Source organism: Pagrus major, chromosome 20 (assembly GCF_040436345.1).
Source record: "Pagrus major chromosome 20, Pma_NU_1.0".
Lineage (NCBI taxonomy): Eukaryota > Metazoa > Chordata > Actinopteri > Spariformes > Sparidae > Pagrus > Pagrus major.
The window spans coordinates 11,378,866-11,665,713 of record NC_133234.1 but is presented as its reverse complement, the minus strand read 5'-3'; the positions used below and the strand labels follow the sequence as shown (position 1 = coordinate 11,665,713).

Sequence of the window (286,848 nt, the reverse complement as noted above, 5' to 3'; positions counted from 1 at the left end):
AACAGCTGTTATGTCATCTTTGGGCTTTTATTTTGAATAGAAAATGCACGCTGAATGGTCCTGGCAGAAGAAGCAATGCACGTCGATATTTGAGAGGTTACTACAGGTTTATTGGCCTGTTGTAGTGCCTGTAGCTCAGGAGGTGGAGCGGGTCGTCCAGCAATCAGAAGGTCACTGGTTCGAATCCCCTCCCCCGGTGGCTCATTGAAGTGTCCTTGAGCAAGATACTGAACCCCAAATTGCTCCTGATGGCAACTTGCACGGCACCCTCTGCCATCAGTGTATGAATGTGTGTGTGAATGGCTGGATGTGACAAGTGTTGTAGAGCGCTTTGAGCGTTTCACTAGACTGGAAAAGCGATATAGACATGCAGATCCATTTACCATTCACATACAAAAGCTTTTTCAGCTGATAGAGTGGGTTCAGTTTATAATTATATGGGTTGTAATTGTGTTAGCTCAGCCCAGGAGTGTAGGATTGTGTAGGAGGGACTATATTATGGGAGGCAGTCTGTCAAAACTCCTCCAAACCAACTAACAGACCCAGGGCCCGCCCTCACATGAGCGCTCTTGTGACAGCCACTCTCTGCCTTGCTCCGCTGCCTATCACTCCAACCTCTGGCATCTAACAGGCAGTTCATTAAACCCTTAATCCCCTTAGAGAGTTCATGGAACAGGCCAGAGTTTTTTAAAGTATCCTTTCCTTGCCATGTATCCCCCTCCCCACCCTTTCTCCTCTCACCAACTGCAGCTCCATCTCCTCCTTGTTTCCTCGTATCTCTGCAGCAATGTGTGATCATTCATCGTGTCTGCTTTTTATTGGCTGACTCCCGGCTAAAATCTGGCATTGCTGACCTCCTCAAACTGATGAGCTGAGCTACCGCTCTGCATCTCCTCACGCTCCAGGAGTTTCTCTCACCCAGAGGTAATCCCCAGTGAAATAATGCCCGATGGGGAATGTAGTTCACTGTGCACATTCTTAGGTTGGTGTGTGCCTCAAGAAACACTGCCTGTGTTTTGAGATATCGATGCTCTTTCTTACAGTATGTTCAGTGTTCAATGGCCTTATTTGTGCACTTTTCTAAACCATATGTAACTTATCTTTAGATACCGAGAAACAACAAGTACATATACAACAAAACAGAGAAAATGTACTGCAATCAACAGGTTAAGGTGCATTCCACGGATTGTAATGCAATAAAAAACTGCCTCCTGATCTTTGTTGGAGGTCATATCTCTGTCTCCACACCATGAACCAAAAAACCTAGCGCATTTGAAATCAAACATGTTTCCAGAGTTAATCCAGGCTTAACCTTTGTGTGTTTTTTGCTTTTCTACATTATCTAGTCAGTGCTTTTCGGCCCAAAGGTGAGCGCGCAACATGCCAGTGTATACACTGTCAACATCCGGTTGTTGCCTTATCAAGACGTGCATCTGGTACGGCGCTCTGACGCTGAACAGATCCATGTGGAATCGCCCTGACTTGACACAAGGCAAAAACGTCCTGAGAGAGACATTAGCAGAGAGGAATTTAAAGCAGCCAACCCACAATAGACTAGCAATCTGACCTCCCCTTGTATTTTGTGATTGATTCCCATGCTTTTTGGCTGGGGAGCACCTGATCCTTAACCCCTCTGGGTCTTACACACACCCTCTGACATGAGAAAAGTGTCACTCTGAAAGAAAAGTGACAGCTGATACCGACAAACTGCACTCTTCTTTATTTACAGAAGAAGATCTCGTATAAGGTGTGTAATTGCACTGACAGCCAACTGTTAAAGGAGACATGTTATATTTTTTCATTTCTTCCATCCCTTCAGTGGTTTATACAGGTTCTTGCGCATGTGAAAGATTTCAAAAGTTAAAAAGGTCAACAGAAGTTCCTCTCTCCCACAGAAAAGACTGCTCCTTGTCAGTAGTCTCCCTTTAAAGGGGCACTACGTAGTTTTGGAGAAGAAATTCAAACGTTTTAATATTTACAATTTTAATGAAGTAATAAAACAGAAATATCTATTTTTTTCACAACTGAATAAACAAGCTGCTCTTAGAGGAAAATAAGTCTCAAGAACACTGTTAGAAGCTAGAAAGGTGGCAGGGTCCGCCACATATAAACAAAGTAAATCAGTATGAAATTGTGTTGTCATTTAAGGTCAGTTTGTTTATTCACTTAGTTTATTTATTTAGTTTGTTTAGGCATAAAAATCAGTCAGTGAGTCTCTTCTGATTAAAATGTATTCCCCAAAACTACAAAGTGCACCTTTAAATCTGTGACATTGTAACATCACACTATGTCACCATGTGGTACATTTGCATAATTTATGTCTATATCCAAGGTAGAAGTGAAGCTAACTGGAAGCTCAAAATATGACAGAACCTACCAGAGACACTGGCTCAGGCGTGTGTGAGCTGACCAATAAGAGGATTTGGAAAGGAGCGGGGGACCTTAAAGAGACAGGAGCTAAAACAGAGCGTTCAAGGCATTGGGGGAATACAGAGCTGCAGCACTGGACAGTATGAGAAAACTGATATGATTTTTGACCATTAAAGCATGTAAACCTATTCTTGTAGTAAGCCAAAATAAAATTATGAACCTAAAAAAGGGCGTGATATGTCTCCTTCAAATAGCTGTGATGGCTGTCTCTATTTTCATATCTGATAATGAAAATGTAAAAAGTGTATATCTGATAACTTTTGGCACAAGAGCAGTGAGCTCACTTTCAGCCCCTGCCTGGCGTTACAGTAGAGAAAAAAACGAGTTCCGGCCTTTAAATGTGTATTCCCCAGACCCAACTGTAAGCCAACACCGTTCTCTGTGAACCACGGCGACAAAGACCTGAATGCAGTTGCCGCTGCCCCCTGAGTCCTCCAGTCCTAACCCACACAACACACATGGAATCATGGAATGTAATTTGCAGTTTATCTCGCAGTTTCCTGTGTTTTTTCTCTCTCACCAAACCCACCGCCGTCCTCCCCCGTCAACAGAACTCCCCCCTGTTCCTTCTCTTCTCATTATTCCTGTGTTTTTTTCTTTCTGCCTCATAATATCCATTTAATTGAGGAGGTTAAGCCTGCATAGTTAAAAACATCTTCCTGCTAAGTTTTCCTGCTGCTTTGTTGTTTGTCGTACATTCGGGGAATGGCCTCACAGAGTCTTCTCTCAAGGCATCCTTTTGAGGGCTGATGGGATGGGGTGGGTGTGTGGGATGCTATGTGGAGTTCCTGATGTGATTGTGTGATAATAGAAATGGACTGGCTTTTGTCGAGTAGAGCATATGTAAAGACTGAGTGCATCAGTATGTTCCATAATAGTCCCATTACGCTTATCTCTCTGACTTGTGGCTGTACCCACTCAATAGGCTCTGTGAGAACTGCACAGTGCGGCCTTGTGAGTATGAAAATAAACCGTCAGTGGCCTCAAAATAACTAGATGTCAGCCTCATGTTGTATTTCCATGAATACTAATCCACATTACCCAGACTGACGAACATAACGTACGGAGCAGGACATTGGTTGAATATGAAACACAGCACGATCTCACACCGAGTCCTCGCTGCACGCCGATGACAGAGCCGGTCGTTGCCATGGAGCTGTGAGTTGCTATGAAGCCAGTATGTTCAGGGCAGTGGTAGGAAGACAGTGTGGTCTGTTTAAAGTCCGGCCAGGATTCTTGCTGTGCTCAGATGACCTTTCACAGGCATAAAACTCCATCTTCTCACTCCTGTCCGCTATATCAGCAATTTACCACAGAAACATACACACATTTATGTAAATGCTCGCTGCACATGCGCACAGTTCTACAGATAATATGCAGCTTCATAACAATGCCACAGCTTTGTCCCACTGTGAAGAGCTTTCATACTTTGGCACTTGGCTAAATTGCAGAATATCAAGTGAACTTTTGCATGCCCGGGGAGACAAAAGACAATGGACCCAACATTTTCCTGCTGTAACTTTAACTCTCTGGCCCAAACAAAATCTAATTTTAGAACTAAATATGAATAACACATGAGCAAAATCTAGTAATATGTCTTTTTGTTTCATAGACAAAGATTTTGCCTGAATAATCAAGTTAATTCTCAGCCTGTTCCCACAAGAAGAGACTGTGGTCACAGGACAGTCCACAGTGAGACATATCTTTCCTAACATATGTCCGAGGAAACAACTGACACGGGCTTATCTATCAATCAGTTCTGGTATGAAGGGAAGGATGGTACACTGTAAAAAATAATATGCTATTCCAATCATCCATTATTTATCCTCCAGAATGCCACATTGTTTAAAGTTCTTGTATCAGGTTACAAACTCATTTTTTAGACTGATCTTTGGATTCAGCTTGATGTAATACATGATGGACCACATATGTTCATACTATATATCAAACATAGAACAACTGGGCTGATGTTATATGATACCGCTCCATACAATGTCTCTGCATGTGAAAATTGTGTTTTATGACTTCTCTGTTGGGCAGCAGCGTGGTGGTTCTGAGTGTTCGCATACATGTCTACAGTATACACATGCTCTATGTCTATGAGTGTGTGTGTGTGTGTGTGTGTGGGACAATTTGTGAGTATATATTCACATTTGTTCATCTGAGTGCGGGGGCTGCATGTCAGCATCCACATGTGCACGTTCTTTGCCTGTTTGATGTATGCATGTGTGTGTGGCAGGAAGGAAATGCAGCAGGGGTTTGGGACCCACACAAGGTCTCGCTGTTCTTCGGGTCTCCAGTTCGTGTAAGTGTAGGAATGTATAGCCTGAGGAGGAGGGCGTGGCTGCGAGCGCTCTCCCACTGTCCAGTGGCACCTGTTTTTCAGCTTAGATCTCAGGCAGACAGATAGAGCGATGGGAGACAGCGGGACGCAGTCACTGTGTTGTGGAAACAAAACAGCTGTGATGCGAACTCTTGTTATAAATACAATACTCCTGGCATAACAATGAACCAACAACTTATATTTATTTCTGTGAAAGGAATAGTTCAACATTTTGGAAATAAACTTATTTGCGAGACTTAGATGAGATGATTGATACCTCACATGGCTGCTAAATATAAAGCTTCAGCCAGCAATGAGTTAGCTTAGCTTAGCATAACTACTGGAACCAGGGGAAAACCGCTCGCCTGGCCCTGTCTGGCATGAGAAAATCTGCCTACAAGTACGTCTATAGCTCACAAATGAACATGTTATATGTATAGTTTGTCTAATCTAGCAGTGACCTTCTGGCAACCTCACAGTGACAACAAGTCTTGAGGAGAACAGATCAGGAACGACGTGCTAATTGCTGAGCTTTAGCTTTAGAGTGCTGGTATAGGATGATTTTTTTTAGGTTTGGTCAGTGCCATGCAAGCTATTTCCCCTCGTTTCCAGTGTTTATGCTTAGGTAGGTTTACTAGCTGCTGTCTATAGTCTATCATACGGATATGAGAGTACTATTGATCTCGCTAACTCTTAGCAATAAAGCAAATAAGTCTATGTCCCAAGACGTCAAACTATACATTTAAGCCCATGGTCCTCAAACTGCGGACTGCGAGCCAATGATAAAACTGTGCCCTCAATGTTCACTTTGATAAAGAAAAGCATAAACTTAGTGAGCCTCAGTGGTCCAATGTTGTCTCCTAGTTCATTATTATTATTAAGAGAGTCTGGAATCTCTTCAAGGCTGATCTTATCTGTACCTCCAGACACAGAGAGTCTGCTAACATAAGTATGCTAATAGTGAAGGACAGTGAGTAAACATCATCACACAACGGCTGAGTAGGATAGGAGGTTTCAGGAAAAATGTATCAACTCTTATATCGTTGGACATTGGGGCACAGATAAAGTGATCTGCCTTATCCGCAAACAGGGGAATTTGGTGCTTAAGGAAACTATTAATATGTTGAGCACCATTAGGAGATCAATCACAAATCTTAAGATATTTCATTTGTTTTCATGTGCAGCCCTAAATTGCCATCCAGTCATGAAAACTTTGAGAAACCCTGTTTTAGGAAGTTGTTTGGCTGGGACCAGCCACTATCAGAAAGTAATGTACAGCAACCCACAGTATGAAAATGTTCTAAAAATGTTAATGGGATTTATATCTTTCTAAAAATGCACTTAGAGCTGAGTAGTTCATTCTTCCTGGAGCTCCTTTCCAGTTTTTAAAGTACTCTAAAGTGATAAGACAAATCACTGGTAGCAAAGAAATCATAAACAGTAATAAAAAAATGCCCTCTCCAAACCTTTCTGCTGCTCTCTGGAAACGTTGCATCAACAGTGATAGGAATCCATGATAGAGTTAATGATTTATTAAAGGTGAAATGAAATTGAAACACTTGCTGCACAATGGTGCACTCTCAGTTATGTTTAATCATTAAGAAGGGAGTCACTCCATGTAGCATTCCTTTCTCTGCCGTAGAGACACTGTTGTTGAAAATGAACAATTCCCTGCAGAGGAGTCATAGGTAAAGAAAGAAATGTTTGAGGGGAGGCTGGGTTTGATCTGGCTTTCTGCCCAGAAGACTGATAACCTTGGGCATGAGCTCTCAGCCTGAGAGACAGAGACGCAATATCCGCCGAAAAAAGCCTAAAACTATACATTTATTCCTCACCCAGTGCAGCTTTTATGTCAGCTAGATCTCTAAAGGGAGGGTACGGGTGAAAGAGCTATCTCTAGGGAGTGATACCAGCTTGACCTTTAGCCAGAGCTCAATCATAACAGGACTCTCACCGTGTTTTCTTTTTTCCTCGGACCACACTAGTCAGTGGGTTTGGCTGCTGCTTGTGCTCCGAAAAGGTCAGGAGTGCATTTCACCTTAGTCAAGACACATTAACTCAGAACTTGATACTTAACAACCTTGTGAAGCGCCACGCCATCACTTGTCTGCAGTGTTTACCGGCGGGGCAGTTATCTGTCTCTGGAACCCAAACAGCCCCGTCTTTCAGAAAGTTAACAGCTCAAAGCTCGGTCAACTCAACCGTTTATCCATTTTAGCTAAAGATTTCAACTGTTAAGTCTACCCAATACCTTGGCTAACTCTTCAGAAAGGGCCCTATTATCTTTATGGGTACCGAGCAGAAAAAAACACACATGGCCACGCTTTATTCCAGTTACCACAACAGTCTTCTCTCCGGAGATGAAATATCATGAAAGGACTGGGAATATTGGCTTTCAATTGTCTCTGAAAGTCACATTGTCACATTGACAAACTGGATAATTATATTCCTATCTACATTCGCATAATGCAATTATTACGAGCCCCGCTATTCTTCACCCTGGATAATCGGTGAATATATAGGGCAGTAAATCTGATGCATGGTGCTGAGACAGAGCCTAATGTAATCTGGTGGACAGACCATTGAATAATGGCACAATCTGGAGGGTAGCTGCAGTAAATCTGACCAGCAAACACAATGCCAGCTTGCTCCCACATCGCTCGTCCTCCCGCCTGTGGTAAAGTGAGTTGATATGATTTACAATGCTCCTCATAAAGCCTCCTTCCTGGCTGTCTGGTAGCCCGACCCCTGTTAACTCCACTGGTCATCCCTTAGACCTCCTATAAACACTCTGAGGATTTGTTTTCCTGTCGTCTTTTGATCGGCTGTTTGCAGCGGGTCCTCTCTAACCGCATGGTGCCATTTTGTTTATGACTGGGCCTGCATGACCTGCAAATAAATGTTGGAACATGAAAGGTTGGGTTTATATTGGACACATGTGTTGGTTTTCGACAGGCAAATCTGTGGTCCGTGTCCCTTTGTTTGCTGTGAGTGTGTGGGGATTGACAGATGGTTCAGATTTGATTGGTGGTGAAACAGCTGTAATGTTAATAAACTCACGAAATTTTAAATATAAAAGTGTGTGTCTGTGAGTTCTGATGATGAATTAGAAGACAATAATTGTGGATACTCTTTAACTACAATAATTCACATTAAGAACACATAATCCATTGTTCTAGTTCTCAAGGGATCTGTGCTAAAGCGTGTGAAAACTACCGAGGCCATGCACGCTGTGTGTGTGCGTTCAGCATCCTCTCGAGCCAGTGTGTGAATCCACTCCATGCCTCTCGACTGTGTGTGTGAGCCGAGCCCTTTGTTTCCTATACGACAAGTGGAGCAGTGCTCCACAGACCTGCACATTTTCCACTCAATTGAATGGCCCTCTCAGATCATTAAATGTCCATTCATTAGCAAGGGGACACAGGCAGGGACTCAGCAGTAAGGCAAACACAGAGGGGACCCTTCTGGGGGCACTGTCCCTCACACTGTGGCCTGCGACACTGTGGGTGGTACTAGGCCTCAAGTATAGCACCTGAGATGACCATTGTCACGATGTAAAAGGGCTCAAAGGTAGCTGTGATTTTCCTGTGAGCACGTACAATCCAAGCTTTCATTCATTAACAGCTGAATGTAAAGCAAAGAAGTGAAGGCCTGTCTGTTGAAAGATGCTCCAGGCCAGTGGTTCCCAACCTTTTCTGTCAGACAGCCCTGTCAGTTGAACTTGCTTACTTTGAGCCAACTATGTGAACCGTTTCACCATTTATCCATCACTTTAAGCTAATTATTTCAACTATTTACCCAGTATCATCTATTTGAACAGTTCATCAATTAGGCCTAGTTTTAGCTTTTGCACCATTTATCCATTAGCCTACTTCAAGCTAACTTTATCCATTACTTCACATTTTTTCACCAATTAGCCATTATTTAGCTAACTGTTTCAGCAGTTGATCCATTTCTTTAGGTTTTAAAACAATGTATCCGCTATTTAGCTAATTATTTTGACTATTCATTTATTGAGCCAACTATTTAAAAGTTTATCCTTTACACTATATTAACTGTATGTCATTTTGAGTGTTTATCACTTAACCTAACCTAACTATTTCAACTGTTTAGGTAAGGGTACTATTAGCCTACCTTGGCTTACTCTTTAAACTTTCTATCAATTAGCAATTTTAATCATTTGTCCATCACCTTTAACTAACTGTTCTCTGCTTGCTTGCCAACTAGTTTTCATTCACTCTCAACACCTGGTGAGCTGGTTTACAGCTGACCCAATATGTGGTTTGTTTTGAATTAAAACTTTAATCTCTTATGTCATCTTTTCCCAAAATTCAAGCTACCACATGATCAGTACATGTACCACCAAGCACCAAGTACCCCCAACAGGTACTTGTGGTTGGAAATCACTACTCTTGGCGGAGCAGTCACTGCTGCATATCCCCTGTTTCCTGGACTAAACCTGACGTCCTCATCACTTCCCTGAGGACAAAAGCTGTACAGGAGACAAGGGAGTGGAGGCAGTACGGGGGAGGGCACTCACCTCCTGGGGCTAAATATTTATGCAGAAACTTACTCATGGTCAGATGGATTAGAGTGAATGTAGACTGAGGCTTTTTTTTTGTTTCAACCTGCTTTAACAACCTGACTGACTCACTCTGCCATCTTTGATATACAGGGTATGACTGCAAGTTTATAGGACGGAGACGGTGGAGTTCTTGTGTAAGCTGAGGAGGGAAAGGGGGCAGAACGGGAACTCCCAAAAATCTGCCGTGCTCAGGCATGCCTGGAAAAATGACGGCTCTCTACGCTGTGTTAACAAGCCTACCAAATAACTAGGTGGATGTCTTACACAAGACTTTTCTGTGATTTTCCTGCCTACAAAAGGCATCTGAGTGCGTTTTTGTTCTGGGCATTTGAATCTGGTTTATGATAAACACCTAAACAAAAGTGCAGGTTCTTTATGTACGTATTGCCCCTTTAACACCAGGGTATACAAATGTTTATACAGTTAGGATGCTTGCAATGAAGATCACAAGAAACCGTAAGTGTAAGATCACACATTTGGTGTTAAAGCCAATCCTCTTGACACCTACTGTGAACCCTCTGAAAGGACGTATGAGGCTAAATTAATATAGCCGTCAAGAAAACCAACAGGAAATGCATTTTCTGGTGTCCTAGATGAAAACTGGTGTCATCCAGCCTGCAGATTTGGTGGAGATAATCAGCAGATAGCAGGGAGCAGTTTCATCTAGTCCTCCGTGCGGTTTAGCCTGAGCCAAAACAAACATGCTTGGATCAGGGTGGAGCTTCCTGCCAGAATCCTGGGAGAGGGCATCTCAACCCGGCAAACTCAAGGAGAGTCTCGCCGTAACCAAGGTTACATATTCACCCTTCATGATAAGCACCGAAAGAGATTGTAACAAAGGGGTGAAGGGTCAAGATGAACTCCAGGATATCATGGGGACTGAGACATTTACAGATATTATAGTTTAAATAGATGAAATGGCTTAAAGATAGAGGTAGATGCAAGTATAGCCTCGCTCCAATAAGCACATCATTACTACCCTGTGCATTCCCTTGGCTCACAGCCCACTCAGAGAGAAGCCTTCGTGAATACGAAAGTTTGAGTGGAGGGCGAACAAAGAGCTGGTAATCAAAGAAGTCTCTCCCTTTCTTTTGATCACTCCCTGAACAGCTGTTTCTACAGGCCGCTCTTACGCATCCACTCCTCGCAGAGTGGAGCCGCAGAATAGATGCATTCTTGTCAGAGGGGCTGGGGTTGCCAAGATGGGACACTTGTACGGAGGCCTCTGTGCAGTGTCTGGTGTTCGTGCCAGCTGAGTGGAAAAGATGGAGAGGACTAGCAGGACGTGACGGATGGTGTAAGGAACATGGGATCGAAGAGGAGAGTGAAGCATCAGGCGGAGGAAAAGCTGTAACACAACAAAAAAAAAAACACAACAAAAGTACGGATAGGAAAGGAACAGGAAGAGAACTTTTGCAACAGAGCTTCATTAAGACATCTCGTCTTTCTTTGTATGAACAAGCAAACTAGTGGGTCGTTTCATCGCCATTATCCTGCTCACTGTGTGTGGCTCTGCTCACAGCCCAGTCGGACCGGACCTCTCAATTAGCGCAGTACACTGTTGCAAATGCTGATTAATGTAGAATGCTGTCTGGGTCAGAGGCCTGTTGTCTCCAGCCAGGAGGTGGTTTGTTAACATCCCTGCATTCAAACATACTATAGACTGAATACTTGTTGGAGTGTGTGCTCACATTAGGAGGCCTAATTACTTATTAACTTCACTCAGGACTCTGAAAGAGCTGAAACTAAAGTCACAGAATTAATAAGAATAATTTTCTTATGTAGGCTGAACCAGTACAGGGCAAGACTAAATCTTTTTTCTCTGTCATCCATTATCAATGACTCCTCTATTACTTATCTTACTTTTGGCAAAAATGTTTTAATTGTTTTATTTCAACTAACTATTTAAACTGTTTAGCTAATAAATTGGACTGTTTTAGCTAACTACTACAGCTGTTTATTCAGCTTTTTCATCATTCATCCATCCTTAAGCTAATCATTTAGCTATTTTAGTTAACTATTTGAATTTTTCTCCATCAGTGATCTCAACCATTTATTTTCTATAACTATTTGAAATGTTTATTCATTAATTTCAGCTTTTTCCACCGTTTATCATTTATCCATTACTCTAAGCTACTATTTTAACTGTTTCCATTGTAGCTCTTTAGCCATTTATTTAGACTCATCACTCTGCTCCAACTTCACTAAACTAACTTCTCTGTTTTATAAACTGTAATACGACGCAGATTTAAATGAATGTATTAACTTGTGATTTCAGTGTGAGATTTAACAAAAAGCTGATTCTCAGGTTACAGAAAGAACATAATTGATCTCAGAAAAGGTGCACATGTAAACAAAAGCATGCATACAACCACTCAAATTCCCATTAAAGATTATCTAAACTGCACATCTACCAGGGTGGAAGTGAAGACTGCTGCCCATGACTACAGAGAGACAACTGTCATTAGTGCTCCATTAAAAGCAGCAGCTGACCGATAGCATTGACCCACTCTGTTTTCCAGCTCACAGGACAGCCGGTGTGGGTGGAGGCAGACCTGCAGGGGGGCATTAAGCTTCAGAAGGTGCTTGGAATATGTTTATGTGCATGCATGCATGTGTTTGTGTATGGGGGAAAGGGCATGCCCTTTAACAACTGGCCACATGTGTCTTCCATTAGCTTTTAGACAGCTGTGCACCCCTGGGAACACATTACCCAGGCCTTACCTGTTCTCTTTCCTCTGGTCCCCTTAAGTGAACAACACACACACACTCACACATCATCTCTGCACAGTGCGCTGTCCTGAGAACAGCGAGGCCTCGATTCCGTGTAGCCGAGCCAACTTACAACACCGCTGGGAGGCTGGAACGATCATTTGTTCCAGAGAAATCCCAGATCAGGTCGAGTATTTTTAGTTAGGAGGGATGGGAGCGCTGGGCTGTTGGCTGGTTTCAGGGAAAGCCAAATACTGGAGTTTTCTGATGGCTTTACGTTTCCCACCCTGCCATTACGCTCCATGTTCGGGTGATGAATTTTGCAGATCACACACTTAATGGATATCTGGAAACATTTGGGGGAAAGAGTTTACTCATGAAAGAGGGGAGAAGTTAAAGGCATCAGGTGATTTTCTCTGTCTGCACACACAGATCAACATTACACAGATGGCTCGAAGTCCTTGACTCTTTGCCATTTTCTTCTTTTTTATCTCTAATCAGGACTGAGGCGAGAGAAGGAGGGAGAGAAAGAGAGAGTTAGCGGTTAATAGACGTCCACTTCTCCCAGTCGTGAGAGTGCCTCGACTCCCCAACCATTTCAATCAGATCAGCACAAACTAGCCAGTGGCGCTTCATTATCTCAGGGAGCTCCATGCTGCTGCTGCTGCCTTGAAGTTTTCAAAGGGAGATGAAATTGCATTGATGGCGGCTGCGTGGGTGTAGGAAGCAATGAGGGGAGTTTGTTTTTGTGATGTCGACGTCCCCCTCATAATTAAAGTCTAAACATCCTCTGCAGTGTAGGTGTACGCATGTGGGATTATGTGCACATTATACTGTGCTGCGGGGGATCCCTGTGACTTGTTTGTGTACGTAGGGGGTTAAATACAGTGCTCAGTGTTGCTATAGTGCAAATTAAGCAGTATGTAGTAGATGTATACATACATTTGAGTGAGTCTTGCAGGTGCGTTGCTTTTCTTTTCATAGACCAATCAGCTTTCTGCACCAGTGGAAGTATTTGTCTTGAGGGCTTCATGTTCCTGTGTACGGTCCGAGGGAGAATCGATTCGACCTGGAATGCTGAAGCTGGCATTTTAAAATTGAAATACCACAGAAGATCTGGAGAGAGGTACATCTTGTACTTGAAGGGAAAAAAGGGAAGCTTTTTCGATAACTACACCCATTGTCGCCCTGTCAAGCTCGTGAACGTTTCTGATTCTCCCTCATGCGTCACTACCATTAGCATCGCTCTTTCTGTGCCAAAGGGGCTTCCGTAATCACCCTGATGACTCTCAGGAAGATTTGAGAAGTTGAAAATGGGAAGAAAATTACTTTCTCTGAGGGGGGAAATGGCTGCATTTGTAATGTACAGTACAAAAGGTACGCTTTTTTTCCCTTCGACAGCGATCAGACCAAACCCCAGTTAGTTCACCAGTAATTGCCGAGGCTTCTCTGTGCAAGGTCTGAGCTTTTGTCCCGTGTTGGAACCGAGCCAGCTGTTCCACTTTTACACACTGCATTAGAAAAAGTACAAAACATGTCCGTGAAAGCCGTCTCGTGTTACCGTGTTGTGAGGGTTTGATTGGTTGAGTGTGGAGAATTCATCTGACTGTGTGCAGGGTAGATTTTCACCCAAACATAAATTAGGTATTATCTGACAGGAAGGATGATGATTTATACCTCACAGAGGAGCAACTGCATAAGAGACAAGGTGTCTACCAGTTTGTGTATGCAGGTTAGAACAGGGGGAGTCTCTTCACTGTCTGGGGTCTAGATGACATTTGTGGATCAATGACATACATACACAAGTTTAGAGACGAGGAGTCTGGGCTCTGTAATAACATGGAGGCTTTTCACAGGTGTAACCTGACATGAACAGAAACTGGAAAGTAACTCACAGTAGCTGAAAATGTGAATATATTTGAAATAGAAAATTCATGAGGGCACCCTGCAGATTCTCAGAACGTAATTAAAAACACCTCATAAACTCAATGAAAATGAGAGAAACCTCTAATTTTAATCCATTGAAAAAGTCAAATAATTGATCTTTTTACCGTTGAGCCTGCTGGTACCAGCATGATATTTTTGCTTAAAGAGACACACAGACACATGATATTGAACAATAATCACACACAAAGCCTCCTTAATAAACTGACAATGGAAACAGCTCAAGTTGATTTATTTCATTTGCCCCATTTCATACATTTATACCTGGTGTGTGTACTGTGTCCAGTAAAGTTTTCTCAAATTGACACATTGAAATTATAGACGCAGCCTCCATCTACTGGATGTTACAGGACACTACAATATCATGACCGTTTCACTATAAAACAGCAACCTAGACTAGAAGGACAGAAGATACTTTGATAGATTATTACTTGGTGACACATTCTGGGGCTTTCTAGAAGAAGTTGTAAATATGTAAGTAATACGACATGTTCTGTGTGTGCTTATTCTGCTCATATATTTGAAAAATGTCTATACTGTTGTCGATTCTTCTTGTTTATTGACTGGATGTGCCTCTATTTCTTCATTTATCTGGTGACATAATGTCTAATCTGCATTATAGTCCTCCACTGCTTTTTGTTGCAGTAGTTTAAAGTGTGAGACTTGATGAAAGCACGGATTGTGGGAAAGTCTGTGCTTTTACAAGCTCTCAAGTCCCAGATGAAATAAAGTGTTAAAAATTGAAGGTGTATAGGGGCTTGGGTTTCAAGGGGTTCAGTCAAGATAAACCAAAGTTTGCAGGCGTCCGGCGATTTGTAAGGCAAGCAACACTTGCACATATAAGGACGGCCCTGATGCAGGTAGCCTGGCTGACTGGTGAATTTTGTGGTCACTCAACTGGGCTGAAGAATAAACACAAGTTCCCTCAACTTGAACTAAATGGTGCAGCAAAGAAATCTCAATAGGGGCCTAAACAGATCAGAGTTTCTGGCTGGCAATCTATCAGGATGAGTGCAGTGTGTGAGGGACGGAGTCAGAATGAGAGTGTCAGTCCCCACCTCTCTTAAACCATCACAAAAGGGCGTCGTCACACCCTGATTGGCTGGGAGGGGAATGCCCCAAGCTGTTTCCACTCATTCATTAGGAGTCAGTCTCCCCACCCTGCACACAGCACAGCTGATCTGAATCCACTGCAGTCAGTCCAGAGGGATTTTGAAATTCAGCCCAAAACAAATCAAAGATAGCAAGTCTTGCACAATGTGACTGCTACAGTGAGTTGGCGCCCTCTATAGGCAAGAAAGGAGACTTCATCAACTTCAGGATCATGTCAACAGCTCTCTGATGGCTTTATACATGATGAGTAGTACAAATCATAGCGTTAAACTGGTTTTGCAATGGTTTGCTGGTAGTTTTCCTACGTTCATATTTCTAAAGTGGTTCAAGAAGTTAAATTACTTTTTTGCCATTTTCTGTGTAGTTCATTACTGAAAATACAAACAAATTGGACCATAAAAGGAAGGAAATGCTTTTTTAAAATCATTATTTTACCTTTACTCTTCTATTGTAACTGAACTCCCTTTGACCCTGTTTTTCCTCCAACCTGCTGTGGAGACATGTCCGGGCAATGCGTTCATCAGGCAGCTTCACCTCACCTGACCTTTGTCTTGTGTTTAGGAGAGGTTGAGGAGGTCAGGGACTCTCAGCTGCGAAACATATTTCACAGGTGAGCTGAGAACTGTTACTTGTTTGTTGCTGATATTGATTTGATAACAAATGTTTGGAGAAGTTACCTGACAAGTTAATCCTGCTCGGTGCAATAACCCTGAAGGCAGCCGTCTGACTGATGGACGTTGTACATAAACCAAAGCTGACATTTGTTCTTGCACATGAACAGTGGGATTTTGTTTTTAATGAATGACCTGTGAACAGATGGGCACTTTTTGTCATGTGCATTGACAGTTTGATCGTTTGCAGAGTTATTTGAACTGCTTAAAGTAGATTTCTCCCTCCAGTAGCTTTCCTGTAGCTCAACTTCTTCCAGTGTGAAGCTAGCTCGCTTTCAAAGCAGCTTAGACAAAGGAACAAAGGTGCTAAGTTTCATTCATAATATTTTATAATAGTACAAGAGAGGCACATGTCTGCTCGTGTTTGTGTGGGTTTCAGATTGTATGTTACTGCTCTCAAATTTAGATTTTTTAAACTTTTTTAAAAGTATGATACCTCATACCACATACCCCACATTCAAAAACAAAACAAAACAAAACAACCACAGAAAGCCGAACCAGACAGATATATACACCAAAGCTTCAGCCTAAACAAGACATATGACACAGAATGTCCCACCCGGATATCACATAGGGGACTTCCACCAAGAAATGGACCCAAAACCTACGTGTGTCCCTACAGAGCCTTTCGAGATGTATCCCTGAGACGAGTTCCCTAATCCATCTAAAAACACAAGGAGCACTGGTGGCCTGCTACAACTTTTAAATCTTATTCAAATGTGTGTGAACTGACCCTTTAAAACCTCAAACCAGTGCTGCAGAAAGTTACCAAAAGAGGGCGGTGGTGTATCAGACACCAGAGGTCACAGAGGGAACTCGTCTTAAATCCTAAGTGTCGTTTAAAAACTTGAGATTGTTGTTTGTGAAAAACATTAAAGCAACAGTGGAGAATATTATCAGCCGTGGCCTGAACACAGTTTGTGCGTCTCCAGCTGTGTGAAGCTGCGTGTATCTGTTGTTCAGGCAGAAAACTAAAGCGCCATGTGTGGGTGCGCACAGCAGGGGGCGCTGTGCACCGCGCTTTCAGCTGAGTGAGCTCCCTGATCATTTGCTCCTGCTTAACAATATTTTCAACATTTTCTTCAGCCTGAAAATACGTCAAAATGAAACGATGTTCCACCTTCCTCACTGTCTGCTGTGGGAACACTTCTGTTGTTTTCTCACAGTGTTGACAGAATTTGCATTTAAACGCACACACTCTCTCTCACACACACGCAACAGAGACAGTGTGGAGGAATTCACCCGCAGGCGATATCAGTTGGACGGGTCTTTTACCTATCTGCTGCATCTCTTTCACGCTAAGTTCACTGTCCGACAACACCTTTGAATGACAATAGCTGGCTGACTGGCTGGCTGGCGGCCTTCTCAATGAGCTGAATAAAGTGTGATCTCGAGGCACTGTTAAGAAAACATTGCATAAATAACATTAAGAGACGACCTGGCTGCAGGATTAGGCTGTGCAGAGACTATTGTGTTGGAACATCTTGGTGCCAGCCTGGAGATGAGGAGGAAAACTGGAGCTATAGGTGCTTTTTTAGACAGACAGTCTGGAGGCCTGAACAGGTATATGCAAATCTAAAGAAAAGAGAGAGAGAGAGAAGGAAAAAAAAACGCAGGGCACTGAGGTATGCGTGCATAGGCGCTCTTGGCTGAAGGCTGGGTTTCACCACGACTTCGCCTGGAGCGCAAGAAGGGGGGAAAGGCTGAGGAGCCAATGAGGAGGCAGCATCCAGCCCAGCTCTCTATAACTCTGTGTCACAGGGGCTGAGCGATGCCACAACAGAGTTTCTGCAGCCGGGAGAGTTTCAGTGGACTATAGGCTTTCCAAATTGCGCGCACACACCATTTCTTTTACTGCGATTTTTTGCTCCACAGCTCAAGAACCCACCCACAGTGGACTTTCTTCACTCTGGAGGGCTGCTTCCCACCATGAGCGCCGGACAGACGTATGAGAAGAAGATTGCGTGTATTCTGACCGATCTACCAGGATCTATGAGCTGCCACCCGAACTCCAAGGACTCCCCAACTCTGCCCGAGTCTTCGGTGACGGACATGGGCTACTACAGCGGACAGACGGCGCACGGCCAGCACGAATATTACCAGAGTCAGGCGTACGGACAACCCATGAACTCTTACCACCACCAGTTTAATCTGAACGGAATGGGAGCCGCTGGAGCGTACGCCACCAAATCTGAATACCCGTACACGAATAGCTACAGACAGTTCGGACATTACAACAGAGATCACCTGCAGGCCTCGCCTCCGAGCTCAGGTAAACTTTGAGATAATCAGCGGTCATTTATCTGCGTTTATCTGCGGTGTGCGTAATGTTATCTGCGCGTAAAGCTCGAGATAGAGGCTTGTAAAAGAGCTTAGTGCACATGAAAACACTAATCGCACCGCATTACCAGCTACTTATTTATTATCTTGATTTTCATAAACGCTTTTTTGAATTTTGCTTCAGTTTTTGGAGAGTGTTCTGGCTGAAATGGAAGGCAATATAGTGTGACGTGCTGACTTAAGACAAAACACATGCTCTAAATTTGACCCCAGCAGGCCAGTGTAATATAATATATCCACTCACTATATGTGATTTATTATGTATTTGCAGTTTAAAGGAAAACATTTGCTCAGTGAAAGCTGTAAATGTCGTGTTTTAACAGCCCACTGGGAACGAGCCAGTCATTAACAGCTGGCCATAAAACAATGATGGTTTGATTAAAGCTACTAATATTCACCCCATCAGTTTTAACACGTGACCGCCTGCCTGCCAAACTGGAAATTTGACTAAATAAAATGTTCCTGTCTGAGTGGTTTAGGTTTGATTTTTGCTTTGTGGTATTTGTGATTTTGCAAGTCTCTGAAGCTGCCTTATTTTTTGCTTTCTGCCATCTTATCGTGACAAAATATTTCTAAACATAAATGTTCTACATGACAGAATTCTCCTATCATCTCATCTGCATTCTGTCGTCGCTTTTTTTCTCATTGTGTTCGATCTTTTACGCATTATGGCTGCTCAAAGTTTCTCAATGGAGTGTTTATAAAAAAAATATTTTGCTGTGATTTTTTTAGTGAAAGAAGAGCCAGAGCCTGAGGTCCGCATGGTGAATGGAAAACCGAAAAAGATCCGCAAGCCGAGGACGATCTACTCCAGCTACCAGCTCGCTGCTCTGCAGAGGCGCTTCCAGAAGGCGCAGTACCTCGCGCTGCCCGAGAGAGCGGAGCTGGCGGCTCAGCTCGGCCTCACTCAGACACAGGTGAGCTACCTGACCCGGTGTAACACCTGGTGTTTAATAACTGATAAATACTTTTAGAGTCACGTGACTCAGGGCTCTAAATATGGTCCATAATTAGCTCTCTAATTATCCACCCGTGCGTAATTACGCACATGGGACGCTGGATTTCTGTTTCTGGAGTTAGTGCGCTTTATTAAGATGCGAGTTAAAGAATCAACTTTTATTTAAAAAAAGAAAAACTTCATGTTAATCCTATTTTAGACCACTTTATCTGTGAATTTTCTGCTGCATCACAATTAATTTCCCCACTCTTTTCACCCCAGGTCAAGATCTGGTTCCAGAACCGGAGATCCAAGTTCAAGAAGCTGTACAAAAACGGCGAGGTCCCCCTGGAGCACAGTCCCAACGCCAGCGACTCCATGGCCTGCAATTCCCCTCCTTCCCCCGCAGTGTGGGAGAACAGCACCCCTCAGAGCACCCCGATCAGCAGACCTCAGGTCCCGCAGCCGACGCACAGCTCGTCGCCGCCCTACCTGGAGGATTATAACAACCACTGGTACCAGCAGGGATCACACCTACAGCACCCGGGCACCGTGCACCACCCAGTCCCGCAGCAAAGCGTGGGAGCTGTTTATTAACAATGACTCGAGAGCAGATTTATCTCCTCTCTGTTTTATTTCTCCCAACGAGGTCTCGCCACAATGACTCTGCAGAGCAAACAGTCGAGCGGACCGGGAGCTGGCCTGAAGCCTGAAGTGAAACATTTTGGTTTCCTGGATGATCAAGAATGTTTCAGAACTTGTTTTTTTCCATTCACAAAGCACATAAGGGATTCCTGATCACTTGTGGCAGCATATTTAACGGACATCTGGCGTGGTTTTTTAAATTATTTATCGCTTCTGTTGTATTTCCCCTAACTTCTTTTGTAAATGAATATGCAATGTTTTTTTAAACAAGTAGCCTAACCACGAACCGAATATTGACAAAACGGTGCAGTTGATCCACATTCAAATCATGCATGTGAGTTTGTAGAGAGCGCGTACAAAAAAAAACTAAAAAAAAACTAAAAGTAAACTCAGGTCATATTTATATGGATTTGTACAAAAACGTCGAAGGCTGTAAATATGTGTTTATATGCAGAACCACTATGATCATATTTGTTTGAGACGGAACGACTGCACTGTGGTGCTTCCAAAACCATTTTCATATTCTTGTAATTAGTCCACTTGTTGCCTTCTTGTCAATTGAATAAAGGTGTTACTTGCATGTTGTGTGTCTAAGCCCCTTTATGAACAGGCTACTGTGCGGACATGATAATTAAAGGGTCTGTAAGGTCCACGCAAGTTTGCCTTTAAAAGCGCAGGAAATGTTTCTTGAAGCAAAGACAGAAAAAAGTATATATATTTTTTCCTTGTTACGCATCATTTTCACCTGTTTGAACAATCTTTATGAATCAGATAAATTATTCAGGTCACTCACTTTGAATCTAGATAACTTTACTTTGTTAAAATGTGCAGGTTTATTCACAATTCTTGTTCGTAAACTTTCAAAAATAGATATTTAATTGTAATCCACGCACTTTATAAATAGGGATAATTACTCCTCCACTTGAAAACATACATTTTTGTGGTAGGCGACAGTTTAAAAGAAAAGAAAAGAAAAGAAAAGAAAAGTTCTGTTCATATTACAATTAAATGCACTTAATCCATTTTTAATTTTAGGTTTGTCCAGAAATCTGACCGGAAACCAACAAGAACCCGCGCTCCCTACACTGTGAATTCTAGCAAAGTGACTTTATCGAGGAAAGCGATTACCTCAAAAATACCAAGTAAAGCTGACTAATAATTTTAAGTTGTTAAAACTTTTTAGCTCGTGCAACTTAAAGGGGCAATATGTGGTTCTGGAGAAGAAATTAAAAGTCAGAATTTTAATGTTTACAATATTATTGAGGTAATAATACAAACATTTTTTTCCATAACTGAATAAACAAGCTGTTCTCAGAGGAAAATAAGGTCTCCAGAACACTGTTTGAAGCTAGAAAGGTGGCAGGGTCTGCCAAATATAAACAAAGTAAAACAGTATGAAACTGTGTTGTCCTTTAAGATCAGTGTGTTTATTCAGTTTATTCAGTTGTGAAGACAAAGAGAGTTTGTTTATTTAGCTTGTCTAGACATAAAAAAAAAAAATCAGTCAATGAAGATCTTAAAATGTCTTCCCCAAAACCACATAGTGCGCCTTTAAATGTTATAGTCTACCTGGTAATTCTGAGATAATCGGTTTCCAGACTTTAAAAAAAAGGGTTAGTTTTCAAATTTACAGTGTACTCTAAACTACAATCCATTCATGACATGACATTTAATTGTCCAGAAAAATGCTCAGGACTGTCAAAATAACCACCCCTTGTTGGCTTGACTTAATTTCTTTATGTCATGTCAACAATTTTAGATTTTTTAGTTTATTCGACTGAATTTCTTAAAGCCAGCAGAGCGGCATTATTTTAACGCCAACGACAAATTATTTCTTTGTTAATTAACCTCCTTATTTACTCATCGGAGAGGTTATTTATCTCACTGACCCAAATATTTAAACACCCCACCCTCTGCCCTGGCAGCGCAGTGAACTGACTCCCTCTGTTTGGGGTTGCTGTGAGCTGCGTGCAAAGCGCTGCAGTAGGAGGCGACACACAAGCAGACATGTTGGAGTCTCTCGGTTTTATTACGATTCTGCTGCCAGATAACAAGAGAGAATTCAGCGCGCGCTCCACACACACACACACACACACACACACACACACACACACACACACACACACACACACACACACACAGGCAGAGAGGGTGGGGGTGGGGGTGTGCGTGGGTGAAGCCAGTCTTTTGCCGAAGGGGATCTCTCTCTCTTGCGCGCACACACAGGCGCGCAGCGGGATGGATGGAAACGCTGCCAAATATTGAAGGTATAAGAAAACACAAGGCCCTTTTCATGTTGTGAGTGTTTCGCTGCAGACTTTGGATTTGACTCTGTTGCAGTTGGCCGCTGATAAGCTGTTTTTTTTTTTTTTTTTTTTTTACACCTGAGCTCAGCGGTCATCCATTATTCCATGTGATGACGCACTTTGTACCCAATATGTTCCGCAATTTATGGTAAAACATGCATCTTTTTTTTTTTTTTTTTTTAAAGAATGTAGGCGAAAAGCTTTCCAAGGTGATGAAACGGCTTAATGGGAGCGACTGTGACACATGTGAAACCTGGGGAGAACTGTGTTATTGAGTAGCTGAGAGGTAAACATGACAACCGCTCACATAATGACTGTTATGACAGAGACAACGAGACAGTGATAGTAAAAACCAGCTAATAACTAATGACAGCCGACAACAGTCTCAGTTTGGCCACATGCATTATTAAATATGCTACAGAGAAGAATACATGATGGAGATACTACTGCCGATCCCCCCCCACCCCCCCACATGGACCACCAAGGCGCCATTACGCACTGAGATAAAATGTACCCACGGCTTTATAGTGGTTGTATAACCTTTGTCTACCGCTGTTGGTAACCAGAATGGCATGCGCTCAGGACTAAAGGTGTTATTGTATAAAACTTTATTGCACAAGTGTGTCATTACGATAATTCCAGAATACTGCAGCCTTAAAACGTGGATTTAAAGATGTTCATCTTGAACCATCAGGTCTCACATTTGACTTTTTCTTAAATTTAATCCTTCACAATTTGCTTGAATCAAGAAAATTAAGTTTCACTCTATTTTACACTCTATTAATATATTACTAATGATCATATGATGTGACTTTTTTTCAATATAATTATGGATAGAGGTTCGTTCACATTAGCATTCTTAAGGTAGACTTACCTACAGGAATAAAATATATATCATAAAAAAACACGTTTTATTTTATTATTATTTTATATATGAGTCCTTATGGCTGGTAAATACACTGGGATTATTGCAAATGGAAATGTTGGTCAGCCTATATGTAGCTACACGTTTTAGGGATGTTAAAGGTGCACTATGTAGTTTTGGGGAAGACATTTTATTCAGAGGAGAAAGATTGATTTTTTTTTAATGCCTAAACAAACTATATGAACAAACTCCCTTTGTTTTCATGACTGAATAAACTGAAAAACAAACTGACCTTAAATGACAACACAATTTCATACTGTTTTACTTTGTTTATATTTGGCGGACCCTGCCACTTTTCTAGCTTCAAACAGTGTTCTGTGGACCTTATTTTCCTCTGAGAACACCTTGTTTATTTTATTAGTTTATTTATATATTTTTTATTACCTCATTAATATTGTACATATTAAAATTCGGAGTTTTAATTTCTTCTCCAAAACTACACAGCGCCCCTTTAAATGAATGAAAAACTGTAAAAAGCCAAATTAACAGATATTAACTAATATTTCCAACACATTTGTTTATTTTAAGCCTTTTTAGCACTTTTTTTCTAATAGTTTCCTTCATACAGTCTGTTATAGTATCAATAATTCTATATTTCCACAGAATGTCTTATTTCTTCCTTGTTTTTGAACTCAATAACTTTATTTGTTATTAAAGTTATTTCAGATTAAGAATCAAACATTTCTTTCTTTTTTTCTTTCTTTCTTTCTTTCTTTCTTTCTTTCTTTCTTTCTTTCTTTCTTTCTTTCTTCCTAAAAAGCACTTTACATATTTCACACTGGACTTCACACACATTCCTCCAATATTTTGACACGAAACATTAAACGCAGCACTGCTCTGAAAGTTTATTCCCCTGAACCCAACACCAGTTGTCTACGGCCTCACTCATCGCGTCAGAGCGCTGTGCTGACTTGACAAAAGCGACATGATTACTATTGCCTTTTAATATCAATGAAATCTCATCACGAGTACATGTGAGCTGCCCTCGGCGGCTCCCTCAGCATGTGTGGCCCCTCGGCCGGCTGCGGTTGTCAGGGGGAAGCATTTGCGCCGAAGACAAACGTGTGTTCGCTGCACAGGCTGCCTGCGCTTGTGTGTGTGGGCTGTCAGACGTGTCCATATATGTCATCTCCAAACATTAACAAGTGTAAGTAGCCATGGAGGTGAACTGCTGAACTTGAATGTGATCCTGCGTGGCACAACATCACAGCACCCTAAATAGAGCTGGTGCCCGGGCCTCTCCTCCTCCTCCTCCTGCAACAGTCAACAGTGCGGTGTCAGCGCTTGTCTCTGGGGTGCAGCGATATGGGTTGAGATGGAGGTCGAAATGCACGCACGGAAAGACTCCCAGCAGCTGTCCAACACTCTGAACCGAGCCTCGGCTGCATTAAGATCACTCACTGTCTCCATTTTGGTGCAAACTGGGATGAAATGAAGGCAGAGAGGCATCTTTGACAGCTGTGGACTCGTGAACCCTGGCTGACCTCAGGCCAGCGGCCGGGCTGCTGTAGCTGCTGATGCCTCACAGCCCATCATCACATCCTGATAAAAACCTTTCTCCGCTGCTGCATGAGCTCACCTTGACATGATGCCTCGAAATACGAGATCCAGCAAAGAATAACACACACCGAAAACTGTAAATGATGTATAAGAACAGAAAACAAGCTGTATTCAGTGTGTGTTTGTGTGTGTGAGACGTAGCACTGAATGTCATGAGAAGTGGGTGGTGATTTGTGTCTTTTCTGTAATCAAAGTGCATGTTTTTATCTTAAAAATAGCAGCTGCACCAAACCTCATAGAGAAAAATGCTAATTTAAAGTTCAACTGATATATTTGATGTGACTAAAAATAAAAGTAAGCATTTTTTGCATTCATTGTGCTAAGAAGCATCTGTTTAAGCACTCGGCGTAAAAAAACAAAACCGAAGAAAACAAACTGTATCCATCTTTAAATCTCCCAGTGTGTGTGTGTGTGTGTGTGTGTGTGTGTGTGTGTGTGTGTGTGCCGTCTTCCCTCAGATGAAACCCAAATCTAGCATTCATCCTCTCCAACAGTGAAGCTGCTCACAATTATCCGACATGTCAGATCGCTCAAGTTAATAACAATAATCACCCGAGATACCTGCTTTGCCATTCGCCCATTCAAACCGACTGGGGTTTAATAACAAGCTATGTTCCCTCTTATTGCTATCCTGCAATTAAAACCCATCAGACACCTCGTATCTGATAATTCGGCGTTGATACAGTCAGACTTTTCTTTATCATTGCCCTTCAACCCATCTCCGTCCCCCTCCTCTGCGCTTGGAGCCTTTTCACTCTCCCTTCAATCCAGCCTGCGTGATAATTGCTCCCCCCCCAGTCCGTTTGAAAGGCCCTACTCTGTCTGTCCAACTCCACGAGCCATTATTCTAATCTGGAGATGTGAAATTGCCTATAATTTTCCCTGATGCCCCGTCACTTGGTCGAGCAGTTCTCGCCTCTTCTTTCCCAGGGCCCGCGTGTTTAACAAGGCACATAATCATCAGGAATGAGGGAATGAGGGAAAGGGCACGAGGGTGTATATATGTGTGTGTGTGTGTGTGTGCGTAAAGAAGGAGATGTTAATGTAACACAATGCGTGTCGTTATGTGAGAAAATCAGCTCGGAGGAGTGAAAACACGGGGCTCTGATGTGGCTTTGTTCTTCACAGAGACACCACAGCAGGCTGTAGAGCTCCTGAACGAGGCTGCACCTCTCAAGGTAAGACATGTAGCCTGGCTGTATGACTGGTGACGTAGCAGCTTGAATGTGTAGAAGTGGGTATGACATGCAGCTTTTGAATGCAATAACATGTGTGAGCACCCTGAGTGGCTTTTGTGTAATCAAACAGCATGTTTTTAATCTTACAAAGAACAGCTTCACCAAACCTCATAGAGAAAAATGCGAATTTAAAGTTCAACTACTATATTTGACATGGTTAAAGCTAATACTAAACATTTTTTTGCATGCATCGTGCTAAACGGCATCTGTTTAAGCACTCGGCGTGAAAGACTCCTGATGATTTGACGTCATGACCTTTGAAATGACATCACCCATGAAGAGCTACACCTGTAATGAAATGCTGATGTACAAGTAATATTAGGAGAAAATAGCTCCACAAAAACTGTACTTGTGATTAGTGGGTTATTTTTCCAACTCCTGTGTGTGTGTGTGTGTGTGTGTGTGTGTGTGTGTGTGTGTGTGCGTGTGTGTGTGTGTGTGTGTGTGTGTGTGTGACATAAGACAAATTGAATCTAATGTTTGCCAGACAGCCGAGAAAGCGAGGTGACGAATGAAAAAGATAAAAAAAAAAAAAGAAAGGAGTAATTGGATGTTTCTTTTACGCACTGCTCGCCTTCATTAACCAGAGCTCGACACCCCATTTAATCAAGAGCATCAGCCAAGATCGTTGGATGTGTTTGTACGGATATAAATAACTTAATTCTCTGTGTTTAAACAGTGTAAGCGCCAGTACGTGCAAATCAGTGCAGACGACTATAAATCAGGCGCAGTTTATTGGAGGGATGGCACGGCCATTCGTCATTTCACTGTGACAACCGGCGAGCTTTCTGATTGACTGAAGGAAAGTATCGTTTAAATGCTAACTTGCACGGCATGTGTCCCCCTCTGGTGAAAAAAGAGGGATTCGTTAAAAGCAGACAGCGGATATGGGTCGTTTTATCGATTTAAAAAATAGATTTGTTGTAGAGAATGCAGAAAAGGTAGCCTAAATATTTTTTAAAAAATGTCTTGATGTTAAATATGAAACTGTCTGATTGTTTCTGATTGTCAAAATTAAAGAAACAATTTGGAAGGCGTGTCGTCTGAGCCCATTTGCGAGCGCGTAAAAGTGACACAACCACCGTGCGTAAAGGTGCCATCTCTTTGGTTCACCCTGCTGAGAACTATTTTTTCCTTTCAGCCATGGGTGTCTTGTTGGCTTTACATTAAAATAAGTATCCTAAACTGAGATCCACAGTGAATGAGATATAAGAAACCAATGAATAGGAATAAATCCTCAGATGTTTCGGCAAATCTCTTGAAATCCAAACAGATCTGCAGCTTTTCGTCGCAGCGCAGGAGTGCTGAAGGACGAAAGACATCCCCAGCTATTAATTATACTGTCGGCTGAGCTTTGGAGGTTAACAAAGCTCATTAAACATCCAATATAATATATGAAACTCTCGAAATGTTGTATTTTATCCGCAGTTCAGGGACGCTTAAGTTCATTAGAGTCTCATTTTGAGTCCGGTTACCATTAATCTAGACTCCTGCGGCTCTCTCACAGTATGGTGAACACAATCACACGCTCATCTGTTTGTTTTTTTTTATTTTTGGAAGCAGCACCCTAAACACACCTGTCCCACAAGACATTATTCATAATAAAGTCATTCCAACAGCTCAGAGATGTGTTGGACCTTGCAGCTGAAACTCTTACTTCTGATTAAACAAACGCACGCACACAGTATATTCTTTAAAATTCCTTTATCCAGTCTCTTGTTAAACTGCACACAGTAAGTCCACATTTCAGTGAGATGCGGCCGTGCACCGTGAAGTCTGCTTTGACATCAGAACAAATCTAAAAAATATATTTGGTGTCTGAACTGAACTGAAAACGCACACGAAACACATGAAAGTCCTATTAAACACAAACACGAGGCCCTGGGATCAGCGTGGCCCGAAGCTCCCGAGCACCGAACAACAATCCACTCACATCATCTGAGGCCTGGGCATCGCGTCCTGGTGAGGGTGGTGGTGGTGGTTTGGATACCAGTGACCAAAACTGTTCATGTAATTGTTTGGGTGCATTTGGGCCCCTTTGTTCGCCATGGAGACCTCCCAGAGCTGGGGCAGCCCGGGCGAGCAGGGCGAGATGGAGCTGGTGCTGTGGAGATGCTCACCCTCTGATCCGCTGCCATGCTTCATGATCTTTTTATACTTGGAGCGCTTATTCTGAAACCATATTTTCACCTAAAGAGAAGAGAAAAAGCACATAATTGTCACTGTGGTTAACAATCAGCAGTAATATAAATGTAATAAGGGCCTTTATGAGCATATTTCCGTCAAATTAAACCCAGTGCGCTTTTCAGAATTGGCCCGATGTTGAACATTTGGGAGCAATAAAAGGGAAAACTCCTCATAACTCTCATCTTTTCTCTGTTGTGTTTGCAAATCCCAGCCCTACTACTGGCGCATTGTTAGCCGCTCAGCCTCACGGTTGAGTGGCACTTGTAATCCTTTAAAACAGAGCCCTCTCATTGTTCGCCGTTTTATGAGACCAATGGTGCATGAGTGTGACAGGAGATTAAAAATATTGCGGAATAAAAAGCGCGCTGCGGTGGGTCACCGAAAATTTCTGCTGATTCTGAGTAAGATGTCTATTTTTACACCAGAACAATGGCGTGAATGCTCCAAGAAACCCAATGAATCACTCAGTAAACATCTGAGCACGAAAGGCGGAGAGTTGTTGAGATAAAGGGGGAGCAGCTCAGATGACAGAGGCGATCCATGTGTTCATCTGTGAGAAAACGAGCAAAGCGACACATGATGACCTCGTTTTTGTCACATTTTGGAATAAACTGACAGCAACACGTGCACCTGTTGGTCTCCAAAATAGTGAAATTATTTCCAAACTGCCCATTTCGATATATCAAGGGTTTCATGTTGTGCACTAATGTGGATGAAGATCAAACTGTCGTTGGTTTATTTTATAAGTTAAAGGAGCATTATGTAGTTTGGGGGAGACATTTTAAGATCTTTATTGACTGATTTTTTTATGCCAAAACAAACAAAATAAACAAACTATCTTTGTTTTTTATGACTGAATTAACAAACTGACCTTAAAGGACAACTTCATACTGTTTTACTTTGTTTATATGTGGCGGACCCTGCCACCTTTCTAGCTTCAAACAGTGTTCTGGGGACCTTATTTTCCTCTGAGAACAGCTTGTTTATTCACTCGTGGAAAAAAATTAATATTTCTGAGTTTGTATTATTACCTCATTAATATTGTAAATATTAAAACTGTCTCAACATTTCGTACGCAAAATGCGCGTGAATATACATCCCAAAGAAGTGCAGAAGAAGATAGGTCATGTCTTTGCGTTAATGAGCGGTTACCTGGACTAAATAAATAAATAAGTAAATAAATAAATCCCCTGGTTTAATTACATAATGTATCTTCCATTACAAACTGTTCCCACACAGCTGACCTGTGATTGTATTTTGTAACTGCGGTTACTGAGAGCACTTCAAGGACCTGAGCTGACAAAGGAAATGCAGCCACGAAATTAAGCACAGTAAATAAGCCTTGCATTAAAGGATCGAGTTACAAATCACAACAGTTCTGTTTTCACATTTGATCTCCAGGAGCGCCGTGATCCCTCATAACACAGCAGATAAGAGGCTCCAACATCCACTTTCTCTCCTCTGATATTTATCTTAATTCAAGACCTTTAAATGTATCATGTCAGCCCAGCAGAGTCACTGAATGCAACATATTACAGGCCTGATATTTTTGGCTAAAGGCTGAATAATAATAACCTCCTCGAGCAATAATAAGCTCATATTAGTGTTTATATTTTCCACATTAGAACCCTGTGTTTTCCCTGACTTCAAGGCCCACCTGAGTCTGGGTGAGTCCCAGTTTGGCCGCCAGGTCGGCGCGCTCCGGTAAGGCCAAGTACTGGGTCTGCTGGAAGCGCTGGTGCAGAGCCTGCAGCTGCAGGCTGGAGTAGATGGTCCGAGGCTTCCGGATTTTCTTCCCTTTGCCATTTAGACGAAGGTCCCTGCTTTCGATCACCGTGGACTTGTCGCGATCTGTGGAGAACAAGAAGGATGTTCAGTCATTTGATTTATAATTTCTAGAGGTCGAAACAGAGAGAGGTCGTATTTGAGCAGCTTTTTCCTGGTCTCCCAAAAAAAATTAAAAGAAACTAACATCTCAACTGAGAAATATAGGAGTAGAAACCGGAGCTGCAGCGTCAGACGGTGCCGCTGAGGGCCTGCACTGCATGCTGTGGACAAACATCTAAAGGGCCTGAAAGCCAAAATTAAGTTCATGCGTTTTTGTCTTATAAACACCAAATCTTATGATCATAAATGCTCTAATTATACTTTTATTAAATCAATTATATTGTATTTTGGACTCAGTGTTTTAGTGAGTCATTCACTGGATCATGATATTATCTTTACACTTAACACCATCAGAATTATATTTAATTCAACCAATGAGACAAACTCCCACAGAGATGAAAGAGCTGCCATTTTTGTTATTGTGCGCTAACAATGAGGCTAAAAAACCGAGATCCTGAAGTAGGCCCAGGCTACACGGGCCATAATTGGACTCACCCGCAGAAAATTATGGTCAATAAAATTAATGGCAGCATGTGCCGTCATCATATAACGTGTGAAGAGGGAGGGAGCAGCGGCTGAGCGCTGCGGGCCTTGTTTGGACATTAGTGGATTGAGTTAGAACAAGCCTCATGGCGTCAACCTTCAGGATAAAACATTATATATTTATGACAAAAAATTTTGATTTATTTTTGTTTACGTATTCGATCTTAAAATTAGGTGTTTTTCTCACGAGGCAGATGTCAGGGAAATTGGCGCCCTGTGCGTAATTGCGCTCAACCATGACGCAAAACCAGAATTTTATAGCCATTAATGATACAACAATCTCTTTGACCTTCTCACATACCTGTCTGCTCTAATCTGCTGTGGGCCAGGCTGCTGCTGTTGCTGTGATTGCTGTGCTGGTAGGACATGTAAGCAGACGGGGGGTGAGAGCTCACCGCGCCGGGGTAGGCGTAGCCCAGAGAGCGGCCATAGGACGCGCTGCCGGGGAAAGGACTTTCATGCTGGGAGTGCCCGGCAGCGTGCAAGCCGTGAACCGGGTAAATGTGAGAGAGTCCGGAGGAGTGCTGCTGGTGCGCCGGGTGTCCGTGGCCAAACTCTAGAAAGGCCGATTTGGAGGGATCTGAGGCATTCAGACTGTCAGGCATGAAACCCATAGACATCATTAGCTAATACGCGAGTCCATAAAGCCGTCGCTCTGAAGAGGCTCTCATGAGCTCTGCCGGGCAGCGAGGAAAAGTTGGAGCAAATCCACTCTTAAGTCCGAAGCATCGCTCGCGAAAGAAAGTTCCCGGCAGTGAGAAGTGACAGTTCGCATGTTCACACGCGTTTAGGAGGCAAAAAACAAATAGGAATAAAAGCGAAAGGGATCCTTCTTTACATCACTGGAGGAGCTGACATGGTTCTTCAAACACCTCCTGCCTGCAGAGCCTCAAACATAACTGCCTTCCATCTGCGAGCTCTCTGATTGGTGTTCAGCGGCCAGCTGTCACTGGAGCTCCACCATTAACTTCATTAACATATGATAGAGGATGCAGCTCGGCAGGGACCTCCTTCCACGGATTATGAAATAATCTCTCTTTTGGTTAGATGTGGAGACATGATTGTAGTCTTTGTTTAAATAAAGTTGTCATAAAAATCAAATTAAATCAAATTAATATTGCCTGTAATTTTATTATTTTGCATTATGTATAACCTACCCTGGGAGATTTTTAACACGTGGGAAATTTTGGTGAATAAAATCTGTTTACTTTGAGCGAAAATTTGATTTGTTATCGCGACAGTTTGGTTGAGTTTTAAGAGGCGAGGTTCGATAATTAAGCGGGAAAATACGCCTAATGTTCTTTTATGAGCTGATATAAAGGTTATTGACAAGTGCAGAGGCTGATGCTGGAGTACAGACAGTCTAAATAAAAGTGAGACCTCAAATAAAATAAGATTTTATATTGTTTGGTCCATATAGTCCATGCGTTTAATTCTCTCCCAAAATAGTTAATAATCTAATAATTCTGCAGGTTTATTCTGAACAGTGTTTCCACTGAATCGAACAGGCGACAAACAGGTTATTTTTTCTTTATTTTCAACAGTGCTCTAAAATAGACATGTCCGTCGTGGCACTGATGAACGCTTTACAGAGAGTTTCTGACACAAAAAGAAAAAAAGTAATTCTGTAATTTAGTCTGCAAGCCTTCACATTTTTACCGTCGGACAGAATTTATGGACGTTTCGTGCAGAAAAAAAAAATCTGAACCACATCAATCAAATCCATTTTTACAGTCTGCAGACGCGGGGCTGTTTACACTGTCTCCACGCAGCATTACATAAGTATTTAAGCTTTTGGAGCTCAGCTGGCACATTTTTACCGCTCATTTAACGCTCCTCATCAGCCTTTCAACACATACAGTAAAGTTTATATTCGGGGTACAAATCATAAACGGAAGTACTGATGAACTAATGCACGACTCCTGATGATTTAATGCAGGATGTGTCACGAATCCCTGCTGCTCCCCGTTAAAGTTACGATTCATTAATGTGATTAGTGCACAGTTACTTCATGCATTTATTAATATACAGTATTGTGAGAAGTATCACAGTTGAGTAAAAGTAGATATCATGCTTAAATATTACTTTGGTAAAAAGTGAATGTCACACATATGAATAGTACTTGAGTTAAATCATCTCATATTAAAAGAACTTGTGTATCAAAAGTTATTATCTGGCAATAAATGTAGTTAAGTGTCAAAAGTACAAGTAAAATTAGATTCTTCTTTTATTTACATGTATGTATATACTGTACAGGGGCTAACCAATTTTTTCCAATTATTGGAATCAGACACGTTTATCCAATTGCAGACACAATTTGTAATCTGCAAAGTAACTAGTGACCAAATAAATATAGTGGAGAAAAAGAAAGCACAATATTTGCCTCTCAAATGTAGGCTAGTGGAAGTAAAAAGTGGCAGGAAATGGAAAAACTCAAGTAAAGTAAAAACACCTCAAAATTGTACTTAAGAACAGTACTTGAGTAAATGCACTTAGGTACATTTCATCACCGTTAAGTTACCGGCAAGTTAGCTGGATTCAAGTTACATTAAACTTGAGTCAGAACCGTGACTGTTCTCATAGAAATATGAAGATTCTCTTTTAGATCAAACATTTAAACATAACTACAGAGACATAAATAAACTTTAAGGTAACCTAAATCCAGCTAACTTGATGCACATCAATTCATGCATGAGGTAACTGTGAGTTAACAGTTCTTAACTTGTGATCTATTAGGTGTGAATGAATCACATACAGATTAAAGGTTCAAGATGAATTTAATTATCAATATGCAACACAAGACAGTGTAATGACATTACTGCTTGTAATTCCCTCAGCTATACATACAAAAAACAAAAAAACTATAGGGAATATCTAAGAAATAAGAATAATCAAGTCAGAAAAATATAGTGGTAGTGGTAGTGGATACCCCTGTATTTCTTGTCAGACAGCAGCAGGGTGAACAGACTGTGGCTGGGGTGGGTGTTGTACTATCTACAGTTATCAAATAAATATGGCAGAGTACAAAGCACGATATTTGCCTCTAAAATGGAGAGGAAGTATAAAGTAGCAGAAAATGGAAATACCTCAAAGTTGTACTTAAGTACAGTACTTGAGTAAATGTACTGAGTTACATTACATCACTGTTTATATGTGACTAAGTTAGCTGGATTGCAGTTACGTAAAAAACACATTTTCAGACCCTTGTATTTGCTCAGTCTGTGTGAAAGCAGAACACTGTACACATACAATAGAAGTGGATACTTCTGTATCTCTTGTCAGGCAGCAGCAGGGTGAACACACTGTGTCTGAGGTGGGTGTATCCTGTCTATCCTTTGGGCTCACACTTGCAGACACTTCACCGATATCACTGATGCTGTAGATGAATGATGTTTTGAGTGGTTTTGCTCAGCTGCTGCAGAGACTTCCTGTTCTGTAAAAGTTGTTGCAACTTCATCGTTTGTTAATAGCGAGCAACAGGAATTCAAAACACACCCTGCATTAAATTAAATTAATTTTTACTTAAAGGCACAATGTATCCTGTCAAATTCACGCTCAAAACAAATGCAGCATATCACCAGATTGACCGCTAACTCGCCGCTGCTAGTTAGCTCAGTTAGTCATGCAGCTAGCAGTTTGGACTGGGAGCTCCGGGACCAGGGGAGTGTTAGTGTTTACACCGCTAGTACAGGAGCTCTGGACCGGGACGGGCTAGGGCTAGCTTGTTAGCATGCTAACATAAGTAGATATCTCTGCAACACAATACATAAACATCATAATGTCAAAACTGCTGTTCATTCCCATTCTGTTGATCATTTAAATTCATTCATGAACGTTTTCACCTAAACTAAACTTTTTAATCTAATTATAAAGTTTTGTATAAATGGGCTTAATTAGCAGCTTGCTGATGTACAGTTACACTCTAACTACAAATCAGCACCAGTGCACTAGGAGATATATTCAGTAACACATTTAAAAAAAGAAAAAACCTGAACTAGACAGAAGAAGGATGTCTGATGAAACAGAAATACTCAGCCCACATGTCAATCATATTATTTCTAACTTAATGTCAGAGCTTATTAAATAAGAGGGCAGGGCTGTATGTGCAGACTGCAGAGTCAGCAAAACACACAAGGTGCATGTGGATATAAGGGTGGAGAAAATGGCAACCACAGGCACAGAGACTATATTCCAGCCTCACTGTCGAGCAGAGTACACGAGTGGATTTCCTGCCACTGCAAGGCTCCATTTTAAATAAAGTCTAATGGAGTCAGTGTGTGTTACAGTACACAGATTTCACCTCGGCTGAGTCATATGTGAGCTACAGTCAAATTATAAACAGAGACGTGTTTGGTGGGTTGAGCGTGGTGCTGAGTCGCTGTCCAACCCCGTCATTTTGGTCATGTCCTATACCCTGCCTGCAACTACTGGGAAGCCAGCAGCACTGAAGGCCTGCTGGGGCTCTGGACCGCTTCCCGATTACCCACAGGCCTCAGCCGAGCAGCCAGCCACAAATTATTATCATGGTAAAAATTTCAGTCACAATAAAAAAAACACAAAAACTGCCGAGATGAGAGGCCAGTTTCACATTGCGGGTGCGAGTTTGTGACCTCACAGCAGCTGTAAATCCTCACTGGGAGATGATATCATGAGAGAATGCAGCACTGTGGTTGTGTTTATTAGGAATTTACTGCTGCATTGTGGCATTTGTAGTTGTAACCCAGTGACATTTTTGTCGCTGTAGGAGCAGGTGGGAAAAGCACGCTTCGTGCACAGAAAGGTCACACTTTTTTTTGCAGATGGATGACACAGAATGCACACAGGCAAGTGTGTGTGTGTGTGTGTGTGTGTGTGTGTGTGTGTGTGTGTGTGTGTGTGTGTGTGTGTGTGCAGCTCTCTAGAGGAGCTGAAGGCAAGAGGATTGAGTCCTGGATGTGCATATCTGTCAAAACCATGCAAGAACAAGAGGTGTATGAGAGAGAGAGAGAGAGAGAGAGAGAGAGGTGAGGAGGCTCTTTAAGGCTTGTAATTATGTCTGTATTAGTGCTGAAGAACAAAGGCGAGCCCTGCAGTCATAGGGCAGGGACGAGGCCTCGCCATGGCTCTGCCTAATACACGCAAAGGGATGATGTTAAAAACAGTCACTTTCCTGAATGCAACCCAGACTCACTGGCGTCTACACATGGGCATGCGTCTGCAGAGGTGTGTCCGACATAGGTGTGTGTTTTCTCTCTCTCACACACACACACACACACACACACACACATAAGTTTGTCCATCATGCAGCTCTGATGCAGAGTGACAGCATTCTTTGTGTACAAACCGAGAGCACATTCCCAGGCAACTGCAGAGGCTGTGATCTTCCCCGCTGGCACATCATGTTTTACAAGTAACCCTCTGTTGCTGGGGCCCGAGCCGAGGCCCGTCGACTCAGACTGACAGTCCACGACCCCGACAGGATGCCAGGATTTATTATCGCAGGGCTCAGCTCACCACATAATAGACAGGAATCAAGGCCCACATGTCCCATTTCAGCAGATATGATGGGGCCGGAGCTGAGGTGTGGTTTCACACAATTATCCCTGCAGATATTCATCACAGAATCAAAGGCGTGAGAAGCGTGAAGACATCTCAAAACATCACCCACTTTTGCTCGTTTATACAGATGGAAACTGGACATTTTCATCACGGTTACAAATTAGTTTTTGGGTTTGTTTTTGTACTTTTAGATGCAAATATTCTACCCAAAATATTCTGACTAGACAAGTTTTTGCTTTCTCCTCCCTGTGAGCAGGTGTCTGTCATTACAACTGCAGATCCTTTTTTGCATCAACAAAGCCAACACAAACAATGGGATTTATGTTTTTCTCTGACTGTTTTCCGCCTCAGGAAAGAGAAGGGGATCAGAGGAGGAGCCGGAGCAGTGCAAGGAGGATGAACGGCCTAATCTCTCCTCCAGGCGCCGTCACACAGGAACACTCATATCTGCACGGTCGGCGTCTCATTCCTCAAGTGCAGCCACATTGCTGCTGATATTTGTATGTGTGTGTTGTGCGTGTGCTGGCAGCCTCTGAGGGCCCAGAGAGTTCACCGGTGTCACATGATCATCATCAGTCATGTGTGAAGTTTGTTGGCACATACAGATTAAAATGTTACGCACTGGCTCAGCTGAAAGGAATATTAAAATGTTTGTTGCGTTATTATTATTGTAATTATTTGTTGTTGTGTAATTGATCTTGAATAATCTCTTTATTCTGATTTTATTACATGAAATAATCGCCTGCAATAAACTGGATTGGTGTGTTGATGACTGTTTATGTAAAAAAAATTTTAACCATTAGCTATAATTGCATGTTATTATTGTGGACTTACTGGCTTTAAGGTGAGAAGTTTGGACCGTGTTGTCACAGCCTTAACTGGATTGCTTTATGGTGAGGACTTATAGGAAAACATGTCTGTTGTTTTTTTTTTCTTTTTTTAATGCAAATTTTAGTTAACATTTAAATTTAATTGAGACTTTCCAATTTCCAAAAATGTGTCAACCGAAAATGATTTCCCTTTTCTTATCAAAATTAATATATTTAAAGGTGCAATGAAGGAATTTTAATTGGAAGAGAAAGATCTACATCAACCACATTAAGTTTTTTGGTCTAAACAAAGTAAATAAACAAACTCTTTGTTTTGATGACAGAATAAACTCAATAAAAAAAACTGACCTTAAAGGACAACACAATTCATACTGTTTTACTTTTATGGTTTTTTTTATGTTTATATTTGGCGGACCCTGCCACCCACCAGTGTTCTGGGGACCTTATTTTCCTCTGAGAGCAGCTTGTTTATTCAGTTATGGAAACCATAAATATTTCTGAGTTTGTATTATTACCTCATTAATACTGTAAATATTAAAAGTCTGAGTTTGAATTTCTTCTCCAAAACTGCATAGTGCCGCTTCAAAGCAAGGATTGTATATATTTTCCATTTTTGCCTGTAAATATTAGACTGGATTTAAAATATTCATTAGCAGGCGTTGTTGTGAAAATATTTCGTTGAAAACTTTCATGTTTACAGCTAGCTTGGATTGTTTTAATCACCTTGCATTTTCTTTCATTTTCTTTCTATATTTCTATTTTTTAATCTATAATATGACAAATTAAAAAAACTACAGTTTGATGTTTAAATTAAAACAAATTTGTATGTCCATTATTAATTTCTAGTCGTGTTGGAACTAAAAGAAAGGTCGATATTTCATCGAAACAATTTTGTACATTTAATTCAAAGGTCCAATTTATAAGAATTCCCAACTCATCAAACACTGACTCGACCTACACTCCCAAAATATCGGTATTTGACGAGTTAGGAATGAGACTTTCCTACAAATTAGACCTTTACAAACTACAAACTAAATAAACAAACTCTCTTTGTTCTCATGACTGATAAACAAAGTGATCTTAAAGGACAACACAGTTTCATACTGTTTTACTTTGTTTATATTTGGCGGACCCTGCCACCTTTCTAGCTTCAAACAGTGTTCTGGGGACCTTATTTTCCTCTGAGAACAGCTTGTTTACTCAGTTATGGAAAAAATGTGCATTTCTTAGTTTTATTATTACCTCATGAATATTGTAAATATTAACATTTAGAGTTTTAATTTCTTCTCCAAAACTACACAGTGCCCCTTTAAATTATGAAAAGAAAGTTTGCCTTTGCAACTGTAAGGAAAATGTCGAACACACAAAAAAACATAGATTGTATTTTTTAAAATCATTTATCCTTGATGATTAATTCCGTTTAAAATATTTATATCCACGGTGAGACAGTAGGCCCTCGCGCATGACCTTCCACACACCCCACGTGCTCCCCGCTTACCTGGAATGTTCTGGAACGGTCTTCAGAGCGCGGCTTTTATTGGCCAATTAGAAGTGAGAGTCATATTTTAAAAAAGCAAAATTAAATCGACAGTTGGCACCATTTTGGCGCAATGAAAACGAGAAGGAGAGAGAGAAAAATCGATCCTGGAAGAAGAAAACAATAATAATAATAATAATAATAATAATAATAATAATAATAATAATAATAACCGAAAAAACACACCAGCAGACTGACTCACAGTGGATACTATCGCGTGGGAAATAGTGGACCGTGTCTCGTCTTTTGGCCCGAGCTCTGAATTCATCATTGGCATAATTGTTGCCAGACAGCGGATGACAGCAACATCGCCCACTGCCGCTGACTGTTGGACTTAAACTTTTAATTTATTGGTTGAATATAGAGGCCTTGGCATCCAGTGGAAGAAAAAAAAAAAAATCTGGACTCCTTTAGCTGTAATACGCGTCTAAGCGGCGAATCTGGTGCAACCTGAGCTCGGCTTCATCTGACTTAAACGGCTTCATTTGTACAGAGTCGTATGTCTAAATCATATTTTCTCTCTAACCTTCCTCCTCAGTCGTCTGGTTGCGCATTTGGTACCAATTCTGTCTGTGGGGGCTGACACACACACACACACACACACACACACACACACACACACACACACACACACACACACACACACACACACACACACATACAGTTTATTCTCATTGAATGCTGCAGATTGATGCAGCAACCTGTCCACACAGATGCAGCAGGGAGCTCAGCTGATGGACAGGCGCTGGGACAGTAGTGGCAGTGTATTGGGTTACACGCTGGAGCTAATAGCTAATAGAGAGCAGCCTGCTCCACATCTGGAACAAAGAAGCCAGTCTGGGTCTACCCTCGGTGTTTACAGCTCTGTTGTTTTTTCACACTCCTCGCAAAATCCTGCCCAAACACACATTCCAGACACACCAGCTCAACATGGGGGGAAAAAAATATAGTATATTTTTCCACTGTAAATCTTGCCCCCATGTACCAGGGGGGTAGGCTGGGAGGAAAACAAAAGCAGGAGGCTGGCATGGATCAGTGGGGAGACAAGAGGGGAGAGACAGTTGTCTGTGTGTGTGAGAAAAAGATGGCATATGAGTTCAGCCGAGGTCAAAACAGCTGGGGGAGTGGCGTCACGAGCTGCCATGAGCTGTTAACTATCTGTTTACAAGCATAAGAGGAGGCATCCGAACAGCGTTTCAAAAGACATCCACTGAGGCTGTGTGGGATGGAAATAAAGTATGAAACCAGCACAGACAATGTGTTCATAAATCCTCCAGAAACAATAAAAAGATTCACAATAAAGGGAGCAGAAAGGCCTATAGGTTTAACAAGCTGCAGATGTTTGGACAAGAAAAAAAAGAAGAGCTTTTGTGATTTCTTGTTTTCCCTCTGCTTTCAGAGAGCTGACAGACAGGCTGAAGGAGATGGAAATACTGAACATACTGGACTATGACTTGCCCAAGGGAGTCACACATGCACACCCAATCAACACACAATGACACACGGCTCAGAGTTGCCAGGTTAAGACAGCCGGTCCTGTTAAAGGACCGGTTTACCAGGTCCGAGGATTATCCATCTGAAGTTACCTGCCCCTCTGGGTAACGTGAACCCCCTTTTGTGGTCAGTGTGCGAGGCAAGCGTCGGTTTGAGATGCCAGAGATGATGGGGGCGACAAGGACATCTGTTTGGGTGGCAGGACGGGTCATCCGGGAAGGGTTGCCAGGTTAAGTGACAGTAGGTACACAGAAGTTTCGAAAAGAAGCAAAACAGGTTTTCTGCAAACACCTCTCTCATGGTACATGAATTGAAAATGAATATTTGGCCTGATATAAAGCGTGCACAGCCATGAGGTCAAAGCCCTTTCTTTATAGCTCTTCAATAGGAACAACTTGACAGGATCAAGTTCAGCTCCTGACAACAAGCCCCAGCTCTGTCAAGTGTTAAGTTCCATTGTGACCTACAACAGGACACAATGGCCCTGCAGCACCCGGCCTGTACCGCGCTGCCTATCAAATGACAGCGTCTCTCAGAGAGAAACTTGGCAAGCTGATATTAAGAAATGTGTCCATTGTATGTATCATTTGTTTTTCTTGACATCACGCAGCACAGGAGTACGTTACATGGGAGAATTCCATAGTGAGTGAACTGTAAATACAAACCTACAAAAAAAAACAACAATAAAGAAAGAATCATGGATTAGCGGTAGTTTTCTGGAGATAGAAAAAAATTCAAGGGCTCCTAAGGTAATTGAAGTGATTCCAGTTTTTCCTGGGATTTCTGATTCCTTTTTACACTTACAAATATCTCTGATAGCCAGGGGCAGACTCAGTATGTTTGAGGGGCAGGGGTGAAATAAAAATAAAAAGGGCACCCCTGAATCCACCAGTACTGATAGGTCTTACTTACAACTAAAAATAAAAAAAATAAAAAAAATAAAAAAAATATATGCTTATATAAAACCCTGAAAACTCTGATCTAGAAATCAAATATAAATAATCATATGACGTAAGCAAAAAAATGGATGTGTGAGGTGGCAGAAATCGAAAGTGACGGTTTGATTTCCCAGCTTCTCGTCATTATTCTCTAAGAAAAAAAAAATAGTGATATGACAAACTTAATGACCTTTAACCTTTACACATATGGTACTTAACCAAAATTCTAGCATCTTTTTTCAATCAAAGATATAATGTGTAACATTTCTGCTTTACAATGTCTTAAAAAGCCGAGACTTTTGTTATATATTTTGTTGAGCTGTGTATTTACTTTACCCAAGAATGTTCCAGCAAACCCAACAAAATCAGAAATTTTACTCAAGGTAACAGTACAATTAATTTGGTCTGGAGTCTGAGAGTGAGGCAGGAAGTTGAAAAATGTAACTAAACATAACATGAATAAAATGTTAAATACATTATCACATCCCTGAGCATTGCTGCTCAAGTCATGTCTGCCAGATTTTCATCAGCAGCAGTGGTAACAAAGAAGACAACAACTCCCATAATGTATTTCTTTATTTAAAAATTAAATACTGTGCATTTAACCTTTATCTTTTTTAGTTGAACAAATTAAGTTATGTTGAACAAATTAAGAAGCTTGCTCCTCACGATTATATGTATTTATATGAATTTTGGGACAATAAAATTAAGAGACAGTTAGTTGATATTTCAAAGTTGTTAGCGAACTTATTTAGCTGTTTACATATCCAGCATTTATAGAGCAACATTAGCATTCACGAAAGAGTGATGTTTGTGTCCACCTGCTGACTTTAAAGAGGCTTTATGAAACAATCTTAGTTGAAAACCTTCAAAAATTAACCACTATTATAAACAGAATGTGAATAAATAGCAGTTATATTATGACGTCTATGAATTGTGTTGCAGAGATATCTACTAAAGTTAGCAAGCTATCCAGCTAGCCTCAGTTAGCAGTAGTTAGTGGTTACTCTGGTGATATGCTGCCCTCTATTTGTTTTGAGTATGAATTTGACAGGTGGCCAATTCTTACATGCTGCACCTTTAAGTGCATCATTTACTCTCTTTTAGCTCCATTTTTGGTCTCCACCACCTCCTGAGACAAATATCTTTCTCACTAGATGCTACTGCAGCTAGTGGCTTACTTTGTCTCTACTGTTTGGTGGTGGACAGGTAGTGAACAGTGACTGAAGAAGATGCAGATGAGAGCGGTGAGACTGAACCAAAACAGTAAAGTTGCTGGTTAGAAAAAACAAAACAAAGACTTTAAAAAAAGGTGTCAAGAGCTGAAGGGAGATGCAATCAGATAAATTCTCTATAGATTGTAAAATACAAGGGAAGGCTTTGACATACACTTAGTCATGTGGTACATTGGCAACACAAAACTTTTTTCTAGCAGCTTTAATTTCCATTTCAATTAATGCCAACTTTTAAACATTTTCTTCCTTGAGAGTAAACCTACAAAGGAAGAGGAGACGTGTTGTGTAAAACAAACATGAATAAGTGAACAGTCATAGTAAACCACTAAGCCGCCCAGCGTTTTATGTTTGCTCCCTTGACCCTGGCAGCGTCGCGACCATTTTGCTGCAGTGCTTCAGGTGTTTAACCTTGTCATATTAAAGCGTTTGTCACTGGAGGGCTAGACGACTGGGGCCAGGACGGGCTGGGGATTTAAAAAGGCCTGCGCTCCCAGATCATCAGATTGTCAGTTGCTGTCTGAAGCCTGCCAAGAAACATCAAAGCCTCCGAGGACTCGCTCATATCATCTTTGAACCTCAGCAGCAGGACACGCCCTCCCTGCCCGCCTGCATTCTTGCCATACATCACCAGTTTCTTTTGATAATTAAAAAAAAAAGGGAATTGATAAAGACAAGAATTAAATTAGACCAAGTGGAAAATTAAAAGAGAAACACCTTTGAGGATTTCTTTTGGACTTCTTGTTGTTGTGGGCATGTCTGACGTGGCATGCCAAGCGCTCTGTCGAGGCGAGGAGACAGTCTCAGTCTGAGCTCGCCCGTCCTTAGAGGGAGCAGCCTCCCATCAGCTCCTGGGCAAGATTGATGGCTATGAAAGAGCTACCTGAGGCAGAGATCAAAGTCAGACAGGATACATACGCCTCAGTGTTTAACTCTTTCATCTCCCGCCTTTTCTACATGAGTCATGACCCTTCACCTGTCTATCTGTTTGACCTCTGGCTGATGAATGGTAGGGGCGCTCCGTGAGGCCTCCATTTTTCTTTACTGGGCAAAAACAAAACAGGTAATGTAAAATGTATTTAAAAAATTGAAAAAGACCTGTCTGATGTGTCAAAAGGATGGAAAACAGTGTCCAGAACTCCATGTGGTCATTTTTAAACTCTTCGCCACAATAAATAGGACCTTGGTTTCTCAACGTGGGGCTCTCCTCACAGAGGAGGCCAGTGGTGGAGAGCTATTTGCATTCCAGCAGTGAGAGTGAGGACAATTAAGCCATTTCCCCTCCAATCTATCTCCCTCCAGCCAGCCATCCAGGCAGCCCAGTAGATCAATGGGAAGTGCAGCTGCACAGCCCATGTGTGCCAGTTTGTGAAGAGAAGATTGGGGTTAAAACCCTCCTGGCCTTCAGATTGGCTCCATACCTGAGTCAAAGCACAGACAAACCAACAGCTGTTGCCCGGCAGAACCGGGAAAGAGAGTTTCTCGCTCCATCTGTCAAACCATTACACGGTCCTGGCTTTCAGAACACTGTTTATTTTCCTAACGATTTGAGCTGAGATGTCTGTATTTTGTATTTAGCCTCATTTTGTACCTGAAAGGAGAGAGCAGGTTCATTTCACCACCTGTAGGAAACACCGTGCTTCCATCACAGTCCAGCCCTGTGCTTTTCTCCCCTCAAGCACTCGAGACCGGCCACTCCAAAATCAATTAGCCAAATCACATTTCACAAAAGTAGCTGAGTTCTGCTTTCAGCGGCCAGGGCCCTCAGGTGTCGCAGGGTCGGCTTAAAGGTGCGGGCAGTGATCTCTGGTTTAAGTTGTGTGGGATTAGACCAAACAAAGAGCCATAGATATCCAGCCGCACCTGTGCAGCTTGCTCCTCAAGGACCGCTAATAGGAAGAGTCTTTGGTCCAAATGGTGGGTGCTCAGAACTTAATCTCCCAGCTCTCGGGCCATCGCAGGTATCCGTTTCCACTGTTCCCCGGCAGCAGAGGCTGTCCTGAACTTGGACATAATCGCAGAGCCATCATGTAACAAGGACTGCCATCTCTGCCAAGTCCAGGTGATCAATCATTTACATGTGTAATTAGGAACGGGTGTCAAAACAGAAACTGTACACTCGCTCGGGGACCCTGTGTGGAGCGGGCTGACATCAGACTTGGCAAGTGGTGGGTAAACAGACTCAGAGAGAAAGAGACAGAGAGACAGAGAGGAAGAAAAGTGAGATGCTGAGATGTGCAGGTTTTTATGACACTTTCAGCGTCTTACCACCCAAGGCGTGAACAGCTCTTCATCATATCAAGTTATGAAAAAGCATATCAGTGTTTGAATGGTGACTTGAATAATGGTGTGCAGTACTTTAAGTTCATCTTCGTTGTAAGTGCAAATGTATCCTTACATCCTGTATATCTTCTAGGACAAATGTTGCTTTCTAATGTTAGAAACGCTTGTTAAAGGTACAATATGGAGTTTTTTTTTACCACTAGTAATGCATTGGAGCGATGTTTTTATGAGTTGCGTCTGTCTGCCATCAGTTTCACACTATTCTATTGACCACTGGTGGCATTATGTGCAAACAAATGCGGCAACATAGACAATGACTAAGAAAACATGGATGTAAACAAAGGACAACTTAAAATATCTAAAAAAAAAATGTTCAGTTCATGTTCATTCATTTTCTTGACCGCTTTATCCGTGAGGGTCGCGGGAATGTTGCCGCTTTATCCCCCCTTTCAGGGGGTTGCGGGGCTTACTGGGGCCAAATCCAGTGTTCATATGGGCGGAGGCCAGGGTATATCCCTGGACGAGTCGCCAGCTCATCGCAGGGCCCTCTGACGGCAGAGGCTGCCACAAGGTGCCAACTGCGCATCAGGAGCAATTTCGGGGTTCAGTATCTTGCTCAAAGATACTTCGGCATGTGGCTCAGTTCCGCCCAGGGGAGCCGGGGTTCGAACCTGCTCTACCCACTGAGCCACAGCCGCCCCTTTAAAAAAAATGGCTTTGGCAATGTTGGACGAGGAATAAAGTGAATTTAGCATGTTTTCAAGACTTAAGAAGACACATGTATTGGTGAGTAACACTAAATGTAAACACACATTTGTTTATTTACAAGAAAACTCCACAGGGGACACTTAATTCTTGCCTCATAGAGATCACATTACAACATTTTGTCTGTTTCCTGAGTTTTCTTACTTTTAGACTCATCGACTAATCTAAGTGAAAGATTCCCCCGTTATCCGAGCTTCCGGTCCAGGCAGCGTCAGCTATTACAATCACTAGCTGTACCGTCAACTGAGCTAATAGCAGCTATAGTTAGCAGCAGTTGGTGCATATTTGTTTGGAGTGTGGATTTGACAGGTGGCCAGTTCTTACATATTGTACCTTTAAACTTCCATTTAATCAGGAACATCCCTGATTTTAAATACAGGTATATAACTTATATTAAATAATAACACTTAATTTGTGACAGAGAATACTGAAACAAAAAGCATGGGCAAAATGAATTTTGTTAGGGATCAGCAATAATCACAAAACACTTTATAACAGATCCCATTTCCCAAACAAGTCAAACCACTTGTGCTTTGGTCAAGTGGCTTAATGGCCTCCTGAGTGCCCAATCAGCCAGTCAGCCCATTTGAGGTCATAACAAGGGATTACACTGCGACATCAAACACATGTCAGTGAAAAGTGATGCTTTGAATACACATGATAAAAGGATGAGGGATGCTAAGAGATGCGGTGAATCTATTTTGATTTTTACCAGAAAGTTATCTCATTAAAGTTGTCGTCTACTTCATAATGTGACTTCAGTTCAAACTGGTGCACAGTCTGAACTTGACATACAGAAATGACTTCACTGTATAAATTTGATATAAATTTGCATGACAGCTCTGTAAATCTTAAGTGTCATTTTCCCACGGTCAACGGGCGTGCTTATAACCGGGCAGGAGAATCCACAAATACCAATGCCCAATAATCCACCTGTCACCTGAGGGGGATAGGTGTGGTGCTGCGGGGCTAAGGAGGGGATATGTGCAGGCTACCGTGACTTATGTGGACTCATCCAGCCAACACCTCAGTGCCCAGGGGGTGAGTGGGTGTTTAAAAGAGCCTGTCTGGGGCCTACGTTTAGAGTTTCCCGGTGCAGAGTGGCTGAGCTTTGAAGAGGCAGGTCCAGTAATGAATTAGAGTACTGTCTGCTCGGAGGGAGAAGCCTCTGGGTGGGACATCAGATCAAAGGAGGTCCTGCTTTATTACTTACAGCGTCAGTTCAGGTATGCAACTGGACAGAGCAGAGGGCAGGCACACTGACCCTTCAGGAGACTTGGAGTGACTGTCCTGACATATACAGGTGTGTTACTGCAATCCACATCAAGACTGATGACGTTATCTTATCTGATGAAGTCACCACAGCCCATACGTAGTTGATTAAAGCTGTTGCTTTTCTAAACACCAAAATTTGGCCAAGATCAAATGTTGTATTGCCGTGTTCCAGGTTGCAAGACAGGAAATCTGACAAGTTGTCATCATTTCCCCGCAAATTATGGGTAGCTGCTACCTAGAAGTTTTTGCTGTTGTTTCCTGTAGAGGTAAAGATTTTGAAAGGAGGAGAATGTCGCCTGGAAGAGCTGGCCAATGGCAGACTCATATCAACAATCTACATCTGGTGTGTCACACTATGAGTTAGTCATTTAACCCCACACAAGAAAGTGAATACACATATTACACCTACATTGTCTTAACTTTTCTTTTGAAGTTTTTAGTTATTAGTAATAGTAATAGTCTTCAGTCCAGTGTGACACACCCAGCCACAGTGTATAGCTCTGATGTCACCGAGAAACCAGTTCTCTCTCAGACATGTGATGACTTTGTGCATCAGGCCACTCAGCCTTTACAGTGCAGTCACAGAGGAATGCACTGACCGCTCCTCTCAGGTGGCTCCGCATCGTCCTGGGGCTTGACCAGCCTCTCGCAGGGTCACTCTCCCATGACATCCTCCTCCTCAGTGTGGAGAGGGAACAACACACCTCTGCTTTGATGTCAAAGTGGTTGGGCTTAGAGGATGAGGCAATGACGCGAGAGACACAAACACCTGGATGGAGTGGAACTAAACAGGAATGCTGCTGAGTGTAGATGATGGAGGAGCAGATGTCAGATCTGAAATTTGAATATAGAACATTTTACAGCTCCATTAGCTGAAGCAATTACAACCCATCCATAAGGTACCTATGCAGTGGAAACATTGTACACTATTCGGGTAAATAGGACGAACCTTGATGACTTGACAGCTAGAGATAAAGTAGTTCACTTACCTCAGCTCACAGTAAGCATAATTTGATGGTATGTTTAACATAGTTAGGAGTCACACACATCCAAAGACCAGCAGGTGCTGGACCAACTGAAGATGAAAAGACATGAAACATGTAAAAAAAAATTAAACATTTTTAAAAAGTCTGCACAGTCTCCTTAAGTGACATTTTGTAATTAACTTTTGACATTCCCATCATCCTCGGCAGTACTTCGTGTTTAGTGTTAGTTATCAAATGTTAGCATGCTAACAATGGTGGTTAACATGATATAGATTATACCTGCTTAGCACCAGCATCTTATTATTGTCATCATGTCTATGTAAGCATGCTGATTTTAGCATTTAGCTCAATGCACTGCATTACCTAAGTACAGCCTGAGCTGCTAGAACTGCATGCGAATACACACTGTATTCTCAATATGTTTGTCGCTCTTTTCAAGCATTGCTAGAACCTATTGTTGGTCATTCTCAACCGTGGCGTGCCCACCTGCACAGGCATGTTTATCTGTTGTCACTTAGATAGAACATCAATGACGGTCATTATAATTTAATTGTGTCTAAACGGAGTGTGTTCCCATAGGTACAGCATGCGTCATTGCTGCAAATCCAGGTCAATCTATATGAAAAGAAAATCTGTCAAAATCAAATTATTGTGTGTATTTTTAAGCACTACCTCAGACTCGGCACACAGCCAGGTAGGCCAATCCCCCCTTAAACCTTTGTTTTGATTTGTCATGTCACTCACTTGTTTCTTTCAGTTGACAGAATTGGCTCAAATGTCAAAAGAATCAACTAACAAGCTACTGCAAGGAAGCATTATGTACTTCTACTCACTTGGAGCACTTGGGGAGTGTTGGTGTTGTTTAAGATCAGACCACCTTTCGACGTACAAAGTGGCTAGGAGCTAGCTGGTTAGCATGCTAACTTCAGTAGATATCTCTGCAACACAATACATTGGCATCTTCGAGTGTTGACTGCACCCAGTTAACAGTGTTGTTTCTTCACACGCTGAAATTTTTTTATTTAAACATAAATTCTTACATATTGCACCTTTAACGTGAGTTTTATAATGCAGTAAATCTTTACTGAGAGACCTGGAATCAAATTTGATTACTGTTGGATCAAATCGTTACACCCCTACTACCAACCGAGGGGTCCAACACCGCAGACATCCCCCCCTGATGAAGACAGAACATAGTCTCTCTATGTGGTGGATTGCTTTCCTGTGGGAACGGTCCCTCTCCAGTTGCCCATTCCTCCTTTCTGTTTCTCACCAGCTGGGATTGCTGCTCAATCACCCAGCCATAATGTCATAATTGTCCTGTTCCTCTGCTCCTCTTCACCCATCAGGACACAAAGCAAGGCAGCTTAGGGCGGAGTGTGAACAGGGGGCCCAGGTTAACTGGGTGGGTCCTGGATTATTCCCACACCTGCTGCTCCTCTCACCTTGGCACTGTGGATGACTGTCCTGCGCCACAAAGAGGGAACCAAGGTAATGTTCTCTGGTTGGGAGTTTTGTGTTAATCATGCGCCACTCAAAAAATGGGTGGAAAATTGGTGCCCTGTGTGGTCACGGCCTTAGTAATGCCTAAATGAAAGTTATCTTCTCCATTGCTAAAAAACATTCAACAGGGGCCGTGCTGCACCATCCTGCACTGGAGCTCCACAGGTCTCAATTAGCCCTGATGACTTGCCTAAGGGGAGCATGTGTTTAAATCAACCAAGGAAATTATTGCTGTGGAGGCATAATAATTGATTCCGGGGCCCCAGAACCACAAAACAATTACTGAATACTTATTTTTGTTTGTCAGCTATGACAGCAGGGGTTTCAATAAAGCAGCAGGAGGGGAAAACAAAACTCCTCACATGGGACCAGACATCACACTGGAACAGCACTCAGTTTCTATATGTTACACAAAAGGAAATACTTGGAGAATTTTCAATGCAAAACTCCTGTTAGATTTTTCTATTTTTGAGAAAAATTGATCCAAACAATTGATAAAAGAAAAAGTGATTGCTTTATATGAAACATCTTCACTAATTAAACATCCCTTGTGAATGATGTAGAGTCTTGTAAAAACATGAAAACAAAACTGGGGACACAGGGGATCAGGGAACAGGTGTTCTATATGTATTGCATGTCACCTCATCAGTTGAAGTAAATGAACCCACACTGCCATCTGCCATAGTCACATGTATCACCTCCTATAGTTGTAGGCAAGCTGAGGGAAATAACTTTCTTTAGTAGTGTACACACAAGCACAATAAAATAACAGTGCAGAAAATATCTTTTTAAAGGAGAAATATTATGCTTATTTTATGGGTTAATAATTTTATTTTGAGTTAATACTAGAATAGGTTTATATGCTTTAGTGCTCAAAAAACACATCAGTTTTCTCAAAATGTCCAGTGCTGCAGATCTGTATTCCCCCACTGTCTGAAACGCTCTGTTTTAGCTCCAGTCTCTTTAAGGCCCCTGTCCTGAATACCCAGTCTGCTCTGATTGGTCAGCTCACACACGCCTGAGCCAGCATCGCTAACAACAACAGAGCAGCTGTGCTGAATCGATTCGTACGTGCCAAAGTAGCTACGAGGCATAGAATATGGAAATGTGTGACATGGTGACATAGTGTGATGTCACAAAGTCACAGAATTAAAGGTGGGACTACTGACGAGGCATTTCAGGACCAGTGTTTTCTGTGGGAGAGAGGAGCCTCCGTTGACATTTTTAACTTTCAAGATTTTTTTATATACCCAAGAACAATGAAGGAAAGGAAAAAATGAAAAAGCATAATATGTCTCCTTTAAATAAGTCAGCGAGTTTTAACCCAAGTGTCTCGTCTTCACCAAGATTTCCTTATAAGTCACTGTAGCTCGTATGTGGCGGCGTCGGCAGTGATGCACTTCCTGTGGGTTTGTCCCTCCGTCTGGCCCACAGAGAGATCTCACGATAAAGGTTTCAACCAGGGCCCTGCTTCTCGCCAGCTGCCTCCTCTGGTCACGTTAACTTGGACCTCATTAGTCATAATCTGCTCCCCTGGGCCAGCTTTGAAAAACCTCTGTACAGAAATGCTCCAAGCAAAATGTTCCTGTTATGTGCCTGACCCCAAAAAACTACAACAGTTATCTGATGGATGGAGCCTTGGCAGTTCTCCTGTTCGAATGAGGCAGAAAGGAAAGTCTCTTTCAGATAACAGCGGTACTTTTGAAAATCTGCATGTGTAGACAAATATGCCTTGTGGTGCACTGTTTCTCTTTTGCTTATGAGAGCTTACCTAATTCATAACCACAAAACCAGCCAAAAGCATGCATCTGAAAACCATATTTAATCGTGGTCACGCTGCATGAAGAGAGCATTTCTTAAAGAGGCAGTGCGAGAAACTGAGCAAGCAATGACCCCGGGATAGTAATCTTGGGCTGAGGAATTTAGCCGATCTTTAGCAGACGCGACGAACTGGTAGTGATAACGCCAGCAGAATGACTGATCCTGCTCATACCCAAACATGTAACCTCCTCGTTGGCTGTGTGGGGGCGAGCACTTCAAACACATCCATATTTCAGTGACAGAACGCTCCGGGGCAAATACAACCCATTTACCTGTAATCTGTTTTAAAAGCACATGAGGAGGAGCGAGGCAGGCCTGTAACGATGGGAAACATGTCACTGAGAGATCTGCCTTGGGAGACTGAAAAATAGAAAGACGAAGAGGAAGGTGAGGCTCCAGTTGACCAGAGTTTGACCCCCATTGCTCTGGTAATGTCACTTCAGGCAACAATGAATTTTGTTTTGATGTAGGTCACTGCCATGCCAACACTTCCCCAGTGCCTTGAGCTCCCAGTCCAGACTGCTAGCGGCACAGCTAACTGAGCTAACTAGCTAATGGCAACAGGTGGCAAAATCTTACATATTGCACCTTTAAGAGGTTAAATACTGTATTGAGAAACTCTTTCCTCAGGTCGCTCAAGTTTTCCTTGCTTATTTACTGTCATTGTCATGCAGTTCTCTGCTCAAGGCCCCAAAGGCCACAAGGCCCCGAAATGGCTCAGGGGGTTCACCTTCTATTGTTTCCACATAAGATTTAAAAACCACTCTGTTTTGTCGTCTTTCCCCCTCACCGCTACCTTTCTCCAGTACACCTTACTCACTGCAGAGCCAGGAGGAATGCTGTATTTAGTCTGGCCAACAATGAAAACAAAAAAAAAATCAACAAAAGCCAAAGGGCCAAACCCGACCAGGTTACCTCCCCTGGACTTACAATGCCCCTGCTTACCTCACCCTTCAGCCCAACCCTTGCCCCCCTACCAAGCCAAGAATGCTGGGGGATAGTGACCTTTTCACCCAAGAGTCCCACCTTGGTTTCTCAGGAAGATTAGGAGGTGGTAGAGGAACTGGGAGTGCCCGATGGAGCTCGCTGTATATCCCAGTTGGAGGGGATTCCAGTTTTTTTGGAGCAGGACCAGATACTGGGTTTGGAAAACTCGGGTCTTAAATTTCATGCTGTATTGCAACAACCTTGTACGCTTTTTATGCTCCACTGGTTTGGCTATTATTCAACAATGTGAAACCAATGCAACTGCACCACAGCAGTTTTCTATTAACTGAGCCGTCCATTATGAATAACCGAGCGCAGCCTCATTAAAGGCGCTTCTCCTCAGTGGCAGCAGACTGTTAGCAAACATTAAAGTGTGATTGGTGATTTTATGAGCCCCGCTTTCAAACTTGGTTTCCGTTGACTTCCGTGTTGTTGTTGGAACGCTGCCCGAAACCGCTGTTCCAGCCGCCTGCAAGGCTCCCGAGAGAACAGAACCACAGGGAGCGCCATCAGGTGTGTTCATCATGCTTAGGTGCTCATCAGGTGGTCTGGTGATCGACAGCAGCTGTCTGGGTGGTAACAGTGGCCCAGCAACTGCTGATACCACATGGCCTCCACTGGTTACAAAGGGAGCATGACATCATAACAGCGGCCTTTAGAGACTGCATGCTGTATATGAACATTAACACACTAAAAAACAACACATAGAAATTCACTTTTTGTGTTGTGTTCTCATAAGTATAGACCTTATGTTTTCAGTCACGCTAGTGTTGAGGCTCAAGAGAAGTCTGTGCCTATCACTCTGATCCAGTCTGAATATCTCAACAGCTGCTGGATGGACTGAAATGTAATTTTGTACAGAAATTCATGAGTCGTCAGAGATTTATCCCTGACGACTCCTACTGACTTTGGCAATCCTCTGACTTTTTCTCTGGTGTCACCATGAGGTTGCCATTTGTGGTTTTGAGTGAAATATTGCACAACAATTGGTTGGATTGTCATCAAGTTTTTGTACAGATACTAATTTCCTCTGCAGAATGAATTGTATTAACTTTTTCTGCTCGTCAGGTCAAAATTTCAGAGTGTTTAATAGTCTTTAGCCAAATAAAACTAATGAAGTTTCCATCTGCGTCACCTATACTTAGATGTTAGCATGCCAACATCCTCAGTTTCCACATGTGGAAATTCTAATCACATATGAGAAAAAGCCAATCACATATGAAGACAATTCACATGTGTAAATGGAAAATTATTCAGTGGATGTGAATTCATATGTCATATCACTTTTGAAAATGTCCAGTGCACATGTGGCATTAGTTTATTTGTTGTTTGATGTTCACATGTTTATGAGAAAATAACCAGTCACATGTGAAAATGTGGAAATTCAAGTGTGAAGAATGAAAACGTGATTTTGTGTGCCATGTGGAAATTCTAATGTGAAAAAAACAACTGCATATATAAACGTATGGAGTTCGCATGTGAAAATGTAAAATTCACATTTAGTCATGTACATTCACATGTGAAAAAAGCTAACCACTTGTGGAAATGTTCAGCTCACATGGGACAATTTCAGTTGTTACATTTTTAGAGCACATGTAAAACATTCATCTAACATGTGAAAGGTAAATTTCACTTGAGAGTGAAAAAAAAGCTATAATCAATGTGTGCATTGAATGCATGTGTGTTGCATTTTTATTTATATGTGCAAAAAAGCCATTCACTTGTGAAAATGTCCAGTTCATGTGACATTTTTGTTCATCTCACATGTTAAATTTAAATGTGACATTTTCATAAGGGTAAGATAGTGAACATAATAGACATATTTCCTAAACATTAGTATGTTAGCATCGTCATTGTGACCATGTTACCTTATGGAGCCGCTGTACTGAGGTACATACTCACAGAGCGGCTCGAATAGCTGTGGACTGTATTGTATCCATATGTTTAATGCTTCTTGCAAAGACTTTTGTTCGTTGTTACAATAAATTACAAAAAGCCTCTTTACTGCAGGTCAATGATCAAATAAACCATCATCATATTATTAAAATAAACAAATTTATGTCTAGAGGAGAGACACATGCAAAAGCGAAATGTCTGAACGCAAACAGCAAAAAAAGGGGTGTAATGAAACCTACTGTACATCTGCACGGCACACTTCAGAATTACCTCAACCATGTAGAGTCACACCATGTTCCACAAGAGTGAAAAGACAAACAACAGCAATAGTGGCAAGAAAAGCTCCCGATGTGCTACATATATTACATTTCTGCAACAGCTGGGTGTTACCTCTGCAGACCAAACCAAATTGAAAAAACAGAGTTTTCCACTATTAAAGCTTTCACAAAGCAGAAAGTCTGAGATTCCAACACGAAGATTAAAGAGTAATCCACATCATGCAGTCCTGATAACCCAGATTAGCTGCCATTACTACAAAGTGTTACCAGATGCTGCCACGCCATGATCATTAGTCTCCAGGTTATCAAATCTTTGCTCTTTAGTTTCTTTATATCACATTTTCCTCATGTCCTATTATATCCAATTGATATCAGCTTGGTCTGAAGGTACACAATAGGCAGTGTGACAAATACAAACAGATACTATGTCCCTCAAATAATACTGACATGCACAAATATTAAAAGGAAAGGAGTTTGTACTTTAAGGGAAACAGTTTTCTCTAAAGCAGAGGCTCTTGTTTCTGTTGAGCTGACAAATAGTTGGGTGGTGGTAGTGCCTGAGGATTAACAGAGGTGTGAAAGGGTAATACCTGGCCTCAAGCTTCATTTCAAGTTCCAAATGCAGCCACCTCAGACTGCCAGGAAAGAGGAAACCAAACTTGAAAACAAAATACTTCTATGGACCTAGAAATATTCAGACACGCTTACTGCTTTTTGGCATTGTAAAGGAAGTTTCACAAGTTTTAATCCATTTCAGTAACTGTGCTAAATCGAATGATGTTTACCAACTGGGTATTTTAGCACTGGGTAAACTCAGCACACTGTCTCGGTGGTTTATATACTGAGGTGTGTCTGGGGAGAGTACACAAATAAGATGCAATAATCTGTATTTTGTATCAAATTAGGCAGAAACTAGAAAAATAATATGGTCTCTATGGTCAAAACACAGCTATAACTAAGGTAAATTAATAAGATGTAATAGACTGACAACACCATGAACACCTTAAAGCCATAAACTTGGAAATTATGCAAGTTTATGTAGTTTTATGTGTTTTGCTCTTTGAATTGGCTGCTTTTGACTATTCTTAATATGCACAGCGTTAGTGTAAATAAGGAAATAAAGAACTATAATGAGTTTGTGCCCCTGTTCGGTGTTGAACGTCCATTTTCAGTGCTCTTGTTATTAAATGTGAACTTGCACCATGTAAGACTATATGATGTGGACCCATTGTGTTTTCCAGCTAATAGGGGCAGTTACAGGTCATCTGCAGGGTTATTTTTGTATTAAGTGAATTATGCGAGAAAAATAAATAAATAACTCAGATTAGACAATGCAACCGAGTATTATAAAGGTAAACAAGTTATGCATCCTTTTTTACCCTTTTTGTCACAACTGACACAGAATTTGTCCTTTTCTTAGTCACTGTGTAGAAGTTAGTATTACTCAGATTACTTCATGTTTATCTGTCTGATGAATCAAACCACGTATCAAATAACAGTTTTAATCCAGGTATTCACTTCCTGTGTGCTACCACACTGCAGCCAGTGGTTCAGATTTCAGGACGAACAAACCAGATTAGTATCGGGTTCAACAACATTTACCCACTATAGTATTTTGCATATTTTAGACAGCAAGTAATAATACTATGTTTACTGACCCAAATGAATTGCCAGTCATAATCAATATTTCTTAAACTTGCCAGATCCAAGTCACTCTCATGTTTTGGTTTTTCTTTCGGATACTGACCATGAACAGGCCTGTCTCTGGCTTCCCTTTGACGTTTCCAAAGTAATTTATTTGCTCCGGAAACATAAAATCACATCATAACTACCTAACAGGACTGACAAGCATAATGCATTGCTCTCCTGTGAATATCTATTTTCCCCCACTCAATGATTTATTTCTGCAGGAAGTTGCAGGTTTGTGTGCATCTAGGTGCAGCGGAAACCCAATCCATCAGGGCAGAGCGAGGCGGGTGGGCCTGTGCTGTCTGACATTATCCAGACACCATCGTGTTGGCTTCGGCTTCGCCGCTGACACACGTGTTACCAGCAACACAAGCTGGCATTGAGGGACAAGAGAGCAGAGATAAACAAGTGGCTACAAACCAAAAATGTCGCACTGAAAGAGCTGGTTTGTTGTCGAACAGGAAGTTAAAGGAACTACATCAACACATAAATACTGGAAAGTATTGTCGCACATGCCAATTCAACGCAATGTCTCTAAGCCAGTGTAAATGAACTGCTTAACTTTGCCATGTAACTAAGTAGATTGGATTTAACAAACAAATGTTAAATTTACACATATATGATAGAAAGGCATGACAGAATACCATCATGGCAGACAAAACAGAGAGTGAAGTGAAAAAAAACCTCTCACTTTCTAAACAGAAAATAAATGTAGACGCAGACCTTTTGAACTGGGTATAATATGAACATAAAGTAGCACAATATATGTGTATATCTAGCACATACATACCTAAGTTTTTAAAATTAAAAGATTTCAGGGGTGAAAAGTTTTGGTGTTGAAATTAAAAAACACTTTATATCACTTATATACATCTTAAAACTTAAGCTTACCAAATAAAATATGTTTGATCCTACTAAACCAACCAACTCTCCCTTTAAGAGATTGTGAATAATCACTACTACTACTGTGATATTTGAAGAGTCAGAACCCAGCAATAACACTGTGATTAAAATGGAAGAGACACCTGTTCACACAAACCCTTTGCATTTGTGAGACCTTGGCTGGACACAACAACACTTTCATGCTTTCTCTCAAACTGTCTGATTGTATTACTGTTTCTGAACTGCCCTCATCTTTATGTGCTTTTAAGGAAACCATCTGCTACAGTAGCAATATTGTTTTGCAAGAGGTAACATGAGTCAGTGAGGAGGTTCAAGTTTTATCCCACAAAACTCATCTCTCTCATCTCATGGTTTATGCCTTCGCAAGATGCAAATGCATAAACCATGAGATTTGTGCTGATTTAAAGAAAACTTGTATGAGTATGAGAATAAGAGAAAACACTCCTCAGGAAACACACCCTCAGATTTGCGGTGAAACAGCAGCTGAATCAGAATAAATGAGAGTTACGGGTGCTCTATTTTAGACATTTAGCAATGTTGAAATGCACAGCTTTAAACTATAACATTTCTGTGTAAGTACAGTAAGTAGGTTATATTTAATTATTTGTTTATTTAACTATTTATAATGTTGTCATTTGTAAAACATGACCAGAAATCAAAGGTAGATTCAGAAACATATCACCATAGTAAGTGGCGACTGCTGCTCTTTGCTAGCTAGCTTCAGTTGTAGCTATCTCCCGTTAGCTATTAGCTCATGGCTAGGTTAGCCACAGAGCTAGTGACCAAGACCTAAGATGGGGTGTCACCACGGCACCGGGACTCAGCTCAACAGGGCGCAGCTGTGAGTGAACACGGCTGGACACTGGAGTGGGACTGAACAAAGCCAGCATGACAACGGAGGTCAGTTTCACAACAGGGGATACAATACGGAGGTGATTTACAGCTCCGTCCAGAATATTCTCAATTGCTGAATTGAGGATTTATTTCCAAACCTATGGTCAGACTCAGTTTGTTTGCGTCAAATTTGAAGTGCATTTTACGATGACCTAACAAGACAATACAGCTCATCTCAGTTCGGCTAAGACAGAAACTTGAATTCAGAAGGTGTACATTGTTTTAAACTAAAACTCTGTCCATATCTTACAAATTGCTCCTTTAATATAATGTCAAACCGTTTCGTTTCACTCTGGGACAAGCTCACTAACAGATCTCTAATCATCATATCGAATGTCTGCAGCGCCTCAACACATTCTAAGACTAAACAGGAGCGTGAACACGCTTTGTCCAGGCCCGTCTGCTAATCCACACAACCAGCTTCCTACTGCAATCAAACCTTTGTAAACTTAACAACTTCAGCAAGATGGCCGCCTCTGCTGCTTTATTTCAACCTCGCTCTGACCACAAATAGGTCTAAATCGACCCAATTACTTACTGCTTCCTTAAATGCTGGAACCAGATTTACTGATACTTGCCAGCAATGACTCTGATAACTATCTGCTTCATCTGTTGTCTTCTTGTGTATCCTGTGGAGTGACAGTTAGTGTGGCACATTACGTAAACTTAGCAGCAGTGATAGAAATCATAGCTCTGAGATGGACTTCAATTACAGACAAGTACCTTGCAATAGAGGCATTCATGCCTATACTAAATCTAATCATCTCATTTAGATTTTTTTTATCATTACATTTTTTTCCACAAAATTTAACTTTTACACTTTTAAAACATAACAGCAGATGTTTCAATTAATACACACTCAAAGTGTCATCCTGTTGCATTACATAAACAGCAAAACCAATGAGAGACAGCAAAGGTGACAGATGAGACTCTCCTCTCTGAGTGGGTTAGCATATGGTAACAATCAGGGAAAGTGAGGGTCTGCTGGCCCAACAGTAATTAGCAGACGGCCTCATGTTCATGTTTCTTTTAATAGCTCAACACGGCCCAGTGTGGACTAAAAATAAACAGGGCAATTATGGGCGGCAAGGAAGGGCATCATTTGAGGGGCCTGACCTTTGAACCCAGGTCAGAACCCATATAGAAGCGTCCATGTGGACCACCTGCACCCCTCTGGGCCACTGGGGAAAGAAGCCATGTAGTGTTTATGTTAGGGGTCAGGCGCAGAGGTAGCCCATTGTAGGGTAAACTAGATGTGTGAGTAAATACTGCCTATTTATATCATAAGAGGAGTCTGAAGACTTGCTGTGCTTTGGAACCAAGATGCAGCAGTAGCACCAGCTGCTTGTAGGTTCAAACCTGGCCTAGAGATTTATGCGTAGCTCCATAAACAGCAGTTTGGTCAGAGATTTGAGTGTTTTATGCTAGTCACAGCTAACATAGAGGTCTTGTAAGCACTCTTCTTTCTAACTCCACACCAACTTATCTCTCGCATTTTCAAACTTGTTGTCTTCAGCCCCAAAAGACACTGACTCAAGTGACATCACTTGAGGCAAATATCATATTTAACGCGGCTTCCTCTGGAGCCATGAAGGGCTTTAAACAACTTTTCGCACACTGCAGTAGTACCCTCAAACACCTGTAATTGGACGGTTTATCTGATACCGCCATTTTGGTGTTGTTCCTTGAACATGACACTTAATGTTGTTCCAGACCATCATTTCAACTTATGTCACAACAAGGAAGACCACATCTGTAGCATGCCGTTATGGTTGAGTGACTTACATATAACACTAACTCGCCTAAGTTTGGAACATATCATACTGTTCACTTATTGTTTTTACACTAAATTCACTTCTTATTTTCTGCTGTTTGGTTAGGTTTAGGGAACTAAAATACTTGGTTGGATTTAGGGAACTAAAATACTTGGTTAGGTTTTGGCAACAAAAGTACTTGGCTACAGAAAAATATGGTTTGGATTGCCGGCTTTATGTATAGTTGGTGCAAATCAAGAAATCAGTCTTTTGTGGCTCAACAGGGGTTTTCTTAAACTTTAGTTGCTTTCAGTGAAGTAAGATTGGATCATGCCACAAATGTTTCATGCAAAACTCTTGATGCGGAGCACAGAGATGTTTAATTCCCATCCCCCCCACCCCACCCACAAGTGTGTTTTGTCTTAATGACCATGTGTTTGAGGGGAAATCAAAGTCCCCAGCTTCAGCATGGATCTGTTTCTCTGCACTGGCTAGTAGTCCAGCACAGATGTTCACATCAGCCCAAGAACAACAAGAAAAGCTTTTCACACCTGGCAACTCTCAAACAGAACTTGGCACCAAAGAACCTGCAAGGTTGTCCCAGATTGACCTTTCACCTCTTGTGATGTCAATGATCTTCTCGACCAATTAAACGCTGGAAGCTGCCCTTGGACTTGCCTGGCCTCAGACACAAAGACAAATGATTCTATCAGATTAAATGTTTTTTAATGGCAGGCAGAGAGGCCAAATGTGGGTCTTTCACAAGAGGCCATATGTGCATTTCTCTGGTTATCATTCCAAATGAGGCTCATTTGTAACCAATATGTGAATGAAAGGCTAAGCTCTTGCAGACATGTGGGGGAAAATGTCTTGTTTGTTACGTCAGGGACAGCACACAAAAAACAACAGTGTAACAATTTATTTCCTTGTGTCAATATCACTCCATCATCATCGTGTTCTCAGATTTGATTGACTATGAGAATAACTGGCAGGCAGTAACAACATGGAATCATATTATGTAGCTTTGCATATGAAGCGGATTATGTGCAATATGTTCTGACCTCAAGCTGCCAAAAGAAACAGCAAGAGCAAGCCACACATCCAGAGGCCTTGCTATTTTTAAACCCACATTTGGACTTGGCGCTCTGTGCCTACCACAGCAAAGGCTGCTGGAGCCATCATCGAACCCAACACAAAGACATTGTCCCTGAGACGAGAGCTTCAAAGAAACAACAAGGTCAAGCGTTGTATTTTTACTTTCGGGTTCTGGGCCACACTGTAAGGCAAGCCGGACCTCATGTAATGGTATGTCTTGATGATTTTCCACATATACATGCACAGACCTATGATCACTCAGCCATCATCCTTTCATTCAGAGAGCTGGTTGTGGGGTCCTTCACCTGGCCATTGGGTGACCTGGTCATTCCTCCTGCCCCCTGTCAGTGGATTATTCCCCACCCCCAAGAGAAGAAAGACTCCTGCACCACTTATGAAGCGTTTGTTCTTCCTGTCAGCCTTCAATTGAGGATAATTGTCTCTTTTAGATCTTGAGGGCCTGTGATCTGCCATCCATTGAGCCCAAAAAGAGGTTATGTTTCACCTCAGGTTGGGGAGTGGGGGGCAAAGATCATCCCAGATTCAGCAAGGAATGCCTTGATACTGATGTAAACACCGATTTTACATCAAAAGGTTGAACATCGATTTATAAAAGGAGCAGTCATAGGAGGTTGTGTGTACTGTGCAACGACTGACCAGGGCATCCCATCGCCCTGGGTACAATAGAAAATGTATTTGGAACAAACAGAGATCTTCCCTGGATGCCCTTGACACAACAGACAGTGGTCCTAGTTACTATCACTGGCTGGCTACTGGGTGAGAAACCTGTGAAAACTGTGACGAGTTCAAATCTGAACAGATGCTATTAACTTTGTATTAAAGAAAACATACTCTATATATTCTCCGACTCCACCTAACTAAATGGTCAAAGAGGTTGAATGTAGGTAGAACTGAAGTGATATAGTCAGATAAACAAGCCCACCTAGCTGGAAGCTACCAAGTAAACTAAGCCTAATAAGCTATCCATGTTCACAGGTGTTTGCCTGTGTTTGTGTTCAGTTTTGCCTCTGACCAAAGTCAGCACTCACCAGAGAGTCTTTAGTTTTTGTCATCTTCAGTATTCAAATAAGAAATAATGGTCGTACATTACAGTGGATTTTGGCACTTCCACGGCTCATTGCTGTAGACAGGTTGAGAAGCGAGAGTGAGACAACACAAAAATGGCCGTGAGGTCAAGATCAGTGGCTGGACTGAGCTGAAGTGAAGCCTAGCAAACAGCTAGCGGCTAGCTGTCACTCAAAGGGACCATGCCCTTTATTATGAAAACTTTAAGTCTTAATATAAAGTACAAATACATAAAACTTCAACCCTGCACAGTTGTTATGAGCCAGGAAATTAGCAATAGAGATAAACACTGTTTTATCTACCAGGCTATAAACTAAAGCTGGTAACATGGGGTCTTATGGGGATTGATTCGCTTTCAGAGCCAGCCTCATGTGGCCATCCAGCTGAAGTGTAGATTTTGGGACTTCTGCATCATTTTTCAGCCCTGGAAGTTGCCGCATGTGAACAACAAGTATGTGTTGAAGTCAGCAGGAGGAGAGTTGGTTGGCATTTAGCTGTTAGCAGCTAGCGGGTAGCAGAGTCATGCAGTTCTCTTTGCTAAGGGAGCTATCAGCTACAGAGCTAGTAGCTTACAGCTAATGGAACTAATAGAGGTAACAGCTAAACACATAGAAGGACTGAGAGCTGTGAACTGCAGTTTAATATGACAACACAACAACTTAACAGTGAATTAATATACTAAAATACTTCAGTTGAGTACAAATTGGAGGTAAAAGTACCTTGAATGCTAATACTTTTAACTAACAGCTATGGAGGATGATAACAAAGCATTGTGATTTTCAGTTTACATTCACTTTGGGATGGGTGAATTGGTTTTTCAGAAGGGTTGGTGAAAAATGTTAGTCTGGATCTCTGCGCCTGACACTGAGTGCATCCGAGGTATTGAAGACTTTATATATGAGGTTAAGAATAAGATGATTCAATAAGGAATTCTGGTTTGTATGAGGTTTCTGGTTTTTCTCTTTTTCTTTCTCTTTTTCTTTTTGGCACAAACAAAACCATACACATGCACGCACACATACTTCTTCATCCCCTGTGGTACTTCCTCAACCCACACATGCAGCAAAAATGCTCTGCATAGTAACAAGCTCTGGCTCAAATTTGCATAACACATCCAGTGCCGCTGACATCAGAGAGGGTTTCCTTCTCTCGCTGCCTTTGCTCTTCTCTGCAACACCTGCAGCTGGTCCGGTCACACAATCAACTCCCAATGGCAACAGCTGTGCACCAGTGAGAGCATCGTGTGGGAAATTAGCATAAGCTGAGCCTGAGCGTCTGGTTATTCTCAAATCATACATGCGCCCACACAACACATAAACACATCACCCCTCCTTCCTCCCTCTCTATCTCTATATCTCTCTCTGTCTGTCACACACACACACACACACACAGTCTGAATTGTGGGTCAGTGCCTCATGTGGTGACAATGTGTGCGCTGTGCTGTGGCGGTGGTGGAGGCAGCAGTCAGTCTGTAAAAAGAGGAAGTGGTGCTGTATGCCCCGGAGGAGTAGGGTCCCGGGGAAGAATGTTTATCCTGTCCACCGCCTTTGATCTTTTACTGTTAATCACTTCCTGCACACTGTATATGAACTAAGCAGCTTTGCTTTGCAGTGACACCGGGAGAGGAAGAGGAGGGGCAGCCATTTTGGACTTTCTAAACAGAGAAAGAAGGGAGGTCTAAAGAGTGGAATCGTGCTCTCTCTCAATGAATCCATGAACGTTCTGACCACTGTGAACAAATATATGGAAGCTCAGAGCAGCCTAATTGTCGTTTGACATGGAATAGAACTGGACGCATTGTGTGGGACTTCCAGGAACAGCGAGCAGAGACACTTACAGTAAAGCTGCCATGCTCGAGACTTATGAAGCCCTAATGTGCATCCAACACACCATGTGGTTTGAGTGGCGGTGACAGTCTGTGGCCATTATAATTCAAAGTCTCCAACCCTCAATGCCACTGATCACACGAGGAGAGACTCAGAAGTTCTCTCACGTCCAGACTGCTTGTCTGGGTTTTGCTTTCCATTTTTCTGTCGCGGTCTCTCTGTCTCGCTCTCTCGCAGATGCGCACCACCCCGGCTGCAGGACCCCATGCAATACACACCTAACCCCTGCTCATTCTAACCCCCGAGCATCTGAGAGCATTTATACGACTCTGGAATTCAGAGAGGCTAAACCCCACACCTGGCAGCTGAAATTTAGATCTCCAATCCAAGGACAGTGCCTGACCTATACCCCAAACCCCTGTCTGCTGAGCAGTGTGCATACAGAAAACACACACACACACACAGACAAAAGTCAATGACAGTTTGAATAGTACCAGTGGGCGGGATGCAACGATGAAAGACAAAGCACGAAAGCTTTTGTCTCCGAGTGATCGCCTTGAATTAGACTTGCTGTTGTAGATCACGCGTGTCATGAGGTGCTTTGACAAAAAAAATATTGTCATCACAAGATGAGGAGACAGGCGGGGAAGGATTTGAGGAGATATTTTGCTTCTATTCATTTTGGATTGTGTGTGTCGAGTTGTGTGCCTGCGTGTGTGCATGCGCGCGTGTGTGTCAGGAGCTTTGTTTTAAAGGTCTCTCCTATCAGTCATTCAGCGATGCCCTGCAGCCTGTTCTGAAGCATGCATCCTGCTTGAATAGGGCCCTCCTCTCTCACACACTTACCAGAACTATGCAGCGTGCTCACACACACTGCAATAAATAACCAAAGCAGAATCACAGTAGGGAAGGGTCATTGTTACTTTGCTGTTGTTTTAGTTTTGTGTATTTCCAGTAGTCAGGGAACGGCCGTGCTAATACAGCATGGTTTAGTTCTGTAGTGCAAATACAAACTTCCCTATTAATGGTTCTCTGAGCTTAAAACTACAGAGACGCTGTCCTGTACAAGAAATAAGGGATCAAAAGTATTCCTTAGAATTTCCGATAACCACATTAACCACAGACACAGCCTTACACAACATGTGAATTTACCGTCCTTAGTCGCTCCTCTGACTCACTTTGTTTAAGTGCGAGGTTCTCGTCTGTGTGTTTTCCTGTGACTGTGCGAGTGCGTGTGTGTGCACCTATCTATGACGGGGCTTGCGTGACTAGTGTGGAGTGTGAGCAGAGAGTGGAAAGGTTCCTCTCTCGCCTAAGGGGAATAGCAGTGTGTTGTGTGCATCAAACCGCTTTTAATCCCACAGAAACTTTTAAAAGGCCATGTAAAACAGCAAGCCCCTCAGGTAGCTCCTGCACGGTACAGACAGGGCATTAACATAATGTTAACATGCGTGAACACCGTAGTTCCCACAATGCTTTTGAGCCACCATGTGAAAGAAGTGACAGCTATAAACATTATCCTTCCTAATTTTAACGGATACGAAATTTTGATCTAATTCTGCTTTCTGTGTTTGCAAGTTGAGTTTTAAATGTTTAAAGGGGCACTATGTAGTTTTGGAGAAGAAATTAAAACTCAGATTTTTTATATTTACAATATAAATGAGGTAATAATACAAACTCAGAAATATTTATCTCTCCCGTAACTGAATAGACAAGCTGTTCTCAGAGGAAGATAAGGTCCCAGAATACTGTTTGAAGATAGAAAGGTGGCAGGGTCCGCCAAATATAAACAAAGTAAAACAGTATGAAATTGTGTTGTCTTTAAAGGTTGGTTTGTTTATTCAGTTTATTCAGCCATGACAACAAGGAGTTTGTTTAGTTTGTTTAGGCAAAAAAAAAAAAAAAAAAATCAGTCAATGAAGATCTCAACATTTCCTCCCCAAGACTACATGGTGCACCTTTAAAAGAAGACTTTGCGTGCAACTCCAAGACTCTGCCTCTCTACTCATCACAACAGGTTTCAGCAGCCGTCTGGTGCAGTTGAGGTGAGTCAGACCGTGCTGAGAAGGGTGACTCACCGCTTGTCATCTCTCCTACAAAACATTATTTATTATCTCAACCAGTATTTATTTAGCGAAACTCACCCGAGCGTGCTCGCTCTTTCCTAGCTGCTGCACATTGACACAGTTACACAAATTCACACCTAGAGGCTGCCCTGTATAACCACAGTCATCAACAGTCGGCTGCAGAACAGCTTCACTGAAGCAGCTGGGGGTTAAGTGTCCTGCACCGTGAAGACTTTTTGTTATAAAAAGGAGGGAGTTGCAGGAAATTTAAACCAGGCTGACTTCCAAATACTGTGTGCGGTTGTCACTATGGTTAAAAGCAGTAGAGTGATAATGATGATGATTACAAGTGAATTGAAATGAAGCAGGTATCAGTTCATATGTTTTAATCAAAACGGTCGAGATTATTGCTCTATCATCGAGTAAACATTAGTAGGCCGAGTACAGTAAACGGATTTCTCAATTTATCTATGACCCTGCCCCTAGAAAAAACAATACATATACTATCTGGGGTCCTTTATATGTTATCTTGAAAGAACAGTCTTAGCCCTTATGATGGATGCACCTTGGCAGATACTTTAAGTAGCACTCTGCAATGTCTAAATTTGTCAGAGTGAATCATCATAATATGATCCTCAACTAAACCCCCAGTTATTTACTTTTTTTAAATTTTATTTTATCTTTTTTGGGAGTGTGTGCTAAGTCTTACAATAAAATAACTCTTGTTAACCAAGTAAACCTTCAAATAAAAAAAAAAAGAATATATTTACAGAGGTTAAAATGAGCATTTACTTTCTTGGGAGACTTCAGGTCTTTTGGAGCAAAAATAAATAATGAGATTTTTTTCTCTTACAAAAATGTGTATAAGTGTGACATGAATGTTTTGCATGTGAAATAAGAATTAACAACTGAAAAGAAAAATGTCGCATGACAACAGGAAATGTCCTCCAGTGATTGGCTTTTGTCTACACATTAAATAAAGTTCCCACATAAGAAATTTACATTTTCACACGTGAATTATATGTACATATTGGAATTTTTCCAAATGTGGAACCATTTTGCTTTTTCACATGTGAATATTTCACATGCAATTGGCTTTTTTCACATACCAGATAAACATTTCCACATAAGAAATGTACATATTTCACAGTTTATACGCTATTGGCTTTTTTTCACATGTGGATTCCAGCAACCACATGCTAAACAGGTTGAACTGCTACATATCTGCAAGTCCCACATGCTTGACTGAACAGACTGCAGAACTGTTTTGTTCCTCAGTCTGTCAAACTATTAAATCAAAGTTTGGGTTCAAAGCTGCTTATTTGTGATATCTGATGTAATATGCTGTGTGCTGTATGTATTTGCTTTGTTGTTTGGTTAAGTTGTGTAATTTGTTATTTATGTGAAAGAGTGTACATCTTGGGATTGAATACAAATTTCAGAGAAATTACAAAACGTCTCTGAGAATTAATTAATGCCACATTTTCGTCCCATCCTTGGTGCTAAGTGTTTGTGGTGTGTCTGTGCTGCCGTTCCCCGGGGATCACTTGTTAATCAAAGAGTGTGGTGTCTGTGGTGTCTCTTTTTTGATTTTCTGTTAATGTTGTTTGTGTTTCTTTTATTTGTCTGTTCAGGGGTGGCAGATGTTGCTGCTCACGCTAACAGTCCTTTTATTCGCTCCAGGCAAACCACTGAAAAAGCAGAGTGCAGCACTTACTGAGCAAAGAGAACGGACGCCATGTTAGATCAACGAATGCAGGATTTTTATTTATTTGAATTAGTGCAGCAGTAACAATATTATTGTCTACCCATTGAAAAGAACTTAGAGAGAACAGGAGACAGCTTAACATACAGAAGTTAACAAAGGTGGAGTACAGGTAGCCCCGAGATAATCGGATGGGACGGGAATAGGGGGTGTAACAGAGATGGAGGAGCTGAAAGAGGGTGGGATGGATGAAGGGAGGCACCCTGCTGGTTCCCAGTCTGAGTGACAGAGTGACAGGTGGAGGGGGCTGGCCCCAAATCTGTGTTTTTTGTATGTGTGTCTGCGTGCGAGTGCAAACAAATGCGAGCAGGGCCTTGGGGACGGGGGTTCACCTGTTCTACTCATGTCCTGACAGGTAGGACCCCCTCCCCCATCTCTGCCAACGACCCTAACCCCCCTCACATCCTCAGCCCAAACACCGCCACCCAGGCCCCACGTAGCCCCCCAACAGTTTCTTTTATTCCATCTCAGGGTTCAATCTGGTCGGTGCAGCCCCCTTACGCTCCCGTCCGTGGGCGGATGTGTGGCAGCTTAAAGATTCCCATCTGCTGTCCTTGACTTGGTGCCAGAGGAGCTGGGAATGGCCGTCTCTGATGCAGGAAGAAGTGGGAACTGTTGAGGCTTTGCTTCCTGGTTGATTTCTATGCTCAGGGTTAGAGAGCATTACATGATATTTATGTTGGAAGCAGTGGGAAGGAATGATAATGACCTGTCTTTTATTGTTTTGACAGTCCAGATTTTAATGAGATTGGTCGGGATCTTTTCTTAAACGTGCTTACACTCAGTGTGACATAATACCTTTTCCATTAATACAGATTTTTCATATTTCAGATGAGTTTTGAAAACGCCACCCCACGTCTTCAGCTTTGATTTATATCTCTGGAGTTAAAGTTAGATTACATTTGGTTTGGTTTGGGTGGTTGAGGTTATGGTGAGGTTTTGGACCTGGTTTCACTTTCCTTCCGGCAACTTACCACCCCGGTTGAGCCCACACAGCCCGCTTCATTTTCAATATATATCAAATTGAAAAATGAACATTTACCTTCATGCAAGAAAAATGACACATTCTTGTGAGCTCAGGTCACAATTTGCTAATAAAGAAGCTTCTTGAGCTCCAGTTTGCTTGTGTTTTGTGTTCCTCATCCCTCAAACTAACTTTTCATCCATTATTGTTCTATCACAGTACAAATACTTCGACAACTTCTCACCTTTACTCCCAACATTTTAACTCAAATATCTATACTTCCTCCACCTTCCATTTTCAAAACAGGCTCGTTACTTCTGTTTTCATGCAGTTGAGGGAAATTATCCATAATTTTTATTTTGCGTCATTGCACGCTGCCTTGCCAACGTCACAAGACTGATTTCAACCTATCAGTGCATATCACACACGGCAGACGCAGCGAGACGAAATTACGTAAAAGAAACTGTACTTTTCTTGTACTTAGTTGAACCAGGTCCTTTACATTCTTTACACAAGTATCTGTACTTCTGCTCAAGTAAAGAATGTGTACTTTTGCCACCTCTGCATATGGACACAAAGACAGTTTGAATAACCCACTCTTTCATATTATCTTGCTGCAGCCACTCAATCATGTTGTTCTATGTGTTTCAGTGTGTCTCCTGCCCCCCTGCAAGAGACAGGGAAGTGGTGGCCTGGTGCCAGTAAACACAGAGCTTTTGTTTGTGGGAATCGGCCTCAGGTGCAGTTGACCCCTGACCTGTGAGCCTGCAGGTTGAACAAAGGGCCATTAAGTAGAGCTGGGCATGTCTCCACTCCAGAACGACTGAGACAGAGAGGTTTACAAAGGGTCAGGACGTGGACATGTGGGATATACTTTATGAGTGTTTAGAAGAAAAAAACAACGGCGTACACATTCACACTCACAATGTAGCGATTGATGGTTTCAAAATCATGCAAAAAAAACAACAACACAAAGCTCTGTTATTAATCTGGCATTTCTGAGGGACAGCCACCCATCAAACAGGCGCCGACAGCCGCCGTCGACACTTGTGAATCCAGACCAGGTCACTTCATCATCATCTGATCAGTGAAACAAGGTCCCCTTGGAGGTATCCCCTTGTCCCCCTGTCACTGCTATAACAAAGTAGAGACAGGGGCTCGTCCTCTGGGCTATAGCTGGTGACAGGTTAGTCCCTCGGATTCAGCAGCGACACACAATGACCTCAGTCACTCGGAGGGACCCCGAGGGAACAATGGGGTCACTCAGATTGAAAAAGTTGGGGTGTGCGTGCCTTCCCTTACGAAAATGTCACGTGAAATTTGCCCTTTCACGTGTGGAAATCACAATTTCAAATGTGAATTGAAAAGCTTCACATGTGAACGACAACATGTAACAGGCTTTTTTCCACATATAAATGAACATTTTACAGAAGAAATGTATATTTTCATTCCTGGGTTAAAATTTTTAACATATGTAAACTGAAACTGGGATGTGAAAGCAAAAGAAATCTGCACTTATCACACTACAGATTTGCTTTCATATCTACTTTTTGATTGTTTCTGTTTCTGTTTTACATTTTAATCCAGCCGGTAGTGGATACACTGCACTGTGTGTATGTGTGTGTGTGTGTGTGTGTGTGTTTGTGTGTGTGTGCACGCACAAAGCCAGATTTCAGTCCTCCTCTCAGCTCTTCCCTCCTCTGTCTTTCTGGCTCAACACTGCCACCCAGTGATCTCACCCGGTGAGGTAACATCACTCAGTCAGTCATCAGACTTCAGTCCTGAGGCCTGCGGTTAGGTAGACAACATGACCTCACTGCTGCCAGGGAAATACATGGGACAGGATGGGATGGGATTTTCCATTGCACCCTGGAGGGAGTATGCCAAGACCCTCCTCCCATGAGCTAACAAAGACAAGTGCTTGACACAGTCAGAAAACTCAACAGTGGACACGTCTGAATGTGTGAAAATGTGATTTATTGTTGAGCGTCTGCTTTCTCTGTTGAACCTGCTCTGATTTTCCTCCATGTTCATGTTTTTGCTTTCATCATAAATGCCTGCTGTATCGTCTTGTGTCTCTGTGCCACCTGTGATCTGTAACAAAGTGGATCATCTCATCACATCACAGACGCCGGCATCAGAAAGTGGCAAAGCATTTCTTTAGTAGGTCAAGAATAGCAAAGTTGCAGCAGACACGACTCGGTGGCAGTCTTCACTTCTAGACAGACTAAACTGGGTGAGAGGCAAGCGTCACAAAGTGTTTCTGTTTTTAAGTTCATGCTATTATCCTAATAGAGAGCACATCATTAGCGGTTGTCCTGAGAAGACGGGCGGACCATCAAGATGTAGATGTAATTAGCGATGGGGAGGAAACAGGAGCTGAGGGGGCCCATCACACCTCACGGAGACGTGAGATACTGGAGGGAAAGGTGGCTGAATAATTCAAAGTGGACGGCAGTAAAGGTGCTCTGAATGGGGTCTTAAATTCACGTGTCGTAAATATACATTTACACATGCTGACACACAAACCCACAGGGATGTTTACACACAGGTGTATGATTTTTTTAAGCATCAGACAGTTTATCATATATCACGTAAATATTTCCTCCTTGATTTGCAAATTAGTCATACACATATAGACAACATGGAAAAACTAACAAAAAGGAGACGGATGGGACCAAGAGCCAACATGCAACAAAAAGTTACAGGGGCAGTATGTAGTTGTGGAGAAGAAATTCAAACTCAGAATTTCAATATTTACAATATTAATGAGGTAATAATACAAACCAAGAAATATTTTTTTTTTCCATAAGTGAGTAAACAAGCTGTTCTCAGAGGAAAATAAGGTCCCAGAACACTGTTTGAAGCTAGAAAGGTGGCAGGGTCCACCAAATATAAACAAAGTAAAACAGCATGAAATTGTGTTGTCCTTGTCAGTTTGTTTATTCAGTTTATTCAGTCATGAAAATGAAGAGTTTGTTTACTCAGTTTGTTTAGGCATAAAAAAAAAACTTCTCTTTTGATTAAAATTATTTTCCCAAAACTACATAGTGCACCTTTAAATACAAAAACAAAAAATTAAATAAATAATTAATTAAAAGAAACAAAAATAATAAGTGGAGAGCATGATTCATTTGGATGTGGATGCATCTGAGCTGAGTTTTGCAGGAAAGCTTTGGTGTAGTATTATTAATTGTTTTGTACATACATCCCAAATATGAAAAAAAAATTCCCTTTTTCCCTTTTCTTTCATTCATTATTACATAAACATTCACAAAATGCACTTCAAACTATCCAGGCTACCTGTCATGACCAAAGTTTGTCCAGAAGAAACTGTTATCAACTGTTTTTCAATAACAATGGATCTAATGATAATGTGTAATGTGATGAACCCACCTGCCTCAACAATCCCCTACAGTTTTATAGTGTTTTTTTAAAACTCATTGTTTCGGTGTTCCGGCTCGTAATTCTATTGTTGTGGTCCACTGGTGGACTGTTTTCAGCGACGAAACCTTCAAAAACCCACCGTACAGAGCGCCAAACACGAGACAGAGAAACGTAGAACATTCAGCTGCTAGAGAGACAGATATACTGATCTTATACAGACATTATTCAACTCACCTTAACCATGACCCCAAGTGAATGGTAATGTTGCTACACATCTGCCTAATGTGTAAACAAGCCTATTTAGCTAGCTTATTAGCTCATGATATATACATTTAAAAGTCATAACATATCAGTGTAATGCATTAACCTATGAATACGTTTTATATTTACTTTTTGTAGAAATTATTTAATAGAATAACATGGACATTTTTATTATATAAATACAAAAAATATTAAAATAAAACACATAAAGTCAGTGTTTAAGGGAAATATTTTTTTTGAGTGAGGTTGTAAAGAAAATTACATTTACTACACATTCCCAACAAAAAGAGCTTGAAATTGCAGGTGAAATATATACTAGGAAATGTAAATATCTCATTTTGTGGTCATCTTTTTGGCCCTGGTCTTTTTGCGGATGTGCTGATTTGTATTATCATTTCTTATTTCACTGCATACTATTTTTCCAACTGTCCATGTCCAGATTTTTGTCCCCTGTACGTGAATGGATATCATATACACAACAAAACCAACACTGTAGTATACATAATAGACATTTTCCGTTGGTGATCGTTATGTGATAACCACTCCACTGAACACATCTTTGCACGTGTGGGAACACACATCCCAAAACACACCGGGGTCTCAGCAGCATGATCCTCCTACACCTTGTTGGGATTACAGGTGTTGGTTTTCTTTCCACTGTGCAAGAAGAACCAGGCTCCTGCTCCTCCTATGTGCTGGAGCATTTGTACGTATACAAGAGCACAGGAAACCTGATCACATTTAATAATTCATGACGACTCTGAAACCCCTTCACTTCTGTCCATTAGCTCCTCTAAGACCTCTGGCCGAACACTACTTTGTAACTTCTTGAACACAAGAGAGCGTGTCTGCCCACTGCCTCCACTAAAGCCTGTCACAGTGACACTGACTAATATCAGGTTTGATTGCGCTCCAGGTCTGATCACCTGTAGCTTCACCCATTACTCATTTACTGTGATGATTTAAATTGATGGGCAGAGGAGAGCAGGGCAGCCGTACTAAGTAGGTGTCAGTGCGGTCCAGCCACACTTTGTCTCCATTTACTTAATTAATGTGCTTCTTTCTCCTGCCAGCTCCACCAGAGGTATAAATCCTAGCTGACAGGGACAGCAGGGGGTGGTGGGGGGCTGGAAGTGACAAAGAAGCCTGCTGATAAATAATGCACACAGTACACCTCAGAGTGTGACTAATCCAGACCTCTTGACACGAGGCGGCCGAGGCTTAGCCATGACATTAGCTTTGACGCTTCCTGTGATCTTGCACCTCTTGGCCTTGGAGGTGTATGTAATGAGTGTGTGTTCAGTGGTGAGCACAAATACATCAGAAAGTATCTCAAATCACAAATACTTGCTCATTAAAGGTGCATTATGTAATAATTTTAATTTTGAACATTTGAAAATGAACTACAATTATCAGAAGAATGTGAAGAAAGAACATTTTTGACATTATGTCAAAGACGTCTATGTATTGTGTTGATGATAGCATGCTAACAAGTGAGCCCCAGGTCTGAAAAACTCTTGCTCCCAGCAGTCAAAAGGTCCTGTGCTAGCAATGGAAAAAAGTCAGGTAAATGGATCTACACTGGCAATGGTGGTTGTTTAACAATGAAGACAACAACTCCCATGATCCCACATGACTTACACCTTTTGTTTTGATTGAGTGACCCCTCACAGCAGAAATTACATACTGTGTGTTTAAAGTTTTTGTTGCAAATTCCATCAACATTTTTCCTCCCCAGCAAAATGTGGTTGCCAGTTTGCGCACCAGCTAACGCTGCTAACGTCAGCTAATCTTAGCTAACGTTAATGTCATGAACGCTAGCTAACTTTAACATTGCTAACGCTAGCTAGCTAACATTAGGTATGGGTCACACAGAGATAATCAAAACAATCATTTTGCACACGAAAAACATTTAAAAGAAAATTGATTCACGAGCATAATAATGTTTTGAAGGAAAATAGTTACTTTTATTCTGCACCTTTCCACAAGCCCTGTAGATGTTTTTTTGTTTTTTTTTTATATTTGTCTACATAAAAATGTTATCAATATGTACATATTTAATTAAAATACTGCCCATCTCTATGAGTGTTTGTGTACGTCTGTATGCAAGAGAAAATAATTTCTCTGCATTCCTACGGTCGTAGCACAGATCACTGAGAGGAAAAACACAGTCCTATCTATCTAGAATAACAAGCTGGAGGCATAACAAAGAGAAAACTAATTGGCACCGCGCCTTGAGCATAACATGAACTTAGTAAGTCGGTTTCATCTGAGGTGAACATTTGATTACATTGTGCCACCCTGTTCTCTGCCAATGACGCCGCTGATGGAAAGAGAACAAACGAATTACCACACCCAAAACAATCGGGACGTCAATGTGTCAAACCCTTGTTTGTCCAAGGTTGTCACCTATCCTCTCGATTAAATAGGCCAGTTTTTATTTAAAACAAACATTAAAATAGTATGCAAATGAGCCAGGCAAAACTGTGCTCCAGTTATTTGTGGTGTCGTAATCTAATGAGCAGCTAATGGCACAGGTAATGTCATAACACTCAGCAGATCCCTGCTCACTCGCTCTTCCACCTGCTGGAATGCAGGTTTCCCTTGATAATTGGGGCAATTAGAGATTCCCCTGCTTCACTATCCCTGGTCGTGGAGGAACCCTGCTATTACTATTACACAACTCGACCAGGAAGACTCACCTCAGGGTCTACAACCAGCTTATCTTAATTATCATATCAGCTTGCCTCAGTTCAGCTACAAATGCAGCGCTAATGTAAATTAATGGCAAGAGAAAGTGGACCAATTACAGCAGTATGTGTATTTGTGTATTTGAGGCTGTTACTGGTACAAAACAAATCTAAAGCCATGTACATTACCTGTGTATATCTACACACGTGTGCTCGCATGCACAGGCTGATAATGAAAATCTGCTTGCACCTCTCTGTTGTCGCTCACAAAGGAATGACAGTGACAACTGAGATCAAACGGAAAGCAGAGAGTCTTGAGGTGTGGCGTCGCTGGAAATGCAACAGTAGGAGTTTGACTCTCTTCATCTGTCTTGAGTAAGTGTTTCATCTTATGTGTCATGACAGCTGATGGCAATCATTCGCCTTTGTTTGTCATGCCACGCCAGCCGTCACTCACAGACCCCCGGTACTCTCACACGCGAGGCTTGTCTTTTATCAGGAGGCCCCTTCTTTTGTCTCCAACCTGACAGACAGAGATTAATCCCCCCCTCGCACACCTTTACCTCACATTTAGGGCCACCTTGTTGTTGCTCCGGGTTGGGAACCACTTCAGAGAGATGACATGGGAGAGAAAAAATACAAGAGGAATATTGTGAGTGATACAGTATCGTCTCAACACGACCTAAACCGAAAACAAACACGAGATATGTAACAAAAAGCTCGGGCCTTGGTAGGAGCCCAGGGGTACCCCTCGGATCCAGTGTCTCCACCAAAGCTCTTGTTTTCCAGTACACAGTGACGGAGACAGCAGACACAGTAGGTAAGTGTTTGTGTCGGGCCAGGCCTAAGCCCCTTAGACTCCGTTAGTCCCCTAACGTCTACTCAGGTTCCTCAGGTTCTCAGGGTTGGACCTGTGTTCTGTTCCCTGAGCGCTGCCATGACACTGGCCCTAAGTGCCCACAAACACAAACAGTAATTGTGATAGATTCACACAAACAGGCACACATGCACACACACACACACATGGTGTAACACCCCTCCCTTTGCATAAAGAGCATCCCAATGGAATGTGGTGGTGTGTGTGTCTGACGCCACGCTAAGCCACCTCAGTCCTGCTGAGGAGTCTACTTTTGCAAGCCCTGTCGTCTGCGTCTGGCCATCACAATCATGAGAAAATCACTAGGTGCCTGCGGGGCACATCTCCCAGGTTACAGGTATGCCTGTTGACACATGCCAAATCCCCCTCTTTCTCCCAGGTTGGCGGTGAGCACGCTGGAACGCCCTGTCTAAACCACAGACATCACATAGGCCGCTGAGCAGGGCAGGACATGTCTGGTCACGTGATGGAGCCACTGGCTGCGTCGATGCCTCGTAAACATGAGCGCAAACCTGCGTGTTGATTTGCACAGCAACACATGTGCACATCCCAGCCTGATTCGCCAGGTAAGGTGCTGCTGCCCCCGGGGGCTGTTTGGGGCCTACAGCAAGCCACAGCTCTGCCTGCTCTAGTCGAGCCGCTGATGGACAAGAGCTCTGGCACATTCCTGTGACAGGTGACGGGAGCAGCTCCTATTTGATCTGATACTGAGTGCAGAGAGAAGAGGAAGGACCAGAGAAAATAAAAATGCCCTAAAAACATCTCCGGTGACAAACCTTACCACAGTACATACTGATGAAGACGCTGATATAAGTTGTGAAGTATTTCTCCAAAATGTTAGTGATCAAAATTTTACTCGAACACTGTTTTCAAGTGTAATTTTGGTGCTTTTTGTGCTTCTACTCCACTGAATCTCAAAGAAACAATACTGTACATTTTATAATTTGGAGATTCAAGTTACTACTTACTGCAGATTGTGATTTAACACAAAACCATGTGACTATTTTATGGATTTAACATCACAGTGAATTAATAAAAAAAATATAAATAGCCCCTCCATGCGATATATAAAAACATATATCACAAAAAGGGGTCATGCAACATACTACTAACTACTTTTGACCCATTTTGCAACACATATTCAATTCAGACAGGCCACATGATTTAAAATGCTCCTCCTTGTTATCCTCCTTCACACTGGCTGTCAATCAGGGCCTGTGATGTGTCACACGAGTACTGACTCAGTAAATCAAAATCTCATTCATTACTTGTTGTATATTTATATATTGGAAATACAATGTTGTAACAAAATCCCATGGCACACCATTTGGGAACCACATATTTAAAACACTGCAGGGGGATGTAACAAAGCAATGTTGTAAAAAGTACCCAAAATTCACAATTTACTAAATTTACAGTAAGTACTTATAAAAAGTAATTTCCTGGCAATAAAGGTAAAGTATCAAAAGTATAAGTAAATTATATACTAACATGTTTTTGTTGTTTTTTTGTTTATTCAATTGCTGATTAATTAAATTAATTTAAAAATGCACTACTGTGGCACTGATGCAGCATGTAATCTGCAAAGTAACTAGTAACTAAAGTTATCAAATAAAGAGGGGTAAAGAGTACAATACTGTGTCCAAAATGTCGTGGAGTCGAAGTTTAAAGCAACAGAAAATTGAAAAATTTACGTCAAGTTCAAGTCCCTCAAAAGTGGAGCACACAAGTTATAGTCCATCACTGTAAATTAGTACATTTACTGTTAAATCTCACAAACATTCCACTGTTGATGGTTTTGCTCTGAATTATTTAATAATTTGTGATTTTGTATTACTGGTTGGACAAGACATTGTGAAGATTCCACTCAGGACTCTAGTTAAATGTGAGGGCATTTCTCACTATTATTTTTTTTATAAACTAAAAAATATGGAAATGTGGAAAATAAAATAGTGCAATGAAAATAATCATGAGTTGCAGTCCTGTGCAACATAGTTTAAAATGAGCTCCACCTCAGCCAACTTCAACAGTAAAATCCTACTTTACTTACATTGCATTTTTGCATTACTTGCATGCTTATATAATGTAATGTTGTACGATTGTCCCAATTATACTTACATATTTTACTGAAGTAACATTTTTAATGCAGACTTTAATGCAGAAAGTGTGGTATTAGTAGTTATATTTAAGGATCTGAACACTTCCTCCTCCACTGTTAAAATGTGGGAGTGATATAAACAAAGATCATCTGTATTGTAGTTTAAGTAATCTACTGTAACAGCTGGCAAGACAATGACTTTGAAAACAAAGTCACACTGTTGTTCGGGTGAAAACTGATCCAACAATCACATTGTCCTGAAAACATTTATCCAGACGTGTGAGCTCATATCGTACAGTAAGTCATTCAGTGGCATCTTAACATTTCACTGTACCTGTGTCATCATTAGAATTCTCCCTTTTATTCTCAGTTATGCTTGAAACCACACTGTGTACATCACAATACTCCCTAAGACTACCAACCACAAATGCAAACAAACCCACAATGCCCTTCTGCACACCTTAATTCACTGTTGTCTCCACTCAGAACCCGTGATATCCTTTAATGTGGGGGAGAAAACGCAGCTTTTGTGATTGAAATGCAACATTTGATGCACGTATTTGTTTTGCCGCCATGGCGACTAAATCCAGGCGTAGGAGGGAACAAGAACGAGCCTGGAAACCTGAACAAGGAGAGTCAGGTGATCAGGTCGGCATTATTAAAAGCTGCTACCTGCACTTAGCACACGGCTGACACATATAGTGCCCGCTGTGCCAACTATGAAATGTGTGTCAGTACTTTGAGAATACTGTAGGTACGTCTATCAGCACCAGCTCTGCTTGTTTGTTTTCCGTTTGCAGGTATCTGTCATTCTAGCGCAAAGACACAACAACTCTACTGTTGAGAGCGTTCGCAGGCCTGGAGATGTATTACATTTCAAAGCGGGGGCTTGACACATAGACAGGCATGAGCAAGTCAAGTTGAGAGAAAATAAAAGTCTGCATCCTCATCAAAAGAGCTACCTTTTTGGTTTGCTGCAGACTGTTAAAGAGGTGTTTAATTAATTCTACTCTCTTGTGGCTCCAGTCTTTCTGGTGTGTGTAGCTGCTGCGTCACGTGCTCTGCTTGTAAACAAGGCCGTCTTGTATTTCCTGTTGCCTGCCTGGCACGCTATCTTCCCTCCATGCACTGCGAGGCGAAACAGAGGAGATGAAGCCTGTGTGAGTGTGCGTGTTTCTGCTCATATGTGCTTCTTGTATGTGCTTCTGGGAAAAAATGCGTGCTCACATGTGTGTTTGGGGAGTGGGGTGGATGTCTTGGCTTGTGGAGGAGAAGGTGGTTCAGCCACCGCCCTGACTGACTTCCAGGCTCCCCGGCACGACCGCAAACCCCCGCTCCCCCCCCCCCCCTCCACTCACCCCTGCAGAGGCTGATGCCAGATTCAACACAGCATCCACGAAACAAACACAAACTCCCACTGTTCCCCTCTACGTGGCTTGCAGCGGTTGTGCAAGACGTTTGGTAGAAAATCCTTGTTTATATCGCAACCATAATACAGTAGATCTACAAAGAGAGGCTCCAGCCCACGCCAGAACCACTCAAAACATTACTGACCACCTTCTAAACACTGAAAATTGAGCCTCATTGCAATGTAAAGGTTGGGGCAACGGAGGCTTGGCTCAATGTGGAAAAATTATGTTCATACTTTTAAAATGCATAAAATACACTCGTGACTAAGGGGTCATCGCAAGATATGCTTGTTGACTGTGCAATGTATTTGTCTGAATGCAGTTCCTGTGTGATTGTGTTTCAGTTAAAGTCACGTTTCTGTATGAATGTGTGGTATTTGAGTCTATACGTCAGATTGTGAGAGGCTCAGGAGGGCTGGTCCCCTCATGTCCCCCTCCATAAACCTCCAGCACGCCTCCCAGTCTAAGCACTGCCACTCTGTAATTGTGGAGAAACCACAGCACACAGCCCCATATATAAATACCCTATTCTCCCAGCCTTGTCAAAATAAAGGTTGTGTGGGGAGAGAGAAATAGGGCTTTTTTGGTGGCCCTCTCCCCCACTTTGGAGCTATTTTTGAGCAAACTCCTTACCTTCGGGTGAAGCGGCACAGATTTGATAAATGAAGACAAATCTGAGGAGGTTCCTTCCTCTTAAGAGTGTTTCTTTTTTCAGCCTAGCTCGACATCAAGGAAGCTAAAAATAAGGCCGCTGTTTTAAAGTTGGGAAACTTCCGTAACGATGAGAAAGGTTGACACTGACACTGTAGCACGTTCGTTACAACACGCAGGTGAGCTGACGGGGCCATGTGTCTTTAAAAAAAAAAAAAAAGGCTTAAATGTAAAGATTTGTCTGAGCTATGTACACACGGCAGCCTGTTGACACGCAGCCTGCTTTGATCTGTGTTTTCAGTGAGCGGAGACTTCCTCATCGTCTCTGCAGCCCACTCACCTGTCTGCGTCTGCAGCAGGTCTTGTCTCCTCTGAACACACATAAAAATGCTTTAAAAGTGCTTTGAACACCTGCTGAGAGTACGGCCCCTGACCAGGCAGGAGACTGAGCCTCATCACTGAAGTTCCACTGAGAATGATGTAAGATTTCAATAACTGGGGCCCAGACTTATATTAAAAAAATACTTGTTTTAGTTTTGTTTTTTTTCCAAACACATTAGTTACAGACATGAGTTAAGCAGTGGTGATATTCAGTACTCAGTATTCAGGTCATTTACATAGGCTAAGTAAAAATACTAATAAATGGAAATACCACACTGTAATTCCCATTTACACTGTAATGGCTGTAGGAAAATGACACCGTCCGTGTATAAATCGGTTCCCTATAAACTTCGCTCTCACAATGCTAATCGCTAGATTTTTCCCGCCAAAATGAAGGATGAATAACGACACAGAGGAAGCGAAACCAAAACAGGAAGAGGCATTGTGTCCCTGGTCACTGTCTCAGGGTAACAACTGGAATAACTGTGGAGAGAAAAAGAATCGAGGAGGAAAAGAAGGTGAAGAGTGAGTGTAATAGAAGCCGAGGTAAAACAAGAGTGGACTGACTGGCATTCACTAAACGGAGAGCGTCGGTGTTGTGTCAATGTCTGTTCCCCTGCTAATATGTGTTTCCCTCTCCACTGAGACTTGAGACAGTTCAAAACTGGCATTCTTTCTACCAGATCAGTAGGAAACAAAACTTGTCGACTTAGTAATACAACCAAGTGTTTTCCTCTGCCTTTTTTGTAACCGTGAGATCAGGGTTTCTAGGTCAAATTGGGATTCTTATGGTTATTTTTTGCTTTGGACAGCAGCGCCAACAGTAATACCACAGGGAAACGCTAGCAGGGGGGAATTTGAAAAGCTGTTGTGTTATGAGTAAAAGGTTGGGCTCATTTTAACAACTTCATGTACTGTTGGGTAGTTTATTCAGCAGTGCATCATGTTCTTTAAGATCATCATGTGTTTGTAGTGTGGCACTCCTCTGAGAACCACGTTTCTCTAAAAAGTCATTTTTTAATGGTGTCAGAAAAACTTTTTGTTTCCTTTAATCGCGTGAAATCGTACAGTGTAGCCATATGTTCAGAGACACAACTCGGGAATAGATGGATTTCTGCATCTGTCCATGTTTAGTTCCCACCATTCTCCGGGGGAAAGAACCCTGAAAATATAAATGAATAGTGACAGTCGTCCACAGACACGAGAACAGAAGAAAAATAAAAATAACAAATGAAGTGTTCACATATAAATGAGGAGAAAAGGAAACCATGAGAAGGCATTTTCCTGATTATCCAAGAGGGTTTTTAAATGGTTTATTTAGTTCAAGAAGTACAAGAATTTTCTCAGTCCATAAGGACACAATTAATACTTCAGTTTATCACAAACATTCATATGTGGAAGTGTATGAAAAATTGTAATCTGAAAAGTAAATAAAGCTGTCAGACTTTATTTATATTCCACTGCTGGACTAAACAACATATTGAGCTTTATTTATTGAACTAATTTCATTCATATTTCCGAATACATCATCAGCCTGTATTGTCTTACACTGTAAAATGGTACATCCTCATCATTTTTAAGAAGTTTCCTGGAAAGAACTACTAGGTGTTCATCTGGTAATTATAAGAAACAATCAATTCATTGCTGAAGCAGCAAATGTGAAATAGCAACTACACAATCCAACTTATTTTAAATGGAGAACAAAGTTGATAATGAAAATGAATGAACATTTAATTGAGCCATAATAGATTTTCTTTCCTATTTTCCCCATAAAGTACAAACTTACATGGTTCTTATCAGGATTTTTTAAAATTATATCATAAGGAAATCATTTAAAACAATTATAAAACCATAACATTAAGTGTTACCACTATTATGAGTCAAACAAAATAACTAATCTTTTAGTGTCACCCCTTAAAGCGGCTGCGTTTGCAAATAGCATGTCTCGTGTTAATTCGGCCTCAAATATTGTTGCAAAGACTTTTTAAAATCAAAATGTAGAAATAGTGAAAGACTCGTAAAAGAAGTTGACTGAATTTTATTCTAACTCTTGCATAAATGAATTTTTCTGCTGTCTCTCTGTCCTGCTGCCAATCTGTCATGTCCCATAAAAGTAAACCTCCATAGAGGAGAAAATTGAAAACACTGGGATTGTGAAACGATATGAAGGTGAGTTTCATGGCACAGGGGTTTTCTCTGTTGTGAAAGTTTACTTATTGAATAAAGTTCAGGTTTCAGAGAATCACTCTTGCCTCTTTATACACTGTAATACTGTATAATGGGAGGAAATCACATTTTTTACACAACTTTTCTAGCCTCTGCCTTCAGGGCATAATTGTTCCTCCACTGGGAAAATACATGAAACTGAGCCCTTGCTCTGCTTTAAACATGTGTACAAGATATTAGACTGGTTATGGATGTCAAAATCATTCAAAAGTTACTTGTATAAGTGCCAAAGAAATCTGTCTATTCAGTGACAGCAGTTTCATCAGGGACTTAGCTGCCTCTCTCACTCCCCTGCTCAGCTCAGATATCATGATACCTCTGGCTGGGATGGGGTCTACATTGATGCTGCTGCACAGCCCATACAGCCAAGGATGCAAACCCATGCACACATGTTCTTATGAACATGCACACGCATTGCATCCTTCACACATTTCCTTCCCTTGCTCTCTGTCTCACACACATACACACGCACACGGGCAGGCAGCCATGGGAGGAGGGAATGTGAGGAATGCTCCAAACCCCGGGCTGGTGTTCTGACTCGTCCCAGACTTCATGCCGTCACCGCCGGGGTCTGTGGCCAGACCTCCCTGTGCCAGACCCACTGGCTCCAACACCCGCCCAGGCCAGCCGAGCTGCAGCTCGCGACCCATAATTAACCAGCAAGCCGCACTGCAGCGCACATCCCTTCCCCCCTCCCCACACTCCTGCAGGGGCCTCTCGGAAACTCGGAGGAAGAATATACAGACTTGAGCTTGGAGATGAGGATGCTCTGGAAGACAATGTATTGATACAGTATGTGTATTAACAGCACAAAGTGTCAACACTCATTTGCTTTCAAGCCTTATGAATTCCCTGGTTGCAATTTAGCATGAGATGTTCAGCCCATATAATTATAGCCGGTAAGGCACTCTTGGCAAAGATCAAAGTTGAAAAGCTAAATGGTTTTCTGAAGAGTTTACGAACTCAGAGCAAGAGAAAACAAGAGTGTAGTACCTTTTGATAAATAAGAGGTAAGCGTGTGTGTATGTTAGTGTGTATTAGAAGTAATGCCAGGGTACCTGTAATTCTCCCAGACTGGCATAATTATGGTTGAGACGTCTGGAGGAACACTTTAGAGAGTAAGCAGTGATCATCTTCATTTTTCTAAAGGCTGCTCTCTTGTTCGGGCAGGAAAGACCTTTATTCAGGGTGAGGTTCCTTTGGATCAGCCAGAGGGTCTGATTCAGGAATCTCATGCCAGCCAAGTTTGGTATGCCTGAACGCTAAAATGTGACAGAAGAGCACAAGGTGAATGATTTATCTCTTCTTTTGATTGCCGAGCCAGGCGACTCCTGATCAGACAACACAAGATCTAAAAAAGCAGCAACACAGCTCCATCAAGTGCTAGACGAATGATCGTAAAGCGCCATACATGCCTCTTCTACCCTGTCAGAGAAGCCTCCTTCCCGCTGATGTGGGGTCATGGCTTGTAAATTTAACAGGGCTTCCTCGAGGAATACCTCATCCTTTGAAAGAGAAACAGGAAAATTACATGGTGGACAGCCCACTTGGTTTTTCACCCCCTTTCTTGCACTGTAATTTGCTTCTGGAGCGGGTCGGCCTAAAATAACCTTAACCTAATATTCACAACATAGGGAGACTTTGAGAAATGCTGGAGGTCTCCCCTTGGGTGGCGGTGGACCGTCCTCAGCCTGTGGGCGTGTAAGAGATTGTTTACTTGCTTACCTCTCTTAGATACATCAAGGATAGGCGGGGTACTCATTTTTGCTCCGGTGCTCAAAGCGTACCCTACCGCAGCTCGTGATATGCCTTTAAATGTGTTCAACTGGTCAACTTGATACCCCTTTTTCAGCCAAGGTAGTTCAGGTGCTGGTTCGGAACCAGTACCTACTCTGGAACCAGTTCTTTGCGCTTCGACAGCCAAAGAACAGGCCCCCAGGCAGGAAAACTGGCTCCAGAGCGGCACCAACACTTTGCTGGTCTAGAAAAAAGAACTGCTTACATCAGGGGCTGGGAGCGGGGTTATTGTGACCAAGGACCAACTAAAACCACTTTTGTCCGCCTTTTTTAAAAACCAGAGCTAATGTAGCGTGTTCTGACTTGGAAGAATAAACAAAAGATTTGAACTATTTTCAGTAATCGAAGCAACAGCAGTGCGAGGACCAGTCATGTTTGGATGCCAATGTAGGCAATAGAGTCATTGTAGTCCAACAATGTTGTTCCTAGCAATGCAGGGAAATTGGAGATGTGGACAGTAACTGACTGATCTGACTCTACAGTGGCTCTCACACCTGTGAAAAAACAGGCCGGTTCTTAAAAGGTTCACAGGTTGAACCAACTTCGAACCAGCACTAGCACCGACCAGAACCAGCACTTGGTTCGCTTTGGTCTTGTCCCAGTTCTGAATTCATTGAGTCATGTTTGTATTCAGTAGGCGAGATGTGGTTTATCACAAGAATACTGTGAATATGCAACAGATCCTTCAACGTCTTGGCGAACGGCTCCGTAGTCCTGTTTCAGCATTATTCCAAACGTCTACAGAGCTCAAGCAGAAAACCACTAAACCCAATTGATGGGCATCAAAAGAGAAGTGCCCATGATCTCACTTGAACCAAAGTTTCCTACAGGCAGGTTTCTCATTAATCTGAGGCTCCGCTCTTCTCCATATCCTCATCGTATTTCCATGATCAGCAACCATGACGCCCCAGATGTTTATACAGAGAAAAATTGGCTCAGTCTCAGCTCCGGTATGCACTCTTTAGATACAATATCCATAAATTTGACAGTGATTTATGATTTGTGATTCATGGAATATGCGGTTTTATTTTGTAGCAGAATTGGACATGTTTTATCTTTGACATTTTGCAAATGAGTCAAAGATGTTTGTTTACTTTTGATGCTAATTATTTTAATCCCTGCAGATTCTAATCAAAATGTAAAGTGGAGACTTTCTGGTAATAGGAGGACTTTTAATAAAGCATTAATGTATTTGTATGCCAGGACACACCACACATGCCTACAGACATGAATATAAAGCCTTGCATTTCCTCATAAAAGCGCTTGCATTCACATACACACGCACAGTTTCCCCGCCAACCCCCCCCTAAACCCCCAACACTCACACACCACACCACACCACAGGCACCACACACACACTGGTTCTCATATGGAATATCGTGGGTGGCGCTGGACCGGTAGAGGGCTCTGTAAATAGCTCGGGAGCAACCCCTCCATTTGAGCGACCCAAATTTCCTTTTCTGAGGTCGGCTGCCTGGGCTGGAAGTGCTGTGCAGCAAGCCTTCAGTCGCCACGGGAGACCACAACGGCCACGCTGACAGCACTTCACAGGGACCATGGCATGGCAGGGGTGACCAGATGGCCCTCCACACACATCACGATGGCACACCGAGCCCACGCACATACACCTTGTGCGTGCAGATCCCGCATGCACCGGTGCATTTGACCATGCATTCTTGCTCCTCCTCGGCGTCTACATACAGTACATGAGTGTGTAGGTATGTGTTTTCATGCTTACAAGGAGGTAAATACAGGTCACACTACACACAGACTGTGCAACTACATTCTGTGAAGGAGAGGGACAGTGGGTGGCAGGATGGGAGGGAGTGTGTGGTGTATGTGTGGTGCATGTTTGTGTGTTTGGTTTGTATCTGTGTGTGTAGGAGGCGATTAGTTTGCTTTACTGTTTGACTGTAAGTATTTGTGACATTGGTTTGTGTTAAACTGTGTGTATGTGTGTGTGTGTGTGTGTGTCGGGAGGGCAAAACTCCACAGAGCAAAGATGGAAAAACATTGAAATGGAAGAGGTCTTTACCGCCATACCCACATATCAGTTCAATTTCACGGCTTGGTGTTTACACTGCAGGTAAACTGTACATTGGTTAAGTTGTCACTCAGTCGTTTACAGCTGTTGTGGAACTGATTTCAGGGTTCAGATTACTGACACTTAAAAACGGAAATGTTTTGATAATATTCGGGTGATTCTGACTATAGTGACGTTTTACAACGCTAATTTGTGCGGTGCTGAAAGCTCAAATTGTATCATTAAATTCACAGTCATTGCAGCAATGTTAAAGTAAAGTTTTTTGGAATATATTTCCTTTCTTGCTGAGAGTTATAAGATTGATACCACTCTCAAATTTGAACAATAAATATGATGCTATAGCCAGCAGCTGGTTAGCTTACATCATATTTAGCATACAAGTGTGAGAGTGGTCGGCTATTGATCTTCTCTCTTAACCCTCAACAAGTGGACTGGAAGAAGTGGACTACATTTCTAAACTGACATTAGCTACTGTTGCTCTGTAGCGTAGCAGAGAGAGGCATCGAGATGGGGCACTTGAGAACGTACATAAAATCACATCCTTTAAACTGTTGTGGAAAATCCAATCCGAGTCCTTCACAAAGAAATCCACAGTCCAGCAGCTTTAAACAACTTTAACAAATTGTAGTCACACAGTCACTACAGGCAACGGAGAGAGAGACAGGAAATGTCTAATTTTGCACATCACATTAAAATCTTGTCACATATTGGCAATAAAAAAGGTGATAAATATATGTAAATTGTTTTAAATTGTTACATGAAGCCCGTTAAATGCAAGTCACCACGTTGGAAAAAGTCATTAAATAAAATCAATTTTTTAAGGCAGAGTGCTGAGGATGCATTCAGGCGTCTCACAGTCTAAGGAAGGAGGCTGTAGGCCTCTGCTATGGTACGGCACTGAAACAAGTTTACTTTGTTTCACCATCGTCATATTACTGTTATTAATTTTAGAGAGCAACTAATAGATACATTGATGATTGCTGAGTCCTCTTTCACTCGTCTTGTAAACACATTTACATGCTAGTTAGATGAAGATCTTTACCACAATAGGTGGTGGTGCTCATACCTCTTCTGTCCACAGGGGCCGCCAGAATCAACAACAAATGACAGTTCCTTGTAGCAGATTTAAAGAGCATTTATTTTTATTTTTTATTTATTTTTAATGTTTTGCTAGAAACATCTGGCAGGTCAAATCAAACCTTTTTTTAAATTTCTTTTCAAAATAAAATACGTTTATGTTTGAAGACAGACATTTAGCCCAGCATTTTCTTCATCCACTGAAACTCAGCTGAGCATAAATGTTTTCCAGCAATAGCCAGGAAAACCACATACTAATTACACTTTCAGCAACTGAGCAGCTTCACTGGAGGAGTAAAAGGTCCTGCTTAAAAGCACATCAGCAGCAGTAAGTGTATCCCAAGATTTTCCCAGCTACTTTGTGGATTTGAACCCGGGAAGTTCCAATCTCACTTGACAAATATCAAATTAAACTGTGGTAGTCGAAATAGTAGGTAACTAGAGTCTTTGGTTAAGAAAATTATAACACATTTACAGGCTTTACAGTTTATCATGTACATGTCCAAGGCACTCAAACCTGATCTGGCCGTGCAGAATTTAAGAAATATGCTCTACATGCACTGATAGCACTGGCAGAATTAGATTGTCTTTCCAGGTAATTTAAAGCCATAACTCTGCCTCGGCAGTGCCAACAAACAGTTAAAGGGCTGTTCTCAGAGGTTGTTACACCATATCATGCACAATATCTCTGCCAGAAAACACAAAGCACTTACTAGAAACTCAAATGAACCATGGGAAACAGTAAAACACAAGGTTTTGGGCAGCAAAGGTAGTAAAAACAACAGAGACTACCCTCCTCCTTCAAAGGCCTTTTGTTTGTAGTGGAGGGACTGAATGTTGCCATTCATGTCGGCCATTTTTACACGGGACAATATTTTATAAGCCCTTCAGAGAGGACCTTTTCGCTTCCTTTTCCTGTGGTTTGGCCCGGGCCGAGCTGTCGGGAGAGGGGAACAGCCAAACCCAAATGTAGATGCTCAACTTGGCAGGCTTCACGGAGTGTCCTGACCAGACAAAAGCAGGGGAGAGAAATACAGCCATTTATTTATATTCGCTGTGGTTTTGCGTGTTGCGTCCTAGACTTCCAGACCCCGGGTGGATATTCTGTCTGAGGACGAAGACAGACGGATGGCTTTCCATTGACATACTTAAAGGAACGTTCAGGATTGATGTCAGATCCATATGTGTTAATCGAGTGTGAGGTTTCGATGTGTGGTCCGCCCCATCCTCCGTGGGGTTTTTCTACCTTTCAGACAAAATGCTGTAGGTCTATCTTTCACAACAGGTTAAGGTTGAAGACAGACTATCATCCTGTAAATACTTGACATTTTGTATGATGGTCTATAATGACAGCAGCAGGGAAAGCATGAAATTTGAGCATTGTCAGCTTTGCCTCTTTTTCTATGGGGGATGACCTCACCACTGTCAGCCAAGGTATGGAACCAATTTAGGGGAGCTCCCCTGAATTGCTTGTGTGTTCAGATTTGTCGAACTCCACTACATCTGGGCCCTCCTCCACTTCACTTTCATGTATACTTTACTATTGTGTGTGTGTATATAAGAGGGGTAAGGATTGGGGGTTATAACAAAAACGGACAATTCCTCCAAAAGCAACTCTCTGACTCACACCTTTCAATGTGGGAGAGCACCATAAATGAGTCAACCAAAGCTGTTTCTATATAGGCTTTAGAGGCTGGGAGGAGGGGGAGGGCTATATATGTTCACACACAAACACACACATCCACACACACACAGTGGCTGTGGCTAGCTAGACCTCTCTGGTCAGGAGTCGGTGCCAAGAGCAAAGCCCAACAGTGGAACACTGGGAGTCTTGTGCCTGATTTTGGAGCCACTGGCTCTCTCCCGACCTTGCTTCAAAATACACTGCGGCTTCGAGGAACAGCACTCTCAGCAGTGGGGAGGCCAGGCATGGAAAATTTAGACGCAACAAGAAAGACTGAGGGGGGAAAAAAAAGGAGGCAGGCGAAATTTATGTGCTCATTCACATTTGCGGCTGCGAGCGTTTTCTTAATGTTTTTAACACACTCACTGTACGGCTCTCCGAGAGAATTTCAAATCTGAAAGTGAAAGAAAAAACTGCACTGTAACGATAGTTTGTGACTGTCCAAACAATAGCTGGATTACATGTTGCAATGTGATGACAAGTTACACAAGCACATGTTTGAAAATGTCATGTTGAGTCAAAATGTATTTTTGTACAGAATATTTCACTTTATAACCTAGAGTCTGTTGCTAACACTGTGATACAGGGTGGTGCTCCTGAGACTGAGGCTGCAGTGTTTTGCCCAGTAGGTTAATTTTCTTGAACTCTTGTATTTTGTGTATATAATTTGGACTTGGTTATCGTGAGTTGTAATTTTACCTCCTCCAAGGAGGTTATGTTGTCACCCGTGTCTGTTTGTAGGTTGGTTTGTCAACAGGATTACAAAAAAACTACTGAACGGATTTCCACGAAACTTGGATGGAGGATGGGTCTCGACCCAGAATAGACCCCATTACCTTTTTGTTGTGGATCCAGATAAGGTGATGGATCCAGGATTTTTTTTTCTCATTTTCTTTAATATTGCAAGATTTTCTTTTCTTCCTATGGTAGCCTCTGTGATCGCTGATGAGTTTGAGAAACGTCCTCCTCATTTGTTTTTCTCTATTTTCAGTCAACAATAAGCCTTGAGCAAGCTGAACTTTTTTAACTTATACCCCTGTCACACTGGACAAAAAACCCACACATGCTAACATCTGGCTTTTGTCCTCAATGTGAATGTATATAATCAGCATTTAATCATACATCAGATGACTCTGCAACAATCATGGGTTTCAATTGGCTGTGATGAAAACACAACATCCGTCTGAACATGCTATTTTCTCCACTTCCCAGGCGGGTGTTGAAGCTAAGGTCACTGGCTTTGGTAATACTTTTACATCCTACTCTGTTCAAGCAGTGCTCGAACATCGCTCAGTCTCCGCTGACTTTGAAAGACAGACTCACGTTAAACATATTTTTAAAAATAACCGTTGTTAACTTCCATGCTAGTCAGCAGCCTGATCTGTACTGCACATGTGCAACTTTCAACAGAGACAAGAAAGAAGCAAGATTGTCTCACTCCTTAGCAACTTCCATCATCAGCTCTGGAAAGAATGATGTGCCTGATTCAGAATTGTATTGATTAAGACTTTTTAAAACAAATGTAACATCTTCTGGATGTAGTCTGATGAGGAGTATGATCTGCTGCTTTCTATTGTTCCTTGCTCTTGCAGCGCGTTTGTGATAACGAACGTGACACAAAAAACAGAAAGGTTTACCCGGGTTTAAAAAAACCTGCATGTATATATATGCTAATTTTGGTGTAAACGTGGTATCAGCGGCAGATCTGGACAGACCGTATACACTGTGTACCACAGGAAGTTAGCATAAAAACAGATTTGCTAACTGATTGGTGAATGTTATCCAGCTCTCTTTATACATTTCTTTTTTCTAAGAGAAAGGTTTGAAGGCATATTTAGCCAACATTGGTAGCATGCTGGCTGTGCATCATATTGCATGCATAATGCTAGTGGTTCATAAATGTCTAACTAAAATATTTCACAAAACTGGCTGTGGTTATATGTCTCAATAAGGCTCCATGCACTAATAAAAAAGAGAATATTAGCATCGCTCTCATGTTTTTATGACGTGTCTTTTGATAAATGGATGTTTCTGTGTTTGTTTTTACAGCATGTCTTAAGGGGAAACTGAAGGCAAATTTTCACATCAGTAGACAAAAAAGTTTTCATAATCATAAACCAAAGAACTTGTTCAGTAAAGTCTTGGATTATCGAAACACAAAGCGAGAAATCACAAGGCTTTCCATTCAGAAAAGATTTATACAGTAGCGTCTGTTGTTAATGTGTTGTGTATTACTCACGTGTTACCGTGTAATCCTGCTGATCCAGCGATTGTAAGCATGACACAGACTGGCTGCTCTGACATCTCACCTGACACCAGAGGCATAATAACACCTTGTCTTGCTAATAGTGTGTGTTATTGCCGCTGTACCCTGTAATCTCTTCCCTTTCTGACGCTGGTAATGACTTGGAATATCAAACTGGCCTGCAGTGATACAATCCCTACAAACACATGCAGACACAAATAGTATGTCATACAGTGACACAAACACACACATGGTAGACGCAGCTTCAAGTGAGCTCACCCGAGCTGGAAAAGGCAACTTACCCTTTTGTTTTTTGCTTTCAGGTTATTTGCCTGCGACTGATCCTGTGTTGTCTCTGTTGATCTAAAAGTCAAAGAGCAAGACTCGACTAACCCACGCACTAATGTGGGATACTGAATGGTATACCTTCTGTCTCTGCTTTGAAAAATACCCTCCATAAAAAGTCCCTGTCTCGCTTTCAGAGCTTTACAATGTGTAGCTAATTGCTTTGAAAGCGCACAGGTGAGAGTAGGCAGCCACATAAGAACAAGCAGGTACGGTTGAAGTGCCATCAGAGGCCCATATCAAAGTGAGTGGAAACTTTTTTATACCCCAGTGGAGGCTTCTGCTTTCCTTTCATCATTTTATTTGCTTGACTGGGAGAAATCTTGTGTTTTCTCTGCGAGGCCAAACAAAGCCGAGACTCTACCCCATACATTCGACAGAGCCTCCTACGTTTGATCATGTCTGTGTGGCCCCATCCTGTCTGCCTCGGTGTTAATCTCCGCCGCTCTGATACACAAATTAGTACACAAACACATCATTCATCAGAGGAAATATAAACAATTAAATACCTGACAGAACGGCCCACATTTTAAGGTATTCTATTCGGCTGTATGTCCATTTATAAGTCTTTAAAGGTGCACTATGTAGTTTTGGGGAAGAAATTTTAATCAGAAGAGAGAAAGATCTTCATGCACTGATTTTTTTAATAAACAAACTCTCTTTGTTTTCATGACTGAATAAACAAACTGACTGTAAAGGACAACACACTTTCATACTGTTTTACTTTGTTTATATGTGGCGGACCCTGCCACCTTTCTAGCTTCAAACAGTGTTCTTATTTTCCTCTGAGAACAGCTTGTTAACTCAGCTATATTCAGTTTTTATTATAACTTCATTAATATTGTAAATATTTAAATTTCTCCCCCAAAACCACATAGTGCCCCTTTAAGTCTGTTAGTAAGAGACTTTTATGTCATGATAAGTAAATGCAACCTATATTTTTGGAAAAGTACTGCTGCTGCTTCCCTTCCACGGACGAGAGGATGAGTTATGCCTGAGGATCTCAAACATGTTTTGTCTGCGACTCACTCACGGTATACACCTGAACACACCTCAACAAACTTCAACACCGGGTGAGTTATGATGCACAGGCACGCCTGTGGGTGGGTTGGGGAGACGGACAAACTGGGGGAGAGAAGAAGTGGGGGAGAAAAGACTAAGAAGAAGAAGAAGAAGAAGAAGAAGAAGAAGAAGAAGAAGAAGAAGAAGCATGAGCAGAGGGATGGAAGGTGGGGAAGAGGAAAAGAGGGGCGATGGAGCAGGGGGGGGGACATGAGGAGTGAGTGACTGAGTGAGTGAAGAGCTGAAGGAGGGTAGGAGAGGATGAAGGGAGGAAGGAGGGAGGGAGGGAGGGGAGGAAGGGGGGTTGCTTCCTGTCGCCATTCCTGCCTGCCCACATAGACAGCCGGAGAAAGAAAGAGAGAGAAAGAGAATATCTGGGCGGACTGCAGGCCACATGACATTCTCTCTGGGTCCCTTTGCTTTTTCCTCCACGCCGAGTGATGTGCTCCCTCCCTCCCTTCCCGTTCCCTCCCCCTCTCCCTCCCTTCCCCTGCCCTTCAAAGCTTCGACATGTCATCTCCCACCACAAAAACAGAGGTGGGAAGACTCGCTGGCGCTACCGCTGCCTCAGGGTGTCTGGCACTAAAGCTGCCTGCAAATACAGCAGGGAGAGGAGGAGGAGGAGGAGGAGGAGGAGGAGGGAAGAGACAGAGAGAGAAAGACAGAAGGAGGGAGGGAAGGAGGAAGGAGATAGAGACAGAAAACTCAAAAGAGAGACACAGAGAGAAGCAGCGAGCAGGACGGTGTGTATTAAACAGGACTTGTGAAGCCCTGGGCATCAAAGTATGTGTGTGTGTGGAGAGGAGCTGTTATTAAGGTGGAGATGAGTCCTGTCTATTTTTTTTTTTAAAGTGACACTGCTGCAACCGCACTGTCTGCCTCTCATGTCTCACAGCAGCTGACTGAAGTTTATGAAGAGGGATTGAGGGAAAAAAGGCTCAAACTACGGGGGGAAACCTCTCAGATGTACAGTTCTAGCTGTGTGGCCCGTCCCACCATCAGAACCACAAAAACACAATGACACCCATAAAGGCTGAACAAATGGGATGAATTGTACTGGGCTTAATGTAAAATGTATGTAAACCACAGGCCCATAATTGAACGTATCTTCTCTGATTTGAATGTAATCTTCTCCAGGACACCGTAGTATTTTGTGTGACTCTAAATACATACCGCGGACAGCCGTTCCTCTTGAATAAACGCTTCCAGGCCAACTGTTTGCAGCGAGGATACCACGAAATTTGCAGATTGATTTAAGGAGCAATTATGCACTTGGCTTTTGAACCTCTGAGGCTTTGGGAATGAATTGGCGATTGGCTCCTCGACAAAGTAAGCACATCTCACCGAATGGGGGCCTTGCCATCGGCTGAGAGTGTCGAAGAAGCCACAAGAGCCCAGCAAAATAGAACATCACTAGCAGGGCCCGGTCATGGGCCTCTGGGGACCGGTGGGTTCTGACCTAAGAACCAACAGATGTGCACTGTAATGAGTGTGGGAAAGGACAACAAATAATCATACTGAGAGAGAGGGATGTGACATATTGATGGCCCACTTAACAGACGAGGACGAGAACTTAAAGAGACACTTCACCCCAAAAACAAAAATACATATTTTTCCTCTTACCTGTTGTGTTATTCATTCATCTAGATTGTTTTGGTGTGAGTTGCAGTTTTGGAGATATCGGCTACAGATGACTGTCTTCTCTCCAGTGTAATGTAACTAGATAGTACTCAGCTTGTGTCGCTCAAAGTCAAACATTTAGCTTGCACTTTCTGTTTCTGGAAGTGACTAAACATTCTTTGTTTTAAAGGAAAAGTGTGTCATTGTGGGAAATACTGTTTCCTTGAGCCAGTCTGTGTGCTGAGTCAAGTTAGCTAGCTACAGGCTGTAGCTTCATATTTAACTCACAGACATGAGAAAAATACATTTGGAAAAATTGACAGCAATGTCTCTTTCCAGAAGTCATGACCCAGTTAGTCAAGCAGTTTCATGTAGGAACTATTTTCTTTCTACCGAACTACACCCACTTCACCACACAGAGGGAAGTTAACTTCTACTCATTGAGGCTAGCTAACTAAGCTAACTAAGCTAGCTAACATTACAGCTCAACCAAGGAGGTGGCCATTTATGTTCACATCTGGCGCTGTCACAAGCAGGAACCTCTCGTCCATGAGTAAATGCAAGTTTCCTCCTGCGCAGTGATGCGGATGGTGGGTGTACTTTGGTAGAAAGAAAATAGTTCCTACATGAAACTGCAACAGAAAACCTCAAATAACAATGTTTTTGTATCACTGCACAAAATGAAGCATGTACATCTACACATAGATGGAGGTTCGTGCTCGTGATAGGACCAGATGTAAACATTAATGGCGTCCTCCTTGGCTGAGCTGTAAGCTTAGTTAGCTTAGTTAGCTATAGCCCCTTGTTCATGAGTAGATGCACGCCTTCTGCGCAGTGATACGATTCGCAGGTGTGGTTCGATAGAAGTAGTTCCTACATGAAGCTGCTCACAAGGTCATGATTTCTGGAAAGAGATCGAATGTATTTTTTGACTCTCATGTCCATTTAGTAAATATGAAGCTAGTTAATTAGCTTAGCACAAAGACTGGCACAAGGAAACAGCTAGCATGGCTCTATATAACTCTCCATTAGGGAGCAAATAAGAGTATTTCTTGTATCTATATGTTACACTTTGATGTATGCTCCTTGTGAGCAAAAGAACACCACAAATAATTACGTAACTACCCGAAAGTAATTATAGTGCGAGCAGTTTACATAACCTGTAATGTACTTACATGATGGTATGTCCTGTAGATGCCACAATCAAACAGCAAAAGGTCATGACACAGTTCTCATGCCAGGTTTCAGCAATGAAATAACTTATATAATAAATCTTACCGACAACGATGCCATCACAGACAGAGGGAAGTAGGAAATGATGTTTTGGTGACTGGAAGTGTCAGACATGAGGTAACACTGAAACACAAACTCCTCACAGAGATTTTGATCAAAGCCAAGAATCAGCTGCTTCTGACACAGGCCTCTTGAGTGAAGTCTTGTGTTTGAGGAAGCTCCAGCGAACCTCCGACACCTGACATCACCTCCAAGAAAGCGTGACCGCCGCGATAAGACATCTACGCAACCTGCCGACATCTGAGTGTGCAGGTGGGGGGGTAGGGGTGGGGGTGGGGGTTATTATCTACCAGTGATGACATCCGCTCTGTGCAGTGCACTCACAGCGGCGTTGATACGGCACTGCTGTGGTGTTGGAGACATAAACACACAAAATAACCTCCGATGCTCCTCTCGGCCCATGACTAGTGCAGCCAATCCCATGACCCTGGGCCTGTCTCACCCTGTTAGACACATGGAGACAGAATCACCACAGTACCAGCCTGAAGCCCCCAGTCTGAGCATGCAAAGGCAGACAGTGGTATTTCATTCTCAGAGAGCCTTGAAGAGCCGAATGTACGCCTCTGTACAGAAACCACACTAAAGTGCCACAGGGCACCAAACGGGAAAAACAACTCGGAGAGCAAGAGTTAGGAGGCATCCAGGCTAACACTAAAACTCCTATGATAATTTATAGTTACATGTACTTTATGTCGCACCGCCTACCATTGTATGAATGGAGTCTTCATCATACAGTGTCTGATCTATTCTGGCGTGTTGTACTTTGACATGAAACGATTTGTGTCATCTCACTGAATGGGATATAGTAAATAGAAAAATAAATATATTGTGATCTGTTTAAAGACACTGCAGCATCTCATAAAGAAATGTATCATTTTTGCTTATATAAGCACTTTGGTTTCACGCCTTAGTCTGCTCAGAAATTCTGCTGAGGATCTAAAATAATTAGAAAAATAGCATAATTTTCTAGTGATGTTATTGTGATGACAATTTTGAAACTTCTTCTTTTTTTCACTCAACTGAGAGACTTCAAAAGTGTTTTTATGGTTATGTACTGTGTGGTCTGAGCAGATGTCATTACAAGTCCCTAGATTTTCTTGATTTATGCCAAACTAGCCCTTTTCAGCAACATGGTTTTCATCTTTCACTAATTCAAGACAGCAAGAACTTCGCCAGTTTACTGTGTACAACAACAAATATCCAGATTTCTTTGTGGTGGTAAAAATATTGCATGCTGGCACTTTTAAAAATTGATCTTAAAACTCACAAATGAACCATAAAAATCAAAGGCAATCATAATTTGTGTCACATTTTCCCCAGACCACGGCAGTACTTCTTTTGTGTTTGGACATGTCAGCCACACATACAGACAACAAATTAATCAGGAGGCCTTGAAGTTCTTGTTAAAATATCTCCATTCTGGCTCTGAGGCAGTTGCACTGCAGGTTTTGGCGCTGTGATTTCATCTGTGTGACAATACAGCCACCTGCTGGATGAGATGGATCCTGTCTCACAGTAGCTCATGAGCATCTTTACAGAGGTCATTTGCTGATTGAATTCAACATCTTAAGGCCCTCACAGCAAAAGATGAACTGCAACTGAACTCCTTAACCTCATGCAATGGAAATGTATTTTCCATATGTGGAGTTCTAATATATTAAAGGTGCAATATGCAAGAAATTTGGTTTAAAACTGTCAAAAATGAACTAACATTATCGAGAGACTGTGAAGAAACATGAGTAGCGACGTTACCTCAAAGATGTCTACGTTCTGTGTTGCAGAGGTATCTACTGAAGCTAGTATGCTAACCAGCTAGCTCCGAGCCACTTTGTACCTCAAGAGGTGATAAACAACACCAACACTTCCCCAGTTCTCCAGGCTCCCAGTTCAGGCTTAGCTAACAGGAGCGCTAGCTGCACGGCTAGCTGATAATAATACAATTAATAAACTGTATTCATATAGCACCTCTTTAAACACAGTTTATAAAGTGTTTTACTGAACTAAATGAAAAAAGGAAAAAACAATAAAAACTAAACACAAGAACACAAATAAAATAAAACAGAGTGTCATAAAGCAAATAAAATGTGAAAAAGTGATTTAAAAAGACGAGATTGAGTTTGCAGCCCTGAACTCCTCAGCCATGTTATTCAAAATTCTAGGAGCCTTTAACTGCGAAGGCTCTCTCACCTTTGTCTACACATTTGAGGATCTCAAGGAGCAAAAAGCGACACGGACCAATGGAAGATCTGTTAAAAAACTTAACTAAGTAATCAATAAAGTTTTAAAATCAATTCTAAACACGACAGGTAACCAGAGTAAGGAGGCCAGGATCAGTTTCATGAAGTCATGTTTCCTAGCCCAGCCCGAGTCAAAATTCTGGCAGCAGAGTTCTGGATGAGCCGGAGGCGAGAAAGGGATCTTTTACTGATGTTATTACTTATGTTATTGCAGTAAAATAGTAACAAGCATTTACTGACATACTGAAAAATATAATGTAAGATATGACATATGTCATGCCTAATATATATTATTGCAATACCATATAATGTGGTCTTAGTAAAGTTATAATGTCAAGGGAGCAAGGAAACCAATATTTAAGTCCCTATGCACTCAAAAACAGGATTTTTCAACACATGTCAGGAGAAGATGTTTAAGTGAAACACTTAACATGACAACACATTTACATACCCTTTGTCTCTTCTCTTTACTTAACTGACCAGCTCCGATAAAGCCCACTTAGTCGTATGAATGGACTCATTTGTCAGTGTTAAGATGTTAAGATAGCACAGGGATAGCTGGTCGGCATTAAAGCCGCTCAGTCAGGCTACAAGGTGATGATATCAGGCCTCCAGTCTGAGCTCACCACAGTGCAGCATCTGTGGGGCTTGACTCATCTGATAACACGGTGTCTGTCAACAGGAGCTTAAGGCCCTCAGCTCTTAACAAGGAGCCGTCCTCGACCGGTTAGGGCCGGTTGTTTGTTGTAGCGCCACCTTCTGTCATTTATCTGTAGATGTTCTCAAATCTATTTATAAGAAAAGCAGTGATGTGACAACATGGTTGCATTCACTAAAAAGGCCATATGAAAGCAGTTATTCACATGAATAGTATGATGATGTTTCTCATTATTTTCGACCACAAAGAAATTAAGCACAGACACTGAAGACTGTGTCTGTCATGTACAATTTCCCTGACTGATGATGATCAATGTAATACAGCAGGCTGTATTTCCATAACAGAGGCAATAGTCACAGTTGTCTAAGTGTAACAACTCAATAAGTGGAACCATACCCATGAATGATGCCTGGACACCAGTGACACATGACAAAGAGGAAGCAGACAAATCAAATTCTCCTTTTGAGACCTGCATTAAAGTGGAACTCCAGTTATTAAGTATTGCTCTTTATCAAATAAAACGACATGTGTGGAGTATGAACTCGTCAGGTGGCCAATTCTTACATATTGCACCTTTAATCTAGCATCTTCCTTAAGAAGCTGAGCCCTGAACATGTGGCCCAGGGGTTGAGCCATCAACCATAACGCCCTTAGTTTATGTGACCTTTGCTGCATGTTAGTCCCTCACCATGTTTCCTATCATCTCTTTACTATCTGCCATCTTATATACTGGTTTACTAAAGCACTGTGATGGTAGAGATGATTTTTACCATGAGGTGCATACAAATGCCCCATATGTGGATTAAACTGAAATTAATGTGTAAAATCTGGACCATAAAAAAGTAAGCTGGACCATTCAGGCCCTTGTTAATTTTGATATTAAGTCAAGATCTGAAATTACAGCCCAGTCGAACAAAGAAACAGTCTTACATCCCCTGCTGTCACACAATTCTTCAGTTAACCAATAACACATGTTGATTTCAAAATCTCCTAAATCCTCAATAAAAAACAAAACAAGATGATGTTTATATGGACGAGCAGTTCCCAATAAAAAGGTAACAGTTCCAAAGAAGCAGATTTGCTTAAAAAAAATTTGGATAAAAGTTTTTCACACCCTTTATAGGCGGTCAAGCCGGTGCAGTCAGGGAGCGTGCTCACATTTTTAGCTTACCAGCCACAGTGAAGATTTTAGCTTAAAAAAGGGGGCTTTATGTTGTTTTTCAGTTGTTTTTTTACATTTTAAAACAAGTCCCCATCTTCTTCAGTTGTTTAGGAGAATGCTGCAACACTGTTTTGCTGTGAAGCTCCAGAAATGTTTTGTGGACTAAAAAACTTCACCCAAATTTCCATCGGCATGGGGGTGAGTAGATAATGACTGAATTTCCATTGTTGGGCGAACTTATCCTTTAATCTGACAATTACATATCCCCTGATGTAACTGCAAGAGGGTGACTCAGAGCAATCAAAGTAACATATTTGTCTTACTGGAATCAGAGCTCTCTAAAGAGGGCACAATGGCCCATGATTACAATTGTTAAGCAGCACTTGAAATGTCATATAATATTCATAATTCAGCAGAAAAACACTGGAAGAGTCACATGTTTGCAGGTGAAATGGATCAGAGGTTAACATCAGACTCAACAGCCACAGAGCAGTGCAAATCCTGAAATGGCCTTCCAAACACCGCTCCCCTGCGTCACAGTGAGATGCAGCGTTGTGTCATTACGCCGAGCTCTTTGTCACTGAACCATTTCATATGCAGATGCTGTGCCTCTGATTTCTTTTGATTCAGCACTCCAAGTTAGCTGTGCGCACACGAGGGGGCTGTTCAGGTGTAATTGCCTTTCAGGCCTAATTGTCCCGGGCTTTTCTTGCTTTTAGAAGCACCTGTGCGCGGATCAAAGCGTTGGATGTGTGTGTGTGTCAGCTTTGTTTTCGAGTGGGTGTCCTTACAGCTCACAGATTGTCAAGTAATTGCCTCTTCAGAAATTTCTATAGCCACTGTGTTGGAAGAAGAGCTCACGTTTTTATCAAAACAGAGCATTTAAATGGCTAAATAAGTGAAGATCATGAAAAGGTGGAGGGTGGAAAATGAATGGCCCTACTGACATACAGAGTAAACAAGAAACTAAAAAGATTCACATTTTTTGCTATTTCAGGTTGAGGTGTGCAACTTATTTCATACATATTTCATTGCACTTGAAATTTCAACCACTTATTCGCAGGCGTTCATAAATAATGAGCTCTTTTATCATTGTCTGCTTGACTTCCGACCATCAGTGCTCCATATATACACATGTAATCTAGCCGTTATGACCTTAAAGGTCACACCTGTCTTGCCCCACTTAAAGCGGCACTGTGTCGTTTTGAAAAAGAAATTCAGAAATGATAAGGTAATAATACAAACTCAGAAACATTTATTATTTCTTTAAACTCCTCAGAGGAAAATAAGGTCCCCAGAACACTGTTTGAAGCTAGAAAGGTAGCAGGGTCCGCCACATATAAACAAAGTAAAACAGTATGACATTTTGTTGTCCTCTAAGGTCAGTTTGATTATTCAGTTTATTCAGTCATGAAAACAACGACAGTTTGTTTATTCTGGTTGTGTAAGCAATAAAATCAATCAATGAAGATTTTTTTTCTTCTGATTAAAATGTCTTCCCAAAAACAACACAGTGCCCTTTTAATAAATCCAGAACTAGCAGTAATTCAGCAAGTCAACTAACTAACCAATAAAGCGCTGCCTTCAAAGCACATGGTTATATTTGCAAAGCATCACACAAAGACCAGACGCGCCTGCATGTCCTGCCCTCTCCCCCGGTGATATCAAAGACGCATGTGCGCATCACGGAATATTTTTAGACCAGTAGCCTCCAGACGTCTAATAAAAATGGAGATGAAAGGTGACCATGTTAAATGTAAATATTTAAGCTTTAATATTATTGAACATGACAGGTTCTTCTTAGAATTTAACACTGCTCGTAAATGTTTGGGTGACATAATCCTTCCAACTGTAGAAAAACTGAAGAAATATAGATTTTTCCACTGAAAACGTCATCTTGGTTAATCATCTATTTAATATTTAATGGCTTCACAATACTGAACATGTGAGATAAAAAGATATCGTAATCCAAAACAATGTATTTTCAAATGCAATGGAGATGTGCGTAATCATGTTTGGGGAGGAGGGGTCTAGCAGCCCGGGGTGAAGAGGTATAAATGCACCCTGGGTACAGTTGAGGCAGACAGAACTGAAGCACATCTGCCAAATATCCATTTTTCAATTAATTTTTAGGTTTTTCAGCTAAAAAATTACACTTTTGTTTGAAGGGACAAAGAGCAAAGCATTTTTCTGTGACCCAGAAATGGATAACTGGAAGATCCAGCTTGCTGTTGTGACTGTTTGTGCGCTGGTGCAAACTTATCAGGCGCTGTCCTCTACTGTGGACGAGGAGAGAGGGTTACCTGAAGACTGGCAGGTGAGCATCGTCAGTAATTTCATGTTCTTATACATGAATACAGACAAACTGACTTTTTATTGCAGAAATGCTCTGAAATCTCTGCTTGACTGATAGCAATGGGATGAAATTCTCAATATTGTAAAAAAATGTGTACTAATTTCCATTTTTTCTTGATTTACTATGATAAAAATCAAACGTGTTATGGACCTTTCCTGTCAGGATGAGTCACTGGAGGCAGCTCTCACCCACCCGATGGTCAGTCTGATGAAAAGAGCAAAAGCCCTTCGCTTCTATGGACTCATGGGGAAACGCTCAGGTGGCCTCTAACCCCGTCTCTAAATAAAAAAAAACAACATACAGTGTTTTTGTGTTTTTAAATGTTTTTCTAAGGCTCATTATAAAGTTTATCTGCTGTGTGAATATGAATGGACTGATATATTAGAAAAACACTAGTAACTTTGTTTTTTTTCCCTCTCAGGTACAAAGAAACCTTTTCAAGTAAACAGACGTAAGTAGCTTAATGTTTTCAAGCTGTATAATATAATAATGCAAACATTTTCTAATACAGCTGCAACTAACAATTCATTTCATCACTGCTTGATTTCATCAGTTATACTCATGATCAATCGTTTAGTCTATAAAATCTCAAAAAATTGGGAAAAATGCTCCAAGAATCTAAATTATGCCTTTTTTTGTCCGACCAACAGTCAAAAACCTAAAAACTTCATTTTCTATCATAAAGGACAAAGGAAAGAAGCAAATCCTATATTTAAGAAGCTGGGACTAAAAATGTAAAACATTAGTAAAACATTTTTACTTGAAATATCACTCTATCACTTGATTTCAAAACATTTAGCGATTCTTTTTTTTGTTTTTGGACTAATTGTTGCAGCTCTTCTCTCCAAACATCAAATGCCTGTTAACTTCAAATGATTTGACTGCTGATACCTAAAGAACCTTATGGAAACATTATAATCATGAATCTGCTACTTTGTAAACATGTGCATCTTTCTCACATTTGTAGGAAATAAAGGAGAGATGTTTGTGGGTCTGATGGGAAGAAGCATTTCCAGTGGCGGTAAGCACAAAACCCAAGAAAATCTTGTCTCAAAATATCAAGGCAGCTTTATTGATATTAAAAATATCAAATTGCTAACACACATTTAACAGCTAGGATTCAAATTACAAAGCAAAGACAGTCGCATTAAAATGTTTTCTGTGTATTACAGAATCTTTAAACAGAATGATTCCATCTGCAACAACCACTGCCCTCGATGTCTCGGAGAAACCACACAAGCAGGGTATGATTGTATCAGTATAAAAACCTGAGGTTGTTTTATTTCTGTGTGCATTCTTACAGTGGTATTGTCGTCATTTTTAAAATCTATTATTCTGTTTTTTTGGCAGGTTCATCGGAGGAATGGGTCCAAATCCTGTATTGATGGAGCTAGAGAAAAGAAATACATTTTAATATGATCTATACAATTTTACACCAACCAAAGAAGGCGCTACCATACATCACACTCCTCAAAATACACTCTGCTTATTGTTTCAGTTCATGCCAACAATTATTGTATTTATCCCAAACAAAAACAGCTACCATCTTCAAAATGCACATTTCTTGAATGAAATAAAAATGACAGCCTGTAAATGCTGCCAAATGTAGGTATGTATTTTCTTTTTTTTGCATGAGCAAAGCAAAACATTCATTTTATCCACCACACTGGACCATTTATCATTTAACATTCAAAGCTTAGTAGACGCAGGCGGTTTTTAAAACATACAGGATGAATAAATTCTCTACGGTCTGACAATGTTTAAATCAGGAGTCATCGGACTTGGAACGTACGGTGTTTAAAATATAAACAAAAGTAAAATATAAAAGTAAAAAAAAAGCAGGCTAAAAACAGTAAAGAAAGAAGGAACACTGGTCTTTATTGACAGTTTGTAGGTCTAGGCTACTTGTGGCTGGTGAGGCTGCAGGTGAGTTCATTCAGTAGCCTGAGGATCTTAGTGCTTATGTGCCTTTAGGAGGGGTCCATTTAAGTGAGCTGGGGTCGATGGTTTTGTTGCTGTTGCCTCGCTTGATCTCCTTCGCTTTCCACTCATCGATCAGGTCCTGGGAGGAAGAATAAAGTAACAAACTGGGCGGTCAAATACAGGGATGACACTGCACTATTATTCAGGGTGTCTACAGGCATCAGACACTTAAATGCAAAAGACAATTTAAGATCATTTTCAAACAATTTATCATGGAAGAATGAAATTGACAAAATCAAAACAAAATAAATGGCTAAATAAATAATTAGATGTTATTTAATGCATCAAAATTAAAAAATAAATGTAGGCATTTATTAATTCATAAAATTTGATATAAATTGACAAACTACTTCTACTTCTGTATTTAATTTTCCATTTTATTAATTCATTTATCCATTTTCAAGTATATTTATTTGCGCAGTTATTTCTGTATTCTTTTCCCCTTTGCATTTGCAAGTTAATACATAAATAAATACATTTTTAACACATAACTAAATTATTTACACATGAATAAATAAATTAATAAATAAAATGGTAAAACATAAATAAATAGGGGAATTAATACAAAAGTAAATCAATAGACAGGCAATGTTTATTTTTGTTTTTGATGCATTGAACGGCATGTTTACTTTTTTTAGTGAGCAATTTATTTCTTTATTTCGGCAGTTTTAGTCCTCCACAGATTTATGAAGGAATATGTTTATTAAAGTGAGTTGCATTAACCTGCCAACACTTATTTTTGCCATTTTAAGTGTGAGTATAAAGTATAAAGTATAAAATGTTTTTGTGTCAAGACCTCACAAATTCAAATTCAAGACCATTTCATGACTTTAAAGGCTTAATATTTATAAATTTAAGACATTTTAAGAATGTTTAACGACCTGCAGAAACCCTGATTATTGGGTATTACAGTCATTCTACTGGAAAAATGCAAAAGATATGGGGTATATAAAATGTACTCATATCCATCCTAGTTAAATGATTTGTTTGACTGGATTAGCGTGACTATACTTCAGATGCAACTTTTCATTATCATCAGGGGATTCTATGTTATTTAGAGAGACGATATACAAGCATAAAAATGTTACTAAAGAATAACAGGCTGGTATCTTACCTGTCGTTTCAACACCAAGTGCTTTCCCTTCCAATACTTCAGCATCTGCAGAGACTGCAGGGTGCTCACGATGTCCACCGGATTAACGGCTGTTTCCTGACTGATCTCTGTGGATCAAGAGAACGTATATAACAGTCAATAAGTTCTGTATATGCATGTGTTTGTTCAAGACAATCTTTTCGTGTGTTAATAAACCTTTTCCACCAGCAACTGCCGGCAGCCTGCTTAAATTCTGTGTGTTCTCACTCACCTTTGATAGAAATCTCCTTGCCTTGGAAATTGTACATGTATCGCAGTAACACTTCCTTCCAGTAACTACGGTAACTGATGAGGCCCAGGTCAGACAGAGGTCTCTCTGGTGAGCCCACCTTCTCCTCCACTTTGGACAGCAGGTAGCCTGAACAAAGCACAGAGGGCAGTCAGCAAGAGACATCTATGTACAGACTACAATATTATGTAAATAACATTAATTTCAATTAAAAATTCTTATTCAAACAGATAGTTTAGTCAAGAATAAATCTGAGGTGACAAATCTAGCAGTGGCGCATTAATCTACACACAAACTGCATAATGTGCTTTACCTAGTGGATAAACGTACAGAAGGGGAATCATAAAGTCACAAACAACTTTAACGTCTCATACAATCTAATGCAAAAGCCCAGGATAAAGATTAGCTAATTAAAGCTTACATTAGAAATATTCTCCATTATATGATACAACAGCTTCACTTAAAGGAAGATTTAGCTCAAGAAAACGTTACCTACACCTTAACATGATCATTTTCAATAAAATTAAAGACATGAAACAGATCCAAACAGACGCATCAATGTCTTAGTTTGAGATATTCGTTTTTAGTGTACGTGAAATAACATATTTTACACCGAGTATTCTGCAAATTATCCCACTGTTAGGATAGTCAATACCAATTTTAATCATTTTTGGCTCAGTAAACAATTGACAAAACGAGAGAAATTTTTTTAAAAAAATTTTTAAAAAAAATCAGTGAACATTATACTTACTGAAGTCAATGAGCATCTTGCCAAAGCCTTGCCTCATGTATTGTGGCATTGTCAGGATACAGGATACGTTGTAGTTTAGAAAGGAATTCTTCTCCTTGAAGTGATTAAAAAAAAGGGAAAACATTGCAGTTGCTTCTGGATACGAAAATAGAATTTATGCCAAAAATTATTGTTGTATACACACCATAAATCTAAACTTGTTTTTTTCGATTTACCTTGGAAAAGTATCCCACTAAATGGCAGCCAGTGTTGTCGGCCTCGGTCATGACGTAGAAAAGAAAAGGCTCTACGTCATAGTACAAGGTTTTATGGTCCAAGAAGAGCTTGGCAAGTAAACAAAGGTTCTGGCAGTAGATCTGGGGATAAAAAGGCACTTACTTAATTTGTTGTAGTTATTTATTTAATTGTCTAAAAAAGTAAGGTGTCACTATATTGTTTTACAGATGTATATGTAACCAATCTCTTAATATTGACAAGAAAGCAGAAACTTTACGTGAAGTGTGTCTCCTTACCTTATTCTTTTTGCCGTCGACTTCGAACACAGATATAGACCCCTTTCTGTACACCTCGTCTCCTGGAGGATGCTTCCACACACACTTGGCCTGAAAAGAAACACAACAAAAACAAATCAGCATTATTCCCAAAGAACTCAGCAAGTATGAACATATATTTTAAGTATATTGTTAACAGGCCTGATTTGTAGTATAAATAACAAACAGTTATTTGCCAAATACGTTCTCTAAATGTCTGGAGAAATTAAAATAAAAATCAACTAAAATTGATAATTTCTAAATTATGGAAAACCCAGTCTATAAATGTGATTATCAACCATAAGTCAGTCGGTCAGACATGTCGTGAATAGACATAAAAAATAGTTGGCGTGACAATTAGGGTGTGTGGTGAAATTTCACTTTGCCACTCACCATGTGTCGCCTGAGGATGGTCTGGCTCTTCATGTACTTTAAGCAGAATTCGCAGACGTAGAGGCGACCCAGACGTGCATACTCCTCAGGATAGGGTGAGTGGTACCAGGTGTCCAGCTCGTAGCGGCCAAACAGGATGGTCTTGATCATGTTGCTGCCCTCTGTGATTTGACCCTGGATACGCAGCTTTTCCTGCAGGAGGGAAGACATGGTGTTAACTTCTGGCCTAAGCATCAACCTGTGAGATTGTCCAGCAAAAACTGTTGTGCTAATATGCTGAGAATTGGCTCTTATTGGCCATTCAGGAAAGGAAGTACAGATGAATGTAGCAATAATAATATTTTGATACAAGAGTGACATTGATGGAGATATGCAACAGCTCAGTACCAGATCTTCAGATGCACGAGCCTGGGCTTTCCTGAAGAGCTCCAGGTCATAATCGCTGGTGATGTTCTCCAGCAGAGGCTCCCTTGTGTTGCCGTGTGCCTGCCGATGCTCCTGCGGACCAGACAGAGAGAGGAATAGAGATAAGATGATATATAATCCGATTTAAAACACACCAACAGAGTGCCAGCTGGAATAGTGACAAATGGTGAACAACTGCATGTTAGCGAGCCAGTGACGTACCATGTGCTTTTCTTTCTGCTCCTTCTGAAGGCCAGAGTTTCGCCCTTTCCTTAACTCAGCCACCTGCTCTTTGTATTTGCTCTGTTTTGATGTTGGCGTCTGAAAATCAAGATATATAAATACATGAACTTGCACAGTGATATCAGACTGGCACGATAACAAATGTCATCGTTATTTGATATCTATTTTTGGCACATTAATCAAAGCAGTAAGCAATTCTGCAGCAGTCTAAAATAGCATTTGTATGCTACCTGTTATAAAGCAAGTCTCATTAATGTTATGGCAATAATTTCAAAAAGAGGATACCTGGTGTCGAGTTGCATGGCGAGAGTTGCTTTCTTCCTGCGCCTTCACCTCCTCTTCTTGTTTCTCACGGCTGACGGCTTTGACCTATAATGAAGAGTAGTAAAAGGATTAGAGTCTGTCTAAAAAAAAAAGTCTTGTTATTTCTCTCTGACAGTCTGAGCTGCATCTTGTCCTTCTCAGAATTATTTCACTGTTGTACGATACGGATCTTGTAATTGTTTTGTCTAAGTCATTGTTACAGACTAGACAATTTAATTGAATATTACCATACTACCCTATAGGTTAATTAAATAAATACAGTTCTACACTGGTGTGTCTGATCGTGATATTAAATATCCATTAATCAAACTGACGATTGAACTCATGTAAACACCCAAAAGGCATTATGTAAGACATCAATATTAGACCGATTCAGTTATCATGAAGGGAAAAATAAGTCATGGAAGAGGAAGAAGGACAAAGGAAGCAAACGAAAGTAAAACCCGGACCAACATATATCAAGACAATGATGTAAACACTGTTGGCTATCCTAATCATAGCTACTAACAGTGGACAAGCAACTGAAATTTATCATCAGACAATCAATATGATAAATAGAGCTACAATGATTTTTTCAAGATACTCACCTTGCATTCATCAGCAGAGAGATTGTGGTAAAGAGGGCAGCCTGATACAGCAAAATGACGTTCATGTTTCCCCGTGAGGTGACCTGGGGAAATTGAGTAAAGAAGGAAATTAAGTTTGCTATAATTACACTATGATAGCACAAGATGCCACAGAATACAATGAGATTTATAATCAGGAATAGACTAGATGAAATTACGTATAACATTTTCAAAAGGGCATGGTTTTTACCGAGTGAATTGCATCCCGGCGTAGGACATTTCATGTTGAAGTTGTAGGTCTCGTGACAGCGGCGGCGCTTGGGTCGGTGGGAGAGGTCCTTATCTGAGTCTCTGTTGGCTTGGTCTTTGGACTGGCTCTCATCATGCGAGGCGTTGGGGCTGGAGATGTCCAGCTCAGACTCAGAGGAGGGGGCATTTCCAGTTGGCGTCAGTGGTGGAGACTCATCGTGGTCCGCGGCTCGCTTCAAGTCCGGAGTATCTAAAGCAACAGGAGTCAAAGCAGCATTTTGACTACACAGCTGAGATGAAGAACACTGTTAAAGCTTTATATTTCATTTTCAGGACGTGTTGGCTAACCCTGAGAGCTTTGGCTAAGGCGAGTAGAGGCTCTGGTGAGGCGCTGTCTCTTGTGCATGTTCCCATCACTTTCTGAACTATTGGTCTGTTCTCTCTCAGCAGAGGAGTCCGAGTCTTCAGTCCCATCTGAACCACTCCCCGGCATATGTCTCTGTCAGGGGAGAAAACTGAAAATAGAGGCATCCTACACAAATTCCATAATCATGGTGCAAACATTTTGAAGCTCATGTGTCAGTCATGTCAATTAGACTGACAACGATAGGGCTGTGCCTTGAAAAGCACCATCGATGAGGTTAGCTTGCTAATAACTGTTGATTTTGGAGTCATAAAGCCAGCGTGCCGAAGTCTGGGACAACAGGATGCTTGTGCAACGACAGCTGTTCACAGGTTTGACCACTGGTTTTAATCCAGACATCTCTGTAATCATGCTCTTAGAGAAAGGCCACAGACAGCTGATAGCTCGCTGTTAGCCGGGATTGTAGCCGGTTAAACAGCTGTGCGGCTAACTGTTAGGCCTATATCTTACTACAGTTAGCATTTGGTACTTTTTTAGCAGCGACTAACTAATCAAATAGCGTGACAGTTGCAGGCCACAGTAGTAGCTACACGACAAAGTAGCAAGCCTGGTTAGCACTTCATAACCTATTATTATTGTTAGCTTAGCCTGCCAAGTTAGCAAACGCTAGCTAAGCTGCCCCGTTCTCTCATACGGCTAATAGACTATGGCACCAAACTGCATAAACAAATCAGGCAGTTTCAGATGTAGCGTTTATCGGTGTCTTTCAACGTGTTCCTATTTGCGCATTATAGACATTATAACATTCATTGTGTTCTTTTGGTCAGTACGGCAGACATATAACCCACGAAGCACCGTTTATTTTCAATTATACCCGAGGTTAAGTTTAAGATTTGGTTTAGCTAGCTGCTCGTTACCGCCCACCAATTTCTAGTTAATTTACTTTAGTGTTTTCTGAAAATGTTGACAAAAGCAAAGTAGAACAACTTATACAGTTGGAGATCAGTGAAATAGTTTAAACGCATGTAGGTTGACTGGTCGTACGCACAACTAATGCTATGATATGACATGCTAAATTGCAGGGTATTTGAATGGAATATGGTGGAACATCCTTCCCATTCGGATGACTGGAACACATCGGTGCTAAGTTAGCTAGTTACCCTCTTGTGCGACCTACATTTGTTCTTACCTGTCGTCTACGAGGCATTTTCACCTTGTTGAGCGGTACTTCCGGTGGATTTTTAATCAAAAACAGCGAAATTCCACAAATGCTGGGTAAAAAGACGTCAGAAAACTATTTATTGATTATTTTACAGGCAGAAGTTTATATGTACACAGGGTTGCCTGGGTCTCTCGCGCCACATTCTCCGCACAGACAGAGCAGAGAATTGCATTTCCGGTTGGAAATGTATGTGTGTGAGCCTCCAGACCAGCAGGGGGCGACACTGTATCTTACTCCTAAACCCCTAATAAGAGTGTTGTACTGTCAAGACACCTTTACACCATTATTATCTGTGTTAGCCTATAAAACTCTTACTACAGACCTTTTTTACATGGAACAAAAAATAATCCAAATTTATTTATAGGTTGTATTTGTTCCCTTACTTCTCTTGATGAAGAAAGAATAAAAATGTGTCCTCCTCCACAGTGGTCAATTAGTTTTCTCATCAATTAAATATAAGAAATTTTAATCCAAAGAGAAAGATCTTCACGGACTGATTTTTCTATAACCAAAACAAACTAAATCAAACAGACTATTTTCGTTCTCATGACTGAATAAACTGGATAAACAAACTGACCTTAAAGGACAACACAGTTTCATACTGTTTCACTTTGGTTTTTTTTGGCGGACCCCGCCACCTTTCTAGCTTCAAACAGTGTTCTGGGGACCTTATTGTCCTCTGAGAACAGCATGTTTATTCAGTTATGAAAGATAAATGTTTGTATTATTACCTCATTAATTGTGTAAATATTAAAATTCGGAGTTTGGATTTCTTCCCTAAATGACATAGTGCCCCTTTAATGTAACTTAGAGAGACAAGAAAAACTACAAAGAATAACACTAAATCTAAAAAGAACACAAAAAGACTAAGTAGAATTTACATTTGACTTCCATGGTTCAAAATTATGTATGTACATTTGCAGATGCCCCATTTGTTGACATGTACTTCTCTGTTTTGTTTCTCCCTGTCCCCACCTTCACCTTCTCGTCACCCAGTCGGGGGTGGAACCCAGAAAATGCATCTGTTTTCCCGAGACTTCTACTCACAGACTATAAAGGGCAGGGGAAGGGGCTGTGGTAGGCAAATCTCTCGGCAGCTGATACCAACTCCTCTATATATAGCCTCCACGGCCTGGTCATTGCAGTAGAGCAGACGCCGAGGGAAGCCACATGCTTTTTACTTTCTGGAAGTTTCTGATTTAGTTTTGTACAAGAAACAGAATGAACAAGCCCAAAATTGTCAGACCGGAGGAGAGGTAAGTGACACACATGCACTTTTACCCTTACTTTTTACTTTATTATGAATAGTTTCACCTTCGAAAGAAAACCAATACAACTTCTCATACATTTGATTCATGAGTATAATAGTTGAATCTGTGTCTGTGTTGAAACAGCCAGCCCGCACATGCACTGTGGTTTGACAGGAAGAAATATGTCACTATCAACTTTGTGGTTCAAAGACCTAAAGATGTCCAGGTGGATATCCAGCCAGATAAAATGGTTTTATAGTGAGTAAGATCATCGGTGCATGGCATTCTGTTTCTCTGCTAGTGAAATCACGTTCATGCTTTCTATCTCGGTCTTGTGTAACATAAACCACATATAGTACACAGTTGTCAGTACCATAAAATGTTGCAAATTGTTTATACTTTGTATTAAATTCTTCCCTTGACAACTCTGACCCAACAGCTGCAAAAACCAAACAGATGATGTGATCTACAATGAGCTGTACTTCTACGACAAAGTTCAACCGTTTGTAAGCAATATAAATATAATATGTGTTAAATAATATGATGATATACTGTAGTCAGTGTGTCAGTGTGAGGGTAAAATTAAGTGTGTTTTTATCCTTTCGACAATGGAAAGGACTCAAGAGAAAGAGTCCATGAACGCACCGTACATGTCCTGCTGAGGAAGATGAAGCCTGACTACGCATGGCCTCGTCTCCAGAGGGATGAAGCTAAGGTAAGCAGTGTGTGTGTGTGTGTGTGTGTGTGTGTGTGTGTGTGTGTGTGTGTGTGCTAAATATGAAACATGGGATTGATACCTGGGATCTGCAAGTGTAAATGGGAATCTTTGCTGATAAAATATAAAATTGTGTTGTTTCTGCTTCTTTTTGCAGCCGAGCTGGATCACTGTCGACTTTGATAACTGGAGGGACTGGGAGCATGAGGAAGACGAAGGGAAGGAAGAGTACGACAGATACGCGGATGTGAGTACACACATTGTGTCCAATAATGAGATTAACTAAACTCTGATAATGCTCAAGAGCTTAGAAGACTGCTTGTGTACTTTGCAATATTCACATCATTGCCACTTGTCCTATCTTTTTTCAGATGATCCAAGAAATGGCTTCCGGAAATAAAGGAGCAGCACCAGACATGGGTGATCTCAGTGATGTAAGTGCAGAGCTATAGTAGTAAGGGGGTTACTTAAAAATGTAATATTGATAACCAGTGTTTTGTGTGTGTCTTTGTTTTGTTTTTTTTTCTTTCAAAGATATAAAATTGATTATTGCTAATCAAAAAATAGATACAGCTGTCTCTGTTTTAGAGGCTTTGACCTTCTTATCAATTGGCTTGCTGTGTATGACTGTACACTAGAAAAACAACACAAAGACTCATTATTTTATTGATCATTTAAATGTTTAAATGAATCTGACTTTCCCCTTCTTCCCCTTCAGTCGGACTGAGCCTCACGGTACACTCTCTCCTGTGTGAGGCCACTACAACTTTATCGTTCAGGATACAGAGGACAACCCTACGTATGCTGAAGCTTGTAATATTTGCCGATGATTTCATGTGTTTTTGTCCAAAATACTGTTTTTACATATGTGATATTTTCTATAGGACTATTTATTGACTCATTGTTGTCCACTGTACCCTGGCATAATTGTCAATTTTAATAAAAAATGGTTTGAAAGTCATTCTAATATGGTGCTTGGGGGTTTCTATATGGGGTAATATCTTCTTTGTTAATAGTTTTATAGGGTTGGATTGGTTGTTTCTTTCAGTAACTCCATAATGATGGCAGTAAACAGCAGTAAGGATACCATTTTCTTTCATTCATTCTTCATTCTTGTTGGTGCAGCTCTACAAATATATATATGTGTGTGTGTGTGTGTGTGTGTGTGTATTTAGTAGAGCCTGATCAATATATCAGTGGGTCACTATTGGCCCATTACAGATATATCAGTATTGACTTATATGCTGATATGAAAACTTTTTTTAGAGGTAATAATGCATAAAAAGATACTTGGAGTAACTCAGAATTATTAAATTTTAAGATATATTTACTTTTTTTCTTTTTATATTTTCAAATGTTCGCTCTATGTTTCGCTTGAAATTATTTATTTTGGCACAAAGGAAGTAAAAGTTTGAAGTTATCTTTCCTTTTAAAGCGTATGCGTGTCTTTCTGTCTAATATTTACAAGACATTTCATTAAAAGAAAGAAACAAGTCGCAACCAACCAAAGTCGTACTAACGAAGTTTGGACTACGTTGCTTGCCGTAGTGGGCTGACGCTGTCAGTCAGTTGACTCGTGTTGTTTCCATTCATGGTGCTTTCAGGGACACTTTTTCCATAATAACACTCCAAAATGGCTTTTCAGTGTCAACGAGACTGCTATATGAAAGAGGTATGAAACTGCTTCAGGACAGTTTATTAGGGCTGAACTCTTTATTTGCATGCGAAAACACCTGACGTAAAAGCAGCATTCATTCACTGCTGTAGTGATTAGCATGGTAGCTAACTACAGTGGGAGCACTAACTTAACTAGTTACCCACTGTAACTGAGTACTCTTCAGCTACTTTATGGAGGGCAATGTACATTTGTTAATTAACAAATAAATAACATTTGGATTTTTTCCCCTTTTATACTATATACGTATGTAGTGGTTTAAATGCACGCATTTGATACAAAGCTTTAATATAAAACCGAATCCAGATGCATTCACTTGCAGCTGACCTTTAATGTAAGTTTACAGTTTTCATTTCATGTTTCCTTTCTTGTAGTTTGTTACCTCGGTGGTATCCTGCTGCCCAGCGGAGCTCAAACATGAAGTCAATGGGAAGAAAGAAACTCTGAAGGGTTTTAATGTGAAGCTCCAAGACACCATTTTGTTTCCTGAAGGAGGCGGCCAGGTAAGCTGGCTTTTCAAAATAATACTCCTCTAAATCAGTGTCCACATCAAGCTAGTCTTATCAGTGGTTGCTGCAGGTATGTCCATTAATCTTCATATTGCTAATTTGTGCCAGAAGTAATACTTAAGCCCATACTATGAGATATTACTCAAATCATTTTCATGTGTTGTGTTGTCTTCCTCCAGCCGGATGATCATGGGCTGATTGGAGATATCTCAGTTGTGAGGGTGACGAGGCAGGGGCCCGAAGCCGTACACTTTGTGAGCTCAGCTCTGGAGGAAGGTCAGCAGGTGCAGGTGAAGGTGGACTGGGAGAGGAGGTTTGACCACATGCAGCAACACTCAGGTGAGATACACTAAACAAAGAAGGTAAGGGACTGTTGTACATGCTCAATCATGGAGTAACTCCTTTACCAGACTGAATGCATGACTATGATCATGTGTTGTTATTAAGCTACGATTGCTCTCTTTCTGACTCTTAGGTCAACATTTGGTCACAGCTTTGGCAGATGCACTTTTTGGATACAAAACCACATCCTGGTAAAATCACTACTGCACAGATTCCTTTCACTGTAGCCATAAAAACGTGTGGGTTTACCTCCCTTCAATGTTATTATTATTTTAATTTTTTTCCAGGGAACTGGGGCGTCAGAGAAGCACCATTGAACTGGACACTCCCTCTGTGAAGGCTGCTCAGCTGCAGACCTTGGAGGAAGCCGTAAATGAAAAGATCAGGGCCCATGTCCCTGTGAATGTTCAGCTTCTCTCTATAGATGATCCTGCTGTAGAAAAGGTGCATATACTGACGTAATGCACTCCTCTTTCTGTCCAATCAATGATTCAAAAGTCAAAGTTTTAGATATGTTTCATCACATAAAAAAATGTCAAATGTACTTCATCTATTAACATGATATTTTACATACAGTGTGTTACATGAGTTGTGTGTGTGTGTGTGAACCAGGTGAGGAGTCGAGGGCTGCCAGATGACCATGCCGGGCCTATTCGGATCATTGATATCGAGGGCATTGATGCCAACATGTGCTGTGGAACCCACGTGTCTAACCTCAGTCACTTACAGGTTCAAGATCATACACGCATGCATAAACACAAGCACAAAATATGTGAAAGTGTACATGCATTACTTTACACACATTTATTTATCATATTTGTAAGATTAAGTGTACCACAGGTGATTGTATTTATCTGAATTTGAAGGTAATAAAGCTGCTGGGAACTGAGAAAGGAAAGAAAAACAAAACCAACCTGATCTTCCTGGCAGGAAACAGGGTGCTGAAGTATGCTGAGAAAAGCTTCAGCACAGAGCGATCGCTTGTGTCTCTGCTGAAGTAAGTTCAAAGCCTTTTATTAACATAGTATCACAAATGTGATTTCAGCTTTAAATAAAGTTTTAAGTGGAAAAAAATCCTGTCATTTTTTAACAGAACTGGACCTGATGAGCACGTGGAGGCGGTTGACAAGCTGCAGAAGTCTGCAAAGCTGCTGCAGAAAGTAAGAACATTTAATCAGTGACCTTTTTGCTAGGCACTCACTCGGTGCCAATGCTGTTTGTGTTTGAGCTGTCAATAAACTATTCCTGCTGCTGGCCAGAAGAGGGCGCCATTAGAGAATCTTTCCATTTTAACACGTTTTTAATCACATATATTTATAGACAGACGCCCTAATCAACATAATATCTTGTGCAGACTAACCTGAGCCTGCTACGAGACATGGCTGTCCTCATTGCTCAGACCTTTAAGAACGACCCCCAGAGAGGCAACTTCTTCAGCTTGCACAAGTAAGAGACTCTTATCATTATACTTCACCCTGATGTTAAACATCATGAAAAGCCCTGCAACAATGACTGAGACATCTGTAGGGAGACCCGGTCAAGCATCAATATGAGTAATACAGAAATAAAATGGTGTCTCTTTCTCTTTCAACAGAAAAGAGGGGGACAACGAGTTCATGAATATCATTGCCAATGAACTAAACACTGAGGTAAGATGATTATCATGACTGCTTAGATCTCAGTTTTAGCAGTTAAATATTTTTCTTAAGCTTCGTGTTGTCTGCTCTTAGGAAATTTTGGTTTTCCTGACTGTCGGAGAGGAGAAGGGACCTGGTTTGTTTGTACTGGCCGGACCCAGTGGACCAGTGGCAGAGCTGGGACCGCGGTAAGAGACACTGCCACATATTTAATCTAACTCTTCCTTTAAAACCTTGATGTAGGTTGGTATTGTATGATTTTCTGTGCTCTGCAGGGTGTTGGAGATTCTCCAGGGGAAGGGAGCAGGAAAGAACGGACGCTTCCAAGGCAAAGCCAACAGCCTGGCCCGAAGAGGAGAGGTGGAGGCTTTACTGCAGCAGCACTGCAAACAGCTCACCTCAGGAGAAGAATAAATCCAGTAATGGTTCAATGCAATAAGACTTTATATGATGGGAAACAATACATTTAGATTTATTCATAATTTTTAGTAAATACGAAATGATGCATTAAAGCACACATACCTAGAAACTGTAATTAATGTGAAAATGTAAATAATTGGGACTTCTGTACAACATGTACTGTACATATCTGAATGTTTAATGACATGCACCTATTTTATCATCTGAAATCTCATCTGTTATACAAATCGTTGATCAGATTCCGTTAAAATTGTTTTATATTTACACATGGAGGCGTGAAGAGGTGGGAAGTAACTGTTCTGTTCTTAAGCAGATTTTTCAGGTACCTGTACTTTACTTGAGTAACTTCTTACTGTCACTCCCTACATTTTAACACATATCTGTACTTTACAGTCCTTACATTCTCAAAGCAGGCTCATTACTTTAGTTTAAAATCATTTAAGGGGAATAATCGTTTATTTTTATTTTGTGTCACTGCACGCTGCCTTCCCAACATCACAAGACTGATTTCAATCTGTCAGTGCGTATCACTCATGGCAGACGTAGCAAGACGAAACAACGTAAGACACGTAAAAAGACAGAAGGTTAGAATGGTTTCAAGGCATAATGTGCAACATTTTCCAAAACAATGCATAGACTCATATAAACACAATCCCTTTCAATCATCACTTATGAGCCAGTAGAGGTGTGTGTGGTGGCTGTATCTGCAGAGACCCTGCAGCCCTCTGCCTGGATTTTCTTATTTTCTCACTTTGACGCTGTCCTCGGGACGCTTTACCAACCCAAAATGTTGGTATTTGATGCCCTGGGAGTGAGATTCAATAATCAACTATCTTTGTGGTGCGTTCATGAACAGATCGGACTTTTAACTTTAATAGTCTTTGAATCATATTAATATAACGTTATGTTCAGTTAGCTTTGTACAGAAATGGCCGGTAGAAATGTCCTTCAGAGGGATACTTTTGACTTTTATACTTTGGGTACATTTCAAAGCCTGTACTTTCTTACTTTACTTGAGTAAACAAGTTGAATCAGTACTTCTACCAGAGTCTTTTTTTATACACAGTTATGTACTTGTACTTCTACTTGAGTAAAAAATGTATGTACATTTGACACCTGTGCCCGGCTCAAGGGAACCCTCAGTCTGCTTTTTAATTTTCCTACTGCTCATACTGTTCACAGCCGTTTTAAAAATATCAAACATGGAATTTTGAACCACTGATAAAATGGACACCAACATCTGTTGACTAAAGTTTTCATATATTTAATTTAAGAAATCAATGAAAATGACATGTACAGAAGACAGACACACTTGACTCTTTTTTAACTTCTCTTTGGCAGGATTACGTCAAGTGACCAGAAAGAAAACAAACCCTTGCACAATGTAATGTAATAAAACATAACAGTCCTGTCATAAATACTACCTTTAGTGAAACTTTTAACTACTCATGGTTGTTAATCCCCTCATTTACGCTATGAAAAAATATTAGAACACTTCACACTAATGTGCAGTCATAAAACACATCAATAATTACAGCCTCAAAAATTCCCACCTCTTTAACACAGTATCACCAACAAATAAAAATGGTAAGTGTTGATTACAGGACTGTTGTATTGGATTGCATTAACATGTACAGTGGGGACTATTTTCTCATCATCACTAGCGTTTGTGTGTGCAAGATAAAAAAGCAGTGGTTTCTTAACAAAGGTATTGCTCAAATCTGTCACAGTTCAGCGGTGTAGCCAAAGTGTTCAAGGTAAAATACAACGGCATAGTGCAAAAGTGCAAGCACCCCTTCCCATTTTAGTAGACCTTTATAAAATACTATAGGCAGTAAAAAAAGATATTGAGATGGTTTGGCAATTAAGTGTCCAGTTAATGTGATCCCGCAGAATCGTCCTTTTCAGTTCCTCTACTGCTCGTCCTCCATCGTAGAGTTATGATAGTGGTTTCACTATCTTCATTGAGATGTAGTTCTGGAAGAGGCAAAAGAAAACATTCAATTCATTCATTCATTTTGATAATCAAGCATTTGATTTTTGTTCCAGCTTCTTTAATGTAATGATTTGCTGCCTTTCTTTGTCATTTATAATAGTAAATGTTTTGGACTGTTCACTGAAGAAAGTAGCAAATGGACAATCTTTTGACATTTTACAGACAAAACAACTAATCGATCAATCGTGAAAATGAACAGTAGATTAACTTGAGGTTATGCTAACTGGACCAAATGATTTCATAATATATCCTTTAGACTCCCTCTTGTCTGTCCTTACCGGTAGAGAGTAGAGCAGGATGGCGAGGAAGAGAACCAATATGATGAGGATGATGAGTCCGATGAAGAGGCACCTGAACCTTCGCCACACAATGAACTTCATGGTCTTACACGGGTTGGTGAACCAGAAGAAGGACGTTTCTGGCCGTCTGATGGTTAATGAGAGAAAAAGAAGAAAAGTGTATTTATTAGACATTACAGCCCATGTGTTGACAGTAAAACCACACTTTTCCTTATTCATCCAAACCATTCATTTATTTCAAACTCATCTACAGGATGTAAAATATGGTATGTTCCATAGTTCGTTCTTACTTGGGAGGGTCCAGTTTTGGGTTCATGTTGGGTTCGTCTCTGCCTTTTCCTGCAGGTCTCTCGTCTGCATGTTCTTCACTCACAATCTCCAGAGTCATCTCCACTTTTCCCTGAAAACACAAGACGAGCAGATACAATGAGCAAGCTACGACAAAACTAGGCTTTGGCTATTATTATATATTATCGAAAAATCATGATATTTGTCGTTATATGCAATATTTTTCGCAATATTGAACATCAAACAGCTGTAACGGCATCCTCTGGCTTTTATTCTGAAAGAAAACGCACGCAGAGCTGTCGTGGCAGCAGAGGCACAGGCATCGATATTTGGGAGGTTACTTCAGGTTAATTGGCCTGATGTAGCAGCATGCACGCAGCGCTTAACATACAGACACGGAGGACGTAGTTTCTAAGAACGCCAGCTCGCTGATTTTGGCAATATTTTTGTTTTAAAGCAGGACAAAATTGAGAACCAAGGGATCTGAATGAGGCTGCATGTCGTCTTTGCTTTAAGCAGTTGTTAATAGTCGTTATTTTTCCAATATCTCTTTACTATTGTCTCTATTTTTTGAGATTTACTCTTGTGCTGCTACTTATTTCCCTCTGTACTGCTGTTACCTGCGAATTTCTCCCATGGGGGATCAATAGAGGAACATCTTATCTTATCAATGGAGCTGAAATGTGTTTATCAAGCTCCTGCAGATTATGAATACTTTATTTAGGAATGATGATAGGAGCATTTGGTGCCCCAAAATAAACACAATAATATGCTGAAATCCAAGTGAAATTATTAGTCTAAATATAGAAACTATCCGACTAACAAGGCCAAATATGAGGGTAAAGTACTGACTTTGTTCCGTCAGTCAATCTACAGCAGGCTGAAGACGAGAGTAAGAGGCACGAAACCTGAAACTGTTTTAAGTCAGCCTTGACGTCATTCCAAATTTCCTGCCGAGGGTCTACTGTAACCTCAACCCCATTGTTGTCCATTCATTTCCTCAATAGTACAAGTTTGAACACGCCAATTTACCTAAGAAAATGCATTCAGGTCTCTCTGCATACTTTCTATTCATACTTACACCCAGAGCCTTCTTTCCATCCTTTTCAATGGAACAGGGCCACCAGCCTCTGACTGACTGCTGAGCAAACAGAGACTTGGCTTGCTCCGTCTTGTGTGGAGCTCCAATTTCCACATCGTCCATCATCACCAGAGAACACTTCTCAGGGGTCTTTGCAGGAGCAACCAGGTTACGCAGATCCAGCTCCAGTGTGCCTGTAATCACACAGTGTTATACTGCAGTGGTCAGGATTTGAAATGATGGTCTCAAGGTAAATCAAACACTTGAAACTACTTTTTTTCTTATCTTTGAATGAAGTGTCTTACCGAGGTAGTCGTCCAATGAGAATTTGTCGTTATCCCAAATCTGAACAATCAGCTTTGGGGGAATCCTGAACTCTGTTGCATCAAGACTCCAGAAGCGCTCCTGTTGGATAAAGAAAAGGTGAAAACGTTTAAGATAAAAAAATGTCGATAACATTGGCCTTTATAAGGCCATTGGTTGATTGGTCATGACAAGCCTCACCTTCTTGGACACGAGGCAGAGTTGTTCGGCAGGAAGGAAGTCGAACTCGAAGACAAACCTCCAGTTGAAGTTGCCATCGCCGTCCAGAGACCTGTAGTGGACATCAGTCTTCTGCTTGTCCTCCTCCATGCCTGGCATCCAGCTGGTAATGGGAACAACAGGTGTGAGCATTCAACTTCATTGCCAATAGGTTCCACAGTAACCTTCTACTAGACAGTTAGGCTCTTAAATAATTGAATAAAATCAAAGTTAAGTTTTAAAAAATGGCTGCCGATGAGAAACATCATCATAAGGCTAGACTACAAATATGTGTATTCCATTGATTTATCAGCCATACCCTTTGACATAGATGTCACTCATTTCTTCTCCTGTGATGCTGGTCTCATCTAAGGTCACATCTGTGGTGTTCCAGACGACTGCACGCAGGAAGTACCTGAGCATTCGAACACGTTAAACGTTAACTCGGTGGCATTTCATGTGACCCCGTGTTAAAGTACTGCAGAGCCGCACAGCACTCACCTCTTAGCCTTGCGTGGTGTGATTACAAACGGAGGTCCAGGAATGCCAATGGATTTGGGGAAAACATCCACCCACATCTGAAGGCTTCCCTAAATGATCACAACATAGAGATTTTACAAAAAGCTGTCGGATTGGATGTGGATGTACACAGATGCAGTGTGTGAGAGCTGTGACATCTAACCTGAGAGAGATTAGGCTGGAAGGAGCTGTACAGGGTCCTGGTCTCCACATGTTCAGGTACAAGTCCCTGTTTTCTGAGCACGTGCAGGCAGAGTCGTTCCCGGGCCTCACCCAAATGCTGATGAATTTCCTTGTTGTCCTCTGCATGTGAAAAAATATATTGCACCTTAATTGGACTTGCATCAGTCAAATAGGGCAAATGATTGAGTCACATGTCAGAAGGTCAAACAGGATTCTATAATTACATTGAGAAGTGCAATAGCATGTTTTTGACACTCTGTGGCTCATGAGTATGTAGGACTGAAACTGCCAAAAAAGAGTTTAGTAAATTAATTAATATGCCATAAAATGCACCAAAAATAATGAAAAAATGTGACATAAGTATGTGAATAAATACATTAAAAAAATGAATAAATCAATTAATTAAATGGAAAATTAAGTGGCAAAGTAAATTAATAGTGTAATTACAAATACAAAGGTAAATGAATACAGAGGCAAATTTAAGCACAAATATCAATTTATGTCATGTTTTATATATTAATTAATGGCTACATTTATTTTCAATATCATTTTTAGTGCATTTTATGGCATCTCTCTTTATTTATTATTTTGGCAGTTTCAGTCTTCCATACACGATGACCATACTGTGAAGATTGGATACCGCTTAATGCAAGCTGCATGAATCCACTTTGGTCCAGACTGAGATATAATTATAGAAAATTGAATTAAATTACTGTGAAAATAATTACAGACATTCATGGTCCCCAGAGTATGAATCATAACCTTGGTCATCACCGGATTTCTCCTTGAGCACGACCATGAGGTTAGCATGTTTTATTTTAAGAATGTTAGCTTGATCAAAGCTGAACTACTGAGCCAATGAATGAACAGTAACTGGGTTGGATGGGAAGAAAGTTCAGCTTTAGTTGAACACTCTTTGATGAGAGACACACATAAAGCATGACATGCTTCCTGCTCATAGCTCCAGCCTGCGTTATTAAGTTAATTTTAAATTGGATTTCAAGAAATAAGGTGAACTGCAGGATACTATAACTTGTGCCAAAGTACAGGGATTCTTTCACCAATAAAGGCCAAAAACAACTTATCATTATTATTATTATTATTATTAGTTGTAACTAAAACCACTTCCACTGTAGGTGACGTTGGGTGTAATTCACCATCACTAACCAAATCCAAAATCGTATTTTAATCACACATTTATACTACTACATTTTCAATCAATGACATTACCGAACTGAGCCAGCGTGTACTGTGTGCCGTTGAAGGTGAGTGATGTGCCATTGTCTTCAGTCCTGGGTTTGGACAAGCCTTTCATACGAGCCAGGTTCTCCAGAATCTGAGACGGCTTCAGCTGGTCCCGCCACTGGTTGATACCAGAACTAAATCGCCAAGAGGGACGGATAGAAGAGTGATCAATCCTGCCTACACAGATATGGCATGAATATCTATTACTTTCATCAATTAATTGCAGAGTTCCCTACATGCAGTAGGTTTGTGGCAGGCCACAGTAGGAGTTATGTCGGGACAGGAAGCGGTTCTCCAGGTCAATCACTGTCTCACCGACTTTCTCGTCACGGGTCAGGAGATCATAGTCATAGACTGAGATTTTCAGGTCCTTGTCCTGGGGCAGGAAGCACGACATCTCAAACATCCTAAACAAAACATAGGTGTGTGAGTGTTCGAGAAGTGAGATGGTGTACCAGATTTGCCCTTTGAGGGTAATTTAGCCCATATTAAGTTCTTTCCTTCATAGCATTTACCTTCCAAACACAGGGCTGGTGGTGTTGGGTAAGTAATGGTCTCTGTCGTCAACAGTATTCCTTCCCAGTGCTATTTTGATGTACGGATCACACTGGGCAGAAGAGAGAACACAAGTTCAAACAGAAGATGCTGACTGAGCCAATGACACAAAATCAACTGCTTTTATTCCTGGTAAGACATTAAATCATTCTTACTCTGCCATTGTTGTCTTTGGGCTGCAGGTCTACCGCCCTGACCACATAAATCCTGACCAGACACTCCTGAGGTCCACTATCTGGCAGCTCTCTGAACTGACGGGGAGGAGGAGTAACACCTGGGTCGTCTGGCAGGGGGTACACCTTAAATGAACCCTGCAAGTAAAAGAGGACATACAAATAAGATTTTACTTTTTGTCTTTCACACATTTTAAAAACTGGGCTTGATCCTGTGTTACCTACTTAATGGAGACATATAATGCTAATTTTCAGGTTCATACATTTATATTGGATTACTACTAGAATAGGTTTACATGCTTTAATGTTCAACAACACGTCAGCATTTTCATACTGTCCAGTTCTGCAGCACTGTATTCCCCCTCTGTCTGAAACGCTCCGTTTTAGTTCCTGTCTCTTTAAGGCCCCTCCTCCTGCATACCCAGTCTCCTCTGATTGGTCAGCACACACATGCCTGACCCAGCACCGCAAACAACAACATAGCAGTTGTGCTAAATTAATTCTAACGTGCCAAACTAGCAACTTGGCATAAATTATGCAAATGTGTGACACAGTGACATAGTGTGATGTCACAAAGTCACGGTATTAAAGGCGGGACTACTGACGAGACATTTCAGGAGCAGTGTTTTCTGTGGGAGAAAGCAGCTTCTGTCGGTACAGACTTTTTTTGACTTTCAAGATCTCTTACAGAATAGGTGTCCTTTCAGAAATTAATCAACATACAGAGCTACTAATAAAATCTTTTACATAGCATTTGTTAATGTCCAATCAAGTGTTCGTGCTACCTTCAACTCTCCAACCACAGTGGGGTCCTCGTCCCCATTTTCATTCTTGCCTCGCAGCAGTTTGTAGGTGTTGCAGAAATCAGTCAGCCCTTTGAATTCTGGGACATTCTCTAGTTCGCTGTCATACACCTGAGGATACACAATCACATTCAAGTCATCTACAGCTCAGGAGAGAAGCTTCTCTGAAGCTATTACACAAAAAAACAACAACCAAGTAAATAAATATGTTGAATTGTGTCATCGGGGAACAAAATAACATACCGTGAGGGTGTCATATCCTTTTTTGAGGTAAGGGCCACATCTCTCCTGGTCTCCAGTTGAAGCATAGAATTTACTCCACCAATCAACTGTCTCTTTCTCCTAAAGATTGAATTGCACAATTTTAATCTTCATATATATATAGTTCTCTGCATTTGGTGCAAGAATCTGAATTTCCTGTCATATTCTTGTTTCCTCTCACCTTCTCTGCAATCTTTGGAGGAAGAAGATGACAAAACACAGAAAAGAAGTCACAAGTCTAAACACGTACAGCGGGAACACAATGCAAAAACACACATATACAATAGGCTATAAAGAACGCGGGATGGTGAATGATGGTGAGAGGTTGAAAGAGGTTGATGAAGATCCTAGCTGCAATTTCACGATTGATAAAAAAATCTGAAAACAAGGGCGTAACAAAGTAATGTAATGTGCAGAATGTGCAACTGCATTAAGGCCCTGGACCTCTAGGGGGCCCACTAACACCACTCGTCCTGTCACTTGTAACATGGCACCTGTGGTTTAGTGGTATCCATGCCTGCCATGAGTGAGACGTGGCTTTGAATCATGTCACTTACTTTAGCAATAATAATTGAGAAGCTTAAGAACCCTCCTTTCTCTTCCAACACAGCAGTGATTATTAAGTGATATATATTTTTTGCATGGCAACTGTGAGACATCAGTTTAACTCTTGTCCAAAACAATGATTTCAATCTTTGTTATGTTCAAAAGGAATAGTTTGAGATTTTGGGCTTATCCATGTACTTGCCTTGACTTAATTAAGAAGATCGTTAGCACTCTTGTGTCAGTATGCTAAATATGAAGCTACTTCCAGCAGCTAGTTAGCTTAGCATAGAGACTGGAAAGAGGAGAAAACTTTTTGAAATGTCACAACCACCACGAAAGGACCTGTTTCACTATCAGAATTGTATTCATTCAGCCCAATAACATTTGGAAAATCTAGTACAGTTGCAGAATCAAATCAAGTTAACCAGCTCAGCTGACGGACGTCTCTAGCTCACATGCTCTATGGGCCCCACTGTGCGGAAGATCCAGGTAATTTTATACCCGGGCTTTTTGACTTCATGCGTCATTGAGTAACTTTCATAGGAAAGCACAGGGCCCCAACTCTGAAGCTTTATCCAGATTTTTCTTAATACATCCATGTGTCAGGCACAGTCTTCTTGGAAACCTTTCAACTAATGGAGACTCAAGGACGTGGCTGCACCTGGCCAACAAATAGTCCAGCACTTAGCCCCTATAACATCTTAAAGTTTTATTTTTAAACTTCAGTTTTTGGGATTTAACAAATAATTAGTGAGTGAAAAATTCAATTATTGCACTCTAAAAAGGTGCTGTTAGTCAGATTTTATAACCTTTGGACAGACACAAGCGAGCTGTTTCCTGTATTTTCACTATTTATGCTTGGCTAACTGGCTGGCTAGTGGTAGCTTCGTATTTAGCGTACAAACAGAGTGGTATCAAGATTCTCCAATTTCCCAAATGTGTCTAATGTCTACTTTTGTTGAATATTTATAACTGTGCTTCCAGTAACATCATGGCAGTGATGGTCTGACAGCAAAAACAGCTTTCGTGTTAGTTAGTTAGTTAGGTGCTTGGGGGTCTTATTTGCTCCAGGGCCCATTAATATGTTACGCCCCTGCTGTGGAGAAAATAATAAAATGTGCTCATTAAATCAGTGTCAATAAAATGAAGTATAATTAGAGTAATTGTGACAATTCCCAGAGATTAGTGTCATTGCAACATCATCATGAGTCCTTTGTCAAGCTTGCCGTAGCGTGGATTAAGTGATCTCAGCCTTCCAGTGTCATTGGTGCCCAGCCTTGAGAATTAGAAAGCTATAATATGTAATCATACATACAAAATGGGAGGTAGGAGAAGCCATTTTGTTGACAGCAGCTGACATGCTGTACATGAACTGTAAGCCAGAGTGATACAGTTTGTCAAATTTGACTAAAGAGTCAAATTCTGCACTTCTTAGTCACAAGAGGTGCTTGAGAAAGAAGAAGAATTATTAGGAATTATTAGGAATCATTTTGTGATGGAGTTTACCTGAGCCTCCAGCAGTTGTCTCTTCTCTTCCATTGTAATGGAGACGTGTTTGGAGGGAGAAGCCATCATCAGAGCCACTGTAAAAAGTGTGAGGACGACATTAGAACAAGGATTTTTGTCTCTCTTTTTGAGTTAGGTGTATCAGAATATTTTTTTTCTTTTGCCCTCTTACTTTTGGAAGACATGGCTCCCTCTGCAGTGATGACATATGGGTCACATCTGAACTGCTCCAGAGATGTGATGGTGCACTGACCCACCACAGGCTTCCTGCCAAATGGACGGTGGTCGATCACCTTCAGCACAATAGGAGGCGTGTACATCTCATCCTTTGGAAGGAGCTGGACAAAGGACAGAGAGGAAATATCAGACAAATACACAGTAGTATTGTGAATTTACAGTTTTGTGTAAAAGCTGTAAGACTCTATTCTGCCATTACCACTTTGATGAAGAGGACGGAACTGGGGAAGTTCGGGCTCTTCTTCATGTTTTTGATGACGGCTGTCTCCACCCTCTGCCCGCCACACTCCACCACCAGGCTGGGTGAAGACACTGAGGCCAGCTGGTACGGCTTCATGTTCCTCAGGCCCCATGCTAGAATCTGGACACACACAGACACAAAGGAGGGATTTAGTGACATAATGTGTGTCAGTTCAGAGGGACAGTGTCTAAAGGTTGTGCGTTACCTCCACAGCAGTGAGCTGCACCACTGGCCGGATGCCCTGGGGAACCATGTAGAGGTTCTCTGCTCTCTTTGGGGGAACCAGAGGAAGATCTGACTCGCCAGACTACAGAAGAAGGAAAGTATGGATTATGCTCACCTTTATGGTTTTTGCAGTAACATCAAATTTAATCACCCTTGAGAACCAGCTGAATGAGTATGTATGAAGGTAACGCATTGTAATGTGAAACTAGCCCGTTCTCCAAACCTTGTCTTTCAGGATGAGTTCAGCGGCCACCAGTGCCTCCCCCGCCTTTTGACCTTTCTGAATGATGGGGTGCCACAGCAGTTTGGGTGTCTGATCCATACCTGGGTTCAACTTCACGACTGGTACGCAGACACTGCGGCCCAGCATCTCATCCTTCCCCTGGGGAGCAGATTAACATGTCACAGTTCTATTTTTACGCGTTTGAGGCAAATAAACCTGAATGCTATAGTATAAAGAAGTTATCCTTGGACGATGGAGGTTATTTTTTAACCATTACACTTTAAACGTTTGGTGGACATTACGATAAGGAAGAAGAAAACAACAATAAGAAAAGCATAACGTGATCTTTGTAGACAGTTCATGCTATAAAAGTAAAAGCTGAATCACAAAGCCAGTATAGGGCCGATGGACATTTTCTGTTTGATATATAATTTCCTTGTTTGTGCTAATTTACTGTTTTTTAAAAAGGTGCAATATGTAAGAATTGGCTATTTGTTGAGTTTGATATTTAGCTTGTTTAGCCATGCATCTTCAGACTGGGAGCTTGGAGCACCAGAGGAGTGTTGGTGTTTACAGCTGCTTTCATACAGGACATCATTGAATGGTTTGATTAGACTGAAAAAGATGTGAATCAATTGAAGATCTATGGGAGAATGGGGAGAGCTCAAGAGACTTGGAGGTTTATGTGTTTTTAATCTTTGAATTTTCACCCATCTGTCCTTAAACAATGCATATTAGTTGTACAAGTACTTTCTCTATGTACATCTGCCCAAACTTACCACTTGGTCATTGTCGTAGAACTCCAGGATAACATCAGGGGGCTGCTGAGCGATGTTCTGGGGGTCGCCATAAATCTGGACATCGTTGAAAATCAGAGTTTGGTCCCAGGTCGGGTTCAGTGTGGAACGCAGCTTCTCTGTTGTCTTACTAAGATGCAGGAAGGAGACGTGTGCATACGGATCTGTGAATGAAAATATAACACTTGAAATCCATCAGCAGTCTTGATATTAGAATCATTTAATTATAGTTTTGACCAGCAAGTAGAATCCTACCAGAAAAGCTGTCTTTATCCATCGATGCCAAGTTTCGTGCCTGATAGACGTAAACACGCAGATGGTATATATGTGACCCTGTGGAGCAAAAGAAAATATTCAGTTGGATATATTTATGTATAAATGTTTGCATGTGTATGATCATTTATTTGTGTCACAGTACGCATCACGCACTGTCAAAGGTGCAGGACACGGTGGGCGTGTTGGCACCAAACAGCTTGGTGGCATCGGCCTTGGAGCCTTTCTCTTTCATGTCAGTATCGACACCCTGCAGAGTAAAGCAAAGAGCACATCTCAGAGCTTTTCATGAGTCACACACCACGACTCTGCAGATGTGTTTAATGCATAAGTCAATATTTGAAAATATTTGCAGAGTCAGTTAACTCAGATCCGGTTCATGCTTTCATGCCAGCCCTTCCTTTCCTACTAATTATGAACAGCTACTGCTAATACTGTTTAAGCCAATACTGTCTTTATGTCTTTGTGTAACCAGATCCTATGACAGTGTATTAGGGCCATTGTAGGGTAAAAGAAATGCAGAGCTGGGTGGGTGGGTAATATTCCTAGATGTCCTTGTTTGCCAGCAAAAGTCTGATAGATTATGTAAAACGCGTCATCTGCCTGCCATCTGCAATTGCCTGTTACCAGCAATTTTCTTACATCCGTCCATTACGCGGACTTACTTGGAATGTTTGTTGAATTTATGAGTTTTTTTCTTGTAAATGTACTACTTTAATCTCAGAGAATATCCAAAGTTTGTTTTTCTCGTAATATTAGCTCCTGCCCTGGCTCTGTATTTTTTTTACCTGGCCCTAATACACCATCTTAAGATCCTGAACCCCAACAAGCTGCTCAAATCAGAATAAAGCATTTGTTCCCTTTCTTTACTCACCAGCGCCCCCTCCAGTTGGAAGATGGCCGACGCTCCAAGCCGGTCCTCTGGCGCCATCTTCCGCCTCCAGCGCCTTCGACGGAACGTGTCCGATGAACGCTCCTTCCTGTGGAACTTCCAGCCAATCAGGGAAGAGAATTCCCAGCCCTCGGGGTCGCCTCCGTCCCGCCTCTGTGAGCAACAATTGAAATCAGAGTCATACAGTCAGTTAGTTACGCAAGATTATATAATGTGACATAAAACCGTTAGCTATCCAGATATTTCTCTCTCTTGATCAGAATTGTGTTTGACAAATTCAGCTCCCTTTCAAAAAACATTGTATATGTGCTGCAGTATATACAGTAGTGCTGCCTTATTGTCCTCTGCTGACCTCTGCAGTGGCTCCTGCAGGACCTGCAGCTCTCTTGCGAGGTCGAACCAGCCTCCTCCTGCGGTGGACGTGGTACACCTTCTCTGCAGGGACCCACGACCGAGGCTTGTCATCTGGGGGAATGGTGACTCCATACTCCCATCCTGCAGAGTGCACACACAGACACACACACACACACACACACACACACACACACACACACACACACACACACACACACACACACACACACACACACACACACACACACACACACACACACACACACACACACACACACACACACACACACACACACACACACACACACACACACACACAGGCACAGACAGATGGACACACATTTTCCTTAGTTTCATTACTGTGTGGATGCAGGAGCATATGGTTTAGATCTCACCATATGAGTTTAATTTATTATTATTATGCAAGAGTGAGTCAGAGTCCTGTAAATAAGAAACATCCAACACAATTTAGTCCTTTCCTTTTTGAATAACTACTTTTGCCTATAAACAGCTTGAAAAACAGATTTTAGATGGTGAGGTTGACATCTGCACCTTGATCATCCACGGCTCTGTTGTCATCCACAGTCCACTCGTCCTCCCACGTCCAACCTGGAGGACAATCAAACTCTCCGGGGTTACGGCTCTTCTCTCCATTCTGTGCAACACAAAACCTCAGTTAGGCACAAGCTCAAGTTCATTTTTTAATTTGTTGATTTTCTTCATGTGTTTTGGCCCACTCATGAATTACAATAGATTATTCCTCCACCATCTGGAGGAAAGCTGAGTGGAGAAAATAATGGAAAACACCTGGCATCAACGTCAAGACAAAGTGTAAGCTTGGGTAGCATTCATGCATGTTTTTGGAAGGAATGATAGGACGTGTGTTTGTATGTGTGATGTTTGAAGTCACCCTGCATATTATTTGCATGTCAATACGCTGTTTATCCTCACCACATCAGTAAAGGGCTCGGAGGCAGCCTTCCAATCTCCACCAGGGAAGCGAGTCTCGTTTTGGAACACCTCGTCCATGAACTCAGTGTGACCGGCGTCTGCCTCTGTTAACAGACTGAAACACAACGTCGAACACATGAACCATCTGTGTGTGAAATATGAAAACACATTTACAACTAATTCTCCTACTACTACTATTACTACTACTGCTACTACAGTGAACTGAAAAGTGTCTTGTTTTTAGACACTTTACAGTTCCATTTGCTGATTTTTGTTTACTTTTAACTTATTACGAGCATTTATTTTCCCTACAATGTTTGAGATTTGGCACCCTCTAGTGGTTACATCAAAAAACACATCCTGGCACACCAGGGCACGCCACAACTTTTGTCAAATGAGGTCAGTGCAGAGAGAGAGAGAGGAAAAGGTTTGCTTGTTTTCACAGTGAATGTTTACATGTTGGGAGTATCCCAACTTCTAGAAGTTTATTCAAATGAAGCTGTCAACATGTGTGCTCCACTCGACGCTTAATTTTACTTGTTATATATTGTAATGAATCACTTATAATATGCATAGAAGGTCACAAATTAAAGGAAAAACAGACACAGATGTTGACCTCTCATGTCATGTATAAAAGAATCTGCATGTGTTGTGCTTCTCCACTTTATTCAGCTTTTTCCATTATTTTCCTCACCTGTCTGTACATAGTAGATAAACAGTAGTGCTGATAAGGCTGGCATGGAAAACTCAACATTATGCATGTACATTTGGAGTCAGAATCAGAGTGGTTGTACTTTAGTTGAAAGATTAAGAAAGTAAGAGTAAATAACATTCAACACACTGGCACAGTCTGGTACTTTGTCAATAAATTATGGTCTACTGTATGAGAGGAATGTAAACAGCAGAGAGGAGGCATAGCCCACTTCCTCTGCAGTCCACAGAAATATGTGTGTACAGAGGAGGATGGTTATCTGCAATTACACTCACGCTTTCTCTGGGTCAATGAACCAGTCACCTTCCCACTCCCATCCTCTCGGTGGCATGAAGTACTCTTGTTTCAGCTTCAGTTTGCCCGTTACATCTGAGAATTTGTGGCGCCCCACCAGCCCTGTGGTCCCCCACTTCCCAAACACCTCGGCCTGGTTCTCATACTGTGATGCAAGAGGAGAACATGTTTAGTTTTAGGTGCTGACTGGACTATATAATATACATATACATACATATGTATATATATATATATATACATATGTATATGTATATATATATATATATATATATATATATATATATATATATATATATATATATATATATATATATATATATATATATATATATATATATATATATATTTATTTATTTATTTATTTATTTATTTATTTAATTAATTGCTATACCATTTCAGCAAACACGCTGAAGGTTCCCTCAGAGAAGGAGTTGAACTTCTTCTCATGTGCAGACAGACCCAGCCACATGTTGACCCTAACCTGAACCGGCACCTTCTGGCCCTTAGTCTTGTCCATGGGGTACTGAGAGGAACAGAAGAACAAAATAATCACGAGTTATGATTTCAGAGCAATAATCTCTACACTACCTTTGAGCACCAACATTATTATGGATGTGTACCTGTAAAAAGACAGTCTGTGTCTTGCCACAGTGTTGTCCACAGGCCTGCTCACTGTACGTGGAGAAGAGGACTTGGTGAGCGGGGATACGGGCGTAGGCCACCCTCTTCTCACCCCGTAGCATCCAGATGATCACGTCAGGAATGCTGTTCTGGGGCTGGACACATTGACGATAAAAACATAAAGAAATAAAGACTTATGGATGTTATGATGTGAAATATTATTGCATAATTTCCCAATTTTTTTCAAACTTGAGACTGTTTTCGCCTGAGGTAGTGTGAATAATCTAAGCACTCGGAAACACTTCTGAACGGCTATCCCAGAGCAGTATCAGTTCAGAGAGTTCTGTCTGTACCTCCTCAGCCAGCACTTTAAGTTTGTCCGCCCAGGACTCGATGTCGGACAGAGTGTCACGGATCTCTCTGGCCTCCTCTCTCATGCGTCTGGCCCCGTCCCTGATGGTGGTCAAAGCGCTGTCTCGCAACTTCTTGATTTGGATGTCCAGAGCTGTCAGGTTGGAGCGTCCCTCAAGCTCCGGTGTTGGGAAACTGTGGTAGAGCAGAGACAAACATGGGACTCAATAGGTACTATATTTATGACTGTAAAGTAATTGTCATGTATTAACTGCTTTGCCAATGTGTGGAACTAGAATTACCACCAGAAAAAATTTTTTGCAAAAGATTATATTAAATAATCATCCGATACACTCTTATGTGTTTACTACCTGTTTTTTTTTTTGGTCAGACTAATTTCAACACATTTTCCTTAGTTTTTGTCCCACTCTGATTTTTTATTACATTAAAAAAAAAAAAAGGCCCAGACAGCAAAAATGATCTTGCTGTAATTTTTAGAAACACCACATTGTTTATTTACCTTTCTAGGTCTTCGATCAGCTGGTTGAGCAACTTCAGCCACACCTCTACAAGTTGGTTGTCAGAGACTTTCGCCAGGATGGCAGTTTTAAATGCCTCCAGGTTGGATTGCTGCAACAACAATACAATAGGGGTGAGGATTACATTCACACTTTAAACTTCTATGACTGATTTTCACATTTGCACAAGTACACACACGTACCAAACATTAGTGCAACACTACATGCTTTAATGACTGCAAACCAACAAGCCATAAATCATAAACTCTGATTGTAATTAAAGTTTTTGTGGATTACAGAGGATTGTGCAGTATTACCAGGTGGTGACTAATGTAGAGGATGATGTTGACAGTGTCCAGGCGGTGGCTGATGTCCTCCCAGAATGAGATCACCACAACCACCGGCTTAGTGTCCGACCAGGGCAGGTAATAGTAGTGGTTACCTAGAACGATTACGCGAAAATTAAGAACCCCCTTGATAAGGTTGCAGGTTTTCTTTAGTGTGTGAACAGAGCAGATAGCAGCTTCCACACTCACCATCAAACACAGCACAGCTATACTGAGTGGTGGAGGCCAGCGGTTTGCAGGTGGTGTCCAACTTGTTCCCGTAGTTGCCGATGCTGACCTCAAACTGGATTGGCTCTCCTGGTTCCTGTATCATGGAGGCGCTGTGGAAGACTGCACATAGACAGTACTTCCTCCTCCTCTGGTACTTCTAATGTAGGGATGAAAAGAGAAGAGTGAAACTTTCTAAAGGAGACACATTATGCTCATTTTCAGGTTCATAATCTTATTTTAGGTGACTACTAGGAATAGGTTCACATGATGAAGTGCTCAAAAATCACATCCAGTTTCTCATGCTGCAGCACTGTATTCCCCCTCTGTCTGAAACGCTCCATTTTAGCTCCTGTCTCTTTAAGGCCCCTCCTCCTGAATACCCAATCTGCTCTGATTGGTCAGCTCACACACGCCTGACCCAGCACCATTAACAACAACAGAGCAGCTGTGCTAGATTAATTTTTACAAGCCAAAGTAGCCACTAGGCATAAATTATGCAAATGTGTGACCTGGGGACGTAGTGTGATGTCACAAAGTCACGGTATCAGAGGCGGTACTACTGACGAGGCATTTCAGGAGCAGTGTCTTCGGTGGGAGAATTGACTTTTTTTTTTTTTTACATGCACATGAACATACTGTATATATAAAACATTGAAGGAAAGGAAAGAATGAAAACATAATAGGTCTCCTTTAAGGTTTTTGCAGAAAAAACGTCTCGTCACGTTCTAAATCTTGGACAAGTGAAACCACACTGTTGTCACACAGAACCACACTTGTCAGGTATCAGTCAGAGGATAGTCATAGTCATCATACCTGTGCCACCAGGATGTCATCACTGTGGATACTGTCTACTGCTTTATCTGCTTTCCCCTCAAGCTTAGTGGACAGCTCGACCATGATCCTGCCTCTGTACGCCACGCCCTCTCCCTGCAAGACGTTATATGAAATGTAAGAAACCAATAAAGGGAAAATAAAAATAAAATAAAATGATGGATTACAATTGTAACAAGTCCTCATCCCAACCTTGCCATAGTTAAGATCCTCATAGGGGTCTGGCAGGCCACTGAACTCTCTGGGGCTGCCGTACAGGTTGACATAGCAAGGACCGAAGACAGGCAGGAAACCAACTTCAGCCTGTCCTGTGTTAGCTGTGGAGACATGGAAGCAGACTTAACCTCTTTAAGATTAGACTCCAGCTAAGCTAAGCAAAGTTTTAAAGGGGCATTATGTAGTTTTGGAGAAGAAATTCAAAGTCAGAATTGTAATATTTACAATATTAATGAGGTAATAATACAAACTACATACAAATATTTATCTTTTCCATAACCGAAAAAACAAGCTGTTCTCAGAGGAAAGTAAGGTCCTGGAACACTGTTTGAGGCTAGAAAGGTGGCAGGGTCTGCCACATATAAACAAAGTAAAACAGTATGAGTTTGCTGATTAGTTTTTTTAGGCATAAAAACAAAACAAAACAAAAAATCAATCAATCAAGAGCTTTCTCTTGTGATTAAAATGTTGTCCCCAAAACTACATAGTGCACCTTTAATGTTAGTATGTCGGTGTGGCTTTATTTGAGGCGGTGGTTATGGACAGACTGAAACAGTGAATGCTGGGTGAAGCAAGGGGCAGACACGACGACAACAAAAACAGTTAAACATTTAAATCCTAATGCTAATATCAAAACAGAGCACAGCACAGCTTTATTAGCAATGTGCACACAGAACGAGACTCATTTAGCCGGTAGGCGTAGATGACATGCTTTAGGCGTAACATCTCATGCAACACGGGGCAAAAAAAGAGCGCAGTTGAACCTTCGAATGATGGCATTTCCCCATTTCCCGCATGTTCCTCTATTCCAGGAGAAAAAGGACATTTTAAGTACCATTTAGAAGTTAATAACAAACAGACACATGAGAGTAACAGTGGTTTTCAACTGTAAAATGTTTTTTGTTTCACACAGTGATACAATAATTAATATCTTAAATGCAATGGCTAAGGTATGAACTACTATACATGGGTTTTCACTCAATAAGTTTTAATACCTTCTATCTCTCCACCAGAGGAGGCAATCTTGGCCAGGTTCAGGTACGTGGTGCCAATAGCATCATTTCCTGTCAAACGATCCCTGCAATCACACACACGACACCTTTAGCATACACACACAGCACTGACTTATGTTTAACTGTTAAATACCATGCAAATTTCACAACGTATGAGTACTGTTATGCTCTACTTAATGGAGGAAGTACACAGTCTCTCTTTCAACAATGCATCTTTTGGCCTTTCGGCTCTGAATTGTGTTTTCACCACCTTCTGGGGCACACACAGTTTTTCTAACCTTGTGCTTATTTCCCCTCAGCCTTCCTGGACCTGAGTAATCGGACTCTTCGTTCACTCAGAAATGCACAATAATGAAAACTGGCTGAGAGACGGTGCCAACAGGATCCCAGGGCATGTTACTGAGGGGAAGGGAGGGGCCTGCATAGCACTTAGTCATAGGCTTCTACAGTATTCTCATGTAGTTGGTGCTGGAGTTTGGAAACACACACACACACACACACACACTTACACAGCACAGCTGACCACACTGCGCAAATATTGCGTTACACTTTCTCAACCCTGGATAACTCTTAGTACCAAAGAACGCTGCCTCTACTCAGATACAGAATGGCACAGACTGAAATCTCTTAAAGGTGCATTGTGCAGTTTTCATGTAAACAAACACAAGTTATGTGTACGTTTAGTGTTTCTAACCAAAACATATTGTGTGTACCCTTTGGGTCTAAAAAATTTGCTTAGTACATTTCCTTCCTCATAAAGTGGAATATTTCAAAACCTCCGTCCTATGTTTACATTGATGTTTCCTTTACTCATGTGTATAGCACTAGCACTAGCCATTTGCATATGCACGCTTGTGCATTTCAATACAGTATGCAAAACAAACTAAACAGGGAGCCACAAATAAAAACATGGCTCCATAGTACCACTAGTGGTCAAAAACTTCACCTTTAGATATAATTGCAATCTTGTTTGACTTACCAATCAAAGACCGTCAGTTTGACACGCTCACACATAGATGGGAACTACAGCAAATACAAAAAAGGTTAAAACATTTTAAAACTTAATTCATGATGTCCATTACTTTCTTACTAAAACACATCTTTTCATCATTGTGACCTCTTACCTTTACTTGGAGGTTCAGTACTTGATTCCACTCTGGGTTCGCGTTCTTCTCAACGATCTGAGTACACAGCTGGGGAGACAGAATGGCCACATCAGCATTTCTTCTGTTACACAACATATACATATATATATCCACTTGAGCTATAAAGACATCAATGATCAGGAACCTTTCTGCCGGCGAAGCGAGCCTCTAAGAAGGGATCCACCAGGTTCTTCTTATTTTCATCTCCTCCAAAAATTTCCTTCATGGTCTGGACGAACGCATCATCCACTGACATAAGAACACACAGGAAGAATTAATCAAACAATCATCATTTATTTCACAGTTTAGTAACGTACTCTTCTCACTTTTACTAGTTGTGGCAGCCACAGAATGGGAATTAATGTCAACATAGAGTTTTCAATGTATGAACTGTTCATTTGTTACAAATAAAACTCGTCTTACTCTGAGGAATGTCCTCAGCTCTGAACACCTTCAGTGACAGGGTGGCCCATCGCAGGGTCACACCAGCCGGCAGCAGCAGATTGCTCTCTATGTCATCCTGGTCGTCATTTGACTCTCTCTTCTCCACCTACAGTATGTGAGAGAGAAGAAAAGAAAACAGTCCATGAGTGCGAGCGAGGGGTGTAGCCACCATATTTACATGAGGAAAAGAGGAAGCCACCGGCGCCAGTGAAAGTGATCTGAGCTGTGAGTCGTACCGGGGGCTCATCTCCAGTCCCCACTAGGAAGAGGCTGACTTTGAGGTAGCCTTTAGCCCCGGAGCTGGAGTCATCGGGGTCGTTCAACAGGAGCCACTTCCTCATGACACAGTGGGCTGCAACAGGATGCACATTAATGTATATAAAATACACAACACAAAAAGTCATACTCAAGTCAAATTGAATCAAGTTTTAAAAATCCGTTTTAGAATTAAAAAACAAAAGTGAAATCTGGAAATGTATATGTCTTTTACACCACTTTACATTTGAATTCTCTAGCAATTATGCTAAGCTAACATTTTATATATGCTTCAAATGTACTACTTAACTGAGTTTTTGCCACGTGCAGGCACTATAAGACCAGTTGTGAACAAAATACAGACATTATCTCCCACCTCCTGATATTGTGACATTTTTAGCTATTAGTTGCTTATTTACACATGCAGCAGTTATTGGGCAACATTATCATTCATATATCATTCAAGTCCATTATTCACTCTCTTTTTTAGCTCTGTTTTGGTCTCCACCAACTTCTTAGGAAAATATCTGATAGTGCTGATAGCTTAAATGCTCGACTATGTTCACAAGCTGGTTCCTGACTTTGACTGTCTGTGTGTAAGCTGGAGCTAAGCAGGCGGTCTACAGTAAGTTTTTAGAGCTTTTCAGCTGAAAGCTACGCTATGAGAGTAGGAAGAGTGAATCAAAACAGTTAAGTTGCAGGAAAACCAAAAATAATGAGCTGAAAGACCCTAATAAAGCTGATGGGAACTATGGGGTATAATTTGAGCAACACCATACGCATTTGAGTTGTCAAGTGGCCTATTGTTAATAAAAACATATTGATTATAGTCACTTTAATAATACTTGAGAAATCATGTAAAAAAATAAAAAGATTCTTTTTTTTCAAGTTTCAAGTTAACAACATTTATAGGCACCTATTCTGAACAAAATCACTGTGATGATACCTGCCCTTCCCTGCCCTCTCTATCTGGTGGGTGGGGCAGGTGATCATTTCTCAGAACAGCTGGGCCCAGTGTTCCCAGTCTGACGCTAAAAGTCTCTTTCTGTCCTTCCCTGCGGGCACCCATTTGGTTAAGTTGTAGCTTTAGTTCCTGTTCAGTTCTTCCCTTTACTCTGTTTGAATGCATCTGCCCTCTCATGCACACCCTACACTTCTAATCCCACTGACCAACACCCTCCATGTGTTTTTGTACTTTTGTTAATTAATCATTCTGGTGAATAAATTACTTTGTTTAACTTTCGTAAACAGTGCGTATCCCACTTTGACACAACACTATAATAATCCTGTCACATTCTGACATCCACAATCCGAACAACAGCGTCCTCTGAGCAAATGTAAATGACACACAAATCTGTGGTTTGTGACCGGCTTACCTGGTTCATCGTAAATATAACCAACATCGAGCTGTGTGAGAGAACAAAAAAACAGATCAGCCAGTCTCACATTAAGGCACTAAATACACTTTTTTTTTTTTTTTTTTACATATGAACAATTGTGTCAAGACTAAATTAAACCAGGTACCTTGAATTCCCCCATGAGACTGTCAGCCCTCAGTGAGTAGGAATTATACACCTGCAGAGGAGAGGGCACAACTCACAGTTAATATATCTATATATATTGACAGAGGATGGGACTTTAAAATGGACATATCTGTACTGACCCGGAAGCTGATGTGCTTATCAAACAGATCAGATGGGAGCATGTGGACGTTGTAGAAGAAAATCTGCAAAAATACAGAAAAAAGTTTTGGTTGCGTAGCTCTAAAGTCAAATTCTGTAAGAGCCAATAAAACCAAAAGGAACACATTTTTATTCTGTGTCGAATCTGTGTCGTCTACTATCTCTCTGTGTGAGAGTCAAGTGAGAGTACCTCATCAAAGAAGGGGTTGTTTCCTCTCTTGATCCGTGTCCTGTGGGTCTCTCCACACACATTGACCTTCACCACTGGTTTGACGTTGTTGCCCGACAACTGCCGGGCCTCAATGATCCGGACACGAATCTGAAGATACATATTATCACAGTATGAGAACATATGATTCTGACCTAGATTACCTCAGTTCTTTAGATATACTGAAGACTTATAGATACATAACCACAGTAATAACTGTTGTGGGAGTTTTAAAAGGTCATATTAATACATTTTTATGAAGACAAATATTTTTTTTTTAAATAAAACATCTACAGAGCTCGTAGAAAGGTGCAGAATAAAAATATATTTTTTCTTTAAAAACATTATTACGATTATTAATTAACAATTTCAAATATCTGTGTTTCGTCAGTGATCAACAGTCTTGATAGTTGCCAGTTTGTGGAGAAAAAAAATAAAAAAATGGTTGGTTTCTATAGTAGGCCTATGTGCCCAGCAAACTGTACCACTGACTAACCTGACCACCTAACTCTAATGCTAGCTAAATGCCACATTAAAGCCACTATCCTACATATAGTGGCTTTAAGTTCTTGGCTGCAAGCTAAACAACAACAACCTGTTCTGTTCTTGATCTGCAAAAATAAAAATTCTGATTTGCGCCGAACTTGTTAATCTTGGCTGATAATCGTGTAGCTCTTTAGCAAAAACATTATCAAACTGACCTGGAAGTCCTGAGGTTTATTGACGAGTCGGTGGCGATTCTGTGCCCTGGCCACCCGCTGGCGGAGGTTAGCATTCTGACCGGAGGACGAGGGGACGCCTGCAGCGCCACTTTGGCCCCCATCTGGTAGAGTTTCATCACCCTCCTCACCACCACCACCTCATCAACAGAAAAACAAGATGATGAAGGATCAAACACTTGACAAGACTCTAGTTGATCTTTACTGCATAATTACAATCACGAACATACCAGCATCCATTGTAGCATCTCCTGCTTGAGGGTCGTTGAGATTTGGTGCAGCATTAGGGGGAGGATCATAGCCAATCAAAAGGTTGATTGTAGCCTGGAAGGAAATGGATAATTGGTCAATTATTTCTTTTTGTTTTTTAAGGAAGATATTCTTCCTTAAATTTTTTTAATCCATAAAGACAGGAACTTACTCCAATACTCTGTCCACTTTCATTGACCAGAGGAACATTTCTGGATGGTAATGATCTCACTTGACCAGTGGAAAGCTCTCTCAAAGAGATTTTGGTGGAACCGAGGAATCTGGAAAAAAAAACAAATAAACAAATAGAAATATAACAGAAATAGATATAGTGTACAACATTTGACTGATTGGTGACAATTCTGCCCGGATTTCCTGATTTAATAGGGCTAAAATCCAGGCAGCCATTATATTTCAAACCACACAGAGATGAAATGCAGTATGTGTGCTCAGTGAAGTCACATTCACAAAAGGGGCATATAGCAGGTCACCACCCAGAGCTAACAAACCTTGCCTGCTCAGACAAACAAACGCACCCCATGAGCCGGCATTCAGTCAACACCGCACAGAAGCTACAAGCCAGTGATTTACGGTCTGTTTTGATCATCTGACCTTCAGCAAAGACAACTGAAATTAACTAATTCTTCCATTTCTTTCCGTTTGGAGGTCGTTTAAGTATCAGCCATGAACAACAGAAACAGGAGGACTAGACTACTAGACTACCAAGTATTTTTCCAGTGGTCAAATAAAATGGGTAACCTGAATGCTGAGACACAGTTAACTACATTTTTGCACATTTACATCTCTCTGCCTTGGCTGAAAATCACAGGAAACATTCTGATGTCAAAAACATTATTCCTACTGTCTGTATCTTACACTCAGTTAACTGTCACGGTTCTTCCGTTAAGCTATTTGCCTCTGCGAGTGAGTCAGACATTTTCTATATGGAATGTTAATTACAACATTTGCTGAGAAATGAAGTAATCATTAACATTTTAATGATTAAACGGAATCTAATTAGTCAAACGGTTGTCAAGGACAGGCTGTGAGTAAAGGACGTGGATAGACTTGAACTGGAGTTGATATGAGAGCTGTAACAATCACATTCCTCTGGCAATTCCTACTTAGATATTTCAAGGACATAATTAAATTAAACTAATTGTCTGTCAATGTGAGCGCTGGCAAACATGAATACTGGGCTCTTATGATAAAAATACGATCACAGTCTTACCAGAAAGTCTTGGTTGTAAAAAATTGCTTGGAAAGTGTTTGTTATTGCTTGTGGTTGATCATTGCTAGTGCCTCGGTGTGCAGCCAAGAACTACACAGCTCCATGTGCAACTTGTTTATGCTCTATCAATCATGAATAAATATGAATCCAACAACCGAGGAAGAAAGAAATGCATCTTAGAAAAATAAAATGTTGCCACTAAACCATTAGACGCCCAGATATTTGAAACAGATGCAGTCACTTGACAGTTTATTAGTCACACCTGATGCAAGGTAGCATTACAGTGACAGGTGTTTCTATTATTTTGTACACCCGACTGACATCAATGAAGGTTGGCTGAATAACCGAAACACCTCTCTGTATCACAACTAAATCTTCCAAACTGATTTACTGCAGTTAGACTGCATTAGTTTTAGCTTGGTGCCCCTAATAAACTGGCAACTCCTAAAATAATGTTCACTGCCTTGTTTCCAAAGTAACACAATGTACTGTAGCAAAGGGAACGCACTACATCATCTCAACTGTATCAACTGGGTGGACTGAGTCATATTATTTTGGCTGCATTCCTGACAGGAGGAATTTCCCTGAGACAGAAACTCAGTTATTCACTGTGGACTTTAGATTACATGACACCGCTGCAGACTCAGAGTCAGATACATCCAAGGCTGGCTAGAAGTTAAAGGGTAACTCCACCAATTTGACACATTAAAGTGTGTTTACAGGTGCTTGCGGAGTATTACTTCATATGTGAAAAAAGTAGTATAAAGCCTTTTGTGCTTGTAATCTGAAATTACTGAAAATTGCGTAATTGTGTAAAATTGGTGGAGTTTCCCTTTAAAAGCTTTTGGACACAGTTATTCAAAATTAAAATTAAAACACTTCGTCACTGCACAAACAGTTGGACAGAGTTTTGTTGGGAAGAGAGAGGATGGAGAGTAATTGTTTTGGCTGCTCCACAGCAGGAAGGAGGCTGACACAGGGGCTCTTCCAGGGAGTCAGTGACTGTATAAACCTGGTATGTTTCCTCAAATCTGACTGGGTGACCAACAAAGCTTATGTACAGATTTCCAATGGCCTCTCAGCGATAATGTTAACAGGATTTAACCAAAGAGTGTCTTCAGGTAGGATGTGGCTCTCATCCTCTATCCGACAAAATCACATGGGAGCGTCTGAGGACTGAGTTTTAACGAGCACCATTTCTGCTCGACTGCATTCTGACAAAAGCAATCAAATATAAAAAAGATGACCTCATACAGTAGGTATGATAGCATGTTATTAAAGATTGACTTGCAGTGACACTAGCCTGATTATGTTATTACAGCCAGTGATGGAATGTAACTAGTTCCATTATCTAAATACTGTTCTTAAGTAAAATTTTGAGGTACTTTACTTGAGTATTTCCCTTCACTTCGCTATACTTTGGAGGCAAATATTGTTCTTTTTACTACTACATTTATTTGATAACTTTAGTAATTAGTTACTTTGCGAAATGCATGCTGCATAAGAGCCAAGGTGGTGCATTTTTAAATTAACTTATATTATCGGCAAAACTACTACAATGAAAAAACACTTATTCCGATAATAGGAAAAATGCTGAATAGTGGATCTGATAATTGGCCAGGTTGACAATTAGTTGACCCATAGTATACAGTATATACATACGTACATGTTAATATATGTAGAATTTACTTTTACTTTTGCAATATGTAAGAATTGGCCGCCTGTCGAATTCATACTCCGAACAAATAGGGGGCAGCAAATCACCAGAGTAACCAATAACTACTGTTAAATGTAGCTGCCATTAGCTAGTTAGCTAAGCTAGCTGTGTAGCTAGTGGTCCTATTAGCCGTGTCTGCCCTGACTGGGAGCTTGGAGCACCGAGGGAGGATTGATGTTGTTTACTATCGTCACCTCTTGAGGTAAAAAGTGGCTAGGAGCTAGCTGGTTAGCATGCTAACTTCAGCAGATAACGTCAAAACTGTTAATTGCTTTTAAACTTTTACCCATGAATGACCTTTGGGTACTAAACACTGAATACAGCCCACTACTGTGTATACACTGAACAGAATCTAGAAGACAAGCTTTGACTGATAAATTGGCCATTGTTTTCCATGTAAACACACAGCAAGATGACCAAAACAGGGTGAGTCACAGGGGAACATCCCACGACCAGCTGATTAAGTCCTCACGTCCTCACAATCACCCACAGACAGGGTGACATTGTGAGTTATTATAGGATGTAGATATCATTAAGCCTTAAACAGTTAAACTGGCCAAACTTGTATTCATGCACAAATAAGTTTTTAGCCTTTCCACATGATGGCGAAGTCATCACTATCAAGACCAAATAAATATAATCACCTATCCGGGAAGGGGAAGGAGTGACTGTCAACACAAGCAGCTTCACCAGAGCGTTCTTGGCTCCGTCTCTGTTCCAAAATGTAACCACCCTCTCTCCTGTCGTAATTCATTTCCTTTCACAGATCTGTGGGAAGTTGATACAGCTAATCTGAGATATGTTACCAGGCCGTTCAAGTCAGATATCACAGTTCCCTGATTATCGCTGTTGAGTCATGTTAATCTCCAGAGTTTTCAGCACTGTGACACTATACAAGCCAAAAACATTCATAAAGGAAGAGCGGTGAAAGTAGGTGAGATGTTTGGACAGACTCACTGATGTTTTTATGAGACAGGAAATAAAACAATACTGTGGTACCGATGTGAAAATGTTTTCCAGCCATATCCTATGAAGGGTATTACCCAGCTTTTATCAACATGTTAACATTTGAATGCTGCAGAAAAAGTTAATGTTTTATGGTCGGGATAATATTTAAGTGGTCATTTGATTATCACATTAGTGATAAACATTAATCATGCAACTCTGCAGCTCTGTGGGAGAATTTTACACTGTATTCCTCGACCTTATGTAGAATAAAAGATAGGACAAAACAAAGCTCTGTAACAGCAGCATGCAAACCAAGTGAAAAACAGGAGATTGGTTATTCTTTAATCATGAACTAGCTTTACTAAATTGCCTGATACCTTTGATTGTTAATGTTTAGCCAGGCTGGACGTGTGGCTTTAAGGGTGACAATGTTAGTCCACCGTTTTGGTCCAGACAGAAATATTTATTAGATGGACTGCTGTGAAATGTTGTACAGAAATTCATGGTACCAAGAGGATTAACTCTTCTGAAGCAGGTCAAATGTTTTACTTATTAGGTGAAATATCTCAACATCCACTAATGAATGAGCACACACTTTGTACAGACATTCATGACCCCAAGAGGATGAATCCTACTGACTCTGGTGATCCCTTGACTTTTCATCTAGTGCCACCAAGGTTGACATTTGTGGTTCAGAGTAAAATATCTCAACAACTATTCGATGGACTGCTGTGAAATTTGCTACAAGTATTCAAGGTCTCCAGAGGCTGAATTCTATTGATTTTAGAACCACCATGAGGTTTAAGTATTGCATGAATCACTGTGAAATTAGGCACAGATATTCATGGTCCCCAGAGGATGAATTGTAACTTGTGACTTTAGTGATCCGCTCACTTTTCATTAGCACCATCATCAGTTCAAAATGTCTGAGGTCCAGTATGTTGGTTTATGACTATATTCTTGTGCTAAATAACATTAGCATGCTAACACACCAACATTACCTGCTAAACAGCTGCATCTGAATTTTTATTGTTAGCATGTTTGCATGCTGACATTAGCATTTAGTTCAAAGCACAGCTGTGGTTAAGTACATCCTCACAGAGCTGCTGCAGTCGTGTTTTTGAACCATCTAAACATTTTTAGTTTCTTTAGCACAAGGAAATAAGATATCTTGTCCTTGATTAAACTCGTAAAAATCTTAATAGGCACAATTTCATTCTCAGATCTGATGATCAACACTACGCTGCTGTTTACACAAGGAAACGTTGTCCTACAATCTTCTGATTCCAGTCTAAAATCTAATTTGTTAAGAAGACACCGATTTACTTTTTTGTTCCCTCTTCAGTTGCCACGACAACAGGGATTACCCACAACAGCAGCTGGAAAACTATTTGAAAGAGAGAGAGAGAGAGAGAGAGGGGGAAGTCATTTTCTGCTCCCACTGTGTAGATCTTTAGGGAGTGTGTCAGACGGGCCAGCCCAGTGGAAAACTTTAGTCAATTTAACATGGACTCATGTGCTGGAAGCACACATTTGAAAAGCTCCTCCCACAGTTATGACTGTCCTGTGCACCAGGGAAACTTTTACAGAAGATATAACATATATGGTGTGTTGGACATAAATTGTTATGAGAGACACGCTCTGTTTTCTTACCATAGACAAGACTTTGATCGCACTAATTAGTGTTGTCGAGGAAACATTCTTTGTGGTTGGTCTAGATTGGTCCCATATGCGGCTCAGGTTTTATTTGGAAGCAGCAACCTTGAGCTGTTTTGGAGCGACTCAGACTACTTTTGCATGACAGCACCTCTCCTCACACACCGTTCAAGCAGTTCATACATACTGCATGTACTGCAATAACATCACTACAATGTAGTTTGTCAAGTAACGGCCACATTTAGTTTAACATTTTTCCCTGTCCTCTGCACCACACAAATCCCAGTCAGAGGCAGAGAGAAAGAGAAAACAAACAGCGATTCATCCATCAGTTGTTGCCCAATCAGGGGCAGTCATCCCACACAGCCCGGCAAGTCTCAGCATGGCAAGCAGGGTGTGAGGGGGTAGAGGCAGCCAGCTACATAACTCAAACACTGGGTGACTCTGAAATATCTGACTTCCTTGTATATTACTGAGTCAGTGTTGATAATGATATGTATCTTTACCAGCGGGTGGTGGCCTTTACAAATAACTATTTAGCACATGAGGTACATCAAAAACAGCCGTTCCTGTTGGCTAACCTGCTGTCTGAAAGTCTTCGCTCAGACAAGAAGTAGTTTGCACAGTGATTCAGTGAGGTGAGGCGCACAGCTTCTCTTTCATCACTGTGATCTCTCCATTGCACAAACAATAAAGCCAAAGCTAAGAGTTAAGAGTTAAGCCAAGTAAGTTGCACTTACTTGTCTTTCCCAATAGTTTCATAGTCTTTCACAATCACGTCTACATAGGAGCTGGAGTCCAGCGCAGTGCCCTTCAGATCGAACTCGAGCACCTACAAGACAAGATGAGGGATAAACAGTCCGTCAGATATTCAGTTGCTGTTGCTGTCCTGAAGAATCAACATTTTATCTGAGAGAGGAGCCTTTGACATATTGATTTCAGTCACATAATCTATTAGCATGGTCAATACATACTGTGACAGTCATATGATGATTGTCACAGTATGTATTGACCATGTGATGTCTAGTGCTGCGTTTATCTCCAGTTATTCATGCTCTCCGCTGCAGCTGGTTTAAATGATCCAAGTGAAAGAGAAGTGTGCATGCTCGACCGTGTGTGTTTGTGTAATGGATTTACCTCATTCCACACAGGATTCACCTCACTGTCAATCGACTTTGTTTTCTTCTTCTCATCTGAAATCAAAGTCAAATCAATCTTTGTGAATATTTATGGAAAGGTGTTTGCACTTTTTCTTTGTGATCCGACACAAAACATCAGCGTATTCTCTCCAGTAGATCTGGACACACACGGGTCAGCCAACTCAATAATTCACCTAGAATCACTGTACCCACTGCTGAATTTGAGCTTTTTTCTAAACTGGCACCGTTCTGCATGATTTGTGTCAAGAGGGATGTTTGAAAAAGGGACAGAAGCTGCCACACCTGTGGATGATGATGTTGACTGCGGTACAAAGAAAAACAGCTGAGAGCAACTAGGGCTGATTGCCAGGATCATATGAAGTCTGTTTGATATTGATTTAATGCAGTAGCTTAAGTCTAACTTATGCCTTGCCTTTAATTACACTCTTCTTTATTCTTTCTGAGCTAAGGTGCACACATTGTCCATCCTACAGGTCTGAGCACAATCCCCTACTCAGCTATCTGCGCATCTTGGAAATGCTGGGACATGTTGGAGAAAACTTCAGGGGTGCAACTAATGCAGCTAATACTGATCAAGTTTTTAAACATGCTGCATTTAAAGAGGGAGCGCACAGACACTTAGAGACTAAACTTTCTACTAAGAAAACTAAATAAGAGCCCTATTATAGTTTACTGGTTGCATGAGCTGTCATACATATCACAGTAAAACTATCAGTGACGTCATACAAGATAAAAGTAGGCTATAATCAATCAACTTAGTTTAAAGAAAACACACTTTACATTTTTATTTTGACTGTACACACAATCAAAACTTCTCAAAGACTTGTAAAGTCAGACTTACCTTTAAAAATCACAGAGGTGACTGGATCAGGATTTCCAATTTTCTTCTTAGGCAGACCTTTGGCCGATTCTACCACAACCCGCAACATGGCAACAAACAGGTTAAAATTAGAAAGGGGGGGAAAAAATACACTAAATCTGTGAAGTTGTGGAAAGAAACGAAAACAAAAAGTCTACAGAGGACCGTCGCGCTCTGGCATCCTCACTGCCCCATCACTGCAGCACACAGGGCAGGGCTGAGGAAGTTTCCGTGCCCCGATGGGGAGAGCCGGGGGGGAAATGAGGGCGGGTCACGGGTGTGTAATTATTCTGAGTGGAGGATGGTGAGCTGCTGCTGCCATCGTGTGTGTGGAGCTCAGCGGAGATAGTGTCAGATTATAGCCGACAGAGCTGACAGGAGAAGTTAAGAATAAGGTAGAGTTGTGGATCATTTAAATTCAGTAAAAATAAATAGTGCAGTAGATAAAACGATGATGTTGTTTGATGAGTGTGAATATTAACACTCTGCTCTGCATGTTAGAGCGCTGATCAAATAGTTCTACTGTGGCTCCATCTAGTGGCCGTGCTGGGTAATGACATGACAGTCGACTCTGGGGCCAGCAATTATTGTGCTTTTACTCCACTTAATTTAAAAATAAATAAATAAATAATTTAAGCAACTAGAGACTTTACAGTTTAGGATTAATAATACAAAATTATATATTATAATATGTCAGAACATATCATCATTATCAATTATTAATGTATACCCAGAAGTATATAAAGTAATAAAATTAGCTCCACCATTAACAACTTTACCATTGAAGTGATGAACAAATGGCATGTTTCAATAATTATTATCCCATAACATACATTATTCTGAAAGGAGCCACACTGTGTAATATATATTTTTTTCTTTTGGTCCTTGAAGCATATTTTGATGCTTGTACTTTACATGGAATTTTACTTGTAAAGTAAGTGTCTTTATTATTCACACACAATCATACAATGTACAATGTAGTGAAACTGGTTCTCTTAATGTAACCCATCCCGTGGGAGCAGGAGGCAGCCAATGTACAGCGACCAACTCCAGATTCTAAGCCAGTGCTTTTGGTCAAGAGCGCTGGCTGGAGAATGGAAATAATGTGCATGTTTTGATGGTGGGGAAAACCGGAGTACCCAGAGGAAACCCACACAAGCGTTGGGAGAACATGCAAACTCCACAGAGAAAGGCCCTGCCCCAGCTGGGGTTAAAACCCAGGACCTTCTTGCTGAGGCTACTGAATAGTTTACGTCAGCAGCTCTGTTGTTGTTTTTTATCCAGCCCGGTCACACAGAACCTGTTGTCATCTGGCTGTCTGAATGAAATTAACAAAAACAGTAACTGTGAACATCTGTCTTCTTCCATTACTGGTCGTTGCATCTTAAAGCAGATGAATTTTGAAGATTATCTGATCAGCTACAGTTTCGGCTACTGGTGTGTGTATTAGGTCTAATGTTAGACCAGGTGCAAGGAATTGCCCAGCAGACCAGCCTCCTGTGGGACTTCACTGCCTTCATTAAACATAGTGGGAGGCCACTCTGGATAGCTCAAGCTCATTGAAGTGGGAAGCAAAAGTGCTGTGGGTTGCCTGGCAATAATTAAACAGCATTAGTTAGAGGACCGTGAGACCATAAGAATAAAACAGGAAGTATCACTGCTTGTCGCTTTTTTCTTGTTTTAACTTAAGGACATATACGACTATTAATGACATATGTGTTTTTTTCTTTATTATGTTCGGACACCTGAACTGTCCTCGTGTAAAAGTTACCATCTTTACCCTCCTGGGTCCTGACTAACTTTGCCTCTATAAATGATTAATCCACTGAGGGCTCGTCTGCGGGGGTTGTGGCTCCGTTACCCCCAGCGGACTTGCAGTTATTTTGGAAACTCTCATCTCCCCACGGTCTTCTTCTCACCACTGATGTGTTGACTTTCCCCCCTCTCCGAGTGGTCAAACACTTGTGACGGTTGGCTCATTGATCCTTGGACCTGCTGGACATTCCTTCCCTGTCTGGAGACGAGGGGCTTTGTTTGAGCCAATCAGCTTTGCCTGAAAAGACAGAGGACAGGAGGGATGGAAACAAACTCAGAGTCTCAGCGCTTTTGAGGGGAACTTGTGGTTGCTGCATCTTTGCTTGTCACCGGGATATGGTGAAGAACTGGAACTGGATTAAATGTAGAATAGATGGAGCAATGTGTGGCGTCTGGAAGGCTTTAAAGAGGAGTTTATTAAGGTAATCAGTATGGATACCTTAAGAAAGAACAGAAATCCATGGGCGTGTTATGAGAAAGAAGTGCCACACAGCAGGTTCTGGTGAGTTTTCTTGTCCTGACTTATCTTAATAAATATAACTGATCACTGTATATAACCTGTTCCTACATACAAAGGCCTGTGATATGTGTGCTGTACCTTATTGTCCACGGCTCCTTACGTTTTATAATCTCAAATATCCTCCCGTCGAATAAATAAAAACGTTCACACAGAGTGAAAGAAATATGCTGTTTTTAGTCTTTTGTCCGTCCTTCCATAACATTAAAAGAAATGATGTGAAGACTTCTATGCATTTTACATTTGTACCCACACAGCTTCACCAGCTCTTTCAGATACAGCAGCCTTTCACTCCACTCCATTTTCGGCAGACTAATGCACTTTTACCACTTAATTATTTTACGGTTCCATTAGCTTTGTTGGTTAATTGTGAGTAATTTGCACGATGTAAAGGACCACTCATGTGTGTCCTGATGGATCTGGAAAAAAGCTCACAATGCTGAGAGACGTGTGACGTATTGTTGGAGCTTGAAGTCTCCCTGAGCAACAGGGCCACACAGGAGCTGCTGGTGGTCAGGGACACTTTGATCTGTTAAACACATCCCCCGAAACACTTATCACTTATTCCCTTCTTGCGATATTTATCAAGTGCTGTTCAATTCATATTAAATGTATGTTTCAGATGAGTATACATCATGCAGACTTCATAATGTTATATTAAACTTTTTTGGCTCAGCAGTGTGTTGGCTCAGTGCTGCCACTTGGGAGCGCTGCATTCATTCATTCTGACCAGATGACGGTGACTGGATGGAATTACTTAACATTAAAAAATCACAAACAGCTAAAATAAGTGATGCTACGACATGTAATTGTCCCTGATTGATCTTTGGCTTCAGTCCTACTCAGGCACAGCATCTTAAATGGATGTTTTGATCACAATCCACCTGAGGAGCTGGTTATAAAGCTAAGATTAGCTCCTAACTTCAGAGAAACTATAAAGAATAATGAAAAATTCAGATGTTTTGGAAGGAAGTAGCAAGATCTGTAAATGTGATGTACAAGAAGCCCCTTAGAGGAGCTCCTGGTGGCAGTCTTGACAGCAGAGACCATCTCGACCTGGTATGAGTTGAAAAACTTGAAAACATTTCTGCACAAATAAAAATTTCCTTTTTCGATGATCACCGCTGTGTGGTTCCCTCTGCAGTGATCCAGCCTGTGGCGTCAGCCCTGCAGAGAAACTGAGCCCTGAGCACCTGCAGCTCCTGAGAAATGCATTCACCTGTCCAAAAGCTGGAGTACAGATGCACGAAAACAGGCTGAATAGAAGGAGTGGAAGGAACAGAGGGGGAGATGAGGAGCGTGGAATGAAAATGGAGGAGTTTCGGGAGGTTCTGAGGTCTGTGATCGGTCCGGATATTGAGGACACATGGGTTGAGAGATTCTTCAGTGAGGTGAGGAGAAATTAAGTCTTTGTCGAAGTACTGATAAGAAAAGAAAATCACATTGTGAGTCTTTAAACTGTTCTACATGCAGGTAGACATCACCTGTACTGGGCAGGTGAAGTGGCAGCAGGTGTGTTCCTACCTGCTTCTGGAGTACACTGAGAGAGAGAGAGCCTCCATCCCCAGAGCGGCTCTCCTGGACTCCCAGCCACAGATCAGACACTGCTCTCACAACAAGGTAGATCCACCTGGCTACACCTGGTCAAAATAGAAGGAATGGTGCTTCTTGGCAGGAGAGCCCACTGTAATCGGGCACAGATTGCACCTGCTTGTGTCTACATAACCTACCTAGGGACAGCAGGTGGTGGCTAGTAGCTAAATCTCAAAGGATCTTCTATTTGTAAGTTGCTAAATTAGCTAGTTTATTTGCTGTTGGTCCTAACAAATAAATGCAATACAACAAAACATTCTTACACTAAAAACACCAAACCTGTAACTTACCTAACCCCAACCAACCCCAATTCAATTAGCTATATTACAGTATTAGCCGAAGAGCAACAGTATTAGTCTATCCCCACAGTGCTTTGTAGGAAATTTGTTCTTATATTTTTAATTTTATGGCCCACATATTTACCTTGGTAGCATTATTCTCTTGTCATTCTCACCAACTCCCAGGCAGAAGTATACAGCAAAAAAGCTTTGCTAACACGCTAGCACAAGCTAACTGCCTAGCAACGAACAGCGGCTAACGGTATATCAATTATGCTACCTGGTGAGGTAGGCTAAAAGGGAAGCTTAAAAAGCCAGATGTATCATCCTCAGAAGCCTGCAGAGGAAAAACAAAGCCAAACAAGGAAATGAGTGTTGGACTTTCATAAGATGAGAAGAAAGACGGCTATAATGGGAAAAAAGTTGCTTGTTGTTTGCTGTCTGGGTAAGTTGTCAGTTGTTAGCTAACATGTTAGCCACGTTAGCCAGCTGTGTGCCTGTCAGTTTATTAAAGGGGTTCTCTGCTCTTTATCAGCCAAAAATGAGTATTGTCTGTTCATTACGGAAGCCCTAAAGTACGGAAGCCCTAAAGGGCCATGCATTCATACATTTTATTTCCTCCGTTTTCCCGTGATAACGATTTCTCGAGATCTCGAGTTATTATCTGGAAATAACAACTGCCGTTTTCCCGAGATAACGGGACAATTTTCTCGAGATCTTGAGAAAACAAAACGATAGTGTAGTATATTAAATCATTGCAGGAAACATCATTCAGTGTAGCAATGTCAGAGGAGCAGGAGCATATCGATCACCACCTCATATGTTTTCAATCAAGGCCTGACACAGGCTGAAATAGCATTATGCCTTGCTATTACAGATAATATACACATTAGTGTGCATAATCTAAAAAGACGGTTAGCAAGGCTTCAGCTATATCGGCGGCACAATCTAAGTGAGCCTGATGTCGTCGTTAACTACATAGCTGACCAGCTATGTAGTTAATGAGGAGATCTCGAATTAATTATCTCGTTATCTCGGGAAAACAAAGTTTCGTTATCTCGAGATCTCGAGAAAATTATCTCGGGAAAACAAAGTTTCGTCATCTCGAGATATCGAGAAAATTATCTCGTTATCTCGGGAAAACAAAGTTTTGTTATTTCGAGATGTCCAGAAAATTATCTCGTTATCTCGGGAAAACAAAGTTTCGTTATCTCGAGATCTCGAGAAAATTATCTCGTTATCTCGGGAAAACGGCAGTTGTCATTTCCAGATAATAACTATTGGGGCCACAAAAAAAAAGAAAACAAATGAAATTAACTCGTTATCACGGGAAAACGGAGGAAATAAAATGTATGAATGCATGGCCCTTTAGGGCTTCCGCAGTTCATTACCTTAGGTTAGATATCTAATATGGAGACAATACTGAAGTTAATATTTAGCTGAAAGGGAGTAGCATAGGGTATTGGTTGGGGTTTTGGAAAGGGAATTGCTGTATGTCACTTTATATAGTTGCTTCATGGCTTATCACAGTGTGACAAACACTTGACATGGGTCTAACAAAATGAACAATATGTGTATATTTCAGTATAAAACTTAAATCCTATAGCCTAGCTGCTTTTCCAATGATAGTGAATAAAGGTACTAATGCTGTAATAAAGTAAATCTGTTAATCCACACAGATGCTGCAAGTAATTTTGGATTGGAGTGGATTAACAAATTTACTCACTGCATTTGTTCCATCTGTCTGCACTCTTTCTGTCAATTTCTCGTCTATATTCTAGTTCTGCCTATGTTTTTTTTCTAAAAGTAATACTTTTTTTACTCCGATGACCTTTTTTATTAATGACAGTTGAACTCATTCCTCTGCAGCGGGAGCCAACGGTGCGTGTGGTTGCTGTTTCCCATCCTCCTCCACTGCGCTATATTAGTGTCAGTAAAGGGGGTCAAATCACTGTCTGGAACAGCAGCCTACACATCCTCAAAAGTCTAGGGGTGAGTGACATCATGGTACTATTTATGGCATCCGTGGGGAAGTACAACACACACACACACGCTCACTTATATTTAATCCTCTTTAATCCAGCTTGCTGGAGACCCAACAGAGGAAGTGGCCAACACGAGGAGATTCAGAGGCTGGACCACTGATGCCGTCTCTATGGGCAATGTCCACAGGGTTGCCATAGCGACCGACTGCAGGGACTTGCACTTCGTCAACGTCTCCACAGCCAGTGTATTCGAGGATGTCCACCTGTTTGGTAAGCTTGATTGCACTTTAGTTGAGCTGGTCACTGATAAAAATCAATTGCTGTACAAAAATCTAAATTTTTCTTTGTCTCATCATTTCTCCAAGGGTTTCGTAGTGTCCCGACTGCTCTTTGTTACTGGCATGACATACAGGTAGGACCAGTTTTCTTTTGAAATGTTCTTTTAAAGCCAACAAATTCACTCTGAGAACAATTAATTCATCGCTATGTGTGTCTAGTGTCCAGAGCGACCCTCTCTGCTGCTCCTGGGGGATGAGAAGGGTGGAGTCCATCTCATGTGGTTCCTGAACCCATTTAAAGGTCTTTTTAAGAATGTGTCAATGAAAGAGAACAGCCCACAGAGGATCTTTGTCCCAGTAAGCTCGGCCTTGTCTATTGAATTACTGAGCTCAGAGAAATGTATCTAACAGTGATGACATAGACTGATAACACTCCAATTTCACAAACAATACTAAAGCATTTATTGTGTTAACAGGACCTGGGTGAACACAGCGACATGGTCTCCTACCGCCACATCCCCAACATCCACCAGGGGCCAGTCAACAGAGTGATGTTTGAGCCCAACACCAACATCATCATGACCTCATCAGAAAGTGACACCACCTCTGTGGTTTTCATGAATGTGACACTGAAGCAGGAGCCTTATATTTGGAAATTTAAGCAGGTAACTGACATCACAGTGTAGTTTGCCAGATCTGTTATGGAATAGTTGGTTACCATGTATTCACATTTGTAAATATAAGTATACTATATCATACCTTTTTCTTTGGGTTAGACTTGTATAATTATGGCCTCACATAATACTGTACTCAAGTATGTTTTTATCCATCAGAAGTACATTTCTCAACCCTATCTCACATCAAGAAGTGTAATAACTACATTGGTACACAGCTCAAATGTAGTAGTTTCACAATAATGGCTCTAAAATTATATAAGATACTGATCTGGTATTCTGCCCATTCTTTTCTGTTGTTTTCAAGTTGTTGTTATCCACTTTTGATGTGGATCGAGGTCAGATGGACACGTGTGGGTCACAGCACTCTGCTCTGGGTGACACTGACCTAACTGAAGGTTAAAAACATTTCAACTTTCAAGTAACTTTTTCTGAAGTTGACTCTCGGCCAGCACGCAGAGGCAGACAGTGCCACCGACTGTGGAGAAAAGAAGTAATGCTTTTGCACAAAACATTATTAAAGTGGGTGGTGGAGCTTCCTGTTATTCACAATAGCATTTTTTTTCGTCTAATTTTATACACCAATTAACTGTCTGGACATTTTTAACAATAAACCCAACCTTAAAAACTCCCAAACTAATGAGACCAGCTTACTATATCTGTATTTTTAGAAGTGGACATGCTTTATTTTTCCCAACACACAACTATAAAACACCAGTTTGTGTGCATTTCTGTCTGCACAAAGCAACATATTCTGCTCCTTTTGTGTCATTTCAGGGAGCTAAATGTTTTGACTACAATGCCTCTCTGCAGCTGATGGTCACAGGAGGGTGTGACCGAGCAGTCCGACTGTGGACTCCGTTTGTGACCACACGTCCTGTGGCTACACTGTTGGGTCACCGCACCGCTGTACTGGATGTTGCAATCTACCAGGCTGTCGAGCAGATATTCAGCTACTCCAGAGATGCTGTGAGTCATTAAAGAAATGAAATCACAGTAGCTTATTGTTTTTCATATGAAATCATGTTGTTTACTGAAGTGATGTTTCCCTGGGCAGGAGCTGAGGGTTTGGGACATTTCCAGCCATCACTGTCTGAAAACCGTCCGCCTTCAGTTCCCCTGTCAGCAGCCAGGTCGAATCCCAGAACACGGCAACTTCCCCTTCCTGTTGCTGAGCCCTCCTCTTCCTGTGCAGTCTCATTTAGTGGTGGGATGCAAAGATTACCTCGCGCTGCTCCATCTGACTGAAACGAAAAGAGGAGGAGGCGGATGGTTGACGGATGACGTGAGAGAACCTGGCCCAAACATCCAACGTGATCCCGCCCTCTCCTGTGCTCTGTACAACTCCACCCTGAGACAGGTGGTGACTGGACACGCCGACTCATCTGTGTCTTTGTGGGACGTGGAGACAGGCAGGAGGCGGCTTCAGATCTTAAACACTCATGGAGAAGAGGAACTCACCTGCATGGCCCTCGACTCCTCCCACAGAAGACTGATCACTGGGGCTCGCAATGGCACCATGAAGGTTAAAAATTACAGTAAATTCGTTGCAATCGATGCAAATATGTATTTCACATTTTATGAGAGACTTAAAAAGAGTGTGTTAATGAGAGGACATTCACTTCCTGAGCAGGTGTGGAACTTACTCAACGGCCTCAACTTGCACAAGCTGGAGCCAGTCACCGACTCCGAAGTCACCGGGTTGACCTGTCTCCACGACAACCAGCTGCTGGCCGTGGGGCGGAGTCAGCGGATCGTTCAGTACGACATTGCGGCTGCCAAGGTAAAATTAACTTTAGCTTTTCAATTGCTGATCTACAGCAGTTTCACAGAGAGTAATTTAACTGGACTGCGGTGTGTCACCGAGTGCAAGTTTCAAGCCTGTTTCACCTCTGCAGTGGTTGGGTGTGGTCACAAGTCTGATCTGTTGCACCTGTAATCACACAGGTGATGTTATAGGGTGTCAGAGAACACCTGTTTGTCACTGCAATTAAGTTTGAAATGAATCCCCTGGAGGTCAGCAAAAACAAGATTGTTTTCATTGGGTTCTGAAGTCGCTGTACTTATTACTGATTACAACAAACTACTAATTCAACCCTGTGGTCCTCAACCTTTTGCCGTCATTGGTCCCCCCCCCAACCCCATCCCAGTAGCGGGACAGACACATTATAAAGAGCCTAAAAGGACTGTGACCGGGACTTCTAACTCACAACGTCTTGAAAGTGCCAAAATAAAAAAAAAACACATGTAAACACACACTTTGACTCCCATAAACACAATGAATAACATCTTATTATCTAGGGTTCCCACAAGTCCTGGAAAACCTGAAGAACAGTTGACCAATTTTCCAGTCATGGAAAACACATGGAAAATGAGAGAAAAAGCAAAAGTCCAGAAAAGAGTGGGTACCCTGTTATTGTAATTAAATGTTTTTATTTTTGAAGAAGATACTGTGGTTGGAATTGTACAAAACACAGTAGGATCACAACCCCGAGCCTCCACACATGGCATGCATGAAAACAGAATAACGTAAAATACAACGTAAATGACAATTTACAAAATTAGAAATAAATAAGTGAGAATTAATGTAGAACTTATAGGTCAAAATCTGTTTAAAGGCAAATTATATCACTGGCACAGGCAATGTAATGTAAAAGCTATTCCCCAGTCTCAATACATTTTATTTTTTTATTTTATATATTTAATTCCTAAAACATTTGCAGTGTTACTATTTTGCTTTTTACAATGCATTGCTGCATCTTTTGGCACATGACAGCAACAAACTCAGTGGAATAGAATGAAACCATCAGCAGGACTGTGTATCATTTGGACCTGTTTCAAACTGGATAAAAAAATCCCACGAACACCAACTAACATCTGGATTTTGTCTTCATTGGGAATCGGTATAGTTGACCTTCATTCCCTGGAAAAATGACTATGCAGTAGTCACAGGTATTTATCGGCTCCAGCTCCAGTTGGCAGTGATGGAAACATGACACTCCGGTGGACATGCAAATTTTCGCCCCTTTTCCAAGGCGATGCCGTGACGCACGCTGAAAGGACATTGGCGCGTGAATACATTTCCATCCGTCTGTTCAAGCAGCGGTCAAACATTGATCAGTCAGCGTCAAGTTTGAAAGAGAGACTGTAAAAGTAAAAGATAAAAAAAGAAACCACCGTGACATTGTCACTCTGTCTCCTGTGCAACTCTCAACAGAGATGAGAAAGAAGTGAGATGTGTCACTCAGACAAAACTTTTTTTTTTTTTTTAAACTGCTCTGAAAGTCTATAGTGTGATAAATAGTCATTCTGCCGCTTTCTACTCTCCCCTGTTTTTTGGCCTATTCATGACACTGAACATTACACACCAGGCACAAGGCACTAAAGGCAAACCTGCCTACTGACAATGAGAAAGCAGGTTTACCTGCGTTTGAAAAACTTGCATATCCATGCTATTTTTGGTGTAAATATTGTATTAAAAACAGTGCCCCATAGGCCTACTAGTACTCAACACCATCCCAGTGTACTTTACATATCAAAGTTGAAGTAGTGTAGAGAACAGTCAGTGTGATTTGGACATAGAAAATACCACAAACTAAAAGAAACAAAAATACCAGACATTCTTACATTTTTTGTGAATGTCTGGTACGTGTAGATCGGTAATTCCACTGACAGACAGACACCACAGCATTAAATACATAACAGACGTTTTTGATTGACAGGTGATTCTGGGAAGTGCAGCAATCACATTTACTAATGACCAAAAAGCTTAAATATGTCAAGATCTTAGCCTTCTCACTTGTGCTCGTCCACAACTTCTTCCCCAGATGTTGACTGCTGGATGATGAGTCCCACACAAACAGCTATCACCATAGTGACTAATCTGGTACAGACTTAAAAACACTGCATTTTTCTTAAGAATGCTGACAACAGTTTGAATTTTCACCTCAGAAAATATTTCCTGCAAAAGTAGCACAAAAGGTACCCAGCTAAAGTCAATAAGCCTGTCATGTCCTTAAACGAGACCTCTTATGTCTTTTTATTACAGCAACAAACATGTCTAGAAATTTTCAGAGCATAATACACCACATCCACCTACACACTTATACATGCTGACACTCAGGTCTTAAGAAATAAAGATGAAGCATTGCCAGTGCCAGTACAAACACCAGTATGAAGTGAGGGTGTGCAGACGTACATATTCTCACCCCTCAAATTCTTGTGTTACATTTTACCCCTTTAACTACCATCTGCTGTGCGGTCAGACTTACTCCCTGAAGAATACAGTTGTAACATTCAGTATTCATGCTTCTCCAGCAAATTCCCAGTCCTGCTCATAATGTTTCTCATTGTAAAGGCTCCTGTTTCAGCAGAGCCAGAATTTTCATTTTCAGGGAAATGAAAATGTGAGGACTGTTGTTCGGGAGTATAAAAAATATCAGCGAATGACGTACATTACATGAACAAATGCACCCGGGGAGATCAAAGATGTCCACAGAAGACATCTGGGCCAGTATTCTGCTGACGTCCCCCACGCTGAGTTTCCAGCGTTTTTAAGAGCCGACCACAACACTGTAGCCCAGAGGTGTAAACAAAATCAGTAAACCAGAGAAGGAAATAGAGCTGCTCTCCACAAGGCAACACAAACAATTACATGTTATTCCGGATCATTTGTAAACTGTCACACAGGAGGAAGCGGTGCAAGTTCACAATTTCAAGCAGCAAGTTCATGCACACAGCAGAGCCTGAAGACAACATGACCCACTGTTTCTTGAGTTAAACTGCTGTTTTTCAATCTGAATTTTTCGAATTTTTGTGTAATTAATACCACAAGAAAAAACTTGTAATTTAATATTTACATCTGTGTATTCATTGTACTTACAGGATTTATATGTCAGAGCGGACATGTCGTGGAAGTCCAGCAGCGTCCACAAATCCCACATCCTGGCTGTGAGTCAGTGCTCCGCTCTCGGGGTCGTTGCCACGGCGAGCCATGATGGAGAGGTCATTATCTGGAGGCTGGAGACGCAAGGACCAGTGCTCCACCTGCAGAGTCCGACACAGAGAGGGTGAGAAAAAAAAAAAGTGAAGGTTAAGCACTGCTGTTGAGTTATCATGCCAATATGAACTCATTTTCAGTCTGACACTGAACAGATGTGAGGAAACTGCAATCATTGTTTTACGAAGTGTTCCTGAGCCCATCCAACCCACCTCAGATCCTTTATACATTCATGTGTTTCACAAAGCGGTGAACCTCGCCCCATCCTTTCTACTCTCCCCTGTTAATTGGTATCACCTCAAACCAATTAACCTGTTTACCTGTGGAATGTTCCAAACAGGTGTTTTTTTAACGTTCCACAACTTTCCTTGTGCTATTACCCTGGTCTGCAAGTGTTCTTGGGCAAGATACTGAACCCCAAACTGCTCCTGATGTGCTGGTCGGCACCTTGCATGGCAGCCACCGCCATCAGTGTATGAATGTATGAATTACTGTAAGTCACTTTGGACAAAAGCGTCGGCTAAATGCCCTAAAATGTAAATGTAAAATGTAAATATAATCATTGTTAATATCTAGTATTTTTTTCTTCTGCTTGTGTAAATCTAGAGTGGTGCCCCCCATGGACAGCCTTCTGTTCCTGCAGCATCGAGCTGGCAACAGAAAGCTGAGAAACAGAGGTGTCCTCGTCTCATCTCAGGCCGGCTGTCTCTGCTTTTGGAGCGTCACTGGACAGACACACACTTACGGTGAGTGGGACAGAGAGAGGAGGGGGGATGCAGAGAGTATTTTTCAGAGGAAATGCATCTAAAATTAATAGACATCAAGTCAGTCTCACAGTATGAGGAAGGTAGAAGCACCGAAGTGTACGAGCAGTTGACAAGCAGAGATGGATTTACAAACAGCCCGAGCAGTGACAGTCAGACTGAACTGTTGACTTGGCCTCCTGCCTGTACCATTCCTGGCAGCCCACAACTATGTCTTTTTCCAGATCCCATCTGTGTTTAGTGGTGTGGGATTCATGCACTGTGACCGCTGCATATGTGTACGCGCATGCATGGGTCTATGAGCGAGCCAGGGTGCATTTATGTGAGTGTCTGTATCTTTCTATATATGCATATTTCTAGCAGAGAGGAATTTAAGAGCGTGACATAATAGGGAGATGTGTGACATAACAGAAACCTTTATAGAGTAGCAATTTGTCTCAGAGGTACATTTGTCATTTAAGTCAAGACTGTTTTAAAATTTGCACTGAGTCAGATTGTAAATAGATTCCCTCACATGCAGCTTTGAGTGAAACAGTTGTTCCCCCTGTAGACCTGCGTTAAACCAGACCTACAGAGACTATTGTTAAAATGATAATCCATCTAGATTTCTTTATGTTTGGAGTACAATTCTGTTTTTTCCTCCCTATTCCAGGCCAGTTCTTCGCTCCAGAGCAGACAGATGAGTGTGTGCTGACCCTGAGTTCAGATCAGCCTAAAAACACCATCCTGGTCTCTGGAGACACCGCGGGCTGGCTTCAGATCTGGGACATCTGTCACTTTGCACTAGACATCCAAAACCAGGTGAGGATGTGTGTGCACTGTAGTGTATGTAGTAAATGTGTACTGTACAGTCCCATATACCTGCTGGCTTCTCTTTTTTACACAGCCAGTTTGTGAGCGGCCTCCTCTGCTGCAGTGTTGGAAGGCTCATCAGAGAGCATTAGTGAGTGTGGAAGTCCTCGAAGTGGCTGACAGATTGTTCGTCTTCACAGCCTCAGCTGACGGCTCTGTTGGACTGTGGACAAAAGATGGAGATCATGTGGGTTCTTTCAGGCAGGAAGTGATGTGGAATATCACTGAGCCAGCTACTTACCTTAGGTGAGGTTGATCAGCTCCTCTCTGTCGCACGATAGTGTGAGTCAAATAATAGGAAACATGAAAATCAGTCACAGTGGCAGCTTAGAAATGGCAGTGCATCCATGACCAACTTGATTTAAAGGAACAGTCCAGGCCCAAAATAAAAATTCATATGTGTCCTCCGCAGGCTGTAGAGATGTCTGCCTTCTCTTAGGTATAATGGAACTAGATGGCTTTCGCCTTTGATGCTCAAAGCACCTAAAAAAGCATTTTAGAATCTCAACAGCAATGTCTCTTTACAGAAATCATGACCCGGTTACTCAAAATAATCCACAGACCTTGTTGTTAGCAGTTTCATGGAGGAACTAAACCTGGCAGCCATATCACTGTGCAGAAAAAATGTTTAGTTTGGTAGGGAGAAAATAGTTCCGTTAAATTCAAGAGAAGGCAGGCATCCATCCAGATGATGTCTCCAAAGCTCAGCAACTCAAACCAAAGCAATCTAGATGGATAAATAGCACTTTAGGTAAGGGGAAACATGTATTTTTGATTTTGAGGTGAACTGTCCCTTTAAATTTGTGACACAAAATCACATTAGTGGGGGGAAAAATGCCAAAATCTGAGCAAAAATGTATTTTCTGGAAAATTTGTGAACCCACTAAGGGTTAACAGATTGACTCTGTGTCGTTCAGTGGTGTGCTAACTCTTCCATTGGAAGCCATAAATGCTAAAAATGACTGCGCACATGCTGCCTGTGAAGCATATTGGATTATACAGCCCAAAAATTTGAGGATGACCTGTGTAAACATGGCAGCCTTTTTGAAATGATATCACTCAGCTCCGCCAACACATAGTAGAGTGTACGGGACAGGTCCAAACAAATAATGATGTCAATACTGAGCCCTGATTGGTTTGTGCCAAATCTAATATAGAGAATGTACGTCATGGTTTAGAACCTCCTCCAAAAGAAACTTCCCTCGTTGTTTCCACAGACATTTGAGTCTTGAATAGAAACTTCAGTTTGGTTAAAGGTCATAAACTCTGGCTTGGACGAGGCCCTCTGCTGTGTGCCTGACTGTATTTCTGCCACATGTTGGGTAAAGGAAAGAACACTCCTAATTTAAGAAGATGAAGTGAAAAACAGAGTCAGCACTTGCTTTAGTACATAAATACACGTCTGCATGCAGGTGTATGTATTCATATATATTTAACGTTATGGTTTAACGCTTGTGAAGATATGCTGCTGATGGCTGCTTGTGGTCTCTTAATTGAGACGTACCACATGGAGAACTGTATTGAAATTTAAATGATAGGTTATGGTGATTTAGTGCACGTGTGTGTTTAAGGAAGAGAGAGAAAAAGTGAGTAGTATAGAAGTACAGTATTTTGTATCGTCTGCATCAATTTCTCTCTGTCTGTCACTGCCTTTATGGCTAATGTTAGCATTCAACCACTTCCTAGCTAACATTACCATTTGATAGTATTACCCTATATGATAGGAAAGTCATAAATCAATTCTAAAATATCAATGCACATCTTGGACACATTTATTTGGAAGTGAAACGCACTGGATGTATTCGGTAACATTAGCTAGGAGGTGGCTGTATGCTAACGTTAGCTAATGGGCAATCAAATATGTTGTTTTTTCTTGAAATATGGCCCAATGTCCCACCAGATTTTTACTATCTGTCATTTTTTCAGTTGCTGATCAATCAGGAAGTGGTGAAATGATAACATTTTGTCAGATTGTCCCACATATATGATTTTCAGCTAGCTAACAGCTAACATTATCACAGCATTTGAGCCTCTCACCCTGGCAGAAGAAAATGGCCACTGTCTGAATTTGGTCAATGAAATTTGATGCAGACATTCATGGCCCAGCTCATGAATTCTAATAGCTTTGTTCATCCCTTAATGAGATTCCCATCCGCCTTAGCTGCACTTTGTGTTTGCTGTTAATTAGCAGACTAAGATAATCAGCATAGTAAACTTCAACATGCTGCTAAAGTAAAGCCTCACAGAGCTGCTAGCATGGCTGCAGTCTCTCTACCAAGAAGTAGATACTGTACATTATCAAATGTTTCATTAAACATAAACAAAACATCCCTAATTTCCACAAAGAGGCTGCCAAACATTCTTTCAAACCATAATCGGTATGAAATTGCGTACTGAGCTACTATTAGCTTGTATATCCATGAAGTTGAGCTCTAGCATGTGTTGAAATTATAATCAGTCAGTTTTAATTTACTAAAAAAAGCAGACCAAAAATGCATAACAAGCTCGTACACACACACACACACACACGCACACACACACACAAAAGGAACACAGAGTGCTCAAGACCAGGCCAACTACACCACAGAACTGGGGAACAGCTACAGCTCTGGTTTAAATCAAATCTAACAACATAAACACACACAGATATTGGACCCTGACAAAACATCATCCAACAGAGATCACGAATCTAAGTCCTGTCTACTTCAGTGACATGAACAAAATTGGGAAACCTGTCTAATCTAATGTCAACAGCTTTGTGTTTGCACAAGTGAATTGCCTTCAGCGACGAGCAATATCTTTTCTGACATTTATAGGAAGAAACTGTCAGAAGGCACAGAGGAGGAGAGGACTGAAAGTGACGACGCGGGGGTCAGAGAGGTCAAAAGTCAAGTTACTGACCCCAACAACAGGGGTCAAACTTCACAGAAAGAATGCTGCTCTGAAGGTAACCATTCAGTGCAAACAGGTGTGTCGAGGTGCTGCACACACACACAGACACACACACACACACACACACACACACGAGTAGGATTCTGACAAAAGTGGTAATTATTGGAAGGGACATTCCTGGTGCACAGTGGCTGGAGATGGCCTGGGTCAGGGAGAGGCCATCTGTGTGTGTGTAAGTGTGTGTGTGTGTGTGTGTGTGTGTGTGTGTGTGTGTGTGTAGATACTGTAGGAAAGGGTTTGTACATACAGGTCAGGATGGCCTTCCAAGCTAATTAAACCTGATACTCTGATTAAATCATGGCCAATTTCACCTCGTTATGAAGACAAGAGTCAGAGCATTCTTCACATTCTCCTCCCCTCAAATCTGGAGCTCAGCTCAGGAACATTTGGGCAATGTTCTGCTCCAGAGACACAAGCCAGATTAGGAAAAAAAAATTAAGTGCAAAAATGCTCAAGGTTTTTGCGTGTGTATATGCGTGTTGTGTGTGTATCCGCAAGACATTTCCTACATTTTCCTTTCACTGTCTGCCCATAACTCAGAACCTGCCAAAATAAGCGATTAACTGTGCTTTTTCAGCAACCACACCCAGGCAGGCAGTTACACACACACACACACACACACACACACACACTAGCTAACATTGTCTCCTGTCATCCACTTCAGCATCATCCATCAGACCACCAGAGAATGACCACGAGCACCCTCAGCAGCCCTTGGTAAACACAATCAGTAGCTGATGAGTGTAAACACTGTTGATGGTCACACCACTTGTAATTCTTATCTCAACTGTCTTCTTTACTTCCCTCAATGAATGCACATCCATCCTTCCATCCATCCAACCGTCATCTGTGTGTGTGTGTGTGTGTGTGTGTGTGTGTGTGTGTGTGTCAGTATCTGTGTGAGGACTCTTGCCAGAAGGTTGCTTCGTGTCATGAGAGCAGACATCTGTTTGATGACATCCGCCACGGCAATCAATGCTGATTGGATGTTTTTCGCCCCATCAGACTCTGATCCTACAGGTGAATTTTGTACTGATTACTGGATCCTGTCCCTTTTCTCCTCCTCCTGCACGCCTGATGAATACATGATCTTTATGTTCTGTTAGTGCCCAGTGACTGCAATTACAAATATGCTTTTCATTGCAGTTTTGTTTTTATTGTGCTGTTCTTAAAAAATAATGCCAGAATCATGCAAATAAACTAATCAAACTTAAAGGCATAGTTCAACATTTTGAGGAATGTGCTTATTTGTGGTCTTACCATAGTTAGATGAGAGGTCAATACCACTCTCATGTTCGTGTGGTAATTATTAGGTTACTGCCAGCAGCTAATTACCTTAGCTTAGCATAGAGACTGGAAGGCGGACAAACAGCTAGCAAGGAACCTCTAAAGCTCAGTCAGTGACATGTCATTTCTTGTTTGTTTAATCCATACAAAGTATGCGGTGTAAAAATTACAATTTGTGGTTTTACGGAGGTGATGTGCGAGACTAAAGTATTTCTTGGCAGAGCACATTGACTTCCTAGAGTCTTGTCATCACTGAGAGGTTATTAAGCAAAAAGCAAAGAGACCTGAGGTGCTGGTAGGTGGATTTTGTTACAATTGGATCGAGCCAGGCTCCCTCTGTTTCAAGTCTAAAAGCTTGTATTACTCTTGGCAGGAATGCGAATAACCTAATTCCCAAAATGTTGAACAGTTCCTTAAACTATTTACCTATCTAACTGTAGTACAGAATGAAATGTGTAAATGAACTATTAAACTTGTAACTTGTAAACCTGTCTCAGGTAGCTTGCCTATTTAAAAGAACATTTCCCACTAGTATGAAGGATGTTGCAACTTAAAGCAACAGAATTTAACTTTGAAGGGAGGTAATGACACATCCCTCTTGTTACAAAAAAATATTTCAACTCCCTCTTGCTCAATTCAGCACCCTTTTTTCTGCTAGTCTGACTTGGTCTGGTGTGAACATTAGCTTGTAGTGGCAAACATCAGATACATATTGATGTCATTTTGCCTGGCTGCTCTTCTCTATGTAATTTTTAATGTATTATGTAAATACATTACAGTGGTATAGTTTTTTGTCGTCGGGGTAGTCTAGGTTTGAGCACATGCAGTAGCGGCCAGCAGAAAAGGACTGGTCAGCACACTTGACTATAAAAGGCTCGATCAATTCTTGGAGGAATGTGAGGGCGCAGTTCCACTTCCTTTTGTCCCACAACTGTGGCTGTGGCGCTCCACAGTCAGCCTGTAGGAACGTCCAAAATCACATGATTGATGGGAGGGGATAATGAAAGAGGAATAAAAGACAGAAGAGAGGAATTCTGCCTTCTATTTTAGATACATCTGATGAGAAAAATCTGATTTTCTTTTTCCTCCTTTTCTTGTTTTTTGTCTTCACTGCTCTAAATCTGAACTTGATCTAACCCTTTGTTGAGCTTCTTCATTTTCTCCCTGTTTCCCTCTCCTGTTTCCTCATCCCTTTGTATTGTGAAAGTGCTGCCACACTGTGCCTTCTTTGTGGCCTAGATATGGAAGAGGCTTTTCCTGCCAATTCATGAGGAGTGACCACTGAGAGGTCAGACAGGAAGTTTAAAAGACTTCCCTCGATTCATCTCACCGCTTTAGATGTCTGTTGAAGGAAGAATGTTCTGATGTCGGTGCTCCATATTTATGAAAATTGTTTTCTGAACCTGAAGCAAAAAAGTCTGGTCTTCATTTTCCACTTTTTGTTTTTGTTTTACTCATATTCCTTTTCCAGGACATGCCTTCTCAACTGAGGATTTACCTACAGTCCCTGGTATCAGAGTTTGATTGGCTGCAAAAAGCTCAACTCACAGCATCTGGAAGAAGTGAACTTCCTCCCTGTCCAGTCAGACGTAAACGAAGATGCATGTGACATTTCTTCACATTCACACGTTTTACTTATCGTCACAGGTCTGCTGAATTGCACAGATCAGTGATGCAAAGCCTCCATGTCCTATTTTTAGTTGTTGTCCTTCCACATTCGATTTTGTACGTATTTGCATGTGCTTGCCCGCTCATCCCTAAAAACCGGGTTATTTTAAGCACCAGTCTGGATGTTTTAGCGGGGGAGGAAGCAAGAGCAGTTCCCTTTTCTTGAGTTTGTGTCTTAGGGATAAATACAAACAGACACAGCTGGGACAAACAGAGCAAGTCATCCAGTCTGCACTTTTGCCCCTTCAGGCATCTGCACAGCATTACTCAAAGCTACCAAATGTGTTGTCAGATGGTTTGATATCAAGTGATAAAAATGTCAACCAAAAGATTGACATATTTTTGCCTTTTTTGTGATGTGGAATAAAACCTCAATGACATATTCATACATTTCTCAGTTTGTTGTCCCAGAGGGTCTATCAGGGCTTTTAGTTGTGGGATTTTCTGACGTTCTTTCCTTTTCAAAGTCAGTTTGAAAATAGAGTTTCAAGAGACCATGCACCACTGACAGAAACTTTATATGGAAAGCTCATTCAGTTGTGAAAAATGTGGCTCCTGCTTGTCTAAAAAGATATTTTTTGCATCATGCATTTGGGTCAAAAGAACAACAAGAATGTCCCTTTTTTGTTTATGTAGCTGTGGTCCCTGAAAAAACACCCACTTAGCCTCTGTGTGTGTGTGTGAAGCAAGAAAATGGCAGGTTAAAGGGACACTATGTAGTTTTGGAGATATTAAAACTCAGAATTTTGATATTAGCAATATTATGGAGGCAATAATACAAACTCAGAAATATTTATCTTTTCCATAACTGAATAAACAAGCTGCTCTCAGAGGACAATAAGATCCCCAGAACACTGTTTGAAGCTAGAAAGGTGGCAGGGTCCGCCCAACATAAATAAAGTAAAACGGTATAAAACTGTGTTGTTCTTTAAAGTCAGTTTGTTTATTCAGTCATGAAAACGAAGAGAGGTTGTTTATTTCGTTTGTTTAGGCATAAAATTAAACATTCTTCCCCAAAACTAGTGCACCTTTAAAGCTCAATTTCACTAATTTCCAACATCAGACCTCTTTCAGCCTGTTTACTCTTCAGAGAGGATAAAACACCCTGGAGAACAACCTCGCAGACCTTAATGCGTAATCTTGTCTGACACACACACACAGACAGACACAGACACACACACACACGCCCAAACAGACGACAGATGTTTCAAAATACCACAGTAACAACAGCGCAGATGCAGGCTGGGAAATGCCCTGTGAGATCTTCATTGCCTCAGTACAAAGCTGCTTAAGGCTTTTAGAGCCGAAACGGGCAACAAGCTGCGATCATAACTTATACGCTGTACGATTTCTCAGGAATCAGAGAGAGGGAGAGTAAAGAAAAGGTGGCCTGTGAGCGAGGGGATGTGTTATTTTTCCTCCCTGCGTGTTTCCTCACTTGAAGTTGTGCAAGAGCTTTTTTTTTTTTTTTCCCAGCGCTGCTTTTTCTGTTCTGAACTTTGCGTCTCTTTGTAGATCAGCGTGACAGTCAGAGAGAAAGTGAGGGATTCATGTGTGGGAACTGCAGCTGGAAGGAAAAGTGCAGCTGGGAATTTTTCGCCTGGAGCGAGACAGACTGGAGTTCTGTGGCGATATAAGGCAGAGAAGAGAAAGGAGGGAGAGAAGAAGTAGAAAGAGATGACAGAGCAAAGAGGCTGACAGGAGAAGAGACAGTTTCTATAAGATGAAGGAGGAGCGATATTGGACTTTACTTAATGAGGTGGAGTGCGGAGGAGACTAGAAGATGACAGAGGGAAGGGATGTCAAGGCAAGTCACACACCCTTTTACACAAACACCTGTACATCTACACTTCTTCCTTGCTCTGCCTCTGAGTGTGTGTTTTCTCCACCCTCCTCACACTCACTCTCAGTCTACTTACCTGTCATTTGCTGATTGTGTACATACCTGCACACACAGTCTACACACAACCTCTCCACTCTCTCTCTAACACACGCACACCCTCTCTCTCCCTCTCTCGTCCTCAGAGCAGCAGGTCCCTGGAAGCAGCCAAACTGTCAGTGACTGTTGCAAACACATGCTCGTTCTCAGCTCGGCTCTCTCTTCAGTCGCTGCCAAGGAAAGAGGAGGAGGAGGAGGAGGAGGAGGTGGAGGAAGAGAAGTGAGGCTGGAAGGAACAGACTGAAACACACAGAGAAGAGAAAGAGAGAGAGAGAGACTTGGACCAAACCTCTGACTGCTTACCTCTCGCCTGCGCTGTGTGAGAGACTGGAGGCAGCCGACAAGTGATGCGTCGCACATAGTCAGGACTTTCTTCAGCTTCAGCATATTTCCTCTCTCTGTTTCAATGATGAGGAGAGACCGTCTGTTCCTAGCCGCGACCCTCACAGCCATCTTCTCCGCTGACCTTTACTTCTTCCTCCTGCCCAAGCTGCGGAGCGTGGGGCAAAGATCGGGCCACTTCTGCTCATGTGGTCCAGACAACAACCTCACCCTTCCCCGGCACGGTGGTCTCGCCACCCCACAGCTCTCCAACTGGACTTCTTTACCGCCCCTGGACATTACCACGTCTGAACCTGCAGACGGGGGCTCGAAGCTGGGGAGGCTGTTCGCTCACCCTCTGTACAACATCCAGACTCCGATGCTGGGGCCGGAGGAGAGGCTGCTGCAGGTGGAGCAGCTGATGGAGTACTACAGGAGGAAGGTGTCACGCTGGGAAAGGTCAGTTTCAGATCTAAATTTAAAACATTTAACATGTTGCTTGTTTAGTCCACAGTTGCAATGATTTTGCAACCGCTGACAAGTTACTAAATGAGAAATTTCCCGGTGTTACTCAACTTTATTGTGAAAGAAGTTCTTTTTGGCTGAAAGATCTCACTGTGAAAGCACATGTTCAAGGGGCAGGTTCACTGACATTGCGGCCAATCCTTCAGCAGACGCACACAAACACACACACATGCACGCAAACACACTTGTGCATTTGCCCATGATAACAGATGTACACCCACAGACAGACGTCAGGATGTGTAGACTATTCCATGCGTCATAAAACTCGAAATGTCGAGTGGGCCGATGGTGGCAGAGAAACCCTCACAAACATGTCACTCTGAGAACTCGCGTCTGGAGCGCTCTCTTTTTAGGTAAACAAGGATTTAAAGCCGCTGAAGCCCATCTTAATCTGTGGGAGCCGAGGCTGTCTTGGCGCGTGGGGCCGTCTGTCTATCCCGACACTGTGCACTCCCTCTGAGAGATACAGACTTTGGGCTCTTATGGTGGAAAATAAGAAGAAATATGAGCAACGGATCTCCTCCGTCTGCTGCCTTGTAGAGAAAAAAACAAAAAACAATGGATAGCCCAAAGGCGTGTTTAAGACTTGCAAAATCTTGCAACATCATCTCAACACTGCAACACCTAAAAGAGCTTTTTGACTGTTCAAATTAACAGTTCAGTTTGCTTGTTTATTAAAGTAAGTTTTGTGGGACATAATTACAATTCTTAAGTCTGAAATCATATCTCTCAGTGTAGGATGGTATTTAGAATTGTTGGTGTTAGAGGACCATGTTTCCTAAATTCATTTAGGAAAAAATCCTATGTTATGACAGGGATTTAGCTGTTACAGACCCATCCTAAGCAAAGAATTTCCTACGTTAGGAATCCTAATTTGGGATGGCATAGACCCTGTCCTAAATTCAAAATATCTGCCAAAACACACAGAAACACAGACATATTATGATTGAAAGGCTACTCAAACCTTAACTGTTGGAGAAGCTAACACATACTTTAGCCAATTGCAGATGCTTGATGGGACGAGTGCTGACTGAGGACTAAAGTTTACAGTTCTAGTCAGGATTTTGTAAGATAAATTACTTGGTCTGAGCTAAGACATGACACATCTGTGAGGTAAGGAAATGGCTTTTGTATTAAGATGGGGCTTTCCCTGTCATTGAAACTTAAAATAGGACAAGTAGTTAAGGATTCTTCTGTGATGGGACCCCTAGTCATCCTGTATTTCTGTTTCTGGCTTCCTAGCAACTGCTGCAAGAAATTAACACAGAAGCATTATTCACTTCCTCTCAATATGTCCTGTGTGACTTTGCACTCCGTGGTCTGCACTTGTATATTGTCTTGATTACCCTGATCTGTCACTTCAGCTCTGTAGGATGACAAACTCTTATTTATAGCCTCTCGCTGTATTATCTTGCTGCTTCATCCAGACCATGATGGGTGTTTGTTTGGGTTGGGAGATGACCGTCCCACTCAGAGCGGTCAGCTCTGGCGATGTGGTGCACCCTCTCACCGCAGACATATTTGTTTTGGACTCAGGTTATACTTGCTCAGGCTTTAAGTGTAGCAGAGAGCAGAGTAGGCTGTGGAAATTCAGAATTTTCTTACAAATTCTGCTTTTAAAGTCAATAGAAATAAAACTGGGCTACAGGGGGTACATTGGCAAATAAAACAGTATGTATAACACATTTATTTAATATCTGTGTCCTCATGTAGTTCCTCATATCCTCTTCTGTTTTGAACACATTCTTGCGAGACCTGCTGTGAAGAAAACCTGTTGAATGCACTTTGCCACAGATTTCTGGCACCAAGTACGCTCCAAATCTGTGGTCTTTCCAAAATAAAACACTGCCTTCACAAAATGTTGTTAGAAGTTTTGCCCAAGCAGTGGATTTCTTTTTTTTTTTACTTGGCAATCCAGGTTTAGCAACACCACAGCCAGAGAGCACTAGTCTCTTTCAGTCGGCAACCTCATTGTTGTTTATGTAACACTCATTCAAAATGTATGAGCACTTTCGCATCCCGACTGTTAACCTCTGCTTGGCCGCTCACTCCTTAGGCATATGAAGGCCTACAGCGAGGCGGCAGCTGTGTCCAACATCACTGTGACCGAACATGAAGTGACCTTTGACCCCGACGCAAGCTGGGTGAAGTTTCACCTAGGAATAAACCGCTTTGCTCTGTACTCCCGCGAAGACCCTGCCATCCCACAACTCCTCAAGGAGATGCAGAGCATGACGGTCGTCAGCGCAGGTGATGGGTTAATAGATGGGGTTTAAAGGAGACATATTATGCTCATTTTCAGGTTCATAATTTTGTTTTCGTTTACTACTAGAATAGGTTTACATGCTTTAGTGCTCAAAAAACATATCAGTTTTCTCATACTGTCCAGTGCAGCAGCTCTGTATTGCCCCTCTGTCTGAAACACTCTCTTTAAGTCCCCCTCCCCTCCCGCATACACAGTCTGCTCTGATTGGTCAGCTCACACATGCCTGACCCAGCACTGCTAAAGCCAACAAAACTAGAATTACACCACCATATCTTAAATCAAAATTAAGGCCACGTTTCCTATAAATATCCTATATTCCTCTAATTTCCCACTAGCTTTTAACATTTTAAATTTGGAGAAACTTTACAGCACAGGAAGCAATAATCTGTTGTGCTGTAAAGTAAAAGAGCAGTTTTCTGACTTGGTGAACATTGTCTTCGATTGCAGAGCCTGGTAAAATGGTAATATTCTTGCTATGTGTGTTGTGGTGTTGAACTATTGACATTGTATTGCTACATGTAATCGTTTTATGGTGATAAATGTGTGCTAAATTACAAGCTAACAAACATTATCTCTTACAGATTACACTCAAGATGAGAAAGCCCTGAAAGGAGCATGTGATTGTACCCAAGGTATGGTGCATTAACCGCTGAATCAAATGAGGCTTCTATATCTGTTCAGGGTTTTAAGTTCCTTATCTCATATTTTTTGTGTACAGCATGTAACAGCATGATTGTTCGATCTCTGACTGGCCCCCTTTGTTTATCTCCTTTTGTTCTTCTCTTTTCCTTTGCTGTGCTCAGTGGTACTGTCAGAGACAAACACACTGCTGCCTTTGTGATAGAGAGGATTTTGTTTGCATTTGGCACCAAAATTACGATTCGTCGGTCTGTATGAGACTCTTGCTCTGGGGCAGGAAAAAAAACAGGCGTTTGTTCGCGTTCAAAGGCAGAGCTCTTAATTAAATGTCTTCATGCTCTGAGGGAAGCCACCGTTTCCAGCGCTTCAACCTACAAGCCCGCCTCCACCTACTCTGTCTCCCAGCTATACCGCTGAGCAGCACGCAAGGCAGAGCTGCCAATGGACAAATGGATAACTGAAAGAGCTACTTTTGATAGATGTTATTGTAGCAAGAAACTAACAGATAAGATGGATGGAGGAGTGATGCAGCTAGCTGTTGGCTAATTGGTTACCAAGTGCATATGTAACGGCTGTAATGTAATTTTTCATGCAGAAATATAGAATTTAAAGGGGCGCTGTGTAGTTTCGAATTATAATATTTACAATATTAATGAGGTAATAATTTTTATTTTTTTTTCCATAACTGAATAAACAAGCTGTTCTCAGAGGAAAATACGGATCCCCAGAACACCGTTTGAAGCTAGAAAGGTGGCAGGGTCCGCCACATATAAACAAAGTAAAACAGTATGAAGTTGTGTTGTCCTTTAAGGTCACTTTGTTTGTTTAAAAAATCTGTCAATGAAGATCTTTCTCTTCTGATTAATATGTCTCCCCCAAAACTACATAGTGCACCTTTAAAGATCATTTGGCAAAATGAGCTCAGATTTTTTTGGGATTTTCAGTCTTTCACGTTTGCTTGTTTGTATATATATTTCTTGGAGCAATGCACACTGCTCTTTCACACTTTCTGTGCTGTTTGTGCCTCACCAGCACAGCGAGGTGGCTGACCACGCAAACATCATTTGATGCCAAGAAGAAATGCAACAAAACAATCCCGTCCCGCTGGTTTAAATTCCACCTCAAAAGACTTGCTCGTTATTTCAGTAACCAAAGAAAGACAGCGTTCAACGGCAACAAGGACTGTTTATGTTCCTCTTTCATTCATGTCCACAAAAAAGGCGTGATTGTAAACGTTGAAACGATTGTTAACTATTAATAACCCTGGAGTTTCACAGAGCGCAGCAGGGGGGAGGCGTGTGTGTGGTTAGCTTGGCCTACTGCTGTGACATAATATGCAGACAGACACAGAGAGAGGAACGCAAGTCTACTGAGAGAGCAGTGCGCAAGCTGTGTGACCAACCCCCAATTACTTTATCACAGGGAACAGGCAGATAGAGAAAATATTCCAGTTTGAGCTGGTCTCGGGAGCACTGAGCTAAAAAACCAAACATTGACTCAGTAAGCGGATGGTCAGAGTTTACCTGTCAAGCTCAGAAGTTGACACAGGGTGTACGTTTCTACATAACCTAAAGCAAACGTGTGATAAAAAGTTGATTCGTATCAACTAGTACCTAACCATCTAATGTGTCCTTTTCTGTCCGTCTCCCTGCTCTAGTTGTGAAGCCCAGTGGACATCACCTGAAATTGGCTCTGAAGATGCAAAACTTTGCTAAAGCTATGTTCAAACCAATGAGGTGAGGACCGAATCCACGGTCGATGAGCACCAAACATTATCATCTGACATCTGACGAGTCCATGAAATCTTTATAAAATGTTAGGTTACATAAGATTATATTACACTATGTTATCTCAGGGCATGTCCTGTGTTAATTTACGTCAGGCTAAATCATATAGTATCTGTTAAAATGACAGTATTTGACATGTTGATTATATACTACAGACAGCTTGATCACTGTGTACGTCTTGTATGTGTATGTGTGTGTTTGTCAGGCAGCAGAGGGACGAGGAGACTCCAGAAGACTTCTTCTACTTTGTTGACTTCCAGAGACACAATGCAGAGATCGCTGCCTTCCACCTGGACAGGTGAAAAAAAGCCCTCCTCTAACGTTCTTTATAACTTCATTGTTTTCCTGTTCTACTGTTGTCTCTGTTATACTCTGTGGATTTATACGGCAGCGGTGCTTCTGGGTAATTTTAGGTTTTGTTGCACATCTGTCATTTTATTGCCCCCGGTTATGGTTCTGCTCCATACTGACGTGCTACGAATGCTTATCTTTAGGCTCTGTATGTTAAAGGCACCATCTGTGATGCAAATGTAAAACTTAAAACAGCAAGTAAAAATGCAAGTAAAAAAAGCTATTAATAGTTTCTAATGGTGTTAAATTTTGGAGCACTTGTAGGGATGTAGGCTGAAGCAGGGACGGCCATGTTGGTCTGTAGGTCCACCACTTTGGACTAGGCTGAAATATCTCAACAATGAATGGATGGATTGCCTTCCAGAGGATGAATCCTGATTTTTCCTCCAGCACTACCACAAGATTAAAGGAGTTCACCAGAAAATGAAAATTCTGTCATTATCTACTCATCCTCATGCAGATGGAAAGTCAGGTGAAGTTTCGTAGTCCACACAACATTTCTGGAGCTTCACAGCAAAACAGCATTTCAGCTTCTTGGGGCTTCCAGAGACTTGGAGATGGTCATTTTATTCACATTTAAAAACACGTCCCCTTCTACTTTAGTTGTTTCAGAGAATGCTGCAACACCGTGTACAAGTTTTTCAGTCCGCAAAACATTTCTGGAGCTTCACATCCAGAAATGTTTTGTGAACTACAAAACTTCACCCAACTTTCCCTCAGCATGGAGGTGAGTAGATAATGACTGAATTTTCATTTTGGGGGGAACTTATCCTTTAATATTTGTGGTTTTGAGTGAAATATCTCAATAATTATAGGATGGATTGCCGTTCACGGTAACTTTGGTAATTCACTTACCTTTTATTTAGTGTCAAATCCCTCCAAAACTAACAACATTCCCATCATCCTCAGCTGTACTTTGTGTTTAGTACTCGCAATTATAAGCATATTAATACGCTTAACGTAAATGGTGAACATGGTGAATATTGCCTGCTTTGCATCAGCATGTTAGCATGGTGACGCTAGCATTTAGCCCAAAGCACTGCTGTGCCAAAGTACAGCCTCAAACTGTCATGAGCATGGCTGTAAACTGTTAGTGTTGTTGAAATTTATATCGTAAGAAATCACGGATATGATCAAAAACATTCTTATTTATTATGTCTCAGAGGAGCAATGATGAAATTAGATTGTAATCTTCAGAAACAGAGAGAAACACTCTTGTAGAAACGCAACGTCGTTGAGCAGAAACTAAAAACAATCATCAACAAAAAGACATAAATTAAAATGACAGCTCCTGGTGCCAACACATGAACCACCAAGCCTACACAAAGATTACAACATGTGTGCCCAGCCCAGGATTTCCAAACTAGCTGATCAGCAGAAACCACAGACTGTGGACAAACACGAGAACACACTCACGTCTGCGAGTAGTCGCACATTAGCTGAGGTGAGGTGATTCACTCTCATCTGAGCTAGACAGTATCATTAAGAAGCCACACACAATGATAAGTCATCACTTCACCACACAAAACAGGAAAACTAGAGGAGTGGCACGTCAACAACTCTGTTCCACACAGTTGTAATTATACGTGGATCTGTTCGTATTTAAACATCTATTAGCTTTTAAAAAGTATTAACAGACAGACAGATCATGTCTCTGCTCTCTCCAATTTTTAATTTGAAATAGTGTGTTTTTAATCTGTGGCAGTGTGTCGTCTCTCCCTGTTGTGTCTGTGTTGGCTGCCAGAAGCCCTTATCATTATCGCTCGCAATCAGCAGTTGGGGAATGCTGATGATTTGATAAACAGCTATTCCGCTTCACACACTGATTGTTGTTTGATTACTGTTTGTGAGACATGACTGAAATATGGCCCTCAGGGAGGCACAAGCCCTTGATAGTGCTCATGAACCCAGCCAGCTAAATTATACAGCATGGAGACTTACAATAAGGTACATTCATTGATAAGAATCAGGGAGAAAAAAGAACCATGGGCTCAGGTGAAACGAGGTGAGAAGACAGAGATTAAGATAGCATCATCTTCAGAGGGGTTCACATTACATTTACAGTGGATTTATTCAGGCATGAACTGTGTGAACTGTAAACTTTTCTTTACACATGAAATCAAGGTTGTTTAAAGGGATTTTCCTCTGAATCTCATCAAACTTTTTCTTTAGGATCCTGGACTTCCGGAGGGTCCCGCCGGTGGCTGGCAGGCTGGTGAACGTCTCAGGAGAAGTCCTCCAAGTCACCCACAACGAAGACCTACGCGCCGTCTTCTTCACCTCACCAGGTGAAGAGCTAGCACTCCTCTTTGAAAGGAATATTTTTTTTTTTCCCCGTTTAATTTTTTATCGTTATGCCAAACAATTATAAAATTAAGTTGTAGTTTTTATCCCTGGCAATGGGTCCAGCATTAAGCCCATGTTCAGGAACAAGATGCCTGTGTAGTCTATTTCATGACAAAATTAGGTGGCCAATATCAGAGTTTTAGAGTTTATCTATGTCCAAGGGTCAGTTCACCAAAAATCAAAAATAAATCTTTTTCCTCTCACCTGTAGCACTATTCATCCATCTAGATTTTTTTGGGTGTGAATTGTCGAGTTTTGGAGATATTCGGCCGCAGAGATGTCTGCCTTTTTTCGGATATAATCAAATTAGATGGCACTCAAAGCGACAAAAAATCCATTTGATTGACCCGTTTACTAAAGATTTCGCACAGGCCTTGTTGTGAGCAGTTTTTCATACGCACTATTTTCTTTCTTCTGAACTGCACCTGCCAATCATATCATTGCACAGAAGGTAAGCGTGCATCTACTCATGGACAAGAGGCTCGCTAACTAAGCTAACTAAAGTTACAGCTCAGCGGAGGTGGACACCATCAATGTTAATATACAGCGATATTCCAGAGTAGTCAGATATCTTGCAGTGAACTGTCCCTTTAATACCTACTGTAGGCCTATGTCCCTATATCTTTGCAAGCAATGCAGATTAAACCGAAGACTATCCATGACTAATTTCTGTTCTGGTTTGATGTTTTACGGCTGCCAACACAGTAAACAGTTGGCTGGAAATGCAGAGCTGATCAGAAGCCATGTAATTGTATTTGAGCAGGAAACTCATTTTGTATTCCACTATTTTGCTCAACAGCGAACAACACGTGTTTCTTTGCCAAGTGCCTGTACGTGTGCAAGACGGAGTATGCAGTGTGCGGGAGCCCAGACCTGCTGGAGGGCTCCCTGTCCGCCTACCTGCCCGGCCTCAGCATCGCCCCACGCATTTCGATCCCCAACCCCTGGATACGCTCGTATACCTTCGCCGGACGAGAAGAGTAAGAGCTCAGCCTCTGTACACTTTTTATTTTATAAAACAATACTTGATAAACTGTTTTCTTGTCTGGCTCAGTGGGAAGATTTACTGTCAAGTCTTATGACTATAATCCGACTGCGGTTGACACTGTTGGTGGCCTCCAGTCAAATTCTAGTGTTTTCACAATAAAATAAAAGACCAGATTTCCCCATAAATCCTGTTGATGCTGAATCAAATTGGATGTTTACCTCTTTGGTCAGACTTTTCCACTTAAGGATGAAAGAGGTAGAATAGTGATCTTTTTTAATGTTTCCCTTTCTGTCTTTGTGGATGGTGTCGTCCACTATTTTTGAAACTTGTGGGGTCAATTTGTACCAGACTTCCTGTTTTGCACCATAAATCTGCTTGAACAGGTTTTTCATGAAATCCAACTCAGTGGCCGCAGAGATGTCCTTCTCTTGAATATAATTAACTATGACCTGGTTACTGAAGTCAGCATGATGTGAAAGCGAGATATCAGCATCATGTCAGAGTGATGTCATTTTAAACACTGTTTTCTTCATCTGATCAAAAATAACATCCAAACACAGTAAACAGTTTCTGGGTGAGGACTCTGAATGATTTCATTGTTGTTTTAAAGGTGGGAAGTGAATCCTTTCTTCTGTGACACCATAAAGCAGCTGTATCCCTATAACTCAGGCAACAGGCTCCTCAACATCATAGACATGTCCATCTTCGACTTCCTCATAAGTATTTTACACCACTACCTACTGCTATTATCTACTATTCACATAAGCAAGAGAAACTTTTCCCGTCTTTCATTTCATTTCTGTAAAGTGTTCGGCCTTACCTTACAGGCAACATGGACAGGCACCACTATGAGATTTTTACCAAATTTGGGGACGAAGGATTCCTTCTCCACTTGGACAATGCCAGAGGGTGAGACAAAAACACCACAGAACATTAGATATAATTACTGTGATGTTATGCTTTGTGGTTTCATTTCTGTATTTTTGTCTTGTGCTCAGGTTTGGGAAGCACTCTCAAGATGAGATGTCCATCCTGGCTCCACTGTCTCAGTGCTGCATGTAAGTGAATTGTTATACAGAGAAGTTTGGACATCTGGTGTCGTTTTTTAAGACATTTTTGGACGAAAATGACTTTCTCCTCTCTCCCTCCTCAGGATAAAGCGCTCCACACTGGTGCGTCTCCAGCTCCTGGCCCGACCGGAGTACAGGCTCAGCGACGTGATGAGGGAGTCCCTGGAGGGAGACCCATTGCGTCCCATCCTGACAGAGCCCCACCTCTTAGCGCTGGACCGCAGGTTACAGAAGGTCCTCGGCGTGGTGCAGCGCTGCGTCCGGAGGCTGGGCGAAGCCGAGGTGATCACCAAGGACTTTGTCAAATCCACAGCGAGACCTCAGGCTGCCACAGAGAAGAAAAAGGTCAGGTAACAGAGGATGATCGCTCCTCCTCCTCCTCCTGGGAAGTAGCAAGACTTCATGATGAAGTGCAGAAGAAGGTGGTTTCGATTTAAGGAACAAGCCATAAATGGAAGACGCTGTGAAATCTTCAAGAGGGGCTTGTCAGAGAAGGAAGGAATCTCTTTGTGGAGGTTCAGAACATGAATCACTGCCGGCCTCAAATTCCTATCACAGAGGGAGACTTTAGCTTTATTTCCTTTTGTTTCTCTCATGCTCATAAATTCATTTTAGGACAGGAATCTAATTTTTCATGTGCACTCACCTTCAGGAATACATTAAATGTCAGCCCTTAGAGGATCAAAAACAACCACTGAAAGAGTAAAAAGCAAAGCAGCAACAGTATCAGGGAATATTTCTGAGATACATGAAGCCATAGCTAATATTTATTAAGGATTAAGGAAAGAAAGTTTTGGGTGTCCATGTTATATTAAAATAATTAAATAAAGATATTTTATGTGATGGCATGGTGCAAGTTTTGATTGTAGTTATCACCTGTAAGAAACAGACATTTTTGTGTGTTTGTGTGTGTGTTAGAGAGAGAGAGAGACAGAAAAGTGCTACCTATAAAACAGCCATTTAGTTTACTCCACCCCACTTTCCAGACTTGTAATCCTTCTGTCTCATCAGAGTGTTTAAACAGCTTTACGACTTCACCGTCAACCAAAACAGGCTCAGACAGAAATTGCTAACCTAAAGCATCTGAGAAATATATGTTCTCCTAACCGTATAAATCTGTGAATGAGTTTTCGTCTGCAAACATGTCTGAGCGCCTGCCGTTGTTCTCATCCGACAAACCTGACTCGTTCCAGCTCTCTTTTTGATGTAAAGTAAGACGAACAACCACAACTATTTTTAAGAGATGTCAGGGTTTGCGAGTCGTGCCAAATAAAGTCAGACATCAGGCAGGGAGGCTGATAAGCAGCAAGAGCATAAAAATGTAAATACCTTCAACCCTCAGCAGTGATACAGTATGTCTTCATTAAAACGTAGCAACAGGAATAAACATAAAGAAGGAACAGACTGAACTTTTCCAACTCAAAATAACTAATAGCACTTTAAGTCAGCGAATGTCAGTGCTTTACAGAGCCAAGTTCAGTTGTTAATAATTAAGTTCAAAACTTTTGCTCATTATTTGAAAATATCACTGCATGGAAAAATGACCTAAGTTTTCGGAAGTCATAAAAATCCTGTTGAAGGAAAAATTGCGTGATATAGTTTATTATTAATCACACAAAAACATGTTTAAAAATAATGAGGGCTCACAGAAGAGGAATGAGAAAAGGTCAAAAATAAGAGATTTTTTATATAGGCTTTGGTGCAGGAAAGAGGACCAACTATCATAAGGCTTGACAAAGCAGCAACATGTCCCCCCCTGGTGGACAGATGTCATGCTAGATCTGTGTTGAGACCCACTTCACACCTTCACCAAGGTTTCAGCTTTTCAGGAGTAAAATTCAAGGACTTTTCAAGAACTTTCAGCACACCTAAAAAAAATTAAATAAATGTCAGACTATGTGGTTGCTTTGGGCCCTCGAAGCCACCGCAGGGTCCCCATGAAGAAATTCAATTATGATGTGAATGGACTGCGAGACTGACAACAGGCGTGTCTGACAGCAGGAGGACGACTAGGGTGACCAGACAGAAACATTTGGGACAATCCTGAATTACGAGCAATCATCCCAAATCCTGAATCATGTCCTGTTTGTCCCGAAAATAAGTAGTAATTTAGGAGAGCTGTCTCGACTTTGAGACTCAACTCAGAGTCTTGACTTGGTGATCACTTTTTAATTATCCAGTGTCTCGTCTAAGGTCCAACAGCAACAACAGCAGCTAACGTTAGTTTAGAAACTGAGCCCGCTAACAGTACCACATCAACCGTTCCACAGAGCCCCTTTAGGATAAATTCCACGTCATTCAAAATGCTTAAAACATAAAAATACAGCAACAGGAGGGAATGACTTAACTTACAGCCTGAACCATCATTGCAAGTAGAGAAACACAGTCTTTAAAAGAAAGGAGGAAACTTTACACAAACGTTGAATCATTTTTACTTTTTTATTGCTTAAACTGCCATCTGGAACAATCTATACCAAAAGGATAAACATCTTTGCACATACAGGAGGTCAAACTGAATACAGGGTAGAATAGAAAAAGAATGGTCCTCTGATCGCCTGCAGCTCTCTGCGCTGCGGGCCTGACAAACTCACTGAAGGTCGGGCTAGCAGGAGTGACTGACTACTACTGTAAAGCCCAGGTTAGGTAAGCTAAGGCAAACCGGGACGATTGCAGTGTGGTTAAAAACATTTTGGACTAAAACCAATGATGATGCTGCTATTTACATGAAAACAACATTTGTGAGTCGGACCCTCGCCCCTAACGGAGTCACTTCCTGTGGATGAGGACAAACGGGACGTGTCGCCGGTGGACACAAATCCACATGTAACCAGATTCACGAGGCGTTAGGAGAGGGGGTGCAGATAAAGATGATCAAAAAATACACTCATGTCCATGAACAAAAACTCCTCGCACTAACCTGACTACCCTGCAATCGGCACCAAAATCAAATCTTCTGGACGTACGAACATACATCTCGATTCTAAGCGAGCGCTCTGAATGAGACACAACAGAAACAGACACATGACTGGTTCAACGTCATTTCTGGTAACAGACAAGTGAGGCAGGAATGAAGAGTTAAGCCTAGAATCCAAAAGTCAACATTGTGTGATTTTGGTAAAGATCTTTAAAAAAGAAAAAAAGAAGAAGAAGAAGAAGAAGAAGACAGACTTAACATCTTATGCCATCTAAATAGAAGCAGTTAAGCTCGGGAGTAACAAACCAAATATTTGACAAAGTTCCTGCTTCTGCACGCAGCTGCAGCAGGGCCACGCTTCTTTTTTTAAAATGCACGCTCCCATTCACACCGGATCACTGGATGCCTAAAAAACATCATGCCAAGTAAGCATAGAGAACAGATCACAAGCTACTCTGATGAAAGGACAGCCACCTTTTTCAATAGGCAATAAGCGATGACACTAGTCTGAAATAAATATCTGCCTGTCAGCTCACCTGTGATGCTTCGATACATAAAATACTTCAGATGTCCTGAAATCCATAAACCAACTTTATATATTTTTTTCAAGACTTCACTTCAATAAACCTGTAATTACCCATTAAATTGATCTATTTTAAAAAGGTTGAATTAACCCATGACACAATACAATTACATACTGTTTTTGTCAGTTGACAAGAAGAAGCATTTATTTACTTTGTGGCACTGGACACCTAAAATAGAATTTATGGAAAAATAAATGTTTACAAAAGACAGTTAAACGTATTTTTTTTAAGTTCACCATCACTCCAAACCATAAGTTTATCATTTAGTCCATGATAATAATAGAACTATGATCATTTTAACTATACTATGATAACATTTTTGATTACAAACCATAGCAGAAGAGTGACCAAGTTATTTGGTATATACTAAAAAAATTGAATACTGAAATACACTTAATACTCTTGTTTTTTTTTCCTTTCTTTTTTATTTTGTTTTTTTTTTTTCCTCAGAGTAGTCAAGGCAGTTCTTGTATGGTCGTTCTACCGATTAGGAGGACAATAAGGGTGATAACTACTTCCTGTTTTGAGCTCCAAAAATAGTCAGGGAACGGAACACGCACTGCATTTCCACGGCTATGCATAATCAAACATTTGGCACTAGCCTGGTAGCTGCACAAGAAAATTAAAAGTTGTACAAGCTCTCTCAAACTAAGCAAAACAGGCTCAACGTTGTCTCATCGTACCAATCAGAGGTAACCAAAAACGAATGGAGCACAACCGTCGCACAGCTGAAAAACGTCCTGCTTTCTACGGTTTCTAGATTCTGCTCTACGCTGTCTAATCACTGATGTCAAAAGGAAACTCTAACAGGGAAGAAGCAGTCCTCTCTTCACTTAAATCTACAACATAAATCTGATACAAATTTACCAAAAGCGCCATGTAAAGGTTGATTGTCCTGTCTCGTCAGTCTGAGACCCTAATGTCTTTCAGATCTCCTCACAATCCTGCTTTGTGTTTCAAAAGAAAGCCAGCAAATACGTTTATAAACATAGGTAACATGTGATGTAACTGTGCCTACAAGGTAGCATACAGCAGCTGGTATAAGCGCTGGTGAATGGCTGAAAGAAGTCACCTCAGCGTGACGGGCGGTAACAACAAAACCATCTCCGCAGTGTGTGAAACAAAAACAAAAAAAAAACAAAAAAGGGGGAGAAAAGCCAACAGAAAGAAGAAGAAAGTGACAAAAAAAGCAAATTGCATTGGTGGACCCTGGGTCTGAAAGGAGAGAAAGAGGGATGGGGTGGAGAGGAGAGGGGGAGAGAGAGAGAGAAAGAGAGAGAGAGAGAGAGAGAGAGAGAGAGACGCCCCTTCAGACAGACAGCGAGACGAAGCTGTTGTACTGTTGGATGTTGCGTTTGAGAATGTCTGAACAGGGGCCCAGGACGCGCTCGAAGCGAGGTCGGTCCAGCTTCACGCACTTCAGCGGGCCGCGGGCGACCACGGTGGCGGCGCGGGGGCGGTTCATCAGCAGAGCGATCTCACCTGGAGAGACACACAGTAAACAGAAATCCTTGAATGACAGAAACAGAAATCCATGCAAAGCAACTTTGCGTACAATTCATTAAGAACACAAAGTCTCAGTGTTATATTTTGTTTTCCAGATCTGACTCGGCTCAGAGACATTAGTTACAGAAATCCCATTTTTGTTATGTGTTTAGTGCCACTAATGCACAACAGTAACACGCCTGATATAATATAATCCTGTAATTATGAAATAAAAGACCACTGTGATGTCGCTTTAGTTCTTACCAAAGTAGTCAGATGGTCCTAACCTCCCCACTTCCACAAACTCCTCATTCTCTGAGCGACGCTGCAACACGGCTGCAGAACCCTGAAAAACACAAACACAGAGATCAGTTGGCATCAAGCAGCTTTGAAAATTCAAGATTTAGCTTAACTTCAGTCATATTAACACCTGTGTCAGATAAGAGTCTATCATCTGTATAGAAGTGCATTGTTAAAAAAAGGACTGAATGACTAAAATGCATGTAATAATATCAGATTCCCTCTCGTGTATATATTTTGTTTTTCTGACTCTATTCTAGCGGTTAGCATCAGGAGTCACACATCATTTGATTCAGGAGGAGCTTAAGTTTCAGCCTGGCTCATCTAAAGTCCCAATTTTACATTTTCTTCATCTGAGAATTTACCAGTAATTAAAAGAAACGCCAGTCAAAAGGTTCGTTTTGTTTTTAAAAGATGGACTTAAATGAATTTTTGTCTTCTTCTGACCTTTCCTCAGCAGGTAACAGACATTTAATATAATACTGTTCTGGTTCATTTTTCATTGAAAAAACAGGTTTAATCCCAAATTTAATTTACTGACCATGTAGATACGTCAAAAAAGAAAAAGTTCAGAGAGTAAGTAGAAAGGTTATTAAATCATAATAGAGGACATTGAAGGGATTATATGATCAACTTAACATTAACAAAAGTAGCTCAGCTACAACCACTGCCTGTTGGCACAGAGGAGGATACTACATGGGTTTCGTCAACAGGTCAATGCTGCACAATGTTATGGCGTAATCATGTTCACTACAGAGCCCCTGAATGCACAGACAAGACATCTGATACCATTGAAAAGCTCAGAAACACTGCTTAACATGGGTTTACAGAGATACAGATTGCCATATAATTTAATACATTTTCATTACTTGGATTAAATTATGGCTTCAAATATTTTCATTGTTGATTGTTTGCTCATTATTGTTTTGACTGATTATTTTGTCTACAACAGCCATCAAAAAACACCAGTCATACATTCCTAAAAATATCCACTTTACAGAAATGTAAGCCAAAAAAACAAAAACAAATGATCACATATAAAAAGATGGAAGCAGCATTTTCTCACATTGTTGCATTTTACTGTTTTGATTATCAAAACAGTTGCAAATTAATTTTCTGATGATCGACTAATCAATTAATCCACTGATCTTTTCAGCTCTAGGGAACATTTTCACATCACCACTAGAGGGCGTACATGTGTGGATAACAAATTGGTTGTAATGGTTTAAATATCCACTGCTGAAAGTGGATCCAACAGCTCCCAAACTGTTAAATGTAACTATTTAATTGAAGAACAGATGACAACCGCACAACATGGAAACTGAGAAAAGTAACCCAGGCGTATCAGGTCATATTTATGTGAGAAAAGTTAGTATATACCTCTAAGATGATGAAGAATTCATCTCCAGGCTCTCCCTGCACTACAATCTTCTGTCCGTCCTCGAACTGAACGGGCTCCAGGGCATCAGCGACTGTCAGACGCTCCCATTTGTCAAGAGACTCTGTGTGGGGGGGGGGGAGAACACAGAAGAAAGGAATTAGCTGAAATGACGGACAACCCTAAAAAAACAAAAAAAACCATCTTGTTTGATCGAGATATTTTTTAGGTGAGATATTTTTATATGCTCTTTCAGGCTATTTTAATCTCAGCACCAAACACAAGTAATGTGCTTCTCTTCATCTATTTTTAAGTTTCGGAGTGAAGCTGATATGAATAAAAAAATAAATAAATAAAATGAAATGAACCCACCTAAAATGGACACTTTCCTAAGGAATTCCTCGTACATCTTCCTCTTTCTCAAAGTGCTTCCCTATGGAGAAAAATATCTGTATTAGTGGAATTGTGTAAAATAAAGTTAAAATAGAATATAAACAGCCGAGCTTTATGAAGTCTTTCTTCACAAGTACAGTCAAATGTCTCCTCACCATAAGTATTCTCCTGTAGCTGTCTCTGTCGATGCCCCACAGCTTGACGTTGGTCTTGGCTCTAACTGTGGCCGCCCTCGGGGTGCCGTATATCAGGGCCAGCTCTCCAAAGCTGCCTCCTTCCCCGATGCTGGTCACCCATTCATTGTTCACATACACCTGTCGGATTAGGAGGGAAGAAACCAAGAAAAAAAAAATTAGATCTTCTCAGTAGTAGAGCTGCAACAATGAATCGATTAGCAAACTAATGGCCAACTATTTAGAAGATTGATTCATCGGTTTGAGTAAATTTAAGAAAGAAAAGTCAAATTTTTCTGATTCCAGCTTCTCAAATGTGAATATTTTCTGATTTCTTTACTCCCTATGAAAGTAAGTGAATATCTTTGGGTTGTGGACAAAACAAGACAATCTTGAGCTTTTCGAAACATGAAACTTTCTACAAATGTTTGACCATCTGACATTTTATAGGTCGAACAACCATCATCATCAACATCGATTCATCAACAAAATAATCAACGGATTAATTGACAATGAAAATAATCGTTAGCTGCAGCCCTAGATGGTAGTTTAATATTGCTTTCTAGAAATAAACAACAAGGATAAGATACTCACATCCATCTCCCCTTGGTCGATTACATAAAAATTGTCACCTTCGTCACCTGGGTGCACAAAACAATACCGTTAGCATCGAAGACATGCTGTGATTTGGATAAATGTTTGTTCAACTAAACTCTGAAAAGATGTAATCCTACCCTGCAGAATAACTGTTTCTCCAGCGATGTAGGTGACTGGAAACATGGCATCAAATATGTCACTGGAAAGGAACAGAATTGAGAATTGATCAGCAAGGAACAAGGTTACATAATTATCAAAACTTTATTTATAAAAGACTTTTAAAAAGGCACTCTGAATATTCTGAATTTTTCAGAGGATTCTCACTTGTTAGAAGTAATTTTTCATCAGAAGTGTGAACGAATTCAACTTGCACCATTAAGAACAGGTGAGATTTTCAGGTATTTTTTGATCATAAAACAGGTCTTGTTGCTCTATGAACACTGTGAAAGTGTCAAAACACTCAATCCACAGAGAAATGCACACAGCCCTTATTTAGAAACTGAGCCTTAAAATGACCGTCTGGACTTCTGTGAGGTTGTGATGTCATAACTATGCAGTCACTGCCATAAGTCACGCCGCCGGTACAGCTGTAGTTGCAAAAAAAAAGGCGCAGAGCTGATGTGGAAACACTTTGGGGGTTGGCTACTCAGGCCTGTGAGTGCTGACCAATCAGAGCAGACTGGGCTTTTCAGGAGGGGGGCCTTAAACAGACAGGCACTAAAATGGAGCGTTCAGATTGAGAGTGAACAGAGATGCGGAAGCAATGCAATGCAGTTTGAGAAAAATAATGTGTTTTTTTTTTGTTTTTTTTTAAACATTAAAACATGTTAACATTTTCTAGTAGACACCTAAAATAAAAGTATGAACCTCAAAATGGACAGAATATGATATCCCTTTAAGGGGACTGCTGTCTGCTATTGTCTTCCAGAATGTTAATATGCAATAGATACAGGGATATATATATACATATATTTCTATTAAGTATAAAACTTAAATTTAAATAATTAATTAAATAAATAAAGAATTAATAATTCTTTTAACGTTGGCTAGAAAGACTATAATGACAAAGCGGGTTGGGGGTGGTTCTTCTGTTATTAAACTGTGGAAATCTCTGATATGTTGTCACTTCAGAGAGGTTGAGATAGTGTACTTGCTGTGTTTGGTTTCCTGGACATCTTATGCAAATACTTTTTATGTGGTATTTAGTTGGCATTTTCCTTTTGAAAATCCAAATGAATAAAAAGGGGTTAAAAAACGTTTAAAGACAGGTACCTCCTCTCATTGTCGTCCAGGTGTGAGAAGAGCACATTCTTTTCAATAGCTTTGGCCAAGGCTGCCATCGTCTTGTAGTCTTTTGGAATGACCTTAGAAAACAACAGGTGACTTGTTTAAAACGTTTTCACTCAAAGTTAACTTTTGATAGTATCTGATAGTTGATGTAAGTGTTGCCACGGCTGCTTGTCTACCTTTCTGACATATGAGGCTGCGTCCTCCTCTGTGTAGACCTCTGCGCTGAAGGCTCCTCTCCGCCGGCGACCCTTTACCACGGGGTTCATGGGAGGAGACACCTCCTCATCGCGCGAGTCTGAACGGGAACTGCTGGCCTTCTGCTGGTTCTGAATCTGCTTGGCCTCCTCCTGGAACGGAAGGAGGGGATGGAGTCAGCCAACAGGGTTCAAAGCTGCTGCAGTTCATCCAGGTTAAGTCAAGGTTGTTTATATAGCACTTTTTGTGCTACATAAAGTACTTTTCAACTTATACAGACTAGTGAATATGGCTTTCAAATATTAACGCAACCTTTTTAATCTCTTCAAAAGCACTACATAAATGGTCGAACTGGGCGACAAAATCAAATGTCACAATTTTTTTGACCAAGTACTTCAATATTGATATTGCCACAGTGTTGTAGGGATGACTATTGGAGCTTTCACAAAATTTCAAAACAATGAGATTTTTAATAAATAATCATGTGGCTGTGGATATAATGACTAAGTGGGTTAAGGTATTAGAACAAGTAGCACATTTAGAAAATTACATCACTACTGGGATGCAGCCTTTAAAACCAGGAAAAGACAACACTTATGTCATATGATAAATCAATATCCAAAATCTAAGACGACATATAGTCTCATATCACAATAACGATATAATATCAATATATTAACGGCCCGACTGGTTATGAATTCATCTTCCTGGCCCTAGATAGCATACAGCAGTACTTTCATTAAAAAAAAACCTCTGAAAACAATTCACAGAAGTGCTCTATCCATTCAAGACTGGAATATTGCACTGTTGAAAATAGTTAAGCTTGAATGAATATAGGCTGTCTCGATAAGTATAACACAATACGGTCACACTTCTTAGCTACCATATCCTGAAAACAACAGATGGAATAGCTATCAAATGTTGTACTTTAATAAAACATGCAGTTAGACTAATGCTCAATTAAGTTTATGATATGCAAAGACTACCCCCACTGTTCATTTTCTTTTCCTTATTTAATTAATATTTATGTTATTGTCTTAAATTTTTCTATGTTGATGATTTTATGGCTTGTTTTTGTTTGTTTTGTTTGTTGTTTGTATTTATTTAGTTTGTTTGCTGGATCTATTAAATTGCCTGACTGGCTGTTTGTGTAAGATACAAACTATTGCTGTACGGTCTTTTTTTGTTTGTTAGTTAGTTTAAAAATAATAATAATTCACAGTGGTGGTAATGTGGAATTTCAATTATTGTATGTGCAGCTATATGTTTTAATTTCAATTTAAAGAATCGTTTGAATCAAGCAACTCTTATTTGCCTCACTAGTTTGTTAATTTACTGATAATTAAAGTAAACGTAGCATCCAGGTTTGACTATAAAACTGATCCCCAAGTGTGCATGTACATTTGGGAAGTTGAAATTCTTTTCCACAGCATGTGCTTATTGTATACCAAAACCCTCTAATATAGCGTTGTGCAGTGTTGTCAATATGCATAATAAAACTTTCAATACAAATTTTCTGCAGTATCAGTACACAGGTACAGTCTGCAACTAGCCAAGAAAAAAGAAGTTGTATCTCGTTGTCATGTTATAGCCTTGCTATCTTTATGTTTTATTTAAAAAAAAATGTTGTGTCAATTTTCCCCCATGGTATCAAAGTTTGTATCAGATATAGATATTTTAAGGTATTGTATCGAGGTCAGAAGTTTGCTGCAGTTAAATCTAGAGCTGGACTGATGCTTGATTTTTTTGGCAGATTTGGAAATTAATTTGCAATTATTCCTCAAATGTGGATATCAAACACTTGTGACAACGATATGTAACGTAGGCAGGATATTTTATAGTTTAACATTAACCTTTACGGTCTAAAATGACACCAGGGAACTGAAACAGTAAACTTAACTGGGAATTTAATAAATCTGTGTTACCTTAAGCATCTTTCTCATCATTATAAACTCTAGTTGCCAATGACCAAGCTGGTGTCTTGAGAAACTATAAATTAATATAAATTAAATCAATCAATGCAGAGGTAAAACATTTGTGCAGGAATAACTATGTTTCGTTGGAATTGAGTTTTCTGGGGATGTGATTCCTTGCTCCATAGGAAAACAAGTGGGGTGCATGTTGCTTTCAACTAATGGGGCTCTAGTCACAGCAAAACAAAACACAGAAGCAAGTGGGAGAGAAAATAGACTGCTCTGGACACAGATGTTATGAAGCATAACTGTCATCGTGGGGGCCAGCATGCCTGAAAGAAAGCCAATTAGTTTGCTTTTAATAATGTTACAATCAGTTTTAGCTATTGCTAAGAAGATTTTACCCAAAACATGTCAAGCAAAACTTATTGATAATATCACAAAAAGTGCTTCAGGGGAAATGAGTGAGAAATTGCTTCATCTATGACATCAACTGCATCATAGATGTGTTTTGTTTTTCTTTTTGCCTGAGAAATAAATAGTAAACATAGTCCGACCAAGTGTGAATAAATAAAGCTTATGATGACAACTATTAGCTAGCTTCTGAGACATTAACAGCCCGGTGTTATACAAGTGTATATATTGCTCAGCTTACAATAAGGATAACAAAGAAGCACACACACAAACCTTCTCCAGCCTCTCGAAGTACTCCCTGAGGAAGGCCATGGGCCTGTCTGGCCTGGAGGTGCACAGCTGGACAATGCAGTCCTTCAGCAGCTGTTGAATGTTGTGTTTCTGCACGTACTGCTCACACTCCCTCAGGCTCCGCTCCTCCTCGCTGCTCGTACTTCCAGATGCCATGACGACAACGGCGACCCTGCTCTGTGACCTCTAACCTTTGTACTGGGGAAAGTGGACAGTAGCGGGGGAAAAAGGAGCATGACTTCAGATCATCATTGTACAACTCTTGATGAATAGAGAGCAACACAAGAGTCGGGGTGTCGTGATGAGGAATGGACGGACAGAAAACATGAGAATGTGAGAAAAATAGAGCCCGAGTGAGAATGCACTGAGAGGTGGGGTGTTGTTTTGGCACTGTGGAGCCTGAGTGCCTCTGAGTGTCGGACTGGTCATATGACGTGATCACGCATATTTGACCACAGACAACAAACTAGGACAGGCACTCTGTGTGTCCTGGGTTTATTTACCCAAAACAATTCAAGTTTTTCACCAGCCTGAATGAAGCCCTCTATCAGTCGGACAGTATCACACACACAGCCTAATTTTAGAGCAATGGTGAAATGAGGGCCAGTGAATCAATCCACTGTGAAACAGACCACACCATAAATGCACTTGCTTGGGGTTTCAACATTTCAGGTCACAATGCTGCCACTGAGCAAAACAGCTTGTCAGATCCCAAATCATGTGATCGGCCTCTGTGATATGAACTTCTTCAGACAGCTTTGAGCTGAAACAGGAAGGCCTCTGAAGCCCTGCTGTAACCAACATGTGCATTTTAGATAAGAACATGAGCGAGCAAGTGCTGTGGTCCAGTCCATCCTGTCACTTGCAAGTGCACCAAGCAAGCATGTGCATCAGTATAATAGGATTCGGATCATTTCTAATCTGTAAAGGCCCAGGGGAGATTACTAGCCATGTTATCAAAGATGAGGCTGGCAACTTACTGCACTCATGGTGGAAACTTGGCAGGCCTGCTTTAAGCTAAACCGTTCACAGGAATAACTAAGTGATAAATGATACTGTTTTCGGATCAGGTGGTATAAATTAAGAGCTAAGACAAGGGCCAACAACAAGTCTCCTCAGACTTGTATTATTAGTAAATCTTGGTTATTTTTATCTGAGGTAGTGAGAGTGTACAATTAACATGTTAATTCTCTAATTCAGTTACAGAGCTGCAGCACCACCTCTGCTGTCTGATGGAAGAAGCGGGCTGTCAATTAAATTAAAGAAAACACTGCGATGCACAAATGACCTTGCTGAAAGAGTGACGGCGGAGTATGTTGGATGATACATGATAATAAAGCATCTAATGGTCAACAAATTGAGTAAATGTTGTCGCCTTTAAAGACAGTGAGAAGCAAAAGCCCCGTCTGTAACACCGTCTAGGTCAGGAAGCCTTCATGAGGAGGCTGACGGCTGCAGCCGAGTAACTTACAGCAAGCAAGCTAATGCTAAAACACTACGTTACCCTTCCCTTAAAAAAACAGTAAACACAAAATACAAATGACTAACACACGTTTTATACTTTTGCTTGGCTATCTTTGGCCTGCGTTGTGTTACAGAGTGGGTCTAGTTGATGCCTAGCTGGCTAGCTCCGTGCAAAGGCAAAGCTCTCCTCCAATGACGCCATCTTGAGCTCTATCATAAACAAACGAGAGACGGAGGAAACAAATTTCACCTATCCAGAGGTCATATGATCCACGAGCAGAAGAAACGCAAATACTCACAAGAAACTGTAAATTCCTGCCGAGCCCTTCGATAGCGACTCGGGATGGATGATATTTCTCAAAGCGTACCGTTACCAGATCCTCCTCGCTTCGATTTTTTTCCCGAGCCCTGGACCGCTGCCCCACCGGATACGGCTGAGAACCAATCAACGGCCGTCACTGACGTCAATTCTCCTCGTTCTGACATGTGAGCTCGTAACCCCTGGCAACCTTAAAGGAGCCCGCACGGAAACCGTGACGTCAAGGAAATGGTTTAGAAAATGAAAGAAAAAAAATCGATTTATATCTGATTAAAAATTACCCTGATAACGAGAATCTCTGTGTGTTGCTGTTATTTAGAGATGAGTAAACCACCCTGGCTCACCGCAGGGTGCATGGACTTCTTTTTTTAATTTCTACATGAGGGTATTTGGGGATAGATATCCTGGAGGGAACTGAAAAGTCAGAAGTGGGCTCCCCCAGATAGATAAATTCTCATAGGAACATATGAAATTGGTGCAAAGTTCACTCTTTTCTCAGACACAGATAATGTGAGGTACAAAATAGTAAACATTAATTTGTACGAATCATGTAAGTGTATGTATTTAAATCCTTTACTTGAGTAAAAGTAGCCTAGTAATACCACAATGTAAAAGTATTCAACTACAAGCATTAGTTCTGCTTTCAAAAGGTTACTTAGGCTGCATACAATACAGAAGTATCATCTGCAAAATGCACTGAAACTATGAACTACTAAAGTAAAAGTACTCATTAAGCAGAAATATGTGTTATGTTATTATTTATACTATTTTTGCTGATGTATGAATATCTAAATAGTATTTTAAAGTTGTTGCTGGTCAAAATATAGCTAATTTAATTGGTTTATATTCTGTTGGGTAGTTTAATCTATAAAAAAGCATCATATTTGTTAAACTGACCATGTATGCAAGTCTGTATATAAAATATGCAGTGTTGTAAAAAGTAAGCCAAACTCATGCCTGAGTAAAAAGTAAAGATAATGTGTTAAAATATTACTTTGGTAAGATTGAAAGTCACCCAGTTTAATAATACTTGAGTAAAAGTCTTAAAGTATCTGATATTATATATATATATATATATTCATGTATATATATATACTGTATACTATAGGTCAATTGTCAGATCTAATATTACTCTGATTATCCAAATGATTTTTAAAAAAATCTGATGACCGATAATTTTAATTTAAAAATGTGCTACTTTGAATCTGATGCAGCATGTAATCTGCAACTAGTAACTAAAATTATCAAACAAATGTAGTGGAGTACAATATTTGCCTCCAAAATGTAGTAGAGTGGCAGTGTAAAGTAGCAGAAAATGGAAATACTCAAGTAAAGTACAACTACCTCAAAGTTGTACTTAAGTGCAGTACTTAAATGTAGTTAGTTACATGCCATCACTGAAAATATGCACTTGCAGTGTAACAGGTATAGCTTTATAGTACAAGAATGAAGTAACATACAATGAAAATACTTAAACAAATACAAGTACCTCACAAATTAACTTAATACTATATGCTATTGAATTTGACCCAGGGGTAACAACAGCATACATTAAAAAAACAAGCCTGTTTATTGTCTTTAGCCTATTACATATATCCATATTTAAAACATTTCAGTATTCAACATTTGCATATAAGCTACGTAAACATGCACGTAAAATACTTAAAAATAATAATAATGGCCTAAATAAACATGTAATGCAAAAGTATTACATTTAGGTAAAGATAAGCAAAAAAAAAGAATAATAAGTATAATAACAAACACACAACATTGTTATTTTAAAAAATGGTGGAATAATATCAAATAGTCTCGCTAAACACTTGAACGTCTCTGTCCCAGGATTGTTGATGTGTCTCTGCGCTGACGGGAAGTCAAAAAAAAGAAAAAAAAGAAAAAAACCTTGATACGGATTTTATCCAATGAAATCATCAAAACAATTCCTCGTGACAAGACAGAAAGTATAATTGGCCAATCAACCGTTTTTTCACCTAAATAGGCGGCTCTCGTTTGACTGACAGCTGCTGTGTCAAATTAATCGGAGGCTTTAAGCAGCTCGACCAATAGGAGCGCCGGAGCGGAGGGTTTGACATGTTGCCGCCGGCCTATCGTGAAGCACCTCAGCGTGACGCATCCACCCATCAGCTGTTTTTGTTTTGCTGTGTGGATATTAGAAGTTAATAACATAATATCAGCAGTATCGAGGGATTAAAGTGAAACGGCTCACTCAGGAGGTGTTATCGATCATCTGGTATCCTGTTCCGATTGTCCGCTCGGTGTGTGTCATGTGTGCCATCTGATCCAGCCTGCCCGGACATTCCTCTCCCCTGAAGAGTGTGAGCGTGGCGCTTGGAGTCGGGGAGCAGAGGAGGGGAAGCGGGTTCCGGCGGGGATCGACCCGAGCCCAGAGGCCTCCGACCTCGACACCGGCGAGAGGAGACGGAACTCGGCGGTCCGGATGGAGTCCCAGGACGCACCGGACGCCCTCGAAGCGCAGCGCGGCTTCATCTGTGCCTCGTTTAACCAGGACACCACGTAAGCGACCTGCGAGTTGGGCCCAGCGTGAACTCAATCTCCTTGATGCACCTGACTGTTGCATAATTGTTTTCAGTCGCATTTAACAGCCTACTCTTGTTTATGTTATGTGATTTAGTAATAAGCGCCAACAACCATGCAGTTGTGTTTGTGCGTCCAAAATGTAACTACAGGCTAACTTCTAGATTAGACTCGAGCAGCTGAAAGTGAAGTAGGCCACTGTGTTAATCTTCAAGGCCTGTTGCACATTAAACTAGGTGGTTACTGTACAAACTTCTGGCTGTTGTGTAACAAGACTCAGCTTAATGCATATTATTGAAAACAGGCCTTTTCTACAGTGTTTAATGAATGTTTCCTACTTGGTTCATGACACTAAACATACATCTTTACATGTTCATTATTTGGATTTAACAGTAAGGGCAAATGTGGTCTGTTCTGAGGTTATAGAAACATTATTGAATGCAACTTTACAAGCAGAAGTTGCTATTAGAGGGTAAACTACAGTACAAATCCAGCAGACCTCACTGACTTCTTCAGTTACAGGTGTGCTGGCCTGGATAAACATCTGCTGTGTCTCTGATTGTAAAACTAACCAGGTGTCCAAACAGTCCACAGGGCCGTCTTAACTCTGTCATCGTGTTCTTTCCAACCGTGATAAGATAAGGCAGCCTTCTTTGGGGGCAATAAACAGATTTTAATGGCAGCTGTGTTGTCTAAACAAGATAAGATAGTCTGGGAGAAATCATGGCTACCAAGCCGGGGTGTGACCTGGTGACCGTCTCATGTCAGCATTGGTCATTACAGCTTTGCCGATGATGGTGTTACAGTCATCTTGCACTTTTTCCGTGATGGAAACTAGCAATCAAAAAGGGCAGTGGTGTGTAGCATCCACAACCTAGATTTGACCCGTTGTTTTGTGCAGTCTGTGTGTCTGTGCATGGTTAATCCTATGCTTTTCAATAGCAAACTATTCTTTCTTTTCCAAATCCATCCACTAATCTGTTCTAGTGTTACCAAACAGACAGAAAAAAAAAAAAGGTTTTGTGGGATTATTTTTACGACAACAAAAGTCGACTTCATGCATCAAAAATGTTGAAAAAACTGAGCTGTAATTGTGTTTGTGTTTCAGGGTCATTTATTTTTTAAATCACTATAATTAAAAACTGTAATTACAGTTAAGCTATTTTTTAGTGTAACAGTGCTGGGTGTGGCTGTGTGTGTGTGTGTGTGTGTGTGTGTGTGTGTGTGTGTGTGTGTGTGTGTACGTTATTGTAGGTCTCTGTCGGTGGGCACCAAGACTGGCTACCGGCTTTTCTCAGTCACTGCTGTGGACAAACTGGACTGCATCCATGAAGGAGGTAATACAAAGGACAGTGTACTTGACTCTTTGTAGTGATCTGAAGGAGTTCAAATTACAGGAAATATATTTGTTTAACATCACACGACACTCATACAGTAAGTGCGCTGTGACACACCAGTATCTCCTCCCTGAGGCAACATAAGTGCAGAGATAGACGTCTGTACGGTATTGTTTGAGCTGTGGTGAGTTTCACCTCAGACAGCCTGCAGAATGTTTGCTCTGCTGTTGACAGAGGGCAAAAACAGGAACGCTACATTTTCTAATCCTCAATAGCAACAACGAAAGAGAAAGTTTGAGTCAGTTTGAGCTCATTAATGTTCTCTCTCTTTAGTTTCCACCGCAGGAACCTTCGCAAGATACTAGGAACCTTTGGAGGAACTCTGTGGGTCCAAATTACGTTCCTGAGATATTATTTCACCCTCAGAAAAGTCCCTGCTCGCGGGGTATTACTTTCCAGAAGTGCAGTGGATTTATTTGCCCAATCGTTGCGCATAATTAGATTAATTAGAATTAAAAATGTATAGGAATTGACAGCAAAGAAGAAGCTGTTTATGAATTTACTGTACATGAACTGTGATTTGAACTTACATCGGAGCTCCCATTACGCTCCGGAATAAAAGCATGCAATCAGTATCCAATCTCCTGTCCTTCCCAGTGGAGTGTCCAGACGTGTATATAGTGGAGCGGCTGTTCTCCAGCAGTCTGGTGGTGGTGGTCAGTCTGTCCATGCCACGGCGAATGAACGTCTACCACTTCAAGAAAGGTACAGAGATTTGTAACTACAGCTACTCCAACAACATCCTCTCCGTCAGGCTCAACAGACAGGTAAGAAAAGGAGATGGATCTCGATTTACCTGTAATCCTCAGAGTTGTTGCATCTGGGTTTCACATGTATATATTTTGTTATTGTGATGTCTCTGTCTGTCACTGTCACAGCGACTGGTGGTGTGCCTGGAGGAGTCAGTCTACATCCACAATATCAAAGACATGAAACTACTCAAGACCCTGCTGAACACACCGATGAACCCCTCAGGTACACTCAAGTTGTTACTGTATATCTGTATAGACCACATAAAGTGTGTACATTGATTCTTGTAGACCACAATTACCTTACTTTAAAGTGATAATATGTACGGCAACAAGTGAAATTTACAGCATAATGATTAACACTATTACATTGATTGCAACCTCTGAACCAATCAGCTATCATCTAATGGCGATTAAGCCTCTGGGGGCAACGGCCAGTGTTTCAGGGCTTCTGTTGTAGCCAGCAGATATTCAGGAAACAGATATCCGGGCCAAAACTTCATCTTCTGTGCACTGGTCGTTGTTTACAGTCTAATTAGCAACTGGAGAAGCAAGAATAGGGTTGGAGTTTAGGGAGGATGTCTACGACCTATCTATGAATGCCGATAAATGTTTAAAAAAGATAACAAAAAGCTATTTCCTCATCAGATGATTAGTTCCGAGATTGCAATGCGATGCAGTGCAATCGTCAAATGCGTTCAGCCACTTTTGCTCTCGCTTGTTTACCTGCATGCAACCAAAGCCTGCCAAAACATGATTGATAGGTGTTTTAAAGAGAGAACAAGACAGAAAACTGCCTAAATCATTCTCTCTACTGTCTTGTAGGTCTCTGCGCTCTCTCTGTCAACCACAGTAACTCCTACCTGGCGTACCCCGGCAGCGCCAGCATCGGAGAGATCACCGTCTACGATGCCAACAACCTGGTGAGGCTGCATTAAAACTCTTAACATAGCAACAAAGGGAAAATTGCAGTTCTTATCATGTCTCTTGGTAACCCCAATTGGGGCCAGGGTTGGTGCTGATGTCATTAGAACGCACTTGTTTGCCCCTTCAGAGCACTCTGACGCTGATCCAAGCCCATGACAGTCCCCTTGCAGCCCTCACCTTCAATGCCTCTGGCTCCAAACTGGCCAGCGCTTCAGAGAAGGTGAGGACTCGATTTCCTTTTTCTTTTTAGATCTTTTGTTTTGTCATCCACCAGATTCTATCTGAACATGTTCTCGTCTACAGGGCACTGTTATCAGAGTGTTCAGCGTTCCTGAAGGACAGAAACTGTTCGAGTTCCGCAGAGGGATGAAGAGGTCAGCGTTACTTCTTTCACGTAGTCAGATTAGAAACTGTTAACAAGCAAACTGTGGACAGATGGTGGTGAAGATGATTCATGTTGTTTGGTTAAAGCCAGATTAAACAAAGGGCTTGTGACAGTGAGTAGTTCAAATGACCCTCCTGTTACTCAGCAGTTAGTGTTGAGGTGAGTCAGACACTTGCTGCTCAGTGGCCAAAAGACCATGACCTCTGACGTCACGCTTGTACAGCTGTTTTCCAGGTTGTTAGTCCTATAAAAGTAGGGAGTCTCACAAATTATCTTTACACGGCTTTCTGATTGATCAGCAACGGAAAAAACAATTGATAGTGAAAAAATCCAGACCACATTTCATGGTCGAACAACATATTTTAGCCTCTGTTGGACAACAGCTAACATTAGCGTTCGACTGCCTCCTAGTTAGCATTATTGTGATGGTATTATACAACACAGAGTGTCTCTGACCGAGTATCTCTGATTTTAAAGCAGAAATACTGGATTCTGGAGAGGCTGTTATCACGCACCACTTCACAGTGCTGCAGTCTAATCTAAAAACATGAACATAAATCTACATTTGGGCTAAATCTTTCTGAAACATCAATTGTGTTGGAGTAAATCTTTCTTGTTTATTTTGTTTCCAATAAAAATCTGTATGTAATCTATTCCCTCTTTCTATCAGATACGTTAGCATCAGTTCACTGTCCTTCAGTGCGGACGCCCAGTTCCTGTGTGCCTCCAGCAACACTGAGACGGTCCATATCTTTAAACTGGAGCAGCACAGCCCCAGGTAAACACACACAGCGTTTCTACTTGATGAATGAAGCCAGTGATTTGTTTTCTGTAGCTTAAGTAATGAATTAATTGACTTACCAGCATAGACATGGTTCTGATAAATCTTGTGCTTGTACTTTAATCCAGACCAAAATAAACCGCTATTTGCTGTCAAAGGGGACTTCTTTCTTTTATCCCTGGTAAAATATTTTCTTATTGGGGATTAAGATTACATGTCATTCATGTTGCAATTTATCTGCATTAGATGTCTCCATGGTCCTCCTCTGAACCCTGTATGGTTCAGAGGAGGACAATACATGGAACGATCAGCACCCTCTGCTGTATTTATCATGCAAAGCAACCCACTCGTGTTCCTATGAAATCCAACAAAATGGCTTACTATAAAAAGAACAAAAAGAAGAAAACATCTAAATGTCTCCACTAATGATTTATCGATGTTAAAAATGCTCACCTTGTTTCCAACCAGTCAAGAGGAGGAGTCTCCTACATGGTCAGCGTACGTGGGCAAAATGTTCACAGCAGCCAGCACCTACCTGCCCTCCCAGGTGTCCGACATGATGCATCAGGACAGAGCCTTCGCCACAGTACGACTCAACATGTTCGGCCTGAAGAACATCTGCGCCCTGGCTACGTAAGACAGGAGAGGGACGTGTATTCAAGGAGAGAGGTGCATTTGTGTGTGGGTTCCTTCACATCTTGTGTGTGATTTTGTTTGTCAGGATTCAGAAGCTCCCTCGCCTGCTGGTGGCGTCCTCAGACGGCCTTCTCTACATCTATAATGTGGATCCACAGGATGGAGGCGAGTGCGTTCTGGTCCAAAAACACATGTGAGTGCGTGTCTGCATGAAACAATATGCTGTAACTTCAAAAAAGGTGCAATGATTTATGTTTGGTGCCCCCCAAAATCATCTACATTTGGATTTCAAAACATTAATTGTGAGCTGGGAAGAAATGGATTGGAAGGTATATCTAAACTGAAATTAAAACAAAAACCTTCCATATGCAGCTTTAAAATGTCACACTGCATCATGCTGGTTTTATCAGTCTCTGTCCTCTCTGTTCGTGCAGGCTGTTTGACTCCAGCGAGGAGCAGGTGGAACAGATTGAGGAGGACAAACTGGAGGACGTCTCTCCCCAACCACCCAGCCAATCATACGCTGCGACTGTGGCTCTCCCTTCAACCCCGCCCTCCTCCACCACTCTCATGGGTACAGTATTCCTCATGATTAACTGATGGAAACTTAGGTAACAATTTATGATAACAATCAATCATAAATACATTTATAGGAAGTTAAACTTTAGTTAAAGCTGCTGTTAACGTTTATAAGCAATTGTTTATTGTGAAGGTTCAAATGACGTTTGTAATACTTTGAAAATGGTTAATAAATATTGTGTAGTTCATCTATGAACAGTATTTGGGGGCTATTATAAAGTCGCAACTGATGTTTATACTTGTAAAGGTTTACCAAAACTTTTCCTAGATTCAACAGCAAAAACCTTTTATTAATGATTATTAACTCTTATAAACTTTACCTACAGCAGGCCACAACCGTACATGCTTTCCAAAACATAACATGTGAAACAAACAGGAGTTCCCAGTGGACGCAGATTATGATCAGTATTAAGAGGCCAACTCATTTTCCTCCTTCCTTCCCTCCCCAGGTTACTCTGAGGACGGTGGAGCCCAGAAAGGTGAGGTCATCCCAGAGCATGAGTTCGCGGAGGGCCCCGTCTGTCTGGACGACGAGAATGAGTTCCCTCCGGTCGGCAACCAGAGTAACTGACCAAACCCTCCCTTATAAAAAACATCCAATCCCTGCATAACAATCAGACTCACTTGTTTCAAGCAGGGAAGATGGACAAAAATATTCCTGTGTGTGAGACATTGTGGCACCCCCACCCTCCCACAAACACGTACCCCTGCTGGCCTAGGGTCAAATCTTGCCAGAGTGTTACTTCCTGGTGTTTCCGTATTCTGTGTCCCTTTCCCGTTTTTATAAGGACTAAAAAAAAAACACTAAAAAAAACTACATTCAGAACATCTTAAACACTTAGACAGATTTAAAGACTGTGTCCCACTCTTAACTCCCATATTAACAAACAGTGTTAGAACCTTTTTTAAAGACTGACTGTACAAAGCAAGAAACCCTGACAACACAGTTACATTACTGTTGCACAATATTAGCATGGTAGCAACCAGATGAGCGTCTGGTTGTTCCTGCAGAGTTTTAGTGAGAGGAATGAATATACCAAGATAGTAGAAAAGAGGACTGATTGACAAAAATGCTCAAATGCACAAAGAGAGAGGTGCTAAGACGTCACCTGACAGGTCATTTTCGCAGTAGTCAAATCTCTTGAGATTCGTGTCTTGTTTTCTGTGACGATTTTTGGGACTCAGCATCTGAAAAGCTATTACAAGGGCATTTCTGTCAATCAGGTGTCAGGAATTTGGGGAGCTCATCAGTGGGCATTAAACGTGTCAAACCTCAGCAAAGAGGAGCAGAAGGAGAACATGTTGTTTGTGTGATACACTATTTAAATCATGATACATGCAGTAAGTACTACATGACATGCGGATGCAGCTGTCATCACTAATTCTGGTAGCAATAGATGAGACTAAACAATGTGTGGAGTCAGAACCTGATGATGGGCTCTGTGGCAGCAGCTGAATGTGAAACGCTTGGTGGCGAGCTGTACATGACAAAGTTACAGGTCCTTGAATTTCAGTGATATCCTGAAGACCTTTTTATTGACTAAATGATGCTGAATACAGTCTGTTAATATGAAAGTCATTTTTACTTTGATGCATTACATGTTCTTTTTGCAAAAATGTTTTAAGTATTACACATCAAATGCATAGACTTACCAATGCGTAAATTATATATTGAGGATTTTTACTGTGTGTATAATGTATATATAACATTTATATATAGTTCTGTTGTAATAAGTAACATGGTAATACCATTTGATTTGCCAAAAGGTGGCGCTGTGAGGACACCCTTACGCTGCATTGAGCTGTTTGATACTGGACATTTACATCAGAGACTCATTAAAGCTGAGAAGTTCAACCTCTGCACGGTGTCGTTTTGACTTTAAAATAATAATGTCTATTATTATGAATCCTGTATTGAATGTCATATCCAACAAAATAATAACAAGGCCAAGTTGTGCACATGTTGAAGGTGCACTATATAGTTTTGGGGGGGGGAAGAAATTTATCAAAAGAGAGCGATCTTCATTGACTGATTTGTTATGCCTAAACAAACTTAATAAACAGACTGTCTTTGTTTTCATGACTGATGAATAAACAATCTGACCTTAAAGGACAACACAATTTCATACTGTTTTACTTTGTTTGTATTTGGCGGACCCTGCCACCTTTCTAGCTTCAAACAGTGTTCTGGGGACCTTGTTTTCCTCTGAGAACAGCTTGTTTATTCACTCATGGGAAAAAATTTATATTTCTGAGTTTGTATTATTACCTCATTATTATTGTAAATCTTAAAATTCTGAGTTTGGATTTCTTCTCCAAAACTACAAAGTGCCCCTTTAAAGGTTTGACCCCTGAAACTTACAATGTTCAAACATGCTCTCAAATTTTTACCAAAATTGATTGATAAATAGCATGTCTAAACTGTCTGATAGTTCTTATTTTTCCCAAATTATTGACCTTTCAATACCAGCTGGATAAAGTTTGGCTGCAGGCGCCTCTTTGCTCTCTCTGCTTGTTTGCACGTCTCCCGCTGCAACTGGACATTGAACCTCCCAAACAACACGGTCTATAAACAAACAGCTGAGCACATTTAAAAGGAGATATTTGTCTCCACATCTGTTTGCGATGTTTGTGTGTGTGATTTCCCCATCCTCAGCCCAGCGTGTGGCAGCGACAAACAGGCCGTGTGGGGTCACAGGAGGGCGCTGCTGCTTCGTCTGTGCTGTAGTCCGCCGTGGACACAGACTCGTCGCTGGCAATGTCCCATAATAACTCCTCCCTCCTTCGGGCGATCCTCTCCACTACTGCCCGGTATTCAGGTGTCTCGACCTCCAGGGGTGTTTCCTCAGCCTCGTTACGCTGCAGATCAAATATCAGCGGCGGGTCGTGGAGCTGCTGCCGTCCTGTTGCACCACCACAGGCCTCAGCCGCACCTGTTGAGGAACAAGGATATGTGATTTCTTATTAGCCTTTTTCACATTTTTGCCACACTAAAACTTTATTTTTTCAAGACAAAATAATACAACTCAAAAACATGTAATGTTACAGTATATGTACATTTCTGTGAGTTGTTATCCTTTGTGTGCATTAGGTTTAGCAAAAAAGGGTTAAACAAATATGAAATTAGCGTGAAAAACCAGACAAATTTATGTTCCCTTTTATTACCTTTAACTAATATCAGAGTTTTGAATATTTCATTTTGTGATAAACAGTAACATGAATTTAAAGGTGCAATATGTAAGAATTGGACACCTGTTTGTCATACTCCAAACAAATAGGGGCAGCATATCACCAGAGTAGCTAACTGCTGCTAACTACATTCTGTTTATGACTGTAGCCACAGTCAGCTTGTTAGCTTAGTTAGTCGTGCAGCTAACCAGCAGCACTATCCTACAGCACTACTGAGTCATACTTTTAAAAAACGTATTTAATTTAACACTTAAATATCGAAATTTACACAGCATGATGCTTCACTATGAAAATGAGGCCGCTATCACAAAGCCTTTGGAGTTATCCGCAGAGAATATGTGAACACATATGGTGGCAACACTGACATCACTGCTGGAGAAGCATCTTTTGTCATTTTGCTGGTAAATACGTTAAATTACAGTCTTAAGATTGTGGACACGTGACCTGTGTTTGACCCATACCTGTGATGTAGAAAGCTTTGTGTTTCCCTGTTCGAACTGTCTGCAGGTCACCAAACTTCCCTGCAGCACCGCTGTTAGGGTGGAAGAGAAACTACAAGAAAGAAGAGAAGAACTCATGTCTACAACAACCGCCACTGACAATATAGAGAAAGTTATTTACATAAACCAAAGTAAGATTAACAATAAGAAGTAATTAGTACCTCATGACCACTCTGTTCACCATGCAGGAGGATGTTTGTGGTGTCAATACCATCATAACGTCTGTCTGAGGGGGGAGTTACACCTGCCAGGGACAGGAGGGTTGGGAAAATGTCCATACCACTGCAGGAGGAGAGGAGGGGACAGATTTGGTCTGTTAAGATGGAGGTGTTTATGACTGACTGAGCTAACTTGCAAAGGGCAGGCGCAGTTAGCAGCAGTTAGCGATTACTCTGGTGATATGGTGCCCATAATTGTTTTGAGAATAAATTTGTAGCCAATTCTCACATATTGCACCTTTAAAGTGAAGAAGTGTTGATTTAAAAAAGTTGCTGCCTGTTGGTTAAATGAGAGTACCTGAGCAGGGCGGAGCTGGTGGTGTTAGCGGGGATCCTCCCAGGCCAATAAGCCACCGTTGGCACCCTGTGACCTCCCTCCCAGGTGGTCCGCTTAGCTGAGCCTCCACCTACCACACAGATAAAAGATGACTTTAGGAATACGAGGTTTAACAGCAATGATATGTGCCGCTACTGTGTAACTGAACACATCAACCCCCGTCATGAAGCGTGCATGGAAGAAGTTAGATTTTCATACCTCTGCTGGTCTGCCACTTTCCCATAAAAGGTCCTACACTTCCTGCGTACTGGCACTTCTGCTCCCAAGGGCCGTTGTCACCTAAATACAACACACACATATTGTACAGAACTGTTATTAAGGCTTTTCTGTGATTACACTTGTAGTGCGGAAGAACAGGCTGACTAACCAGTGAACCAGATGAGAGTATTGTCTTTGTCGGTGTCATCCGAAGCGCTCTTTACCGCTCCTACTAGGTCATCCATCTCTCGCAGGCTGGCGGCATACACTTCATCTGGACGCAGGGCAGTGGCGAAGGAAACCGGAGGAAGCGGAGGGGACAGGGGAACATGCATGTGAGCCAACGCTATGTAGAGGAGATAGGGCTGGCCTCGCTCCCTGCAGGGACAATTAAGACAACTTACACTGACAATTCGTCTTAGGATCATATTGGTGATGTCTCAGCAAATTAATCACATTTTTAGTTCTGAAGCTTTTTACAGTATTTTGATAGATGTAAAGTTATAAACTATGAAAATACTACAAAATGAAGTATATTTCGAAGTTATAAGCATGTTGGAAACAATATGTGGCATTCATAGGGTTTGAATGTGCACATTGACGCATGATTCCTACTTTAAAGTCCATGCTGCCATTCATTTTTGAAGGAATGTGGACTGACTTCCCAAAAGATCTGGTACACGGCATTAGTCACCCTAAATGACATGAATGAAAGAAAGCCTGCACACTGTTGGAACTTTACAGCACATGACTAACAACTGCTGCACTGGTTCACATGACCCTGTACTATAGCATGACGGAATGTTGCCTTTCACAGGCAGCTGCAAACAGCAGGGTTTATGCCCTCCTCTTTTCCTTTCAACACACTCACACACAAAATCTTACTGACGTCACTTTTGGGGAATTTATATAGACTAAACTAGACTTAACTGCCTTGTCTCTGACGTGTGTTCCCAAAATTGCCATAGGTCAGATCACACACACACAGTCTTGTACTACTATCAGCATTCTCACCTCAATGTGGTAAACTTTACAAAACTGTAAATTTACAGTACTGTCTGGAATACACACAGGTATACAGTTACCCTGGTATTTATACACCATCAGGACAATAAGGTCCACTGACACGCTGATCTAGGGTTGGGTCAGGTAACTGCTTCTCCCAGGCTTCATACTTTGAATTATGTCATCTTTTTGGTATCAACAAATCTAGATAAAGCTCTATAAAACTCCATTGCCTTCCTCCCTCTCAATCTTGAAAACCATAAAAGAGCCACACCCCAGCACTCAGGTGACATACTCCTTCATTAGATGGCAGACAAACAAATCGGTGGTCAAACTCTACATCTCCAATATGTAGACTACAGCACTTCGTCATATCCCAGCAAGTGGTAATATGCATGCCAATGAAAGGCAGTGAACCACAGATGGTAACCAATGTTAGCTGTTAGCACCTGCCTCTGATTTACCTGATCTTCCCTCCTCACTTTCCCTCAAATGACCCACAGAAACAGCAACAGACCAGACAATCTTTACAGTGTATGTGTAAAGGATGATGGAGTATGAACTAAGCATAGAGGACACTGGCCTTGACCTTTACCTCCATTAATATAACCTCCAAAATGAAGTTGTTTTGGTCCTGCCATGATCAGGTTACCAGTGTCTCACTTGACATGGGAGTGAAAAGTAGAAGTGCAAAGTGGACTTTTCGAGACATCTCCCACAGTGTGTTTGGGTTAGTGCTTGTTGACGAACACGTAGCACTTCCTTAGCTGTCTCTTCTGGACCAAATCACAGTTGAGTGCTCAAGTTACACCCTCATGCACAAGCTGTCTGTAGAGAGAGCACACTTGAAAGTCTCACTGGCTGCTGAGTAAGTGGACAACACACGGACGCATAGGAGAAGCTTATTCTCTATGGAAGCCTGGCTCAAACACACAGGTTGCATAATGTAAGGATTAGTAAAAGCTGCGCTCACACCCTTAAGGACTGTTCATTCACAGGGTATTTGCACTGCAGCAGCCTATCAACATCTGCTACAACTCAAACAGAAGCGTTCAGGTTTTTAGCACACGTTGTTCTGCTGCACTGTTCTGACTAACAGCTACATTTAGCGTGCTGTTTTTCTACACTCATTATATGCATATGTATCTTGGCACTATGACGCTGTATACTGTCATTTATATGATGGCGTAGACATTTGAGTGTCAACCCTTCATACTTCTGGACCTATATTATGAACACACATGCTGACACACACACACACACACAAACGGGAAGGAGAGGCTGACTTGCATTGTGTGATTGTGCTGTATAAATGGTTTCATAGCTGAACTGTACCTTGCATTTTGTATAATCCTGGTTGCAGCAGATTTGTATCGGTCTGTTAGTGTCCAAAGGTCGAGCGGCTGCTCCACAATGCTGCTGTTTTCAATCAGAGGAAGGCCGACTTTGGAATAACAGTCTCCATGTCCACTCCTCTTCAATCTAGTCCATGAGAACAATAGCATAAGAGAATAATAAATGGTATATATGTACCATATGTACAGCTCTAGGTCTAGAGTCTTTTTGAGTTTGGTCCGTCATAAGCTGATAATGGCTAACCATAAACTCACCATCCTTGGCTTCACTTGGATATAAAACTTTTAAGATTTACGAAAAACTTTTAAGATTACTTTTCGATTTTGCTTGATCTTGTAAAGTCAAGAAATCAGCAACACAAATATCCAACACCAGGATGGAGAGAAGTAAACAGACTAAGGTTTACTAGTAAACCTGACAAGTCCCCTGACAGTGATGTCTAACTTACTAAACTTAAATACGTCATATTATGCTCATTTTCAGGATCATGATATAACTTTGAGTTACTACTAGAATAGCTTTACATGCTTTAATGCTCAAAAAAACACATCAGTTTTCTCATACTGTCCAGTGCTGCAGCACTTTATTCCCCCTGTTTGAAACGCTCTTTTTCAGCTCCTGTCTCTTTAAGGCCCACCCCCTGAATACCCAGTCTCCTCCATCTGAGTCAGCAACACTAACATCAACAGAGCAGCTTTGCTAAATTAATTCTTACGTGCCAAACTAGCCGCTCGGCTTAAATTATGCACATCTGTGACATGGTGATGTAGTGTGACGTCACAAAGTCATGGAATTAAATGCGGGACTACTGACGAGCAGTGTTGACTTTGGTCTTTTTACCTTTCAATAACTTTTACATGCGGAGTAATCTATATAAAACACTGAAGGTAGGGAAAAATAGGTCTCCTTTAAGAAATGTCCATGTACATGTAGAAATGAATGTGCACAACATTTTGTCAGTTGAACAGCTCTTATTATGATCATATTTGTTACAGTAGGAGCACAGAGCCACACCTGATTACTTGAGGTCCAGAAGAATCACAGGGAGGACACTGTGGCAAGTTATACCCAGGAATGTCAGTACAGCCCATGTCATTGCTGTAAGGAATCCCCAAGTAGTAGTCAAAACCTGCTCAAGAGACAATAAACATGGTGCAAATATTTATCAATACAACTGGAATGAATTTTTGGCACCATAAGAAAATCTGCCAGCAGATAAAGCTGCATTATGTTTGGATTGTGCCATAAACTAATATATACCAACACACAATAAACCCCTCAAACTCCTGTGCAGTACAATGTATAAATGTATCAAATGAGTAATCAAAACCTGCTCAAGAGTCAATAATGTTGAGTTTGCTTCAGTGTTTGCTTGGCTCTAAAACATCATTAATCTGTTGTTTACTTTTGGTCCAGTTTAAAAGGATTTTACGACCAAAGACCTCAACAGTGTGAACTAACCAACACCAGTTTCATTGCGCTAAAGCTTATACACCCGTTTTTATGTTTTTGTATCAGAACAGCTTGTCCGCTGTTTAATAAACAAATTACCATAGCAAAGTATAATGTGTTTAGTGACCCTGCTAGGCCCAATGGTACTCCCTCCGGACAGTAACTGGTCCTTGTGGTTGTGTGCTGTTTCCGTTGGTCGATGATGGCTTAAAGTTCCCAAGGTTTGGAACTTTAAGCGATAGTGAGCCTGCACAATCTCACAAATACAATGCGATTTGTAGGCAGTGGGTATATGAAGTGAGGCGGTGAAGGCAGACTTGGGCACGCACAAAAGGAATGAGTAAGGTGATGAAGGGTTAGTGATACTTGGGGGTGGGTGTTGAGTCAGCTGTGGGCGAAAAATCGAGAAACCAGTCTGTCGTCTCATAGGACACAGCTGCAGGGACGTGTGTGTAGTCTGTTCCCTGCAGCAGGGCCGATGGATTGGCTCAACCGCTCCATGTGGCTGGAATGGCCTAGAAAAGCTTACTGAACGCCACAACACTGAATTGAAAAAACTCAAGTGTTGTGCAACAGAAGAATGTGTGTTAGCTCATTGTTTTAGGTGGCATCTACAAATATTTTTGTATTTTTAAATTGTTTAAAATCCTTCAACTGTTAAATAAATGCTTAATGCTGGCATTTTGTAGATCCTCAAGACTGAACAGTAACCTTTGAGTTGTTTAATATTTTGGATATGCCAGTTGTGTGTGTATATAGCTCATATACTCCCTTTACTTATTTACATCAACTCCTCTGAGTTATAGCTTGTGGCTATGGTGGGCCACTTTCCTCACAGGGTTTACTGAGGTTTCAGATAACTTTATTTAATCTCACCTGTATGTTTATAAAAGGTTGTTTTTGTACTATATGTTTACCAAAGGATACCAAATAGCAAGAGCAAAACATGCTGTAACTAACATTGGATGGGAACAGGTTTTTTTAAAGGGACAGTACATCCCCAAATCATATTTTGGTTCAAGTTGCAGAGTTTTGGAGGTATCGGCCATAGAGATGTCTGCTTTCTCTTGAATATAATGGAACAAGATGGCTGTCTGCAAAAAATACATTTGAAAAACTCAACAGCAATGTCTCTTTCCAGACAACTTGACGCGTTTACTCAAGATAATCCACAGACCTTGTTGTGAGCAGTTTCATGTGGGAACTATTTTCTTTCTACCGATATACACCCACCAACCGTATTACTGCACAGATGGAATCGTGCATGGACTTGGCTTGCTAACCAAGCTAACTAGTTAACATTAGAGCTTAGCCCATTATTGTTTACATCCCACAATGTCACAAACACGAGCCTCTCGTCCATGAGCAGATGCACGTTCCTTCTGTGACGTGATACGATACAAAGTAAATAGTAAATAAAATATTCTTGGGTGAACTGTCCCTTTAAATTAGGCTGAAACAATGAGGGTTGACCTTAATGCACACACTTTGGAAAGGGTTTTAGGGGGAGAAATATCAAACTCCCACTTACCTCTGTTAATTGGACTGTATGGTCCATTGTGGCCGAGATGCCATTTCCCGATCATGGCGGTGTAATACCCCGCCTTCTGCAGGAGCTGAGGTAGGGTGACTTCAGAGAGAGGCAGACCGGCCACAGAGCCCACAGCAAAGTTGTGAGTCACCCCGTTTCTGAGGCCGTAGCGGCCTGTCAGGATGGCAGCACGGGATGGAGAACAGGTTGAGGCAGGAGAATGGAAGTCTGTCAATCTGGGAAAAGTCATTTTTAAGGAGAAATGGCACACAGAGGGAGAGAGCATGGGCAATATGCTGTTATTTATACTCAGGAAACCATTTATAACCTTTCCCATGCAATCTCACTCCACCATGTCAGAGACTGAAACACTGTGCAACACAAAAATGTTTCCATTATGTTATAAATGTCATGATTCCATTTAAACATCTGATGATACAAGATGTAATTAAATGCAACATAACAGACCAATGATTAAATTCTCTACCTTAGTCCTTGCTCAGCCATCAGGTTGAGGTGCGGTGTACTGTTTGCCTTCTCTTCCGGCTGGTTAGCATCCAGGTCACCCCAGCCAATATCATCTGCCAGTATGACGATGAAATTAGGCTTCTCACTGGGCTTTTTAACACTGGCTCCATGTTGGGACACCGTGTGGAGCAGCAGACCACACATCAGCATCCCAGAGAGAAGAACCACGGAGAAACCCTCCGCCATTTTGTGTCAAAACCTGCAAAAGGTTACATAGGTTTCATTAAATCCTTTGCTGGCATGCACTGTTATTTAATCCATGAACAGCATGGCATGCAAGCACACTCGTGTGTAAATAAATGTATCCAATAAAATGCAAAAAAATCAGTTAATGTACCATATAAATAAAGAAAATGACTAGGTAAATGTCTTATTTTTGGACTTACAGTGCAACCATCCCCACAAAACCCATTTCTGTTATATTTAGTGCAGTCTATACATTTTTAGGCTTTAAAAACACAACTCTGTTCACTAAAATAGCTTGCAACAGATAAGGCTGTATACTATACAAACCCCAGATGACCAGATCCCGATACCAACAGCAACTGGTCTTTAGGGAACTAATCTAAAGACCACTGGTGTCGTTCTATAGCCATTAGATTCTGCAATCAACATCAGATAAACCAGATAAACTTCAGTTGGTACTGATACCAGTCATAATGTTGGAAATCATTTAGAATAATTTCTGTACGACAAAAACCTCTTAAAAGCCATGTAAACAAGAAACCTGGTGTCTATAATCAGGGATTAAGAGAAATACAGCAAATTTTCCTTCCTTGTCCCAGTTTGTCTGTGTAACCTGGTTGTTTGAGGGCATGTAAACAAAATGACAGTGATAAAACCAGAGGCGAATAGTTGTCTCTTGTGAAGACACATGATTGGTCCAATCCAATTGTTTGCTATTAACAAATGTTCCGATCTCCTTTATCACACAAGTATGTCTAGCTAAACCTGTATTTCAGTCTATCGCTACGCAACAGATCAAAATCTTACTCTGGGAAACAGGAAGAGAAAAAGAGAGGGACACCCTGTTGGTAGAGAGAAACAGAAAGGTGAGGCAAGCCAGTGTGCAGGCACTATGATAGAAAATTACAGCAACACTATGTAGGACAGATGTAGGAAAACTCGTAAGGCTGAACATATCTGTCATCACTTATAAACTAACAAAACATATTGGGCTAAATAAACGCAGGAAACTCTAAATATTTGAGAGGCTGAAATCAGCACTTTCTGCCATTTTTACATGAAAATTTAGTTTAATTGATCAAAACAATTAATTGATTAACAAAACAGTTGGCACTTATTTTTCTGTTGATCAACAATTTGGTTAGTTGGCTAATCGTGGTGGCTCTATGGTCACAAACACACAGACCTATTACGCCTTTTCATTTTTTTTCCTTTCCTCCAGTGTTTTATATAGGTTCTTGTGCATGTAAAAGATCTTGAAATTTAAAAAGGTTATAGTCCGCACTAACAGAAGCTCCTCTCTTCCACAGTAGTCAGTAGTCCCGCCTTTAATTATGTGACAATGTGACATCACAGTACGTCACCATGACATATATTTGCATAATTTATGCCTATTTGCTTGTTTGGCGCATTAGAATTGATTTAGCACAGCTGCTCTGTTGTGCTGTACTGGTTCAGGCATGTGTGAGCTGACCAATCAGAGGAGGCTGGGTATTCAGGAGGAGGGGCCTTAAAGTGACAGGAGCTAAACCTATTCAAGTGGTAACCCAAAATAAAACTATGAACCTGAAAATGAGCATAATAGCCTATGTCTCCTTTAAGATAAATAAAAAGAGTAACTTTAGACAATGTTTTGTAGATAAAGTAATTAATGTAAACGTACACGTTAACGTAATTAACGTTTTAACCACTTGGCGGCATACAGCTTGAAGCCACAACAACAATCATCCACAGATTCAGTCTCTCACACCCTGAGATGAACTCCCCAAACAACCCTGCACCCCGCAGTCAGGCAGGGCAGTGGGGGAGTCCACACACCGCTCCGGGCCAGGAGGAGAACTGGCTGTAACCAGATCCCTCTTAACCCTTCTCAGCCCCCCTCGCCCGTCTGGGAAGGGGGGTGGTCATGAATGCGAGCCAGTGTCAGACAGCATGTTTGTCGGCGTGTCCCCATGTGTGCGGTTATGAGGCTATATATGCACGTCACAGACAGTGTGGAGGACATGTGGAAGTAAAGTTTAGTCTGTGACCGACGCGGCGGGACTACAGCAGCAACAGTCGAGCGAAGAAAGGAGCACATCCGCCTGAAACTAGCTACACACAGGTGAGACACGCGACGTAAATACACGTTATTCCACCATATTGCTTGAGTTAATCAACTGTATATGCCAGGACACGTCTTCAGCACGTGTTGACTTAAACATACAGCTCAAAGAAGCTACGTACGAGTACTTACAACTTGTTTTAGCAGTTAATAAAGTCACATTGTCCACCGACCGCATGAGTCGCCGCTAGGAGCATTGCGTCAGCCGGGTCCTAAACAGATGGCTCCCACTACTCATCATCAGTATCCCCTCCCATCCCGCTTAATTCAAAACAGTTTTAAAAGAGTTATTTTAGAAGTAGTTTTTTAACAGGTCAGGGCAGCAAAATCAAACAAAACGTGTCTTGTGTGTGTAAAGTCGTGAATAATCTAGTTATGATTTACTAATCAAGGTGTATCATGTAACAGGACGGGCAGTGATTTTCAACTTAAAAGCTGGAACAAAAAACAGGAAAAGGGATTATAATGTTTATTTTCCTGACATTTAGTTGAGAAAGAACACTTTGATGATGTAACTAAAAACTTAAATGTGCAATATGTAAGAATTTTAGTCACAAACATTCCGAAATTAACAGACGACAGACGGTGAAGACATATATTAAATACATTGAAGCTATGATGTCCATGTATTGTGTGACAGGGATCTCTACTGAAGTTAGCATGCTAACCAGCTAGCCACAGCCTGTCCTAGTTTAAAGCTCCAGTGCTAGCGGTGCAAACAACAACACTGACCGAGCTAACAAGCTAACGGCAGCTACAGTTGGCAGCAGTTAGCGGTTACCCTGGTGATATGCCTCCCCCTGTTTGTTTTGAGGATAGATTTGACTGGTGGCCATTTCTTAACTATGGCACCTTTTTGGTTGGTTACAGAAAAAAATAGGCACGACAAAGAAAAAAAAATGTAGTGAACATTTTGAAGGAATTTAATTAAAGGTTGTCACTATTTATGTATGATTCCAGTGAATAATTTCCAGTGTGAAACTTGCTGTCTTCACTTGGAGAGTATTTTTACAGAGGTGTACAGGGGACTGATAGAGTTTTGTCACATGGTCCAACAGCAATCACGTCAAGATCATAATTAGCAGAATGAATGAGCTTGTGGTGGAGTAATGCTGAATGTCTATAATAGTCTGAAAGTTCATTGAGAAAAAACAAAAAACAGTCAAATTCCTTGTATGCGTTTACATGATAGGCCAGTAAAGCTGATTCTCATAGAACACAAAGTTGTAGCAATGAACGTCAATGATGCTTTTAAATGTTGGTTTTGCTTCAAAGAAGGCAGACATTTTAAAATGTCAAAGCTTCACACACATCTGCAACCCGGCAGCACAGAAGATCTATACGATCAGCACACACCCAGGATTAGTGTCACCAATGCGGTATCAGACTAAATTTGAAATCTAGTCACGACCTCCCCTTCTGTTCCTGAGTTATGGTGTTGAACAACGGCCATAAAAGTGTTTTTGCTGAACATTATGATGTCACAGAGAATTTGAATTTATGGACATTAAATTGTCATCACATCTATGAGACGTTTTGTCATAATAAGCACATTAATTCTTGTATTACAGCCAAAAATTTGTGTTGTGAAGCCTTGGTGACCTTTGACCACCAAACTCTAATCAGTCGGATGATTGAGGACTGTTTAACAATTATCAGAATAATAATCTAATCACACCTTAAACTATATCTATTTAAGCCTTAATATCCATTATATCGTTGCTTAGTTTTAGCTTCTAAAACAAATTGTAAATAAAGTTGTGTAACATTTTAACATATCCTACCCAGAATCAGGGCCAATAGGTATTATGAGCTACTAAAACTGTATGAGCTACCGATGCTGCCCCCAGTGTGCTTTAGCTTTAATAATTGATTAGGCCCAGCCTTGTGCAAAGAGGAGCTAAACCTAAACAACTGCTGCCTTTTCCTCCTTTACCATATTTGGTCACTGCACAGACAGTGTTTGTACATTCAACAGTAACCTGGTAAGGTAGGGATGCACAGAAGCTGTTCATTTAAACGGCAAGTTGCTAAACAAAGAGGAATATAAGAGGGAATATAATAACATGCCTACTAGTCAGGCAGCATTTTCAAGTCAGCTGATTACTGTAACTGGAAGGTATGAGCAGGTTAACCACACCTAACATGACATTTCTTCTGATTAAAAGGGGAGCAGCTGGCCTGTGTGTAACAGGTTACACAGGACGGACATGTACATTGATGTTTGTTGTTAGGTTAGATACATTTGACATGAGTGACGACGGCAATCAACCATTCACTAAAAACATAATTTCTCTTTACAGGGCATGGCACTGTGTGGAGTCAAGAGGCCACGCTTCCTGGGGCCCAATGTGTACACAGAGGCCCCTGATGGAGGCTGGGGATGGGCAGTGGCTGTGGCCTTCTTCTTGGTGGAGGTTTTCACCTACGGCACCATCAAGAGCTTCGGCATCTTCCTCCAGGACCTGATGGAAGAGTACGGGGAGACCAACAGTCGGGTCTCCTGGATCATTTCCATTTGCGTGTTTGTCATGACCTTCAACGGTGAGTACAGCTGATGAGGTTGAGTTGGTGACACCTGACAAAACCAAATAAAGAACAGACTGTGGCCCAAATCGAAAATGACAATGAAATAAAAAGTCTGTTCTCAATGGTTCCTCAGGTCCTCTCTCCTCTGTGATGACTAACCGCTTTGGGTTCCAACTTGTTGTCATGCTTGGAGGATTACTTGTTTCCGCTGGTACCATTGCCACCAGCTTTACCACCTCCATCAATCAAATGTACATCACCTATGGAGTAGTTGCAGGTATTTAATTGCTTTCTTCTTCCTCTCTGAACATCACATAATGTTCTTTGAATTTGTGTCTTAGCGGCTTGTGTAGCTAAATTAAACATGCATCTTTTTCACTGTGCAGGTATGGGCTACTGCCTGACCTTCCTGCCCACTGTGACCATCCTCTCCCAGTACTTTAACCATCGTCGGGCTCTGGTTACAGCTGTGGCTTCCACTGGAGAGTCCCTGTCCATGTTTGCCCTGGCACCAGGTGAGTGGGAGATGTTGGTTGAAAACAATGTGATGAATGTGTTTTTGTGGTAGAAAAATAAAGTTAAATAACTTGAAGGGAACACTGTAACCTTTATACACTCTCTAGGTTTCATACTGTCCAGACAGAAAGATTATAAGGCCTTGTCTCAACGTCTTGAGATATGCTTGTTTTGGGTAACTGGTACAGACGTAATTCTTTTTGTTTAGATAGCTTAGAAGTGTTGCTTTCTGGGCAGTAATGAATTAAATACATTCATATTTAAGACAACGGCGATGAAGCAAAGTGTTTATTTCTTCATCAAAATAGAGACTGACATAAAAGTACTTGTTTTTTAAAATATGTTCTTGAGTTTGCGACTCTTTGGACAAGAAGACTTGTATAGCTTATGTATTGACTGCAAAACTCTAGGAAAGATTACTAAATAAAATGCTAAGAGAAACATAGTCAGCAGGTCAGATTAAAAAATTTAGCCTATAAAAATAGTTTTAACAAACACCAACTGCATGTGTAGACAGTTGCCTTTGAACAAATGTTTTCCTGTTTACAATAACTTACTTAAAGGGGCAATATGTAAGAATTGGCCAACTTAAAAACGAATAGGGGTTAGCATTTCATCTCAAGTAACAGTTAATTGCTATTACCTGTAGCTACTGTTAGCTATTTCGCTCATTCAGCAGTGGTCCAGACTGGGAGTGTTAGTGTTGACACCGCTGGCACAGGAGCTGAGGACTGTGACAGGACAGGGCTAGCTGGTTAGCATGCTAACTTCAGTAGATATGTCTGCAACACAATATATCGACATCATAATATCAGAACAGTTATGTCTTCGCATTCTGTTGATAATTCTAGTAACTGTTAAAATGTTTTCAGCTAAATTTTTTACACATTGCACCTTTAATTTGTTTAGAATTAAATTAAAATGTATTATTGGGTGCACCTAAATGAAAAAGTAAGGTGCAACCAGTGTAAAAAGTTGGTCTAGAGCGCTGCTTATTGTCAACATTTGCCAAGAAAATCAACAATGAAACAAGTATTCCGAGCATAAAACTATGAAAAACATATCATTAACCACACTGTTGTACTTGTGACATGTTTGTTCCTCTACATGAACACGGGCACATTGAGTTTATTTAGATCCAATTCCACATAAACCACCCTGCTGCTGTAAATACTCATTTGAGTGTGGCTGAAAATAGTCCTAAACAAATACACTATTTAGTCCTGTTTGTGTAATCTATGATAAACACCGAAGTACCCAGCTGGTCTAGGAAATGATTTAGCCTATACATTTATGGTCTGTTTTTAAAGATTCATGCCCATCGTGGGAACCAATGGGAATGGGCTAAGAGCCACAGACAGCCAGGTATTGAGAGACAAACCATCATGTCAATTTCCGCAGTAGTCTTTATCCAAGTGAGATTGTGAACAGACCAAACTTAAAACTACATATGCAGTTTCATTGACAAACACTCACTATATACCCCTTCTTCCCCCCTCAGCCTTTTCTGCACTAAGGAACCATTTTGGCTGGCGACACACCATGGCAGTGATAGGAGCTCTGCAAAGCACCATCATCATCTGCGGTGCTCTTCTCCGGCCAATCATTATCAAACCCAGTGTGATTCATAAGGCAGAGACTGATAGACTGTCCTCAAAGGAACTGGAGGCCCTAAGTTCACAGGAGAACTTAGAGGGCACAAACCAAGTGGACTCTGTGACAGGTAATACCTCACATGAACAAAATACCTCCCACAGCCTGGATAATGAGCTCACCAGAGGCTCTGTGAGCACTGGAGACTCTGGTGTCCAGTCTTTGAAGGAAACGGAGGAAAAGACTTTACTGGACAAAGAAAAACAGACATCTGTGGAAAACAGTGTGACAGAGTTTACAGAGTCTAAAAGAGACGATAAACAGAACAAAGATGCAGAGAAACAAGTGGTGAAAGATCAAATGAAATCAGATGATGAAAAGCTATCTGCAAAGAAACTTCTAGATTTCTCCATCCTCAGAGAGTGCAGCTTCATCCTCTACTCTCTGTTTGGACTGTTCGCCACACTTGGCTTCTTTGCCCCTCAACTCTACATCATCGAGCTGAGTGTGAGTCGAGGGGTAGAGCGGGACCGCGCTGCCTACATGCTCTCCATCATGGCAGTGTCTGAAATCTTGGGCCGTTTCGCCATCGGTTGGATCCTGACACGGAAGCAGTTCATGAAAAGGAAGCTGCTTGTGCTTCTGGCATGTGTCATTGCAATGACTGCAGATCTGGTGGGATTTACTTTGGTTACGGAGTTCTACGGCCTGGCTGTATGCTGTGCGTTGTATGGGTTCTTAATGGGAACACTAGCGTGCACCCACATCCCCATGCTGGCTGAGGATGACGTGGTGGGCATAGAGAGGATGTCTTCAGCTGCTGGTGTCTATGTGTTCATACATAGCTTTGCTGGGCTGGCTGGACCCCCTCTCGGAGGTAAGTGTTTTCTTGTATTGAGAAGTTTTCAGTGCTTTTAATCAAAATCAAAGCTTAAAGAGAAAGAGCTAGAGAGGAAGAAGTAATTGGAGACAATCACTTAAAGCATACCAACAGGCAATGCATTAATGCTGCTTTCAGGTCTAGTTTGAATATACAGCAAGATTTAAAGTGCTACTCTATTTTCTTTAGGACTGGACTGACATAAAGTTGAGGTACTTGCAAAAGTTAACAAAAAGAGTGGCTGTAATTGATGCAGCAGATGCCGAGATATCCTCCACTTTAGTCCTTTTAGTGTTCACACAGAAAGCAGAATGAATTCTTGACACACATTACTCAAACTTGTGCTTATTCACACAAGTTTGAGTAATATTTTGCTTTTCACCCCCAAAAGCCAAAATATTTGACAGTACATTGGCCGTAAGCTAGCAAGCAACGATAGCTCATGATATTCATGAAGTAAAGTACATTTCCACTCCAGATCCAGTCAGCAGTTAACATTACAGAACATGAACACACGACAGCGAAGGTCAGCTCCGCAGATCACTGCTGCAGTAAGGTTGATAAACAGGATTGAAGATAAATCCACTTAAAAGTAATCTCTGAGTTCTCCTCCTGTCACTAAACGGCTCCAGATCAGAGCAGAATCCGATGTGTCTCCAGGGTTTTATTCCTCCAGAAGGTCTGGCTCTGCATCCGACTCTCTGCGACCCTCCCCACACAACACTCAACAAAACATTTTTCACTGAAGTCGATTATTTTCAACCATTACACACCATTAGTCTAAATCTATCTCAAACACTGGATCCTACGTTTCCCATAAAACAACTCAGTAGCTTCTTGCATTAGACCCTTCCTGTCTAGTAAATTCTTGTAAACTTCACACAGTTTGTTGTGCAGGCTTTACACAAGAAAACGTGTAGTCTCCAAATTTTCTCAGCCCCCTGCAGAGCCCTAGAAGACATTATATAATTGTTTACACAGGACTGTTCTCCTTATGACAAGTGAATTATATGTGTAAAATTGTTGGAACGCCCCTTTAATGCTTCCTTTTTAATCCTTTTCTATCCTCTACCAGGTGTGCTGGTGGATGTGACTCAAAACTACGGATCTGCCTTCTACTCCTGTGCAGCTGGCATGGCAGTCAGTGCTGTGTTCTTGGGTCTGGTAAGACCTGCTAAGAGAGGATTGCTCTGCAGGAGGAAGACATCAAAACACCCTGAAAACATAGATGAAAGAACAGGGAACTCTGTGGAACAGAGTGCAGTATGTGAACAGGACAAAAGAACTGAAAGTCCTCAAGATTGCAGTGAAGTAGATGACAACTTGGTCTGCGACCAAGAGGAGGCCACAAGAGACACTGAGGAGGTTATAAGTTTTGCTTGAGCTGATAACGATAGGATAAGGGTAATAAAAGGGTCCAGCCTTATGAAGGTAAAAGGCTATCTAAGGACGACTGCTGGCAAGTGCTGACGTGTCATGAGTACAATGAAAAGAAAGACCAATAATAATCTGTCATTGATCTGTCAGTGTAGATCTGAGCTCTGAGAGCAAGATCTTTTAGACCACAACATGTATGTAGCAATGTTGCCTTACATAACTTACGTACCAAACAGTGTTTTTTAGTACTGTTAAAATGGAAGAGTGTACTATTAAATCAGCTTTAAGTGAGTTAACTTTTGATATGGCCATGCTTTAAAGGACAATGTTGTGAGATGTGGATGTATAGATGTGATCAAAGTGGACTATGAGTGATCGACCATTAATGGACGTGCCTCAGTTTTAGATATTCCACAACACTGATACTTGATGAACTAACTACCTGCTGGTGATCAATACTGCAATGATAACCGGAGAAACTGTGACACAAATTTAGCTGCATAACAATGAATTGCACAGATTCTGTAACAAGTGTTATAGAAAATACATAAAGCTCAGGAGATAACGTGCGTGATTAAAAGTGTTTATTTTTAATCAAACTTTCGCCAAGCTGTCGATGTGCTGTTGATGTCGATAGTTTGAGTCTGACATCTCATCACACATGATGTGCTCATGTGTGATGAGATGTCAGACTCAAACTATTTTTGTATTGAAAATGTTCAATCGCAACAAACTAACAGTGTGATTTGAACTTCTCAATCAGATGTAATGTTTGTTTTTTAAATAATGTTCCCTTTTCCATTAAAAATATTTTATGTACATATTGCATCTTTCATTTTGTTAAAAATAACAAGGTTGTGTTGTGTCTGAAACTCAATATACACCTTACAGTCTCCCAGATATATTATCCAGTATGTGTGAAATTTGGCGTACCAATCATAAACAAAATTAAGATTCTGTTTACTAATCAAATGGCAGCAGAAAGTGGTACCGAAGTTCATATTTTCTCCAGTATGTCCAGGCACTTGCAGAGCCACAGTGCCGATGTGTGAAAGGCTTCAGTGGGTTTGGGATAGTGCAGCACAGACTGACAGGCAGAGGCCTCCTCTGGTCTGGATGTTTGACTCTGATCCTCCTCCATCCAGCGCAGTAAGGACTATTGAACATAGATAAACATTCACTTACTGGAAAAAAAACAGACGCTTCTTTGTAAAGGAGATCACATGTCACAATGAATTACTTCAGTGTAATTAAGTTGCAACAGTCACAAGTACCAGTAATGTGCAAAACAAAAGAAGTTCTCAAAAAAAAGTTGTAATACTGACTGGAACTGAAACATATATATAATTATGGTTAAAATTCACTGTCATTGTAAAACAGATTTCTGTCTATGAAAAGGTTTTTGTTTTTTTTACCTGGTATCTTTCAGCTATTTTGAAGCCAATGGCGACCTGCAGCTTGCGAAGGCAGATGGGACAGAAATCCAGGGGCCTGCGATCAGACTCTTCAAGGTGGTTTGAACCCTGCATGACACAGTTCAACCACTGGCAATGCTTTACTCCAAACATATGGCCGATCTCATGGGTCATTGTCTGGAAAAAAAATATTTAACATGAGGTTTTCTGATAGCAAAAAGAAAACAGGAGTATTGACTGTTTTATCAGCGGTAATGATAAAAGTAAAGGTAAGAAGGACCTTTGACGAGAGGTTCATAGTACCAAAATTGAGTGAGTGGAGGAGCATGTTTGATAGAAACCTTGCAGGATCGAAGCAACAGGGTGCTGGTGATGGGTGGAGTGTAATAACCGTCAAACACAGAGTAGTCTCCCTGCTTTGGCAGAAGTCGTTTCTTTAGCCTCCCAGCATAAGTTCTGCTGTAGAAGTTGTCATCATACCTGGCAAAGCTGAAAACACCCATTCCTGCAATAGTGAGGATGCAGGTAAGGAAATGGATTTTATGTAAATAACTTTGGCACCACCTAGTGGCAGGTCAACCACATTACACCATCAGCGGTAGCATTGCCGATCATAAATGAAGCCATGTTTACTGATTCTCTCTTTGAAATTGTGCTTGTCCTGAACATATCAAAGTGTTTTAACATCAGATTTACTCTGTGTTGATACTCAGTGGCGTATTACTATTAAGTGTAGTAGCATCTATCCTTAATAATCACAGATAGAGTAACATTTTCTTTGTTGAGGCACTGAAGTAAAATCTCACCCATACTAAGAGAGGCCTGTCCAAAGACAAAGTTCCAGGACTCTTTAGGGTAGAGGTCAATCATTGTGATTCCAACAATGCAAAAAGCATCTTTTGGTTTCCTGTTCCCCAGGAATTGTAGCAAGTCACCTATATTTCAAGAGAAGACAATAATGGCAATGCAATATCATACAAGGTCCAGTTGGAGATCAATGCATTTCACTCCTAATACTCCTGCAGCTCCACATGAAAAGTAGCCACCCAGACCCTAAGACTTACCCGAGGTACTTACCAGTGAGGATCTGCAGGTTGTACGAGTTGCTGTTAACTCTGAAGGAGCATCCTGTTTCAGCTATAGTTACTGCTGGCAGTAACTTGACAGAAAGTCCATGGAAGAAGGCCTGGCAGTATTCTCTGAGCCACTCCACATACTGGTCTGTCTTTGCCCCGGCCTCCCCAAAGGAACCTACAGGAAACACAATGTAGAATTAAGGCCAGCCAACCATGTAACATGCTGCACGCTGAGTCCAAAAAAACGACTGTATGTCTTGTCATCTTTTGGGCAATTGGTGACATGTTTACTGTTGTGGTCATGGGTACGTGGCATGGATAAATACCAACTATGCATGTCCTTTCCTTAAAAAATGGCCATTTTATCAGGACCACTCCCACACTCTTTACAAGGACTGAGGATTACGGAGGCTCTAGCCGCACTAGACACAAACATACTCACCTATGGTTTGAATATAAATTGTATTGTGACTCGCATCGGGGGTCTTGCGGTAAGGGTCTCTGTAGAAGCTCTCAAAGTCTTGAGGCTCCTCAGGGTGAGCGGGGATCCAGTCTGAGTCAGAGTGCACTGTTATGGGTTGGAAAAGTGAACCTGGCTGCCCCGGGTGGAATCCTGCCTCCAACAATTGCCTTTCTACTTTTGTGTACTTGCTGTAAAGTTTAACCAAGTCCTGACGACTGGAGACCAAAGCTGTTTGCAGCGTCTCCACAGAGTGCTGGATCCTCTTCATCTGCAGGAGAGATAACCGTCATCAACAGGGTGACATTTTCAACATGGCTTTGATAGCATTTCTTCTACTCTGAACCCCTAGAGCTACCTATGGATGCTTATGAAAACAAGTATTCGAATTAATTATAGAAATGAAAATTTGATTATAAAGACTAAATGTATCCTGGTTATATAAACTTTATAGAAGCCAAATAGGAGGCTGTTAGCAAAGGAAAGTCTATGTGACAGAAAATATTAGACAGGTTACAAGCCCACATACTGGATGGAAATATGATTTATAACATAATACACTACAGTACATTGAGGGTATTCAAAGTAGCGGAAGTGTGTAAGTAGATAATAATTATACAAACCTGCCTGGAAATATGATCTATTTCACATACAGCAAAGAAATAAATATTAGACAGCTAATAGTAGAACTTCTTGTGAGCTTTCCAAACTGCACGGCATAAAAACACGTTGCAACACGTCCGTTCGACAACAAAACAAGATACCCTATCAACACATGTCTTTAAGGACAAAATTTATCAGCTTATCGTTCGTAAGAAATGATAAAATACAAATAATTTGCCCCAGTGTAGACATGTAGTTCGCCATAATGTTGATACCGGAAGTCGTTTCCGCTTTCTGCTGATGACGTCAGGTAAACAGAGGGGCGGAGCTCTTGACTTGAGTCGACATTAATGACAAGCCAAGAAGACAAGCTCACTGCTATGGCATAACGAGCCCGGCGTATCGGCTAACCTACCTCGACAGCATTAAAAACTAATGTATTTTTAACTTTACTCACTTAGTTTCCTTGTGTCGGACTGCTGTCAAGTACAGGCAACAGTTAACCACAATTAACAGCGAGTGGACGCCATACGAAAGCGGAAGAACTTTCTGTTAGCATAGTGCGGCATTAGTTAGCTAAAGTAGTTAGCCGACAAGTAGCTGATTTAACGTTTCACGGTAGCGGCTAGCAGGCTAGCTTGCTCCGTGTGCTGTCATGCCCGGAGTTCTTCGAGATTTCACTGCGTAAACGAGAATACCCAGTCGTTAACGTTAGCTGGTTAGCTTTCAGACGCCCAGCAGCAGTTTGTACCAGCGCCGAGGCGTAGGCAGGGCGGACAGGACTTGGAGCAGTGACAGGTCTGAACTCACCCACAGCTGAGGTTGGTGCTTTCCTACGGCGACCTGTGCTTCAGCCGTCTGGAGATCGGTTACTCGCACAGCCTAGACTCTCCGTTGAGATGAGAGGGAGCTTGCCGTGCTGAGTTTCTGCGAAATGGTCGTGGAGCTGTAACATAGCCAAAGCTTTTAAATAAGATATCTCAGTCCGGCTCACAAGGAGTGTCAGCCTTTCTCTTTGCCAAAATAACATCCGTCAAGACTGCAGAAATGCTGACTGACAACAGGTAAACTGACCAAAATAACCATTTTAACATATCTTTATCTTTAATACAGGCTTAATATTACATATAATTCTACATTTAATAATTGTGGCACTTTATTGCAATAGCTAAATTACATTTCATATTATCATTACAACAATGTAAAATCCACACTGTATGTTCAGTCTCTTTATAGACCCCAGTCAAGGTATGTTAATCAATGTGATTTCATAATGGGAGTGCCACATGTCTGATCATGTAACTGCCTGAGTGTGAGTTGCTATTTTTGGTTCCTCTTCATGTTCTCTCTCTTTCTCCACTCAGTCCCCCCCACCCCCCGCCTGCATCCTTCTCGTCACACTCTCTTTCACTTTAATGTGCTCTCTACTGTCGTCTGCACTCACAAAACTCTCTGTTCCTTCCATTTCTGATTTGCACAGGAAACGACACCGTAGTTGTGACAGCGAGGAAGACCAACAGCTGAGTCCTCAGGCCAAGAGATCAGGAGGAGGTCCCAGCCTGCTCGTGTCAGATCTGGACTCAGAGGTGAGACTAACTTGATGTTTACGTGCATCTTTAGACCATCAGACAGACATAGGCTCAGATTTAATCTGATTGTTGGAGAGGAAAAGTCTTTCTGCTAAGGTCATTTATGTATTTATTGACTTTACAAGATGATCTTTATAGATGGAGCAAGCAACCTGGCATCATGCATATAAATACACGTGACTCTGCATTCACATGCAATGCACTGCTGTCAGAAACAGCTCAGAATGTTTTATTTAAAGCTCCAGCATCCATCCATGGAACTACACTTCAGAGCCCATCTGTGTTCTGTATTTGCAGTCTTCCAGCAGCGACAGCAGTAACGGGATCAGTAGTCCAGAGACAGCAATAGTGGTTACCACCAGGCCGTGCATACACAGCCAGAACAACCGCATCACCCAGTCCTCCCCCAGCCCAAAGCCTGAAGACTCCGCTATTTCCTTGCAGCGTGGTTTCCATGGCGACGGCAGCAGTCTCTCCTACGACTACATCAATAGAGTCCTGAGGGAGGCGCACTTCAGTAGTCTGCAGACCAGAGGACGTCCAGGCTCGACATGACCGTGACCTCTGACCCCTCTCCTGACCTTTGGTCCCTCGCCCATCAGTGCTGAAACTGCTGGCTCCTCCTCGAAAGCCTCAAGTGACACACTCGGGTCAAGGGGAAGGGGGATGATGTGTGGGGAGGTTTACAGATTTTTGGGCGCAAAGGCTCATCCCCACCTCACCATGTACCATTTGTCAAGACCATAAGCACATCCGCCTTTCCATGGCCCAGCCACTGTGGTTTTCTGTGCAGTATTGATGTGTAAGTGTGTTTGTGTGTGTGCGTGTGTGTGTGTGTGCACGCACCCTGTGCACTTTATAAAGAGATATTCTCTTTACATGCGTGCGTTGATGCGTGGACATTTTCATTGGTGCTAATCACAAGAAACGTGTGATGATCCAAAGTGCTTGCAAAACTAAATAAAGCTTAGCACTTTACTCGATAACTCCTCATTCTGTTTACTCTCGACTGGGTAAGTCAGTCGCATGTTTGTATCAGTGAAGTGGGAGTTGTAGTGATCCATTTCACAAAGGAAGTTCATCCAGGTTAATGGACTCACTCCCAAGGAGCATAATTAAAACAATCCAGTAATAACATGTTGGGCCTTATTTGCTTTCACTATCTAAATGAATCTATAATGTTCTGGTGTGGCAGGTCAGTCGGTTCAAGGTAACGGAACACAGATTCCTCATGAGCCTCGCCACCAAAATCCAACCTCAGATTAGACCCCGGCTAATTATAGAGCCCTGAGAGCAAGCACTGAAGACTACAGACGACATCACGCTCAGCACAGTGCTTCTGACAAAAACAGCCTCAAGAAAAAAGTGCTCTGAATCAGTTTGTAACCACCTGTTTACTTCTTTAACATCTTACACATTGTGTGTGTGTGTGTGTATGTGTCGTAAGCCTGTCAGCCATACTTGATTATGTATGGTATAATATGACCAGCACACTGTGTTGCAAATAAAAATGAGAGATGTGAGAGTGATTCATATTTTATGTAATTTGCCAAATCATTTGACATTGAAATAAAGCGTTGCTGAAAGTAATGTCTGCAACATGTCACTGATAACATTCAGAATTCTGACACTACACGCAGACATTTCATGCACTGGTCAACTTTGACATTTTGGGATATTTTGCTGCCATAACATGTTTTTTTTCAATGCTCAAAATCCACATTTAGGTGTCCTAGAGATGTATGTAAATACAAATTTGAAGCTAGCAGTCCAGCTAACTAGCTAATGGCAGCTACAGTTAGCATCAGTTAGTGATAATATGATGTTAGATCCGCAAGGGTGTCAATTCTTAAATATTTCACCTTTAACATGTATGGAATTTTATAATACACATCTTTAAAGGCCATTTCTCAGAATTAAATATTTCTTTACTCTGAGCCAGAAACTTAAGTAGCACCTACCCACACCAAAATTGTGTTAATCCAGCTGTGCAGTTGTGGAAAAGTGTTATTCCCATCTATAATCTGAAGGTTTGTACAGAAGAGTTTGTTCATATATCATTCACAGCCTGATTTATGTAACATTGTATTCCTAAAACATGGCGTCAATGGATTTTGAGTGGCTGTTGACACTTTTCTGATACATGATAGTGATATAAAAGAATATTCCCTGTGTAAAAACCTTTTACTCTAATATGTAAACAAAATGAAACAAGATGGTTTAACCTGGCTTTTAAACCCCTTTTTACCTACAGTGTTTTTTCTTAAAGGTGCAATATGTAAGAATTGGCCACCTGTTAAAGTCATCCTCAAAACAAATAGAGGTACGCGTATCGCCCGAATAACAGCTAACTGCTGCTAATTGTAGCTGCTGTTAGCTCGGTTAGCAGTGGATCTAGTGGTCCAGACTGGGAGCTCAAAGCTCCAGATGAGTGTTGGTGTTTACACAGCTAGCACAGGAGCTTTGGACCAGGGAGGGCTAGCTGGTTAGCATGCTAACTTCAGTGGATATCTCTGCGACACAATACAGAGATGTCATTATGTCAAAGCTGTTATTTCTTCACATTCGATTGATAATTTTTGAATGCTTTCAACTACAACTCTTACATATTGCACCTTTAAATACAGTATAACATGACTCACGGATGTAGTAGTAAGTGCTGTAGCAAAAATACAGCATGTTTTATTGTTCATCAGCATGTGCAACAGCATAGCTCGTGTTCACTGAAACAAAATACATCAGTAGCGTTCGTTGTAAGCTTCATTAGGTTGGATGACCATCTGGGCGTGTAGTTTGTACTACATTCCACAGTGATCAACGCCACAGTACAGTAACTGAAATAACAATGGTGAGATAGTGAACGTGATCTGCTTTTCTTTTTAATTACACGAGCAGCCGTTGAAATGAACCATGAAATTGCAGATATTTTGCATTACGCTGATCGCAGATGTTTTATCACACATAGTTCCACACATTGATTATGCACACAGAACATCTCAATATTAATTAATTCTTCCTAACAGTTTTTTTAATCTTAGACATGCACTCTGCCACCACTCTCACGGGTATGTTTTAATCAATGCAGGATAGACGTAATAAATAAGTTGTAAACTAACACTCGATGACGTTAACATTGACATAATAGCTAAGTACCAAAAAAATATGGAAGACAACTCTCATTTGTAGTTTTAAGTGTCCATAAGAAGAGCAATTGTAGTGCAAATTACAAATTGAGGTTCAGGACGTGCTGCAGAGGCGTTAAGAATAACTCAAAGGAAAACCTGAGATAAAGCAAACTGTTATTCAAGACAACCATTCTTGGTAAAATACTTCTGAGAAATTCAAGCCACACAGCTTACACACCAGTCCTCACTTATGGCAGTTGAGGTGGATTGCACTCATTGGTAATCTCGTTATCTGTCTGCTCATTGAACACAACTTCTACGGAGGCACCATACAGATAAAAACAGAAAACCTTACCATGACGTGAATCAGCTGTCTTTATATATTGTTATAACCTAACAGATCTGATCTTATAAAATTAAATAGATTTCTGTGAGGATATACATGATGACATCATTGGTTTAACTCTTAACAGTTCCAGCTGTAAAACGTTGGTCAAAAGTTGACAAATGAGAAGGCCGATACTGGTTGGCTGCTATCAGCTGCAACTGAATTGCAAACTGAAGGAGCGTCATCACTGGTGATGCTGATACAGTTCTGCACAGCTGGATCCTCCCTGAAACTGTCATCCGTCTCTGTCTGGGACGTCTCCCTTTGACACACGTGCCTCCCCTTGGTCACCAGCTGCATACCGCTGAACAGGGACAGTCTGCTCAGACAGGGCTGCTCGCTTTGAGGTAAAGGGGAAGACCCTGATTCCTCAGCAACCGATTCGACTTCAGCAGTCCTAACTGGCTCAACCTGAATGGGAGAAAGTTTCTCCTCATCATCCTCATTCATCAGCTCCCCTGAGGAGTCTCTTTGGGCCGGACTGGAAGAAGATGATGGGTGATTTCGTGGTGTGTGTGAGATGTCAGGCTGATGATGGTTGAGGTTGCCAGGAGAGTGTGTTGGTAGTAAAGGATTCAAGTATGTAGATGTGGGAAGGTGATTAGTTGTTGCCTGATGGCTGCTGTTGGCGGCATCCTGCCGGGGAGCGTGTGCAGATCCACCCATCAGAGCCTCAAACTGTCGCAGGATCTGGTGAGAGGAGATAAGAACAAAAACATTTTGAGCATCTATAGTTCTGTCCAACTATTCTTTGCCATGTGTAGCTTTCTCTTTCTCTCTTACCTTGGTGGCTTTGTTGGCCACAGGTCCTGGAGCTCCCTCACTCAGCTGGCGGAGCCTTCGCTGTGTAGCTCCAAACATTTGTTCCAGAGAGAGGAGGTCAGAGGTCAGGAGGCATGATACAGCACACAGCGCCCGCTGCAAGATTGGAGGAAAACAAAGACGTATATATTAGGATTGCATAGTATCATACAGAAAACCTGGATTTTTAGTAAATCCTGAGCATTGTTACCATCTTAACGGTGTTTGATGGATCCTGAAGCTTGCTTGAGAGCAACTCCAGCACGACCTCGCAGTTGAGAATGGAGCACCTGACAGATTAAACAATAATGTCAACAAAAAATGGGGTTGATAAATCTATTCTCAGTCTGATTATTGATGCACTGACTCTTTGATGAAGTGCTGGCTCTCTTCTCTGGACAGGAAAACTCTGGATCCTTCAGTCAGTCTGCTGATGAGCGCCACCTCCTGGCCGCAGTCCCCTAACTGCAAGGCCTCCACCCTGGACACCAGAAAGCATGCGAGAGAGAAATTATATGGAGGAAGTGAGCATATGTGGGGTTCATCTTATGTTATCACTCACTCACCGATCTGATAGGTCCCCACTGCTCTCTCTACTGGCCCCTGATTGGCTCCCAGTACCGGCTGACTTGCTGCCCACGGAGGCCCTGCTGTTAGCTGCAAGTTCCTGAGAGGAGTTGTGAGAGGAGCTGTTGCCGCTGTCGGTCTCTTCCCAGCCGCCTCCTACCTGTCCTGGGCACCGCTGGGTCATCGCTGTGGAGAAAAAGTTGTCCCAGGTGCATCAAGAATCAAGCCTTTTCTTTATTAACACAAGCCAACGACGCCAACACACCAACAACATCTCACCTTTTGGTCTGCGAGCAGGCAGGTTATAGGCACACGCAGGCACGGCCACCTCTATGGGTGCAGACGGCGCAACTACGGCCCGGTAATGGTTGTCATGGAGACGGATGCCCTGCTGTTCGGTTGGGGGGAGGACAGCGCTGGCCACTACCTCTGCAGCTTTCTGGATCTTATCCAGCAGTGAGTCACTGCCAGCTGGAAGGGCAAAAGAAACAGACATAAAAAATGTACAAAGATGAGTTTGATTGGATTTGTGTTTGTGTCCAGTGTGTGTGGTGTTTGTGTGTCACTCTCACCTGTCCCCTGCTTCCCTGGACTGTATCCAAAGCCCTGCATTCCTGACCTTTGGGAGGTTCCTGAGCCCATACCTGGACAGAAAGACACAGAGGACCTATTGTACTAAGGGCTTTGAGTTTACAAAATATAAAGAACCTTATGCAACTCATTAAAATTAAATAAAGCTACACTACGTAGTTCCGGGGAAGATATTTTAATAAGAAGAGAAAGATCTTCATTGACTGATTTGTTATGCATAAACAAACTAAATAAACAGAATGACTGAATAAACAAACTGACCTTAAAGGACAACACAATTTCATTCTGTTTTACTTTGTTTATATGTGGCGGACCCTGCCACCTTTCTAGCTTCAAACAGTGTTCTTGGGACCTTATTTTCCTCTGACAACAGCTTGTTTATTCAGTTATGGAAAAAATTAATATTTCTGAGTTTATATTATTACCTCATTAATATTTTTGAATTTGTAGTGCCCCTTTAAGTTAGATGACAGTGTAATCACTTCATGTGTTTAATACGGTCCTTGTTAATACTCACCCATTGTTGGGGGAGCCAGCTCGAGTGGAGAGACGTCGCTTTTGGTGGAAAATGCATCTGTGAAAAGCAGCCTGGCCACTTCCTGCAAGTAGAAGATATAAAAATTGAGTGTGTTTTCCAAGATGTCACAGATTACGTTATTGACTTGACGGTCAAATAAAACCTGCGTCTCACCTGTGCTGTATTTCTCACTTTCTGGTACAATGCTGTACCATGGATAGGATCAGGAGGGCCGCTGTAAACTTTACAAGCAAAACACCCATGAGTGAGCGAATATTCAGGTGACGGAGTGGTGACGAGAGTTTAGCGGAGCTATAAGAGCGATGTCTTACCTGATGCTTGCTGGATAAAGGTGGAGTTCCTTCGGAGTTCTGTGAGGAAATGGTTAGAGCCATGACCGCAAAGGTGGACAAAAATCTTGAGCACCTGGAGCAGACACAGACAGGACAGGGAGGAAAGTCCACAACGTTTAAAGCTTTATACATTATGGCTACATGACACAGCTCTATCTCTTACAGACAGAAACTTGAATAACAACACTCTTCTCACCTTGAGTTTGACATGACAGGACTCCACCTGCAGCCTCTCCAGAAGGTACTCCAATAAACACTGACCACAACCTGAAGACTCATGGGAGATTTCTACAGTGTGATGATGGTTAAGGACATTAACATAGTGTAACAGACTCAGTATGTCTGATCTGGGTAAAGTGATTCTTCCTTAAAACATTAAAACGGAAGATGTGTCATCTAGCTTTGCTATATGACATTATGAGCAATGGCTTTCACCCCTTTGGACCGTATGTTCACAGTGACACCCTGACATTTCCACATTATTGCATATTAAAGATGACATTTTAAAGCATTCAGCTATCAGCTAAATTAAGTTCTTTGCATATGTCACGTAAGCCACAATTATTTTTGAAGTACACAGTATAATCTTCAGAGGCTGTAACTGCTGACTGAACCACAACAGTTGCTGCCAAAGGATACTTCCAATCTCTTGGAAAAGGTAGCCAGGACAGGGGTTTTCATCATCTGATGTAGCCTTCATCAGAGTAGGGACCTTCAGTTGGTGGAAAAGATAATGTGTGATTCTAAATAACAACCAGTTCAAAGCTGACAGTAAGGGACTGCTCTGCACCCCTGACAACTGTACAGCCCACAAACCATCGGATTATAACAGAACTCCTTGTACTTGATGGTAAAACAGATACTGTCATGGACACAAACTTGGCATGACACCAGGTCTCTTTACCAGGTCAAAGTTATAGTTATACCAGTGTTATAAGCCCGTCTGCTGCTTTTAGCCTTCAACGAAACAAGCTTACAGGTCACTTATAAGTGGCATTAGCTAAATGCAATTAACAAATGTGTGTCTTGCTGTTAGCTAGCAGGCTAGCAGCAAGCTAGTGATGGCACAACTTCACATATTCAAAAAGCCACGTTAACGTACGACATATTCGTAACGCTCCCATTAGCAGTTGTTAATAGTTTCCACAAACACTAATGACTGTAAACAGCACTTACTTTCTGAAGAAAAGCTAATCGTTCCATAAATGTTGCCATGATTTAGCAATCCTGGCTGCGGGTTACTCATCTTCTTCCTTGGGGTACGAGGGGAAGGCGGGGCTCGTTGTGACAGCTAGCCAATCACGGAACAGCAAGTAGCAACCCTAAAGTCTATTGGCGTTCCGCTTGCGCCTGGGGTCAGAGAACAGCGAATCAAATCCAGGAAAGCTACAGCTGACGCTTCGATTGACAGAGAGATGAGCGAATCAGATTACACAATGTTCCGCAGGACGTTTCCTTGATGACAGGGTCAACAATATGGCACTCTCCATGGGCTACAGAAATGCTTCATGTAGTCGCGTTAGTTGATGACTGTTTTTAATGTGTATGCTTTGGAAATTTGCGAGTATATTTAACAATCCGAAGCAGAGTCAGTTTGAGAATTTATCGTGCTCGTCAGTCGACTTTAGATGACCTCTGTTAACGCCTGAACAGCGACCATGTCTGGGTCAAACGTGTGGAGTCGCAGTCGAGAGAAATTGAGACATTTCCCCGAACTTTTTGCACAGTGTGCTGAAGAGGTAAGTCATGGCTTAGTAAGGGAAAACTATGTGACAGTCTGCGAATGTGCGAGGAAATTGGTTAACTTTACATTCAGATTAGCTAGCTATGCTATGAAAAGACCACATGTAAACATCAATCATGCAGTTGACTATTGCATTCTGCTCTCTGATGCTGAAGGGCTACTCAGGCACTTCATTATCTGTGTGTTTTAAATTGGATTCATTGTTAATTTAATTTAGTTAATTTAGATTGTTGCATTGGATGAGTAGGTTGAGCTTGTCTGTCATCAGTCAATACAGGGTTGCACAGTGAAATGCAGCTACTTTTCTGTGCTGCACAGAGAGAAAGTGTAGCCTATGAATAAAATGAAAAAGTTAAAGGGTCAGTATGGAAGAATTTTAGTTGAAAAAAACAAACAAAAGAAAAAAAACTGCGTGTGAAGAAATGGTGGTTTTGATGTTATCATGTCTAACTTTTGTGTTGCTGAGATATCTACTGAAGTGACCATGCTAACTAGCTTGCGTCCATAGCGCCTGTGCAAGCCCCCACACTACCCTGGTCCCCAAGATCCCAGCCCAAACCGCTAGCCACATGGCTAATTGAGCTGACTAGCTAACGGCTAGCTCTAGTTTGCAGCAGTTAGCAGACATTGGAATTACACATTGCTCCTTTAATCAACTTGGACAAAAGTATGTCAATAATACAAAAATTAAATATTTAATATAATATATATTTGGTAATTGTAACAATAAAGAGAAATGACAGTAGTGTATATTTAAAATTGGATGACCAATTCACATATAGACAAAATGATTGTATACAGTAAACACACTGTGTACAATATAACTAAAGTTGTAGTGCAAAGAAACTACGTAAACTGTAAATTGTAAAAAGTTGACTTAACTTAAAAGAATTGAGTAAACCGATTACCTCAAAATTATGACGTAGACTATTAAATTTTAATTGTAAGAGCTCAAAAGCTTTAACGACTTAAAATTATTAGTCTACTTATTGTAATTTTGAGGCAATCGGTTTACGCCATTTTCTTTTTTAAATAAGATTACCTTGTCAGATTTTACAGTGTTGTAGCTATATATGATGTGCTAAAAAAAGTGTGCATACAAAAGAGTAACACATTTCATATGTGAAATCCACCCACTATTTCAGATAAACTGTATATTAAAAAAGATAATTACATTTGTTTTTCCTTATCTAATGTCAACTTCAGGCAGCGGTATATGGGAAGTGTGTAGCAGCCACCACAACAAGCAGACAGGAGCTGCAGAAGGACATGTGTGCTAAGGAATTTCAAGCACTGAAGACCTGCTTTATAAATGCAGTAAGTGACAAGGACCCTCCCACTGGTCTTACATAGTTGGGATAGACGATTATCATTGAAATTTTTTTTTTGTTTTTTTATTACAGGCCAAGAAAAAAGCCAAATGAATGGAAACTGTCCCGGCTTTGTTAGAGTCGACCAACCTCAACTGTTCAGTGCTGTGGGAGAAGACATTAAGTGTTGACCTGCGGAGCTGGAAGCATATTATTATATCTCGATGATGATGCAACGCTTTCTACTTGGCACTGTCAATGAACTGAATAGGTGTGGTCATTATTGACACGGAGACTGTATGTTGCTGAAGTTGAGCAAAGCCATGTAGTAGTTTTATTTTTTTCATATGCAAGACTGAGATATTTCTGTTATGTACAGAGGTGAATAAAATCTAGCTGTTATCTGTCTTAAATGAACACAGACATGGCTGTCAGAGATGTTTTTATTGATTCTTCTCAGCAAAATGTACAGAAATACAATGCACATAGAAAAATAGTCATAAAAATAGCTTCTTGTACAAAGCAAAGGTCCAGCATGTGTTGAAGTGCTAACGTATGAAGGGAATTTCAGAGAAGTTGGATTACTAAGTAACACTACAACCATATTTTCTTTCAATGTCCTTTACACCATGTTCATATCTAATTTTCTCATAATTACTGTACTGTTTACAGTAAGAGATCCAGAGGAACCAACAACACCACAAACTGAAATAATGACACATTTTGTTTTGAGAAAATATCACCGCTGCAGCATATGGCTAGGAAGGCACTGATAAACTGATAAAACAAGGAAGAGATATTGAAGATGGAATGTCATGGACCCGGAAGGATCAAGCTGCTCCATTGTCCACAGTTTATAAACAGTAAGGCTACACTATATACCTGGTAGCTCCAGCATGGAGGTTGTATTCAGTCACTTTCATTTGAAAGTAGAGTGACAACACCTAACACGGCGCCTGAACACACTTTACATCCAATATGTGGTAAATGTTGGTTCAAAGAAACCTTAAACATTGATCACACAACACTTTTACAATATTTACATCTCAAAGTAACAGATAAACACAAGTTGACCCATGCCTTAAAGGGACAGTTCACCCCAAAATCAGAAATACAAACTGTATTTTTCCTCTTACCTGTTGGCTATTTATGCTGTTTAGAAGGCAGACATCTCGCCCGCCGATATGTCCAAAATCTGACAACACACCGAAACAATCTTGATGGATAAATGGCAATACAGGTAAGAAGTAAAATATACATTTCTGATTTTTTTCCTTTTAACACAAAATCAGCACAGGAGACATTAACACACAGATCCTACTGAGAAGCAGACTCTGCAAAGCTGGTGAATAGAAAGGAATCAAGTTGACTCAAATACAAACATTAATATATTCGCTCCATAGAATTTGGTATTTGCATAAACATTTCAATAGTTACCTCTTCAAATTCTCCCTCCGACAGACAAAAATAAGTTAATATTTACAAACACTTTGCTCTTTAATAAAGACTTTGGGTTATTCCAGAGTACACAGTATCAATAGAGAGAGATGTTCCTCTTTGTCCATAACATTTTTTGAAGGCAAGAAAGAATGTAAGGCAACGATATCATGGTCCACAGTATGAGAAGTTTTCTGCAGTTGTACAGTGTGTGTTGCTGTACGTGTGCGTGTGTGTGTGTGTGTCTGGTGTGTGTTATTTTGCTCCCTTGTCCTCTGAGGCCTGCTTAATCTGCCGTGAGTGCACCATGGCCCCAGCCAGTAGCTGCTCCTCCAGGGCCGCGTGCAGGTCTGAGCCCCCCAGCTCCAGCAGGGGCTCCAGCCCCGGCACAGCCCTGGTCTCCTTTGGAGGCCCTCCAGCCTCTCCGGGTCCCAGTGCCCTGCGCCTCCTCCTTAGATCCATCTCTCCCTGGTCCCTGACCTTCTCGTGGGAGCCCTGGGGGTGAGCCTCAGCTTTGACGGCCCCGTCTTCCACACCTTCTCTGGGGTCCGCCTGAGCGGGAGCTTTCTCTTTGAGGTCTCGTCCTCCTTTCTTCAAAGCTTCACCGTCTTCTCTCTCAGCCCCCTGTGCAACTTTTTTGGCTTCCACGGCTCGCTCCAGCTGGGCCAGCTTCTCCCGAGCCTCCTCCGCGTTTTTCTCTTTCCTCGCTCTCTCAAGGATTTCATTTTCTGCTTTCTGGATCTCCTGCTGATGTCGCTCCTCGGCAGCTTTCTCCTGTGCGAGTTTCTCTTTCAGTGCTTTCTCTTTCTCTAGCTCCTGCTTCTCTCTTTTCTCCCTTTCCAGCCGCTCTTTTTCCACTCGTGCCTGCACTTCTTTCTCTATCCTCTCCTTCTCCAGCTCCTGCTTCTCTCTTTTCTCCCTCTCCAGCCGCTCTTTTTCTAACCTTGCCTGCACTTCTTTCTCTATCCTTTCTCTCTCTACTCTCTCTAACTCCTGTTCTCTGGCCAGCTTTTCCTGTCGCTCCTTCTCTTGTCGTTCCTTCTCTAACCTCACCTGCACTTCTTTGTCTATCCTTTCTTTCTCTATTTTTTCTAACTCCTGCTCTCTGGCCAGCTTCTCCTTTATCTCCTTCTCGAGCTGTTCTTTTTCCAGCCTCGCCTCAACCACTTTCTCTATCTGTTCATTTTGAAGATTATCAATTTTCTCTTTTTCTTTATCCAGGCTTCTTTCTTCGTCTTTAAGTTGAGCTGCCTGATCATTTTGAGGTACATCCAGATGATCGTCAGGCTCTTTCTTTCCCAGTGGCACTCCCCTCGCCCCCAGCTGACTCTGCTTGTGGGATTCTCCTCCAGCTGCAACATGGCCGTCCTCCTTGTAAGGTGCTTTAGGATCCCCGACCTCATCACCCTTATTCACAACCTGAGCTTCATTCTGGGCCTGAGGCTCGACTCCTCCGGCTACCTCCTTGGGCTGCTTCAGGTCTGAGGCCACTCCTGACTCTTTGGCCTCTGCTGGTCCACCTTCTATCACCTCCAAGTGTTCCTGGAGGCCTTTCTCTGCCTCGCCTTCACCAGCAGCCCCTTAAATGTATAAACACTTTGTTAAATGTATTTCTTAAATTGAACACAAGTGCCACATCTGCAAAAAAAACATGATGTGTATACGCACCTGCAGGTTGTTTCTGGTGGATTTCTTTGTGTTGCTCCTCTATGACAGCCAGTAGTTTCTCTTGCTGGTCGAGAAGCCTCTTCTGTTGCTGCTGCTGCTCCTTGATCACCTGCAGCAGCACGGCGTGGTCGAGCTGGCCCTCTACAGAACAGAAGTGTTCGATTAAAGTAAGTCACAACCTGCTCTGAGAACAATGCATTAGTCAAGAAGCTTAGTTAGGCTGATGTGGAAGGGGAGAGGGGAAGACAATATTCCACTATGGCTAAGTTGAAGCCTTAAACAGAAACTGGAATGGGCAGCTGTAGACACACACACACACTATGTTAGGGGGCAAGGTGAGTGGTTGGATTCTACACTGGCACATTATTTAGTGATAGGATAAAAACACAAATATATGTATTGTACGTATATGTACTGAGTAAATGACAGAGCGACAGACTGAGGGTAAAGAGAGGAGGCAAGATGGAATTCATACCTGCAACCAGCTTTTTTATCACTGTGATAGGAGTCCGGCAGAGACAGAAAGAAAAAAAAGGGGCGTAAAGATGGAGAAGAGGAGAGAGAGGGCAAAGGTAAACAGAACAAGAAAAGTCAACAAAAGCCAAAAATGACTGCATAGTGTATCAAGCCAGGTCAAGAAGTAGGAGAAAGAAATGGATTTGTACATCTCTGCTGTCTTTTACACCATTTGTACCATCAAATACAGGTACGATAAGCAGATCACAGAGATTACATAAGGTCAAACAAGCAAACTGAGATGAAGAAAAGAGAGGCGGGGGCATAAACAGCATGCAGCAAAACACTGCACATTTATTACAATATTTACTTGTATTTTTTGTGCCCTCTGTCTTGCAACTTTTCTTTAAGGGTGAAAATGCAATGTGTTGGTGGTGTTTTTTCCCCCACTAAACAAAAAGCTGCCATGTGCCGGCTCTTCCTGTCAAAGGATTTTATAGGCTTACTGTGTGTTCATGTGCTGTCGGAAAAACGTTTTTGCTACTGGGAAAATTCACGTGAATGCCCTTTCAAGTCTGAGAACATTTTGGTACACGAGTTGCTGAGTTGACGGAAACATGGCGGACTACAGTAAACATTGGGCTTGATGGTGAGAAACTTTTACCAAAGTTGTGTATTGTATAGTCATTGGATCGTGTCCTTTGCACTTCAATGTAACTCAAATATTGGAAACAGCTGTCAATGTGTTGTTTAAACGCTCTGAGCGCTAAAATGGATAACAACTTCTTTTCAGCATCCATGTTGCTCCCATATTCCGAAACGACGCACATGAACACACCGAAGTCAAAAGACTGACTTCACAACTCGGGAAATGGGACCATCCGAGGAGCACGTGAGCGCAGCATTACTGTCAAAGGGCCACTGTATTTCATAAGCTTACACACCATCTACACAAAGCTGCGGCTACATTGCATTCTGGTCAATGGAGGCTACTGTCGCTGGAAAAGCTGCTATCCCCACCTCATCTACATCGCTTTCTTGCTCTATGATTGTTGAATTGCAATACAAAATGTGTACAAACTTTAATATAGCTGGACAAAAAATGTTTTTATGTAGATATATCTTCACATCCTATTAATATTTGTGGAAAGAAATCAACGTTGTATCACCAAATTATACATTTGTAGTGCAACTTGTGACCTAGGATGATTAACTCGTGTCGATAACGTTTTCTTCTCCACTTACCGTCCAACTTCTCATCTGCTGTGTCTTTGCCGTCTGCAGCTAGAGCCTCGTCTGCAGCAGGATGATGCTCTCCTTCTGGAACGGGAGCTGAAGGATCAGCAAATATCACATCAACATTGCATTTACTTACTATTTTTCCATCCAGCTGCCTTAAACTACAGTTACACAATCCATGAATACACACCTTTCCCTGCAGCCTCCGGAGCTTTAACCACATTATCAACTTTTCCCGCCACAGCCTGATTTTCCACCACAGCTACATTCCCTACGAGAGGATCTTTCCCAGGCTCAAGCTTCTCGACTTTCTTTAGTGGGGGAATCTCCTGCTTTTTGCCTGCGTCTCCATCCAGCTTCTCCAGCACCTCATTGGACAAGACTTCACCTCCACCCAAATCCACCTCCTCTTTCCTCACAACGGCCTCTGGTTTCTCTTCAACGTTGCCGTCTTTCTGGTTCACCTCCACAGCCTGCCCTTGATTGTCATTTCTTTTGGGTTCTTCCTCTCCTCCTCCTGCTGGAGCTTGATCCTTTTCCTCCTGCAGCTCTGCGTTGTTCTTTCTTTGGTCTACCATCACCTCGTCATGAGGGATAGGCGGTTCATGGCGATGGGCCTCCGCCTCTGGCACTGCAACACCTGGGTAAACAGACAGAAACATCATTGATTCTACAGATTTCATTGAAGAAACAGTTAAAGGGTAACTCCACCAATTTTACACATTAAAGTGTGTTTACACGTCTTGGAGAGAACTACTGCATATGTGAAAAAGTTATATAAAGAACAAGCTGCATTTAACCTGATAAATTGCCTCCAGTGATGTCACTCAGTGGCTAAGTTGCATTGTGGGTAATGTAGGCACCAGTTTTTGAAAAGGAAGAAGAATGTGTGGAATAAAAAAGGCGATATCTCTGGTTCTGCTGCATCATTTTGATCATCAAAAGTGTTATAGGAATGCAATGATAGACCAGTGGACTGCTTTTCAAAAGCAGCAATAGTACTCCCAAAGACCTGTAAACACACTTTAATGTGTAAAATTGGTGGAGTGACCCTTTAAGATTAAGGTACTGGTTCAGTTTGCTTACCAGCATCGGGGCGGTCCAGCTGCACCTCTTCCTCCTTCCTCTTCTTGGGTACTTCCACTGGTCCTTTAATCTGGGGGGGCTCCGCCCTGTCTACAGGTTGTACCTCCTCCACAGCTGGAAGGTCAGGCTTTTCTATCTCCACTGGCTTTTTGTTTACAGGGTTGTCTACATGCAAACACACAAAACACAATCTTTTACAACACATAATACTGCAACTGGATATCACCTCCATGAACATGTCAGATATCCAACATATTCCCAAGATCCTTTGTGTTCCCTGTTTAGGCAAAACAACTGCGTAAATAATTTCTTAGTAACAGATTTATACATCCATAAAAACAAAGTTTTCACACCAAGATATTTTTAACTGTTGTTTAGTAATGCTTCTGGTGCTCTTTTTATTTGCCTTTGCTGTGTTCTTCTCCCCACACAGCCAGTATATACAGTCAGTCTGAAAAATATGAGACGCATTAACGTGACTAACACGACTAAATCAAGAAACCGTAAATTCGACACCTCATTTATTCCACTATTTTCTCTTGTCTGAGAAAAGTAAAGCGACTGTATTCCTATTTAACACTGGCCCTGACATGTAGTCTTATTTTCTGGTGCAGTTGTGTTTATTGCACACATTAACTGCTGGCATTAAAATAATTTAACAACTCTGCATATGTGCTGCAGTGACACACTCATTTGTAATTGATTTCACTGACTATTTCTCATGAGTAGATCCACTAGGTGGCAGCAAATACTGACAATGGCAAAGCTGACACAACTGGCTCAAGTGGAAGAGAAGAGAAGAGAAGAGAAGAGAAAGTGACAAAGAGGAAACAGGTGTGTAAGTCAGACCACATGCGTTTCATCTGGAGTAAAGGGAGAGGAAAGAGCTCAGACTAAGAGAAGAAAGAGTTACAAAGATTGAGCCTTTGCCGGTGTAGTGATTAGGCTTGAGAAAGATGGAGAGGAACTGACACTAAAACCCTCCCCGTTTCACCCTAAAACTGAGAACCTTAACTCGAAGGGTTCCTCATCTCTTGTTTTGTCTGCACCCCCCTTCCCTCCCGAAACCCATATCGCCCTCTTCCCTTTATGCAGCTAGAGCTTGGAGGCATTTTATAGCTGCCACGGGAGATACGGGGGAGACGGGGGTGTAGACAATGTGTTTTGGGGGGAGGGGATGGCAGGAGAAATGAAACAGAGGTAGAGGGGTGGAGGAGAGAAATTACTCGAGTTTGAAGGGCATCACTCTCGCTCCATCAATGTCAAGCACTCAGGGCTGCTCTCAGATATTATCAAGAGGTTATCTCCTCACCCGGGCTGTCTGTCTATCAGTCACTCCGTCTGTCTCCATCTTTTCTTCTTACAGGGATGAAAGAAACCTTTTTTTGGCTGTGGCTTTGTGCTTTTATTTTAGTCTCACTGGCCCTTTACTATGGCCTCATATACTCTTTACGTTGCTGTCTTTGGGCGCTGCCACTTTAGAAATAAACATGTCTCCCGTGCTTGCTGGTCCCTTTTGCATGAAATAATTAAATGCGGCACTGCTGTCCATTCTCAGACACAGCAGACAACCCTGGCTCCGGTCCGTTGAGGTAAATGTTTCCATGGATCATTAGTAAAGCACTTTAATCTACATCCCATCAAGTACATAAGTGCCAGCCATTAGCGCATGTTGTGATCTTTACCGTGCAGTTCAGGGAGGTCCGGTAGCAGCAGGTTGTTCTTGTCAGGTGCTGGTGGAGGAGGAGCTTGGATCCTGGTGCCGGGGCTTCGGGCCGAAATTGAGAGGGTGGTAAAGGTGCTGACCAGCAGGATGCCCAGACCCACAAAAAGCACGAGCTACAGGACAGAGAAGGAGGAGAAGCACAACAGGTTAGAAACAGTGAATAAACCTTTTTTCAAATGATTAAGAAAGTGTTAAATATGACTATATCACCTGAGCAATGATGCCATTCTTCTGGATCTTTCTGTATATGAGAGCTGGGCATATGAAGCAGATGAGGCTGCCCATGGTGGCTCCAGTCAGACCCAGAATAGTTTCCACTAAAGAAAGAAAGGGAAAGAAAAACACAAGCATTACACCTTGCGATTCTGAAGAGCAGTGACTCCCATGGGTACCTGAACCCCAGCAGGTAATTCTTCAGTTGTCAGGGCGTCTGTGGCAGTAATAAAAACAGTTGAAATAATGACCAAAAATGAATGGATAAATAGTTGAAATAGCTAGCTAAAAACAGCGAATGAAAAGTTGAAACAATTAGCTTAAGATAAACAGCTAAAATAGCTGGTTAAAAAGTAAAAGATAATCAGTTGATATAGTTAGCTATAACTAATGTATAAACAGTTTAAATAGTTAAACAAAAAAAATGGATAAAAGTTTGAAAGATCCCCCTTCTCAAGTGGTAGTAGTACAAATAGAAACATAACCTTAATATTGACTACAATATGACATCATCAAACATCATAACAATATTCACTTTTTGTGATCTTACCCAACAGCCACATTAAAATCAATTGAAATAAAAACATTTGGAAACTAACAGGTGGTGTTGAACAAGGGGTACTGATGAAGAAAAAACCCACTTCCCCTTATATACGGTATATCTTCATTACTAACTTCATTCATATCTTCCTATGCCATCCATAACCGGCACCCGCCCAACCCCAGGCTGCCATCCATGGCACCCTTTTCCTGGCAACAGCAAGCCCTGGCCCCACCCCTGTCTCTGTGGACTGGGCCGGCTGGGCGTCGGGCCTGGAAGCCCATCGTTCATCCAGAGGACGGACACCATATTGTCTCCCTCAGATTTAGTGTCCATTCTCCCCAGGGTCCTTACCTCCCTTCTCCTCAGTCTATTAGTGTGATTAGATACACAAAGAGCCAGCCAAACCCGCTTTGTGTTTGTGTGTGTGTGTTTGTGTGTGTGTGTTTGTGTGTGTGTGTGTGTGTGTCTGTGTGTGTGTGTTTGCCGACCCAATCAAAAGTTTAACAAACAGCCACCTTATAAAAGGATGAATAAAACATAAACTCATGCTAACCTTTACATCTCCACCATTTTGGAGTTGTTCGTGAGAGGGACGGACAGACTCAAAGAACTTGACGGGGAGCCAATATTGGTGTGTATATGGATATGTGTGTGTGTGTGTGTGTGTTGAGAGAGTCTGGGAGAATAATAGCCCTATCTTCCCGTCTGCCCGTCTAAAAGGAGATAAAAGTTAGGGCCCTGATTTAAGGACTGTGTTAGAGTGTGACAGTCACTGACTCGTAAAGTCACATTCACACATGTCGTAAAGCTCCCCAGCTACTCCGCCCACATAAAGGAACACATGCACCTTAAAGACCTGCAGTCGGCGAGCACGCATACAGTTTCAATTCATGTCTGATTGTTCGCACACACACACAGGACGTACCGTTTGGGATGAGAATGCCTCCCAGCATGGTGCCGAACACAATGCAGAGGGTGATGGCCTTGAAGCGCAGAGGAGGCATGTATCCCCCGGCAGCAAACGTCCCATCCTTCTGCTGTGAGACGGAAACAGAGATCGAAATGAGAGGAAATAAATAAATAAAATTTAGAACTTGTATCCAAATCTTCAAACCATCTGCACTCCCCATACAGCTGGTTTACCGCTAACATTTGAGCTCACCTGCTGCTCAAAAAGCATTGTGTTAATGGCCTGACGGCAGGGCAGGATCATCATGGGGAATCCGACAGCGACGGACATCATGAAGCCAACGCGGATCATCTCCGTCACCAGGTTGGACGGAAAGTTCATCAGCACGTTGCCAGCGATGTTCTCTGTGAAGCTGACGTAGCCAAAGAAACCAACCTGGCTCAGAGAGAGGTGGAGGGAAGCAAATACAGAGATGTGAATATGTAGAAGTTCCTCATTGTTGAAACTGTTTACACATGAATAACATCTGCTGTGCTGTCTGATGGAAACATCGCCTTTCAAAACACTTTAAAACAATAAAAGACCAATTTTACCACTGACACAGGCATAAAAGATGTCGGAGTTCTCACAAGAAAGAACAGCATTCATTAACTTTTTTGGCGTCGATTTGAAGGCCTTTTCAAAAAGATCAGGAGAAGCAGACTCCATGTAATATCTCAAGGTTTCCATGTGACAGCACTGACAGTGGCAAATGTAGCGAGTGCAAAATGTCGGCGGCTGGAAGTGTGTTTTCCACTCACAGTGATGTAGAAGATGGTGACTACGTTGAGGGCCGAGGTAAAGATGGTGCTCATGCGCTTGACGGACGGCTCGTCCAGGCTGTCGTAGGTCGGCAGCACCTGCCTGTGAGATCCAAGCAGCCCAACAACAAAACAATCTGCGCGCTGAATGACACAAGACCACATCTGTGCTGCTGCTGTTGTGTATTCATGTGCTGTCTGGATTGTCAGATACACAACTTTTGCTCTGGGAAGTGGCACTCCCACATCTAGCAGGGAGAGTCAGGGGAAAGCAGTCTCCTGGTTGTTACATGAATCGACAGAGTTGGGGTTTTTTCTGCAAACTGCTCTGTAGATTTCTTTAATGTGCAGCCATATGGAGGCCCATTTGTGCCACTCAATTTGATGCATTACTGATGACAGTCTTACACTGTTTAAACTTTAATGGACTAAACAAGCAAAAATAAATCACTTGTCTGAGTTGGATGGTGACAAGGACACGAGGAGGGAGATGCATCATTTGATTATGAAGATTTATATTGTCTCCAAAGCTGCAGTCAGATCTCTTGTTTGTCATTAATGCCTACTCACTAATGTAAATTTCCACATTATCTGCATTGTTTGCTAATAAATGTCAGTCATTGCCAACTTCTGCAAAGCTTGCTCTAAAATAGTCTTTTTAAAAGTCACACAAGCAAATCAAGAAGCTACGTATAACTTGCTAAATTCTATAATATCACAATGGCTAATCTTCATGCTGGAAGTGACTGATTGTGTTAAATAGACATATGATATAGTATCTCATATCGATTGTAGGCCCCTGAATTGAATCAAATTAAAATTGTATCATGGCAGAATTTATGATATCGCCAAATATCGTACCGTCATTCAACGAATCGATATCATATCGTAACGTGATGAAACCGGCGATTTACACCCCTATTATCACGGAAGACGCATTTTGGTCATTTGCTAACAAGGGGGATGGTGTCCCCCCTCAAACCGTCTACTGCCTATGGGTGATAAGAGACAAAGCTGCCAGTTTTGACCAAATAACAGCTGAGAAATGGTTTAAAATGAACAGTCGAACATCCCAACCTGATGGGAAAAGATGATGATGGGAACTTAAATTAAATTATTTATATTTGTTAAGGGTAAATAATTTGTTTTTCACTTGCTAATGTCCTTGGTTTGCTTCAATTCCTTCTTCCCCACTTATCAAATAACTGTTAAACTATAATAAGTCTACTAACTTCCTACAAAAATGGGCCTCCCAAACACACATAATTTAGATGCTTGTAGAGCAAATCAACATACAAGTTGTGTGTCTGACATGCACATGAATGCATCAAGTTTTTCAGCATGTGGATTTTTTTCATATTATGAATACAGTATAATAACAATTGTTTAAAAATGTATTAATTGCACCACACGAGATGGGAGTAATGTGATGGCAGTGGGGCTGAGGTGTGTAGGAGTGTGTGTGTACATGTATGTGTGTGACACAGAATGGGTGACAGTAGTCAAGACTGGCTGAGGTTGTACATGAGACTGCCTGTCTGTACGCCCAGGTACCTATCCTTGTCATTTTCTGTCCTGTGCTGTGAGAGACTGAGGCGGTGTGTGGAGCGGACCATCCGCACATTACCCCGTGAATTTACAGGCTTTATATATAACAGCGAATGCCTGGCAGGTTTTAGAGCATTATAAACTTTCCTGGCAGACTCTTTGTGCTCGCCTCCTCTCTTCCTCTCTCTCGCCCTCTTATATATGTGAAAGGAAGAAACAGAGAGAAGAAATGAGAGAGAGAGAAAGAAACCATAACTTTCTCGGCCTCTTTGCCCGTCTCTCTTTCACACACTCTGGTTTTATGAGCCAGCACTGTCCCGTGGTGCTTTTTCTTGACGCTTGTTTAATCCGCAAACCAGTAAATCTCGTAGCCAAGGTTAAATAAAACGGCATATCGTAAGTGCAGAGCTAAAGCATCTAATGGTCACTCAATAGTCCCGACTCAGAGGCTAATGTGTTTTTGCTTTAACGCTGCCCTTAAATGGAGGAAATATGACGGAGAAGGTCTTCAAAGCAAACGTGGGGGAAGTGTGCATGTGTGTTGGGAGGGCTCGAGTGTGTGCTGTAGATAATATCATTAACTTGGAGTTGAAAGCATGCTGACGGTAGCATCACAGAGGGACATTTTCGCTGCACGTGTTTTTCGTATGTCCCTCTATTATGAGCTAACTGCTCCTCACTATTCAAAGAGCAGCCAAAAAACAACGGGGCCAGCTCCCATCCCGACATAATGGTGATGTTAAGTAATGTTTTAACTGAAAGTAAACACATTTCATGAATGTAATAAAAATCCAATGTGCTGAGAGCTGTTTAATCAGCATGTGAATACATCAGTGTGTGTCTGTAAGATGGCGGCGGTCCAATGTGTTGATTAGTGGTTTGGCTTAAGCTGCCTGCTGCCTAACGGAGCGCTCGCCTTGCTCGGCCTGACCACAGGCCAAGAAATCGCCCTGCCAAATATCACTCAGCGCCGCTAGTAGGAACCTGACGCACAAAAGGCACAAGCATAAACACACACACAAGCGCACACTTTCTTCTTCCTCTAACATGGGCACACCTCACTTGCTAATAAAAGCGCTCGACATATCGTAATGTTCTGTTGGCTTCGTGCGATTACATTAATTAAAGTCTCGTTTCAGTCTCAAGGCTACAGTCACCCACTCCAGCCACTTACCTCACTCTCTCTCTCACACAAACAAACCCATACAGTACCACCACCCAAACATCTGGCTCCTAATGACCTCACCACAACACTCCCTGCATCTTTGCCCAGCACTGCACTCAAATCAAAGATAAGCAAGCTTGGATCCCACTAAACCTTCTACCGTTCAACTCACTGCAAACCCAGAGCAAGCAGTAAAGCTTCAAGGACAGGAACAAAAAAAAAAAGGGCAGTGACAGAGCATGCAGATGGATGACAATGGAGAGATGAAAAAGTGAAGATGCTCTGATTAAGTTGTGAAAAGTGACACAGAGTAAGTGTAGAGGTCACACTACAGCATGGGATGTTATGCGTGAAAAAAAGCATTAAAACATTCTTACTTCCTGGCAAAGAAAATAAACTCAATGTATGTACAGTATTTGCCGCACTAGCAAGGTCTGCAAAGGGCTGGGCAATATGGCTTTAATAAAAGGTTGCAATACACGATATTTATATTCACATGGTATCTGTGTTCTTGGTAGTTGCAAGTCTGTGGAGTTCTACAGTATGTGGATATAGTGATATAGTGACTAAGTGTAAGGCAAGTATTAAAATTAGTAGAACAGTCTGGTAAGTTAAGAAAATTACAGCACTTCACTGTAATGCAGCCTTTAAAACCAAGAAAGGACAACACTTATGCACTATTTAATGCTGATCTTTTTTTTTGCAGTATATTGTAATTTATGTGACATTTAAAAGTCCCTCGACAACTTTTTGATGTTTTATTCATATTACATCAGAAAACAAAAGCACTAGTGTGGTCAAAAAGCAGTTTCAGGTTAATTCTTGTGAGGGCAGACCTAAATAGAACAGAAACAGATGAGCTGACTGTGAAAGGCACATTAGCAAATAAGCAGCGTAGAAACTGGGTCTAGAAATCCCTCAATAACGACCTCATCTCCACCACAAATTTGTCACAAACTCACCCCAAACCCTCCACTGTGGCTTATAACGGAATGACGCCAGTGCACATGCAATAATTGGGACGTTTGCTCAATTTCTACATGCAGCAATGAAAGATTCAATTCACTGCAGTTTAGGACAGTTTGAGCATTGACCCACCACATGATTTTACGACTACTGTCAGATTTTCCATATTCTCAGTCTTGATTCGAGTCCTGTTTGACGTTGGTTGCATTAAGTGCGGGTGGAGGGGCGGGTGGAGTACTTACGACTGACAGGCGAAGGCCATGCCACAGATGGGGAGACAGCGAAACACACCCTCCCAGCGCACCACATTGACCTGCTCTAGCCACCAGCCGCTGAGCAGCCCGTGTTTGAACGAGGACAGCACCATCTGAGGGGGGAAGGAGGGGGAGGAGGGAGGGGAGGTTACGGCCCGATCCAAATGAAGACAAGTGGGTGGGAAGAGCACGAAGAAGAGGAGGGGATGGGGGGGGGGCTGCACCCATGCTGACGGCTCACAGACAGATAATGAGAATAATGAATGAGGGATGAAGGGGGAAAACCAGAGAAAATGAAGAAAGAGAAACAACAAAGAGACATGACAAGAAAGCCCATACTGAACTAAAAACCTGTCATGGCCGACAAAATTGAGTAATGAAGGTGATACGTAATGAATCAAAGTGAAATCATAAATTTGAGGAGAAAATAAAATTCTTATAAAAGTGTAATCTGGACACACAGTACCCCACAGGTTTTGATCAGCATGCGTTTCCTACGTCTTGCTCCTTTAAGTCCCAGAGGACAGCAGAACACTCCGTCACCCTCCAGCCTCCGACACCCACACCCAGGCTGCTTATCCTGGGTGTGGGCCGGTGGTGGGAGGGCTGCAAAAATTACGATTTCATTTCAGCATGTTGCACTCCTCTGCCTTCTTACTACTGCCACCAAACACGCACGTGCGCGCGCGCGTGCGCACACACACACACACACACACACACACACACACACAGACACACACACACAGACACTCACAGAGCACAAATGGCTCAGACCAAAACCCGAATTAAAAAGGGAAAAATGGGGATGACTGAGAGGAGAGGGCGGAAGGTACAGGTAGGCAGGAGGGGGGGGTGTAAGGAGCGTAAAGTTGCAGTGGAAACATCAGGCCTCCTTCACTCTCCACCCCCCCGCCACTGCCCTTACGGTGGTGTTATTGTGGGGGTGGTTTCCTCGGTTTACTTACGGGTGACAGCAGAAGGTTGTGGCGATAATGGGCAGGCACTGAATGACGCCCTTCAAGCGCCACAGGTGAACCCGCTCCACCCAGGAGCCCGAGATTATGCCGTAGCGCAGAGACGACAACACTATCTACAGCACCGGTGACAGAAACAACAGTGGGACAGAAGGGAGCAAACAAAGAGGTGCAGAGGAGGAGGAGAGGAGGTGATCGAGGAGAGTGAGGGGAAGAAAGAGCAATAAGCGGAAAGGAGTAGGATGAAAGGAGGGAGGGAAGGAGGGAAGATACATCACTGTTAGAGGGTTAGGGGTCTGGACTGGGCCGGGTCTGGATCTGAAGCCAGACACACACCACACCAATGCTCCAGGTTATGTATATCGCCATCATGCTATGATCATCACAAGTCACATCACACAAAGAGACTGTAAACAGCAGTGAGGAGTCTGTGAAAGCAGCATTACAGGTCAGTAAAACAGAACATTTAAAGAGTAAAACGAGATGAATCACATCAGGCCGAAAACTGCTGCTGGACACACTTCAACCTGTCGCTTCAATCAGCTGTGAGAGGGCTGCGTGTTTTTAGTGCTGCTTAGTGTTGTAACAGATCATACCTCAGTGGCTTGTGTGAATACTCATAACAAGGGTATTAATATATGTTTATCAGAAGTCACAAAGTGCTCCATGCTGAATATCTTCGGGTTTTAGCTGTCTGTTCAATGTTTCCCACAGGATGGCTGTGTACCTGTGGCACTTCCTGCTTAGGATCTTTTCACCCCGCGATGCCATTGTCATAACAGCAGGTGAGCGGCGTGTGGAGGAAGCTTGTTGTTAATTATGTGGATGATCAAAACAGTGCATGGGTGATTGACAGTAGACGGGAGGGGATCGTTCATGCATGCCGTCATTCTCGCAGACGAATTAAAAACAAACAAAAAAGTATAAAATGCTTAAATGGGTTGCCAGATATACTTTGGCAGCTGGTTATATACCTGGGCGAAGTTCCTGAATAAACTACAGTGCATCCCAAATATTTCAGCAGCCATGGTGAAGTTGCTGATCAATGGTGATTGACTGAGCGGTATGTAGAAATAGGAATGACAGAGGACTTAGGATCAGAGAATAAATGTGCACTCCAACGACTGGCCTAGAAACTGTGCTGTGACATCTGAAATATATAAAAAGCATTTGGCATATTTACATCTGGCAACAAATCTGGCAAATATAGAAAGACAATTCCCTAAAGTTGCAACTGTTTGTGATTAAGTGCTGTTGACTATCTGACCTCCATTTACTTTGCACTTGCAGTGCTTAAAAAGTCTCTAGTGGCCACTTCCAAGTGGTGCTTCCTTCCCAGGGGAGAGTCTTTGTTTCAGCTTATGAAGAGCAGTGCAGCAATTGTTTTCTGCCGGATGTGATTTAGTGTGAATTTGCTCTTTAAAAAAAAAAAGAAAAAAAAAGAGGAGCAAGACAATATTGTGTCGGTAAGAAAGACATAGTTCTGTACAATTGAGCGAATAAGGAAGAATTTACACAGAATACAACAAAATAACATTTATCCAAACAATTTTTGGCAATCAAATATGCTTCAAGTTAAAATATAGAGCAGCATTAATGTAGTAATTATGTGTAACATGTCTTTGGAAAAGAAGACGTGAATTAAGAGCACATTGGCTTCAGAATCAATTTAGCATCTGAGCTCCACCTACTTTGAACTTTTGAAGTTTTTTTTCAATCTATCTAATACTTTATATGTACACCTTGACTGCACTGCTGAAGTAACTTTCCATTGCAGTCTTTTTATATTGGTTGCGTGGAGTGTGGCTGTCTATGTGCTGGTGGGCTCACCGTGAACATGAAGAGAGTGTAGAACATGAGAGCCATCGCGGAGAAGGACTGGATGGAGGACATCATGTTCCTCTGCAGACTCAGTGGGAGGACGATGAACAGAGACACGGCGATGAGCAGCAGCACACGAAAACTGAAGGTCACCTTTAGAGGACAGTGTCATATGATAACACAACATTGTTTCTTAAGTAATTAACTGTTTTGGTTGCTTAAAAGTAAAGTTGATGGGCAGAAGATTGCAGTGTGGAGGAAACATAGGACTTGATCATAATAGTGTTCAGAGATATTCAAATATTGAGAGATGAATGCAGCAAATACTGATCTCAAACCTGTAAACCTAACAGCTGAGCGAAGAAATTTGAGCCCAAATCAGCTATAACAACGTAGAAGGCGATACAGGTCCCCAACATCAAACCGATCATACTGCAGAGGGAGAAAGAGGGGACAGGTGAAAACACAGTTATTATCAGTATACATGATTTTGGAAACAAATCCATAACGTTTTTTATTTCTAGAAAATCAAGTCATAATACACACTTCAAACACAGCAGAGTGTGTGTAGTGAATTAATAATGAGACTTGCCTCGTCTCCACAAGTGTTTTTCCTGGTTTCCCGTAAGCATGGAAGGCTGCAGAGAAGAGAGTGACGTCAGTGTGAAGGACATGCAAACTAACAGATGGCAGTGTCCTAAAAATAGTTTCTGTTTTCATAATATCTGTCAATACCTATCAAAGCACCGTAACTATGCTTATTCACTATGTGTGCTACAGTAGAGCATCTTAAACTGGCAATATACAAGTTTTTTGCTTCAACGTATCATCATGAAGTAAATGTTGATTGCATAATGTAACTGTTATAGAATAATGAGGCCATCTGTGTTAAGCTTGGTTCCCTATAAACTGTGCTTTCACTCTGCTATTTTGTCTTCCACTGTCCGCAAAATCTCCAGGGAAAATGAAGGCTGACTGGTGATCTAGTCAAGCTGGCTTTTTTAAAATCTGCTTTCATTTCTCTATTGTGAATGGACTCACATTTCTTCCTGTGTTGTTGGTAGTTGCGACTCTGAGAAAAACAGAAATGTTCCAGTTGTCTTTGTGACAGTGGTGCCAACAATAATACCACTTGGAAAGGCTAGGAGCTGGGAAAGTTCCACTTTAAAATCAGTATGTTTATCATCATTGTGGGCGAAGATGCGGTTTCTCTCACTTACGTTTGTTTAAGTGACACCGTTTTATCTGTCTGTACAGTCATGACGGCTATCATTGCTACTGCTAAACACACACTTCTTCCACAACTCTTGAAAAGGCAGTGGCTGTTGCCGACAGCAAAAAGCAACACAGATCGTCCCCTGTACAACAGATGATTTATCTGCGAAATCTTAACATTAATTTAAAATGACACTCATTACTACTTCAACTCACCCAACCCTGCATAGGTCCTCCTTTTGGTGTTGCTCGCTGTGTGTACCAGGAACATGCAGGACTTGTGAGTCATCCACGAGCAGAAGAACAACAGGAGAGTTCCCAGCACAATCCCACACTGTAAAAAGAGAGAGGGGCACTTAATAATGTGTTTTATTAAATTATACAAGAATCTGCGTTAAGTCATGATGCCCTGGCTAGGATTCAAACTGGAATCCTACTAAACTAACTTGACTACAGTCAGTCTTTAAAACTAATTACAACACCAGTCTAACAGGGAAACACACCGTAAATGCACAAAATCTTGCAAAACATCTCAAAACATGCAGGTGTATGAAAAGGAAAAGTCTGAGAAGATGTGCGCGCGCACACACACACACACACACACACACACACCATGACGTAACAAAACAATGGATGGATGTACAAGATATCCACAACTTAAAATACAGAGAAAAGACATTACATTTATCCACATCTGAAACTGAAAAAGAAAATTAAATACGTTTCACCCAGACTCCTTATCTTAAGCTCCCTTTGTACATAAATACCGCACAAATTTTGAACTTGCAGTTTACTTGTGTACACTTTGTTTCATGGCCACACACAACAAACACAGAGACAAAGCGAGGCAGGAAGTGGGCTGACAAACTTGACAGGACATCGGTTCCTGAGATCAGACTGTGATCACAATGAAGTTATAACTGAAAGTATGAATTCTTCTTTTAACCCTATTTTCTAAATAGAGGTTGGAGGGGGAATGCCTCGCCTACAGTGTTTTGCCAAATGGTACTTCTTGCAAAGACAGACGGTTTAAAAACTATTTTGGTATTTGTGCCAAAACCTGTAAGACAATGTGATCAAATAATTTAAAAGACTCTTGATACAGTTATACAACACGCTGAGGTAGTGTTTATGTTCAACCAAGCATCCATTGATATCATGAGGAAGTTGTCTGGCTTTTATAATAACACAGTCCCTTATTAGGTAAATTTCCCTTCACAGTGATGTCCTTGTATGATGAGGGCTAAAAACACAGCAAGGGTTCAAATGAAGCACAGTCATCAAGCTGACAGTTACAACATCCATCATGATGTCGATTGCACAGTTGCTGGTAATTTGGTTGAATCATGTTGTGTTACACCGAAAGGTGTTCTTACATTTTTTGTTTTCAGCTGTTTTCTATCAGTGATGTTTAATGATGTTGTGTATGAGAAACGCCTCTATGCAAAATTCAATGCCATGTCAGACAACAACTGACTGTATATGACATCATTTCAATGAATTATGACAAGCTGAAGGGTTAGGGTTAGGCCATTATTATAATAATAATGGCCTATTATGAGAAATGTATTAACACAAACATTGGCCATTCTGTATACGTGTACTTCTACTGACTTTGTTGCTGATACTTTAGTTGTAGTAAATACAGAATATACTGCTACTTTTACTTTGGTGAATAAACTAAATAGCTACTTCTGCCACTGTATACAGTCATCATATAGGGATGCGTTCAGGGACGGTTGAGTTTCTTGGACCGATAATTTTCCAGATCCGCAGGCGCGCGCGCGCTCGGCCGCAGGTGACCCACCTGTTTGAAGCAGAAGGGCATGGTGAGCACGCTCACTCCGACGATGCTGTTCACCACGTTCATGATAAGACCCCAGTTGGACGCCGTCATTTTGAGCCCCCTTGTTGACAGGAAACCTCCTTCGGTAAGAAAATGTCAAACGACACGTAGACAGCAGCTCACTGAAGGTGAACGGTGAAGTATGACCGTGTGGCTGCCTCGGAGCGCAGGAGACTGGGGACTATATTCCGGGTGTGTTTTTCTGACTCCTCCGCCGATCAATGACGTGGCGCTCTGGGAGAAAACAGAGACAACTGAGTTTGATGTTTGACTCGCTTGAAGCTTTCGTCATTCTGTAAAACACACACTAAACAAACAGAAACGCACGTATACACTATATTATTGCACTAAAATGAGTATTTTCGCCAGCAGGCTAACGCAGTCGTTGCAAACATCCCTGAACGGTTAGTAACGTTACTTTCTCACCTTTCTCCTCGACTTCAGCGCCCTCCGCCTCGCTGCCCTGTTTACGTTATCATCGGTAGTTTCCTCACACCGAACGGTCATTTGTCGTTGAAAATGCGTCTTGGTTTGTGTTTGTGCACGCTACAGGTTAGAAGAAACTCTGTGTAAGATAATGATGACAAAAACCTGGGTGTTTTTCTGAACGCGTATCCAGGAAGTGGGGATTGTAGTCGAGGAAGTGACCGAAGACAACACAGCGCGCTGCTTTCAGGCTGCTGAAAGACTCGGGCGCCCACTAGTGGTCACATGAGAGACATGACTTTGGTACCGTTGGTTGCACTTGGAGATTAAGGTCTTTGCTTTATTCTAGCATAGTCACCGTTTTATAATTTCTTAGGAACTTTCTGTTGTCATTTACTTTATTTAAGTATTTCCTTTTAATGCTACTTTGGCTAACTTCTACTTCACCACAATTCAGAAGGAAAACTGTGCTTTTTACTCTTTTTACTATGCCTACAAATTTCTTTTCAGGCTAAGATTTTACCTTAAAAACATGTGATAATCTTATCAAATGCCATGAAATGTTAAAGATTAAACCTCTCAAGCTTTCAGCTTTTGACCTCTTACACAAACAGTGTCTACTTAGGGCCTTTGTCACGTGTCAGATGTCTGAGTTGTCGGTCCAACCAAAGAGCAGCGTTGTATAAAGTACCCAAAAGTCATACTTGAGTAAAAGTAAAGATAATGTGGTAAAATGTTACTTTGGCAAAAGTGAAAGTATCTGATAATAACTGTACTTAAGTATCAAAAGTAATTTTCTGGCAATAAATGAACTTATGTATCAGAAGTACAAGTAAAAGTGAATTACATGTATGTGTACACTGTATACTCGGGTTACTCTGATTATCAACCTGGCTATCGGTCTATCGATAATCAATCCAATAGTAAGAATTTTTCGGATTATTGGTGTTTTTTTTTTATCTGATTGCTAATAAAGTAAATTAATTTAAAAATGTGTTACTTTAGCTCTGATGCAGCATGTAATCTGCAAAGTAACCAGTAACTAAGGTTATCAAATAATTGAAGTGGAGTAAAAGTACAATATTTGTATTGTCCTCAAAATGTGGTGGAGTGGAAGTATAAAGTAGCAGAAAATGGACATACTGAAGTAAAGTACAAGTACCTCAAAATGTTACTCAAAGTACAGTACTTGAATAAATGTATTTAGTCACATTCCATCACTGCTAAAGAAAGTTTTGCTCTTAACTTTGCACTTTCCTTTAGTTTTCCTTTTTCAGTTAATCAGTTTGAGGTTTGTTTTTTTAAGGAAAAAAAACGCTAAAATTCTCTGATTCCAGCTGCTGAAATGTAAATATTTACTATTTTCTTTACTCCTTTTTGACAGTAAACGGAAAATCTTTGGGTAATGGACTAATGGACAAGACATTTGAGGATGTCATCTTGGGCTTTGGGAAACAAAGCCCAAGATGACATTTCATCACCATTTTCTGGCATGTTATAGACCAAACAACTGATCGAATAATTGAAGAAAAAAATCGACTGATTAATCGAGTCCCAATCAATATCTTTAAAAACAAAGATTAGAGAATAAAATAAATAGAAATGTACGTAGCATTTATGTTTTTTCTTCTTTCCTACTTTATTAATCATCTCACGACCCCTTAGATTTATCTTGTGGCCCTTTAGAGAGGAGTCTGAACCCTATGTTGGAAACTACTCAAAAAAACTATTAAACTATAGCAGTATACCTATACAGTATAAAACAAAATGCTACTGACATGTTGCTGCATCAGTGACAGTCTAACAAAGTCATATATATGATGTCACATGGGCCATTTTCCTGCAGATTGAGTTATTTTATACTTTTGCTTAAGTAAGATTTTGAATTGTTTTCATGTAATTGCACGTTTCCATCGTGTCACTCCCTCTTTTACTTAACTAAAGGACCCGACCAGTTCCTCCACCACTGACGAGCTCTGTAATCATAACAATGCCAACAGACACGCATGAATCCTGTTTTTCCAGATGCCTCAGAGATTCCCTCCAGGAAAGGGAAACAGGCAACAGAGGGATGCGAGGGCTAAAGGTGCGAGTGGGAAACAAAAAAAGGACTAAAACAGAACAGGCTGATCGTGGATGACGTCAGAGAAAACAGTCAGCCCGAGCACCTGAAACGTAGCTGGCAGTAGCTGGGTTTATTTCTGTCAGCTGAAGCGGCTGCCCGGTGCCCTCTGTGATACGTGACTATTGTGTTGTTTGACCAGGAAAGAGGAGAAGGAGCGAGGGGAGGGGAGGAGGGTTGGCCTGGGACCTTTCCCCCTCAGCCGGGTGTGCTCTCCCCCGGGGACGGAGGATTTTCAGAAGCAGGGATGTGATGAAGCTTTGAGAGGCGTACAGGGGGAATTCTGGATTGTATAGATGTGTGTGTATGTGTGTGATTGCAGAACGTTTCTATAATAACAAGAATTTATTTTATACACACTATTTGTTTTCCTGCTTTCTATTTTTACCTTCCATTGTTTACTATTCTTATATTTTAGCTGCCCACAAAGAACTTTTTCCAGCTCTGACTTTCCCGTAAATGATATAAATAAAGCTGATTGTCATTATGCATGCATGTGTATGAGTGTGTGTGTGCATATGTGTGTGATCAGAGAGGTTAAGACAGGAAAACCCTGGCCATTGTGCACCAGTGACCCCTCAAAATCAATGTGACAGACCGGTTGATTGGCTGGAGGGTCCTGTCTCTCTGCACCTAATCCCTCAAGGTAGACCCTCAGCCAGGCCTGCCTCGCTCATAAGTGTGTGTGTGTGTGTGCGTGCGTGTATGTGTGCTTGTATGTGTGTCTTTCTGCACCTAATCCCTCAAGATAGACCAAAGGCCATGGGATGGGGTATTAGTGCAGTTACAGGGGGTCAGGCCAGCATGTGTGTGTGCGTTACTATGAGAGAGCTTGAGTGTGAGCACTACTCCACAGTAGTCCAATTAGACTGCAGAGTACCTATGTATTTCTATAGGACTCAGTCATGTGTGGAGGTAGTAGTGGGGTTTTAAGATGGGGGCAAATTTTCAGGCAGATTTGGACGGATAACCCAGTTGGAGCGAAATTAGACGCAGGCATCTAGATTTGACCCCGGGCCCTCGCCCTGACCCCGGGTCACTCGGGGGTCACGGGGCACAAAGCTGAGCACTGACCCCGCACAGGTCAAGCATGCGGGCGGCTGAAAGGACGTCTTTGTGGGGCCTGGCATGCTCACTATTTCCCATGAGCACCAGGGGACTGTGTCTGCCCAGGAAACTGGACTGGAGAGCGAGCCAGACAAGGTATATGTGTGTGTCTGTGTGTATGTGTGGAAACCATAATTGATTTTTGTTTATATTTCTGCTTGTTTGCTTTATGATTATCACTGACTGAAGGTCATAGTTTAGCCTGATTTTTATTTGCTGCTACATTACTTGGTGTGTGTTTATTTTTGGAGAGACTTTGTTCGGTCAGGTAAAAACCTCACAACTCTGCTTCATGTTTAAACTTCACTTGAAGGATTACATACTCCTCGGTTAAAAAAACTCTCCCACCCTTGGGCTTATTCCCTTTCAAATCCAATCCTGCTTTTCTTAGCGCCGGAGAAGTTGACATGTTGGAGATACATGGTTTTTCTACCTCTGTTTCTGTTTGTGTTTGTGTGTGAGATACGGCTTAGATTTTTAGGTATGCCCGTGGTCGTTGCTTGTGTACATCTGTTAGCGCCTCCTTAATGAGCGCATGCATGCTGCCTCCAGTCCTGTGTGTGGCCCTCAGAGAGGGAGAGAGGAGCCCTCTGCTCCAGTAATCACATTTAATTACGCACCAGCATTAGACGGCCTATGAATAGGGTTTTTAGGCAGGCCTCTCACACAGAAATTGGCTGCATCCAGCTGAACATTGCCCACCTTTGTCCTGCCGGTCCCACTATATTCTATTAAGACTTTGTCATTTGACCATCAGCAAAGCACTATGGTCTAGCACTAACAACTACTGGACTAATGCTACACATTAAAAAACGGGAAGGTAAAGGGGACAATAGGCGTTTTCTTGGCTGAACGGCGCACGTCTGCCCCATTAATGAAGCAAATGGACCACACATTAGGCTCCATCCACAGTTAGATAGCACCTCGGATCACAGATAAAGGATGCATAGTCTCAAGAAAACCCTCCACGTCTGCTTATCTGAGGTCCAAGCAGAATTTTGTGGGTGTTTCTTTTGGAGAGAAGAAGTGGAATTTACTTTGTTAATCTCCAGGGGGGCTCCCGCACTGTGAAATCAATTTGGAGGCAGAGCGTTCTGTAAGATGACGTGGGATTTTGCGTCGCACGCACACACACACACACACACACACACAGAGGGAGAGAGGGAGATGTCAAGTCGCCATCTGCACTGCTCAGCTCTGTATGCATGCATTTGTGTAAGTGTGAATATCGACATCCATCACATTGTTTACATGCAGGAAGAATTCTGTTCTTACTCACATCACCTGGTCTTGGGTCAACACGTGTAAACATCACGACTCGGACAGTTTACAGCCCAAAGTAAACATGTGTCTGTGAAACTATGAAAGTATTTTAGTGCTTTTACGTTATTAATGCTTGCACATGCACGCTCCCAAAGCATTATGGGTACATTTTTTATTTTAGTCCCTTTTCTGCTGCTATTGGTGATTATTACAACATAACTGTACGTTCAGCTGAACAAGGCAGTTTTTCGTATGATTTTTATTCTGTTTTGTTTTCAGATGAGCTACCTGAGGTGGTCAGAAACATTGTGGTACTGTATCTGTTACTCCTTGCATGTAAAATCAGACAATGAGACAACTTAAACTACGTGATGAGGGTTGATATTTTGGGTGAAAGTTAGTTATATACAATATATCAAGTGAAAGCTATTGATGAGCTCTCACAGACAAAACAGCTTATTCAATCCAGAGTTGTTAATCAAAAACCAAAAGATCTATAACTGAACTCTCTGAACTATTTGGGGCCAAAAGAACATAATCACATTTATTTTTAATTAATTTTTTTTACACTAGTATATTGTCGTTTGTATTGTATTGAAGTTTTATGATTAAAGGAACATTTCAGTCAAAAATGAAAATTCAGTCATTATTTACTCACCTTCATGCTGATGGAAAGTCGAGGAAAGTTTCGTTCTCCACAAAACATTTCTGGAGCTTCACAGCAAAATAGCGTTGCAGCATTCTCCTAAACAACTGAAGGAGATGGGGACTTGTTTTAAAACGTAAAAAATAGCTGAAAACAAAACATACAGCTTGTTTTACGTAATCCAAGTCCCCAGAAGCACTGAGATCCCAAACTATGTTGCTGTGAAGCTCCAGAAATGTTTTGTGGACCACAAAACTTCACCCAACTTTCGATCAACATGTGAGTGAGTAGATAATGACTGAATTTTCATTTTAAAGTCATTAAAGTTTAATAAACAGAGTCAGGACAAAGTATGGTCATTTTTAGTTTTGGCTCTTTTGTTGAGTTGGCCAAATGTCACTTGCAACACTCTGGTTCTCACTACTCTATATAGATATATCTCCCCCTTTCTAAATATGTCATAACTTACCTTTCTCAGTGTACTGTAGCAGCTAATAATCCTCTCATCACTTTGACTGTTTATGCGTTTAATTCCCCTTTTGACAGCAAAACGAAACTAACTTTCTACATTAGTGTTGGTGTTCAGGGAAAGAAATATTTTCTGGACTCTCTCTCTCACACACACATACTCTCTCTCTCATCCACACAACACACACACACACACACACACACACACACACACACACACACACACACACACACACACACACACACACACACACACACACACACACCGTGTCTGAGATAGCGCCCAAACTGACCATAAATCCAGTTTGTTTTTAAAAGGCCAGACTCATAAAGAGAAGAGGTGACAGAGCAGCACTGATAGGTCAATATGCCCTCCATCCTATCACACACACACACAAACACACACACACAGATACAGTACATACAAATGTACTCATGCATAACCACACATATGGCACACACACGTAGTATGTTGCATTTGTATGAGAACACACTCAATCACATTCATATATGCATATAGTATACATATCTGAGGCACATGATGTACAGTGTGTAGGAAGTTGCATATGTGTGTATTAACGCACACACACAGGAGCAGTGTGTAGTGAATGGTGTGTTTGACTGGAACAGAATGACTGTGGGGATTCATGCTGGCTTTCCTCTATTAAACTCTGCAATAAGGCTCACTGTGTATGGGAGTGCTGACGTCCCTGCCCACCTCAGTGATCTACAGCCTGTGTAGATGTGTGTGTGTGTCTATGTGTGTGTGTATATGTGTGTGTGTGCTAAACTCTCTACCTGTTCCCAATGATCTATAGCTCCAGGGGAATTTATATACCATATACGAACATTTGTGTGCATTTGTGTGCGTTTAAATCAATGTTTGCGAGTGAGCGTGTCCACATGGGCGTGCAGCTGCATGCTCCACAGCTCCGGTTCACGATGGTTTTTGGGGTTTGGCACACAGAGGGAGGGAATTCCTTCAGATTCGGTCCGAGACAGAGGAGGGTCTCACTGGTGACTCCAAACTGCTGCAAACCTTGGACGGGGGAAGTGATAATTTACAGTCCGAGTGGGCTGCGACTGAAGGGGACTCAGTAAAGTGGTGGAAACGGGCCGGCCCGTATATCTCCCAGTAATTGACGGCGTTGGAGGCCAGTGCAGAGTTCAGAGCCAGGAGAGATGGGTTCTCCTCAGGCTCCTCCACTGCTCCTTTCTCGCCGGCCGTCTGCGGCTGCTCGGCCAGAAAACAGGCCTTTCATTTCAAACACGGCTTTATACGGCTCTCTGGTGCCAGCAGCATCATTAGGATTTTAGGAGTGGCACTTATCACATGAACAGCCAGGTCCTTACCCAACCAATATTAGGATTATTCCTGCTTTTTTTATGGCTTTGCTGATTTATTACAGACCGGGACAGAACAAACAGCAGCCTGAACGCCCTTAACAAACCCAGTAAATAGCCTTGTATGATACAGTCTCTTACAGCCCAGATTAAAAAGCTTTTAGAAAATGTTTGTGAAGTGCACTTAATGTGAGAGGAATTTTCCCAACCACAGACGGATTACATAGAGGAGACATGACAAGAAACAGACATTAAAGTAGTGAGGTGAAAGAGCGTGGAGGTCTGGGGCGAACACTTCGGCACGTTTGTTTCTAAATTCTGCAAACGTGTTTATTTTCTTTCTTTCTTTTCTTTTATAAGTGGAAGTTTTTTTTATCAATCTTGCCACATGGAGGCGCAGAATGCTGTAAGATTAGCTAAGGAAGTAAACGTGGAGGTGTTTGAGATGTTGAAAATTTATTTTAACAACAAAACTGACTTTAAAGGATAGGTTCACACAAAAATGATAATTCCATCATTACCTGGAAAAAAATGTTTGTTTTTTTCCAGACGTTTTTTAATGTTTTAAAACAAGTCCCCATCCACTTCTGTTCTTTAGGAGCATGCTGCAAATATGTTTTGTTGTGAATCTGGAGAAATGTTTTGTGGACTATGAAACTTCACCTGACTTTCCATGGGCATGGGGGCGAGTAGATCATGACTACATTTTCATTTATTGGTTGAATTATTCCTTTAAAGGTGCACTATGTAGTTTTGGAAGTAAATGAAAACTCAGAAAGGTGATATTTATAACATCAGTGAGGTAATAATACAAATTTGATATATTTCCATCTGATTTTAGCTAAGTACAATCCCCAGAACGCTGTGTGAAGCCAGAGAGGTGGCTACTTACAGGGTCCTGGAATATAAACAAAGTAAAGTAAAACTGTATGACATTGTGTTGTCCTTTGAGGACAGTATGTTTATTCAGTCTTTGACATCAGTCAGTGAAGATTTTTCTCTTCTGATTAAAATTTCCTCCACAAAATTGCATCAAGTGCACCTTTAATTTTTGTATTTTTTCCCCTAATCTATCTGTGCCTTGAAGCCATGCATCACATTTGCTGCTTGTTTTTGCGCTTTAAGCGATTAGGTTTCATTCGATTTTTATTTTTAAGGGGTCAGTTTACCACACATTTGTTTTTTGTTTTTTTGTTTGTTTTAAATGTTTAACTTTGACGCGTTATTATGAAGTAAATGTTGCTTGAACAAAGTAATGTCTACAGAAGACCGAGACACCTCGATTTCACTATGCAGCTCTGTCTGCCACTGGGAAAATGAAGGTTGACTTGCAGCCTGGCATCACTTCTATCTGTTTTTACGCCTCCATTATAGACTAAATAAATGAAAAAGCTTATGTTTTGTCCTGTGCTGTATTTTCTTCTCTGAGGAAAACTGAAAGTGATCCGGTTATCTTTGCGGTAGTGGCGGCAACAAAATGACCACTTGGAAACGCTAGGGGGAAAAGTTACCTGTTTCTACTTTAATATCTGTCTGTGATACTTCTGCTCCTATCCCAATACAATGGAGGTAAACTGAATTTTGCATGTGGTGCTCAAAAACCTTGACAGAATTTTAAAGGTTTCTTTCCATTATTTTTTTTACTTTAAATATTCCAATGGTGCCTTGCATGAGTGAACAGTCTTCTCTTCAATCCCCCAAAAATTTCCTATGAAAACTGTTAGTGAGGTCTGTGGATTACCAAAATAACCAGGACATTTTTTCATGAAATTTTAATGTGTCTTTTCAGTGCTGCGAGCGCCACAAACAAAATCCCATTCACCTCAAAAATTAATCACAGTTGAGGCACAGACCTCAGAGACAGATATGTCAAAACCGAAGCAGATGAAACCCCAAACTATTTCTACGCGATACCACTGGCCAAAGGATAATGTGTTGTAATTTGGGTGAACTGAAGGACGATTAGGGTGAATGTGTGACAATGTGTGTATGAGCATGTTTTAATGCGCATCTGTGTGTGCATGCATTTCAATGTTTCCACCCTAATCAGCCTCTCACAATTTCATATTTTAAAGCAAACGAAGGGCTGTTAGCAGGATGTTCTGGCTAGAGGACGAAGAAGAAAACCTCAAGCAGAGGTCAAAGGTCACTTCTAGGCCCACAACTCTAAATACGCGTCAACATCTCACCTCATTACGTCACACCAGGATAGACACAAAGTTGACTGATGATACAAATCTCAACAAACAGCTGCTGTTTTTTCTCCTCCCCTGTCTCTTGCCATTTTCTCATCGCTCTTACCACTTGAGTCTTACGTCTGTGTGTGTGTGTGTGTGTGTGTATGCAAACACAGCAGATTCCCCCCTAATAAACAGGAAATATCTCTTCAATCCCAGCAAATACGACGCAGGCACAGACATTCACTTGTCAGCACAAATTATGGGCCGATGCTCACAGTTATGGATGTTATCTCCGTCCAGCAACACACACACACACACACACACACACACCTCAAACTGCACTCATGAAGATTCATTTTCAAGGATTTTAATTTCTATTTTTTCAAAGTCTTTCGAGGCATGCTCACACTCATCCACTCTTCCACATACTTTTCCACATTCCTCCCATTTCTCCTTTTTTTTTTTCCCTTGAAGGATATACTATCCTCCTTCCCTCTCTCTCCCTTTTCACATGCCTTCCCCGCCTCTGCTTGTTCTCCCCTTCCTCTTGCTTTCTTCTGTTCTCATCGAAATTCAGCTGTGTAATTCCCTCTCCGAGGACACCATTGATCTCTCCCCTCCTGCATGTTCGAGGAACACTGGGCGGGCAGAGCGAGGCGGCGAGGAGGAGAAGGACGAGGAGGGAGGAGAGGGACGACACAAGTGAACTGGAGAGAGGGGGAGAGAAACAGGAAGCAGGGAGAGAAAGCTGAAAGGGGCAAAGAAGAAGAAGAGGAGGAAGGGGGGAGGCAGAGGAGGAGAGCCAGACCCTAGCGCCCCCACCACCACCACCCCCTCTCTCTATAGTGGCTGGAGAAGAAAAGACACGGGCTTTCCTCGTGATCGCATCTTCCGCCCCTCTTTTTGAAGCACAGAGAGACAAGAGAGCAGCTATTTACTGGAGCCCACACATAATGGCCACTTTTATTTACTTTCGTCCATTTAGCTTCTGCCAAGGACTCTCTAGTGTGTGGGCCAAAAACAGAAACCCGAGGTGTTTTACAAAGTACCAAAGCCCCCCCTCCCCCTCCTCTATATTCTTTATTTATTTGCTGATATTCAACTCCGAACCACCCACAAAACAAGAAATCCCAATGCAGAGGCGATATGCATCCCCCGTCTCAACATGTGGGCACATTTAGATATGACCTGCCTTCAATCTTCCCCCAGGCGAAGACACACACACACACACACACACTAAATCCACATGCTCTGACATCAGAAAGGTCAGCAGTCCCGTCCAGGCTGCGACGAAGCTGACCCTCTGTCCTGAGGCGAGCCTGGTGACCAAACCAGTCCTCTCCTCTGAGTTTCACCGCTGACCTTTACTGAGAGCTTCATTGGTACCAGACGACAGACACACTGCAACTCATCAGGAAAATCAGGCCTCTCCTCTGCTGCTAAATGATCAAATGTGTTCCCATTTGTTTATGTTGAACTTTTTAATTTATTTCCTCGTGTCCAACTAATCCTAAAAACCACAAAAGTTATTTGATGAGGGGTTTTCTAAATTTCACCAATTTCATGGACCACAGTTGAGAAAATCCACATTTTGGTTTATTCTAAATTGGTAATAATTCTAAATATTATTCTCACAATATTTCAACTACTTCAGATTCATATGACAATAGCAATTTGAGGAAAGTTAAAAAATCATGAGTGCAAGATTTTGGTTATGTGTCCAAACTGTCAACTGAATGTACGTCATTAATAAGAAAAACAGCCTTGTTTTCATTTTTGTGATCAAGCCTTTGTGAGATAATCCAAAGGATTTATATGGATTTTATTGGCGGAAGAACTAAGAACGTTTTCTCAACCCCTTTTAATCCCTCAGTGTGTCTGGAAACTTCCTGCACGCTGACGTTATCAGGACTGTAGCCAGAAATATTAAGATCACGAGCATGAATTCCCCTAATTCAACCGTACCCTCCCTGGGAAACAAGACACAAAGGAAAGCCTGTAAAATGTTTTAATTATTTATTATTTTTCATATTTAATTTATTTGTTTAGTTGCATTTTCTGAAATATAGTTTGAATGTTCACATGGTCCACATAAAATTCTGGTGAGAATTACACAGATATATATTTTTTTCATTTGTGTCCAAATGACAGTCAAATTTAAATATATTTAAAATACTAGAATTGGTGTGTAAAATAATCAAACATAGTATGTGCGCTTCAATTGCAATTTGTAAACTTCACTCACACTCAAAACTTTGAGATATGTCACACTATTGCGATATTCACGATAACCATGATATTAACAAATGAAATACTGATATCGTGTTAATAATAAACACATGATTAAATCTTCTTAATTATCCAGCGGAGATGTTTTGCCTTGTGCAACTTTGGTTTATGAGTTGATCTGGTTGCATTTTAACTAGTAATTGAGCAGTTGATACTTTTTTCCCCCCCTTTTTCTTTTTCTTTTTCCTCTTTTTCTTTTACACTTTTCTTCACAGTTATGGTTACAGAGTCTCTCCTCTGCCCACACTTTATTTGCCAAAAAAAAGGACAAAAAACAGAAACAAAGTTAAAGATGGATTTGATTGCTAGAACTTTTTTCAAATTTCTAGAGATATTGCGATAATATCGTTATTGTGAATTTGTCTGATCATGGTAATCGTGTAGTGAAAATCTGATATCCTGACAGCACGACTTTGAAATCTCAGCAAAAATACAAAGGACTTTTACTCTATATTACCTTTAAGATCAGGGCTGCCTAAACTGTGGCTCGCGGGCCAAATTTGGCACGCAATAAGATTGAACCAGATGTAAAACCATGTAAAAAAAACCCAGCACAAAACAAAATTGAAAAAATATAATCAAAATAAAATAATTATAATATAATAATAATAATAACAATGTTTATACTGTTTTATTTTTGATAAGCTAAAAATGCTCCTTAAACGTGTGTAATAGCAATGATCTCTAGTTTTTAACATTTTTTCATAATCTTAGCATAGCGGGCAGAGTGACACAAGAAGAATTTGGGATCTTAGTACAGTTTTGCATTGCTTTTGGCCCTTTGCCCACCATTAAGCTTCAGTTTTGACCCCCCAAGGGAAAAGTTTTGGGCACCCCTGCTTTAGGTGCTATATAACAATATTTATTTCCTTCATTCTTAATTGTATTTGCAATATGTTTAAACTGCTCACAGAGGTGTCTCATAGATTTCAGGAGATCATGACACAGCTGCCTTACATCTGCTGTTCCAGGACAAAGCAGCATTTACCTTTTGTTTTCTTATCTGCTTTATATGAGTGTCTTCAACTTTTGTCATCCCGGATCACATCATCATTGTGCAACTTCTCACTTCTCACAGGCTCATCTCACTCCTCACCGTTTCCTCTTTGTGAAATGAAGAAGCCGTTCTCTCAAACAGAACTCAGAAGGGGGGCGGATCACGAGACGGGGCAGCTAGTGTGTTGCTCTCTCTCGTCTTCCTCTTGTTGCCTTGTTCTCTCTCTCTCTCTCTCTCTGTGTGTGTGTGCGTGTGTGTGTGTGTGTGTGTGTCTGCTGACAGTACTGTGACGGACGTCCCTCTTGCCCTGCGTTTGATGCCTTAAGTTCTGGGCCTCTGAGCCTCCTGCATTTAAAAACAAATAAGCTGCCACATAAAGATCATCCCTCATTTCTTCTCCAGTCACTCAGAGCACACACACACACACACACACAAAGATGCACCGTCACTTAACGTACACTGACCTCCATACCTCACCAATCACTAACATACCATCCTCCTTTTACAAGTATGACTGCAGCATTTCCTAATCATGCACATAATGCACAACAAGCAACACACACACACACACACACACACCCACACATGCTCCAGAGGCTAACATCTGTAAGGGATTTGTACAGTGAGATGATACCCAATAATAAATAATGTGAACATTTGAAACTCATTTCAGTCCCCCTCTGTGTGACCCCAAACAAGGTCAGAGGAAAATGTGCATGTGTGAGTGTGTGTGCGCACCACCAAGTGTGTGTGTTTGCAGGAAAAAGGAAGAGCGACCCTGCGTGCGTGCACGTCCACACTGCATCAGTGTATTATTCATGCATGTCTATGATATGACGAATCCCAGGATCCCACAGGTGTTCCCAATTCCCAGTTACCGCGGCGACCTCGCCTCAGTGTCCCCTCTCTCACCCTTCACCGTTTCCCCTTTAAAGAATAATAAATTACAAAAAAAAGGAAAACGCGCTCCATCAAATCTCACCTCCTCTGCTGACTTTTAATCACACGGATCCTTTAATTGGTTTAGTTAATCAGATTCAGATGATTCAGGATCAGACCTGCTGCAGTCAGAGGAGAGTGTGGTTTGGTATGTGGCCAGTAGGGGAGGCTGTGGCTCGTCCTTTGAGACTCTTCCTGTCGCTTCCCATAACACGAAACCAGCTGATCCTGTAGGTCAGGGGTCAGCAGACCTCGAGAAAGGCGCCAGGCGTTCCAGTTGAGCTGATTCAGGATTTAACAGATAAAAAATAAAAAACCTGGAGAGGAGGTGTGATGTCGCTACGGTGCAGGTTGAAGTTTACCCTGACTGACGGAGGATGTGACTCCTCATCCATTGACCTCCACCCTGTCCTCCTCCTCCTCCTCCTCTTCTCTTTCCCAGGACAGGCCTGTTGCATATTTAGTTGTTGTCATGGCTGCAGCTGTTTGTTTGAGAGCATGACGGGATCATCTGTTATGTCACCTGACCTCACTCTGAACCCACACATACACACACACACATTTGTGGCGTGATGTCATCCCAAACAAGACACCTTCAACTTCAACTTAGAGTGAAGCTTCATCTTCATGTGTGTGTGCATGGAGGAATGTAGAGGTGAAGCTCAGCTGTGTGTGCATGTTTGGCAGATTTTTTTTGCAGGTGAGGATGGGGGAGAAAAAGGAAGGAGGGGAGAGGTGACGTGTGACATGTATGTCAGCTATGAGGGAGGAAGATGGGGGGAGTGAATCTGACCCTGTGACACGCCTCGACACACACACACACACACACACACTGGAGAAACGCGTTCACCTTCCTTCACATCTGGTTTGGCCATCCGTCCCATTCTTAAATTGACGTGCCCCTCCTCCAACACACACACACACACACATACACACACACACACACACACACACACACACACACACACACACACACACACACACACACATTAATTCTCCCCGTGGTGCTGCTGCTCCTCACCCCTGTCTCTATCACTGGCAAAGTAAACCCACCATGTGAAAATGATGAATGGGCTATCCTGCACCGGAAGCACACGTTACAAAACCACTGCCACACACTCATGCACACACGTAACACGCACACACACACTCCCTCCTTTGCTTTCTCGTCCACTATCCTCTCTCCTTCTCCTCCTCTCCTGGTGACATCATAAGCCTCCTTCCTTCCTGGCCGACACATGTACACACACACAATATTCTGATGTGGTGTGTGTGTCTGTCTGTGGTGTCCACTGTCCTACACACAGTTCATCTGTGTTTATTGTGTGCTCTGTGTGTGAAGCTATAGCAAATAAGAGCCCAAAATTCAAATGTTTCCCTTTGTAATTCTTTATTATGTTTTTTCCTTTACAGCTTTTTTTTAAACAACACAAATAAACAACAAAGAGTTGAAACATAATCCGTGCAACATTACACCAGTTTAGCATTGCAAATGACACATTTCATCCGTCTCCTCTCCAGCTATAGACATCACATGTATAGGTGACCTGAGGGAGTCTGAAATCAGCCAGGGGAAATGTTGAAACTCCAGGTGGTCCACAACCAATTAAATAAAGCATCACACACACACACACACACACACACACACACACACACGAGAGAGAAAGAGAGAGAGGAGAAGCCCTCTAGATGCAGAGAGAGAAGGTAAAAAGGAGAAAAAGAACTGTTTTTTTTTTCAGGAGAAAGAAACGAGTTTCATTTGCTGTCAAAACATTTGTAGTGGAATTAAACATATGGATGCCACAGGCAAAGTGAGGGCTGGAATACATTAGAGCTGCACGGTGTTACACTAACCCTCCAGTATCTTACACTGCTCCGAGAGATTAATGGAATAAAGAGGAGAGGAGGAGGAGGAGGAGGAGGAGAGGGGGGAGAAAGAGTGAGTGAGTGTGTGTCTGTCTTTCTCAGGCCACTGCAAAATCAATATTTTTCCATGATACACGGCTCTCAATGTTGGCTGTATACAAGCACAAGATACCCCCATCAAAACCTAAATATTAGCCGTCCTGAGCTGCGATCTGACATCTGAGTTAATTAGACACGTCTGTTTGAAATTGTAGTATTTGATTTGTTTACGAATCTCATCCTGAGGTTTGCCATTTTTGAGATACAACCAAGCTGTCCTTCTGTAGCTCGCAGTGCAAATCTTTCCTCACTTTACAGATAATATTTTGCACCCAGTTCCAACATGTTTGCCTCCTTCATGTCAACATGCTGGTGTCTGTGAAAGGGAAAAAAAATAAATAGAAGAAGCCCAAGGAGCATAATAGTGCATCGATTTCTCAGTTCTATTAAATTAGTGTGTTTCAGCGTGGCGGGGTAATTGTAGAGAGAGAGAGAAGAAGAAGTAGAAGAAAAAAGGGGAATGTGCAGATACAAATGAATAGTGGCCTTGTTGTTTTATGCTCTCAGTAAGGAGAGAATTGAACTATGCGTTGATTGTCTCAAAGGGGAGCAGAGCCTGATGGGAGGGGGGTAAAACACCAGATGCAGTCCTTTTCAAATCTACAAGTTTGCAACAAATGGATCGAATCCAAAGCTGCAGGATCACTTTAACAATGCTGTTAATATAATCAAAAATAACTCTTTAAAAAAAAAAAAAAAGAAATTCAGCATGGGTTTCACTTCTCCTCCGGGGGCCTTACGAGCTCATATAACTGACGTGAGCGCGATACCACTTACTGTGATATTTGCTAAGAGTGTGAGTCATAAAAAAGAGTTTCAGTGGTTTGACTCTCAGCGTATTTACACACTCACCAGGTGACTCCGGCACAACATCTAGAATTTGAAATGAATGTGGAAATTTATATAACCAATAATTGTTTATATATTTTTTTTACATGAAATGATAAATTCATTATTGCTTTTCTTTCCTTTTTAATACAAGACCCTCTGGAGGTTTTATTCTGAGGGTGGAGAGTGACATTTAGGCTTTAAATGAGGACTGAAATTTTAATTTGAGCTTTTATCTGATGCTCAAAACAGCGAGTAGAGTCAGACCGAAGGGAAATCTATTGATTGAACTTCAGATTTATACAGAAAATGGTAGTTTCATTCATATATCTGTTGAAGTACAAACATCTGACTCATCATCGTAAATTTTGTGTAAATCTAACGTATCCAGTCATGCCCATTTAAATCAATGGGTTAAAATACAATAGGTTATTTTTCATGCAACTGTTGGATTACTGGATCAAAACAACGACTCACCTCTATTTCTCCATTGGCCAAATATTTTACCCATTGAATTTCAGTGTTTTTAAAAACAAATTACTTTATTTTGAAAATATTTGTGTAACTTTTTTGATTTTGAATGTAACCAGCCTTTACGGAATTACTGACTTGTAATAGGTGGTATTTTGGCACAGTGCACACTGACTGTTTTATTATATATTACATTTTTTTAATATATAACTGTTGGGTTCAATTTTAGTATTTTAATAACTTATTTCAAGTACTTTGTGCCTATGTGTTTCAGTGTGGGACATCAATAAAGTATCTATCTATCTATCTATCTATCTATCTATCTATCTATCTATCTATCTATCTATTATCTTATTTAGATGTGTAAGTATAAAATGACATATCACAGAAAAGTTTCTCTCAAATCACGATTTTGCTTCACTATAAAATTAGATAAAAAGGTCACTCATGTCCTTGCGGTATAAAGAAATCTATAAAAATGGGTTTCTCTCCACTACGTAACACATGAACACTCCCCAGGCTTTAATTACACAAACAGCAGCCAAACAAGTTTAAACCTAAATAAAACAAAATTCTTACCCTTAACTTTAGTTTAATCTTTAAATCCTTGTGTCTCTTGTGATATTTGAATGAACGTGTAACAAAAAGACATGCGGTTTAACGCTCGCTGACTTATTTGCAATCTCACAACATTACTCTCTGGTTTCAAGCAAATACATTTGAATGATTGTGAGTGTGTTTATGTTTAAAATGAGTTTAGGTGGTTTTGCTCTCCTCCCTGCTCTGCAGGTAAAGACCCTCCCTCCCACGCTCCCTCCCTCTCTTTGTAATTATTGTTTACACTGTTTACTGCTAAACCATCTTTTGCCATGTACTAATTTCACGCTAGACAGCCACAAAATTATTCAGCATTCTCGCAATATGTGAAAGTCGCAGATTCATTTTTATTTAGCGGCGGGCCCCGTCCTCTCTCACGGGTAACAATGTGGCAATTTAGCCCATGTAGCAGTTTGACCTTAAACACACGCTTCCTAGAGACAAACCTGGTTATTTGAGCAGGAATTTCCTGACAAAGGCGCGGACGGACAGTTTGCCCCTCCTGGACTAAATTTGGTAAATGTGGGCCTGTGCATATTTTACATAACGATTCTGCCTATTATTGCAATTTCAGAGATCCTACAGTGTGAGAACGACGGCCAATTTATCATTCATTGCGGTAAATCGCAGCGGAGACTGCATTTAATTGAGTTTGTATTGTGTTTCGTAGCTGGGTGCCTTCTCGCTATAGGGTGGGGGAGTCTCTCTCAGGCCATCCCAGTGCAGCGGGGCGAGAGGGGGGTGGGGGGTGAGGTGGTGGAGGAGGGGGGCCCCTCCACCACCACCTCACCCCTCCTCCTCTCAGCTCCGCCTCTGTCTTATACCAAACAATCAACTGGTAGCGAAAATAGGCGTCTTTCATGTAGAGGGCTGCAGATAACGCTCTCTAAATGTGTGTGGAGGCAAAAAAAAAAAAGTTAAACAAACACCACGATCAGCTGTTAAAAGTGAATATGTTCGGGAAAGCATCATATGCTCTTATAAGCAGTCTGATTATCTGAGTTGAGGTGAATTAAACATAAAGATGAAGAAATATGGTTTACCTGCATTTATGTATGTCTTGTTGCAGCCTGAACGTCTGATCGCTGTCTGAATTATGGCAGACACGTTGCACAGGGCTGCACTCTGTTATATTCCACTTCATGGGCCCACCACTTTGTTAATTTGCGTCTTAATTGTCCGCGATGCAATTATGGAGATATGGATGGTCTGCATGACGCCCATCAGTGCTGCAGGAGGACCGTGCAGGCCTCTAAATCAACTCTCTGACACCCTGAACTTGCCTTTTCTTTTTTATTTTGTGGCCTCGACTGGCTCCTAAAATCACCTCCGAGCGCCACGCAGCTCAGCACGGACACATCCCAGCATGCCCCGCTGCTGTGGCCCCATCACAAGCCTTTCTCCTCTACTGACAGTGTGCGCGTTTTAAAATTAAATCTATCTGCACTTTAGGCTATAATGGAAGTTATGAGCAGCAGCCTTCTTTCAGGTTTGCATAGATTACACACGTGAACACACACACACACACACACACACACACACACACACACACACACACACACACACACACACACACACACTGAGCTTGTTTGTCTTGCAAATTTTTTAATAATTCAGGTGGACCCTCAGCAATTACACACGCACAACAGACACACCTGCACGCACAGGAATCGTTTTATAGGCAAATAGGATACAACTGAAAATATGAAACATTCACTTGTTTAACGTATTTAATGAATAATTCTCATGACACAAAGACACCAACGAGATGGCAAAAACACTTAAATGTCTCACGTCGCGTGGGTTTCATACAGTCAGGTGACTGATACTGAAAACAAACTTCAGAATGACCAAAAGCTTTATAAATCTATACAAATATTTAGATAACTGGAGCAAAAAAACACAATTATATGCAGCCTGCAGCTGTCAAATCTAGACTATAATCAAGTAAATAAATGATTTGAGAGGACACAAAAACTACGCAAATATATACAATTAAAGCAAAAAAACCAAAACAAAATAAAACAGCACATAACTATATCAGCCTATAGCTGTCAAATCTGTTATGAGAATGTAAATAGCCAAACAGATACGCTTTGAGAGAATAAACTCCAAAATGGCCAAAAGTTTTTATAAAACTACACAAATATCTCTCTAAAAATGACAAAATAAAAGCACATAAATACATACAGCCTACAGCTGTCAAATCTATGTAACGATAAAGTGAAAATTTTGGTAAAAATTGATTAGGGAAAAAACAAAAATAAAACTTCACACGCCAGTAACACTGCCTGACTGAAAAAGAGAAAAGTAGGGCAAGATGAATAAACCAATCAAAATTCTTTATCGTCTTATTTATTTATTGACTTATTTAATTTAATAATTGTGTATTTACTATCATTGAGGTATCTCTGGAACTTTTTATTTCACAGTAAAATTATTAGTAATTTCATTACAAAATTAAATTAGTAATTCTTATCAGAAAAAAGTTTTTATTTTTTTACGATTGACATTCTTTAATTTATAGCATTTTATATTCTATTATTTTAATAAATCATACATTTAAAAGCATGAATGACACATTATTTACTTATATAAGTTATTCTGATAATTGGAGTGACATAATAACGTATATGATAAATACTTATTAGCCTATTTTTGACTGAAAATGTATTATTATTATTATTATTATTATTATTATTAGTGTTGTGACATGTGGATCTCTCTCAGCTCTAAGTATCAAACATACATGAATAAATAAAAAGAAGTAAAACGGTCCAGGCTCATATCTCTCCGCTGCTGGTGATATATGTTCCGGTGTGTTCCGGTGAGTGTGTGTCTTGTTATTGTTATTATTGCTATTATCGCCTCATCGTGCTGCCACAGAAAAGCTGTCCGTCCTGCTGCAGTCACTTTGAATTAACTTCACCAACACGGAAACTCCTCACTCACTCCAGCAGCTCAAAACACACACACACACACACACACACACACACACACACACACACACACACACACACACACAGTGAAAGACACACACACACGTTTGAGTATGTTTGAATTTTATGCAAACACACCTAAACACAAACACGTGTTTTGTTTTGTTTTTTAGCTGTTTTCAGTCCGGAGAGATTATTCAACTAAACTCCGACTAATCGACCGTGTTGGCGGTGAAAACAAACGGACGGACAGAAGAAAACAAAACGCTGCCTTTTGTCAAAAATGTTCAAACCGAATCAGAAAAAGTGCGAATAAGATAATAAGGATAATATGTTTGCATTTTAATGAGCTGCTGTTGTACACGCTGTGATGATTAGTAGAACTAAAAGCGTGTTCTTCAAAGTGAGCAGACTAGTCCACCGTGTGTAATTATGTAAAGTAGGCCTGCTCCTGCAGCCAGCCTGTAATTTAACACTTTTCTGAAGCCTGTCGACTTTAAAAGAAGATACAACTTCAAATCAGACGACGAGAAACAAGAATAGAAGTTCCTAAAATTAAAAACTTCCAGTGCGAGAAAGCAGATGGAATCACTCTGAAGCTGTGGAGATAAATCTCACACTTTGGTCTGAATCTCTGAGGGTTTTTTTTTTCTTTCTGTGAATTCTTTTCATGCAACTAAAATCGAGAGAATTTATTTTAATTCGTGTATATTTTACATTTAAAAACCTTACATTTGATAAGTTAATATAGCCTGCTATATTTCATATTTTGGGTAAAAACAAATAGAGGTCAGGGTAATAGGAGCTCTGGACACACACACACACACACACACACACACACACACACACACACACACACAAAGGATCTCAACATGGCTGATCGTGGCTCGCCCACCCCGCCAATGATCGATTTTTAGGTTTTATTGGCTCCGATTTGTGCGCCTTGAACGCACCACCGCGTGTTTCTATCACATTTTAAATAAAGGGAAAGTTCCTAATTCCTAATAAATTATTCCAACATTACATTAAAATTAAATAATATTACAAATAAAATTAAATTACATTTAAAGTAACCTGTAGAGTTCAGACATACATCAGGCCTACACTGATCTATATTCTTTTAAAAAACTATATATTATATTTTCGGCAGACTGAATTTTTCAATTGCATAACTTTGCATAATTATAGACCTCGTCATAATTGTAAAAAATTTAGCTTTTGCATATTGTTAAAATAATAAAATCGATCCTTTTTTGGTTTCGGTTTTGTACTCAGGTAAAATTTAAATTCTGTGGAAATCTATGAGGAACAAACAATAACAATGAGATCCGAGCTGCAGCTGCATGTGCTAATTATTAATAAACTACAACAACAAAAACAAAAATCATAAAATTTCTCACCTTTGCAACATTAAAACAATCGTTAAAAGAAGAAAAGATGACAGGTTGACTTTTGGTCCACTTTTCCTGTTTTCCTCCTCTTCGGTCCATATTGTTCTAGCGTGTAACATGAGACGGCAGGACGGCTGCAGCCCTCCTGCAGCAAGATAAATCTCATATGCAAAGAAGGCTTTTGAAAATGGCGCCCTGCAGCAAACGCCTCCCTGTCAGTGAGGAGGAGGGGGAGGAGGACGGAGCGAGGGGCAGAGGGGGGCGTGCCATGTGCGTCGTGTTACGCGCAATGGGGCTGTAGCCTCTGCTCCCGTGTCGGTTGTAGTATCTGGATATAAAACCGTCCCCGGTATTCGCCGGTGAAGCCTCACACGTTGAATCACCCCCCACCCTCCGCGCCCCCTCCCCATCTCGTCAACAGCACGTCGGTACAACCATCGGAGAGACGCGTCGTGTCATTACGCACCAAATAAAAGCGCACCTCTCGGGCTTCCGCGGCTCTCCGAGCCTCCCCATCCCCCCTCTCCCTCTGCTGCCTCTCTCCTCGAAAACACGGAGCCGTTTCCCGTCTCTTCCGCGCGAGTTTCGCGTGAAAACGAGCCGCGGCGGTGCGCACAAACCCTCTCTCCTCCGCCGTGTCCTCCCGGCTCCTTCCAGACCGTCGCTCCGATGGCCGCTTTGGCGCAGAACGGATCTGCACACCGCTACTCCGATGCGCGAGCAGGCAGGCAGGCAGCCCGTGTAACCGCGCAGTCTAGCCAGCAGCTGGGGCTTCCAGGGGAGAGTTGTGTAGAGGGGATCTCTCTCTCTCTCTCTCTCTCTCTCTCTCTCTCTCTCTCTCTCTCTCTCTCTCTCTCTCTCTCTCTCCTTCCCTCCACGGCGGAGCGGCGAGGGAGAAGAAGAGGAGGAGGAGGAGGAGGAGGAGGAGGAGGGAGAAGGAGGGGGAAGCCCACGCTGATAGCTGGAGGGAGCCCCAGCGCGTTGAGCTTGTGTGTGTGTGTGTGTGTGTTTGTGTGTGCGCGCGCATTATAATCGTTGCTAGGAAATCCTTTCTGTGGTTGTGTGAGGGAGGATCTACAAGCAGGATGAAATCGCAGCTGCACTCGGAAAAAAAAATCCTCTGCAAAACGAAATCAACTTTTATCCTCTTTCAAATATAGATTCTGGTCTTTTTTCCTTCCTTTCTTAAAATATAAGTTATGGATTTGTTGAGCAGTGTGTAGGTGTGAGTGTGTCCACTGTTTTTTGCACATTAGTGTTTGCATGTGCAAGCTACTGTGAGTTAATCAACACACACACACACACACACACACACACACACACACACACACACACACACACACACACACACACACTGGAAGTGAAATAGGCTGCTTCATCCATAGTGAAGGAATTGATTCAGAGGAGTGCTATAGGTGTGTGTGTGTTTATGTGTGTGTGTGTGTGTGTGTGTTAGTGGTGGTATTTTCAGATAAATCACTCTCGGCTTGCAGAACAGTCAGTCCTCACCTATGTAAACGCACCCCTGAGGGCAACAGATTTATCTGCAAGAGGACGGTTCACCTCCCTCACACACACACACACACAAATGTGCACACACACACACCCCTCCCCCTTCCCCTCCCTCTGTTACCCCCTTCCCCTCAGCGTGGAGATGGATGGCCCATGTCCCTTTTGTCTCGATGCAAATGGACTTTAACCCCGAATTAATGGATAACTCCCCAGAAAGGCCTAATAATGCGCTGCTCACATGATGTACACACACACACACACACACACACACACACACACTTTCACTGGCAGGCCTCTTGATTTGATTTTAGACATGTTGAGTTTGTTTATCTGAGAAGAAAATGCAACTTTCATCACTTGCACGTTGATTATCATCAGTATTTTTATTTCTTTAAAGGAGCACTATGTAGTTTTTGGGAAAAAGAGAAAGATCTTCACTGACGGATCTTTTTTATGCCTTAAGAAACTAAATTAACAAACTGTCTTTGTTTTCATGACTGAATAAACAAACTGACCTTAAAGGACAACACAGTTTCATACTGTTTTACTTTGTTTATATGTGGCGGACCTTATTTTCCTCTGAGAACAGCTTGTTTATTCAGTTACGGAAAGGATAAATATTTCTGTGTTTGTATTATTACCTCATTAATATTGTAAATATTAAAATTCTGAGTATGAGTTCCTTCTCCAGAACTACATAGTGCTCCTTTAACTTTCATATTTCTCTTCTACCTAAATCAAATTCAGCCCTGCTTTGAGATTCCACAAAAACCACACAATCGCTGTGTCAATCCTTCCCTCCACACACTCACTAACTCTTCTCCCCCTTTCCTTTATAACCCCCATAACACAGAAATATCACATTGTTGGGTTTTCGTTTTTTATGTGTGCTTGACGTTTGAACTTTTCTGGGGCCCGTTGTATCACACGGGATGATGACAGACGCTGGGGTTTAACGCAGAGCTGGGTGCAGGAACGGGGGATGTAGATACGATCCCCCCATTAGCTGTGGCGCCATGCTGCTCTGCAACATTACCACGGCACTAAAATTTTATTTGAGCAGCCCGCTCATTCAAGTTGATCAAGAGGGGGGGGGGGAGCGGGACGGAAAGCCTCAGAAGCGTGTGTGCATGCACTTGTTTTATTTTTGCGAACACTTCCTCCGTGTGTACCTGTCACCCCCGAGCACAATCAATGCAACACCCCCCCCTTGCTGTGTGTCAGGAGGAGCAGACTGCATTACGGCGGATGTAAAGATTCATCTGGGGAAGAGGCCACTTGTTGCTGGAGATGACGATAGCTGGCTGGGGAAGAGAGGGGAGGGGGTGGGAGAGGTGGAACAATTTCATCCAAGTAAGATGGATGTTTTAATGCATCTGCTTTGTGTAAAGTCCTCCACAATGTGCCACATAAACATATCTGTCTTTATGGATGCAAAGGAGAGAGGAGGTGGAGAGTTAAAGCAGTGTGTGTGTGTACAGTATAGCATCGGGGTATAGCTTCTCTACATAGTTCCTGTTTGATTTCTGAGTGTATTCACAAGCAATCAAAAGGATTTCTGTGTTATCTGCTAGAATGATTAGCTCTGGGCTGATGAAACAAAACAGCAGTTAAAAGGTTTTCCTCCAAACCACATTTGGTTAGAATAAAAGCCAACACAGAACAATGATGATTACAGTAACTATGAACCCATAAACTATCCCCCCTTCTTTCCCTTTCATCAGCTCAGTACAAGTTTTCTACTCATTCCTCAGCCGTCACATTCACTCAGTCCCATGATCAGCAGAGGGTGTGTACGCGAGCTGTTGTTGCTGCTGATGGGGAAGATGGCTGTAGTCTATGACAGAGCTTTGTCAACTTCCTGATGTTACACCTGCAGCAGCATCAGTTTACAGTACTGACCTCAATGATACTGACTGAGTTAAACATCTGAGGTTTTCTTTCTATTGCATTAAATATATATTATGTAACATTTCCACTTTAAAATGTCTAAAAAGGACGAGACCTTTGTTTGATATTTTGTTGAGTTGTATACTTAAATTCAGGGCCGGATTGAAAGGACAGATTACTTTGGGCAAACTTTTTGTTTGTTTGCGCTTTACACAATCCAGTCAGTTTGTTAGATGGTTGGTTGGTTTGTCGGCAGGATTACACAAAAACTACTGAACAGATTTTCAAGAAACTTGGATGGAGGCTGAGTCTCGGCCCAGGATAGACCCCCATTAAGTTTTGGAGCGGATCCAGATACAGTGACGGATCCAGGAATTATTTCTTACTTTCTATAACATATTGAGTAAGGGCTTTTTTTGTTTGTTTTTACATTTTCATTCATTTCTTAGGTAATACTGCATGGATCTATGAGTTATAATTGTATGTGGATCCAAATAAAAAATCTATTGGATTTAAGTGTGTTTTATTTAATATTTGATTAGACTTAATATAATTAATTATGTTGCAACTTCACGTTTCTTGAGGTTAAATTTTCTATTTTATGATGTGACCAACACTGCTTATGGTCGGGTTAGGTTTAGGCACAAAAAACAATTGCTTAGGGTTAAAAGATCATTATTTTGCTGGTTCTGTCGCCACAAACAGGCTGTTGGCTGGAAAATGTCCCAATGTCTCATTAAAAATATTCCAGTTGTCTCACGTTTTGAAAGTTTATATGCTGTCTCGACCACTGGTCTCACAGAGGTCATTTCTTCCACCTCTCAACATGACAGTCAGCTCATATACATTTAGTGTGAAGCTCTTATGACACATACTGTAGAAATGTTCATATGTAACATATGACACATACAAATTTGACTGTATCCATGGTTTGCAGAAACGTGAAATACAAACATTTTATTCTGGGACTGGGCTGTTTAAAGTTCTGTTTTTGCATGAAGCCTGCAGTAAAGCTTCATACAAAGCCTTCAACCTTCCTTAGTTGTTTTGGGATTAATGTTGATCCAGATCTGGAAATTCCACCTTTAGACCGTTTGTATTTTTTAACTAGAACCATGAAAGCGAGTGAATTGATTCCAAGTTCCTGTGGATCTTTTTGCAGGTTGAATCTGTAGATCTGTTCAAATAAAATAAAAAAATCACAATGATAGAAACAAAGCTCTTTGATGTCTGAATGCCTTAAAGCTCAGCATTTCACATTTATATGGCGTGACACTTGTGCACATTTTCACATGAATTGCAAGAGTGAATAGACAGAATTCCTCAAAAAAACAGTCAGTGTCCAGCTCTGGGCCTTGTTGTGGTAAAGCGCCTGATATTCTGCTGGTGTTAAGATTTACTAACCACATTTCTGTGCATATTTAATCACAGTCAACCTCAGGCTTTGACATTTGGATCTGACCAGAGGCAAAAACGGCAAAGAAGAAAGGGAAGATAAAGTTAGAACCAGCAAAAAGAGGGCAAGGACGGGGTAAAAGTGAGCTGGCCCTTTTGTGGCTTGAACTGATTGGATCAGCGTTGAGTTGACCTCTGACCTTCCAGCTGGGCCAAAAAACGGGTTCTGACACACACTTCCCTTTTCTTCTCCCAAGCAACAGCCACTGTGGAGATCACATGACTCTCCGGGCCGGCCATTGCCAGGCCGCGTGATGTTGCTGCAGATGTTAGGAGGAAAAAAAAATTATAAAAGGAAGAAAAGAAGTTTTTAGTGAAAGATTGGAAGGGGAACAAGGGCTGGGGGGTGACATGGAGAACAAGCAAACGCGTCAGCAGACAGCGAGGAGGGGAGGGGGGTCACAAAGCTAGCTTTGTTTCTGTTCTGGCTGCTGCATTAGCAGCTGCAATAAAAAAAAAGCTGAGAGAGAAGAGGATGGATGGACGATGGCATGGAGGGCTGAATGGGCTGGCATGACGTTTAAGAGATGTCTCTGTTTGTCACTTCAGTACACTGTGGTTTAATGTGGCTTCATAGAATATGCATATACGCCATAACTCATAGAGAGAGATGAGGACCTATGTGGCAGAGTCAAGATAAAGGCACCACTGTGCGTCCAGTGATGTCACACTCTTTTATGACTGATATGCATTACAATATGGGAGCAAAGATGAAAGAATTTAGTGCTCTGGCAAGAAGTCATGTCCCAGGATGCTTTGCTCTCTTAGCTCACCCCTTTGTGGCAGTCTCAGTTATGCAGCCACGCTCACCTATGGGGCCACTGGGCCTCTATAAACTTGAAGAAGTGCATTGTGTGCATGTGTTTCTGTGTGTGTGCAGTGCACTTGCCTCCGGGGCAAATAACGTCTGTTCACCAAAAATCACATGATCATGTAAAGTGCAGAAACCGTCTTTAGGTGCGGTGGCACCTTGAAGTGTTTTCCATTTGCCAAAGAGGAGCTGGTCTCAAATTGGAACCAGGAACAGGTTTAGCGTCTGATTCTTAACCTATTGCAGCTGTGTCACACACACACACACACACACACACACACACACACACACTAATACCAGGGGTCCACATATACACACATGCAGCAAGCGAGTGGTATCTGAACAGGGTTAAGAGTGAGCAACTGTATTACACCACAGCAAATGAGAAGCATCACATCTACTGAGCAAATCTCAAACATTTGTCCACGTTTATCAATACCACCATATGTGTTCGACATCATGATGGGCTTTAAAGCTTGTCGGAAACACGCAAGCCAAATGCTCTAAAAGACAACTATTGTCTTTTCAGCAGCTGCTGTGTTTTGTAATGAATGTTACAGATGTTTCCTGCATAAATGTTTTTACCTCATAATGACGTTTTGGCAAACAAATGAGAAGATGACATTATTTAAAGAGTTTCATGCTCCAAAAAGCAAAGTTCTGCTAAAGAAACAGGCCTTTTTTCCCCAACAGGTGCTATATATACTTCACTATGTGAAGGAATCCAGGAGTGAAAACCACCTGACACCTCTGATAGTATCTCATCGAGGTGTGTTTACCCAACACAAGCAGAGAGAGTCCAGGCTGGCCAGGGGTTTAGCTGTAAACTGGCCCTGTTTGGGATTCTTCTAATGAGGATCGAAGGGTCGCATTTCAGGCCGCGGGCGACGGTTCCAATGCAGCAGAGTTGTCCTTCATCAGAGTTGAAGTAGATGGATGAGTGAGTGTATGAACGGCATCTATTTAACCGTTGGGTCTCAGGCCGGTTTGCGTGTGCAGTTGGAACTTTGGTTGAAAGACGAGGACCAGGGGCGACACAACTATGACAGGAAGCACACAGAGCTTCTATGAGGTTTCGCTGAAGAATTTAGACACATATAAAGCAGGACTTGTTTGAACATGTTTTAAACGGACAACTATGTGATGTATAAGCTGCTGCGCAGTAATGTATTCCTCAACAATTTAAAAATTCCAACCACAAAGGGAAAAAGAATGGACTCTTAAATATATATATATATATTAAAAGTTATGATCATACAACTCAATTGCCAGATTAAAATGTTGGCAATGTATGTTTCTGCAAAGCACAGATATGTTGAAACTTAACATTTCTTTATGTTCAATTTTGAATTTTATGTAGTGACAATGCTGTGCTTATAGTGTGGTTAGGTTTAGGCACAAAGGAGGTGTAACTAATATTGCTGTTCCTGGAACATCATAATTAATGTTGCTGATGCCAGGACCATCAATTCAACTTACAAAACAGGGATGAAAATCAATTCTGGAGAGGCCGAGTTTTCATCCTGTTTGGAGTTTACTTATCATTTTCTTTCTCTTTTCAGTTTCCTGTTGCTGTTTTGTCAGGTTTAGGGAACTAATATACTTGGTAAGGTTTAGGGAACTAAAAAACTTGGTAAGGTTTAGGGAACTAGAATACTTTGTAAGGTTTAGGGAACTACTTGGTGAGGTTTAGGAAAACATAGTTTGGGTTAAAAATACACCCTTTTACAATGTTTTTACTTTTACCTTTTACTTCTCCCTCTAAATGCTTAGCTAAGACATTACAAATATGTAATCGGTCAGCTTCAATGATGTTGTTGGAGCAACATTAATTATGATGGTCCAGTAGCAACACCAACACGGTGATATCAGATCCCGCAGCGTTAGGAAAGGATCATGTTTTGCTTTTTCCAACACGGCTGGATATTGTCCTGACATTTCGTCAAAAGTGGCTGGTTTTGTTCCCACTAACACTGTTGGGAAGTGTCCCGGAGCCTCGTCAAAAATATCCAAAAGTTTACCGCTTTCAAATGTTGAAACACCTTCTTGAACACATATCGTGAAAATGTTGATGTGATATGAAACGTACAAATGCTTTGCATCTGTGGTTTTCAGAAATTTACACTGCAAATATTTCATTCTGCCAACGATGAAATGGGACAAAGAGGCTCAAGTTGTCAAGAAAAGCCAGAAACACGACAGAAACAGGATTTGAAAATAAAAATACACGCAATCCTGCAAAAGACGTCAAACGTGCATTTTAAAGTTCTGTAATATTTTTGAATTTAAATTAAGTTCTATGTTCATTTTAAATGAGACTATAACATACATACAATTATATACGTCAGAAAGAAAGAAAATATCCTTTGTGACTTAAATGAAAATGTGAAATAGGTTTTGAGTTTATAGACTAACTGCAAAACCCACAATGCAACAGTAGGCCATTACAGACACAAATAAAGGTCATGCTCCTGAGAGGGTGGGGTCTGCCATGACCCTCCTACTTCCCCTTCCCATAAATCCTTTCAAAGGCAGAGCCAAAACCATACTGGAAGGATTTATGTTTGTATTGTTGCTTTTGGTCTTGTGAATAGTTTCTATTTTCTCATCACTGTGATGAGGGCAGCTTTGGTTTGGAAAAGTCATAATAGAATTACTTAGCTTGAGCTTTAGTGAGTTAGTTTAAGTGGATTTGCCTGCTGGGCCTGGCGATGCATATTTTTTTGTTGTTAGATGAAAACGTCTGATGTCACAGTCCACTGACCTCCGAAAAATGTGACAAACCAAAGGAAAGAAGTCAGATTTGTGGCGTGAGCTCACTGTGCCATCAGGGCTTTTGACTTATTAGGATAGTTTAGCTCTGTGTCTGGCTACTCCAGCAGGAATTCACATGATTTGTTTGATTCTGTTGAAAAATCAATTCAGGAATATGAATCATAAATAACATCTGGACAGGGCTGATGTGGATTATGACAAACAAATTTAACAATAAGAACACAAAAAATAAATAAATAATGTAATACAGTCTCTGGCCTTCCTGCTCTGTTGTTTCTGAAGTCATTAAGATTTTAAATGGCGTTCATTTGAAATGTGTAGTTTTTCAGCAGCTTGTGTACACAGACAGGAAAGACGGCTGCAGACTAATTACAGCAGTTATTCTAATAGAAGCTGTCGCAGGGTGAATTTCCACCGAATTGAAATAAATTAAACGAAACCTGTTCCTCATTTTGCCGGAGACCCCCTGGACCCGCCCTTCGGGGCGCCTGGAGGTCCCCGCACCCCAATTTGGGGATCCCCCCCTCCTCCCTACCCTAACGTGCACCACCCCACAGGGCTCTCAGCCCCGCTTCTGTCCCGGACCTGGTGATGCAGGGGTTAACGTGGTGACGTGGTGCTCCTGAAGCGGTGACCCACGGGGGCAGCCGGTGGGGGCTGCAGGGGGAGAGGAGGAGAGGAGAAAGCCGAGGCTGAGAGGTCCCGTTTGGGAAAGAGGGGAAGAAGACTCCCAACAAACCGCCGCGTCTCTGCAAATTATCTCCAAACTGCAGCTCCGCTTCTTCCGCATTCATCTCCAACCTGCGGCTCACTTCTTGTTCCGACGCATCTTCAGTTTCCCGACTGGAAACTGTGTCCGTGTATGTGTGTGTGTGTGAGTGTGTGTGTGTGTGTTTTTACTGCACGATCATTTCTTTGTCTGTTTGAGTCCACGGCGACGCACCGAAGCTCCCCTTTTTTTTCTGAGGAGCGAGAGCGGGAGATAAATTCACTTTTACGCACAAACTTGTCGGGAGCGTTTGGACTTGATCAAAGGCTGCGGGGCAGACGCGCACGAACGCCGTGGACTCTTTTAACGCCTGTGCTAAA

The 286,848-nt window shown here is 41.4% G+C and overlaps 17 protein-coding genes and 1 long non-coding RNA gene across 27 annotated transcripts; 10 read left to right on the top strand and 8 right to left on the bottom strand.

Moving 5' to 3' along the window:
* Positions 1-17,707: 17,707 nt before the first annotated feature.
* dlx3b (distal-less homeobox 3b) lies at positions 17,708-20,280 on the top strand. The gene is made up of 3 exons (XM_073490063.1): positions 17,708-18,050; positions 18,851-19,035; positions 19,338-20,280. The coding sequence occupies exons 1-3, from the start codon at positions 17,708-17,710 to the stop codon at positions 19,650-19,652; spliced, it is 843 nt and encodes a 280-aa protein (XP_073346164.1). The 3' UTR covers positions 19,653-20,280.
* Positions 20,281-27,658: 7,378 nt separating this feature from the next.
* Positions 27,659-30,969, bottom strand: dlx4b (distal-less homeobox 4b). The gene is made up of 3 exons (XM_073490099.1): positions 30,648-30,969; positions 29,574-29,767; positions 27,659-27,919 (listed from the first exon to the last, which is right to left on the bottom strand). Exons 1-3 carry the CDS (start codon positions 30,967-30,969, stop codon positions 27,659-27,661), a joined length of 777 nt encoding a protein of 258 aa, XP_073346200.1.
* A 71,385-nt stretch (positions 30,970-102,354) lies between these two features.
* Positions 102,355-109,881, bottom strand: kat7b (K(lysine) acetyltransferase 7b). Its single transcript, XM_073489653.1, has 14 exons — positions 109,691-109,881; positions 108,486-108,636; positions 108,139-108,387; positions 107,910-107,992; positions 107,284-107,367; positions 106,978-107,076; positions 106,738-106,848; positions 106,351-106,542; positions 105,940-106,029; positions 105,643-105,783; positions 105,428-105,521; positions 104,659-104,805; positions 104,409-104,515; positions 102,355-103,373 (listed from the first exon to the last, which is right to left on the bottom strand). The coding sequence occupies exons 1-14, from the start codon at positions 109,706-109,708 to the stop codon at positions 103,272-103,274; spliced, it is 1,668 nt and encodes a 555-aa protein (XP_073345754.1). The 5' UTR covers positions 109,709-109,881; the 3' UTR covers positions 102,355-103,271.
* A 928-nt stretch (positions 109,882-110,809) lies between these two features.
* ptges3l (prostaglandin E synthase 3 like) lies at positions 110,810-112,617 on the top strand. Its single transcript, XM_073489659.1, has 7 exons — positions 110,810-110,979; positions 111,118-111,231; positions 111,413-111,479; positions 111,590-111,688; positions 111,846-111,935; positions 112,060-112,122; positions 112,407-112,617. The coding sequence occupies exons 1-7, from the start codon at positions 110,945-110,947 to the stop codon at positions 112,413-112,415; spliced, it is 477 nt and encodes a 158-aa protein (XP_073345760.1). The 5' UTR covers positions 110,810-110,944; the 3' UTR covers positions 112,416-112,617.
* Positions 112,618-113,232: 615 nt separating this feature from the next.
* Positions 113,233-117,308, top strand: aarsd1 (alanyl-tRNA synthetase domain containing 1). The gene is made up of 12 exons (XM_073489657.1): positions 113,233-113,360; positions 113,738-113,866; positions 114,052-114,211; positions 114,348-114,405; positions 114,502-114,658; positions 114,827-114,943; positions 115,081-115,211; positions 115,308-115,374; positions 115,569-115,660; positions 115,809-115,863; positions 115,945-116,039; positions 116,127-117,308. The coding sequence occupies exons 1-12, from the start codon at positions 113,322-113,324 to the stop codon at positions 116,263-116,265; spliced, it is 1,239 nt and encodes a 412-aa protein (XP_073345758.1). The 5' UTR covers positions 113,233-113,321; the 3' UTR covers positions 116,266-117,308.
* Positions 117,309-117,519: 211 nt separating this feature from the next.
* myof (myoferlin) lies at positions 117,520-151,579 on the bottom strand. Of its 5 annotated transcripts, XM_073489648.1 has the most exons (57): positions 151,379-151,579; positions 149,747-149,880; positions 147,810-147,878; positions 146,946-147,001; positions 146,549-146,640; positions 140,429-140,537; positions 140,238-140,331; positions 139,990-140,147; positions 139,271-139,399; positions 139,062-139,124; positions 138,923-138,973; positions 138,775-138,805; positions 137,380-137,495; positions 137,123-137,249; positions 136,845-136,948; positions 136,679-136,747; positions 136,534-136,577; positions 135,537-135,619; positions 135,306-135,344; positions 134,518-134,642; positions 134,308-134,421; positions 133,474-133,651; positions 133,255-133,379; positions 132,940-133,049; positions 132,422-132,614; positions 132,068-132,223; positions 131,839-131,970; positions 131,429-131,592; positions 130,442-130,556; positions 130,043-130,145; positions 129,489-129,631; positions 129,119-129,289; positions 128,401-128,494; positions 128,227-128,304; positions 127,954-128,135; positions 127,175-127,333; positions 126,932-127,033; positions 126,685-126,846; positions 126,421-126,586; positions 126,249-126,325; positions 126,058-126,114; positions 124,378-124,389; positions 124,179-124,277; positions 123,918-124,046; positions 123,115-123,270; positions 122,920-123,011; positions 122,641-122,811; positions 122,390-122,538; positions 121,140-121,279; positions 120,959-121,047; positions 120,777-120,872; positions 120,440-120,581; positions 120,241-120,340; positions 119,936-120,129; positions 118,857-118,966; positions 118,546-118,693; positions 117,520-118,248 (listed from the first exon to the last, which is right to left on the bottom strand). In XM_073489648.1, exons 2-57 carry the CDS (start codon positions 149,805-149,807, stop codon positions 118,210-118,212), a joined length of 6,267 nt encoding a protein of 2,088 aa, XP_073345749.1. In that variant the 5' UTR covers positions 149,808-149,880; positions 151,379-151,579; the 3' UTR covers positions 117,520-118,209. The 5 variants fall into 5 exon arrangements, with proteins under 5 accessions (XP_073345749.1, XP_073345750.1, XP_073345752.1 ...); XM_073489649.1 differs by lacking the exons at positions 126,058-126,114; positions 151,379-151,579 and having other exon boundaries at positions 149,747-150,697; XM_073489651.1 differs by lacking the exons at positions 147,810-147,878; positions 149,747-149,880; positions 151,379-151,579 and adding an exon at positions 147,142-147,204.
* LOC141015957 (cilia- and flagella-associated protein 337) lies at positions 150,697-162,001 on the top strand. Its single transcript, XM_073490184.1, has 15 exons — positions 150,697-151,550; positions 151,633-151,779; positions 153,900-154,022; positions 154,114-154,285; positions 154,381-154,427; positions 154,513-154,650; positions 154,770-154,958; positions 155,745-155,936; positions 156,025-156,492; positions 156,601-156,750; positions 159,852-160,036; positions 160,534-160,712; positions 161,383-161,531; positions 161,617-161,828; positions 161,995-162,001. Exons 1-15 carry the CDS (start codon positions 151,401-151,403, stop codon positions 161,999-162,001), a joined length of 2,508 nt encoding a protein of 835 aa, XP_073346285.1. The 5' UTR covers positions 150,697-151,400.
* A 3,216-nt stretch (positions 162,002-165,217) lies between these two features.
* On the top strand, positions 165,218-167,791 carry LOC141015538 (uncharacterized). The gene is made up of 3 exons (XR_012180560.1): positions 165,218-165,251; positions 165,427-165,554; positions 167,293-167,791. It is a non-coding gene; the product is annotated as an uncharacterized lncRNA (long non-coding RNA).
* Positions 167,792-168,632: 841 nt separating this feature from the next.
* fam20a (FAM20A golgi associated secretory pathway pseudokinase) lies at positions 168,633-180,564 on the top strand. Of its 2 annotated transcripts, none has more exons than XM_073489656.1 (12): positions 168,633-169,296; positions 169,520-170,208; positions 172,331-172,524; positions 173,122-173,172; positions 174,837-174,915; positions 175,172-175,264; positions 177,490-177,605; positions 178,463-178,643; positions 179,262-179,371; positions 179,479-179,560; positions 179,650-179,709; positions 179,805-180,564. In XM_073489656.1, the coding sequence occupies exons 2-12, from the start codon at positions 169,835-169,837 to the stop codon at positions 180,073-180,075; spliced, it is 1,611 nt and encodes a 536-aa protein (XP_073345757.1). In that variant the 5' UTR covers positions 168,633-169,296; positions 169,520-169,834; the 3' UTR covers positions 180,076-180,564. The 2 variants fall into 2 exon arrangements, with proteins under 2 accessions (XP_073345757.1, XP_073345755.1); XM_073489654.1 differs by having other exon boundaries at positions 168,634-169,296; positions 169,515-170,208.
* Positions 180,565-182,146: 1,582 nt separating this feature from the next.
* LOC141015536 (cAMP-dependent protein kinase type I-alpha regulatory subunit) lies at positions 182,147-193,562 on the bottom strand. The gene is made up of 11 exons (XM_073489658.1): positions 193,412-193,562; positions 191,631-191,846; positions 189,012-189,182; positions 188,818-188,909; positions 187,683-187,744; positions 187,543-187,589; positions 186,931-187,089; positions 186,755-186,815; positions 186,385-186,506; positions 184,969-185,050; positions 182,147-184,701 (listed from the first exon to the last, which is right to left on the bottom strand). Exons 2-11 carry the CDS (start codon positions 191,802-191,804, stop codon positions 184,529-184,531), a joined length of 1,143 nt encoding a protein of 380 aa, XP_073345759.1. The 5' UTR covers positions 191,805-191,846; positions 193,412-193,562; the 3' UTR covers positions 182,147-184,528.
* Positions 193,563-195,545: 1,983 nt separating this feature from the next.
* On the top strand, positions 195,546-203,297 carry LOC141015529 (WD repeat domain phosphoinositide-interacting protein 1-like). The gene is made up of 12 exons (XM_073489646.1): positions 195,546-195,963; positions 197,239-197,321; positions 197,979-198,148; positions 198,260-198,356; positions 198,956-199,053; positions 199,185-199,277; positions 199,361-199,431; positions 200,113-200,220; positions 200,692-200,856; positions 200,945-201,052; positions 201,294-201,433; positions 201,888-203,297. The coding sequence occupies exons 1-12, from the start codon at positions 195,887-195,889 to the stop codon at positions 202,007-202,009; spliced, it is 1,332 nt and encodes a 443-aa protein (XP_073345747.1). The 5' UTR covers positions 195,546-195,886; the 3' UTR covers positions 202,010-203,297.
* Positions 203,003-214,256, bottom strand: arsg (arylsulfatase G). 4 transcript variants are annotated; one of them, XM_073489643.1, is made up of 12 exons: positions 214,175-214,244; positions 212,746-212,780; positions 211,712-211,951; positions 211,225-211,460; positions 209,256-209,370; positions 208,221-208,367; positions 206,050-206,258; positions 205,881-205,961; positions 205,644-205,752; positions 205,289-205,409; positions 205,089-205,179; positions 203,003-204,371 (listed from the first exon to the last, which is right to left on the bottom strand). In XM_073489643.1, the coding sequence occupies exons 3-12, from the start codon at positions 211,936-211,938 to the stop codon at positions 204,091-204,093; spliced, it is 1,617 nt and encodes a 538-aa protein (XP_073345744.1). In that variant the 5' UTR covers positions 211,939-211,951; positions 212,746-212,780; positions 214,175-214,244; the 3' UTR covers positions 203,003-204,090. The 4 variants fall into 4 exon arrangements, with proteins under 4 accessions (XP_073345744.1, XP_073345743.1, XP_073345746.1 ...); XM_073489642.1 differs by lacking the exon at positions 212,746-212,780 and having other exon boundaries at positions 214,175-214,256; XM_073489645.1 differs by lacking the exons at positions 212,746-212,780; positions 214,175-214,244 and adding an exon at positions 212,480-212,496.
* On the top strand, positions 213,754-221,756 carry LOC141015527 (monocarboxylate transporter 7-like). Its single transcript, XM_073489640.1, has 6 exons — positions 213,754-214,042; positions 216,346-216,586; positions 216,705-216,848; positions 216,958-217,086; positions 218,589-219,557; positions 220,636-221,756. Exons 2-6 carry the CDS (start codon positions 216,349-216,351, stop codon positions 220,941-220,943), a joined length of 1,788 nt encoding a protein of 595 aa, XP_073345741.1. The 5' UTR covers positions 213,754-214,042; positions 216,346-216,348; the 3' UTR covers positions 220,944-221,756.
* Positions 221,738-224,746, bottom strand: LOC141015530 (archaemetzincin-2). Its single transcript, XM_073489647.1, has 7 exons — positions 224,512-224,746; positions 223,871-224,159; positions 223,430-223,603; positions 223,159-223,287; positions 222,694-222,857; positions 222,353-222,529; positions 221,738-222,093 (listed from the first exon to the last, which is right to left on the bottom strand). Exons 2-7 carry the CDS (start codon positions 224,157-224,159, stop codon positions 221,935-221,937), a joined length of 1,092 nt encoding a protein of 363 aa, XP_073345748.1. The 5' UTR covers positions 224,512-224,746; the 3' UTR covers positions 221,738-221,934.
* An 85-nt stretch (positions 224,747-224,831) lies between these two features.
* On the top strand, positions 224,832-227,670 carry LOC141015544 (protein VCF1). The gene is made up of 3 exons (XM_073489664.1): positions 224,832-225,555; positions 225,972-226,077; positions 226,378-227,670. Exons 1-3 carry the CDS (start codon positions 225,539-225,541, stop codon positions 226,633-226,635), a joined length of 381 nt encoding a protein of 126 aa, XP_073345765.1. The 5' UTR covers positions 224,832-225,538; the 3' UTR covers positions 226,636-227,670.
* A 1,055-nt stretch (positions 227,671-228,725) lies between these two features.
* On the bottom strand, positions 228,726-233,666 carry tepsin (TEPSIN adaptor related protein complex 4 accessory protein). The gene is made up of 13 exons (XM_073489588.1): positions 233,599-233,666; positions 233,062-233,134; positions 232,619-232,710; positions 232,402-232,495; positions 232,244-232,311; positions 232,070-232,151; positions 231,534-231,605; positions 231,241-231,432; positions 230,961-231,147; positions 230,762-230,875; positions 230,606-230,684; positions 230,377-230,511; positions 228,726-230,283 (listed from the first exon to the last, which is right to left on the bottom strand). The coding sequence occupies exons 1-13, from the start codon at positions 233,635-233,637 to the stop codon at positions 229,699-229,701; spliced, it is 1,812 nt and encodes a 603-aa protein (XP_073345689.1). The 5' UTR covers positions 233,638-233,666; the 3' UTR covers positions 228,726-229,698.
* A 328-nt stretch (positions 233,667-233,994) lies between these two features.
* ndufaf8 (NADH:ubiquinone oxidoreductase complex assembly factor 8) lies at positions 233,995-235,681 on the top strand. Its single transcript, XM_073489089.1, has 3 exons — positions 233,995-234,161; positions 235,373-235,483; positions 235,570-235,681. Exons 1-3 carry the CDS (start codon positions 234,081-234,083, stop codon positions 235,588-235,590), a joined length of 213 nt encoding a protein of 70 aa, XP_073345190.1. The 5' UTR covers positions 233,995-234,080; the 3' UTR covers positions 235,591-235,681.
* A 224-nt stretch (positions 235,682-235,905) lies between these two features.
* Positions 235,906-255,944, bottom strand: slc38a10 (solute carrier family 38 member 10). 2 transcript variants are annotated; one of them, XM_073489087.1, is made up of 17 exons: positions 255,771-255,944; positions 255,306-255,578; positions 253,715-253,832; positions 252,876-252,921; positions 252,622-252,715; positions 252,293-252,436; positions 250,454-250,578; positions 245,556-245,658; positions 245,008-245,190; positions 244,771-244,882; positions 243,299-243,405; positions 243,048-243,201; positions 241,363-241,527; positions 240,467-240,916; positions 240,283-240,369; positions 238,582-238,722; positions 235,906-238,493 (listed from the first exon to the last, which is right to left on the bottom strand). In XM_073489087.1, the coding sequence occupies exons 2-17, from the start codon at positions 255,393-255,395 to the stop codon at positions 237,169-237,171; spliced, it is 3,444 nt and encodes a 1,147-aa protein (XP_073345188.1). In that variant the 5' UTR covers positions 255,396-255,578; positions 255,771-255,944; the 3' UTR covers positions 235,906-237,168. The 2 variants fall into 2 exon arrangements, with proteins under 2 accessions (XP_073345188.1, XP_073345187.1); XM_073489086.1 differs by lacking the exon at positions 250,454-250,578 and adding an exon at positions 249,477-249,601.
* Between the last annotated feature and the right edge of the window lie 30,904 nt (positions 255,945-286,848).

Coding starts and splice junctions, on each gene's coding strand:
- arsg (XM_073489642.1), bottom strand. CDS start 211,938: ATGGCGGAGGGTTTCTCCGTGGTTCTTCTCTCTGGGATGCTGATGTGT. Junction 211,461..211,711: donor ATGGCTGAGCAAGGACTAAG/GTAGAGAATTTA, acceptor GACTTTTCCCAG/ATTGACAGACTTCCATTCTC. Junction 209,371..211,224: donor ATACAGTCCAATTAACAGAG/GTAAGTGGGAGT, acceptor TCTCTTGAGCAG/GTTTTGACTACTACTTGGGG.
- kat7b (XM_073489653.1), bottom strand. Junction 107,077..107,283: donor GCCATGCAACTCGACACCAG/GTATCCTCTTTT, acceptor CTTGATTTTCAG/ACGCCAACATCAAAACAGAG. Junction 104,516..104,658: donor CAAGGAGATTTCTATCAAAG/GTGAGTGAGAAC, acceptor CTTGATCCACAG/AGATCAGTCAGGAAACAGCC.
- dlx3b (XM_073490063.1), top strand. CDS start 17,708: ATGAGCGCCGGACAGACGTATGAGAAGAAGATTGCGTGTATTCTGACC. Junction 18,051..18,850: donor GGCCTCGCCTCCGAGCTCAG/GTAAACTTTGAG, acceptor TGATTTTTTTAG/TGAAAGAAGAGCCAGAGCCT. Junction 19,036..19,337: donor TCGGCCTCACTCAGACACAG/GTGAGCTACCTG, acceptor TTTTCACCCCAG/GTCAAGATCTGGTTCCAGAA.
- LOC141015529 (XM_073489646.1), top strand. CDS start 195,887: ATGGAGTCCCAGGACGCACCGGACGCCCTCGAAGCGCAGCGCGGCTTC. Junction 198,357..198,955: donor CACACCGATGAACCCCTCAG/GTACACTCAAGT, acceptor ACTGTCTTGTAG/GTCTCTGCGCTCTCTCTGTC. Junction 201,434..201,887: donor CTCCTCCACCACTCTCATGG/GTACAGTATTCC, acceptor TTCCCTCCCCAG/GTTACTCTGAGGACGGTGGA.
- LOC141015530 (XM_073489647.1), bottom strand. CDS start 224,159: ATGAAGAGGATCCAGCACTCTGTGGAGACGCTGCAAACAGCTTTGGTC. Junction 222,858..223,158: donor ACAGGCCTCTCTTAGTATGG/GTGAGATTTTAC, acceptor TCACTATTGCAG/GAATGGGTGTTTTCAGCTTT. Junction 222,094..222,352: donor AAATAGCTGAAAGATACCAG/GTAAAAAAAACA, acceptor TATGTTCAATAG/TCCTTACTGCGCTGGATGGA.
- tepsin (XM_073489588.1), bottom strand. CDS start 233,637: ATGGCAACATTTATGGAACGATTAGCTTTTCTTCAGAAA. Junction 233,135..233,598: donor GATTAGCTTTTCTTCAGAAA/GTAAGTGCTGTT, acceptor CACCAACTGAAG/GTCCCTACTCTGATGAAGGC. Junction 230,284..230,376: donor TGGCCAACAAAGCCACCAAG/GTAAGAGAGAAA, acceptor TCCTCTCACCAG/ATCCTGCGACAGTTTGAGGC.
- aarsd1 (XM_073489657.1), top strand. CDS start 113,322: ATGGCTTTTCAGTGTCAACGAGACTGCTATATGAAAGAG. Junction 114,212..114,347: donor CCACATGCAGCAACACTCAG/GTGAGATACACT, acceptor TCTGACTCTTAG/GTCAACATTTGGTCACAGCT. Junction 116,040..116,126: donor GTGGCAGAGCTGGGACCGCG/GTAAGAGACACT, acceptor TGTGCTCTGCAG/GGTGTTGGAGATTCTCCAGG.
- ndufaf8 (XM_073489089.1), top strand. CDS start 234,081: ATGTCTGGGTCAAACGTGTGGAGTCGCAGTCGAGAGAAATTGAGACAT. Junction 234,162..235,372: donor TTGCACAGTGTGCTGAAGAG/GTAAGTCATGGC, acceptor TGTCAACTTCAG/GCAGCGGTATATGGGAAGTG. Junction 235,484..235,569: donor AGACCTGCTTTATAAATGCA/GTAAGTGACAAG, acceptor TTTTTATTACAG/GCCAAGAAAAAAGCCAAATG.
- LOC141015536 (XM_073489658.1), bottom strand. CDS start 191,804: ATGGCATCTGGAAGTACGAGCAGCGAGGAGGAGCGGAGCCTGAGGGAG. Junction 188,910..189,011: donor CAGCCTCATATGTCAGAAAG/GTAGACAAGCAG, acceptor TTGTTTTCTAAG/GTCATTCCAAAAGACTACAA. Junction 184,702..184,968: donor AGGACCATCTGACTACTTTG/GTAAGAACTAAA, acceptor GTGTCTCTCCAG/GTGAGATCGCTCTGCTGATG.
- LOC141015527 (XM_073489640.1), top strand. CDS start 216,349: ATGGCACTGTGTGGAGTCAAGAGGCCACGCTTCCTGGGGCCCAATGTG. Junction 216,587..216,704: donor GTTTGTCATGACCTTCAACG/GTGAGTACAGCT, acceptor ATGGTTCCTCAG/GTCCTCTCTCCTCTGTGATG. Junction 216,849..216,957: donor CACCTATGGAGTAGTTGCAG/GTATTTAATTGC, acceptor TTCACTGTGCAG/GTATGGGCTACTGCCTGACC.
- LOC141015957 (XM_073490184.1), top strand. CDS start 151,401: ATGCACGAAAACAGGCTGAATAGAAGGAGTGGAAGGAACAGAGGGGGA. Junction 151,780..153,899: donor GACACTGCTCTCACAACAAG/GTAGATCCACCT, acceptor ATTCCTCTGCAG/CGGGAGCCAACGGTGCGTGT. Junction 156,751..159,851: donor ACGACATTGCGGCTGCCAAG/GTAAAATTAACT, acceptor TTGTACTTACAG/GATTTATATGTCAGAGCGGA.
- myof (XM_073489648.1), bottom strand. CDS start 149,807: ATGAGCCAACCGTCACAAGTGTTTGACCACTCGGAGAGGGGGGAAAGT. Junction 147,002..147,809: donor CACCTCTGTGATTTTTAAAG/GTAAGTCTGACT, acceptor CTTTGATTTCAG/ATGAGAAGAAGAAAACAAAG. Junction 134,643..135,305: donor GGAAATGCCATCATTCGAAG/GTTCAACTGCGC, acceptor ATGTCTCCACAG/CTAACACAGGACAGGCTGAA.
- ptges3l (XM_073489659.1), top strand. CDS start 110,945: ATGAACAAGCCCAAAATTGTCAGACCGGAGGAGAG. Junction 110,980..111,117: donor ATTGTCAGACCGGAGGAGAG/GTAAGTGACACA, acceptor GTGTTGAAACAG/CCAGCCCGCACATGCACTGT. Junction 111,232..111,412: donor CCAGATAAAATGGTTTTATA/GTGAGTAAGATC, acceptor CTGACCCAACAG/CTGCAAAAACCAAACAGATG.
- slc38a10 (XM_073489087.1), bottom strand. CDS start 255,395: ATGACGGCGTCCAACTGGGGTCTTATCATGAACGTGGTGAACAGCATC. Junction 253,833..255,305: donor TGCCCTTCTGCTTCAAACAG/GTGGGTCACCTG, acceptor CTCTTTTTACAG/TGTGGGATTGTGCTGGGAAC. Junction 252,922..253,714: donor GAGGACCTATGCAGGGTTGG/GTGAGTTGAAGT, acceptor TCTTCTCTGCAG/CCTTCCATGCTTACGGGAAA.
- dlx4b (XM_073490099.1), bottom strand. CDS start 30,969: ATGATGTCTATGGGTTTCATGCCTGACAGTCTGAATGCCTCAGATCCC. Junction 29,768..30,647: donor CAGCAGATTAGAGCAGACAG/GTATGTGAGAAG, acceptor TGTTCTCCACAG/ATCGCGACAAGTCCACGGTG. Junction 27,920..29,573: donor TGGGACTCACCCAGACTCAG/GTGGGCCTTGAA, acceptor TCTTCTCTTTAG/GTGAAAATATGGTTTCAGAA.
- LOC141015544 (XM_073489664.1), top strand. Junction 226,078..226,377: donor TGTCAGATCTGGACTCAGAG/GTGAGACTAACT, acceptor CTGTATTTGCAG/TCTTCCAGCAGCGACAGCAG.
- fam20a (XM_073489656.1), top strand. CDS start 169,835: ATGATGAGGAGAGACCGTCTGTTCCTAGCCGCGACCCTCACAGCCATC. Junction 172,525..173,121: donor CATGACGGTCGTCAGCGCAG/GTGATGGGTTAA, acceptor TATCTCTTACAG/ATTACACTCAAGATGAGAAA. Junction 179,372..179,478: donor CATCTTCGACTTCCTCATAA/GTATTTTACACC, acceptor CTTACCTTACAG/GCAACATGGACAGGCACCAC.